General features: G+C 40.0%; 4 protein-coding genes and 1 pseudogene across 56 annotated transcripts; 2 read left to right on the forward strand and 3 right to left on the reverse strand.

The window, feature by feature from the left end:
• The first annotated feature begins 10,350 nt into the window (after positions 1–10,350).
• On the forward strand, positions 10,351–41,363 carry HACD3 (3-hydroxyacyl-CoA dehydratase 3). 2 transcript variants are annotated; one of them, XM_012180772.5, is made up of 11 exons: positions 10,351–10,599; positions 16,739–16,781; positions 18,850–18,923; positions 19,912–20,076; positions 22,118–22,169; positions 26,209–26,319; positions 32,940–33,067; positions 33,512–33,624; positions 36,053–36,159; positions 36,732–36,863; positions 39,692–41,363. In XM_012180772.5, the coding sequence occupies exons 1-11, from the start codon at positions 10,513–10,515 to the stop codon at positions 39,766–39,768; spliced, it is 1,089 nt and encodes a 362-aa protein (XP_012036162.1). In that variant the 5' UTR covers positions 10,351–10,512; the 3' UTR covers positions 39,769–41,363. The 2 variants fall into 2 exon arrangements, with proteins under 2 accessions (XP_012036162.1, XP_060274854.1); XM_060418871.1 differs by having other exon boundaries at positions 38,576–39,758.
• Positions 41,364–42,256: 893 nt separating this feature from the next.
• INTS14 (integrator complex subunit 14) lies at positions 42,257–75,249 on the reverse strand. Of its 3 annotated transcripts, none has more exons than XM_004010239.6 (12): positions 74,948–75,249; positions 70,743–71,022; positions 69,296–69,403; positions 65,574–65,729; positions 64,249–64,367; positions 63,667–63,809; positions 60,367–60,459; positions 58,459–58,603; positions 55,898–56,031; positions 47,190–47,308; positions 45,117–45,182; positions 42,257–43,103 (listed from the first exon to the last, which is right to left on the reverse strand). In XM_004010239.6, exons 2-12 carry the CDS (start codon positions 70,962–70,964, stop codon positions 42,852–42,854), a joined length of 1,557 nt encoding a protein of 518 aa, XP_004010288.1. In that variant the 5' UTR covers positions 70,965–71,022; positions 74,948–75,249; the 3' UTR covers positions 42,257–42,851. The 3 variants fall into 3 exon arrangements, with proteins under 3 accessions (XP_004010288.1, XP_004010289.1, XP_042107991.1); XM_004010240.6 differs by having other exon boundaries at positions 74,754–75,249; XM_042252057.2 differs by lacking the exons at positions 42,257–43,103; positions 45,117–45,182 and adding an exon at positions 45,780–47,071 and having other exon boundaries at positions 74,754–75,249.
• A 99-nt stretch (positions 75,250–75,348) lies between these two features.
• SLC24A1 (solute carrier family 24 member 1) lies at positions 75,349–128,265 on the forward strand. Of its 7 annotated transcripts, none has more exons than XM_060418866.1 (12): positions 75,349–76,563; positions 76,795–76,888; positions 95,259–95,451; positions 99,953–101,954; positions 112,591–112,644; positions 114,241–114,349; positions 118,119–118,205; positions 119,225–119,316; positions 122,572–123,315; positions 124,022–124,111; positions 125,097–125,263; positions 126,264–128,265. In XM_060418866.1, the coding sequence occupies exons 4-12, from the start codon at positions 100,083–100,085 to the stop codon at positions 126,511–126,513; spliced, it is 3,465 nt and encodes a 1,154-aa protein (XP_060274849.1). In that variant the 5' UTR covers positions 75,349–76,563; positions 76,795–76,888; positions 95,259–95,451; positions 99,953–100,082; the 3' UTR covers positions 126,514–128,265. The 7 variants fall into 7 exon arrangements, with proteins under 7 accessions (XP_060274849.1, XP_060274850.1, XP_060274852.1 ...); XM_060418867.1 differs by lacking the exon at positions 95,259–95,451 and having other exon boundaries at positions 75,349–75,713; positions 76,508–76,563; XM_060418869.1 differs by lacking the exon at positions 112,591–112,644 and having other exon boundaries at positions 75,349–75,581; positions 76,508–76,563.
• A 4,739-nt stretch (positions 128,266–133,004) lies between these two features.
• DENND4A (DENN domain containing 4A) lies at positions 133,005–242,212 on the reverse strand. Of its 44 annotated transcripts, none has more exons than XM_060418840.1 (35): positions 241,932–242,212; positions 220,998–221,134; positions 213,235–213,311; positions 203,505–203,836; positions 199,156–199,405; positions 194,006–194,075; positions 190,653–190,822; positions 189,514–189,755; positions 187,898–187,964; positions 186,450–186,508; positions 185,016–185,160; positions 184,583–184,758; positions 181,511–181,611; positions 179,634–179,852; positions 178,943–179,088; positions 166,464–166,597; positions 163,754–163,889; positions 163,202–163,408; positions 162,987–163,115; positions 162,596–162,737; positions 162,071–162,199; positions 159,925–160,041; positions 159,180–159,308; positions 152,862–153,961; positions 148,781–148,967; positions 144,958–145,052; positions 143,299–143,474; positions 143,057–143,203; positions 141,515–141,713; positions 141,036–141,290; positions 140,014–140,131; positions 139,873–139,899; positions 139,260–139,422; positions 139,034–139,098; positions 133,005–133,211 (listed from the first exon to the last, which is right to left on the reverse strand). In XM_060418840.1, exons 4-35 carry the CDS (start codon positions 203,813–203,815, stop codon positions 133,075–133,077), a joined length of 5,748 nt encoding a protein of 1,915 aa, XP_060274823.1. In that variant the 5' UTR covers positions 203,816–203,836; positions 213,235–213,311; positions 220,998–221,134; positions 241,932–242,212; the 3' UTR covers positions 133,005–133,074. The 44 variants fall into 44 exon arrangements, with proteins under 44 accessions (XP_060274823.1, XP_060274818.1, XP_060274820.1 ...); XM_060418835.1 differs by having other exon boundaries at positions 143,057–143,224; XM_060418837.1 differs by having other exon boundaries at positions 162,071–162,202.
• On the reverse strand, positions 150,054–150,837 carry LOC105615619 (U4/U6.U5 small nuclear ribonucleoprotein 27 kDa protein-like; annotated as a pseudogene).
• Positions 242,213–259,829: the final 17,617 nt, after the last annotated feature.

Raw genomic sequence — 259,829 nt, forward strand, 5'->3', positions numbered from 1 at the left:
AGATATCATGGCATCCAGTCCCATCACTTCATGGTTAATAGATGGGGGACAAATGGAAACAGTGACAGACTTTATTTTGGGGGGCTCCGAAATCACTTTGGACAGTGACTGCAACCATGAAATTAAAAGATGCTTGCTCCTTGGAAGAAAAGCTATGATGAACCTAGACAGCATATTGAAAAGCAGAGACATCAGAATGGTCCATATACTGCAAAAAGCTATAGTTTTTGCAGTAGTCATGGGATGTGAGAATTGGACCATAAAGAAGACTGAGCGCCAAAGAATTGATGCTTTTGAACTGCAGTCCTGGGGAAGACTCTAGAGAGTTCCTTGGACAGCAAAGTGATCAAACCAGTCAATCCTAAAGGAAATCAACCCTGAATATTCACTGGAAGGACTGATGCTGAAGCTCCAGTCCTTTGGCCACCTGCTGCGAAGAGCCTACTCAATGGAAAAGACCCTGATGCTGGGGAAGACTGAGGTCAGGAGGAGAGAAGGGGGTGACAGAGGATAAGATGGTTGGATGGCATCATCAACGCAACGGACATGAGTCTGAGCAAACTCCAGAAGATCGTGAAGGACAGGGAAGCTGCCTGCAGTCCATGAGGTCACAAAGAGTCAGACATGACTGAGCGACTGAATAACAACAAAAATGTTTATTGAATCTCTGCTGTGTGCCTGCCACTGTTCCAAGCACTGGGGCTATAATAGTAAACAAAGCAGGCAAAATCCCTGACTTTGTGCAGTTTACATTCAAATAAGAGGAAAGAGACCGCCTCAAAAGCAAACAAAAACTACATAATTTTATTGATTAAAAAAATACAAGCTCCAATAGATAACCAACAAGGACCTACTGTGTAGCACAGGGAATTCTGCTTAATACTCTTTAATAACCTATATGGGAAAATGACTTGAAAAGGAATAGAAACATGTATGTGTATAACTGAATCACTTTGCTATAGACCTGAAAGTAACACAATGTTGTTAATCAACTATATTAATGTAAAGTAAAACAAAAAAAAAGAAAGAAATTAACAGTAAAGCTCAGGGGAAAAGAAAAATACCAACCCCCTCAAAACAAACAAACGCACTCCAGAGAGGTAAAAGATTTTCTGAAGTCATGTGGCTAATGACGGACTGAACTAGATTTGAATTCAGATTTCTTGTTTTCAGTCTTATTTTCTCTTTCTATGGCAGGGTTAAGGCTCCCCTGATGGCTCAGTGGGTAAAGACTCTGCCTGCAATTCAGGGGACATAGGAGACAGGGTTCAGTTCCTGGGTCAGGAAGACCCTTGGAGCAAGAAATAGCAACCCATTCCAGTATTCTTGCCTGGAAAATTCCATGGACAGAGAAGCCTAGTGGGATACAGTCCAAACGGCTGCAGAGAGTTGGATACGACTGAGCGACTAAGCACATGTACACGTGGCAGGCTTAAAAAGCCTCTAACCCTGAGAAAGTGGTGGGCGAACATCTCCTCCATGAACCCTGGCCACCTTGTATGTAACCACAAAGGCCTCCCTCCCAGGTAAAAGGGTCAAACGGATACTTACCTGAGTTGTAGCAGAATGCTTTGTGACTTTTCTGAAACTGGAGAGGACCAGAAGCCTCCGAATATCTTGTCCCCCTGCAGGTCTGATGAGCTGGAGACTTTCTGCCCCATCCCCCGCTACCCCTCCATAATAGAGCTGAGAATATAAAAGCCTCTTAGCTGCAGCCTAGAACTGGCTCCTCAGCAGGTAGTTATCCCAGAACTTACATTGTAGTCACCTGGCCCCTTTTGCTTCAGGAGTGTCTTTTTTCATATGTGGGATAAGGATCACTGGCAGCTGGCACCTTGATACATTCTTCCCTTTGTGTTATATGTAAATAATGAACTGTCTGAGGCTAAACTGGCTCCTTGCTTTTATTTTGACCATGCCATGTGGCATGTGGGATCTTAGTTTCCTGGCCAGGAATTGAACCCACACCCCTCTGAGTTGGAAGGGTCGACTCTTAACCATTGGAGTGCCAGGGAAGTCCCTAAACTGGCTCCTTGTATATTTACTGGCTGAATCAGTCAGGTCTGGGCCTTGCCAAACTTGTATCTGTGTGCTTGACAAAACCTACTTAACTGTATCATATTAAGCTACACTCTAGGAACTCCTCAGGAAAAGGCAAGTTATCTAGCACACGTGGTCTGAATAAATAGCATGGTGGTGATGATACAAATCCACCCTTGCTGATCAAAACAAATCAAAAAGCATCATAAAACAATCATATTCTGACATAATGGACAGCAGGCAGGTAAATGTGAGTGAAAGCTAGAGTGGTAAGGCCAAGTGAGAACCCTTTCCAGGGAACCTTGGCTGCGACTTAAAAAAAAAATTTTTTTTTAATTGAAATTTGGCTACATCAGCTATCAGTTGGTTAGGTATTAGCTGCAGCCTGGAGGATCTTTTTTTTTTTTTTTTTCCCCTTGTGGCCTATAGCCTTCTTTCTAGTTGTGGTTCAGGAGCACAGGGGTTCAGTAGCCCCTCTTGCCTCTTTCATAGGATCTTAGTCCCAGAACAGGGATAGAACCTGTGTCCCCTGCATTGGAAAGTGGATTCTTAACCACGGGACCACTAGGGAAGTCTCTGGACTGCATAGTGAAATCCATGCCTGTCTGAGGTAATCAGGTCCTCATACAATTCTGGGCTTCCCAGGGGGCTCAGTGGTGAAGAATCTGCTGGCGATACAGGAGACAAGGGTTCGATTCCTGGAAGAACCTTGGAGTAGATAACAAACTATTTCCCCTGAAGTAGGTTCTTCCCTGGGTCAGGAAGAACCCCTGAAATAGCAGCCCACTCCAGTATTCTTGCCTGGAGAATCCCATGGACAGAGAAACCTGGCAGGCTGCAGTCCAGGAGGTCACAAAGAGTCAGACACGACTGAGCACGCCAGCGGTTCTGACCTCATTTTTAGCAAACCTGACACCTTTTCACACTGGGCCTCATCAGAGACCAGCCTGCCTCGCCGTCCTTCTGCATCTACCAGTCCATGGTCTTCAGGCAGTGGTACTTTTGCTCAGGGACTCATGGGTCAGAGCCCGGATTTCTGGAGTCAGGTAGTCCTGGGTTCCCATCCTGGGTCCTCTCCTTACTAACAGATTATTATCAGGCATCTTTTTATTTCTGTCATCTGTAAACATTCTCCTCCCTCTTATACTTGGAAATTTTCAAATAAAGTTTTAAAGTATAAAAGAAATAGAAAAAGCTTCTGACATAGACATCAGAAGGGTGCAGAAAGAGTGCCTGGAAAATTTTTATTTAGTCTGAATATTACTCCAAATATTTTCTGTCTTGAATGTTCAACTGAGGTTAAAAGAGAAGACTCTGATGTCTTTGTTTTCTAACCCCAAAGTTATAACTCCCAGAAAACAATGGTTGCCTCATGCTAGCTCCCTCTGCTGGGAAGGATCAAGGGTTAAAAAGGAAGAAAACAAAAACACAAGTTACTCCCTAGTATCTTACAGCTATATAAAGCAGTAATCAAAATCTTTGTATCTTGTATCATATTTTCAGTACTGCTAGTTTCTTATTATTTTGCACAGCTGTATAGTTTTTCTACTGAATTGTCATACCACAATTCATTTGGTCATTCTTAAGTCCCAATGTTTTTCTGTGTAACACTGTAAACATCTTCATATATACATCTTTCTTCCTTGAAATTATTGTGTTAGAATAAAATCTCCAAAGGGGAATTACAAAGCCAACCAGCATAAACATCTCCATTTTTCTTGTTACCTCTTGCAAAATTGCTTTTCAAAATGCCGCGAATTCACACTGCCCTTAGCTATACTCAGCATGAGTGTGCCAATTTCACTAAAACTTTTCTAGCGCTGGGCATTATCATCAACATGTACATTTTAAGCATTTACTTTCTAAAGCATTGTGCTAGATGCTATAGGATACCAAAAGGAGACTATCTGTGTTGCAGGGAGGTTTACGACTTAGTTCAGGGGTTCCCCAACCTCTGGACCATGGACTGGTACCTCCTGTCAGATCAGCAGCATTAGATTAGAAATAAAGTGTGCAATAAATGTAATGTGATTGAATCATCCCCAAACCATCTGCCCTGTCTATGGAAAAGCTGTCTTCCATGAAATCCATCCCTGGTACCAAAAAGGCTGGGGACCTCTGATCTAGTTGAGGAAACAGATCACAAGCATGTAATAGCAGTTGACCACATCATATCAGATGGGTTAGAGTTTGTTTTTCCACTTCCTCTATATTTTGCACCTTTTTGGAGACAGTACAAACCAAGCTGCCATAACAAAAAGGAGCCTTTTCAGTTAATTTTCTTTTCATAATAGTTTTTTGAATCAAAGTGTATATAGTAAACATATTCTCCTCTGCTGATCTTTCAGTCACTGTTTCCCTCCGCACATACACTTTCTATGTAATATTTTAGTGTGTGGGTATTAGTCACTACGTCAGGCACGACTTTTTTTTTTGCGACCCCATGGACTGTAGCCCACCAGGCTCCCCTATCCATGAGATTTCCCAGGCAAGGATACCGGGGCGGGTTGCCATTTTCTTCTCCAGGGGATCTTCCTGACCCGGGGAGTGATCTCGTGTCTCTTGCATTGCAGGCAGATTCTTTACCACTGGGTCACCTGGGAAGCCCATTTTATGATATTGACTTGGCCAAAAATTCTTTAGTAACAGCTTACAGAAAAGCCAGAACAAACTTTTTGGCCAACACAATATATGAATTTCTTGTTGTTCAGTCGCAAGTTATGTCCGACTCTTTGCAACCCCATGGACTGCAGCACGCCAGGCCTCCCTGTCCCTCACCATCTCTTGGAGTTTGCCCATGTTTGCCCATAAACAAATGCCTATATGTAAATGTAGTATTCTTCTCTCCACTCCACTATTTTTCCATAAATGGTAGCACACCAACTGTCTTCCTGGAAACCATATGGGCAGCCCAGAAAGCCAAGACTTATCAGGTAGGTCAAATTGAACAAGGTAGAAAGGCCACTCCCCACACTCAAGGAAAGGGGCATCTCTGCACAGTCGCCCGAACTGGGGATTGACAGGTTGAGGGGAAGGTTTTTACAGCAACGATTGGCTGCAATGCTCACAACCCTCTTGGCATAGTTAAGAGGTTACAGGGATATGAACTGGGTGGGCACAGATTCCCCAGGTTCAGATGCCTGGGCTGATCTCTCAGTATCTCTCCACTCTCAACTTTGTGCCATCTAGATAGAGTAACTTGATTTCGGTTAAGGATATCTGGTTGGGTGATCCTGGGTGAGACACAGCACAGCCAAATTCAGTAGTTCATTTTTCAAAGTTTCTTATAGATATAAAAAGCTTCTGTAAAATGCTGGACAAGGAGAATGTGTATGATGACTTGTCAAAGGCAGGAGTACAGATTTATGTACTGAGCATGTGCTTCAGCCCCAGGAGAAGGAAAAGGCAGCCCACTCCAGTATTCTGCCTTGGGAATCCCATGGACAGAGGAGCCTGGCAGGCTACAGTCCATGGAGTCACAAGAGTCGGACACGACTTAGCAACTACACCACCACCACGTGCTTCAGCCACAGAAAGCACTCAGCAAATGCTTCCGGTGACCAGAGGAGGGAGGGGTGACCCTGGGCCAAAGAGGGCTGGGGAGGCTCACCTGGAAGGTAGAATACAAAGACTGTGCTTCATTTACATTCTCATTTGACTGGTATCATCAAACCCTCAGCCCTTCCTGATTCAGCTCGGCAGGGCTACTTCTGCTCTGCCTTTTTACCCCCTCTGCTATCTTTTATAATTTACCTGGATGCTACTCTTTCCCTTCCCCATTTATATATATATATTTTTTTTTTAACTGCATTTCCCATGGAGAGAGAGGCCCACAATAGCGGTCCTCACAGGAAACTTTAGGAATAGCTGAGAAGAATATTGGAGGGCACTCTCTCATTTGATAGATATGGAAGTTCAGGCCCAGAGAAGTCATCCAATGGGTTAGTGGTGGTGGAACCAGTCTGGATAAGTTCCCTTCCTCTGGACTTTTCTTATGGAGCATCTGAGGCAAAATGTCAACATTCAGCCTCCTTGCTTACCAAGAGCCTTGAATTCAATTCACCTTGGATAGAGGTCAGTTGATAAACCTCAGGGTTCAGATATGCTGGACTAAAATTATTTTTATTATACAGCCTCCAGGATGACCAGGGCTTTCCTGGTAGCACAGCTGGTAAAGAACCCGCCTGCAAAGCAGGAGACTTCGATTCAATTCCTGGGTCAGGAAGATCCACTGAAGAAGGGAATGGTTACTCACTCCCGTACTCTGACCTGGAGAATTTCATGGACTGTACAGTCTATGGGTTTGAAGAGTCAGACACGACTGAATGACTTTCACTATCACAATCAAGATGACTAAAATTTAAAAGACTGAAAGTACCAAGGAAATAGAGCAACTAGAAAAAGCAAGAGCGTTCCAGAAAAACATCTACTTCTGCTTTATTGACTATGCCAAAGCCTTTGACTCTGTGGATCACAACAAACTGTGGAAAATTCTTCAAGAGATGGGAATACTAGACCACGTTACCTGCCTCCTGAGAAATCTGTATGCAGGTCAGGAAGCAACAGTTAGAACTGGGCAATGGAACAAAAGACTGGTTCTAAATTGGGAAAGGAGTACGTCAAGGTTGTATATTGTCACCCTGCCTATTTAACTTATATGCATGGTACATCATGCGAAATGCTGGGCTGGAGGAAGCACAAGCTGGAATCAAGACTGCCGGGAGAAATATCAATAACCTCAGATATGCAGATGACACCATCTTTATGGCAGAAAGTGAAGAAGAACTAAAGAGCCTCTTGATGAAAGTAAAAGAGGAGAGTGAAAAAGCTGGCTTAAAACTCAACATTCAAAAAATTAAGATCATGGCATCCAGTCCCATCACTTCATGGCAAATAGATGGGGAAACAGTGGAAACAGTGAGAGACTTTATTTTCTTGGGCTGCACAATCACTGCAGATGGTGACTGCAGCCAGGAAATTAAAAGACACTTGCTCCTTGGAAGAAAAGCTATGACGAACATAGACAGCATATTAAAAAGCAGAGACATTACTTTGCCGACAAAGGCCCATCTAGTCAAAGCTATGGGTTTTCCAGTGGTCATATATAGATGTGACAGTTGGACTGTAAAGAAAGCTGAGCGCCAAAAAATTGATGCTTTTGAACTGTGGAGTTGGAGAAGACTCTGAGAGCCCCTTGGGCTGCAACAGATCAAACCAGTGAATCCTAAAAGAAATCAGTCCTGATATTCATTGGAAGGACTGATGCTGATGCTGAAGCTCCAATACTTTGGCCACCTGGTGTGAAGAACTAACTCATTGGAAAAGACCCTGATGCAGGGAAAGATTGAAGGCAGGAGGAGAAGGGGACAACAGAGGATGAGATGGTTGGATGGCATCACCGACTCAGTGGACATGAGTTTGAGCAAGCTCTGGGAGTTGGTGATGGACAGGGAAGCCTGGTGTGATGAGGTCCATGGCGTCACAAAGAGTTGGACATGACTGAGCGAATGAACTGACTGAATGACTGAGAGCAACTAGAACTAACTTTGCTTGTGTGAGTGTAAATTGATCAAAACTCTTTGTAAAACTGCCTAATAGTATCTACACAAGCTCAACATACATAGTCTGCTGCTGGTGCTGCTGCTAAGTCGCTTCAGTTGTGTCCGACTCTGTGTGACCCCATAGATGGCAGCCCACAAGGCTCCCCCGTCCCTGGGATTCTCCAGGCAAGGACAGTGGAATGGGTTGCCATTTCCTTCACCAATGCATGAAAGTGAAAAGTGAAAGTGAAGTTGCTCAGTTGTGTTTGACTCTTAGCAACCCCATGGACTGCGGCCCACCAGGCTCCTCCGTCCATGGGATTTTCCAGGCAAGAGTGCTGGAGTGGGGTGCCATAGTCTATGACTTAGCAATTCCATTTCCAGGTATTTACCCAAGACAATTGAGTAGTATATCCACAAAAAGCAAGTACATAAATATTCATGGCTAAAAATGGAAAACAATGCAATGTCCATCATCAGGAGAATGGATAATTTGTGAAAACTTTATACAGTGAAACGCTATACAAAGACCAAAAAAGTATGAACTGTTGATTCATACAACACAGATAAATCTCAAATACATTATGTTGATTGAAAGACACCAGACACAAAGTGTACATATGTCGATCCTATTTACATGAGATTCAAGAATAGACAAAAACTATTCTACAGTGATCGAAGTCATGATAGTAATTACTGGGGTGTAGGGAAGGGTAGGCAAATGTATATTGACATGAAAGAACACATAGAATGATAGAAATGTTCCAGATCTTGATCTGGATAGCAATTAATTATGCAGGTATAATAAACATGCAAAAATTCAGCTGAAGTCAAATATTTAAAATTTGCCTGGTTCTTATACCTCAGTTTTTAAAATGTGCTCTATATTGTGTCTACACTGTAGTAAAAGCAATGCAATAAAAGTACTTTCATAATTTAAAAAAATATTTTATTTTTAAAATTCAAGGCTATCAAAGGTTGCTGTTTTCATTATGTCATAACAGGAAGATTATATCACCTCCAACTGGTTTGCCTACTACTAATTCCTCCTGTTTTTTTTTTTTTTTTTTTTGCCCAGTGCATATCTGATTTTGCTAATCTCCTGTTAACAAACTTCCTTGACTCCTCTGTGTCTGTGGGATAAAGTACAAACAGCTGTTAAGACAGACTTCCCTCATCCAATCCCTGGGTCTTTCCAGACACAGAGCAGCTTCTCTTCTCCATGCCCTTAACCCCCAGTATGTGTGCGTGTGCTCAGCCCCTCAGTCATGTTTGACTCTGCAGTCCCACGGACTGCAGCCCACCAGGCTCTGTCCACAGGATTTTCCAGGCAAGAATGCTGGGATCTGTTTCCATTTCTTTCTCCAGGGGATCTTTTCCACCCAGGGATGCAACCCATGTCTCCTGCATCTCCTGCACTGGCAGGCGAACTCTTTACCACTGAGCCACCTGGGAAGCCCCCACCTCCCAATATGCAGAACCTTCCATCTCTCTTCAACTTTGGACTCATGCCCTGTGGGTCTACTGCCCCACCTCTGCTTCTTCCTCTATCAAATTCCTCCTCACGTTTCACAGCCCAGCTCTCAAGGATTTGCTCTCAAATGTCTGCTACTGGTTTCTACAACCCTCAGCTCCTACCTTCCTGCCTCTTTGTGAGCTCAGCATATTTCTCATATTAAAACCCTCTGTATTTTATATGACCTACTCCCTGAGCTAAATGTTTTCTGAGAACTGGCATCATTTCATCTCTGGATCCCTGTGCTCAGGACTTTGCTAAATAAATGGGTACTAACAGATTGAATTATAAAGTTCGATTTTGTCCCAGATTTCTGGTTTTCGTTGTCATGTTGCTTCCTATCAAATTCTTCGCTCCAAGGCGACTTGGGGCTGAAAGTGGATATAGACGTGATATTTTAAATTAGAAATAAATTGGTATCCTCTCTAGTTTGGGTTTCCTATTTAAAGAGATACAAGTCTCCTCTGCGCTGTCCCATAGAGTAGCCATTAATTTGCAACTGTTTAAGTTAATTATAAGTAAAGGAAATAAAAAATTCAGTTTATCAGTCTCTTTAGCCACATTTCGAGTAGTCAAAAAGCCCCATGTGGGCAGTGGCTACCGTTATGGACAGCGCAGAATGGAACATTTCCATAATCGTATAAAGTTCTATGGGACAGCGTTGGAAATTTCTGGCCTTGACGCCTACTCTCCTCTCTTAGAACACTCTTCCGTCATCTTCCTCGCTTTCCCACCATTTCTCTTATAACCATCATCATACTTATGTCTATAATTCCTTGCGGCTTTTAATAGACTGAGGGTTTCAAGACGTCAGGTACTGTGACTTACTCCTGAAGCTTCGGTGTTTTATCTCTGCAGCTCAGGCACAGAGCAGACGCTCAACAAACGCTGAATTAATGAGTGACAAATGGGAGGAACCTTCCAGCTACACCAATCCCAAGTCCTTTCTCTATGCTGATCAGTTCTTCATGAGCCTCCAGCGTTTGTCAGTTTTTACGCTTATTTTTTAACCGTCTTCCAGCAGTTAAGAGGGAACGACAACGCACCAGCCCACTCCCGAGGCGTCCGCGGCGAGCGGCGGAGCAACACCCTCCTGCGGCCTGCCCCATCCCGCCTCCGCCCCGCCCCATCCCGCCTCCGCCCCGCCCCATCCCGCCTCCGCCCCGCCCCATCCCGCCTCCGCCCCGCCTCCGCCCCGCCCCCACCCGGCTCACCGCCAGGCCGGGAGCCGGCGCCGCGGGCCCCTGGCTCACCACTGCGCAGGCGCGGCCCGCGAGCGTGGGTCGTCTGGAGGCTGCGAGCTGCTGGCACTTCCGAGCTCAGGGGTTTGCGGCCTTCGTCTGACCAGTTCCAGCCGCGCACTACCTGAGACAGCGAGGCGCAGCGAGGCGGCGAGCCGCTCTGGGCAGTGTGGTCATGGAGAATCAAGTGCTGACGCCTCACGTCTATTGGGCTCAGCGGCACCGCGAGCTGTATCTGCGCGTGGAGCTGAGTGATGTGCAGGTAAAGGCCGGGCGGCGGGACGTGCGCCGGGTCTCGGCTCTGGGGACCCGCTGGGACCCCCGTCCCCTTTGTCCCGAGAGGCAGCAGCGTGTCAGCGGGATCCAGGACGCGGTGCGCTCTGGGCTGCCAGGCCAGAGCACGGGCTGGCCCTCATCAAGGCAGACCCCGGGCGCGACCCCCTGAAGGCTCAGGTACCTTGGGTGCTGCGTGAGCCCCGCGCAGCAGAGGCTGCCCCGGCAGCCTCTTTGTTCGCAGTTTGCGGCCTGGTGGAGCTGGAGCCTGGCCCTGGAGGCCTGGCTGTCTGGATTCGGGTTTGCCGAGGCCCCTCGAGGCGTGGGATGAGCTCGTTGGGTCGGAGATGCTGTGTGACAGTGGCTTGCCGGGCCGCGGCTGGACGTCCAGCGCTGGTCTTAGAGGTCCAGAGGTCCCCTCGGACCTTCAAGAGGCCCGCCGCTGCCTCGGGCGGGGGGGAGGGGGGCACACCCACCTCCCAGCCATTCAGTGATGGAAATCATTCATTTTAAAGTCCAGAAGACCCGGAAGGAGTGATTTCCCCCTCTCTTCTGAAGACTGTGGGCTCATGTTTGCTGAGTTGCATACAGAACTTCAAAATTATCTTAACTCACATTGAGCATTTATGCTTGATCTCATTGACTTCCACGTGAACAAGCCGAGGCTTCTTAAATGGTGGCCATCTCAGGACCTGTGTACCCCTCTGTCTCTGTCAAAACCATCCAGGATTCCATTCCCATCGTTGAGGAGCTGAAGTTTGTAGTCTGGAATGTTCTTTCTACAGTCGTTCTTATTCCCTACTCTCCTTGACATCTATGGCACTTTATAGCCTCCTTCACTCTGGCTTAACTCTCTCTGCCTCTGAGTCAGGCGTTTATATTCAGTTCTGTCAGCCCATCTGGCATATTGTCTTGCAAGGGATAGGTGATCTTTGGTTGTAGACTTGAGTTTATTGAATTCAGTCTTTGCTTCTGGAATATAAACCTGTTTTCCTATTGAAAGATAGTACTGGCCAGAATGCTGTCGGCTGTGACACTGCGTGCTGTGTCGTTTAACATGTTAAACCAGGCTGAACTGTACTTTTACCTCAGAGGATGAATAAATGTTCTATGCAGTGTTCCTCTACTCTGCTTCAGGGTGTTTCAATAAAAAAGGAGAAAAAGCAAAATCTTTGTAGGTGGGGATCAAAGTCTCTTTCTAGAGAGAATTCTAACAGTAATCAATAAGAAAAGCATGGACCTTGTGTCCTGGCCATGTCTCTTAGATATTCAGTTAAACATTTTGTAGACCAGTTAAACTCAGAGACCCTCTCTAGTTGTAATAAGGATGTGATATCCTGGCATACTTCTGATACACAAACAGAAAAGCTGTTTTTAGGGGAGGTAGGGTGGTGTTGGAGGGGGGAAAAAAATGTAAATTTGTTGGGCAAATGAAAGCATCGCACTTAAATTTTTCCTGAAAGTTCTAAACCTTTTAGTTAAGAAACATGAACATACGTGTTAATTGTGTTTGTTATATTTTCAACTATGAACGTATGTGTTTGGAATATCTTATAGTTAAAGAAATGTAAAGGTGGAGGGAAAAAATGGGATTTTTTTTGGAAAGAGAAATCCTTTTTTATTTTTAGGGAAAGAAATAAATATTTTGTCCCCAGTTGAGTTTTTTTTCCCCCCCTTAGATTGCCCGTCTGTAATTCTGAGGCATCCATTGGCGCTACTGTTAGTTTTAAAGTAACGTGTCAGTATCATTCATAAAAGAAATCCCCTACCATGTGTGAAACACTACAGATTTACAAAGATGAGTCAGACAGACTCAGCTTTCCAAGGGTATTCTATCTAGGAGGAAGGATATTATATATAAACAAAAAATTCTGTGCATGAGTATGTTTATTTGTAGATTTGGGGTTGAGTATTAAACCAGGTCCCTGGTGTTAAAGGAATTTGTTACCTCTCTTTTATTAATTCCCTGGTGGCTTTTATTAATTCTTTTATCACTTCATTGGTGGCTCAGATGGTAAGCGTCTGTCTCCAATGCAGGAAATCCAGGTTTGATCCCTGAGTTGGGAAGATCCCCTGGAGAAGGAAATGGCAGCCCACTCCGGTATTCTTGCCTGGAAAATCCCATGGGCGAAGGAGCCTGGTAGGCTGCCGTCCATGGGGCTGCAAAGAGTGGGACCTGACTGAGCGACTTCACTTTCACTTTCAGTTTACAGAAATAAGGTGAAGTATTCTTGTCAGACTGAAACTGGGAGAACTTTCTGGAAAGAGGACGGCATAGACTTTCAGATCATCTGATTTGCTGTAGGAGTCAATGCCTTATAACCAGGCACTGCCAGGAACACACCTCTAGTTAAACAAGTTTGTGTTTATTGCTCATCAGCAAGGGAGAGCATACCCTGTGGGCTAGATCACTAGAATGTTAGAACTGATCATAGGATTTGGACTTTGGAGACTGAGGGATAGACTAAGGGAGCAAGGATTCACTTTAGATTAGATGCTGTCAGAAAACAGGAGCAGTGCTGTGGTTGGGTATCTGAATAAATCATATATAGGGAAGACGAATTGGTAGAGAAGTGGCAGTCACTTATTTTGGCCAAGGGGCAGGGTAACTGATGTCTTGTGAATGGCAGTGTGGCCGCGTTTTTGTCTGTGCTTGTTCAGAATTATGAAATGGCTTTATGTCATTTTATCAAGGTATCTTGTTAATGTATAATAGCAGAGTAACATGTCCTAGCTGTGAATGCCAGGCCAGCTTTTGAATGTCAGGGGCTGCTCCTTTTTAAAAACTTCCCAATTAATTACTCCATGCATGGCCTGTGGAACCAGTGATTCTGGCTTGGGATGAAGCCTTTAGTTTATTTGCTTAATGAAGACCATTTGTGGAGTACCTGCTTTTGTCTCACATTAAGCTGGGTTCTGAGTTGTTGGACAGTTCTCTACCGCCCCCTGCTTTCTGTAGCTTGTGTGTAAGTGAGTTTCAGTGTTGAATTCCAGTTTGGGGGCATCAGACATGCTCCCTTCCCGGGACACAGAGAACTGTCAGATTTTCGCATCTCTTCTCTGTCTTTGGAGTTGTAGAGCTAGTGTCTGATGAGAAACCACGACTGAGGTGAGAAGAAAAAGACTTCATCAGCAGCTGTTTCTGTGTTTGAGGTGAGCAGTAGCAAAGACACCAGTGAGAGTCCATCGGGGCTAAAGCACAGTTACTTTCAGAATAAAGTTGCTTTACAGGATAAGCATGAAGGACAGATTTGTGCCAACAACCATAGTTGTTAAAGCATTTGTTCATTTTTCGAGGTTTTTGTTCATTTCAGTTGTATGAGGGCTGTGTGTTTAGCTTTGTTTGGAAGCTGTTTGAAAGATGCTGTTCTTGACCTTACCTAATAGAGAGTCTGGTGGAAAGAGTTGGTTCCTTACTCTTCCACTTAATATCTGGTGTCCATGGATTATTCATTTAACCTTTATGAGCCTCAGTCTCTTCATACAAATAAATGTGAATAATAACACCTAATTCACGGGATTGTTTTGAGGCTTGAACTGGATAATAGATTTGAAAGTGCTTTGTGAATTCTAGTGTGCTACTCAAGTGTAAAACATTATTGTTGTGATACTAAACCTTAGATGAGAAACACAGAGAGCAATAGAACAGAACAGACTTACCCATGTGTGAAAACTTATTGAACAGCAGTGGTGGCTTTACAAATTAATGGAGGAAAGGGTGAACCATTCAGGAGATGGTGTTGGGACAATTGGTAATCCAAGTGGCAAAAAGATAAAATAAGATCTTGTCTTATGCCATACACAAAAGTCAATCTCTCCGTTTTCTGAGTCCTTCAGAAAAGACTCAGTTCGGTGTTGTGGCTTGGGATCTCTCATGTGGTTGTTCAGATGTCATTTGTGATTGACAACGTGTGATGACTTGAAGTAGACTCTTCAAGGATGTGTCACTCACCTTATTGGCAAGTGGGTATCCATGAGTTAATCCTCCAGAGAGGATACATGGGACTGCTGAAGTGTTCTCACGCCCTGGTGTCTGAGTTTTCCCAGAGCGAGCTCAGAAGGAAGCTGCAGTGCCTTTTACGACCTAGCATGAGAAGTCACATCGTTCATTTCCACTATGTTCTATTGGTTACACAGATTCCTGATGTCATTTGGAAGGCTGACGAGTATAAATACCAGGGGGAGAAGATCATGGGGGGCATCTTGCAGTTGGCAACCACAGAAGACTTATACTTGCATTTCCAGAAAAGAGAAAGAGAGAACATTCTCCAGTTCATTTGATGATGCAATTAGAAGAAAGGGAAATTATAGGCCAATCTCATTTATAGACATAGATGTTATTTTTTTTTTATCACTTCCGTGTCTCTTCCTTTCCAGTTTTGAGCTTGTTTCTGGCAAATTTTTTATTTTTTAATCAAAATATCTTCCTTAATTACCAACACCTTCGGAGAAGCTGACATGCCCGTGTACTGCTGGGTAGGAGTTGATGGTGGTTTAGTTGCTAAGTCGTGTCTGACTCTTGCGACCCCATGGACTGTAGCCCACCAGGTTCCTCTGTCGATGGGGTTCTCCAAGCAAGAATACTTGGTTGCCATTTCTTTCTCCAGGGGATCTTCCTGACCCAAGGATTGAACCCTGGTCTCCTGCTCTGCAGGCAGTTTCTTTACTGACTGAGCTACCAGGGAAGGAGTTAGCATCTAAAATCTGACTCAGTGCTTAATGAACTGCAGGCCTTGTGCTGTGGCTAGAGCTTAAACCTTGGCTGCTCACATCTTATGTCCGAGGAGAATAAACTGAGCTCCCCACAAACTCCTTTTTTCCCTTCCAAGTGAATTAGGATATGGGGAACACAGAGTAGGCAAAGAAGTGACCTAAATAGGAAATGTACCACTAAGACATCCCAGAACTCAAGCTTTCATGATAATACGCACACTAAAACCCTGCCACCCTTAGAGAGGAACCATGCCCCTGAAAGTATAACTTTTTTTGGTGAAGTTCCTTAATTCCCTGTCCCTGGCACAGAGAAGATCATCTGGCTTATTAGCCCCTGTGGGTGAGCTTCTCAGCCTTAAGTCTGTACTCTCACCGGGGAGGTTCTTGGCTTAAAAGCTCCCTCACCCAGCCTTCATGGCTGTGAGTGAAGCATTTAGGCTCCCACTGTTAGAATAAACATACCCTTCACCTTCTCTCTGTCTTGTTTGTTTTTCTTTGATGCAAGATGGAACACAGAGGGCAGAGCCTATAGAAGAAGAGTAAATGGACTAGTTATGGCACTGGAAACATGCTGCTTCATGCCTGTTCATTTTGATCTGGGAATTAGGATGCAAACTGTTTCTCATCCCCCGGGAAAAAAAAATTAAGTTGCTAAAAGGCACATAACAACTTCTGGGAATAAATGAACAATTTAGAGAATTTCCATCTCTTCTAGTCTTGGTTTGGCTAGAGGTTAAGAGAGCGTGGAACCTAAGACTAAGGGACTGCACGTTTCCATTTCCATCCAACTGCCTGTAATCTGCAGCCCTTCACGTAACGTAGAGGAATTAATTTGTTTTTCATGATGCGGTATGGGTGTCCCTCCTGGTAAGGCTGTCCCCAGCCGTTCTGTTCCTATTATACTCACTCTCTTCTTAAACTCCCCTAACACTTAACTGTTGTAAAGGCCCGTAACACTTAACTGTTTTTCACTGCTCTTTTGGTCTTGAGCATATGTTACTTGATACTATATTGTTTCTTCTCACAGGGTATGACTCATCAGTTCTGCTGGCCTCCCTGCCTCCGCAGCTCGGGCACTGAGTCTGAGATGTGTGTATTCCCCCGCGGCACCTCACACGGCACCATCTACCACTGCCCATGAGCAGAATGGACTGACTCAGTATATGATTGCTCTGCACAGCAGAGCAGTTTAGGGTCCTTCTTGGGGGAGCCTGCAGTCTCCCATGTATACAGATAGAGAAATCCTCCACAGAGATGGGAGTAAATGACCGAATATATTCTCTGGAGGAAGCACAGGGCAGGAAGTTTGAGTCCCCAAGGTGGAAGGCTGTAGGGAGGGAAGTAAGCCACTGGTTTTAATTTGATTTTTCTCTTCATTGAAATGCCCTTCTTGCTTTCTTGGTCTCTTTCCACAGAATCCCGCCATCAGCATCACTGAAAATGTGCTACATTTCAAAGGTCAGTATCTAGGCAAAGGTTCCCAGGCCCCTGCAGTTAGAGAGACATTGTGAGGGTTGCTTTTTATTTTTATCTGTTTATTTTACTCACTCTCTATTGATGTTCACCTTTCTGATACTCTTGGGGTAAATTATATTGTTTTGAGGTATATGATCAGAGAGCTCAGAAATTTAACATCCCACTTTCCCCTGGGAAAGGCAGCAGATGATAGCAAAATGGTATCCTAGGTTAGAAATCAGGAGATTTATCTTGTAGCTTAAAATTCTGCTACTAGTTTGGACAACTTATTGATTTCTGTGGGCCTATGAAATTAGGATATTGGGTTATAATCTGTGTTTCTTAAACTTGAAGATCCAAGGACACCTGAACATATATCTACAGGATCCTCTAGGGCCATAGACCCTAGATTGAGAAACATGTTAAGAGTTAAATATGGTCACTGTAGGTGATATTTGACTCCATTACACTTGTGAACGCAGTGGCAAACAGCCGCTGAACTCATATAAGTAAGTATTACTTGATTATAAGGTAACCATCTAGGTGACTCCAAATATGCTTCTTTTTAAAAATATTAGAACAAAACCCCAAAATAGAAATTTTCTTAACAAGACTTTGTGGCTCCCTGATGTTATACTTACAGACCAGTTTAATATACATTGTACTTTAGACGATATCTGAAGCCTTTCCAGCTCTGAGAGTCTTTAATTCTGTGAATTCACCTCCATCTCCTTCTTAGTTCATCAGCAGGTTTTCTGCTGAGCCTGAGAGGGTAGGTCGGGATTCACTGATACCCAGTGGAGTGGGATTCTCCCTGCTGTCTTTCTATTCTGGTTTCTTGGAATGTCATTAGTAAGTGACTGGGTTATGGGAGATTGAAGAGTTTCTGCCTTATATGAGACTCCATCTACCTTAATATACTTATGTAAAAGCACAGCCTGGCTTTTGAATCGACTTTTCCAAGTGAGAGCCCTGGTGGTAATGGCTCAGATGTTGGAGGGAGCTCAGCATTTGAAAGGAAATTAAAATGATAAACGTGTATGTTGCCATGTGGAGCTTTCTAGACTGTCCTACCTTAAGGAATTTGTGGTCTTAGAGAATAGCTACCTGTAGCACATAATAGGCAAGTCCTTCCACACACAGTCAGATGAGGAAAGATAATCCCGAAAGTTAGAGGGCAGGGACATCCCGTAGTCACTGGCCTTTAGGCGTGGCACCTGCTGCCTTTGGGGGAAGATGCCATGTCAGGGCCCAGGAAGGGCATGATGGTCAACCTGAGGTCTTTCCCCCTAGTTCCACTTGTCCTCTCGGTAATGAGCTGAGAAAATGGTACCTCTCTTTTTTATTCCATTTGGAATGTGCTAAAGGAGCAGTCAGCTGCTTCATTGTCTACCCCTGGTTGTGTGTGCAAGTTGCTTCAGTCGTGTCCGACTCTTTGTGACCTCATGGACTTGGCCTGCCAGGCTCCTCTGTCCATGGGATTTCCCAGGCAAGAATACTGGAGTGGGTTGCCGTGCCCTCCTCCAGGGGATCTTCCTGACCCAGAGATGGAACCCATGTCTTATGTTTCCTGCACTGGCCGGCAGGTTCTTATCACTGGTGTCACCTGCAAAGTCTCCTGTCTCTGGTTGGATGGTGTTAAATTTAGAATTTTCTTTGAGACGGTATATTAGAGGGTCCGTGTACCCTGCAGCTTTCCTTAACTGCAGTCAAGAGAATACACCTACTTGACTTTTCTCTGCTGTAGATTCAGAGCCAAGATAAATGTGAACATTAAATTTATATAGAGTGTTACCTTTGGCTTTGCTTTCTGTATTCTTTTTGCTTGTCTGTTATTTATACTGGCCATCATTGAGGCCTCATTAGAATATTAAATATTCTAGAGCTGATCACGAGAAAGTCATAAGGAGATAAACTTTTGTCAAAGATTTAGCTTTCATCTAGCTGTTGAGTAGCTCTGCTTGCAAGCCCCCACTCACTTGATTTGCATACTTCTGAAAGAACAGCACCAAGCTAACATTTGAACGGCATTGCTCTGCTCAAGTTCACAGCAACCCACATTTCTTTATAGCTCAGGGGCATGGTGCCAAAGGAGACAATGTTTATGAATTTCACCTGGAGTTCTTAGACCTTGTGAAGCCAGAGGTATGTTCTTTCCTTCCTTACTTCCCTTTCTATTTTAAGAAATAAATACTTATAGTTTTGTTAAATGGGGGGGCAAGCCTTATGGGGAAGAAGAAGATAAACCTAAGCAGAATATACTTTTGTTTGGAACAGAGCCCAGGTGTTAGCCACAGAGTAGGAGGAAAATTGGAGAACCTGAGTTGAATCTGGGCTCTGTCGTTATTAGTGGAGTGAAGACGTCTCCTCACTTCTTCGCATTTCAGTTTTCTCATATGTTACATGAAAGATTGGGTTAAGTGGATCTCTAAGGTTCTTTCCAGCTGTGAGTTTCTTAATAGTCAGCGGTGGTTTCAGGGTTTCTTACTAGTCAGCAGTCTGGGACTTGCTTTGGAGGCAAAGAGAGAGGCTGTATAGAGAAATAATGAGCTGGAGCAGCCCCTAAGAATTTGAGTTTAGTTGAGAAGGCTCTGTAGTGAAAGACTGATTTTAAAAAAAGGTGTAACTGAGACAGTACAGTTCTGGCCTTGATGCAGGCCTTTCTAAATGCTGGAAACCACTGACCATTTGAATTGAATCATCTTCATGGGAAGAAGGTTTGGAAGGCAGTGGTGCACCTGAGAAGGTGGTTGGATGTAGAGCCTGGCATGATGTAGGTCCGGTAGGGTGTTCATGCTAATTTCTGCCGAGATAACCAAGACTATCTGCCTTTCTTGTCTGGCTTTCCTCCTGTGTCCCCAGCGGGGCAGGGTGGTGGGGAGGGAACCAGAGCAAGACACTGCTGCTCTTGGCGTTCTTCCGAACCAGAGCAAGACACTGCTGCTCTTGGCGTTCTTCCTCGTACCAGCCCTTGGTCTAGATGTTCTCTTTGCCCCAGGACTTTTAGGAACCGAGAAGGAATGGCAGTAAGTACCATGCAGCTTCTCTGTTCAGCCACAGTGGTTTGTGCAGTTTCAAGGGAAGGAGTGGGGGATGGGAAAGGGCATTCTCACGTTCTTGCTTTCTCTCCTAGCCGGTTTACAAACTGACCCAGAGGCAGGTAAACATCACTGTACAGAAGAAGGTGAGTCAATGGTGGGAGAGACTCACCAAGCAGGAGAAGCGCCCGCTGTTTTTGGCCCCTGACTTTGATCGTTGGCTGGACGAGTCTGATGCTGAAATGGAGCTCAGAGCCAAGGTCAGTAAGGATCTGGAATCTAGACAGAAATCATGAGGAACCCAAGTTATTTGGGGCACCTCAGATATCTATCAGGATCTGATAAAATAAGGACAAAAATATAGATTCACTGATTGACCTGGAGACGTGGTTTTATAGAAGTATTGGTCACGTATTTTGTAGACTGTTCCTCAATTGGGTTTTGTTTGATGTTTTTCTCATGATTAGCTTAGATGAGTTTTGCGTAGGAAGGCCTCAGAGGTAAAGTATCCTTCTTATCATGTCATATCAAGGTTGTATACTCTCAACATGACCTACAGCTATTGATGTTAATCTTGCTTCACCTAGATGTGGTTAATTTTTGGTAGGTTTCTCCACTGTATGGTTTCTCTAGGTTAAGTTAAGTTGCTCAGTCGTGTCCGACTCTTTGCAACCCCATGGACTGTAGCCCACCAGGCTCCTCCATCCATGGGATTCTGCAGGCAAGAATCCTGGAGTGGGTTGCCATTTCCTTCTCCAGGGATCTTCCCGACCCAGGATTGAACCCAGGTCTTCCGCATTAGAGGCAGATGCTTTAACCTCAGAGCCACCAGGGAAGCTCTACTCTGATGTTACTCCTCTCTTTTCTTTACTGTTTTCTTTGGAAGGAGGTCACTGTGCACAGTCCACACTTAACGAGCCAGGAGCTATGCTTCCCATTCTTAGGGTGGAGTATCTGTATACTTTCTTTGGAATTCTGCATGGGAGATTTTTCTTTTCTCCTTTATTTATTATCGTTTATTTATATCAGTATACGTCAGTAGCAATGAGCACTCTGAGCACCCAGATCACCCAGATTCTGGTTTCCACTATCATCCTGCAATAAAAACAACAGGCCTGGGAATATACAAGATAAACCTGGAGCAGCTTACCGTGCCAGAAATTAAGGATGCACTTAAAAAAAAAAAAAAAAAAAAAGGCCCATGATAATGAAGCTGTGTCAAAGGGACACTGTTCTGATATAAATAAATGACAATATCCATACTGATTTATATTGTTTTATAGTTTGTGCTGTAATCCAATGCTGTGTTATATATCTTGTTGCTCAAATTGTTCTGTCTTTGGCCACTGGAAGCTCTTGCAGTAGGCTCTTGTGTCCCTTTGACACAGCTGCATCATCATGGGCCTTTTTTTTAAAGTGCATCCTTAATTTCTGGCATGGTAAGCTGCTCCAGGTTTATCTTGTATATTCCCAGGCTTGTTGTTTTTATTGCAGGATGATAGTGGAAACCAGAATCCGGGTGATCTGGGTGCTAAAAGTGCTCATTGCTACTGACGTATTACTTTTAGGTTCTCTCAGCTGACAGCACAAGGAAATATATGTGTGTATACCAGCCCATGTATATACATGTATCTATAAGTATTTCCATATATATCCATCTATATCTATATTATCCTAATATAAGTTCACACTAGTGTTGGAGATTTGATTTTAGCTTCTAGAAAATCATCAAAGTCTTAAAAAATGAAATAGCAATCTGTTTCCTGTCTGAAATTTCCGTTTTGTTTCTACAACCATGACAAATTTTCTAGATGTCTTTTCCAGCTCGAAGATCTTAAGGCTGCCCACTTTATAGTTTGGAAGCCAGCTGATTGGTTTAATTCTGTGAGCACTGGATAGTCATTCTATAGTGCCAGTGCTACCCAGTAAGGAGTCAGGCTTCTTAGTACCGTGACTTCAGACATTCTTCCCAAGGAAGTGAGAACACAATTGGAGGAGGAGGTGGCTTTGAAGGAGTCATATCGTTTTATCTCTCATGTGGGCTTCTGCAAGCATCTGGGAATTTTAACTTGTGGGTTTTTTTTTTTTTTCAGTTTATTTTTTTACTGAAGTATAATTAAAATGCAATGTTAAATACATTATTGCTGTACAGCAGAGTCACTCATTTATACATATATATACACATCCTTTTTCATATTCTTTTCCCTTACGGTTTATCACAGGATATTGAATAAAGTTCCCTATACTGTACCATACAGTAGTCTAACTTGTGTTCTTGGAAAACTTCTGTCCAAATTCTAGGAAGAAGAACGCTTAAATAAACTCAGACTCGAAAGCCAAGGCTCCCCTGAAAGTAAGTTGCCCCTACTGCTATGGTAGTTACCAGTTAACTTGTGACAGAGATGGGAGTATGGGTGAGTGTGAAACGGCAGGAGGGCTCGTATTGGGTGGATGAGTTTATGAGAAATCCTTAATGCCCAACGCTTAAGCTGTGCAAACCCACATCAAAAGTATTATTTACTTTTAATGTTTCCCTGCTGTTGGGGGGCCTGACATCATCTGAGTACACCAAGGTTGGTGTAGCAGAATGGAAGAACCTCAGCCTCCTGGACTGGCCTAGTAGGGTGCTAGGTGGCAGCAAGTCCTGCAGAGACCTGGAAATTACTGCATAGGTCCATGACTACAGTTCTTCCAGTCTGGTGGTGTTTTCCTAACTGAGATCACAAGGGCTGTGGTTGTCAGCCTTAATGATAGAAAGTATTCTGTATAGTCCTGCTGTTCATTAACCTTTTAAAAATTCAGCTCTACTTTTATGTCTGTCCAAGTGTGTCTGTCTCTAAGTGTCTTATCTTCTGGGTATCATAGATTAAATTCAGCAGCTGTCTTAAATTCATGCTTTATGGAAAGCGTTGTCCTAGGCCTTTGAGCTTTGGAGCCAGTGAATCCATCAGAGCACCTGTGCTCGAAGAGCTTATCCATTCTGGTTGGAGGACCATGCAGGTCTATACAAGATTAATGCTGAAAAGCAGAATGAATAAGTGTTCCTCATGTGTCCAAAATAAAAAAACTTTTCAAGTTTTAGTGGCACTTATTTGGCATGCCATAACTAGGGAAAGAGCTTCCCTGACAGCTCAGCTGGTAAAGAATCTGCCTGCGATGCAGGAGCCTGGTTTGATTCCTGGGATGGGAAGATCCTCTGGAGAAGGAATAGGCTACCCATTCCAGTATCTTGGGCTTCCCTTGTGGCTCAGCTGGTAAAGAATCCGCCTGCAATGTGGGAGACCTGGGTTTGACCCTTGGGTTGGGAAGATCCCCTGGGGAAGGGAAAGGCTACCCACTCCAGTGGCCACAGGACTGGAAAAGGTCAGTTTTCATTCCAATTCCAAAGAAAGGCAATGCCAAAGAATGTTCAAACTATCGCACAATTGCACTCATCTCACATACTAGTAAAGTAATGCTCAAAATTCTCCAAGCCAGGCTTCAGCAATACGTGAACCGTGAACTTCCAGATGTTGAACCTGGTTTTAGAAAAGGCAGAGGAACCAGAGATCAAATTGCCAACATCTGCTGGATCATCAAAAAAGCAAGAGAGTTCCAGAAAAACATCTACTTCTGCTTTATTGACTATGCCAAGCCTTTGACTGTGTGGATCACAGTAAACTGTGGAAAATTCTGAAAGAGATGGGAATAGCAGACCACCTGACCTGCCTCTTGAGAAACCTATATGCTGGTCAGGAAGCAACAGTTAGAACTGGACATGGAACAACAGACTGGTTCCAAACAGGAAAAGGAGTCCGTCAAGGCTGTATATTGTCACCCTGCTTATTTAACTTATATGCAGAGTGTATCATGAGAAACGCTGGGCTGGAAGAAGGACAAGCTGGAATCAAGATTACCAGGAGAAATATCAATAACCTCAGATAAGCAGATGATACCACCTTTATGGCAGAAAGTGAAGAGGAACTAAAAGCCTCTTGATGAAAGTGAAAAGGAGAGCGAAAAAGTTGGCTTAAAGCTCAACATTCAGAAAACGAAGATCATGGCATCCGGTCCCATCACTTCATGGGAAATAGATGGGGAAACAGTGGAAACAGTGTCAGACTTTATTTTTGGGGGCTCCAGAATCACTGCAGATGGTGACTGCAGCCATGAAATTAAAAGACGCTTACTCCTTGGAAGGAAAGTTATGACCAACCTAGATAGCATATTGAAAAGCAGAGACATCACTTTGCCAACAAAGGTCCGTCTAGTCAAGGCTATGGTTTTTCCAGTGGTCATATATGGATGGGAGAGTTGGACTGTGAAGAAAGCTGAGCGCCGAATTGATGCTTTTGAGCTGTGGTGTTGGAGAGGACCCTTGAGAGTCCCTTGGACTTCAAAGAGATCCAACCAGTCCATTCTGAAGGAGATCAGCCCTGAGTGTTCTTTGGAAGGAATGATGCTAAAGCTGAAACTCCAGTACTTTGGCCACCTCATACGTAGAGTTGGCTCATTGGAAAAGACTCTGATGCTGGGAGGGATTGGGGGCAGGAGGAAAAGGGGACGACAGAGATTGAGATGGCTGAATGGCATCACTGACTCGATGGACGTGAGTTTGAGCGAACTCCGGGAGCTGGTGATGGACAGGGAGGCCTGGTGTGCTGCGATTCATGGGGTCGCAAAGAGTCGGACACGACTGAGCTACTGAACTGAACCCACTCCAGTATTCTGGCCTAGAGAATTCCATGGACTGTGTAGTCCATGGGGTTGCAAAGAGTCAGACACGACTGAAGGGAAAATTTTAGAGCAGTTGTTTTCCAGCTATGTGCCATGGTACCCCAGGGATTCCCAGAGATGCTTTGGAGAGGTAGGCCAAGCAGGCAGGTACACTTCAATTAGAGCAGCTTGGCTTTTGTGTTTTATGTATTAGCGTCCTGAATAACACTTCTTATGGAAGTGTTCATAGAAGTCCATAAGATTTCTTATGGAAAAGATAATTTGTTGCTTTAAAAAAATTTTGAATAACCACTAATTTAGAGGAATTTTCTGCTTTAGAAAAGCAGAGGAGGGGAGAGGATTAGTGGAGATGAAGAAGAATGACATAAAAAGGCCACCTTTGGTGTTTAGAGGGATAAACTTCTGAAATATGTAAAAATTCTTACGTATGGATTATTTTATGATCTTAGAAAAAGCTTTTGCAGTTTTATCTAAATTCATAAAGTCTCCTAATAAAGTTCTTTAAATGGGGAAATGTAATACATTTTTGTAGTTTTGAAGAAAAAAAATTTAATTTGTTAAATGTTGCTATAAGTATGACTTTTTTGACCCTTTGAGATAAGGCTGTTTTTGATTGGACATACCAAGTGTGATTATTTGAGCATCAACCAAGTGTCTGTGCTGGATATCTCTATAGAAACACTGATATGTGGCTATAAAAATATGTAGGTAGGAATAAATGTGTAGCAGCAAAACCTGGACTCCAAAGCTCTTCTTAAGAATTATCCTTTCCTTTGCCCTACTCCTTTGACTCAACCATGGCTCTGTCTAAGCTCCTTACTCCTCCCTTAATTCCATTATTTGCTATGTCTTCGAAAACCCTTAGGCTGCAAAGTTAATGACCTTTATTCTCCTTCCTTCTTCCTGGTTTGCAGTTTTCCAGCCTTTGGTTATATCCTCATTCTTCCATCTTCCAAAGCCCTGATTAGATAACCATCTCATCCATGCAGACTGGGCCTGATACATGCTTCTCCAGCCTAAAGTCATTTTCTCACCTTGAAATTCTCACAGGATATTACCTGTCGCTCTCAATCTTGAAATATGGATTTTAGATTGGAAACTCTCTGAGGGGAGCATCATGTCTTAACCATCTTTGAGGCTCAGTGATGCCACTCACAGTATCTTGCATGTTTTAGGTGTTCACTTAATGTTTGGTTGGATGGATACATGGTCAAATAATAGATTTTTAAAATTCAGTTTTTGTTTCTTTGAGGTATTTGACCTATATGTCCTAAAAAAATTCTAAAAAAGAAACTGTAGATTATATTAAGATGACAGGAGCAAGGACTGAATATTTTTCCTGATAATGCCTCCTTAGCTAGTCAGTTATTTTTTGCCAGATGTAATTTTTCCTTTTCCTTCTTTGATTTGTTAAGTCTGTATACTTACCCCTCAAGACTGTGAGGGAAAAGACCTCTGAAGTTATGCCTTGGACTACAACGTTTCTTATAATTTTGCTTATCTGTTTTCTATGGGACTAAGAGCCTGGTTTGTGCAGACCTGGGCCAGGTATTTGTTGAGGAGCTTAGGGCACTCATGTACGAAAGAGGGATGCAGTCATCCAGGTAAACCCCACATACCTGTCTCCTGCTGTGACTACTACTTTTAACATCTTTCTCCCTTTCTTTGCTTTTCAGCTCTTATAAGCTTGAAGAAAGGATACCTGTTCATGTATAATCTAGTGCAGTTCTTGGGATTCTCCTGGATATTTGTCAACATGACTGTGAGATTCTTTATCTTGGGAAAAGGCAAGTACACAGTTTCAAAGCTTGCTTTCTTTTTTGAGTAGTTTGGCCCGCTATTCACCAGAAGTAACACTTTCTGCCTTTCAGCCTTCCACACCAACCCCTTCCACCCCCACCATATTTATGTAGCACTTCAGACCTTTCATTGTGTGTTCACATCTCTCACTTCCCATGACCTTGTGAAACAGGCTGCCTGGATGTTCTGTTCATTTAATAGGTGAGGAAACAGATTGGGAGATGGTCAAAGAAATGGTCCACATCCACCCAGCTAGCCAAGGGTGCATCTTGGACTAACATCCCTTTCTTATTCACTGCTTGATAGTTCATTTATAACTAACTAAATTGATGAGATACTCCTAGTGTCAAAGTTATACAGTCCTAAAGGGATCTCACTCCTTTGGAGCCTAAATAGACTAAATGGACTATTGTGAAACTGAATGAAAAGACTATCATAAAGGTATTAGTTCTTGCTAAATTAATTTTTATGTTTAGCAGAATTCTGGCCAAAGTAAATGACAATAGAACATTTTTGAGAATGTGATCTAAAGTATTCTGAAATTTTATTGTGAACCATAAATAGTAAAATTCGAGGGAAGAAACAGTAATGGGAGAGGATTTTCTCTATCTGCTATGAAAAAATAGTATTAATAGTATAGTATTAGTATAAGGATAGACTAATTAATAGAGCGATTAAGTAGCTCAAAAATAGCTCTTATATATTATTATTACAATACATTATGTAATATATAATATATATCCAGATTATGTATATGATAAAAAGGAATTTTGAATCAATGGAAAGGAAAATATTATCCAGTCATTTTTTTCTATTAGATGGGAAATCTATCTAATAATGTTCCCAAGGAAAATTGGCTTGATTTGCGAGGCAGATAATCTGTTTAACTCTTCTCATACTGTATATAAAGGGAAAAAAAAAATCCCCCCCAAAGACTTAGGAGTCATATATCAAAAAGTTAAGTCATAATAGAAGATATAAATAAACATTTATGAAAATCACATGTGGAGGGTTAGGATTTTCTAACTTTGAAAATAATAGAAGAAATCATAAGAAAAAGGTCAATGTATTTGATTACATAAAATGCCTAAATTTCTATATATCTGAAAATATCCATCCAAAACAACATTAAAGATTGAAAGCATATTGAGTTGAGCAAAATGAGGATGGAGGGTTGGTGAAAAATTGTAACAAATATTGGCAACTTTTTTTTTTTTTACATATAAACAACTTGTAAAATTGATTTTAAAATGTGAAAACTCTACCCAATAGATAAAGATCATGTACAGGCAGTTCATAAGAGGAAATAAAACTAATTTAACATACAGCAAAATGTTTAACTCAGTAATGGTGAAGGAAATGTATTTTTTATGTATCAGTTTTGCAAAGTTCTAAAAGAGGCCTAATTGAAAACAACATGTGCTAAAATAAACATAACAGTGGCTACTGGGGAGGGTGCATAAGTACAGCTCTTTGGGAAAATCATTTTGCAAGGTACTCAAGAACCTCAGTGACCCAGATAACCACGATGGTGTGATCACTCGTCTAGATCCAGACATCCTGGAGTGCACAGTCAAATGGGCCTTAAGAAGCATCACTACAAACAAAGCTAGTGGAGGTGATGGAATTCCAGCTGAGCTATTTCAAATCCATAAAAGATGATACTGTTAAAATGCTGCACTCAATATGCCACCAAATTTGGAAAACTCAACAGTGGTCACAGGACTGGAAAAGATCAGTTTTTCCTTCCAATCCCAAAAAAAGGCAATGTCAAAGAATGCTCAAACTACCTCACAATTGTACTCATCTCACACGCTAGCAAAGTAGTGCTCAAAATTCTCCAAGCTAGGCTTCACCGTAAACCGAGAACTTCCAGATGTTCAAGCTGGATTTAGAAAAAGCAGAGGAACCAGAGATCAAATTGCCAACATCTGTTGGCTCATATAAAAAGCAAGAGAGTTCTGGAAAAGCATCTACTTCTGTTTCATTGACTTTTCCAAAACCTTTGACTGCGTGGATCACAACACACTGTAGAAAATTCTTCAAGAGATGGGAATACCAGACCACCTTACCTGCTTCCTGAGAAATCTGTATGCAGGTCAAGAAGCAACAGTTAGAACCAGACATGGAACAACAGACTGGTTTCAGATAGGGAAAGAAGTATGTCAAGGCTGTATATTGTTACCCTGCTTGTTCAACTTATATGCAGAGTACATCAAGTGAAATGCTGAGCTGGATGAAGCACAAGCTGAAATCAAGATTACTGGGAGAAATATCAATAACCTCAGGTACACAGATGACACCACCCTTATGCCAGAAAACAAAGAGGAACTAAGAGCCTCTTAATGAAAGGGAAAGAGAAGAGTGAAAAGGCTGGCTTAAAACTCAGCATTCAAAAAATTAAGATCAAGGCATCCAGTCCCATTACTTTCTGTCTAATAGATGGGGAAACAACGGAAACAGTGACAGACTTTTCTTTCTCGGGCTCCGAAATCACTGCAGATGGTGACTGCAGCCATGAAATTTAAAGACGCTTGCTCCTTGGAAGAAAAGCTATGACCAACACAGACAGCATATTAAAAAGCAGAGGCATTACTTTGCTGGCAAAGGTCCGTATAATCAAAGCTATGGTTTTTTCCAGTGTGAGAATTGGATCATAAAGAAGTCTAAACACCAAAGAATTGATGCTTTTGAACTGTGGTGTTGGAGAGGACTCTTGAGAGTCCCTTGGACTGCAAAGAGGTCAAATCAGTCAATCCTAAGGAAATCAATCCTGAATATTCACTGGAAGGACTGATGCTGAAGCTGACACTCCAGTACTTTGGCCACCTGATAGGAAGAGCTGACTTACTAGAAAAGACCCTGATACTGGGAAAGATTAAAGGCAGGAAGAGAAGGGGATGACAGAGGATGAGATGGTTGGATGGCATCACCGACTCAGTGGACATGAGTTTGAGCAAGCTCTGGGAGACGGTGAAGGACAGGGAAGCCTGGCTTGCTGTATAGTCCACACGGTCAGAAAGAGTCGGACATGACTGAACGACTGAATAGCAACAACAGTAGCAACATCAAGAACCTTAATTATTCATATCCAAGAAGAAGAAGCAACTTAGCAGCAGCAGCAGCAGCAGCAAAAAGTAGTTGTAAAAAATAAACATTATGGTATTATTTATATTAGTGACAAATTAGACACTATGTAAATGTCCATGAATGAAAGATTGCTTTAGATTGTTCCCTCAGTGGAATGTTGTGAAGCAAACGTAAAGTATTTAAAGAGGTTGTAAAATATGGAAAAATACTTATGATAGACTAAAAAAGTAACAAACTTGTTCTTCCAGTTTGTTCACACCAATATCAAAAGGAGAAAGGAAACAACCAATAAATGTGGAATGATTGGAAGAAAAGGCACCATTTTCTAATGGCTTGAATGGAACATTTAAAATTTTTCTTTATTTTGTAAAGTAAATATGAGGAAAAATATGAGCATGATGGAAAATAAGAAACTGTTTAAAAAGAGAAAAAGTCCTGTAGACTATTTTATTCTTCAGTCCTAAATTTTCCCATCTGAGGTTTGTAAAGGTGAATTGTTTTTTGTTTTTTTTTTTTTGTGAAGGTGAATTGTAGTTAGCTCCAGAATCTTTAGAATGAAGTGCACGTTGTTTTTCCAGTCTTTCCTTGGATTTCTGCAAAGCACAGTAGTAAGCTAGTGAAAAACTTCCCAAATGCCTAGCACCTTATAGTCATGTGTAACCAGAAGTCCACTGATGGTTATTTAAAGAAGCAAAGGAAGTCTCGGACAGTTGTTCTCAGATCTATAGCTCTTACTAGTATGGATTTAACACAAGTTTCATGAGTAGGGACTTTCCAATTCATAAATAATTTATTTAACCTATCATAGTTGTATTGGTTCTGAATGTTCCTGTGTGAGCCTGCTAGCCATTAGGTGACCCACTCCAAAAGCTGCTAAATTATCTGGGTCATGTGTTTAAAGTTAGCTGCCTGGAGCTGTAATTTCTGTTTGGGCTCTGAGCCCCTTCCTAACCACCTATTGGAATGGAGCTGCTGTTGTAATTCTTCCCTCATCGGTCCTCAGAAGTATAGTAAGGACCTGGGCCTGGTACCAGGGTCATAGTCTGTCCTTTGTAGTTACCTCTTTTTGAATAAAAGGTGGTGGTGAATGGCAAATTCTACACATGTACTTGGTTTATTTACATAAACATGTATAAGCTGAACTCATGTTAAGGAAATAGCAAACTTGTGGAAACTCATGTCTATCTCTCTATTAATAAACTTTTTTTAAAACTAAATAAGGATTTTTCCTAATTATAAAAATGTGTTAATTACTTACTTTAACTCTGCCGTAATTCCGTCTATCAGAATGATAGATTCTTGGCACTTTATTGGATATCTTTCTAATAAACCCATGTACCTTTCTTAGGAAAAGTTGTTGAAGAATTATGAGACTAAAGGGTAGATTGTTTTTAAGGATTCTACTGTATACTGCCCAGAAAGAGTGTACTGTTTTATACTACCACTGTTTAAATCCTTGTCCATTAACATGAGTACCTTGTTAGTACTTTCAAGAAATTTTTTTCAGATCATAAAAGTAAATGGGCTGGAGCTTCCCTGGTGGTCCAGTGGTTAAGAATCTGCCTGCTAATGCAGGGGACGTGGGTTCAATCCCTCGTCTGGGAAGATCCCACATGCCTCAGGGCAGCTAAGCCCATGCGCCGCAGCTGCTGAGCCTGTGCACCTAGAGCCCGGGCTCCTCAGCAAGAGAAGCCGCTGCGAGGAGAAGCCTGCGCACGACAAGGAGAATAGCCCTGCTCACTGCAGCTAGAGAAGGCTCACGCGTAGCAACGAAGACCCAGCACAACCATAAATAAATAAATAAAAATGTAAAAAAGGAAATGGAGCAATTTAATAATGTTTGGAAAATGGGAGAAAACTGGGGAGGAGGTGTGGGGGGCCTAGAAGGGGAGGTGAATAAGCCATTGTCCCTCACTTAATATTTCCATACATTTCCTTTTAGTCTTTATTTTTTCTCCTGCAGGTAAAAGTTATCATCATGCTGTGTATACAGTTTTGCATCTTGTTTTTAAAACAGTATTATAAGCATGTTAGTGTTATTAATATTCTTTATAACAATCATTTTAGAAATCAGATTTTTATTCCTGAATGGAAACAAGGATGAATTTCCCATAAAATCAGATACAGAGCAACAAGATCTACTTTTATTTACCATATTCCAAATCTTAAGTCACAATTTTCTAGTGCAAAATAATGGAGAACCTGATTTGTCAAAGATAATTTGTCCAAAAAATTAAGAAGTGAATCTCTTGAAGAAAGATACCAGAATTTCACTGTAAATGGTGAAGAAAAATTGTGATTTTTGTCTTCACAAGGGACATTTAAAATTATGAATAAATTTTTTAATAGCAAAATTTAAATTGTAATTTTGCATTACTTCTTCAAAGAAAATAACTAATCAAATTTTGAACTTCCTCATTTTGTGGATTCACATTTGACTTTGTAGCAGGATTGTATAGTGGATCATTTTTGTGATTAGAGAGTGTTTTCAGTCTTGCCAGGGCCTGTTTTTTTCATTTGATATTTAAACTGTCTTCTTTTTGAGGAGCCTGCAGTGTCATCTTTACCGGTAACTTGCCTAACTCTGCCATTTCTTAAAAACTCTAATAGGCAGGGAGGCAAGAATCCTAAACCTTCACAATATGCAGGACTAAGAACTGTCTTGCTCAAAATGTCAGTGGTGCCCTGCTTGAGAAACACTAAGAGGAATGTAAGAATTCAGGATGTCAAGTGAGGATCAGCATGGAAAGTGAAGGATATTAAATTATGGACCACTCCAGATTGATACCACAATTATTGACCTCAAATAAGCAACAACTCATTTTGTTATGTAATATTCCATGAAATAGATATACTATAGTTTTCTCAAACTTTCCATACTTATAGGTTTAGATCATTTCTGTTTTAGTGCTCTTAAAAATATGTAATATTTCAGAGAACAGTCTCCTTGCTGAAGCTTTTATTCTTTTTCATTTTAGATTTTTTAGTTAGGATATATTCTCAGAATGAGAATTAATAGGATTAAGTATATAAATACAATTAAGGTTTTTGAAAGTTAATTTTATTCAGTACTTTTGTACCTCTGCATGTATTTATGATTGTATAGTTTTGATATTTTAAAAAGCTAGGTTTTTCATTCAATATATGTAATACAGTTTTAGCTTTAAATTAAATGAGATAATGGACTGGAAGGGAATTACCATTGTGCCTGATACATAGATTTTTCAGCATATAATAAGTGAGTGAAATCTAGGTATGCTTTTTTTCTTGCCTTTTAAAATTGAGAGGGGCATACAAGGTTTATGTGTTAACTTACTGGTAACCAATAAAATTTACTAATTAGGCCCATGGAGGCCTGCTCCCCTCCAGCTTAGTTGAGTAGTGAACTTGAATCTGACTGGATGTTTGTTATACTTTTCCTAAAGTTCATTTCATGTAAAGGCTTATCTAGATTGCAAAATACTTGTGTGTTGGCATTTGCCAATTGATTTACCTTTAATATGTGTTTGTCCCATAGAGTCCTTCTATGACACGTTCCACACTGTGGCTGACATGATGTATTTTTGCCAGATGCTGGCAGCCGTGGAATCTATCAATGCAGCAATTGGAGTCACTAAGACACCAGTGATACCTTCTCTTTCCCAGGTATTGAGCAGTTGATCTCAAGGGTGGGGAATGCAGGGTTTTGATGTTTATTTAGTAGGTATTCACACTTTGTTGAGAAGTTTCAATGAGTAAAAATACCTGTTTGCAGAGAAATAGCATTGTTTTCTCTGAATACACACACACACAAAAAAATCTGTCCAGAAATACTGGTACTGGCTTGGGTACTTTCACATTTCTACCTGTTGCAGAGAAATAGCAGTGTTTTATCTGAACACACACACACACACACACACACACACACACACACACACACAAACAATCTGTAACACTGGTACTGACTTGGTACTTAAACTTGTTCTAAGCTGTTCTGTCTTTTTCTATGTACCTTGAATTTAATGGGTTTATGTTTCAGATAACACATTTATGTGCTGTCTTTTACGAATGTATTTTAAACTTTTTTTTTCTTCTGGGTCTTTTTAACAGCTTCTTGGAAGAAACTTCATTTTGTTTATCGTCTTTGGTACCGTGGAAGAAATGCAAAGCAAAGCTGTGGTTTTCTTTGTGTTTTATATATGGAGCACAGTTGAAATTTTCAGGTGGGTACAAATGCCAGGATGGTGTTTGAGTGCTCCTTCGACTATGGATAAGACTGTCTTATCCAGAGTCTCATTTTATTTGAGATTAAAGTTTCATGTGTGGAGTTCTACCTGCATCTATGTGCTCTGCAAAGTTGAGATAGTGTTTTTTTTTTTTTAATTAAAACATTAAAGATACTTTTTTAGTTAAAAATTTTATTTTTTAATTAATTTATTATAATTGGAGGATAATTACTTTACAATATTGTGATGGTTTTTGCCATACTTCAGCATGAATTGGCCACAGGTATACATGTATCCCCCCGATCCTGAACCCCATGCCTTCTTCCCTCCCTACCCTATCCCTCTGGGTTGTCCCAGAACACTGACTTTGGATATCCTCCTTCATACATTGAATTTGCACTGGTCATCTGTTTTACATATGGTAATATACATGTCTCAGTGCTATTCTCTCAAATCACCCCACCCTCACCTTCTCCCCCTGAGACTAAAAGTCTGTTCTTTACATCCGTGTGTCCTTTGCTACCCTGCATGTAGGATCGTCAGTACTGTCGTTCTAAATTCCTTATATATACGTTAATATACAATATTTTTCTCTTTTTGACTTACTTCACTCTGTATAATAGGCTCCAGGTTTATCCATCTCATTAGAACTGACTCAAATGTGTTCCTTTTTTATAGCTGAGTAATAGTCCCTGTGCATATGCACCACAACTTCCTTATCCATTCATCTGCCGATGGACATCTAGGCTGCTTCCATAAAAGACTAGTCAAGTGCAGTAGTGAGGAGGGGGAAAGAGTAGGATGAGGAGTTCGATCTGTAACTGTGAACAATCAATCGAGATAATGCACTACCTTCGGACAAGCCTATTATTTTTTTTTAATTTTGTTTTGGCCTTATGCCATGTGGGATCTTGGTTCCCTGACCAGGGATCGGACCCATGTCCCCTGCAATGGAAGCACGGAGTCGGACTGCCAGCAAGTCTGAGGCAGTTTTTTTTTTAAAGCGCTTCAGTGGATCATAATACCAGCCTGGACACTGGGGAGCAGAGGGAGAGATCCAGAGAAACCAAAGGCCTATCTTACCCTTTAGGATCTTGCTGTCTTGTTGGAAAGAGAGGACTCATTCACATGGAAAAATTCTTGAAAGGGCTGAAGAAACATGTAACTGAAGAAACATCCCAGGCTGGATGAAGTACTGAAGACCAGCCTTCGAGAAGGGATGATAGAATAAATCTTTGGCTATAAGATTACTGACGTTTGAATTGACCTCTTATCTGATTCTTCTATTTTTGATTGTCAGTAGAAGAAGTTATCTTTTAAAAAAATAATTTTGTTTTTGGCTGTGCTGGGTCTTCATTGCTTTGTGCGAGCTCTCTCTATTTGTGGCGAGTGGGGGCTACTCTCTGGTTGTGTTGCCTCTAAACCACAGGCTCAGTCGATGTGGCGCATAGGATTTAGTTGCCCTGAGGCATGTAGACTCTTCCCAGACCAGGGATTGGACCTGTGTCCCCCCCATTGGCAGGTGAATTCTTTATCACTGGACCACCAGGGAAATCCAGAAGTTATCCTTTTCTTAAAAAAAAGATCTGATTAAAGTAGATGTGTTCTGTACCAGACCATACATATTCCATACTTCTTCCCTTTCCAGCCAAGTGACCATTGGTTTTGCAAACTGACTCCTCAGTTCTGGGTTTGGTGATGTTTTGGTAAAGTTGACAGTTAAGAGGGAGAAAAGACATTAGCAGCCCTAGATTATGTCTTAACTGTAGTCTGCATCCCATGGCATCCTGTATACCCTCTAGTCTACTTAACACAAAAGTGAAAGAGATTATAGGTTCTTAATAGTAACTTTTACTGTTTGGGAGAAGCAAATTTATGTTAGCTCTTTTTAAGTAGAGTATGCCTGATTATAGATTAGAGGTCTTTTTGTATACTTTAATTCTGGGAAATGTTCATTTAGGCAGAGATAAAGTGTCAAAGTATCTGTCCTTACCTACTTGGAACATAGATCAGAACCAGGAATAAAGCCAAAATGCTTCTGAGCATCTGTTCCATGTACGGACCTTTTTCGTAGAGGGTTCTTTTGAGACCTAAACTTACTTTGCCATTATCGAGAATTCATATCATTTTGGAGAAGGAAATGGCAGCCCATTCCAGTATTCTTGCCTGGAAAATCCCATGGACGGTGGAGCCTGGTCGGCTACCGTCCATGGGGTCACAAAGAGTCGGACATGACTGAGCGACTTCACTTTCACTTTCGCATCCTTTGAAGATTGGAGGAAGAGCACAATGGGAGTTCATTAATGGGAGTTCGTTAATTCTGCTAAAAAGCCATGTGTGAGTGATTGTGAAATTACTCTTCTTGAATGATGTTCTAGAGTTGCATTCAGTGGTTTTTAACATGTGAATGCCTTATTTCCAATAGGTACCCCTTCTACATGCTCTCCTGCATTGACATGGATTGGAAGGTGCTCACATGGCTTCGTTACACTGTGTGGATTCCCCTGTATCCTATGGGATGTTTGGCAGAAGGTACTTTAAAGAACTCTAGGTGTTATATCTTACCTCCACTGAGTAGCCAGACCTCTTTTCCTCCCTCTGCCAGCTTTAGTCTGATACACGGGTGTTGAACTTTTCAAGAATTTCTTTCTAGTGGTTTCCTTCCACAATACTCCTGCTGTCGAGACTGTTCCAAGGAAGTAGTTCATTTTGTTAAGGTTTGGGAGCTGGGTGGTCATGCATTGCCTGCTTCCTATCTATATGGTAGTTTTAATCTTCCAAAGCAAGTTCTTATTTATGACTTCATTTTATTATGACAAACACCTAATGAGTGAGTCAGATAGGTACTTTTCTCTCCATTTTATAGAATAGGAAGCTCAGTGCTATCAAATGACTGTTCCTCATTTACCTTTGCTGTCAGCCTGAAGGCTTATTTCCTAGGAAAGCTAGTGGGGAAAAAAGAAGAGGCGTGAGCCTGTTGTACAAAGGGAGGAGGAAGCATTTTCAACAAACCTAGAACCGAAACTTTGAGGAGTTAGAAGGTTCTATCGGTAAATGTAATTGTATTTCATTTGCTTCTAAAAAGTTCTTGTTTCTGCTTTCAGCTGTCTCAGTGATTCAGTCCATTCCAATATTTAATGAAACAGGAAGATTCAGCTTCACACTGCCATATCCAGTGAAAATCAAAGTTCGATTTTCCTTTTTTCTTCAGATTTACCTTATATTACTATTTTTAGGTAAGTATTGGCTCCATAATAGACTCTCTTTCTGTTGCTTCTTAGAAGGTAGTTAGATGATTCAAAGTTTTAGAAATCCCTGTTAGTATTCTTGCTTTCAAAAGAGTGGAAATAAGTTTAAGAACGAATTACATTGCAGAACAGACCCACTGGAGAATATGCCATGCGGAAATATTTCTTCCCACATCTTGATTGGCTGAGTTCTTTTCTTGAAATGCTCTTGGTCATTCAGACTTTCCCATATTTCATGTTTAAAATAATGTAAGAAACGCTTTTAAAACTGAATAAAAAGCTCATTTAACTTTTGCTGATTTCAGTAGCAGATTCCTTATCCAGAGGAATTGTTACAGAGGTGGTAACACAGCTGGCAGCAAGGAAGAAGGCAAGAAAGGCCTCCATTCAAGCAGCTGCAAGACATCAGAAAGCCTTCTGCCTGACGATAGGAAAGCCCCCTATTCCTCATGTAAAACCTTGCTTATCAACTTTTATATAAAATCATAAATTCTTAACTCATAAAAACTAGGGACCTCCTGAGAACTAAAAGAAGAGATAGAGGAGTAAACCTAAATTACTGCAAAGTTGAGAGATTTAAAAGCCTTCCTAACTAGGAGGACTGTTTACTCTGGATAATGTTCTGACACATTTTAACATGATTTCTATGTATTTCTCCCTGTTGTATTTCACAAAAGTCATGAGGTGGCCTCAAGTATGGCTGTTTGGTCTCCTGGCAACAGAAGGATGTGACAGATAGTGTACTAGCTATCTTCTTCTGTGCAACAAATTACCCCAAAATGTCGCAGCTTAAGACAGCACACAGTTGTTATCGCGCATGTATTCTGGGTCAGGAAGCAGGCAAGCTGGATCGGCTTGGCTCGGGGACCCTCATGAGGTTTCAGTCAAGCTGTCAGCTCAGTTGGGGCTATAGTTTCTGCAGACTTGACCGGGGCTGGAGGATGTACTGCAAGCTCGCTTGTGTAGCTCTGGGCAGGAAGGCTTCAGTGTCCTGCCATAGTACTTCTCCATGTGGACGCTCATAACATGGCTTCTCTCCAAAGCAAGTGATCTGGAAGAAAGCCAGAGTCAAACTCCCTTTTTTTTCCTTTAAAAAATTTACGTATTGTTGAAATATATTTGACATAAAACATTGTGTAACTTTAAGGTGTATCAGTTGTAATAAGATTGCCATTGTAGTGATAATTAGCACTTCTATCACATCCGCCCTTTTTATAACCTAAACTCAGACTTACTGTTACTTTTGCTGTGTTCTCTTTGTTACACAGATCAACCTTGTACAGTGTGGGAGGGGAATACACAAGGGTATGGGATACCAGGAAGTAGGGATTACTGGGGACCAGCTTGGAGACTGGCTTCCCCAGACCGAGAGAGAGACCACGAAAAGTGAACCCAAGAAGTTGGAAAGCCCAGTGATCTTGGTTACTTATTTATTTGGTTGTGCCATGCATTTTGTGGGATCTTAGTTCCCCAACCAGAGACTGAACCTGGGCCCTCGGCAACAAAAGCTCAGAGTCCTAACCACTGGACCACGAGGGGATTCCTGGTCTTGGCCATTTAGAAATGGGGGAGAAGAGAACTACATCCTTTTGGAGCCCCTCGGAATCAGCGCATGGCAGAAGCGCAGTTAAATAAGACATATTATGAGTGCCCTCATAACAAAGGTTACCTTTTGTTCCATGTCTTCTTTTCCATTTCAGAAAGGATATTACCCATTTCAGAAAGATTTCAAACCAAAAATGTTACAGTCTTTGGTGCTTGAAGAGAGTAAGCATCACTTTGGAAAATGCCCTCATTAAAAGAGCTCTTTACTTCTATTCCCGCATAAGACTAGTACTGCTGTAATTAAGCTGCATGCAATGGACCTACTGAGAGTAGGAATAAATACTGGAAAGACCCTTAAAATATTTTACTAAAAAAGATGAATGTTAATGTTCACTAACCCTAGTGGCTTTTCCTTGTGTTGCATATTCTAACTTACAAGTTTCTATACTCATATTTAGCTTGCCTACAATGAGTGTGTAGTTGTTCTTATTCTTGAGAATGATACCCTAAATCTGCATAATTTAGGAGCAGTATAACAAGCAATTATATTTGTGTATAGATCAAAGATTCATTCTCTCACAGTAAGTCTATAAAATAAGTGTTTTTAACTCTATTGTACAATGAAAAAAATGGAGGTGAGGCTTCGCTACAGAACGCCTCAGTGATCACGTGGGATTGAAATTTTTTTCTGGCTCTGAAATCCTTTGTTTTCTAGTTCACTAAATTTTGCTTCCTAGAAAAGTGTCTCACACCTTTTAGGCTATTGCTTAATACATAGTATTGCCTAGCCTTGAATTAAAAATTAGGTTCTCTGTTTCAGATTTGTATATTTCAGTTTATGTAAATCCTACCTTAAAAGAAAGGAAAAAAAGAATATTGAATTCTAATTAATGAATTTTTTAGGGGTGAAGAGTATTGATGTCTTACATTGAAATACATAAAAAATGAGATGGGAATGGGTATGTGATTAAGTAAGTGTAATAAACAAAGTTTAAATTTAGGTGGTGTTCACTGTACAATGATTTAATCTGTATATCTGAAAATTTCCATAGTAAAGCATGGGAGAAAATGACATTGTAAAACCCACTGGGGGAAAACTGAACTGTCTCTAGTGCATTGTTATTGTGTGTTCTAGGCTGTGCTTCTTGAGGAAATGCAGGAAGCACGGGGCTGTGGGATATGAAAAACAGACAGCTAGGGACTGTTCTACCCCAAGAACTTCCGCTTATAAACAGAGACAAAGATTCTAATTGGCCTTTTTTCTTTTCCAGGGTTATATGTAAATTTCCGTCATCTTTATAAACAGCGCAGGCGGCGCTTTGGACAAAAAAAGAAAAAGATCCACTAAACGGAAGAGATTTAGATGACTTCTTGCCAGTTTGAGCCTAATCTATAGTTCTTACAGTTTCACCTTCTTGTACTGATGTAAAAGTTTTTTTAAAGTTAAATGATTAAATTCTCAGTGGCGCTATCTTTTTTTCCCCAGTAACATTCCTGATTACTGTATTACCTTAGTGTAGTCCTTGCATGACATGGATTCCTGACACCCGATGACAGGTTCATTCTTGCCTATTCTGTTAGTGACAGCAAAAGACTCAGCCATGCCCCCACCCACCCCATCTCCAGTCAGTCTGTTTCACAGGCCCCAGATACTTCTTCAGTGCCCCGAGGCTACCAGCTACTGGCCATGTGCATAGCTGAGGTGTGTTCTTTGCAGCTATTGCTTGTGGGGAAAAAAACCCCAAAGACTACGTAGCTGTATAGGAGGCTCCAGAAGTGACTCAGAAAAAGACCTCATATATTCTGTACCCAAGGCGCTGCTTGTTAAGTGGGTTGGCATTGATTTTTTTTGGGGGGGGGGATTAAGTTTGACTCAGTTACTGATAAAAACATTTCTGAGTCCAGGTAGGGCTGGAGGACACATATTACCTGAGAAACTTTTGGTCTCTAGCAACATCTTAACCTGCATGGGCGCTGGAGAGCCACAGGGTGATTTGAGAGAAACCAGTCAGAACCTTGGAACACCATGATCACTTACATCATTTGTAGCTAAATCATAGCTGTTTTCAACATGAAAGAAAGACGAAAACCTTAGTTAGGAAACAGTGAGACTGTTAGAGTTCCAAACCCAGATGGCACTACAGGGATCAAAAAGGTCAGTCTGGCGATGCAGCCTGTGGCACGCTGGAAACTTCAGAGTAGACCACACTAAAAGTACCTAAGAACTGTCTTAGGCTGTGCACAGACAGACACTCAGCCTTCCTTCCCCTGTACTGAGTTCATGTACTTGTGTACCTGTCAGAGTCAGCTGGTGAGACTGTCTGTTTTTGAACATGCCTCAAAAACACCAGGTTTTTATTTTGCTGTTGTTTCACCTGTTTGCAGTAGGCCAGTGAAAACAGTGAGCACTCTGGCTGAAGAACCACCATCTGAGCCTTAATGAAGATTCCTTACAGGAAGTCCACCAACAGAGGAGGAAAATCTTATATGACCATCATCAAAACCATCAGTTTTCCCTAGTACATTCCAAGTAAACCAAGTAAAATAAGTAATGTTTGCCTGTAAGAATTTAAGGCATGATAGCTCTTTCTGTTCTGCCATTCCCACTGTTCCGGGGGAAGGGGGACTTGGATTATGCTGTTTCTCTGAGCCCAAGATGGAAACTTGGTTTGACCTAAAGACATCTGGTTCGTATAGGCCTAGACGAACCAGATGTCAAGTTCACTGCACTGAAGGATATTTTGCATGTGTGCAACTTCTGTCAACATTTGTCTGTATTAATTTCTGGTGTCTTCTCAACTGACTTTCGTAATTGGGCAGATGGGCTTTACAGTAGATTATGCTGTAAAGAATCTTGTATTATTCATTGTTACAAACCTTACTGCTGTCTGAAAAAGCTAAAGATTGTGTATTTCTATTAAAACATTTACAGTCAAAATCCTAGTAATTTGTGTTTAAAGATCATTTAGTCTAATGGTTTCTAAATTATTAGTGATAAATTCTTTTGTTTATACAAAATATTATATAGGCATACCTTGATTCATTACACGTCACAGATACTTGCATTTTTCAGAAAATGAAGATCCCTGTGTTGTCAGAGGATGGTTGGCTTTTCTTTTTTTTAACCAATAAACTAGTTTTTACTCAAGGTGTGTACATTTTATCTTAGACATAATGCTACTGCACACTTAACAGACTGTAGTATAAACTAACATTTTCATATCCTGGGAAACCAAGAAATCTGTGATTCGCCTTATTTCAATACCTGCTTTATTGTGGTGGCCTGGAGGTGAACCTCCGAAATCTCCGAGGTATGCCTCTATAGCAGTACAGCGTGTTATTAATAAATAAAACATGGTTGCTTGGCCTGGATGGCAGGGGAGCTTGGTAGAGAATGAATACATGAATATGTATGGCTGAGTCCTTGTGGTGTTCACCTAACACTATCACAACATTTTTAGTTGGCTATACCTCAATACAAAATGAAAAGTTTTAAAACAACAAACAACATGGTTGCTTGGGCTGAAGCCTATGGGAGTAATTCCTTAGGACGTTTACAGAGCAATCTGAAAAGCACTGATGATGTAAATAAATCCCAGGGAAGCTTGATGACTTGCCCAAGGCCGTGAATCTAGCTGATGAACTAGAGCTATAACTGACTACGGTGATGTCAGAACCTGGCTTTAGGCAGTGAGGCCTAACCAGTGTCAGAAATAAGGAAGTCAATATGGAACCCAAGGAACCTTCAAGAATCTATGCCACTTAGGAAGCTGAAATTATATTTAGGTTATAGGAGAAACCCAAGGCAAAAACCTACTGGTTTTCCAATGAAACCATTTTATAGAAAACCAAATATTTTATTTTCATTAAAAAATTCTGAATAAATGAGGATCATACATTTATGGTTGCTTGTTTGTATAAGTTTGGTTGTTTAAGTTTGTATCTCAAGTTACACCCAAAGCACCCTAAGGGTTGCCACTGACTTTTTTGCCCAAGTTTTAAGGAACTTCTGAAACTTAGGAATGTTGGGTTTGTGTTTAGCAAGTCTCCTCTCCCAACCACAGGTACTTGAAAATGTCCCTATGGTTGGGAGAGGAAAGGAGTGGAGAGGTGTTTCAGGAACAGAACCCAAGCTGTTGGGTTTCCTGAGGATGGTGGAGAGGGCTCTACACTTAGTCCTTCAAGCGTTTCAGGAGATGTTCCCATTGTGGGAGCAACAGTTGTCTTTGGGATTTAAAAGACTCCGAGCTCCAGAAAGCAGCTGCCCACCTGCAGAACATTCTTGGAGTAACAGAGTCAAACCTGTGAGGGGTGCGTCTCAGGCAGTCTCGGGAAGGTCTTCGGGTAGCTGCTGCAGAGGTGAACAGACTGAAAAAGTTTTTACCCGAAATCATTCTCACTTGAAAAAATAGAACGCTTCCAAAGTCAGCGTCATATTCTCTCTGCACTGCTCCCAGAGAAGTCTGTCTGCAGAGGTGTGATGTTGTGGTCATACCCAGCGTACTCAGAGGTGCCAGTACTGGCCAGCTTGAGCTGCTGGGCAGCGTGGGTCAGCTGGAACGCAGCGTCGGGGTGAGCCGTGTCGGGCAGCAGTGTGCACTCCCTTTCTAGCATGTCCGCCACCCCTTTGAGCAGGTCCAGGAAACCAAAGGCCAAGGCAGCCTTTCGTAAACGGTTCAGCTCCTGAAACAAAACACCAATGTTCCTAAAATGTATTCTCATCACATACTTTCTAAGTGCTCACTGTGACATATATTCCCCTTGACCCCCAAACTTAAATGAGTGTTTTTATATCAGAACAAATACTTGTACAGAGATGCCAATAATAAGAGGGTGTGATGACATGCCTGGGAAGTAGTTTCTCTACAGGTGGTCAGAAGGCAAAGGACGACAGGTTTCTGAAACTGAGGTTATCCTCACCACAGTTCATGACCACTTAGGCCAAACATGGTGAGGTGCTTTGCATACATCATTTCATGGACAGTACTCGTAACTCGGCTTCCCTGGGGGCACAGTGGTAAACAATCTGCCTACCAATGCAGGAGATGTGGGTTAGATCCCTGGGTCAGGAAGATCCCCTGGAGAAGGAAATGGCCACCTGCTCAGTATTCTTGCCTGGAGAATAATCCCATGGACAGAGGAGCCTGTCGGGCTATAGTCCATGGGGTCACAAAGAGTTGGACACGACTTGGCGACTAAACAACAACTCATAACTCGGAGGATACTTCATCTCTGTTACTCAGGTATGGAAAAGGCTTGCCCAAACCTCAGAGGGTTCTGAACCCTTCGGTGCCTCTCTGGCTGGAGCCTTAGACTGAATGACAATGAGTATGTCTGGAGGAGTCAGGAAGTCAGACCCCAAAGACTGTCTCAGAAAGAGAAGTCACAGTGGATGGAAGCAGAGAAACATGAAATGCCCCATCCATCACTTAGCAGTGTGACCCGGGCAAGTTGTGGGGCCTCTCTGGGTGTCAGTGGCCTCATTTACAAAACGAGGCTCACCTCTGCTGTGCCCACGGGAGGGGCTGACACAGCCATCTGGTAGAGGCCTTTTCCCGCTCTGTTATGTAGGTTATAAAAAACCAGAAGAAAGAAACAGACTTTCTGATCACCTTTCTCCTATCATCTGTTTACAAATGAAAAGTTCAGAAGAAGGCCAAAGTATAGACCTTGAATAGACAGCTCTGCAGGCAGGCAGGGGCTGCAGCCACAGAGTGGTCATCTAGGGCCAATATGGATTAAGGACTTCGGTTAGGGGGAGGAATGGTGGGCTGAACCACTCTCTGGTTGAACTCTTGCCTGACTTCACCAGCTCGCTACATAATTAGGTTTGAAGACATAAAGGTAATGAGATAACACCCAAAGCGCCTATGTTCTCTGGAAGAGATGCTAGCCTGGGGATGACTGTGGGTACGATATTTTAAGATTAGCAAGTTAGGACACAGTTGACAATACTGCATACCTCATACTGCCACTTAATTTAATTTCAGCCAAATATCAGCAGGACAGGAGAAGTGAGAGTGAACTGAAATGCCGCCCCCGACCCCCCAACTCCACCCCATCTCTTGTGGCTTGACTCCACCACTGGTTCTGCATTAGTGAGGTATGATCCTGGAGGGCCATTCTTTTGCAATTTATAAATGTATATATTTTTTAAAAGGCTCACTTTCTCTTTAAAAGGCAGGTGAAATCCTATGTCTCTGACCACAGATTGAGCCTGTGCCCGCGGCACGGCAAGCATGGAGTCTGAACCACTGGCCCGCCAGGGAAGTCTCCTAAGTGGGCCATTTTAGAAGTCATTACCAGCAGCAGCTCCTCTGGCAAAGTACGAATGTTCTGAGCAGACACCATCCCTGGAAAACACGTCCACTGGTTGCCTTGAGTTAGACTGGATACCCACTTGGGAACAGTGGGGAGCGTTAAGGGCTATGGCTCACAGGTCCTTTCAGCTCCTTCCCTCAGCCGTTCACAGCAGCACCAACACAGAGAGGACCTGCCAGGAGACCCAGCGCAGGGTCCTGGATTTAGGGCAGGCACAGACCTATCGCTTCTACTGATTTTACTGAGGAAAAACTGGAGGCACAAACAAATGTTTCTAATTCCTGTCCATGTTCAGTGTTCACACTACTGAAACAGTTTGTTTCCGGCAGGCAGCACAGAGCCCACCTTCGACTACTATAATTCCTACAGTCTCACCTTATAGAATGTCTGTGTTTTTTCAGGTAGTTTCCTTGCATTTCTTAAAATCTTCTGTACATCTGTCTGTACAGGGTAAAAAGAATTCAACGTTAGAATTCTGTGGTAGAAAGGGAAAGAATACAAAAGGATACCTTTAAATGGAAAAAAATTGAAAATGAGGAGTTATAGTGTAAAGACGAGCCTCCCTTCTGAGTTAATGTTACTGTTCAGCATTAGTAAATCATCTCTCTCCTTCAAAAGGCTTGATGATGCTAAAGCTGATGGTGACAAAAATGAGCCTGTCTCACAAAAACACCCCCAGTAAACCCATACATCTATGGGCAGCTGCTTTTCGACAGGGATGCCAAGACCATTCAGTCGGGGGGAGAAGTCTGTTTAACAAATGGTGCCTGGATAACTGGATAGCCACCTGCAAAAGAATGAAGTTGGACCCTCGCTTCATACCATACCCACAAAATTGACTCAAAATGGATCAGAGGCTTAAATGTTAAGAGCTAAACCTATAAAATTCTTACCATAAAACTTACTTATAAAACTCTTAAAACAACCCAGCAACAAAAGAAAAAAACTTGGCAAATGATCACAGCAGCATTATTCTCAACAGCCAAAAGGCAGAAATAATCCAAAAGTTCATCAACTGAATGAATGGAGAGGCAAATATGGACTTTATACACTGGACCATCATTTATTCAATGGGCTATTACTCAGCCATCAACAGGAATGAAGGACTGACACATGCTACAACATGAATGACTGTGGAAAACATTACGCCGAGAGAAGTCAAGCACAAAAAGGCACACGTGTGACGCAGTTTACATGAAACATCCAGAACAGACAAAGCCTTACAGATGAGAGAAAGCAGATAAGTGGCTGCCTAGAGCTGGGGCAAGAGTGACTTGTTTAGCGGGTAAAGGATTTCCTTTCGGGGTGATGAACATGTTTTTGAACTAGACAGTGGTGATGGTCATGTAACACTGTGATTATATTAACGTCACTGAATTGAATACCTTAAAACGTCTGAAATGGTAACTTTTGTTATGTGCACCTCACCATAATAAAACAACACATCCAGACCAAAACAGAATTTAAAAAGCAGTTTTAGAAAAATTCAGCTCTCCTTCAGACAGGGAAGTGCTGGGGTCAGCGATGGCAAGAGAGAGGGAGAACTTTAATTTCCAACAAAGGGAAGAGGCCTCTTAGCCAGGGCAGGATGCGTCTGCCTCGTCTCCCTGAAAAGGGGGCGGGCAGAGACTATGCGTCGACAGAGGTTACTGCTGTGGTCAGGGCCTGACTGCCTCTTCTCATTTGGCTTGGACTGGACTCATGGGAGGAACAAAGGAAAAAAGAAAAGGCACTCATGTGAGAAAAAAAGTTCAAAAACCGATTTTTAAAAATACGTATGAATGACTTTGGGAGGAGAATGACAATGGGAGGAGAAAGTCACTGAGTCCCTTGCCTAAAGGCAGCACACCTTGATAACAGGATAATTTCATAGGAGCGTTCCACAAAGCGTTTCTGTGGTATTACATGGTAATGCTTTGACTTACATTGTGCCAGTGGGAGAAATAATCACATGAAGGTTTTTATGTCTTCCTCAAAACTGGTACTAAAGATAACACCTATAATATTATTCAATGACTCACCATGTCAAACCTTTTACGTTAAAATTTAATGCTGGAAAAAAATGTGTCTCTCTAGAAGAACTGACATGCTTCCTTTTATCAGACAAGGAGAACCATATAACCAACATGTTTTTTTTCTGACCTTGGTAGCAGGAAGCTCAAGAGCCAAATTGCTCAAACACAATTATCATTCTGCCTTGGCTTCCTGGAACACTGTCTCTCTTCTTCCTCTAGGTTTTATACTGCTCCAAATTTTGTAAAAAATGATTCTGCTACGTACGTGTTTTACTGTAGGCCACCTCAAATCCTTTTTGGAAATAATGACAAATGCTAGAAGTAAATGAATTACAAAGTATCAGAGGAAAAGAAAATCAAATCAAATGTCCGCCTGCCTGCAGGAATCCCTCCCCCTGTCCCCAGTGGAGAGCAACGTGGATGGTAATGTTACCTGCAGGCCACTGGGTTTGATCCACACCGTCACATTCTGGGCATAACTGCGCTTGTTTTTGGGCTGCAGGGGGAACGGGCTCTTATTATCATCCTCACCATAAGGGTTTTCTTTAGCATCTTAAAAGAAAAAAACAAGCTTGAAATGACATCTGGCAAAACACAATCAAGCACATTTCCAATTAGGTTAGAAGCTCTTTGAATCATTCGATCTCCTATATCCTATTACCTCCCTAATTAAGAAAAATCCATCAGGTTGGGGAACCTGCTCTCAGCACTAATGTTGGACAATGAACAATCAACTGAGGCCCAGGCAAGTGAAAAACAGCTTACTGTCTTTAAATATACAAGTTTTACCTATCTGCTTTATAAATTAAGGTCATAAAAGGATAAAAATACATAATACTAAAGTGTATATAAAAATATATGTATTCCTACATACTGCAATTCTACATAGTCTAGCCCAGCACTCTCCAACACAACTTTCTGTGATAAGGAAAGGTAGCTACACCCCATGGGACCACTGAACCCTTGACACCTGGCTAGTGTAGCAGAGGAACTGCATTTTATTTAATTAAATTTGAATAGCCTCCTGTGGTGAGTGGCTACTGGTTCAGACAGCATAGGTAGAGACATTGAGAACATTTAAAAGTGAAATTACATATATCCAATTTAAGGAAAAGAGCAAGGGAAGAAACACTTTCTTGGTGAAACATACCCCATTTTACGGCTTACTAGTTTGCTGCTTCCAAAGACATAAAGCCATGTTGGGTTTATAGCCACGTGGATAAACAAAGATTTCTATTTTTCCACCTGCTTCCTGAGTCAATGATACTTTGTCACAAACTTACAAAGCATGCTTATTACCTCTTGGCTCATTTTATCAGTATCATCTTTCAGGGTAGATAGAGCAGGAATCATTTCCCCAACAAGACTGGGGAGCTTAAATCCCTTGCCCACATGTTCTTGTTGAAAACTGGAATTAGCTCGGCTTCTCTAACTGACCCAGAAGTGCTCTAACCCCAATCTGGTCATTAATTTGGATGCCTTATATGGCCCCATTCTACCTCTGTCACTGCCCTCTCCTCCTACCCCCTCCAAAAATTTATTTGATCAGCTTTTCCAGATGTTCCCATGAAGACTTGTCAATCCGTAAGCCTTTCTAAGTCAGGCCAAGATCCCAACAGTCGTTTCCCAGGCAACATGCTTATTTCCAACTTCTTGGCCACTGTTTCCGTTCTTCCCCTGTCTGCAATGCTCTCCTGTCCTCACTTATTTATTCCCTCCCTCATTACTCATTATTCCTCTATAGTAAGATCTCACTATGTAGGAAGCACCATGCTAAGGAAGTATGGCTAGAGAAGATTTTTTTTTCTGGCCTCAATGAAGAATATGAGTGTTTATGAAGGATATTTATTAAATTACAACTATGTGCAAAATACTTAACATATACAACTTATCTCCTTTTAGCAACTCAAGAGAGTAGATATTATTAGTCTCATTAAACATGAGGAAATTGAGGCTCAGTTTCACAGGGACAGCTGGGCCTGGTTTCTTCCCCCATTCAACACTGCCATTCCTCACCTACTCAAATGTACTTAAATTCCAGGTCCGGATCCCATCCTGCCTTCTCCATGGAGCTGTCCCAGTTATTTCTGGTAGACGACGATTTTTCTAGCCCCGCTTATCCTACAGCACTCAGTGTCAGTACCAAACATTTTGGCATCTTATCACAGCCTACCTGTATTGACTCTAATTGCTTGGAGCCTCTATGTGGAAACTGGCTTAGTAGACATTAATGAGAAAAGAACAGGAGATCTTACAAATAATAATTATCATAATAGAAAATTTCAAAAAATATTGGTTACAAGATAAGATTGAAGATATCTTACAGAAGGTAGAACAAAAAATTTCAATAAATGAAAAATATGGGTAGGATAAGAAAATCACACACATGCACACAAATACTATAAGCACATCTAGGAAAGGAGAACAAAAAATACGTGGAAGAAATCAAAGACATATTCGTGCTTCCAGGACTAGAACTGTGAGATGGAAGCACTGAGTCCAGCACAATGAATGAAGAGACCAAAACCGAGGTATGTGATTCTGAACATCTAGAAAGCTAGGGACACTAGAAGAGCCTCGAGGTGCACAGAAGAAACAGAGACCAGGGTCAAAGCTCGGACGGCCAGCATGGCACGGGACTCTCAGGAGCAACCCTGGAAGTCAGAAGAGACAGCAGAGTGAGCTTCAATACTCCAAGGGAAAACGATTCCTGACCTAGAACTCACTATTCAACCCCACCATCAGCAGAGTATAAGGGATGAAATACGGACATTTCCACGTATGTGAGATTTCCTCCTGCCCTTTTCTCAGGAGGATTCCTCAAACAGGAGAGTCGCGGGAGAGATGTGAAGGGAAGACTTGGGATGACAGCTATGCAATGGGCCTAGAGAGTAACCAGTCCATTCATGAAACAAAAGGAAGATGACTCTCAGGAAAAAAAGAAAGTGACAACAAAATGCGTAAAGGATATATTTTGCTTAGGCAGGAATTAGTGACAGGTACATGGAAAAGAGCAAAGAAAAACAAGGGGAAGAAAAAGGCAGAGGAAGGCCACGAGAGCCCAGAGCGGCGGCTGCACTCGTCTGCAGCTGGCCTCCCCCAGCCTGGCTGCCAGGCTCTTTCCCAGATTCTGCGAGGAACGTTGGTGTCTTCCCTATAGAGCTCTCCTGTTAATTACAGTTACTCAGAATACATTTATCCTACCTGCTAGAAAAAAGAAACAGCTAATTAAAAACAACGGTAGTATCTGGGGTAGGACACAAAGAGTTGCAAAACAAAGGAAATGTCACACTGTACTTAGCAGTGACTAACACTGACAGCAAGGACAGAGAACTGACTGAGCCGCCGAGAGCGCTAGGACCACACTGCAAGGAGCGAGCAAGGGGAAAGTGAAAACTATGACCACACGGCAAGGAGCGAGCAAGGGGAAATGTGCTTCTTGGGTGAGCAGCTGGGCAGGGATGGTAGTAGTAAGAGAAGAGCTAAGCAGTTTTCCCTGAAAAGTAAAAAAAATGGCATTAAAAATACAGTCAAGAAATAGCTATATACTTAAATTATTTAGAAATGTAAGTAAAATATCAGAAGAAAAAATTAAAATTGGAGAATGGTTATCTGTAAGAACAGAATTAGGAGTAGAAGGAGTGGGTAAACAGTACTATTTTGCAAGCTTCCCTTTAATTAAAAAAACATAATTAAAACAGCAAGCGCTGTCATTCAAATGTGCCAACTGTGTGTCAGGTACTCATTTCCTAAGAAACTTCTCTCACCAACTAGCTAAGATAGGTTTTGTTGTTACTTACTACTTGTTACCATGACAATCCCAATCTCCTAGGACTGTTGTGAGAGTTAAATGAGATGACCCGTTTCATTTTGTCTAGCACAGTGCCTGGCTAAATCACAGAGTTAAATTCAACAGATGTTAGTTCTTACTACCCTCATTGAAAAGAACAGAGGGAAAGAAAAAAAAAAACAACCACCATGAATACAGGGCTGAGAAGAAAGCAGTTCCATCTGATTTAAGAATATGCACAATGAGCCAAGCATTGCTAGGTTGGCAGCCGGATCAGAAAGGAATGTGAATGCTACTACCTTAGATTACAGACAGGCAGCTGTGGTAAAAACTATCGCAACAGTTTAGGTTAAGTATCAGATGTAAATATTTTAGGCTTTGTGGATTATATGGTCTCTGTTGTAACTGCTCAGTTTTGCCACTGAAGCAGGAGAGCAGCCATAGATACGTAAACGAATGGGAGAGATTCTGTAATAAAACTTAACAATAAAACTATAATTACAGAACAAGCAGTGGGTTAATTTGGCCTGCAGGCCATCGTTAACTGACCTCTGATCTAAGTGACTTGCTTTCTGAGAAATCTGTATGCAGGTCAAGAAGCAACAGTAAGAACCAGATGTAGAACAACAAGCTGGTTCCAAATTGGGGAAAGAGTGTGTCAAGGCTGCATGCCACCCTGCTTATTTAACTTACATGCAGAGTACATCATGTGAAATGCCAGGCTGGATGAAGCACAGGCTGGAATCAAGATTACTGGGAGAAATATCAATAAGCTCAGACATGCACATGATACCACCGTTATGCCAGAAAGCGAAGAGGAACTAAAGAAAGAGCCTCTTGATGAATGTGAAAGAGGAGAGTGAAAAAGCTGGCTTAAAACTCAACATTCAAAAAACAAAGATCATGGTATTCAGTCCCATCACTTCATGGCAAACAGATGGGGAAACAATGGAAACACTGACAGGCTTTATTTTCTTGGGCTCCAAAATCACAGCAGATGGTGACTTGGCAGCCATGAAATGAAAAGACGCTTGCTCCTTGGAAGAAAAGCTGTGACCAATACAAGGACAGCATATTAAAAAGCAGAAACGTTACTTTGCCAACAAAAGTCCATCTAGTCAAAGCTATAGTTGTTTCAGTAGTCATGTACGGATGTGAGGGTTGGACTATAAAGAAAGCTGAGTGCAGAAGAATTGATGCTTTTGAACTGTGGTGTTGGAGAAGACTCTTGCGAGTCCCTTGGACTGCAAGGAGATCAAACTAGTCAATCCTAAAGGAAATCCATCCTGAATATTCATTGGAAGGACTGATGCTGAAGCTAAAGCTCCAATATTTTGGCCACCTGATGCAAAGAACTGACTTATTGGAAAAGACCTTGATGCTGGGAAAGATTGTAGGCAGGAAGAGAAGGGGACGACAGAGGATGAGATGGTTGGATGGCATCATCAACTCAATGGACATGGGTTTGGGTGAACTCCGGGAGTTGGTGATGGACAGGGAGGCCTGGTGTGCTGCCAGGCTTGGGGTTGCAAACAGTTGGAACACGACTGAGCAACTGAACTGAACTGAATTGATCTAAGTAAAAGGTAAAGAAACCCAGTACAAGGCAAGAGCCCTGAGGATCAAAGGTCAGAATGAATATATGAATGCTGCAGAGTGAATAAAGGGGGTGAGGAATCCCTTTTTACACATACACACACCCCCCACCCCCCAGGTTCTCTTCCAATTACTGTCCTATTTCTGTCCTCTTGTGGTCAAACTCATCATTTTCATTTCCTCTTCTCTAATTCATTCCTCAGCCTGTCTCCTGGCTAATCATTTGCCAAAACTGATTCTTACAAAGCCACCAAGAATCTCTAACCTGTCAAGATCAAATGACTCTTGATTCATAGTGTCCTCTTCTTTCTTCTTGGTTTCTATTCTTCCCTAAAACTATTTAATCATTTAAAATACTCACTCTTTAATCATTTAAAATACTCATTCTACAGTATCTTTCAGATTAAGTCCTCAAGGTGCTAATCCTCCTATTGCTCTTCCTTCAAATCAAAGACCTTCACATGATTTTACAACTTTTTTTCCTTCAAATCATAAACACATCTCCAGGGAGGACTGTTTTTTCTGCAGTAGGGCCTCTCCTGTGGCTCAGCTGGTAAAGAATCCGCCTGCAATGCAGACCTGGGTTCGATCCCTGGAGTGGGAAGATCCCCTGGAGAAGAGAAAGGCTACCCACTCCAGTATTCTGGCCTGGAGAATTCCATGGACTGTACAGTCCATGAGGTCGCAAAGAGTTGGACACGACTGAGCGACTTTCACTTTCACTTTCCCCCTGGGTTGTAGAGGAGTTTCTATAGAGCCATTACATTAGCTTCTGGAGGATGCACCACAGGTTTCACTGTCTCGGCTCCAGTGTTTACACTGTTTGGTTAGGGAATGGGCAGGGTTGAGCCGCATGGTGCAGGCCTTGGGCTTCCACGTCTCACAGGAGACTTTCAGACTTCTTTATGTGTAAGAAGTAGGCAGAAACAATGAATAGAATTTTTTTGTCGTCCTCTCACTTAGAGGGTAGACCTTCCACATTCCCTGCTTTACTCAAGAGATTTCAGTTCAGTCTTGTCTCCTGTTCCTGTGTGACCTTTAAAATCCCAGCCCCTGGAATCTAGCTCAAGAGCTGACAAACTATGGTTGGCTGTGTGTTTCTGAGTTAAGAATGTTTTTTTAATATTTAAAATGGTTTATGTATTGTGCTATGATGGCAGAGTTTAGTAGTTATGCCAAAAACCATAATTACCTATAAAATGTAAAATATTCATTATATACGGCCCTTTGCTGGAAAAGTTTGCTGACCCTTGGCCTAGCTTCTAGGGCCTATATTCCATCAAAATCTCTAGGCTTTGATGGCAAAAGGTATCCTTCAAACCTGAACTGACATGCACGCACATGTGTGTAAGACACTGCAGGCCACGACTTACATGTGCTCATGAGACACGGTACTTCCTTCGTGAATCTCTTTATTCTCTTGGCTTCTGTGACATCCTTTTTCGTGTACGTTTTCTCTTATCTGCTTCTTCCTTCTCATTTTCCTTTACTGGTGCCATTTAGTGACCTCTAGTAGTTGGTCCTTTCTAGGGGTCTGGTCCTTTTCCCCTAAGGTATATACTTTCCTGAGGCTGCTGCTGCTAAGTCGCTTCAGTCGTGTCAAACTCTGTGCGACCCCACAGACAGCAGCCCACCAGGCTCTGCCGTCCCTGGGATTCTCCAGGCAAGAACACTGGAGTGGGTTGCCATTTCCTTCTCCAATGCATGAAAGTGAAAAGTGAAAGTGAAGTCACTGAGTTGTGTCCAACTCTCAGCCACCCCATGGACTGCAGCCTACCAGGCTCCTCCGTCCATGGGACTTTCCAGGCAAGAGTACTGGAGTGGGGTGCCATTGCCTTCTCCGTTTTCTGAGGCCAGGACTTCTTCAAGTGTGGTTACTGACCTAGATTGTAATCAATTAGGTAATATTAAAACTGCAAGTTCTTGATCTTAAATCCAGACCTACTGAATTAGAAACTCTGTAAGTGGGGACCAGGAAACAGAATTTTAAAACAAGTTCTCCAGGTTTACTTTTGTATACCAAAACTCAAATTTGTAAACTATTGCCCTAGCAATCTCCCTTATTCTCACCATTATAAAGATCACTGATATGTTTATAACTAAAAATTGTATTTTCAACTCTGTCCTCTCTCCTGAACTCCAGATTTTTACAGGAATTGTCTATAGGTACCTTCACCTAAATCTCACAGGTATAAACATGCACAAGAGAAGTCCTTTCAAATCTACTATTCTGTTTCAATTATTAGTACCACCTTTCACCCTGCAGCCCGTCAGACACCTGGAATCATTCTCAACTCTGTTTCCTTTATCCTTGTATCTAAATACTGCTGCTTCCACCTTCGAAATATCTTTGCATGGATCACATCCTCTCTTTTCCCAGCCACTGGCCTTGTACTGTGTCTCATCTTGAGATCCCCAGGACTGTTACAGGAGACTTCTAACAGCCAAGATGCCCATACCTTTTCAAATCCATATTCCACAGAGTTTTCTTTCTAAATGCAAAATTCATTATCTCTCACTTGGATTTCAGCCACACTGCACAACTCCAGAAGTTACCAGTACTTAGAATACATGGTCACCTAACTGGTATCTCCACTGTTCTCATCATAGCCAGAAGGATCTGATCATATTACTCTCCTTCAGCAGCTTCCCCATATCTGTAGAACAAAGTCTCAGATGAGGCCTGCCCTGCCTGCTGTCCCACTGCCAAACTCTAACCTACCATCTGGCCTTCCCACCCCTACCCTCCCACTTTGTGGTCTAGCTTCTTTCTTTTCTAGAGATGCTCTGTTTGGAGCAAATTTCTCTTTATCTTCAAACTCAGTAATGGTCTCTCTCCTCTGTGGAGATATGCCCAAGTCCTCAAGGAAGAGCTGACCATCCCCTACTTCAGGCCAACTGTGATCTCATGCCAGTTTAGGTTTACTATTCCACTTTCCACTAGTCTTTTGAGTAACTTCTGCTGACTCTTTAAGCCTGCAGACATGGCACAGAATAGGCTGCTTGGTAGATGTTCCTAAAATTGAAATGGGCCCAAATGAGTTCAGGGAGACACTACACTACAGTTGGAGCCTGAGTACCTAGGGGTACAAAGGCCTCAATCAGAAGGAGCAGAAAAATCAGAAGAAGAAATGGTTTATGGGAGAGAGGAGAGATGGTGGTTTCTGCCACAAACATGCTGATCTGAGGACCGTGACAGAATATCCAGGTGGAGAGGTCCAAGCAGGAACCTGGAAATACCGGTGCAAGATTCAGGGAGAGATCAAGCAGGATGAGAGTTAAGAGATATGTTGAGAGTCTGAAGCCAAAACAGCTGATGAAATAAACAAGAGAGAATAATAACCCAAGAGTAGAAGGCAAAGACCACCACCCTGGGAAATAGTGAGGCAAGGGGAAGAAAAGACAGGATGACAAGTGGAAAAAGTTGCCAAGGAAAGAGATAAGCACCAGGTGAATGCAATGTGAGGAAAACTAAGGGAAACAGTTTCAAGAAGGAATGGGATTAAATTATCTAAGAATGTCTAGGGGTACCTGGGTTAAAAATAGTACACTAAGGAAAGTTTGTTTCCCCTGAGCTGTAATGTTTAAAGTCCAAATGTTACACTCTCTTGGGGCTGTCCACATACACATCCAGCATCAGGAACCACAGGGCACTCATAAGGGAAATCATGAGCTCTCTGACTCACAGAGAGCGCCATTCAGAACAGTAGAGAGAAAACAAAGTCAGGATAAATAAAATCTGATCTGGGGTATACCTGAAATTGGACCCAACTGCACCATTTTCCCTAGCCATGGGAGAGGTTCTGGGCCAGGCTCAAAGAGAGACATCATGAGGTTTGATTTCTTCTTGCTGTCAGCTTGAGAGTAGAGCATCCCATGCCATTCAGGACTAGATGGAGAGAAGACAGATGGTGAGAACAGCTTTACGCCTGGGACTGTCAAGCTAAATAACTCTACCCTGTGTTTTTCTCTCAAGAGACATGGCTTTCAGCTTTGAAATTAGGTGCACTATCCTTATTAAAGCCGAATCCTAAACCTACAAATGCATACTGCTGCTGCTGCTGCTGCTAAGTCACTTCAGTTGTGTCCGACTCTGTGCGACCCCATAGACGGCAGCCCACCAGGCTACCCCGTCCCTGGGATTCTCCAGGCAAGAACACTGGAGTGGGTTGCCATTTCCTTCTCCAATGCGTGAAAGTGAAACGTGAAAGTGAAGTCGCTCAGTCGTTTCTGACCCTCAGCGACCCCATGGACTGCAGCCTTCCAGGCTCCTTCATCCATGGGATTTTCCAGCAAGAGTACTGGAGTGGGGTGCCATTGCCTTCTCCAAATGCATACTATTGCCCCCGAATATTAGCATTCTTTGGAGATATGTATTACTATTTAGTTATGCAGATACGGAAATAAAAAACAGTCTTATAAGAGAAAAAGAGAATCACAAGGGCAGCAGATAGCTGCAGGAGTGGTGAGGAGTAAGAGCTGTGACCTATAGGTCTCTTCAGCCACCTCCAAATCATTCACAGAAGTATCGCACAGAGAAGCCCTTCTAACACAGTGTGCAAAGCCATCACCCAGCTCTGTTCACACTTCTCAAAGGGCTTCAGGTGATTCTTGTATTCAGAATTAGTGCAAGTAACTTGAGCACCAAGAATCCAGCACACCGATATCTGAAAAGAATTGCATTTGTCTTTTTGGATTAGCTAATTTTAACTCAAGCAGAACTGGAGCCATGCTTCCTCCAGGTATTCTTAACAACTCTTGATCTTCTCTACCACTCAATCCCAGCTGATGGCCAGAGGATGACCAGTCACCTCTTCTTCTCTAACAAACAGGTATTCTCGAAAAGGAAGCAGGCGGTTCTGCAGATTTTGAGACTATATCCAAAGTCAAAGCTAGAAGGGCATTCCTTATAGAGAAGGAATATAGCACAGTGGTTATGAGCATGGGCTATAGAGTCACACGCATGGATAAAAATCCTGACTCTTTCATTCAATATCTGTGTGACCTTGAGCAAGTACCATGACTTTGCTCTCTAAGTCTGTTTCCTCATCTAAGGCAACAGGGGGTAATACTGATACCTCTTGGATAGTGTTATGAGGGATTAAATGAGTTAACATATGTAAAGTGCCTAGAGGAGTATCTGGCACATGGTAAAATGTTCAGTATTATCAGCATCTTTTTTCATTTTATAGCTGAGAAGTCTGTGCATACTGTCTAAAATCCTAAAACAAGTTGGCAGCATTGCTTTAACTGACTCCAAGTTTCCTAGATAGGACAGAAAAGAGGAAAACTGAGAAGAGATATAATATAAAGGCAATATAAAGATCTACTGTACAGCACAGGGAACTCTGCTCAATGTTACATGGCAGCCTGGATGGGAGCAGAGTTTGGGGGAGAGTGCTGCTGCTGCTGCTGCTGCTGCTGCTGCTGCTGCTGCTGCTGCTGCGTCACTGCAGTCGTGTCCAACTCTGTGCAACCCCATAGACAGCAGCCCACCAGGCTTCCCCGTCCCTGGGATTCTCTAGGCAAGAACACTGGAGTGGGTTGCCGTTTCCTTCTCTAGTGCATGAAAGTGAAAGGTGAAAGTCAAGTCGCTAAGTCGTGTCCGACTCTTAGCGACCCCATGGACTGCAGCCCACCAGGCTTCCCCGTCCCTGGGATTCTCCAGGCAAGAACACTGGAGTGGGTTGCTGTTTCCTTCTCCAGTGCATGAAAGTGAAAGGTGAAACTCAAGTCGCTAAGTCATGTCCGACTCTTAGCGACCCCATGGACTGCAGCCTACAAGGCTCCTCTGTCCATAGGATTTTCCAGGCAAGAGTACTGGAGTGGGGTGCCACTGCCTTCTCCTGGGGGAGAGTAGATACATGTATATGTACGGTTGAGTTCCTCTGTTGTTCACCTGAATCTATCACAACATTGTTAATCAGCTTACTCCAATACAAAATAAAAAGTAAAAAAAAAAAAGAAATCAATGTAAAAAATACTTTATTAGGGAGGTGACATATGTATACACCTATGAGTGATTCATGTGGATGAATTATCGTCCAATTAAAAATAAATAAATTTAAAACAGGAAATAAAAAGTGCTCATCATCTAAAAAATATAAAGGCAATATAATTAGAAGACGCACTCTGTACTTATTCTAGTGGATGCTTTAAAGAGAAGTATAGACGGTGACAGTAGGTGGGAAGGATAAGGCAGGAAGAGAAGAAGAGTGATGAGATCCTTTCTATTCTTTCAGAAAAATCTGGGAAATACTTCCCTTTGTAAATTGATTCTCCCTTTCACTCAACAAACGGTAAAAAAGTTTCTTACCCTAACTGAACTATCGCCACCATTCCTTCCACTTTTAGGCTGCCATGAAGCAGGACACAAAAGTTGGGTATCTTGCCTGCAATCTGATTGGCTGAATTTTCATCTTCATTGTCATCAGTGATACCAGTACCCACCTCATCACCTTCTGTGAAAAGAGAGAAAACCAGTCAGACTGATATTAGCTAGAAAAGCCCCAAGCTCCAATTGCACTCTGGGCTGCTTCTAACCTTGGAAGGAGAGTACACAGAATTATAAAGGAATATTATAACAAGGAAGAAAAACTCATATTCTGGTTTTCCTATGTCCATATAAAATTCAGATTTCACATATTATATGAATTCTATTTATAGGAAACATCCAGAATAAGCAAATCTATACAGATAGAAAGGATATCAGTGGTTACCTGAAGCTAAGAGAGATGGAAGGTTAGGGATTGACAGCTAAAAGGTTTCTTTTTGAGGTAGTGAAAATTCTAAAATTCTGATTCAAAAACTGTGGTTATGGTTGCATAACTCTGTAAATACACTAGATACTCCTGAATTGTACACTTTAAATGAGTGAAGTATTTGGTATATGAATTATATTTCAGCAAAACTGTTACACAAAAAAATCAGTTTTCCGTAGTTTCTACTAGAATACTAAGCTAGATGCTCTCTGGGAATTTTAGGCACCACTGAAACAGAAACAGAGGTTCAGAGATGTCAAGAGTGTTCTCAACTGACAGCCTTCAGGCAGCAAGTGGATGGGACACCCCAAAGAGCAGGGACTACTCCACAGGCTTCTTGACTCGCTTCTCCAACTCCAGCTTCTCTCATACACTCTGCCGACAGATGCATGCATCTTCCTTCAGGTAACTTCCTTCTGGAACCATCCGCTTACTCAAGCTGATTCAAAGACTTTCTAATTCAATAGGAAGACTCTGCCTGGCTTGATATTCAACAGCCCTTACAACATGGCTCCATTTTACCTTCCCATACTTTTCTTTCCACTGTTCTCCCCCATGAACTCTTTATTTTGCCCACTTTCTTTCCTGGCAATTTATATGGGTGTGCAGAATCCCCCCAGGACCTTAGAAATAGGGGAAACCTGGTTTTTATCAATACCAAGAACAATAAGCTAAAGTATAAACACAGTGATCACAACCAGTCATCTATGAGAACATATCAAAGATTTGGTCTATGTGATGGACGATTGTGGAACGCCCAAAACTCCAACTGAAATGACCGTGAGTAAATGGAATGTGATCGTAACTCAGCAGGGGGAAACCTGATTGACTGTATACATTTCTTGGAGAAAGCTGGTGAACATAAAGGAGATGGTCAGCCTAAAACAGAGAAAGGAGAAGTTTAAAGTGCTAGAGACTAACATTCTCCAGAGAGATGCTGAATTCAGGAGCTGTAGCTATAGTTGCTGGAGAAGTATACTCTGAAATAATGTGGCCTCACAAGGGCCTGGATTCATTCATTCATTCAACAGTGTTTACTGAGTATGTGCTGAGTGCTGAGCGCCAGTAGAGAGCAGGTGCAGTCTCTCCTGTTATAAAGCTACATTCCACATTCATCAGGCAACCTTCTAAGAGAGACTTTGGTTTCTCCAGCATGATCCCACAGGGAAAGACAGAGCCCAAGATGAGGAACTAAGCAAGCATTCTCATCTCTAGGGAGGACTTCCACTGTAACTTAACAAAGCAGCACACAGTAAATATGTGTCAAGTGCTTTCCAGTTATAAAGCAGAAGAATTCGTTTTTAATATATTAGGCAACATTCCATTTTTTAAAAAATCCAACCCAGTAAATACTCCTTTCCTCCAAAGTCTTCAAAATGGGCTATTCTACTATCTAACATTTAAGAATAACTTTAGATAATAAGATACTTCATACCTATCACTGGAAGAAGAAGAGAACTCACCTTTGTTAAGTGCTATAGGTAGGACCAGATGTCTGGACAGAACTGGGGGACTTGAAATATCTGCTATATCAATAAATCCCACTATTTCCAAATCTGAAAAGAAAGAATCAACATAGAATTAATTTGTTACAAACAATAAATGTTGGAGATGATGTGGAAAGAAGGAAACCCTCCTACATTGTTGGTGGGAATGTAAATTGGTACAGCCAATACTGTTCTCTATGGAGAACAGTATGGAAGTTCCTTAAAAACTAAAATTAGAGCTACCACATGACCCAGAAACCCTAATCCTGGGCATATATTTGGAGAAAACCACAATTTGAAAGGTTGCATGCACCCTGATGTTCACTGCAGCACTACTTAGCCAGGACATGGAAATGTCCATTGACAGAGGAAGGGATAAAGAAGATGTGGTACCAAAATGCAATGGACTATCACTCAGCCGTAAGAAGGAATGGAATAATGCCATCTGTAGCAGTATGGATGGACCTAGAGACTGTTACACAGAGTGAAGTAAGTCAGAGAGAGAAAGACAAGTATCATATAATGTTGCTCATATGCGGAATCTAGAAAAATGTCATCGATGAACTTACTTGCAAGCAGAAATAGAATCACAGATGTACAAAACAAACGTATGGTTGCCAAAGGGGGAATTGGTGGTGGGACGAACTGGGAGACCGGGATTGATATATACCTACATTGAAACTGTACACAAAATAGATAACTAATGAGAAGCTACTGTAGAGGACAGGGAACTCTACTCAGTGCTCTGTGGTGACCTAAATGGAAAGGAAATCTAAAACAGAGGAGTGTTTATATATATTTTATATATACATACATATATATACATGTATATATCTGATTCACTTTGCTGTACAACAGAAACCCAGACAACATTGTAAAGCAATTATACGCCAATAAAAATTAGTTCATCTTATGGGAAAGTACATTATTTTCTATGTACTGGATTTCATAAACACTGTGTTTAGTTGGGGAATTCAAATATGTGATGACTAGGAAGGTTATTAGAAGTCTTTCTGAATGACTATAGCACTTTGCATTTCAAGTAACTAAGAAAATAAACTAATAAAATTGAGAGAAAGAAATACATTTTCTACAAAACCAGGATTGCAGTCTATATATGACAATGATTTCTTTGCTTTATAGAAACTGTATTAAAGACCAAAAGTATTTTTTGAAAATTTAAAATTAGTAAAAAAAAAAAAAAAAAGTTGAAACCCAAAGTACACTCTAAAAGTTTCTCTCTGATTATATAGATATCAGTATGCTGCTGCTGCTGCTAAGTCGCTTCAGTCATGTCCGACTCTGTGCGACCCCATAGACGGCAGCCCACCAGGCTCCTCTGTCCCTGGGATTCTCCAGGCAAGAACACTGGAATGGGTTGCCATTTCCTTCTCCAGTGCATGAAAGCGAAAAGTGAAAGTGAAGTCGCTCAGTCGTGTCCGACTCTTAGTGACCCCATGGACTGCAGCCTACCAGGCTCCTCCGTCCGTGGGATTTCCCAGGCAAGAGTACTGGAGTGGGATGACATTGCCTTCTCCGATAGATATTAGTATAAAAACTTAGAAAACACTAAAAACTGTAAGAAGAAAAACAAAGTCATTCATTATTATATCATTGGAAGAAGCCTTCATATTTTACTCATTCTCAAAAAATTTTTTTAAAAAGTCAGGATCATGGTGAGGACATACTTCTTATATTGAATAATCAGAAAATCTGATTCTCTGGACTTTTGGTGTCATTACCTTCTTTAGCTGATTAACAAATGAATTAGCCTAAGCAGTTATATATATTTTTTCATTTGAGTAGAAAAAGGCCTATGTTTTAAAGTGGTTTAAATATAAGCTTTAACAAAAATCCTGGACTAAAGTTTATATAACGTAGTCCATTAAATAAAAAACAATTATCCTTATTTTCTTAGTGACTTAAAATGCAAAGTATTAGAGCCATTCAGAGAAATTTCCAATAACCTTCTTAGTCATTGTATTTGATTTCCCTACCTAAATACTGCTTATGAAATCTGATACATAGAAAGTAAAGTGCTTCTTGAAAGAAAAGATCTATTCAAAGTTACTCATCAAAAAAAAGATGGGAGTCTAACTGGTTTGAAGGCAACAAAACATTTGGCACCTTGCTATCTAGTTGCAAAGAAAGAGATGGATGCCCTACTTTTAGACAGCCGGGTACAGAAAATAAAGGCCCAGAAAATAGAAGAGTTTGTGCACAGCCTTTCCCTCAAAAACTCCTTAAAATCTATACATTTAAGAATGAAATGAATCTCCAGTTGTATTTAATTTTAATCATTTGGTGACTGAACAGCTACCTGGTGAATATCTACTGAGCATGAGACAGTATGCCAGGCGCAGAGGGAGATATGGTGACTAAAACAGTTGATGGTTCAACATGTACCCACCACTCAAGGAGTCCACCTGCCAATATCAGACAATTCTCTTCTCTACCACCCTAGTTACTTCAGATTCTTGGCTTTGCCAATCTAACCTAAGCATAGCACCGGCAAAATGAGCCAGGTAGAAGTCATATACTTTGCTTTCTTTTAGTCATAATACAAGCAGCAGGATTAGAGGGGTACAGTATATCAGAGCTGAGACCTGAGAGATTCCACTTACCCAGCCAATAAGAACTAGAGGAAGTGACTTGTCCAGGGTCACAGAGGAAGACTCACACAGATAAGCCTAAAAGCTAGCTCTTCATACATGACCTTAATAATGATGCTAGTCAGCCTCTGGTGGCTCAGAGGTTAAAGCGTCTGCCTCCAATGTGGGAGACTCAGGTTTGATCCCTGGGTCGGGAAGATCCCCTAGAGAAGGAAATGGCAACCCACTCCAGTATTCTTGCCTGGAGAATCCCATGGACGGAGGAGCCTGGTAGGCTATAGTCCATGGGGTTGCAAAGAGTCAGACATGACTGAGCGACTTCACTTTCAAGCTTCTACAAAGCTTTCCATGCTTCTCTCTATGCCTTTCAAGTCAGTCTTACTATCTCTATTAAAGAACCACCTCAAGGATTTCAATCCTAGTGAATTTGGCTCTGGTTTCCAATCTCCAGTGGTTATAATCATCTAGGACTGGAGATTAATTCATGATGTCCCCATGGAAGACCACTCATCTGCCAACCCTTAGGCAATGCACCCTCCCATCCAAAGTATACTGAGTATATATTTCTCTACAGCCCTCCTGGAGAGAGAAGAAAATCAGAAGTTAAAAGAAAGTAAGGGTAACAGAAGAACTAGGGAGGAAGTTTAAAAAAAAAAAAAGTTACCTGTATTAATGACTTTAGGGATAGGATCAATTTCCTCATCTATTACAAAAGGTTCTGGCCTGGGGAAGACTTGCACGTCAGCGGTTAGGTGGCCGCACTTGAGAACAGCGTGGAAAGGTGTATATGCCAGGTCTATCAGCTTTCTAGAATATGATGATGATTTGTTATAGGAAGACTAGTGTGACACACATACTTTTTTCCAAGTAAATTTTTTTAAGATGTTAACTTTGTTTTCCCTTCAAGTTTATTCCAAAGCTATGATCTGACCATTCATGAAACAGAACAAAATCTGATATTTTTGGTGAAATTTCAATTCTGAAAAGCCCAAAAGCAAGTTCATCTTTGAAACTGCTGTCAATGTAAGGAAGTCGGTACCTATAGGCATTATAGATGTAGATATGCTTAATTTAAAAGGGAGTAAACTTTTAAAAGTCACTACTATCAGTCATAATATCTGAAAAAATGTGCAACTTGGGAAAATGAAATGACACAATTAGAAATAGTAAACTAGATATTATTGTTTGCTATCAAATTATAATAATAGATTGTAAGAAGGCAAAAAAGCTCAATGTGTATACTCACCCAAACATAGACTGTACATTTTTCAAGCACAGAGGACCATCAATAGTAAAAATCTGCCCTTCACCATTGTTTAAATCTATAAGACGTTCAAGGCAATCCAAGGAATCAGTGCTCTGAAGCTAGAAAGCAAAACAACCCTTTTAAAGTGGCATAAAATGAGACATTATTATCAACACACCAAGGTCACATAAGGGAGATGATTTTTTTTTTAAATCAATGTGAGAAGGAAAACAAGTTTGACTCAAAATTACCAAAAAGGAATGTTATAGAAAATTATACCAGTAGAGCTATTTCATTTCAAGTAGCTTTGCAATGATTCAGAGGTGACTGCAGCTAGTATTCACAGACCATCTTCCATTCCAAATATTTCTAACATCTTTTAGTAAAAGCCATCATTATCTACATTTTACAGATAGAAAAACTGAGATGAAGAAAAATTAAATAACTTTCCAAACTAAATGGGAAAATCAGGAAGTGGAGTTTAATAAAACACTCATCAGAATAATGTTACTTTACAAAAAAAAAAGCATACTTCTGTCCACATTCCTAGCTTAATGGATGTTAAGACTTCCTAACTGAGGGAAACAATGAACACCAAAAAGAACATTTTGACTCTTCAGCATGTGAAGGATCTTTGTGGGAAGTAGGATGGATAACAACTCCTGCTATGTCTCTTGAGATGGGGCAACACTGTGCTTTCAGAGAGCATTTGAGACAGAAAGTCTTTTCAAATATAATTAGTAATCAGTCTCAGCTGAAACAATGCAGGTGGATGTGATAGTACAGGCATACCTCATTTATTGAGCTTCGAAGATACTGCCTTTTTTTTTTTAAATTGAAGGTTTGTGGCAAACCAGTGTCAAGCAATTTTATTGGCCCCATCCTTCCAACAGCATTTACTCACTTTGTTTCTATGTCACATTCTGGTAATTCTCCCAATATTTCAAACCCTCCACAAGCAAAAAGATTACAACTCGCTGAAGGCTCAGATGATAGTTAGCATTCTTGGGCAATAAAATATTTTTAAAATAAGGTATGTAGATTTTTTTTTTTAGACTTAATGCTATTGTACACTTAACAGATTACAGTAAAGTATAAACAGAACTTTTATATGCACTGGGAAAGCAAGAAATTAATGCAAATTGCTTTATTGTGATTCCTGCTTCAATGCAATTCCCGCTTCGTGGTGGTGGTCTGGAATATCCTACAGTATCTCTGAGGCATGCCTGTATACATAATGCAATATTAGTGGAATGCATTAAAAATTAAACTGAGTCCCAAAACATATCTAATCAAACTAAAAAGAACTTAGTACAAAGCATTACCTCCTCCAGATTTGCCATGCACATGATGTACAACTTAGATGGAAAAGGAAAAGGTAGCGGAAACCTGTTGCTCTCGCTGCGTTGGTTGTGAGTAGCCAAGGAGTGCCGCAAAGACCCTCTACCGATGCCAAGACAGCCATCTGTCACCAGAACAACCTGTTTGCAAAGAGTGAGAGGAGCTTTGTCCATGAAATAACATATTTATTTAAGGCAGTCTCATTCGGCAATGTTTGCATTTCTCCTGAATTACATTTGCACTGAAAAATGTACCTCTGCAGGGATACAAGCAAAGATGTGAATAAATCTCAATAACATTTTGTCAAGTGAAAGATGACAGACACATTGTATGATTCTATACATATATATATATGTGAAGTTCTAGAACAGGTAAAACAAAACTAAGATAAATCAAATAGGGAATGTAGGGAGATACTGGGTAGGAAGGGGCATGAGGAAACTATAGGCTAATGGAAATGTTCTATAGCTTAACTGGAACAGCAGTTACATAGGTGTATACACTTGTATAAAACTCAATAAACTGTACACTTAAGATCTATGCATTTTACTATATTTTACCTAGTTAAACTTTTAAAGAAAAGCACCTATCTGTGAACACTTAAAAAAAGGACAAAACCATTCATAACCAATTCTTACTTAACTGTATTAAAACTAGAATCCTACTTCTCAGACGAGGAGTTGGCACCTAAGGCGCTGCTGTCAAAAATGGCATAAGGATTTACGTGTGTCCCTAGGAGGTATCAGCACAGAGGTCTGAAGACTGATTCAGGATACTTTATTTTCAAAGATGACAAACTTTATCTACCCCTGGTCAACTAAAATGACAACTCCTTTAAACATGTATTTATTTACCATATATAGACATGACTTTTAAAATGCACTATTTAAAAACTATTTATTTATTGGCTGCGCTGGGTCTTTGTTGCTGTGCGGGCTTTCTCTAGTTGCGGTGAGCAGGGGCTTCTCTTGTTGCAGAGCACAGGTTCTAGGTGTGAGTGCTTCAGTAGTTGCGGCACATGGGCCTGGTTGCTCAATGGCATGTGGGATGTTCCCAGACCAGGGATCGAACCTGCGTCCCCTGCACTGGCAGGTGAATTCTTATCCACTGTACTACCAGTGTGTATGAGCGCTCAGTCGTGTTAGACTCTTGTGACCCCATGGACTGTAACGTGCCAGGTTCCTCTGTCCATGCAATTTTCCAGGCAAGAACACTGGAGTAGGTTACCATTCCCTCTTCCAGGGGATCTTTCAAACCTAGGGATTGAACCCACATCTCTTATGTCTCCTACATTGGCAGGTGGATTCTTCACCAACAGCACCACCTGGGAAGTCCTGAAATGCATTCTTAATCAACCTATGATGTTTAAAAGACTTCAAAACATACCAACAATAGAGGTTAGTTACAGATCATTTTCATTTTTCTCATTGCTTCCAAGTGATCCTGTGCAGGGTGGACTTCACAAGCAATCCAGAGGAGGATTATTTTTGTTCCCTAACCTAGTCTAGTAACTTGACAATAACAGGCCAGTAAGGCAGTATTAGGTGGTTGTACCATGTGAAGTGCCATGATTCACATGTGCACACACGTGTATTCACTTATGTCTGACTCTTTATGACACCAAAGACTGTGGCCTGCCAAGCTCCCCTGTCCATGGGATTCTCCAGGCAAGAATACTGAAGTGAGTTGCCATTTTCTCCTCCAGGGGATCTTCCCCACTCAGGGATCGAACCCAGGTCTTCTGCATTGGCAGGAGGATTCTTTACCACCTGGGATGCCCGTCAAGACTGGCACTTACTTCTAAAGCCCAAGAAGGCTTATTAGAGGTCCCCTGGAGAGATGTCATCTCTTGGGAAGGCAGGCAAGGCATATCCCTCTTCCAGGTACCAACAGCTGCTATCTAATGATTTACTTCTGCCACTAGCCTTTTCAGATGCTATATGATAATGAAATATTTTTTGTAATGTCCAAATGGAACAGATTTACTCAGCTAATGACGACATAGTCCAGCTTTCTAAAAAATTGGCTAAAAATATTCCATATTAAAACAAATCCATTTGATATTAACTGATTATAAAAACAATCACTAATAACTTCCACTGTGTTTTGGACCTGGTTCACCCCAAAACTCACCAAGCAAGTCTAAGTGGATCCAGGCCCAGCTCCTTGCCCTCAGGGTAGAGTATATCTCAAATTCAGATTCTTCCTTTTTGCAAAGGAAGAAGAAAACATTAAAAGGCACAAGTCTGCATGGTGCACAAGGTCTGGCTCTTACGTACTTTCTGAGTTTCTTCAAACACTGAAGAAGTAGCAAATGAAACTAACTGTGTTATCTGCTAGCTTTCAGTTTGGAGGGTATTAACAACAAAACTTTACTTTTCATTATAGTTAGGAAGTTAGACAGTCTGTAATGTACCAAATAATGTTTATGAAGTAAGGTGCCAAAGATTTTAGTTTCTGAAAAGAAATAAAACGTATTTATTGGCTTTTTTCAGCAAGTGTCCACTAAAGTGATCTGATTTTTAACCTTATTGTAGTAGCTCAGGGTCTTCACCAACTCATGACTTCATACTCTATCAACAGTATAGTTTTACGGTAAGAAAAGAGAAAAAAGCTTAAGAAGAAGCTGGGTTTACTGAGATACAATTTACATGCAATAAAACTCACCCTTATCTGTATATAGTTCTATGAGTTCCAACAAGTGCGTTCAGCGATGTAACCACTTTTACAATCAAGATACAGACCAGTTCCATCGCTTCTCATATTCCTTCATGCTTTACTTAGGTCAACCCCTAATCTTTCCAACTGTAGATTCGGGTAGATTGTAGATTGCAGGCAGCTACAATCTTATATTTATTTAAAAACCAAATATCACTGATGCTACTGACACTACTGAGGAATTCTGTATTTGACCCTATAGTAAAAAATCATATACTATGGTCCACTGACTATTTCTATAAGCAAAGTTTACTGGAACAGAGCCACACTCATTTATTTACTTAATATCTATGGCTTAATATCTATGGCTGTTTCTATGCTACAACAGAGCTGAGGAGCTGCCACAGACCTGCAAAGGCTAAAATACAGAAAGTTTCCTGACTCCTGTTGTAGACTATTATGATTTTCCCTGTAGCAACTTTACGGTTTTCTTCTTTAAAATAAACCACTTCTCAAAGTACCTCTTTATGGCAAATGCTCAATTGCTACAACTCTGCTCTGATTTGATGCTAACGTAGACCTATTGTGGACTCGAAGGAAAGGGAAACTGATTTTATGACATTGATACACCTCACTTTTTAGATGAGTCAATAGTTGAGAAGGTTAAAAGTGTGCTGAATAAATGCTACACTGGAATAATGCAGACAGACTATATTGTACAGATGTTTACAATTCTATCGCTCAGAATTATAATCATCCCTTTCAGAGAGTGTTCTAAAATTCCACTGCGAGCCCTCTGTACTTTATACAAATAATACCAGCCTTCAATAAGTCAATTTACTTGGAAGATGCTTTCCTTAACACATAATTGCACTGCTTTCTGAGTATACTGGTGTTGATTTGGTGTCTTCTTTTAAAAGATACCAATGGCATATGAGATAGTTTGTGGGAATTACAATGCATGCTGTGTTAGAGCCTGAAGAAAACTGAAGCACCTCAGTGGTTAATGCTTTTAACTTAGGGCAAAGAAAAAGAATTAATCTTTTACCTGACAAGGAATTGCGCCACCCCATTCTTGCTGAACGATATTGCAAACACCAACTAACGCAGACTCCAAGCAGGTTTTATCATAATCATCCATATTACTTAGTGCTTCCTGATTGGATGAAAGATAAAATTCTTCATTATTCTTTATTGTTTTCATTTGTTACTAGAAAAAAACATAAACTGTTCAAAGAATGAATGTCACACAGGGGACCCTGCATTTCCGAGAGCCCAAAGTACACTTTCTTAAAGAAAATTGGTAAAACAGACTTCTTCAGCTGTAAAGGATGATAAAAAAGAGCTTCCCTTTATTTTGTTCTCTCATCAGGTGAGACTGAATAGCCCATCAAGTTTGTATTTTTGTAATTGATCTTGACAGAATAGTTAAAATGAAAAATGTTTAAGCACATCAACAAAAATAATGGAAAATTTACTGAATACTACCACCATCTTAGGCATTTTACATGCATTTAATCATGATAACATCCTGTAAGTTGTAGATGATTAACCTATTTTTAAAGTAAGGAAACTAAGGTACAAAATGATTAGGTAATTTTCCCAGGTCTTATGCCCAAGTGGCAGAATCTAGATTTGAACCCGGTCAGTCAGACTCTAAGGCTCCTGGTCTTAATCATCACTCTGCACTATCTATACAGCAATTCTTTACATTTCAAACTACTAAACATCCAAGGTCCTTAGTTTGCTTACTTATAAGAAATCTGGTGCAATTAAAAAAAAAAAAACTTTGAGTCACTTTTTTAAAAAGTGAGATAAGTGATTTAACAAAATGTTATTACTTATATTTAAAAAGCAAACTACACTGATCCTGAATTTCTAAACTGCCTAGCAATTATTAAATTGTTCATGTTAATTTCACAAACACTGACTGCTGCTCCCTATCTGCAAGGAACTGCGCAAGGCATTGTTGGAAATATTAATAATTTAGAGATACTGCCAGAAAGTAAATTCTTTGGCATATCATAGACAAACCTTTGGAAGATAACACTAATCAATCAGTTTTAAAATGAGGATTTCTTGGCATCTGTAAATCAAAGGCTATTTGTTGGGGAGGAAATATACTCCTGAATTACTCTAGAATGAAGGCTTTTGTAAGGAAGGGCTATTTTTCATCTCAAGTTTATAGAAAAGTAGAAAATAGTAGTGTTGAACCTAAAGATCCCGAAACTTAGGGAACAATTCTCCCACAGAGAATTTCAGAAAATCAAGAGAGGTGGCTACGGCAACAACTCATAGCTCTGACTCAGAGCTCTACCAAAGGCTGAGGGCCTACTGGTTTATAATCCTTGTTTTATAGTTATATTCAGAATAGTATACTCAGAGACTTATCATTAAGCAATTCCAGTTATAAATATTCAGTGCAGTATGATAACACTGCTTTCCTTCCTATAAATTTGGGCCCCGTACATATAATAACTCATTCCTTTTAGTACCTGTAGGGTGTTATAATCTCTTGTGAAGGGAACCATCAACTCCCAGAGGGATGAAAAAACCACCAGAGCTGTAAACTCAAGCTTGTAATTTGTGGCCATGTGCTCAAACAGCATTGTCAAACCATGGGCTGCCAGGTGCTTGCGCTGATATTCCTCGGACCCCTCGATAGACACAGGTCGGGTCATGGAAAGAGATACGTCCATTACCACCACTGTAGGCATGATGAAAGCGATCCCGGTATTCCCAATCCGAATGCAGACAGAAAGCTATAGAGAAATGCTGCAGAAAACAAACATGATTAGGTCTTTCATGTCATGGAAAAAAATGCGTTTTTTTCATCGCGCATGTGTGTGTGTTATTCGCTCAGTCATGTCTGACTATTTGCAACTTTGTGGACCTGTCAGGCTCCTCTGTCCATGGAATTCTCCAAGCAATAATCTGGAGTGGGTTGCCATTCCCTTCTCCAGGGCATCTTCCCAATACAGGGATTGAACCTGGGTCCCCGATGTTGCAGGCAGATCCTTTACTTTTCATCATAATTTTAACCAAACTTGCTAGAAACAAGTGAAGGCAAACCCTATCAAGTTGAGGTAAGGGCAAATCTGCAGGGACATCAGAGGGAAGCAAGCAGCTTTGCTGATCTAGGTCCTCTGTATGAGGACCACTCCCAGAATCACCCACTAAATGGCTATAAATCAAGGATCATCTTAAGTTACCTCTAGTAAAAATAAAATAAAACAAAATATTAAATTCAAGTAGCCCCTGAGTTGAAGATTTTCAAATGTCATATAACTTAAAATAACAAACATTCCTACATGGCCTCTCTAACACTTAATTTACTAAAGAACATTTCTAGAACATTTCTAGTCGTCTTGTGGTGTTTTTTGACAATCAACCATTTTGGGGGGCTATCCTACTCAATACAGCAGTATTTGGGCAAGTGTTTGCTGAATTATCTCGTTGCTTGATGTCCTCATTAAAAAAACTGAATGCAAAATATACAGTGAAAGGGCTAGTAAAGTTATAGTTCAAACTAGACAAAGCAGGAAATCATTAAGTATGGCAGAAGCAACCAGTTGCCTCAGCAGTACTCATTATAGACACATCAGCAACGGTGTTTTAAATACGAAGGAAAAGAACAAACTTAAGAATATGTATGACAGGGGGCTTCCCAGGTGGTTCTAGTGTTAAAGAACCCTCCTGCCAATGCAGGGGGACATGGGTTTGATCCCTGGTCTGGGAAGATTCCACATGCCCAGGGGTGACTAAGCCCATGCACTGCAACTATTGAGCTGCAACTACTGAGCCCATCGCAACTAGAGAAAGCCTGTGTACTGCAACAAAGACCCAGGACAGCCACAAATAAATAAAATAAATACTAATACAAAAGGATATGTATGACAGCTGGCATTATCTCATGAAACTGTGTGAAAGTCAAAATGGAAAAAGGGAAAACAAAAAGCTCTTTAAAATTATGAATTGAGAATCAGTATGAAGAAAACATTTCTGTACTCAGAAATAAAAAAGTTTACAGATATATAGACCTGCTCTTGCTGCTGCTACTCTATTATTAAGAAAACTATAGTCTAGTCACACAGTGAAATATCATATAGTTATAAATAAATGACACATCAATATCAGAAATATTTATATAAAGTATCAGCAACTGAGAAAAGCAGGTCATAGGACTATATGTATATACTGATTACAACTTCATAAAAATCATACTGCATATATTTAATTAGAGAAGTCTCAAGATGGACATAAATAAGTTAGAAATTAAATGTTCACTTAAGTTCTTTTTGGTACTTCAAAACACTGCATGTTTTAGTAGTGTCCAACTGCAAATATGTGATATTCTCAAATTCTATTTGTAAAAAGGCTGTTGGGAATTCAGGACATTAGGGATCACAGAAACAATGTTATAAAGGGGGATCAGGGGCTCAGGTTAAGTAGGAAAAGCCTTTTTACCACATAATGGCCTAGATACATTTCAAATACAGTAATGCCTCATGCATTCAACACAACTATAAACATTAATACTGCCCAGCACATTGCTGCCCTGATGTTTTAATTTACACTACCATTCTTCCAAGTGTGTGCTGCAAAACACTCTCCTGGACGGATGTTCCAAGACAAATGAGTTCAGGTCTTACTAAAGACACCGAGGGCTTCCCTGGTGGCTCAGTGGTAAAGAATGCACCTGCCAAAGTGGGAGACATGGGTGCAAGCTCTGGTCTGGGCAGATCCCACACATCACGGAGCAACTAAGCCCGTGTGCTACAACTATTGAGCCTGTGCCCTAAAGCCAGGAACCACAACTACTGAAGCCCGTGCACCCCAGAGTCTTGCTCTGCAATAAGAGAAGCCACCGCAATGAGAAGCCCTGGCACTGCAACAAAGAGGGGCTCCCACTTGCTGCAACTAGAAAAAAGCCCACACAGTAACAAAGACCTAGCACAGCCAAAAATAAACACAAAAGACACAGAAACTCTACAGCAAAGAATTCAGTTTAAGTTGCTAACTTAAACTTTCCCATTTAATCCTTCTCTGATCATCAGTTAAGGTCCCATGGAACAAGTATTACGTAGAACAAACCCAGAAACATTGCCTTTTACTCAAGGGATCCAGGCTGTTGTGTTTTGATGCCTCCTCTTCATAACCAATTTTTGGACCATCAGTTTGCATTCTACTTGTCTCTGTAATCATCCTCCTTTTCAATTTTGGGCTTTTGGAAACTATGAGCTAGAAAGCCAAGTAATCCAGCTTGTTAAAACTGTGTCCAAAGTTAACAGGCTCAGAGAGTTTCTTCGAGAGTCAAATGCATGCACTGAGGCTTATCAACTTAGTACTATTTCATCTACTCATCTTTCCAGACCCTTTTTGGATCTCAGCTGTGTTGTTCAAGAAGTGAGGTTCTGTGCAATCCTGGTTCAACTACACTACATTAGACCACAAGCTCAACAGGAGCAGGGGCAGTGTGAGTTCTTGCCCATCAGTGTCTCTGAAGAACCCATCACATCAGAACCTCCCTGGTGGTCCAGTGGTTAAGATTCCCGGCTTCCACTGCAGGGGACGTGGGTTCTATCTCTGGTCCGGGAATTAAGATTCCACAGGCAGTGTGGCAAAAAAAAAAAAAAAAAAAAAAAAGGAACAAAAGACTTTCCCACAATTGCCATATTGTATGTACTTGACAAAACTTGATAATTCTCAGTACCAGCTATAACATTAATTTTTGGCAAAACACATTACAATTTTTAACTCTGCACGCCAGAAACACACTTCCTCCTTCACGCAGAGGTATCAGGAACTCCTATGCCTCTGCCTACACAGAGTTTATCCACCTCCTATGGTATTCCCACTCAAGCATACAGGCCTTTATGAAAGTTACTGAAAGTTGGGGATGAGCAGTACTGACCTCATCTCTTAGGAGAATGAGAATCAGGGGACACAGATTTAGACCATATATAAGAAAGCATTTCCATCCAGCTCATGAAATCTGCTGTAAGTCTGCTGTAATGGGTGACCACAGTCTGCAGTCTTGCCTTCTAGGAAGGCACCTCTGGAGCTGGCTCTTCCCACTGATGCGCGTGTGTCCACCCCCAAACATACCTCCTTAACAATAGCAGAGTCATAGGAAATCAATTCAGAACTCAGGTTGTAAACACAGAAGTAAAAGATTGAAGTGAATATTCTTGAAGAATGGTTCACTCAAGCAGCCTAGGCCTGATTAAAAGGAAAAAAATCCCTCCCCACACAGTCCAGTAATTCTGTGAAAACACGGTTTTGTCTCTCTTGGGTTGATTCTTACCTTTCACCCCACCCCCACACTTGTCGTAAGTACTGTTTGCAAACGATGCTTAAGACAACTGGTAGCCTTCTTTTCTCCAGAACAGTCTACTCTTGAGAAAAGCTCTTAGCCCCTTGATGTAGCCATCTCCATCAGCTACATATTTTTAATTCTTACCAGAAGGAGACAATTAGTTTATTCATAAAGAACTGATTCTTACCGCTCTTAAGGCGTGATTCCACTCGAATTTCTAGGGATCCACTAACCCACTCTTAAGTTTCTCTGTTGGCCTGGCATCCCTTGCCCGGTTGAGTCCCTCCACCTTTTTCAGTTAGAACTTCACCTCTCAAGTGCCAACCTGGAAATACAGAACTCCTGGATTTGGATCGCGTCTGCTTGGGGTTGTGTTTTTACCTTAAAAATCACTCAAAAAATTTTGAGATCTAGAAGTCTTTCTTATGAGAAGAGGAGGCGAAGGGGGCCTGGGGCAGGGGACCGAAATGGTGTGCTTGTGCGGAGCTCCAGCGCCGCACAATGAAGAGAGGCGCAGAACTGGCACCCAGGCAGCAGAAAAGCCGGGCGTTGGCCCCGCGCTGTTCCCCGCCGCGGACCCCTTCTCCTGCAGCTCTAAAAAACAATCAAAAGCAGCCTAGGCACTCCGGCCTCCTCCACTGACCCCGTGCCCATCACCGACCCAGTCCGTCCGCAAAAACTTTCCGCCCGCTCGCAGCAGCCGGAACTATAGGGCCGCGCGACGAAACGGAACTCAGCGCCCGGGATGCGCGAGTCGCTTGGGGCGGGGCTTTAAGGACTTTGTGGGCGGGGCGCTGATTCCGCGAGAAGCTACCGGGCTTGTCTTGCTCAGCGTCTCTCATCACAAAGATTTTGACACGACCGCCACCGACCTCTCTCCCCACAGGACCTCGACTTCGCCGGGCCCTGGGCTATGACCGCCTCTTCTCTCTTTCCCCGTTCCCGGGCTCTTCCTTTTTGTTTCTGGCCTTCTGCCCACCTGCCTCCCGTTGACTCATGGGCCTCAATTATCTGGGTAACCCCATGACCTGTTCATAGTCTGTCTCCTCACTCACCTGGGCCCGTTGGTGCACCAGCTTGACCCTCACTGGTATTTGCCCCTCTTCCCCGTCCCTCTTCAGACCCCGACTCATATCCTCTGAACCAGGTGACAGACCCCTCTTCCTACTCTTTTTTAAGTAATCCCTGCTTGAGTAGTGCCCATAAGCATACTGTGTATTTTTCGTAGCTGACGTGAGCCAGTTTCCATATCAAGACTTTCCCTCTTGGTCTCCTCGGCCCAGATGCTCACTTTGTCCCTCGCACAGAGTCGGACACGACTGAAGCGACTTAGCAGCAGCTTTTGAGGGAAGCAGGGAGAGGGTTCAGTCAGTTCCCTTGCCCTGGCCAAGGTCACTGCTGAGGATTTGCACTTAGGCTTTTCTGTGAGGCATCATGGGTCCTTGTCTGCCTCACCTCTGGCCACCCAGTGTCCCCATAGCAGCCTATGCCTCAGCGAGGTCTTTGAGGGGACAAGAAGAGACTTTCTTTCTAACCTCTTGGGAGCCAGGAAATGTCAGCTAGAGATAAGCCTGAATGAATGCCAGCAGGCCCCTGGCTAGTTATGGTTCAAAGAACAATTCTGTACCACAGAGGTTACAAGTGGGAACAGAAAGGCATCTAGAAGGCTTTGGGCCTTTGCCTCCTTTTCTTCTGATCTTCCCTGATGGGGTGTGGTAGGGGGTGGGTCAAGGAGGGAGGATGTTTTGAACTGAACAACTGAGTCTGACTAGTCACAGTTTGTTCTGTGGGAGAGTGTGGGCTCCAGTCGCTGTAGTTCTTTCCTGTCTCCTCCTTCTATCAGAGGAGGCAGAGGACAGCACATCAGTCCATGGGCATGTCCCTGGCAGAATCAGGGGCCAAGGACAGACTGCCTTATTTACTTCAGAACTCCTCTTCCAGCTTGGCTGGTCCCACCATCTCAAGACTGCTGTGCTTGAGCAGGCACTGGACTCTAGGTAAGTAAGGCTGCATCCTGATTACTTTGTTATAGTTTAAAATTCTTTCCCTAGTTGGAGGGATGTGGCCAAGAACGTGTGGGTAAGGGAGTTGTTGAGTTACCCCTAATGTGTGACAACAGCCCTGTGCTCAGTTCCAGCTCAGTTCCACGGCCTGATTCGTTACCTTACCCAGTACTAAAGATTGAATATATTAGTTTGCTGATGGGTAATCACATCTTCTGAATACAGGCTTTCAGGAAACCTGGGAAGCAAAAGGACAGTTGATTAAAATTGATGATGAAAGGTAAAACTATCAAGAGGACCATATCACTTGAGGCAACTGGTAAGTGTTTCTGTTTTTTAATTCTTAGTAGAATTCCATTAAACAACAAAAGGTTGTTCAGTGAATATAAAATCAGAGAACATTAGCACAAAGAGTTAGAAGGTCTGAAAGGATGTGTCTTTCAAGTCAGAGCAGGCTAATGAATTTCTTTTTCCCACTCAGGAGACCTTTTGCATTTGCATGTTTCCACACATACATTAAAGGAAATCAATAAACAACTTCTTTTTGCATAATTTGTCATCCTCTTTATTTTTTCCTGCTTTGAAACAGTGGACCACTGTCACAGAGGCTTTGAAAGGCAGAGTGATTTGGTCTCCAGTTTGGCAGAGTAAAGGTTAGTGACAGAAATAACATGCTGCTCACAGAAGCCAGGTATTGGGGCTCAAGGGAGGTTCAGATACCCATCCAATCTCCTACAGCATGTGTTGAAATGTAGATTCTAAGGCCATGCTGACTGAATTGAAATTTCATGGATTGGTTCACTGTTAAGTTCCCCATATGATTTTTCACCTACAGAGAGGAAAGATAAGGAATGAGTGAGGAAAAGGGGAAGAGAGAAAGTGAGGGGAAGGCAGTGAGTCCACATTCCTTTTCTGTTCTTCCCTCCCTTTCCATCTCCTATACTGTCCTTTGCCCTATGTCTTCCTCCCTGCCTTCTCTAGTCTAGACCTTGTCCAGTGACAAATCATACTTCTAAGCTCCAGGCTATCTGCTTTCCCTCATCATTCCACCTTATTCCTCTATTTTCACCAAAGTAGAAGGCCAAAGAAATTGTAGATATGTCCCATTTGTCTTAATACTGAAGATGTTCAAACATAGACAAAGATGGGGAGCAGCATAATAAACCCCCACATACCCTTCACCTCGTTTCTACTGTCAGCTCAATTCTCAGTCCTCTTTCATTTATACCCTACCCACTTCTCTCCAACATTTTGTTTTGATGCATATCACAGATTGCATAACATCTTATCCGTAAATATTTTATTATGTATCCCTAAAAGAGAAGGATTTTTTGATGAATAGGATTTATTTTTAGAGCACTTTTAGGTTCACAGTGAAATGGAGTGAAAGAACAGAGAGTTCTCATATCCTCTGTCTAGCACACACAGCCTCCACCACTGTCAACGTCCCAGCACCAGAGTGATACATTTGTTATACTCTATGAACCTACACTGACACAGCATTATCACCCAAAGTCCATAGTTTATTATAGGGTTCGCTCTTGGTGCTGTACATTCTGTGGGTTTTGACAAATGCATGGTGACATATATCTAGCATTGTAGCATTATACAGAATAGTTTCACCGCTCTAAAAATCCTCTTTGCTCTTTTTATCCCTCCCTCTTCAATGACTTCCAGGAACCACTGATGCTTTTACTTTCTTCATGATTTTGCTTTTCCAGAATGTCATATAGTTGGAATCATACAGTAGGTAGTCCTTTCAGTTTGGCTTCTTTTGCTTGGTAATATGCATTACCAAGTTCTTTCATTTCTTTAATATGCATTAAAGTTCTTTCATGTCTGTTTATGTGGAGAAGGCAATGGCAACCCACTCAAGTACTCTTGGCTGGAGAATCCCACAGACAGAGGAGCCTGGTGAGCTGCAGTCCATGGGGTCACTAAGAGACATGACTGAGTGACTTCACTTTCACTTTTCACTTTCATGCATTGGAGAAGGAAATGGCAACCCACTCCAGTGTTCTTGCCTGGAGAATTCCAGGGAAGGGGGAGCCTGGTGGGCTGCCATCTCTGGGGTCGCACAGAGTTGGACACGACTGAAGCGATTTAGCAGCAGCAGCAGCATTGGTGGTTGTACTGTTACGTATTCCTGATGCTCTACCTTCTCACCAGCATTTGATGTTGTCAGTGTTCTGGATTTTGACTATAGTAATAGGTAAATAGGTATATAGGTAATAGGTAAATAGTGGTATATCATTGTTTTAATTTGCAGTTCCCTAGTGATATATGAGGAGAAGGCAATGGCACCCCACTCCAGTACTCTTGCCTGGAAAATCCCATGGATGGAGGAGCGGGGTAGGCTGCAGTCCATGGGGTCTCGAAGAGTCAGATACGACTGAGCGATTTCACTTTCACTTTTCACAAGGAAATGGCAACCCACTCCAGGGTCCTTGCCTGGAGAATCCCAGCCTGGTGGGCTGCTGTCCATGGGGTTGCACAGAGTCGGACACAACTGAAGCGACTTAGCAGCAGCAGCAGCAGCAGTGACATATGATTTTGAACATCTTGTCATGTGCTTACTTGCCATCTGTATATCTAATTTGGTAAAGTGTCTGTTCCGGTGTTTTGCCCATTTTTTAATCAGATCATTTGCTTTCTTCTTGTTAAGTTTTAAGTGTGGTTTGTATATTTTGGATGTGTGTGTGCTTAGTTGCTCAGTTGTGTCCTACTCTTTGTGACCCCATGGACTGTAGGATTCTCCAGAAGAATACTGGAGTGGGTTGCTGTGCCCTCCCCCAGGGGATCTTTCCAACCCAGGGATTGAACCCAAGTCTCCCGCATTGCAGGCAGATTCTTTACTATCTGAGCCACCAGGGAAGCCCTTATTTTGGATAATGGTCCCTTATCAGATATGTATTTTGCAAATATTTTCTCCCAATCTGACTTGTCTTCTCATCCTCTTGAAAGGGAGAGACTTAAGTCCATAACAATTACAGTACTATTATCACATTTAAAATAAATAGCAGTAAACCCCTATTTTCATCAAATACCTAGTCAACTTTCAAATATCCAGTTGACTCATAAATATCTTAAGTTTTACTTTTTTACACTTTGGTTGTTTGAATTAGGATCCAAGTAACATCCAGACATTGCAATCTCTTGATATATGTCTAAAGTTTCTTAATCTGTAGGTTTATTCCTACATATCTTTCTTTCTTTGCAGTATATTTCATAAAGAAATTCTGATCTCCCTCTCAGTCCTCCTTCAGTTTTTCCCACAGCATTTGAGAAAACGGCAAAGCTTTCTCAGTCTAAAATAATGGACTCATTGAAAAAAACAATTTTATACAATTGCAGTTTCAATTAACTTCATCTCTGCTCTGTGAATAGGGGTGAATCTTATCCACAGTTGGATCCCCAGAGTCTGGAATGTGACACTGAATATATATTTGTGGAAAGAAGATAGGAGGCAGGAAGAGAGGTTGTTAGGAAAAAGGTCAAAGAGAGAAAACAGAAAATTTGGTGGATGCTACATTTGTCTGAGAAAGTAGAACTGAACGTTTTAATTTAGAACATCCTCTCCTTTGAAAAATGATATAAAGTCTAAATTTTTAAAGGCTTCTCATAATATAGGCCTACATCTCTCTTTCCAGGCTCTCCCCTCACCCTCTTAAAACTTTGGTAATATCTTTCACTGAAAAAGCAGATAAAGCAAAACAAAACTATTTTTTTCAGTCAGTTCAGTTCAGTCACTCAGTCATGTCTGACTCTTTGCGACTCCATGAACTGCAACATGCCAGGCTTCCCTGTTCATCACCAACTCCTGGAGCTTGCTCAAACTCATGTCCATCGAGTCGGTGATGCCATCCAACCATCTCATCCTCTGTTGTCCCCTTCTCCTCCTGTCTTCAATCTTTCCCAGCATCAGGGTCTTTTCCAATGAGTCCATTCTTCGCATCAGGCGGCCAAAGTATTGCAGTTCAGCTTCAGCATCAGTCGTTCCAATGAATATTCAGAACTGATTTCCTTTAGGATGGACTGGTTTGATCTCCTTGCAGTCCAAGGGACTCTCCGGCGTCTTCTCCAACACCACAGTTCAAAAGTATCAATTCTTCTGCGCTCAGCCTTCTTTATGGTCCAGTTCTCACATCCATATATGACTGTTGGAAAAACCATAGCTTTGACTAGATGGACCTTTGTCGGCAAAGTGATGTCTATGCTTTTTAATACACTGTCTAGGTTGGTTATAGCTTTTCTTCCAAGGAGCATGTGTTTTTAAATTTCATGGCTACAGTCACCATCTGCAGTGATTGTGCAGCCCAAGAAAAGAAAGTCTCTCACTGTTTCCACTGTTTCCCCATCTATTTGCCATGAAGTGATGGGACTGGATGCCATGATCTTTGTTTTTTGAATGTTGAGTTTTAAGCCAGCCTTTTCACTCTCCTCTTTCACTTTCATCAAGAGGCTCTTCAGTTCTTCTTCGCTTTCTGCCATGAGGGTGGTGTCATCTGTGTATCTGAGGTTATTGATATTTCTCCCAGCAGTCTGGATTCCAGCTTGTGCTTCATCTACATTTCGCGTGAGGTACTCTGCATATAGGTTAAATAAGCAGGGTGACGGTATACAGCCTTGACATACTCCTTTCCCAATTTGAAACCAGTCTGTTCCATGTCTGGTTCTAACTGTTGCTTCTTGACCTGCATACAGATTTCTCAGGAGACAGGTAAGGTGGTCTCATATTCCCATCTCTTTTAAGAATTTTCCACAGTTTGTCGTGATCCACACAGTCAAAGGCTGTGGAGTAGTCAATAAAGCAGAAGTAGATGTTTTTCTGGAACTCTCTTGCATTTTTTATGACACAGCAGATGTTGGCAATTTGATCTCTAGTTCCTCTGCCTTTTCTAAATCCAGCTTGAACAGCTGGAAGTTCTCTGTTCAGTTCATGTACTGTTGAAGCCTGGCTTGGAGAATTTTGAGCATTTGCTAGCATGTGAGATGAGTGCAATTGTGCGGTAGTTTGAATTTTCTTTGGCATTGCCTTTCTTTGGGATTGGAATGAAAACTGACCTTTTCCAGTCCTGTGGCCACTGCTGAGTTTTCCAAATTTGTTGGCATGTTGAGTGCAGCACTTTAACAGCGTCATCTTTTAGGATTTGAAATAGTTCAACTGTAATTCCATCACTTTGACTAGCTTTGTTTGTAGTGATGGTTTCTAAGGCCCAGTTGACTTCACATTCCAGGATGTCTGGCTCAAGGTGAGTGATCATACTACTGTGGTTGTCTGGGTCATTAAGATCTTTTTTGTATAGTTGTTATGTGTATTCTTGCCACCTCTACTTAATATTTTCTGCTTCTGTTAGGTCCATACCATTTCTGTGCTTTATTGTGCCCGCTTTTAGAAAGTTATAAAAAAGACTTACCTGAGGGGTGGTCCAGTGGTTGAGAATCTGCCTTGCAATGAAGGGGATACAGGGTTGATCCCTGGCCAGGGAACTAAGATGCCATATGCCACAGAGCCGCTAAGCCTGTGCATCACAACTAGAGTCCACATGCCATGCAAAAGGTCCCATATGATGCAACTGAGACCCAAGGTAGCCAGTAAATAAATAATGATAATAATTAAAAGTTACAGAATTAATTCATTTATATGGGAAAAATTCAAATTGTTTCAAAATACATGAAGTGAAAATTTAGTGAAAATTTATCTCCCTGCCTTAAGTATGATTCCAGTCACTGGGTTTGAGAGATATAGTACAAGGTTTGTTTGTTTGGTTGGTTTTATTCATTCTATATTTGCTGGTGACAAAAGTACATCCATTCTTATATAGTCTCTGCAGAAGTGTTTCTCCAGAAATATATTATGATTGGACTTACTATGGGCAGGGCATTTACTGTGCTAAGAATATTTAGTCAACAAACAGTTCTTGAGTTCCTACTTTGTGCAGGCACTAGGCAGACAGCCATGAACTGGTCAGGCAGAGTCCCATACCTCATGAAGCTGGCATTCTGGGTGTCATTCCTTTTAGTTTTATGTCTATTTATTAACTGTGTGAATCACAACAAACTGTGGAAAATTCTTAACGAGATGGGAATACCAGACCACCTTACCTGCCTCCTAAGAAATCTGTATGCAGGTCAGGAACCAACAGTTAGAATGCAACATGGAACAACAGACTGGTTTCAAATTGGGAAAGGAGTATGTCAAGGCTGTGTATTGTCACCCTGCTTATTTAATTTATATGCAGAGTACATTGTGTGAAATGTTGGGGTGGATGAAGCACAAGCTGGAACTAAGATTGCCGGGAGAAATATCAATAACCTCAGATACACAGATGATACCATCCTTACGGCAGAAAGTGAAAAGGAACTAAAGAGCCTCTTGATGAAAGTGAAAGAGGAGAGTGAAAAGGCTGGCTTAAAACTCAACATTCAAAAAACAAAGATCATGGCATCCAGTCCCATCACTTCATGGCAAATAGATGGGGAAACAGTGGAAACAGTGAGAGACTTTCTTTTCTTGGGCTGCACAATCACTGCAGATGGTGACTGCAGCCATGAAATTAAAAAACACATGCTCCTTGGAAGAAAAGCTATAACCAACCTAGACAGTGTATTAAAAAGCATAGGCATCACTTTGCCGACAAAGGTCCATCTAGTCAAAGCTATGGTTTTTCCAACAGTCATGTATGGATGTGAGAACTGGACCATAAAGAAGGCTGAGCGCAGAAGAATTGATACTTTTGAACTGTGGTGTTGGAGAAGACGCCGGAGAGTCCCTTGGACTGCAAGGAGATCAAACCAGTCCATCCTAAAGGAAATCAGTTCTGAATATTCATTGGAAGGACTGATGCTGAAGCTGAACTGCAATACTTTGGCCACCTGTTGCAAAGAACGGACTCATTGGAAAAGACCCTGATGCTGGGAAAGACTGGAGACAGGAGGAGAAGGGGACAACAGAGGATGAGATGGTTGGATGGTATCACCAACTCGATGGACATGAGTTTGAGCAAGCTCCAGGAGTTGGTGATGAACAGGGAAGCCTGGCATGCTGCAGTTCATGGAGTCACAAAGAGTCGGACATGGCTGAGCGACTGAACTGAACTGATTTCTTTTAGCTACTATATGATTGACTACTGGAAAGATGAGAAATCCTTTATGTAACCAGTAGTTCATCACTGATTAGGTAGATTTCAGTTTTTGCTCTTCAAGCAATGCTGGCAGACTATCATTGGAGCTTTTCCTCTGAGTGAGATGGGAAGCCACTGGAATGTTTGGAGCGTGGAGAGACTTGATCTGACTTATCGTTTAGCAGGGTCACTTTGCTGCTATATCAGATTTACCCGCTATCACCAGTGTCTTCACCAGCATTGGATAATACATTTTTTAGTCTTTTTCAATTGATAAGCGGAAAATAAACAAACCCTCTCTATTGCTTCAGTTGACATCCCTTTTTAAAAATCAGATTTGACAGGGTGAGTTTTACTCGGTGGGCTGTTTCACACTTATTTAGAGAGCAGTTGTTAATTGTACTGATACTGTGTGGATTCCTGAGTGGTTGCACTGAAGCCCTCTGATAAGGCCTATTTGACCTGTCCTCTAGACCCCAGGCCCTTCTGGATAGGTACCTGACTGTGACGCTAAAATCCTGTCTCTGAAGTGATACCACCCTGAAGTGTCACCCCCTGTTGCAGGTATGGCTCCAGTCACTGGCTTGGAGAGAGGAAGTGTCATGGAATGTTTGGGGGCTTATTTTGCTCATTTCCACCAGTGACAATTGCATAGTCAGTTTAAAAAAATTCTATAAATGATATAAAGAATTAAAACACATTATTAGAGAAATGCAAATCAAAACCACAATGAGGTACCACTTCACACCAGTCAGAATGGCTGCGATCCAAAAATCTGCAAGCAATAAATGCTGGAGAGGGTGTGGAGAAAAGGGAACCCTCCTACACTGTTGGTGGGAATGCAAACTAGTACAGCCACTATGGAGAACAGTGTGGAGAGTCCTTAAAAAATTGCAAATAGAACTACCTTATGACCCAGCAATCCCACTGCTGGGCATACACACCGAGGAAACCAGAATTGAAAGAGACACATGTACCCCAATGTTCATTGCAGCACTGTTTATAATAGCCAGGACATGGAAACAACCTAGATGTCCATCAGCAGGTGAATGGATAAGAAAGCTGTGGTACATATACACAATGGAGTATTACTTAGCCGTTAAAAAGAATACATTTGAATCAGTTCTGATGAGATGGATGAAACTGGAGCCGATTATACAGAGTGAAGTAAGCCAGAAAGAAAAACACCAATACAGTATACTAACACATATATATGGAATTTAGGAAGATGGCAATGACGACCCTGTATGCAAGACAGCAAAAAAGACACAGATGTGTATAATGGACTTTTGGACTCTGAGGGAGAGGGACAGGGTGGGATGATTTGGGAGAATGGCATTGTAACATGTATACTGTATGTATAGACTGCCAGTCTATGTCCGACGCAGGATACAGCATGCTTGGGGCTGGTACATGGTGATGACCCAGAGAGATGTTATGGGGAGGGAGGTGGGAGGGGGGTTCATGTTTGGGAACGCATATACACCCGTGCTGGATTCATGTCAATGTATGGCAAAACCTACACAGTATTGTAAAGTAAAATAAAGTAAAAATAAAAATAAAAAAATAAAAAGGTAAAAAAAAAGAATTAAAACAAAACAATATAAGCAAAAGGTCTTGGACAGTAACACAGTTCAATATCTGACGAATCCAAGTGCTTCCCCACAAGTTCTCATTGTACCTCTTACAGCACCCCATGAGGAAGTTTGTCTTTCTTGGTTTTATAAATGAGGAACCTGAGTATAAGAGACCTTCAGAGACTTCCTCCTGAAGCTTGTTACTTTATTAGAGGTTGCAAAGTAGTAGTAGGTCAAATCAGCCCTTTGCCTCATTTTGTTTGTCTTTAATATTTTAAAATTATTTTAGATGGAATGCTTATTAATGAGTCATTCATTCTCTGTCCAGACATAGCCCTTGTTACTCTCCACTGATTTTGAATAGAGCTGATTTAGCTTAATTTTGGACAAGGCAATGGCACCCCACTCCAGTACTCTTGCCTGGAAAATCCTATGGATGGAGAAGTCTGGTAGGCTGCAGTCCATGGGGTCGCTGAGGGTCGGACATGACTGAATGACTTCACTTTCACTTTTCACTTTCATGCATTGGAGAAGGAAATGGCAACCCACTCCAGTGTTCTTGCCTGGAGAATCCCAGGGATGGGGGAGCCTGGTAGGCTGCCGTCTCTGGGGTCACACAGAGTCAGACACGACTGAAGTGACTTAGCAGCAGCAGCTTAATTTTATCTGCCCAGGCCCTGAAGGTATTTGATTTTTGCAACCCTTGCCAAATCTTGTCTGCTTTTCACTGTGTAACTGTGGGGTCGATATCAACTTCTAAGGTAGGCCCAGAAATAAACAAGCCTCAGCCACAAGCCTCCTATGTCAGGTACAAAGCCTAATTCCTTCTCCCTCCTGTTCTAATGGAACCATGCATGAGAGAGGCCCTGAGCTGTAGAGGAGGGAGAGGAAAGCCCTGCCTGCCACCCGCGCAGCCCCTGATGTTCTAGTGACGGTCAGAGCTAGATTTACCTCACCTGTCCTGCCAGCTTGTTCCAGGCAGAGGATAAAATAAAGTGTGCATGGATGTTCAGTTGCTAAGTCGTGTCTGACTCTTTGTGATTCTGTGGACTGTAGCCTGCCAGATTCCTTTGTCCATAGGATTTCCCAGGCAAGAGTACTGGAGTGGGTTGCCATATCCTTCTCCAGGGGATCTTTCCAACCCAGGGATTGAACCCTTACCTCTGGCACCTCCTGCGCTACAGGCAGATTCTTTAACACTGAGCCAGCTGGGAAGCCACAAACTAAGGCAAGTCTGTAGAAAAAGTACATTAGCTTCCCCTCTTTAGTGGTGCTGGTCTTTCTCTAGCAGTTTGATCTCTGAAAGGCCATGAGCTTCTATGAGTGGGATCTCCCCACCCAACACATGTGTAGTTCAGGTGCCCCATCTCTGAGCATCTCCTCACTGGGATGTACATCTCCAGTCCATCAACAAATGTATTTATTAAGTGACAGACACTGTTCTAGACTCTGAGATTCAGCTGTGATTAAGACAGATAAGGTCCCCATCCTTTTGGAGCTCACCTGCTAGTAAGAGATTAATGCAAGCATTAATCACTTTATTACACTAATAAACACACAGTAAAGCATCACAAAGAACTGACTCACTGAAAAAGACCCTGATCCTGGGAAAGATTGAAGGCAGGAGGAGAAGGGGACAACAGAGGGTGAGATGGTTGGATGGCATCACCGACTTGATGGACATGACTTTGAGCAAGCTCCGGGAGCTGGTGATGGACAGGGAAGCCTGGCTTGCTGCAGTCCTTGGGGTCACAAAGAGTCAGACACGACTAAGTGACTGAACTGAAAGTTTTGTCACAATGAAATACACGGAGATCTGCTGTACGCTAACAGTCTATGATCTCCAAAAGCAGAATAAGAACAACAGTATCAGGCACTTTTAATGTGTTTTACATAGTAATATTTGTGTGTATGTGCTAAGTTGCTTCAGTTGTGTCTGATTCTTTGTCACACTATGGCCTGTAGCCTGCCAGGCTCCTCTGTCCATGGGATTCTCCAGGCAAGTATACTGGAGTGGGTTGCTGTGCCCTCATCCTGGGGATCTTCTCAATACAGGGATCAAACCCACGTCTCTTCCTTCCCCTGCCATGGCGGTGGGTTCTTTACCACTAGTGCCACCTGGGAAGCCTAACATTTATGTTAATATTACTTAATTCTTACAAATTTACCAAGCAAGTAATATCATTATCACTCCCCTTTTACAGGATAAGTTTACAGTCATTGAGAAGTTAAATTCTTGCCTAAATCACACTAGTACAGACAATGCTTCCACTCTTGGTTGAGCAGCACACTTTTCTACAGCCTGTGGTTGTTCAAAGTGTGCCACAATCCTATAGGAACAAGACAGAGGAACCAGGTTTACCCCCAATAGTTAGGCTGTAGATACTAGATTGAACTCCTTGGTAACAGTTAAGAGTGTGTAAGAGAAAGGAATTATTTTCTGAGTATTTGTTTCTCTCCTTAATTTTCTTTCTTTCATTGCCATGCCTTGCGGTGGCTGCCTGGATCTTAGTTGTCCGACCAGGGATCAAACCCGTGCCCCCTGCAGTGGAAGCACGGTCTTAACCACTGGACTGCCAGTGAAGTCCTGTCCTGAATTTTCTATACTGCACAAATAACACTGTAAAAACAGAGGCATTATTCTAGAAAAAAAAAAATCACTCATAATTCCACCTCATGAATTGGGTTCCTTTTTCCCATCTTTTGGAATCAAACTGTGACTGTATTCGTTGGTATGAGAAGGAAAGTAACTAGATCTGGTTTTGCTTGTAGCATCTAAGAGGCAACAGTGTGGTAACTAGCAGAGGTCAGCCTCTCTACTCAAGCTTCCAAACATCCAGAATGACCCCTGGACACCCAGAGATGAAGACAGCTCTTCCTCAGGAAGTGAGCTGTGTGTTGCAGCAGAGGGAGCTGGGTACCTTCACTCAGGGTAAAGTATGAGGCTGTGAGGGATTACCTGCTATTTCAGATGGAAGTAATCAAAGCATCATGTCCTCCTTGTACTGGGGGGGAAAGGAATGGGAGGGAGGAATAGTCAGTAAGTATCAGGCAGAGTTACTGGAATGATTGAAATGGTTTCCAGGTGAGTGGTTAGGATCATAAAACACCACCTCCCTCCCATTCCTTTGCTCCACTCCTGCTTCAGCCAGCTCCAGCCGTGAGCTGGATGCACAACTTAAGTATTTTTGGGATCGTGGACAAAGAATGTTGCCCCTAGACAGTTAAGGTGCATATCAAGGAATACTTGCATTAAGCTCTAATGCTTGCATCTTCCCATACCTAGAAAAGCACTGAACTCATTAGCTTGAGATGTCTGGTTTTCCTTTAACTGGCAGTAATTGTTTGATGTTCAACTATCTGGGGTTTTTACAAACACTTCTATATATCCTGACTCCTCCCTCACCTCTTCAGAACAGTCCCTCAGAACTATCTGAGACATTGTATCCTGGGCTTCAGTGCTTAGTAATTCCCCAAATAAAACATAATTCTTAACTTTCAGGTTATGCTTTTTTTTTCTTCAGTCAACACTTTGGATGACTATAAACGGACCCAGACTTCCCTCCTTTGCCTGAACTTTATGAGGAACCAGAGCCTTGGTACCAACAGAGGCCTCTAGGGCCCATTCGCCTCCTTGGAGGGTCCATATGAATTTGGGAGAGTCTCTTTCGGTTCTTGGATCTCCCGGTTGTTGGTTGATACTCCTGAGCTTTAATTGGCAGTGTGCAACAGGTACAACCTAGCTACCCATTTGAAAAAATACAAGGGGAGCCTCGTTGAAAGATTCTAGGAGTTGCTTAGTTGAGAGACACTGAGATGTCTAGATGGGCTTTCCAGGAGGCTCTAGTGGTAAAGAACCCACCTGTCAACACAGGAGACATAAGAGACATGGGTTTGATCCCTGGGTCAGGAAGATCCCCTGGAGGAGGGCATGGCAACTCACTTCAGTGTTCTTGCTAGGTGGCCTAACATGTTTCCTAAATGGGGGGAGTCAGAAAGCCAGCTTGCAATAATACTCAAGCCAGGTTTATGTATATTTAAACTTGTGAATATACAAACAAGTACTCACATAATTGGGAATTAAAGGAAGTCTCTCTGAAAACGGCCAATATGGAGCTCTTTATTGTATTCGCAATCAAGTCAGAGAAATCCAGCTTGCTAGAATTTTTTCTTTTCTTTTCAGAATTCTGACCTTAAAGAAACAAAAAGCCCTTCTAGGGAGAATTTGTAGTTCTCTCTTTGTGCTTTGAAATGTGAATGTGCTGCCTGATATTCTTAGTTGGGCGTGTGTGTGTTGAGAGCTTGGTCTCTGTCATCTGGAAGGTACACATATGGTGTTCATTTGACAGCTGGTTGAATAGACTGGAATTCTGAGCAGTTTGTTTGTTTGTTTTTTGGTCTTTCTGGTCTGACTGTGCCAACTCTTAGGGAAATTTGTCATAAGGGGCCCAGCCCAGAAGGGGCCTTTGTCATCTCCACCTTCATTGCATCCGCCTGTACAGTGGCTGTACAGGTCCTTTACTTTCTTAGACTGTTTTTGGGAATAAACTTTCTAGATTTTGTGGAGTCTACATCTTTTGCACTCTGTCATGGGGATGCCTCTTGGCGTCTTACTGGTTTGAGTCACTGTTAAGACCCTACTCATCAGTAGCCAGACAGTGGATCTTCTCAATTGAAAAAGCTTCTCAATTGACAAAATTTTTAGAGAACTCTCATTATAACCAGCTGTTTTATTGGTACCTATGAAAAAAAACAGATTATAAGGTAGAAGAAATACATACATATAATGGTTAATCTAATACTGCCTTATTTAAAACAAATAAACCAGTGTGGGAAGCCTTATTTGTGGTTTCTGCTTCCCCTCAATGGGTCTTACAGGTCCTAATAATAAACATTAGGATAATTAATGCTAATTAGGTTGATTAATAGGGAAATAAGGAAAAACTGAAGGGAAAGTCTAGCGACTTCTTTCCAACAAGGTGGAAATTTTAAATGGACTCATCCCAAAAGGATAAAGAAATCTTGAGATGGTTATTAAGAAATGGGGTAAATAAAATGGACATTAATAGGATTAAAACAGAAGATTTTGATACAATACTACTTAGCGTTGGATGGGCCAGAGTAACCTCATATTGGTCCCCAATGTTAGAAAGCCCCATCCAAGTTTAAATACTGGGAGATATATGTACTGAATATGTCTATACTATAAATATATATTTACTGACTCTTGATTTTCAGTATATATTTATTTACAAGTCTGGAAGAAGATTATACTGAGCTACCTGGCCAACAGTTACTTGGGGCCATAGGCCAATTAATAAAGTTAAAAGACTGATGAAAGGGCCTGGTCCCTCAGTCCCTCCATGGGGACCCCAGAGCCTTTTATACAAAAATAGATAAAATGATTAGGGGATAAAAAGAAAGGCAAGTTCCTAGGACTCCTTGTAAGACCAAGGCTTATTGATGAGGTCCTAATGGGAACTAAAGTTGATAGATTTGAAATAAAGCTTATAAAAATTGGTATATTTAAATAAGCTTTATCTAAGATGCTTTTATCTCTTTTGCCTAATTATATTGTGGGGTAGACATTATATCTTACTGGGGAATGCTTCCCCTGCCTGGTATTATAAGATAGGGCATATAAATCTGCTTGTCAGACAATATTAACTAAATATGCTAAAGGAAACCACTAGGGTTACCTGAGTTTGCACTATATAAAGTAGAAGCTGGGAGTTGATATTTAGGGGCTAGTAAAAATAATAATAGAGGTTTGTTTTTTTGCTCTGGGTTTAACCTGTACACTCAGATAGAGGACCTTTGTTAAATGCCTTGTACAAACTTTTGAAGGCATGATAAATTGAGCTAAGTTCTAGAACAGCACTTTTGATTTGCAGTTTAGTTGGAAATCTTTTCCTTGATATACAGTATATACATATATGTAGAAAGCAAATTAAAGAGAATATAGTTGGGCAAATTAATATTTTAATATCACTTAGGTGGCAGACCACTTCTTTGGGGGAATTAGAAGTAACTGTCTTTCCCTTGCAGATCTCTACAAAGCACAAATGTAAATACAGCCTCAGAGACTGAGGCTGAGCCTAATTAGCTCAGTCAGGTAGGATCTAAAACCAAAAGGAAAAAAAAGACTTTTTAAAACTCAAACACTGGAAAGGCTCCATTACCCCAAATCTAATTTATAGCCTCTTTAAGAGTTTGTTGTGCACAAATGCAAATCTTAAAAATCTGTTCCACAAATAGCAAAGCCTTAGTCATTTAAGCGAGCAAATTTAACTCATTCCAACTGTTATTTATAAACTAGAAAGTTTATATTGTAGTGCCTGATTTGTATTTGTTAAACTGAAGCTATGAGGGGAATTTCCTGGAGGTCAAATGGTTAGGACTCTGAGCATCCTCTGCAGGGGGCCTGGGTTCAATCCCAGGTCTGGGAACTAAGATCCTGCAAGTTGTGTGACACAGCCAAAAAAAAGAAAAAAAGAAAAAGTGAAGCTATGAGATTTCTAGTTTTGTCTGTTTATATGTCTGTGTGTAGAGAGAGAGATGTCTCTACCTCTGGAGAATATTATCAAAATAAAAGTATGACAGTTCTATTTAATTGACTTTAAAGTAAGCACTTACAAATTAAATATTTCTAAATAAAAAGGAATCTGGCCAGAATAAATTTCAGGTTCACATAATTTAGGAAATAGTCAATATTAAATTCAGTCCAGTCGCTCAGTGGTGTCCGACTCTTTGTGATCCGGGGACTGCAGCATGTCTGGCTTCCCTGTCCATCCCCAACTCCCAGAGCTTGCTGAAACTCATGTCCATTGAGTCAGTGATGCCATACAACCATATCATCTTCTGTCATCCCCTTCTCCTGCTTTCAGTCTTTCCCAGCTTCAGGATCTTTTCCAGTGATCATCTTCTGTCATCCCCTTCTCCTCCTGCTTTCAGTCTTTCCCAGCTTCAGGATCTTTTCCAGTGAGTCAGTTCTTCGCATCAGGTGGCCAAAGTATTAGAGCTTCAGCTTCAGCATCAGTTCTTCCAGTGAACATTCAGGACTGATTTCCTTTAGGATCGACTCGTTTGATCTTGCAGTCCAAGGGACTCTCAAGAGTCTTCTCCCAACACCATAGTTCAAAAGCATCAATTCTTCGGTGCTCAACTTTCTTTATGGTCCAACTCTCACATCCATACATGACTACTGTAAAAACCATAGGTTTGACTAGACGGACCTTTGTCAGCAAAGTAATGTCTCTGCTTTTGAATATGCTGTCTAGGTTGGTCATAGCTTTTCTTCCAAGAAGCAAGTGTCTTTTAATTTCATGGCTACAGTCACCATCTGCAGTTTTTGGAGCCCCCCAAAATAATCTCTCACTGTTTCCATTGTTTCCCCATCTATTTGCCATGAAGTGATGGGCCTGGATGCCATGATCTTCATTTTTTGAATGTTGAGTTTTAAGCCAGCCTTTTTACTCTCCTCTTTCACTTTCATCAAGAGGCTCTTCAGTTGCTCTTTGCTTTCTAAAATAAGGGTGGTGTCATCTGCTTATCTGAGGTTATTGATATTTCTCCTGGCAATCTTGGTTCCAGCTTGTGCTTCATCCTCCCCGGCATAATAAGCAGGGTGACGGTATACAGCCTTGACATATTCCTTTCCCAATTTGGAACCAGTCTGTTGTTCTATGTCCAGTTCTAACTGTTGCTTCTTGACCTGCATACAGATTTCTTAGGAGGCGGGTAAGGTGGTCTCGTATTCTCATATCTTCAAGAATTTTCCACAGTTAAATTAGTGTTTGGTATTATAGCTATCTTAAGCTTGTTGGTTTAATCAATACAGACGTCTTATTTTTACTATACCTATGCTTCCCTGATGGCTCAGATGGTAAAGAATCTGCCTGCATTGCGGGAGACCCGGGTTCGATCCCTGGATTGAGAAGATCCCTTGGTGAAGGGAATGGCAACCCACTTCAGTATTTTTGCCTGGAGAATTCCATAGGCAGAGGAGCCTGGCAGGCTACAGTCTGTGGGGTCACAGAGTCAGACATGACTGAGAGAGTAACACACACACACAGATGTACTTATGGTCAACGTGTATGTGTTAGTTGCTCAGTCATGTCCAACTCTATGCAACCCCATGGACTGTAGCCCGCCAGGCTCCTCTGTCCATGGGATTCTCCAGGCAAGAATGCTGGAGTGGATTGCCATGCCCTCTTCCAGGGGATCTTCCTGACCTAGGGATTGAACCTGGGTCTCCTACATTACAGGCAGACTCTGGCATCTGAGCCACAAGGAAAGCCTCCAAAGGTCCATAAATTCATGTTATTTTTGTTGCAGAGTTGTCAGCAAGAAAAGAAAAGAAAACTTGGTATGATATTTTCACAAGTTATTAAAGTACAATACATGAGATAAGAGTTTTAAGATGAATTCTTTATGAATAATTATGTTTTGGGTATATCTATCTAAAATAGTTGCTTCATATTTTTAGTAACTTACAATTTTAGAGTTTTGCCAAATTATGTTAAATAATGGGAATTCATTGAATATTTAAATAAGATAAAACACTAGAATATTAATTACTAAACTGGTCTAAATTTATCTACTTTTGTCTTCCTATGAGAGGAAAACTAAAGATGTTTGGGGTTTATTAGACACATGTCTTGGAGAAGGCAATGGCACCCCACTCCAGTACTCTTGCCTGGAAAATCCCATGGATGGAGGAGCCTGGTAGGCTGCAGTACATGGGGTCGCTAAGAGTCTCTTTTCGCTTTCATGCATTGGAGAAGGAAATGGCAACCCACTCTAGTGTTCTTGCCTGGAGAATCCCAGAGACAGGGGAGCCTGGTGGGCTGCCGTCTCTGGGGTCGCACAGAGCTGGACACGACTGAAGCGACTTAGCAGCAGCAGCAGCAGCAGACACATGTCTTGCACTAAATTGAGAAAAAGAATTTTGCCATGAAGAGATCTATATTTAGATAGAATATTCCTAAACTTGCCAACCAGGAAATACTGGTATGACAAAAAGTAAACAATTACTTGCTGTTGGTTTTCTCTAAAGATCAAGGTTCTTAAGGGTTAAAATTATAATATGTAATTAAAGTTACTAGAAATAATAAAGGAAATGTTTCAGTATTTCCTTCATCAAGGAAAATAGGGTGTGTGTTTTTAGCAAAAGATACGGAGAATGGAAGTGCATTTTGTTAAGGGGAAAGTGGTTTTGTGCTAAAGCTGATTATTCCTAAATGGAAAAGAAAATAAAAGATAAACTAATAGAAAAGTTGTGAAAGGTTTTTGAAAAGGAAGCCCTGAGGAAAAATTTTGTACATGCTAGGCTGGGATTGGATTAAATTAATTAGATAAGGGAATTTTGCTATTGAGAGTGGGCTAGTGCAGGATTAGTGTTTGGTTTTCTCTCTATTAAGAGAGCAAAGGTTTCCTGGAATGTTGAGCTACTTTTGACAACAGATTGTGAGGTTTTTTGCTTTCATAATAATCTGTATTTGTTTTAAAAATCTTTTCTTGTCACTTTGGGTGGAAAGTAAGTATTGTTTCACAGTGACCTATGATCCTATTTGATCAAGTGCTTTAAGACCTTTTGATATTTTTGACAAACTTCCTTTGGTCAAATTCTAAATAAAGTTCCTTTGACTTCCAGCTAACTTTGGGATGCTTCAAAGGGCCTCTGAAACATCACAAAGAGAGGAATATTAAACTAATTGGGCTTATTTGGTGTGTTAAATTATTTGAGAAGTATTGTTAAGTGACTTGAGATAAATGTTCTTGGATTATATTGTGTGAGTAAATGTCATTAATATAGATATTTCAGTTTATATGGAATTCCTAAAAGTTTGACATATCCTGGTAGTATCAGTCATATTCTAGTTATTATCTTAACATATTGTATGCTGCAGAAATGTCCACGTTTCTTGTTAATTGTGTTGTAATCCAGTCTTTAAACATGCCGTTTTAAGTCTTTTGTCATTCATAGACCATTGATGCAGCTGTAAAATGAAGGTTTCCAAGAAAATTCATAAAAAAGTCTTTTTGACAAATATAAATTTCTGATGACTTTTGGATTATATTACTGAACTGGGTAAGAAATTACAAAACTCCAGTGGAAAACCTGGGAACTTCATCCAGATGAACAAGAATTACTTGCATGGGATTGAATCAACTGATAAGTATGATTTATAATTTTATAACTTTTTTATGATGTATACTGGCTTTTAAATCTTTGTTTTCCAGAGAACCTTTCCTCTTACACTGTGACCTATAACAAGTTGATAAAGTATCCCTTTGTAAACAAAGATGAAACATTATCTTTTTTGTTTTACCTTATCCCTCCAGAATTTGGCTTCTCTAGCTGGCTCTCCGTGGACTTAATTGCTTATTACAACTAGTTCTGCCACTCATTATTTTAATTTTTTATCTCCTGTTGTTTTCAAATTATTTATTCCTTGTATTTCTCTCTGCTGTATTATGATTTTATTAACATTCTAGCTGTATTTTTATATCCTATCTATTTTTTGAGATTGTTGTCTCTTACATAAACCAATGTGTAGCTAGGCCTCCAATAAAATTACTGGTGACTAAAGGACTTCCCTGTAGCTTAGACTACAAATCTGCCTGCAATGCGGGAGATCTGGGTTTGATCCCTGGGTTGGGAAGATCCTCTAGAGAAGGAAATGGTAACCCACTCCAGTATTCTTGCCTGGGAAATCCCATGGACAGAGGAGTCTGATGGGCTACAGTCCATGGGGTTGCAAAAAGTTGGACATGACTGAGCGATTATCACTATGACTACTATGAAATGTCATGAGGCAGCTGATCATATATATAACTCTGCATAGAATAATTGTAATAGTGCAACTTGAGGTATGAGAAGCAGCAGCAAGGGAAAATATTTCCTGGATCATAATAGACTAGTAAGATAGAAGATCCAGAGAATGTTTAAAAACAATTATTTATTTATTTATTTACTTTGGCCATGCCATGTGGCTTGAGGGATCTTAGTTCCCTGATCAGGGATTGAACCCAGGCCCTGGGCAGTGAAAGCACCAAGTCCTAACCATTTGGCTGCAAGGGTATTCCAGAGAATTTTAGATTATCAATAGGGCTTGATCCAAAATTAACACATTAACCTATCAACGGAATCTTTGCCTGATCCGAAGAATTGATGTTTTTGAACTGTAATGTTGGAGAAGATGCTGGAAAGTCTCTTGGACTGCAAGGAAATCAAACCAGTCAATCCTAAAGGAAATCAGTCCTGAATATTCACTGGAAGGACTGATGCTGAAGCTGAAGCTCCAATACTTTGGCCACCTGATGCGAAGAACTGACTCATTGGAAAAGACCCTGATGCTGGGAAAGATTGAAAGCAGGAGAAGGGGATGACAGAGGATGAGATTGTTGGATGGCATCACCAACTTGATGAACATGAGTTTGAGCAAGCTCTGGGAGTTGGTGATGGACAGGGAAGCCTGGCTTGGTACAGTCCATGGTGTTGCAAAGAGTTGGACATGACTGAGCGACTGAACTGACCTGACAGGCCTAGTGCCATGGGACAAACTTGGTCATAAAATGCCTCCTAAATGTTGGTCAGATTTATGACCTAGAGGAGGTGCTATGGGCAAAGAATAACACTTGCCATATCAGTAAACAAAGTATGTTATGGCCATCGAGCCATCGGCTTCTGCCTCTGCCGCTGCCCCCACCACCATAGGTAAGGTGCATATCAAAGGAATAATTTCATTAAGCCCAGATTCTTACACTATTCCATACATAGAAACTGGTAAACTCAATTTGAGATGTCTGTTTTTCTTTAACTGGCAGTAATCTTTTGATGTTGACTATGTGGGTTGTTTTTTGTGGTTTTTTTTTTTGCAAAAACTCCTATATTATTCTGGCACCCCCCATAGCTCTTTGGAACAGTCCCTCAGAGCTATCTCAGAGGCTTATTCTGGGCTTAAGTCCTCAGCCCAAATAAAACCTAATTCTCCACTTAAAATTTGTTTATTTATTTATTGATGGCTGTATGGGGTATTTGTTGCTGTGTGCAGGCTTTCTCTTGTTGCAGCAAGCGAGGTCTAATCTCTGGTTGTGGTCCACAGGCTTCTCACTGCGCTGGCTTCTCTTGTTGAGAAGCGCAAGCTCTAGGCACCTGGGCTCAGTGGTTTGTGGTACTTAGGCTTAGTTGCCCCTTGGCACGTGGGATCTTCCAGGACTAGGGATTGAACCTGTGTTCCATGCATTGGCAGGCAGATTCTTAACCACCGGACCTCCAGGGAAGTACCAATTTTCCACTTTAAGGTTGTGCATTTTTTTTTTCAGTTGACAATGTGTGCCAGCCTGCACTGGGGTGATCTGTCAGTGCCCTCTCCTCCAAGAATTTCCCTTAGAACTGATAAGATAGTTTTATGTGTGAAATGCTTTAAAGTTTATAAAGTATTTCCTCCACATTCCCTGACTTTTAAAAATAGATTTTATTTCTTAAAGCAGTTTTAGATTCACAGCAAAATTGACTGGGTATTCCCTTATTTTTAACTTTGATTTTCACATCCACCCTACAGATAGGTATGACAGGTGTTATTATCTCTGTATTTACATTTAAATTACATTTAGAATCATACAGTAGCAAACAGAGCCTGGTGCTAACTGAGGTCGTCTGATCTTTTAAGCCTCAGATATTTTCACTTGGTTCCCAGAGTGCCTTCTAAATCTCTTCAAATCTATCTTCCCCCTGAGCATGGGAACCGTGGATACCTGCTCATTCTCAGAGCTTAGAAATAAGTTTGAGAAGTTCCCACCATTTCCCACTTGAATGCAGGGGCCCACAGAGAACCCACCTAAGTCTCTGGTGGAAGGTCTACTCTCTCAGGCTCTGGTAGAGGCAGTGGGACTGAGAACTTGTACAATGCCCTGATAAGCTTCTTAGAAGCGGGTATTAGCTGGGATTGGATATCCTTCCCCTGAGACGCCCTTCACACCTGACCCTGCCTTGAATTAGGATTCCATAGGGTCAGGAGACAGGAGAATGGGGTGTTTTCTGCTGTACAGCTTCAGACCCACTCTTTGAGACCCTGATTCTGACAAGTTTCCAGAACTGAGAAGACACCCAGATGTCCAGGTTTGAAGGTAAATGATGTGATTATGTAGGAGGGACCAGTTGGGGTGTCAGCTCATCTCTGTTACGTAACATCAGAAAGAGATACTCTCGAAAGTTTCTTTAGCAGATTCAGAGTGTTGAATATATGGCAAAGGATAGGGTGGACAGGGAGATGGTGGAAAGACAATTATAGGAATCAAGGACAAAGAAGGAAGTTCATTTATTCCATAAGTCTTCTTTTGCTTTTTAAGACAGCTGTATTTGCATTGCTAATTAGAGTGGTATGTCCAGAAAGACTGGTTCCTTAGGAAGCTCATCTGCACTGCTGCTCACTAGCTATGTGATATTGAGCAAGTCACGTCTCTCTGGACCTCAGTGTCTTCATGTCTCAAATGGAGAGTTGTATTAAACAGTGTAATTCATTCCACCTTTAATGACCTAAGATTCTATGTGTTATTCATTTCATTTCTAATATATTACTTCATATACAAAACTGATCATTTCTAGTTATTGTTTTGTAATTGTGGACATTGATTAGAGATTTAATATTTACTTGGACTGGGCCTTAAATATTCTTCCCTTCTGAGTCCTTATATAAATTTAATCCATATGGGGCATCGATTCTGTACAATGCTTTTCATAAACCTTATGTGTTTTTGCTGTCCCAACATTCCTGTGACATAGGTATTGTTATCGCTATTTACCTATATAGGTATTGTTATTACTATTATTATTTCTGTGAAATTAAATTTAAAAAGTTATAACACACATGATAAAAAGGTTAAACAGACTAAACAATAGACTTTACTGAAAAGTAAGTCTCCCTCTCATCCTGGATCCTTAGTTTCTCTTTTCCAGATGTCTTTTCAGAGATAATCTTTGCATAATCAAAGTATATGTTAGCATGCCCATTTTACAGATGAGGTGCTGAGGTTCAGCCTGTCCAGGGTGACACAGCTAGTAAGCAGCAGGTCTGGGAACCCAACCTTTGACTCTATTCCCCGTATTCCTCCCATGATACCATGCTGTCTGGGAAGCTTTATGACATTGACTTTTAGGCTTTTGTCCCCTCTGAATGATGGTGGAATCATTTTAAGTCAGTCCAGTAAAAACACATAGAGCCTCGATGTCTCTGGAACTGCTTTCCATTACTGCCTCTTTCTGTCTAAAGCTTGAAATCATGTCTCCTTACTTCCTTTTTGCCTTTGATAAGTTAAGATCTGTGGCCTGGGGCACCAGCTACAGATGAGTGAGCTCTCAGCAACTCTGGCTGGACCTGAGGAGTGTGGGCAGACCTTTTGCAAGGATCCCAAGGAGGGCTGGGTAGACCCAGCTTAGGAACCTGGGCTGCTGGCATGCCTACACAGCAATGAGGACCTCGAGATGCTCTTTTTCCCATGAGGAAGCATTGTCTCCTGGAACAAAGGATAGTTTTGTTTTTTTTTTTCCCCCTGCAGAAACAGTTACCTTCTCAACAAAGGCTCCTGTGTGAATAGTCGCTCTTCCAGATGAGGGTTTAGTGGATCCCAGCTGTCCTTTTAGGAACAAATAACCTTGTCTTTTCTTTTTCTTTCTAGGTTTGTGGCTACCCCCTGGCTGGACTTTATGGAGGAATCTTCTCTGCTTTCTAATCTGAATCCCAGAGCATCCCCCATTTTTCTGTGGACAAAATGAGAGGCCTTCTATAGCCAGGCATAACTAGCCATCATGGGGAAATTGATCAGGATGGGGGCACAGGAAAGGCGGTCACTCTGGCCAAAGCGGCTTCATTGGAGCCGCCCCCTCTTCCTATTGGGAATGTTGATCATAGGTTCCACCTACCAGTACCTGACGAGCCCACAGGGCCTCCCCACACTGTGGGCAGCAGTCTCTTCCCAGCACCCTGTAAAAGTAGCCAGCCGGGACCTTTCCAACAAGGAGATGATGATGGTGAGCAGTGAGACTTCAAAATCTAGCTCTGAAATGGAGGTTGAGGCATGGGCACCTGAAGCCACAGCAGGCAGAGATGGAACAACACCTGGCATAGCAATGAAGAACACCCCCAGTACACCTAGAAGAACAGCCAGCATCACTCCAACGATACCCAAGAATAACTACAGCCCAACACCAAAAGGCACAGGAAAAGTTAAGGAAGACACCTCAGCCACACCCAGCGGAGAACTGAATCACTACACTCGAAGCAGACCAATGGTAAATAGTTATACCCCCGTGACACCCAGGGGAGAAGTAAAGAGCTCCCGCCCAACTCAATCCAGGGGAAAGGTGGAGAAATACTCCCCATCCCCACTTGGTAGAATGGGAAACAGTTATGCCCCATCTACACTCGTGACAATGCCAAGGAGCCATGGGATCACCCCCAGAACAACAGTGAAAGACAGTGACATTATGGCAACCAAGAAAACGCTGGTGACCAACCCCTCCAAGAGACTAGTGGAGAAAACCACCCCAGCTCCTCTCAAGGAAATAAGTAACACCCCAACCTTCCTGTTAAGTGACTTAGAAACAGACACCTTGACTTCTCCAAGAAATTTGGTAGAAAAGAAGACCCTAACTACCCCCAGAAGAGTGGACAGTAATATCTCAACCAACCACCAGGAGTTGGTGGGGAAAAACAATCGGACAACACCCCAAGGAATGGTCCTGGAGCACACTGCAGCCGTCTCTGAGGGGCAAGTAACAATAAGCACCATGACACGCAGCAGCCCAGCAGAAACCAAAGCTTCTACTGATGCTTGGAAAGTCAGGAATCCCTTGTCCAGAACCAGTGCACCGACCATCAGAATATCCTCAACCACCTTCAGGGGGCTTTTGAAGAACCCTTCCAAAGCACCCAGCACCCCAGCAACTCCCAGAGTCAGGGCAAATCCGACCGTTCAGGTCCGCCACTGCCTGGTGGTGGAGCCAGCCCCTGTTGCACCCACTGCCCCCTCCCCTAGTTGGACAACAGCTGTGATCCCAGAGATTCCTAGTCCCTCAGGACAGCCAGACCTGCACCCCAAGGCAGAGTACCCCCGAGACCTGTTCAGTGTGGAGGAGCGGAGGCAGGGCTGGGTGGTCCTGCACATCTTTGGCATGATGTATGTGTTTGTAGCCTTGGCCATCGTTTGTGACGAGTACTTTGTCCCTGCCCTGGGCGTCATCACAGACAAGCTGCAGATCTCTGAGGATGTGGCAGGCGCTACATTCATGGCTGCTGGAGGCTCTGCCCCCGAGCTCTTCACCTCCCTCATCGGCGTCTTCATCTCCCATAGCAACGTGGGCATTGGCACCATAGTGGGCTCTGCGGTGTTCAACATCCTCTTTGTCATTGGCACTTGTGCCCTCTTCTCCCGGGAGATCCTCAACCTCACCTGGTGGCCCTTGTTCCGTGACATCACCTTCTACATCTTTGACCTAATGATGCTCATCCTCTTCTTCCTGGATAGCCTTATTGCGTGGTGGGAGAGCGTGCTACTGCTGCTGGCTTATGCCTTCTATGTGTTCACCATGAAGTGGAACAAACAGCTCGAGCTCTGGGTGAAGGAGCAGCTCAACAAGAGGCCAGTGGCCAAGGTCATGGCCCTAGGGGACCTCAGCAAGGTAAGAGCAGGTTGGCTCAGGCTTGTTTAGCCCCTTTTGGGCAAAAGAACGGAGGGGAGAAGGCAGGGACTGAAGAATGAAAAATGCTGGGTCAGACCTCAAGAGATGAGTGAGTGTTCTGGTTCCCTCGCAATTCATTCAATATTTATAGAGTCCTATTCTCTGCCAGTTGCCATGCTGGGCCTTTGCAAGAATGACCTTGGGTCAACACCTAGTCATCCCATAAAATGGTCATTATTATGATCCCCCATTGGCAGGGGAAGAAACTGAGGCCTAATGAAGTTAAAGCACTTGTTCAGTGTCATAGGGAAAATAGGTGGTGGAGCTAGGATGGACCCAGGTTGGTTGGATTGGGTCTTCAGAAATGACATTTGAGCTGGGCTTTGGGGAATGTCCAAGGAGATATCAGGCAGGGAAAAATGATAATCTTTTCCATGTGCATGGTGTTTAGGGTTTATCTAGCAGCCTTACTTTCAATTAATCCTGTTTGTTCACATTCCAGACCTGGGGGAGCAGGGCTGGTAGCTTGGTTAGGGTCTGAGAAGGAGGAGGTTATTTGAGTTTGGTTTGGTTTTTAAAATATTGGAGGTGGGAGCTCCTCTCATCCACTGACAGGCCAGCCTTGGGTGTAGAGCTCTGTTTCGGTGCGGACTGGAGATCAGATATTAAGAGCTCCAATTCTGGGGCTTTCTTCTGACTCCACAGTTCCGTTCCAAGAATTTCTCTGCCTCTGTGAGGGACCTTCTTGCTAAATTCATTGCTGGAGTCAATAATCTGAACAGTGCAATTTAACTGGAGAAGTGATCTCTAAACATCCATCCCAAAGTTTTTTGTTCCTTGAGACTCAAAAGTGAGAGGACCCTAGGGAACACAGACCTCACTTCTCTCATGCTCCTAAAGGTGAGTTTGGGCAAAGGTTGGCTCATAGCCTGCCTATTTCAGATCTCAGAGAAGCCACTAGTGTGAGCAGAATTTTGCGTGCAAAGAGTAGAAGGATTTAGCTGCTTAATCCAGCACAATTTTGATGAGCGGGCAGGATGGAGACCAAATGCAGCAGTACATCTCAGAGCTATGTGGCACAAAGGAAATGAAATGCAGTTCCTTTAGGACTTCTGAGATAACATGTGGTGTTCAGAGCATGGAACTGAGTTGCGAAATGTGGGTTCTTATCCAAGGCCCCCTCTAACTATTTGACCTTGGACAGACCCTCTTCCCATCTCTGGGGGAAATGACAGAGTCCAACTAATCATGAAAAGGTTCTGTTTCGCTCTAACATTCATTGTTAATGTCCTGTGTCTAAGTGAGTTCACTTCTGGCAGGCCCAACACAGCAGTTATCTATCTGATCAACTGACCTTCAATTAGTATATTTGTGTGGTGGCCCCAAAAGGAGAAATATCCTGCCCAAGTTTGGATAGCTGGAAGGCTTCCAAACTGGAATGGGAACCTGGTATCCTAACTTCCCATTCAGTGCTAACTTCCCAGATGACTGCTCTAAGAAGCCAGAGGCTTCAAAAAGAAAGGGAGACTCAGAGCATTACCTCGTTTAAACAAACAGGCCTCTCTCCTAACGAAGTTGTCAGGGCAGGCTTTGCTGAAGGTGGCTGTGAAACCTGGTACTCTTTTCTGGGAAAGCATCTGTGGTTTGGTGTATGTTAGACAAACAGTTTGCAAAATGCCTCTGACTTTCCTCCCAGTCCTTCGCAGTAATTCTGTTTTCATTTAAACTCTACAAATTCTCAATTTTCCATTTTATCAGAACTAGAGAAAGCTTGCCAAGAAAGTAAAGTATAATTGTGATTTCAAAAGAGAATTTGTAACTTACTTAAAAGACTCTTCAAGGTATTTAGTAGCAGCTCTTTGCCAAGCAGTGAGAGCAGTGCTAATTACAACTGTTCTTATCTATTTATTAAAGCGGATCCAGTATGAATTTTAATTAACAGCATTATTAAAAAAAAAAGTTGAAATACTGGCTGTCCTTGACAGTAAATTTGTATTTATTTAAAATTGAAAGCCTATAGTGAGGACTTTCTGGCATGAACAGCTGCCTTCTAAAAATCAGTGCAAATAACTAAAAAGCTATAACTATTTAGAAACGGATTTTGAAAACATGTGAATTTGCAGTTTCACCCCAGGTTTCTTATAGCCAGAGAGAGGGGCAACTGCTTTTGCTTGTATCGTTAATGTCTGTGTTTGGCTGCCCAAGACCTGTGATCATGTTCAGTCCAGTTCAGTTCAGCCGCTCAGTCGTGTCCGACTCTTTGCGACCCCATGAATCAGGGAGATAAATTAACCTGCCCTTCACTAACAGACTGAGGCAAGCTATTCTGTTTGAATTCTTCAAGGATTCTCTGAAAATCCAATCTTTGATCTGTGTTTTTCTTTTCTTTTTTGGCCATGCTGAGCAACATCAGGATCTCAGTTCCCCACCCAAGGTCTGAACCTGGGCCATGGCAGTGAAGGCCCAGAATCCTAACCACTAGGTGACCAGAGAACTCCCGTCTTGCAGGGTTTTACTGAAAAGTTGTTGAGATGATGTACGTATGTCACAGGGCCTGCACCAGTGTGGATTCCTTCCCTACTCCCTTTTCTGTGTTGGTACTCATTTTTGTGATTTATGCAAGGGTGTGTACTCACCCCTGCAAATTACCTTACTTTAACTATGAAACTTTAACTCAGAAAATGAGCTTGCCTTGTATGTCACTCACACTGACCTATCAGTTCACACCTCTTCCCTGACTAATGGGTCCCTTTGAGCATCACTTGGAGAAGGCAGGAAAACTAGGCTTAGTAAGTCAGCCACGCCCCAAAGGTAAGAGAGTAAGAAGTAGGGAAGGGGCAGACAGTGGTCAGGAGTCAAGGAGGAGGAGGGTTGGGGAGAAGTCAGAGCCACAACTGCTCAGGAAGTTTAAGCAGGGCAAAGAGAAGTAGAGGGCAGTGGGAGCCAGCTCCCAGGAACAGGAAAGACACTTGGGCCTCTCCCTTCCTCTTGTGGTAGCCGGGGGTGAGGTGTGGCCACAGGATTAGCCTCATCATTGCTATTAAATAGGGGAAATAATCTTTGTGTCTCCCAAAGGGCTAAGCTCAATGCCTCATCCCTAGCAGAAGCTCTGCAAGTATTTGGTTGTTTCCTTAGGGAAACAACCTGTTCCTCTAACAGGTCAGGGTCTCCGGTTTACAGAGAAAAGGGAGTAGGGAAAGGAATCCACACTGGTGGAGGGCCTGTGACATACGTGCATCACCTCAATGACTTGTCAGTAGAACCCTGCAAGACGGGAGTCCTCTGGTGGCCTAGTGGTTAGGATTCTGGGCTTTCACGACCAAGGCCCAGGTTCAGACTCTGGTTGGGGAACTGAGATCCTGCATGTTGCTTGGCATGGCCAAAAAAGAAAAAAAAAAGAAAAAAGAAAAAAACCTCTGCGAGAATAGATTGTGATTGCCATTTTGCAGCTCAGAGGCTTGGAGAAGATAAGTAACTCAGCCGAAGTTGATAACTAGCTGGTGGTCCTTGTCACCAGTTCATGAGCCTGTTTATCTGGGTTTTAACCCTATTTCCTCTGATAACTTTCCCTGTTACCCTGGGAAAGTCAGTGCAACTTGATAAACCTATATTACTGAGCACTTAGATGAAAAGCAGTAAGAGGGACAGGCACAGACAAAAGCTCCTGTAAAGGGGACACTGTGCAAAGTGCTACAAAGTCGTTTTGCTTTTCTTCCAGATCTCACGCTGTTCATCTGTAAAGTGAATAGGATGAACTAGGGCAGGGTTTGGCAGACTTTTCCTGTAAAGGGCCAGACAGTAAATATTTTAGGCTTCTGCAGGCCGTATAGTCTCTATCACAACTACTCAACTCTGTCACCATAGCCTGACAGCAGCCACAGACGATCAGTAAACAAATAGGAATGCCCTGTGGAGTTTTCCTGAGAGTTCTCCCATCTGAACAATTTGAAGATGTAAGATCAGCATAGAACAATTCATTTTTTAGTAAAATATTCATCCAGCTGTTATCTGTGGAGTTTCTCAGCTAGAGGAGCTTTCACTTTTTATTCTGCTCTGATAACCTAGAATCAGAATAAAGTGTTTTGTTTTTTTTTTGTGAATGATTCTATTCAGAGTTCACACTTGAAAATATTTCCAGAAAAAAAAATGATATAGTACCAAACACAAACACATAGTAACTAGAGTCTTTCTTTTAACACTGGCTGCAAAAAAAAAAAATCAAAGCTAAGAATATTTCAGACAACATTGTCAAACTGATATGTATTGGTTTGAGAGTGCCTTTTATGAACCCAGTAAAGAAATGATAAATGTTTGTATCGTTATCAACACAGTCTAACTTAGCTTGCTCTGAAACTTTTGCACCTGGGTTTGAAGCTCTCAGTGTTATTTGTTGTGGTCCCAAATGATAAATATCTGACCTTCCTTGACCATGCATAGTTGCAGAAAGCTGGAGTTGAGGCTCTAACCTGGCTAAAACGCCTTATTGTGCTTGAAGGATGCTGGGCCCTTCTTTGTAGAGAGAGCTGCAGTCTTAGGTAGAAAGAACCAGCTGTCTGCATGAGATGCTGGCTGGCGAGACAGCCCTTCGCCACAGAGCACGAGAGGTGAAAAGGTATGCAAGCTGGGGAATGAGACTGGCCCGGGCTCCTTTGGAAGCCGTATCCTCATTCTGCCCCCGAGCATACTTCAGAGTGTGAAACCCCAGGAAGAAGTCTGTCACTCTCTTCTTCAGTGTGCTGCAGGCTAGTTTCTTCCTGGCAGTTTAAAAAAAAAAAAACAGAACAGGAACCCCAAGCAGACAGACCTGGTGTCTCTTTAGGAACCAGTCTTCCCTTTCTTGTCAGGGTTCACATTTATTCCAGTGCCTGCGCTGCCAGCCAGCCAGCTGTTTGCTGTGAACAAGCAGCAGCCACCAGCGCCCTTCCTGCCTCTGTGGGTCTGCCTTTGCCAGCTTGCCTGTGCTCCCGAAGCACTCACCCTAGTTAGTCTGAGGGGTTCCCTCCTCTGTTTCTCTCTCTCTCTCTCTTTTATTTTTTGGCTGCAGCATGCAGCTTGTGGGATCTTAGTTCCCCAACCAGGGATCAAACCCAGGCCCTTGGCAGTGAGAGCGTGGAGTCCTAACCACTGGATCACCAAGAGTTCCTTAAATTCTTAAATAATAGTCAGCTTCCCCCTAGTTATCAGGAAAATATGGCAAGAATCAAATCCTGAGTGTTAAGGCTTCTTTTCTTCATAAAATTCTCTTAAGCTTTCAGCATTCATCTGCTGCTGGGTGCTAGCAGAGGACAAAATGAATCATAAGAAACAAGCAGATATTAACAGAAAAACTCAAACATCTGATCACACATTTAGAATGACTTATTTTTTCCTATAGATGTATGTAAAATCTCTTCTAGAGATTTTATATCTACTCATACAACAGGATAATCTTTTTTCCCCTAGTGTATGTGATGGGATTAGATATGAATTTAGGTAATCATGTGAATGTGGATGTGAAGTCGCTCAGTCGTGTCCGACTCTTTGTGACCCCATGGACTGTAGCCTACCAGGCTCCTCCATCCATGGGATTTTCCAGGCAATAGTACTGGAGTGGATTGCCATTTCCTTCTCCAAGGGATCTTCCCAACCCAGGGATCGAACCCGGGTCTCCCGCATTGTAGACAGACGCTTTACCGTCTGAGCCACCAGGGAAGAAAACAGCATGACTTTTGGATGCTCTGCCACCTGAATACACTGGAAATATAAAACTGACAGAAAATGTTTTAATGTGGGGGAGTGGGCATGTGGATGATAGACAAGTAAAATAAGTTAACATATTTCCGAGTATGAAAAGTGCTGTGAAGACCATAAGCAGTGCACATGATGGAGAGTGAAGGTAGCGGGCCCTCGTCAGCCAGGGAGAGCAAGGGAGGTCTCCTGGAGGAGAAGTCCAAGTAGACGTGCAGAATGAGGATTCTTCTGGATTTCTTCCCCATGCTCCATAGGGGACGACGAGGAAACATTTGCAAAGACTCAAAGCAGGGACAGACCTTGATGCATTAGAGGAAAGAATTAGAGGTCAGGATTCTTGCCTGGGGAATCCCATGGAGCTGGGAGCCTACAGGCTACAGTCCATTGAGTTGCAAAGAGTGGGGATACAACTTAGCAACTAAATAGCAACAGCAGATATTTAGTGAGTAAGGGGAGAGTTGCTTCTGCAGGGCCCTGTGGTTCACATGCGGAGTTTGGGTCTTATGTGAAGTTCAGTGGGAAATGATGTAATGAGGAATCATATTTAAAAGGTCACTACCTAAGTGCTGTGTATAAAGTGAGTGGTGGGTGTGCGAGGGTGGAAGCAGGGAGTCAAGTCAAGAGATTGTTGTAGGTGTCCAGCATGTATTTGTGTGTGTATCTTCGAGAGGTATTTTGAAGACAGAGTCACCTGGACTTGGTGGTACTATGGATGTGGAGGGCCAGTGAGAGCGAGGCAAGGAGTTGGCTTGAGCAGCGGGGGTGGATGGTGGCGCCATCTAGTGAGAAAAGGACGAGTATGGGAAGAACAGGTTCTGGGGAGACAAGTTCCCACCCTGGAATGAGTTTGAGAGTTTATGTCACCTCCAAGTGGATGCCTCTGAGAGGCAGTTGCACAAATGGACTTAAAGCTTATGAACAAGGTCAGGGCTGGAAGTAGAAATTTGGGAATTACCAACAAATGTATGGTTATTACAATCAAGGACCAGCTGATGCTACTCTGAGAGGGAGAAGGGGAGAGAGAGAGTTTAGGATTAAGCCCTAAAGAATTCCAGTGTTTGTTTATTTGGCAAACATTTATGGACTCTCTTTGTCAGAGACCTGTGTAGGAATTGGGGATACAGTCAGATAAGGCACAGTCCCAGCCCACAAGCGGCTCAGCCTGTCAGAAGAACAGGAGTTGATCCAGGTTTTGTGGGGTCTGACACTGTTTAAGAAAAGGAATATAAAACCATTGCTACAGAATTAAACATGAGGCCTTGGAAGGGTTTGTGTAGGGGAGAGATGGACCCTGAGGTTTAAGCTTTATCAGTTCTGTGGTAAATTCCTCTCAGTGGGGAAGACAGAAAAGTAAGGCTAACCTTTACCATATCACGTGTGATGATATAGTTAAGTGCTGAGGGATTTAGCACTGCTGAGAGTGGACATCTCAACAGAAAGTCAAGGAAGGCTTTGTAGGGGAGGTGATGCTTAGCCAAATCTTGAAGGACAAGCAGGGGTTGGCTGACGGAAGAGGGGATAGGAGTCTCCTAGGCGTGTGTAAAGGCCAGTGCAGCTTCACCATCTCTCCTTCCCCTGGCCTTTATGCATGTCAAGGCACGTTTTTAAATAGTAAAAAAAAAAAAAAAAAAAAAGGCATGTGAAACTAATTTTAATATTGCACTTCTAGCTACTGAGTTCTTGAAGTGAGGCTAGTCTGAATTGCAATGTGCTGTAAGTATGAAAGGGTTTCAGAGGGTTAGGTTGAAAAAAAGGGGCTTCCCAGGTGTTTCAGTGGTAAAGAATCTGCCTGCCAGTGCAGGAGATGTGGGTTCAGTTTCTGGGTTGGGATGATCCCCCAGAGGAGGAAATGGCAACCCACTCCAGTAATTCTTGCCTGGGAGATCCCATGGACAGAGGAGCCTGGCAGGCTGTAATCCATGGGGTCTCAAAGAGTTGGGCATGATTGAGCAACTGAGCACGCATGTATGAGAAAAAAGGTAAAATTTTTTGTTAACATTTTAAAATTAATTACAAGTTGAACTATAATTTTGATATATTGAGTTAAAGTACATTATTAAAATTAATTTCACCTGTTTCTTTTATTGTTTAAAAATGTGACCACTAAAAAAATTAAAATTACATATGTGGCTTGCATTCTGTTGCTATCAGGTAAGCACTGGACTGAAGGTAAGCAGGAGGCTAGAATATGCTTAGCTAAGGAGACTCCCCCCTGAGGACTTTGAGCCCCCAAGGTGCAGGGAAGGGACATGATGTCCTTCTCTCAGAAAATCACTCTGGCTGAGGGGTGAACAACGAATCAGAAGAACAGACCAGGAGTCAGGAGGGAGTTATGGGATGGTAGGCAGGAGAATAGAGAAATGAGGCCACATTTGAGGACTTTCAGGAGCTAGGTCTGACAGGTATACATGAGCTATGGGGGGAGGAATTTGGGCAGACTTTCAGGTTTCCAGCCTAGACAAATGAGTGGGTCAGGGTGCTAGACTGTGTTCAGTGAAGTTATGGCTCAGACCAGGGATCTAGAAAATCTTTATTGAGTGAATGCCTAAAAGAATATCACAGACTCGCATGTGCAGTTTAGGAACTGTGTCTCAGATGATCTAGAAAGGGAGAGGTGGATCACCTGCTGCGTCGGTGGGAGGTGGGAACTGGAGGTCAGGAGGACAGGCCCTTGAGGGGTTGCCCTGTGTGCCACCATTCCTGTGAGCAAGGGACCCTGCCGCTCATCCTCATCAAGATGCCTCACAGGTGTTGGGGGCTTGGCTGGTATGAAAGTCGTCTTTAGTTTCCTCAGCCTCTTGGTTAGTTTTCATGAGGAGACGGTGGGCTGGTGGGGCTGAAGAAAGAGGGGGATGATTGGTGTGGTGTGAGAGGTTCATAGGGGAATGTGTGTGTAATAAGGGCATACTCTGAAAGCACCTCATTGCCGGTGCCAGTACCCATATATGGACCCATCTGTCACACTGAAATGTAGGCAGACGTTTACATCCATTTACCTGAAATGTCAGTAGTTTGAAACAGAGCCACTAGGAAATATAAATTTGACTTCATGTGATTTAGTAAAAGTAACACCAAAACAAACCTCTGAAAAGAGATTAGGAGATGGGGAATTCTGGCACTATTGTTGTGAATGTGGGCAAGTCATAGACCCCTTCTGCATCTGTCTTGTTATCTGCCAAGATTGCAATAATACTAGTCTTGTCTGTTTCATAGAGTTAGTATCAAGTGAGAAAATGCATGTGAAGGGCTTCAGAAAGTTAGAAGTGCCTACTGAGGGTAGAAGACGTTGATATATACAATGAAGACTGAACCCACAGGGGAGTACTTTGATTTAAATAAGTCTGACTGGAAGAGAAATCACTAGGCATGTGCTTCTTGGGGCAAAAGTCAGTCTCTCCTTTCCTTTTGTGGACAGAACCACTCATCCCAAAGGGTAGCTTGGCCGCTCATATTTCTCAGAACTCACTGGTGAGAATCGGACATCATAAATAGTGAGGTGGCTGGGTTGTGGGGTTTGGTGCTGTAACCTCCTGTATCCCAGTGAAAGAGCGAATTTGTCCAAAAAATCCACAGTGCCCCCTTCATAATCATACTGGTTGTTTCTATTTTGTTTCGTTCGTTGTATGTTCGTTCATCCATTCAACAGTGTGTGTCCAGGCATTCCAACCTCTACCATCCTTCAAAGATTACCTAGATTTCACCTACTTTTCGGAGGCTTCCGTGTCCGTCCTAGCACGTCTCTATCTATGTCTCTCATTTCTTCAGGCACATTCTGCTTTGTCATGTGTTGATGTTGTCGTCGGTCTTGATTCTTTTCTGTAGCTAGAATCCATGCCCTGGACACCTTTGTGTCCCCACAACACTAGCACAGTTCCAGGTAGACAGCAGGTGCTCAGAAAATAAGAACTGGATGATGAGCAAATTGGGTGGATAAATGTTGGGTAGCCCCGAATCAGGCAGCATTTTCTGCATTTTCTAATCAGGCTGAGATGGGAGTGTAGGAAGTCCAGTTCTGCCGCTTGCCATGGAAGGTGATGGCATGGTGGCGGCAGTGCTAAGGTGAAGACGATTACTGGAGGAGGCCATTGGTGACTGTTCACTCATTCAGCCAGTATTTACTGAACCCTTGCTAAATGCCAGGCAGCGTTCTTATGCTTGGCATATAAGCAGGTATCATAAATGAAATAGATAGTCTATCTTTAAGGGTCTAGTGGGACAGTCAATTTATTTGTGTTTGCTAGCATACAAATGAAAGTGACGTGTTAGTTGCTCAGTCGTGCCCGAGTCTGGGACCCCATGGACTGCAGCCCACCAGGCTCCTCTGTCCATGGAATTCTCTAGGCAAGAATACTGGAGTGGGTTGCCATTTCCTTCTCCAGGGGATCTTCCCGATCCGGGGATTGGACCCTGGTCTCCTGCATTGCAGACAGATTCTTTACTTCTGAGCCACCAGGATATCCCATACAAATAGCATACAAATTGGGGAAAGTGCTATGAAAGAAAAGAAGAGGCGTCCATAAAAGAGGATTAGATACACACCTTAGCTTCCCGGAGGAAGATGGCATATAAATGCAGACCTGAGCCATGGCAGGTGGGGAAGAGGGCTCCAAACAGAGGAGGAGGGGCCGTGTGATGCGGGTGAAGAGGGTGGCGCTGAGGGGCTGAAAGACGGTGTAGCTGAGTTGCTGCGCCTCAGCGAGTGGACACATTTGACTGGGAATGCATGCAGACTGAAGCCAGACTGTGGAAGTCCAGGCTGGGACATGTTAGAAACATTTTCTGAGGCCAGGTTATGTCTGGGTGTGTTTCTGTGTTTCCGCACGAGGGCTCCCTGGAGAGAGAGGGAAGTAGGGAGGAAGGGGGAGGGTCTCTCTAAACATCTTGTGATTCCTGTCCCTGTTTGCAGCTGGGCGATGGGACAGTTGTGGTGGATGAGCAGCAGGATAACAAGAAGCTGAAGGTGGGTGCCATGTGGAGTCTGCCCAGGGGGCCACTGCAGGGTTTCAGAGGACGACCACAGACCCAGGACGCTATGGCCCAGAAGCCGGGGATCCTGGGCTGGGCTCAAGCCTGGGAAGCTCCTGGGAACTCTGTCAGGGTGAGCAGGGAGGGAGCCAGAGGGACTGTCACCTCCAGGTGGCCTTGGAGGGGGCACTAGCTTGGGAGCTAAGCCCAGAATGTCACTGCTCACTGCCTGTGTGAGCATGGGCCTCAGATTCTGCATCAGGAAAATGTCTGGACTAGACAAACTCAAGTCCCACTTTGTAGCTCCAACACTCTGGTCTAAAAGCCGAATTACTTGTGGCTTTGGAATGCCCTAGAACTAAGAGAAACATACAAAGGGCGGGGCAAAGGAATCTGAGGTTTCTGAAAAACTATGTCTTAGCTGCCTTTGGCCTGTGGGGCATTTGGGAAGAAGTTTGAGGACCTTAGAAGAGGCTGGGTGCTGAATGAAACTTCCCCCATCCTACGAAAATTCCTAGGACTGTTGTGAAGTATTATGTGACCATAGCCACTAGATGGCAGAAGAGGTCAGGTCCAGAGGGCTGGAGGAGGACCGAGCAAGCAGTTCGTCTGACTTTGGATGTTTCCTTGTAAATCAGATGGTGTTTCTATGTGTGTCACTAGTGTGAAAAAATGAACAAAAAATCCAACTGAGTCAATTTAAAGATCAGATTGGCTTTATTCAATAATTCCTGAATTGGGCAGCATCCCATTTAGCAAATAGAAAGGAGTTCCAGTTTGCTTCAGGCAAGGTCACCTTCCTTTGGGGGATAGCAAGGGTCTGTCAGTAGATCACCTCACTAGTGTGCTAACCAGGTCTTTCCAGACTAACTGATTAAGAGTACGTTCCTTGGAGGGGCTGGAACTGCAGTTAGGTTAGGTGTCTTATGTTTCAGTTTGGTGATGTGAGCAGAGCACAAGCGACTCCATTTGGTCTGCCTTTTTAATGCTATGGGTGAGTAGGTGTCACACCTGTGTGTCTGCAGATGCAGACGTGTGTATGTGTGTACCTGTGAAGGTCTCTTGAGCACATGGGTAGAAAAGAAAGGGCTGGATTCCGAAGGCCTGGGCCCCCGTCTTAACTCTTTCACTGATGCCCCAAAGACGGATAAGCACTCGGCCTTGGTGACTTTCGGTTTTCTCTGTAGGTGGGTGTCACAGCCTTGCTTGTCTCCGGGGGTGGGCCAGTGACACAGCGCCAGGGTGTTCTCTGGGGACTGTCAGGGGCTGTCTGTGAGGTGTGTGGGTGAGACTGTTTCTTAGAGGGTGGACTTGCAGGGATGGACCATCCCTCAGGAATGTGGTGTCCTTAATATACATCGTCTGCTCCCTGTCAGGAGCTTGGGGAATGACTTGGTAGGTAGAATTAACCAGTCATGGAAGAGTTGAGGGGAGGCTGAGAAGGGAAGCACTGTAACTCTCCTGTTGAGGTGAAGGGAGAGGGGACGCCAAGATAAGGCTCTGATCTTTACTTTTCACGAGGCCCCCCTGTGGCGCCTCCCCTGGCTCTGACGGGGGCCCAATGAGGCCTGTGCGGCTCTTTCCTGTTCAGCTTTCGTCCATGCTGACCCGAGGGAGCAGCTCGGCCTCTCTGCACAACAGCACCATCCGCAGCACCATCTACCAGCTCATGCTCCACAGCCTGGACCCTCTGGGGGAAGGTAAGCAAGGCCTGCCAGACCTGCGTGGTCTCCCTTCTGAGCTGGACAGAACTGGGGCTTGTGAAGTGCAGAGGCAGTGGAGTGAGGGCGGGAGAGGGTGGGTGGCAAGGGCAGGCCGTCGGGGAAGCCTCACCCAGAGGACCCTGAGGAGCTGAGGCCCTTCGTTACGCACATCCCCCTACCTCCCTGTCTCTTTGTCCCTCCTGTGAAACGAGAGGGTTCATCTGCAGTGAGTGAGGCCGTGAGGGTCGCGTGCCCTGCAGTGGTCTCCATGGGGGCTGCTCTCAGTGACTTCCTGCAAAGCCCACTCCCATGAGTTAGCCTCAGTGTCCCACAGAGTCTCCAGCCAGGTAGTGTGGCCAAGGTTGCTTCTGGGGGCACCTCCTGTGGGCCCCCATGGCTGGAAGTTCTGGCTGGTACCTTCCTTTGCTCTGTATTCAGCTTTGGAGTCCTAGGAAGCTGGCTGACCCCTCCCTCAGCCAGGAATCCCAAAGGACACCCTGAGAGCCAGCAGGACCTCTTCTGGGAGTCATGAGGGTCCAAAGTGCAGTGGAGGCTAAAGTCTAACTTGGCAAATGATAGAAACAGCTGAGAGTCTCACCATCCACCTATCGCATCTCGCCAATTGCCCCGCTTCCTCAGAGAGCCGTCTTGGACACGCTTTGCGGGCCCCAAAGGGCACTCTCAGGTACACTCCTATTCTCTTGGGGTGCCTCTGTCTCTGGGACGCTGGTACAGAACTGGAGCCGGGCAGGAGGCCCATCAGAGAAAGTTGACTTTTGGGTAGAAGCCAAGGAGTGCAGTTGGGCAGGAGGCTGAGGCCTGAGCTGAATGTGACACCAGATACTGACCCGTGAGGCCCAGGGACAGATTTTAGGGGCTTCAGATTTCTCAGACCCTGAAGCATCTTCTTCACATAGGATATTGGTTGTTTAAGACAAGCATATTGTACTGTGTAAAGTAGAGTCAAAAATAAGGTGATCAAACCTTCCCTACAAAATCTTGAAGGAGAGCCTCCACAGACATTGGGAGAGGCCACCCCCATGTCAGCTCCAAAAAAACAGCACCCCTGGGGTTTCGGGGTGCAGTCTACAGCATCAGCCACCTACGGGTGGTCAGTGCTGGGGGTGTATCTGGCCAGGGCACCGTGAAGGAAACTGTATCCCTGGGTTAGGCCTGGCTCTCCTTGTGGAACTGTCGGCTCTAGTAAAGTCCTAAAGATAAAGACTTCATCCTGAATGGGCCTTCAGGGGCCCCTGCCTGAGCCTCTTCCATGACCAGTAGCTGCCCGCTGGCCTACTTGTCCTAACAGGATTATGTGAAGTCCAGGCCGTGTCCAGGCCAGGCCGAGGTCAGAGGAGATTGATACTAAGGAGATGATCCGGCCACACTGAGAGCTGAGAAGCCACGTGAGGAAACAGGCGCTGGGGGAGCCAGTGACAGTCATCCCCGGGAAGACAAGCATGTCTTGTGTGGGTGTGTGGCGGGTGTGCAGCTGCCCTCCCGGAGAAGGTTTGCTGATGTTGCTGGCGTGCGGCCCTGCTCAGAGAAGCCGGCCCTGATCCTGCACCCCAAGAGTCCATCCAGGAGGGGCTGGGATGAAGGCCTTCGTTCCCAGCACTTTCCAGACACGTTTGTGTTTCTGTATGCTATTTTCAGATGGCTGTCCAGATGTTTCTACCCTTTCCAAGTGTTCCAGCTCTTTCCATAGAGCTGATCTGTGGTCTGAACTCTTACCCTGGGCAGGAGCTTTACCTCTCTAGTACCTCATGCTTCTGGTGACTTCACATGGATGTGTGCGTGTGTATATGAAAGAGACGAAGGAACAGAGAAAGGCCCTGAAGCTGACCTGCGTTCCTTAGTGGCGTGGGAAGTGAGAGGTTAGGGCGTGTAATGAAGAAGAAGAAGAAAGAGGGAAACTTGGTTTTCTTGCCAGCCCCTCCAGGCAACAGTCCACAGGTATTCTTGGCACCAGGACAGGGGTCAGGGGAGCCCTTGGAAAAGTTATGTGTTGTTCAGCAGAAGACTGCAGTGCTTGATCAGTGTCCACGGGGGCGCTGGAGCTGTCTGCGTGAGGGAGGCAGTGGGAGTACCCACTTGCTGACATTTCAGTTCTGATGGGACCTGCTGAGCAGGCCCACCGAGACAGGATGCTTCACGGGATCACACGTGCCGGAGTGATGGCTCTGTGGGGGTGGAGCCAGTTGCCAGAGGCAGCTGCAGCTGAACCACCCTGATTGCTCAGGAGACAGGTTGAGAGAAGGAAACTCCAGACCTGCTTCTGCTTCTGGACCCAGGCAGAGTGGATTCCCAAATCTTGAGTGTGCCGGTGTTGTGGACCAGAGGATCTTCGGGGTCCCTTCTAACTCAGAATTAACACACACATTCCAGTGTGCCTCTGGAATGCTGGGCCTCAGCGGCGCAGAATTGCTTCCTGGGTGGAACAGCTGCTCTCAGCGAGTGTTGTCAGCTCATCATTGTTGTCATAGCTAACACTTAGGTAGTATCTTGTAGCTGCCAGGCGCTGATTTAAGCATGTTCGAATATAAATTCATGTATTCCTCCAACAACTCTGTTAAGATTTTATAGGTGAGGAATCTGAGGTACAGAGGATCACCCTGCTGGATCCATAGCTAGCAAGTAGCAGAACTAGGATTCAAACCCAGGCATCCTACTCCAAAATTTAAACTAACATGGCAATATTTAATGCAGCAGTTAAAGTATTTCTGTTTATTTTGTCCCTTGGACCCCCACATCAGTGTTCTGAGTATATCATATTGTTGCTTCTTTAGGGAGGGGACACTGAGGTGTAGCGGGGGTGCACAGGCTTCCCCAGGCCACCCGGCATCCACGGGGCACCAGCCTGGACCCCAGATAGACCCACGGCCTTGCTCTGTCGCCGTGCCCTTGTCCTTGCCCTGCGGCCGGCCCAGCTGTGAGGAGGGCCCTCCTGAGCCCCTGCAGCTCAGGCTCGTGCCTCTCAGCTGAAACCGCAGCGCTTTGCATGTTGCCTGGAACATAGTCATTGAAAGAGAGTTGACTTCCCCATGTTTCTTTTCTGGAAATCAGGACAGCACTGTTCTGTGCATGATGCTCTGTGGACCACCAGCAAAGCATAAGGCGTGCACAGGGGTCTGGAAGGAGGCTCTGCTGGGGTTCCAGGTGTCTGAGGTCGAAAGGAGTGTGACAGGAGCTTGATGGTCCGTCATTTCCCTTTCCCACTGGAGAGGGGGCGCTTATGAGCATAGCCACCAGGAGTGCCCTGGAGCCAGAGCAAAGTAAATTCATAGACGGTAACCTGCAGACCTTACAGGGGTTGCGGGAACACCTCCCTGTCATTATTTCCCCATTCCCTGCCCATCGCGGACATCACCAATGAATCATGGTGCTCTGCAGCCACGCTTGGAGCAGAATTCTCAATTCAGCACTCAGGCAGCCATCGCTTGAGTTCATAAAGGACATAAATACTATTTGTTGCCCCCAAGTCTAACCATGTCATTTTATCAGAAAAGAAACGGGCCTAGAGCGGGGAAGTGACTAGCTGAAGGTCATAGCTAGTTAGTGACAGTGTAGTGAATTTAAGGCAAAACTGTGGGAATTGGGCACTGTGGATAGGCCTACGGGGACCAGAGTCTGCATGTTGCAACTTCCAGGCCAGACTCCTTCCACCCACGTCAGCTGCTCTGGCCGTCAGCTGACCAGGCTAGCTGAAGGGTGTAGCAGGGACACTGCAGTCCTGGATAAGACGTGTTTCCTTTCTCATTCACAGCCCGGCCCTCCAGGGACAAGGAGGAGGAGACCTTGATTCAGGAGGCAAAAGCCACGCCTCAGGCCAAAGCCGAGAGCAGACCAGAAGGTGAGAGGATGGTGAGACCAGTTGGCTTTCTCCTGCCGCCTCCCTCACCCCTGTCACCAGGGTCTGGGCTTGCCTTCTGCCCTCTCTGGGCCAGTCAGCTGGCGTGATGAGCTAGCGCTGCCCCGTGCCCGCTGTCATCTGGCCTCCTCCTTCCACTGTGCTCCCTTCCTGATGTGGCTGCAGGCCCGAGGGCAGCTCTGTGCAGCTCCTTCTGTACCCTCCTCACATAGGGTAGGCAAGGCCTGTTAAGGGTGTTGGACTTCTTTGCTAAATCTTGTCCCAAATGAGAGTCTGTTGGACTCTGTTTCTTCTTCCTGTTGCTTCTACACAAGGACTCTGCTGCTAGGAAATTGGTATGAGACCAGCAGCCCCAGTAATGGAGGGCCGTCAGGGGTCTGGTGACACACAAGTCCAGCATCCGTGTGGCAGCCGGGACGAGGGACTGAGACAGCTCTGCACAGCACCCCAGGCCTGCCTTATCCACCCAGCAGGCAGGTACAGCAGCATTGTTACCACTCTGTAGACAAGGAAACTGAAGCTCAGAGCAAGGTAGCCAAGAAGTGAGAGAGCGTGTTCCTAAACCCAGATCTCCAGACCTTGCGATTCTCTTTCCCGCAGTCCTATTCCAAGGCTCCCTAGCTGCTGCCTTGGAAAGCAATGGGCTCCTCTCCATGTAGCTGGTTAGGGGGAAGGGCCAGGCGCTGAGGGCTGGGGCTTTGCCCTCTCTTCCAAGCTGTTCACAGTATCCTTGGCCACAGTGCCAGGATGTGAATGCCTGGAAATCCAGGAAGAGTGAGGAGAGGGGCTGTCCTCATGTGCAGACATCTCTGTGGACAGGACGGGAACGATTCATGTCACATCATTTTCCTTCTCCGGTTGATGGGGAGTGCCCCAAACAGACCTTCTGAGACCCTGAAGTGGACAAATCCAATAGCCCTGTAGCCACTCCCACCATCTCTGCCAACTGCCCTCAGCACCCAGCACACTCTTCTGACCTATCCCATGTTTATCCTTTAAAGAGGAGGAGCCGGCCAAGCTCCCTGCGGTCACGGTCACACCAGCCCCTGCTCCATACGTCAAGGGAGATCAGGAGGAGGATCCTGGCAGTCAGGTAGGCACAAGCCTCTTCCCAGGTGGCGGAATTTGAGAGGCCCAGGGAAGCACTTGCCATCCAAAAGTCAGTCCTTCCTTGAAGGTTGGAAATGGTTGTTGGAGGTTCATTCCTCTGGGGTAAGCATTGCCCTTTCTTTGAAGATCGAATACCTCATGGGGCCAGTTAATTCACTGTAATACCTTAGTATGAGTGAGATAATATGTATGAGAATATGTTGCCAGCTGTCGCATGCTTTAAAAACGTGAGAGTAACTGTTGGGGGCGGGGGGCGGTGGTTCTGTCAGGCGCTAGGGTACAGTGGAACCAGGCAGTGTGAGGCGCAGTGGGAGGATTGCTGGGCCAAGGCCTTGGGACCTTCCAGGGTGCCTCAGCCTGGCTCACAGCCCTCCTGAGTTCTGACTCTGCTGCCTTTACAGTCTCACAGCCTCTCTTCCACCTTGCTGCAACCACACTGAACTTCTTGTCTCCATGCATTTTACCTCCAGGCCTTGCTTCACATGGCCTTCTCCCTCCAGAATGCCCCTTTCCCCTACATCTTCATATATCCTAATCTCACCCATTCCTCCAAGCTAGTGTAAATGCCTCTTTTGCCACAAAGCTTCCTTGACCCCACAGTGTGAATGCCCGTGGTGCTCTCTTCCTCTCTTAGGGCCCTTACTGTCTTCCCTGTACTCTATTTGTGAGTCTCTCCGAGTGCCCCTGTGAGGTGGTGAGATTCCGGAAGGCAGGATCCGAGTCTGAGTGGTCTCTGTCCCCCGCTGCTCCCCTCCCCTCCCGCCCCAGAAATACAGTGCTCTGCAGGCACTCAGTGAGGGGTCAGTGACTGACATTTAGTTCACAGATTCCAGCCCTGACATTCTCCTCTACTGGACACCCAGGAGCACTCAATTATATTTCATCCTTAAGTCAGCAACTTTGGGTTCAGTGTCTAAGACATCTTCAGTGGTAGCATGAGTGTCCTGAGTAGGCCAGTTACAGCTGGCTTAAGTAAAAGGGATTGAGAGGATACAGAGGCGTCTCCCGGGACCCCAGGTCAGGAAGTGAAACTTGGTCCCACAGTGAGTTGGACCTAGGCCTGGGAGGGCACCTGTGGCCCTGCTGGCCTCCCTGCACATCCCACCCTCCCTCATGTCCTCCTCCGTGTGCAGCTTTATCACTCCTGGCAGCTGACTCCATTGCTTCCTTATTAGCACACGGAGACCTAAACTACTACCCCAGTCCTCCAGTCCACAATGGGATCAATCAGTGACTGGCTCCCTGTCTCAGAAGACAGCGAATCCATTCAAACCGGGGCACAGGTCAGGGGTCAAGCCTATGTCCAGTCAACTGTGGCAGGGAGAGTGGGGTGCTTTGACTGCAATGTGGGCAAAGGAGCCACCTGTCAGGGACTATTGGGGTTGACAGTTGTCAGAGAAGAGGATGTTATTGATTTAAATGACTTGTCATTTTCTCCAGATTAACTTGGGGAAGGGAGGGCAGGAATTATTCATTCCCATCTGAAAGCACAAGCCTCATGGATATTAATATTTGACTTCTTTGGATGGTCTGAACCCTGGTTGCATATGAAAATAATTTGGGGAAACTTTTTAAAAAACCACCCAGGGCCCACTCTCAACCAGTGAAGTCAGGATATCTAGGGTGGGTCCTTGGGCATGAATGTCTTTAAATCCTCTGCTGCTGCTGCTGCTGCTAAGGCGCTTCAGTCGTGTCTGACACTGTGCGACCCCAGAGACGGCAGCCCACCAGGCTCCCCCGTCCCTGGGATTCTCCAGGCAATTAAATCCTCTAGGTGATTTTAATATGCAGCAGAGTTTAGAATCACTGAGCACCCACTGGGGATTGGCAGTGTCATGAAATTTGTTATGGACGATGTACTTCATGAGCACACAGCCCGGGTCATTTACTCAAGGGATTGGATCAGCACATTGTGAAGTTGCTCAGTCGTGTCTGACTCTTTGCGACCCCTTGGACTGTAGCCTACCAGGCTTCTCTGTCCATGGAATTCTCCAGGCAAGAATACTGGAATGGGTTACCATTTCCTTCTCCAGGGGATCTTCCCGACCCGGGGATCGAACCTGGGTCTCCCACGAGGCAGACGCTTTAACCTCTGAGCCACCAGGGAAGCCCTGTTATAAGTTATTAGGAGCCTCATCTGAGGACCCTAAGAATCAATGGCTTATAGAGCATGTGGAGTCAGTCCATGGTACCCAAACATGTCTACAGGTGCACTTATTAGAAGTACTTGGCAGCATATGAAAACAGATTCCTGGCTTTCAGTCCTACTTCAGTTGGTTCAGTGGGGCAAGGAAGTCTGTATTTCTAATAAGCTACCGGGTTTGGGAACCAAATATCTCATTCAGTCCTGGCATTTGGGAAGCAGGGTAGCTTGGTGGTGAACAGGCCAAGCGCTGGACGATTCACATTCAAATCCCAGCTTCATTACTGACAAACTGTGTGGACCACGAGCAGGTCATTTAACTACTCTGTACCCTTGCTTCATCTGTCAGATGGGTTTAGTTCTATCTGTATGATAAATTATTTGACTCAGGAAACCTCCTAAGTGCTAGTTGTTGTTGTTATTACTATACTACTTAGCATGATGCCCGGCGCATAAAAACCTTCAATGAATTGGTATCTTCATCATCATTTTACACATATAATATTGCTGTTGAGTTTTAGATGGACTCAGAAATGTGATGTAACCACCAAACATGCCATTTTAAGCAACATTAATGGAAGCATCGTATCTAAAATAAGGGGCATGATAATCCTGTTGGATTCTGTGAGGTGTTATTTTAGAAACCTCCTCATGGGATATAAGCTAACTAGAATGAGTTCATCAAGAAGGGGAGGAGGCTGTAGGACATAGCATGGGGAACCGTAGAAGGACCTGGAAATCTTCAACCCAGGGAAGAGAGGCTGTCTCTGTGTGGAGAGTGTTCCTTGTGGCTCCAAAAAGCAAACCTATACACAGGGGGTGGAACTTTGGTATAAATTTTGGACTTCAAACCAATCAGAGTTCAGGAACTGCTTTATGTGGTGAGTTCTCCATCCCTAGAAATCATCAAATAAAGACAGAACTGGGTAGGAGTGTTGTAAAGGGAATTTTGCTGAATGATTGCACTTGTTTCTTCCTCATACTCAAGCTTTTAGATACATTCTGAGAACAACAACAACAAAATGGTGGGGAGAAACAGGAAAGGGAACAAGCAGAGCAGTCATTTCCCATTAATCTGTTGGTTTTGGATTGCAGGGAGTAGGGGCCGAAGCTGAGAGCACAGGTCAAAGGACAGGTGGCAAGGTGGAAGCTCCTGCTGAAGGTGAAAGTGGAGAGCAAAGCGGAGGCGACGCTGCATTAGAAGGTGAAAGTGCAGGAAGAGGAGAGAATGAAAGTGAAGGTGACATCCTGGCGGAAAGGAGAGGAGGGGATGGAGATGAAGGTGGAATCCAGGCGGGAGAAGGTGGTGAAGAGAAAGGTGACGGTGGTGAAGTGGAAGGGGATGATGGTGAAGAAGCGGAAGGTGATGATGGTGAAGGTGAAATCCAGGCGGGAGAAGGTGGTGAAGTGGAAGGGGATGATGGTGAAGAAGCGGAAGGTGATGATGGTGAAGGTGAAATCCAGGCGGGAGAAGGTGGTGAAGTGGAAGGTGATGGAGATGAAGGTGGAACCCAGGCGGGAGAAGGTGGTGAAGGTGAAACTGGAGAGCAGGAATTGAATGGTGAAATTCAAGGTGGAGCCAAAGATGATGAGGAAGGTGTAGATGGTGAAGGGGGAGGCGATGGAGGTGACAATGAAGATGAAGAGGAAGATGAAGAGGAAGATGAAGAGGAAGACGAAGAGGAAGAGGAGGAGGAGGAAGAGGAGGAGGAAGAGGAGGAAAATGAGCAGCCTTTGTCCCTGGAATGGCCTGAGACCAGGCGGAAGCAAGCCATTTACCTCTTTCTCCTGCCCATCGTGTTCCCGCTGTGGCTGACAGTTCCCGACGTCCGGAGGCTGGTGGGTTTGCCCAGCTGTCCCCAAGTCGCCTATCCTTAGGGAAGCTCTGGGGCCTCTCTGCCTGTCCACTCAGAGGAGGGAGACGATAGGGCAAACCAGCTTTTCGGGGCTCAACCACAGAGGGTCTGGGATGGAACCTGCAGCTCTAGAGGGGACCGTGCACCTAAGGGACATAATGATGGACTTGGGAGGCCCTGGAATGAGTTTGTTTCCACTGCCGTAAGCAACGTGAAATAATCTCTCCTTAAATTCTCAGTTTCTTGATTTGAATATGGGAATGATGCCACTGCACCCCCTCTATATTTCATAGTGACACTGTGAAGACCTAGGGTTCTAAGTGCTATTTCTACTCTGTATTCCTGTTTATAGGGAAAGGTCTGACTACTGTACTCCACCCAAAGGGGAACCATATTCTGTCTCTGGATCCAGAGAGGGGCAGAGTGGGGAAAAGTTGCTGAAGTCAAACCAAACACCCAGACTGGCTGGTCCTAGTGCCAGTGTATAGCTCCCTTCATTTTGTCAGTGCTGAACCCCCGTCTAGTCTCATCTAGAGTAGGCCACTAAGCCCATCCTTTTCGAGGTCCTCACCGGAGGCAGAGGTCAAACATCTCTGTCACTCATGCAGATCTCCTGGGGCTCTCTCAGAAGGGCCAGAGCCCGTTAGCCTCTGCAACTTATTTCTCTTCCTTTTCAAACTTTCAAACAGGAGGCTAAGAAGTTTTTTGTTATCACCTTCCTGGGATCCATCCTGTGGATAGCCATGTTCTCATACCTCATGGTTTGGTGGGCTCACCAGGTGAGTGTGGGGCAGGAACTAAATCCTGCATCCATGGGCCAAAAGGACTTTTTTCTTCTGGGTGAATTTCTGGCACCCAGGGAATGGCGAGCACCAAGTGAATTTGTAGTTCATACATTGTTTGTAAAGGCTTAAAAGTAGACTTTATACTTTATATATATGCAGTACTTTTCAAGCAGGGCTCTTCTGTCCCCTGTCCACACGGCCATCTGACGGAAGGCCCTTCTCAGCCTGATGCAGCTGACCACTCCTTATTAGCCTTATTCCCTGCTTTCTGTCCTGCCTCGGCCACTTCTCTCCACCCGGTGAGGCCGTACATGCTAGAGAGAGCAAGCTCAGTTTTGCCTCCTTCCTGGCATTAATTAGTCTTCTTGAGTGCGCATGGCTTTTCTCCTCTGCCTGGGACACTGCACTCAGCACAGAGCTTTATTACTGTTTACATGCTTTTCTCTTTTCTCCCCAGCTGTGAGTTTTGCGTGACCCTACCTCACTCAGGCCAAGGGAACATTAACTCTGAGGAAGGTGATGGTTTTGCACAAAGTAGTATATGGTTAGCGCTTCAAAGAGTAGGGTCAGTGTTGCACTGTTCACACTTCTGCCTCCAGCCTCTCAAAACTGCCTGGCACATGGCAGGTGTCTGTGGCTCTGGGAAGGGAAACATACCTGAACAGGCCTTTGGAGGAGCAGTTCTTCTGGGAAGGTAGAGGTGTTGTGGTTAGAATGACAGTAAGTGGTAATCACAGATGGACTTGAGTCAGGTTAGAAAAGAGCAGCAGCATCCTCTGAAGCCTTGAGCAGAGGCCCTGTTCTTTCTCTCCATGGCCCATCTCCCCAGCTGTGAGTTTTGCGTGACCCTACCTCACTCAGGCCAAGGGAACATTAACTCTGAGGAAGGTGATGGTTTTGCACAAAGTAGTATATGGTTGGCGCTTCAAAGAGCCTCAGATTTTTCACCTGCTGTTGCCATGGTTTCTCCATTTACCAGGTTGGCGAAACAATAGGGATTTCTGAAGAGATCATGGGTTTGACAATCCTAGCAGCAGGCACATCAATTCCTGACCTCATCACCAGTGTGATTGTCGCTCGGAAAGGCCTGGGAGACATGGCTGTGTCAAGCTCCGTGGGCAGTAACATATTTGATATCACCGTGGGGTGAGTGGCAAACTGGCTTTTCTAAGGCATATCATGGCTGGAAAACACTGTGTTAGCTCTGTCCACTCACTATACATGGAATAAAACGGTGTTTATGTTATTGGTTTCCACACGGTAACAAAGTATCCTCCTTTCATTCATCAGAGCCAGGATAATAGAACGAAAATGCTGCCTGAAATCTGACTGGAATTTATGGATAAACTGAAAACCGAAGTCCATTAAATTCCATTACCAAATACAGTCAAATGCTTGGCTCATTGACCCCCAAGGTGGTGGAGGTGGGGTTGGAAGGAGCAATGACTTTCTGTCTTACTTCCTGGTATTCCTGCTCCTTTGCATTTGGACTCCTGCCTGCTCAGAGGGTCTAAAAAGCATTTTGTATAAACAAGTAAATGCTGCGTCTTCTGTAGGGATTTGCCTGCTGGCTCCTCCCAGCTCCGTCACAGCACCGCGCCTGTTTTCACTTCCCCAGTCACCTCCAGGATTTGGGTGTGGCTATGATTTTTTTTTTTCATTTGAATTTGTTTATGTGTGTGTTTGCAGGGTGGAGCAGGTTAAAGGGCTGAGGCGAGCCCGAACTACCAACAAGTGTCAGGAAATGTCCTGAGCTAGGCCTTATCGTAAGGATTTAAGAGATTTAGGTTAGTCATACAGAACCCACAAAGTATGAAAAAAACAATTCAGACCCAGAAAACCTGTTTTAATCTAGGGTTTCCAGTTACTATCTGTGAGTGACCTGAGTTTTTTATGGCAGCCCACTCCAGTACCCCTGCCTGGAAAACCCCACAGATGGAGGAGCCTGATAGGCTACAGTACATGGGGTCACAGAGTCAGACGACTGAGCGACTTCACTTTCATTTTCTAACCTTTGACATGAACATTTTCTGTTCTATTTCATATGTTTGTGTAAAAATAAGTGCTTTGTAAATTGTGCAGTACTGTTGTGTATGTGGGACTATCATTGACATAAAGAACAGTCACACCGTTTCTTGTCTTGCAGCCTGCCCCTTCCTTGGATGCTTTTCTCTCTCATCAACGGATTGCAGCCTGTTGCTGTCAGTAGCAACGGCTTGTTCTGTGCAATTGTTTTGCTTTTTCTCATGCTCCTGTTTGTGATCTCTTCAATTGCATTATGCAAGTGGAGAATGAACAAGGTCCTGGGCTTCACCATGTTCCTCCTGTACTTCGTATTCCTGATCATCAGTGTGATGCTGGAAGATCGAATCATATCCTGCCCTGTATCTGTCTGAGTCAGAGTCACTGTTGCTCAAAATGGACATGGATCAGAAAACCACGCCAGAAGTTACTGCACCTCTCGTACATAAAAGAATGAACGAACCTGACTGGGAGAGGGAAGTGAGTGGCCAAGAACCTCTGATGTGGGTGTGATGGGGGCTGAAGTTTATCCTTGGAAGCACCTGCAGCTCATTGCGGATTAGGACTCTGGAGGGGTGGTGTTCCTACCACCCCTCCACGGAGGCCAAGAGGGGCCTGAGTGAGAGGCTTTTCTAAAATGAGGTAACTGGGAGGGAGGGTTGGGGCAGTCATCACAGCGCTAAGACGAGCACCCCTGTGACAGTTCCCTGATTATTCCTGAAGGGCTGCTGATCCCCAACAGGCAGGCGTGGTCTCACCCTCCTGGCCCTTGCCTCAGCACATGCTGCCATTTGCTGTCTCTTCTGCTGTTCAAAGTACGTGCTTCTAGCAGGTTTGTACTCCTTACAGTTCAGTTATTGGTGAGTTTAAGGGGATGAAATCTATAGATTAAAAAAAAGTGTAACAAGAATCAGTTATCATTACACATCATGGTGAAGTTGCTCAGTCGTGTCCGACTCTTTGTGACCCCGTGGACTGTAACCTACTAGGCTTCTCTGTCCATGGGATTCTCCAGGCAAGAATACTGGAGTGGGTTGCCATTTCCTTCTCCAGGGAAATCTTCCCGACCCAGGGATCGAACCTGGGTCTCCCGCATTGGAGGCAGACGCTTTAACCTCTGAGCCACCAGGTCCAGTAAAATGTGTATCAATGTTTTACAGCTTTTTCAAAGGAGGACATTTGGTCTCGTTGCATTTCTGAAAAGTCAAAGTAAGCAGCCCAAGAAATTATAATTTGCCGTTCAGTTGGAAGGTGTGGATATTAGGGGAGGAAAACTATTCTGAGGGTCATTTAAAAATACGTACTTACCCAAGTTTGTGTGGTCTCCATCAGGTGGGCACCTTGAGCAATTAGACATTGTAACAAAGCTGTCCTGGCTGTGCCCCACCCCTCTCATATTCTCACCTAACAGTGGGAGCTGCTGCCAGTGAGGGAGAAGCAAAGTAATTTTTAAAAAGAGTCTAAAGTCAGTAGATCCAAATCTGGTTTACAAAGCAAGAGATCCAGTGGGGCAATGCTATTTTTGTATGTCATCTGAGACAGGATTGTAAGCAGGAAGATTGATTTCTTGTGTGGATTACAAGTAGATATTAAGGCGATTACAAAGGAGAAATGCTTAACACAGTGCCAAGATGGAGAGGAAAAAAAGTGTTACTACCTTCAAGGTAGCTGGTGTAAAGGACACCTGTGTTTTTAAAAAATTGTGTGGTTAAACATTTCATGTGGAAGCTGAAATGCTTGTATATTAAATACTGCTGCTTGCTGCCTTTTACTGGCATCAAGTTAAGGGGCACATTAAAAATGAAACAGTGCTATGTCACTGGTTATGAAGCAGAGGGAGCTCAGGTGAATGTCGTTTATGACAGTGAATATGGCTTTAATTACAAACATGAGAAGATTCACTGAAGACTAGAAGATAGCTGGACAGATGTAAAATGGGAAAAAAACTGAACATTTTGGTGTTGAAGGGCTGTTTTCAAAGTACTTCAGTCCCTAATCCATCTCCTAAAATGGGCTGGTTAATTTAATTCATGGCCTCACTACTCCCAAGATTCACCTTGTTTGGAAATGACTGTTACTAAATTTCAATAAATTGTGAGTCCCAATGATCTTTTATTTTACAAAAATGGATGTGTTCATGGCTCCAGAGAAGACTGATGAATATAGGATCGTATTCAGATTCCACATTCTTAAATTGGTCATCTCATTCCTGATGCTGCCGCACTGCCTGGTCTCCATACGCTGTGGCCTAGGAGCGAGAGCGGGCAGTGGCCATAGAAGGGAGCTCCCCCTGCCAGCACCCTGGGCCGCAGCCTGGTCTCTGCCCCCAGTCTCAGCTGGCCTCAGGGATGGCTCCTCCTCACCAACAGCCTGGGAGCCGATAATCTTCCCCAGTACAACTGAGGAGTGATGGACAGTGAAACGTTCTGTAAAGAGAAAGTGCTGGACCACCATTTAATGATTAAAATCAACTAATGATCGAATATCCTTTTCCTGATCAGTTTGCTAAGTTTCTGGCATTTATCTTTGCTGAGAAAGGAAGTTCTGACTTCACACTCTGAAGAAAAGGGTTAAGACAAAGTGAAAGTTGGGTCTTGATGGACGAGCACCTGATAGGGAGAAGGAGGAGATTGCAAGGAGATGGAAAGCTTGTATAACTTCCAAAAGATCAATTTGTTACGCTTGGAATTAAGATTATTGTCATACATTACAAATCTATAATTTATTAAAACTGTACTCATTTAGAGGTTAAGTACCATCTTAAAATATCAAGATAATGGCTAGATGGTCCTTTCATTTGATGGGTAAAATGACCTGTGTAGCTAGTTACATTCAGCCTGGAAAGTCAGACCTGTCCTACGCGAGCATCTAAATTGGGACCAAGTGGCTGAACAGATGATTTCTCCTTCATCCTTGTTGAGGCTGCATTTCCTTGATGGCCCTGGTAACAGGTTTGGGCCATATTTATAAAAATGTAAAACTCTTTCTAATTTAATGGGTAAGATTCTGTATAGTAACAAAGGATATATTCCAAATGTTTTAAAATCAGTATATTTTTAAACAGTTACTATACATTTTGAACATTATATTCTCATATAGATCTGAAAATGTTTCTATCAAATCAGAGGCATGGCCTTTTATGATACTATAAAGTATCATAAAAACTCTATATCCCAATTACCGTTTAAAGATTGAGTACCAAAAGAGGTAAGAATTGGAATTTAATATTTAAGACATAGCTTGGTAGATGCATTTGAAAAGCAGGTTGGCCTTATGGCTCACGGAATATCCTTAGTTCTGGCCCCCTTTTTGTGGGAAAGTCCCGCTGCAGACGCAGCTTGCAGTGTATTTTTGGCCTGGTTACCGTGAAAAGTACGAGATGAGGATGAGATGATTGGATGGCATCACCGACTCTATGGACATGACTTTGAGCAAGCTCCGGGAGTTGGTGATGGACAGGGAAGCCTGGCGTGTACAGGCTTATGGGGTCACAAAGAGTCAGACACAACTAAGCGACCGAACTGAACTGACCATGAAAAGTACAAAGAGAGGGCCCATGATCAGGGTTGCCCATCCCTGTAGAGTCACTAGAGCCAAGCAGGACACCCTGGCCTAAGGCTGTCCTCAGGGCCTTCTGGGATGAGCCGGTCAATATGGAGAATTTCATTTACAGAAAATTCCATCAGTTACTCCAGTGGTTTTATCACAGTACTGTGTTTGAAAAGAAAATCTTTAAATGCAAAAGGAAAGAGCCATCCAAATGAATAGCAACTGTGGAAAGGCTACAGTAACTTTATCTGAAGAGTCTGTTACCATCTCACACGGGCACATGGACTTTTTGAGTCAGACAGAAATTGCCATTAATTTGTGCAATACTAACTTTGTAAATAATAATTAAGCTGGCAAATGTACTTACTCTTCAGAGAAAGAAGGTGGTATGAAGGGGTAAGAAGATACCAAGCACTGAGGATATTAAGGTAAACTGACCTGCAGGCACCAGAGAATTCAATTCTGAAATAAAACTTAGACATATCTTAACAGGAAGGGCAGAGCATGCCAAGACTGGCACAAAGGCAGACCAAGGACCCTCTCAACGCGGCAGCCTTGCCCTTCCTGCTCAGTGACAAAGTGCCTAACAGCAGCTGTCAAGTCCCAGTGAGAGAAATAAAGCTGGGCTACTGCACATTCTCACACAACTGGTCATCTTCTTACCATGTACTTACAAAACACGTAGAAGGAAAATATAACTTACATATGTAGCACTGGCTAGTTGCACTAAAGTAGCATTAGTCACCAGCATAAAATAAAAAAGCTTATCACTTAAAATTCTGAACCAGCACTTTCAGGGGCCGTTTCTCCACGTACAAAAATGGAAAGATTTTATTAGAAAACCTTATAATAAATAAACTAGTGGCTTTAGGATTGTAAAGCAAAAAAAATCTTCCCCCCATCAGAAAAAGAAAGATAAAAATCAGAATACTGCATAACTCCCTTTCAAGAGGAAAAAACTGAATATTCAAACATGATACACAAGTGTGTGACATTCAAAACACAATGGAAGGAAGTAGTAAGTAGTAAACAAGTTATACCAGGACACGGCATGATTTATTTTCAGCTAGTAAACATATAAACAAAACCAAGAGAAAATAAAAGATAATGTACTAAAAGGGAATTTCTTTCCAACGTGATTGACCATAATTCTCTACAATGTATGGTCAACAGAGAGAAAACTGAAGATATGTTTGTATGGAGTTATTTTAAAGGATAATTACATACTTTCTTTTGATCAGGATTTACCACTTTCTATTCATGTTTTAGGTTTTTAGAGAGTAAATTTGTACAAATAATATTCCCTGGGGATTAAAAATAGGGGAAATAGAACCCAACCAAAAGTAGAAACAAAACTTGGTGTCGGGGGTTGGGGGAGGAGAAAAAAAATTACATTCACTTTTCCAGATGAGTCTGAATCATCAAGAATGAGCTCTACCTTTTTTTGGTTAGATATTTGAAATCAATAAACTGCTATTCATATATATGTTGCTTGTGTTAAAGACAAGGTAATCAATAGTGAAAGCTGTTCTTATACAAAACAAACAGACTAGAACCGTAGAATTCTGTTTGGACGGATGCTTGTCACCAATGCCAAAAGCCTCATCTATCAAATGTTTCTCTCACTGGATAATTTTCAAATGATTATGATTCTGAGACTGTAAGACTGAATTAGATTGTGAAGTGTGGACCTAAATAGTAAAGAAGGTAAGACAAGAGTGATATTTACAAAGAAGCAGATACATGTGCGTAGCACCAGATTTTTCAAGTAAGCAAGTTCAGCCCCAAACTAACTGAAGTAAATTTTACATTTTTCAGTTTTCCCCATTATTTCCCAGAGTAGAAAGCTGTGAAATGTTTCAACTTGGTGTTATTCACCAATGGGGTTTATGCAAAAGTGTTTTTTCTATAGCTGAATGGTTCTGAGTCTCAGGATTTTAAGATATCTCCAAGTCCAAATGTCCTGAACCCTACCGGCTTTGACATATCTAATTTAGGACCATTCATTTTTTCCTTCTTTGACACTGGCTAGAGAATTCCTTCATTATGACAATGTACAAACACACACTACATGAACATATTAAAATCTGTAATTCTAACAGCTAAAGGATACCTTTTTTAAAATCAGAAATTATTGAAAGAAAGTGATCTTAGAAATGATGGGACTACAAGAATTTTTTAATATTCTATTTAATACCCATGGTACTTAAACATTCAGTTTACTGTCTTATTTCTGGATATTTTGGATTAGATTTCATAAACCAGATTCAGAAGGCTTATTAAAAAAGCCAAGTTCCTCAATATGGGAAATTCTATCTGGCTGTCCTTTTAGTGAGTTACTATTTTTCTACTTTTGAAAAAATATTTTGAATATTTATATATAATATATATAAACAATACTCCAGTAGGTCATATTCCAGATAAATATAATTTGTACCATACCCAATATTTTAGATATTAAAATAAAGGTAAAATTTGGGATAAACTGACATATTTCCCAACATAAATGTTCATGTAGAATATTAAAATTTAAATTGATATTTGGCTGTGTAAGCTATTTCCCCTGTGTATCTAGTAGCAGTAGAGAAAATTCTGGAATCATGGCATACTGAACCTGATTTTGCAGAAGCAGACTTGGAACCTCTCTGGCTTTCCTCCCACAAGGCTCAGTGAGTCAGTCTGGGCGATGTGCACCCCGCCATGACTCACCCACTGCAGTCAGGCTCAGGAGTTCTAACACGCGATCCTGGGACAACACTGACGCTAGCACTGACGTTTTGGAATCATTCTTCCAAGTAATAAAAAATATATAGATATACATATAGAGACCTGCAGCTGCACTAATCACTTCACAGAGCAGCAGACAAGGAAAATAAGCACTTAACTGCCTTGCTTCGTAAGTTTAAGTTCATTTTGTTGCTATATTAAGTTTAAAAATTAAAAAAATATCAACTTACTATAAACAATTTAAAATACGTATAATACAACTTCATGGTGAAAACATTTGAGCAGTCTATGAAAACAGGAGATACTCTGATCTTACACTTATGTCCCATACATGATTTTTCAATCTGCCTCTTCCAAGAGAATCCATAAAACAGCTGTCTTATTTTATGGGGACTAATTTTGTTTAGGGATTTTTTTTTTTTTAATCACAAAAATACTTAATTGTTACCGGAGAAGAAGAAGAAAAGAAATGAGACACGAAGTGGCTCTCTCCCGCTTATCACTATTTTCTTCTTAACACTCTGTACATAAACTATCTGAACCTCCTGAAACATCTTACAAATGTGTTTTCAAAAATCGAAGAAAAAAGTTGAGAGTCTAAAAGTGTTGTTTTATACACTGACTATACAATACATATTGAAGGTATACACACATATATCTTAAAGATAAGGTTCTCCAAAGGTTTTTCGGCATTCCATCACCCCTGTACTTGGTGGCCTGTCACAGTTGTGGGTGCTCTTGACTTGACTAGGTGTGAGACGATCATATGCCATCTTATATTCTTTATCAAATGCATCTGTAAAAAGTCATCAGGAAAGGCATGAAGAAATTTATCTTTGATATTATCAGCAATCGAGTTTTGGTAATCCTACAGAACCACAAAATTAGGAGCCCAGAGGGAATATCTAGGTCATGTCTGCCAACTAAGGGACCACACAACTTCAGAGCTGGAACGGGGAACTTAGTCCCCAGCGACTTTTTTTAAGTCAACAGGTTTGGAGTTAGGCTGCACAGACCAGTGAAATGTAAAATACTAAGACATCAACTGTTTACAATTCTTTTTTCCCCATCTTAAAAAGATTTGGTGAAATACATATAAAGTTTGCCTCTTAACCATTTTTAGGTGCCCAGTTCTGCGGTATTACATACATTCATAACGTTGTGCAATCTTCACCATCCATCTCCATACCTCTCTTCATCTTGTGAAACTGAAATCTATGCCCTTTAAACCAGCAGTCCCCAACCTTTTCGGCTCCAGGGACCGGTTTCGTGGAAGACAATTTTTCCACGAACTGGAGTGAGGAATGGTTTTGGGATGACTCAAGTGTATTACATGTATTGTGTACTTCATTATTATTACATCAGCTTCACCTCAGATCACCATTCGATCTTGGAGGTTGGGGACCCCTGCATTAAACAATAATACCCTTTTCCTCTCCCTCTAGCTACTGTCAACTACCATTCTACTGCCTCTATGATTGTGACTTAAGTACTTAAGTACTTAAGTGGAATCATACAGTATTTATATTTTTATGACTGGCATAGTCCACTTAATGTCTTCAAGTTTCACTTATGTTGTAGCATGTCAGAATTTCCTTCCTTAAGGCTGAATAATAATTCACTATGTCTATAACCCATTCTGCTTATCCACTCATCCTTCAATGGATACTTGGGTTGTTGCTTCCACATTTCAGCTATTTTGAATAATACTGCTATAAACATGTGAGTACTAATATACCTTTGAGACCCTGCCTTCAATTCTTCAGGGTATATACCCAGAAATGAAACTGCTGGATAACGTGGAAATTCTGTATTTAATTTTTTAAGGAAAATGCCATACTGTTTTTGACAGCAGCTGTACCATTTTATATCACAACCAACAATGCACAAGTGTTTCAATTTTTCCATATTCTTACAAACACTTGTTTTTCTGGGGTTTTTGATAGTAGCTATTCTATTTAATGGTATGAGATGGTATCTCATTGTAGTTTTGATTTGCATTTCCGTATTAGTGATGCTAAGCATCTTTTCATGTACTTAATTTGCCATCCATATATCTTCTTTGGATAAATGCCTATTCAAGCTCTTTGCCCATTTTGCAATGGCTTGTTTTTTTGTGTGGCTGAGTTTCAGGAATTCTTTACATATTCTTGATATTAATCTCTTCTCAGATATATGATTTGTAAGTATTTCCCCCCTATTCTATGGGATGTCTTTTTACACCGTTGATACCACTTTTGATGCACAGAAATCTTTAGTTTTCACAATGCCCTATTTGTCTGTCTGACCTTTTGTTACCTGTGTGTTGGGTGTCATATCCAAGAAATCTAACAAATCTATGTCATGAAGCTTTTGTCGTATGCTTTCTTCTGATTGTTTTTGGACTCACATTTAGGTATTCAATCCTTTTTGAGTTAATTTTTGTATAAGGGTCCAAACTGATTCTTTTGCAAGTGGATATTCTATTTTTCCAGAACAATTTATTGAAAAGAGTCATTTTCCCACAGAAGAGTCTTGGCATTCTTATCAAAAATCATTTTTACCACAAATGTGAGGGTTTATTTCTGAGCTTTCTATCCTATCCCATTTGCCTATGTATCCATCTTTATCCTGGTACCACTGTTTTGATTACTGTAGCTTTGCTGTAAGTTTTGGAATCAGTTAGTGTGAATCCCCCAGATTTGTTCATTTTCAAGACTGTTTTGGCTATTTGGGATGCCTTGCGATTCCATAAATTTTAGGATGGGTTTTTCTATTTCTGTAAAAAATACTACCGGTGACTGTATTAAATCTGTAGACTGATTTAGTAGTACTGATATATTAAGAATATTAGTCTTCTAATTTATGAACATGGGGTGGGTTTCCATTCATATATGTGATTTTTAATTTAGGAAATGTTTGTAATTTTCACTGTATGAGTCTTTCCCAACTTCCTAAGCATTTTATTCTTTTTGATGCTACTGTAAATGGACTGCTTTCTTAATTTTATTTTTGTATTATTCATTGCTATAGAAATTAAGCTAATTTTTGTATCTTGATCTTATATCCTATAAACTTGCTGAATTTATTATTAACTCTAATATTTTGGGGTTTTTGTTTTGTTCTGTTTCAATTTGGTTTGGAATCTCTAGGGTTTTCTATATACAAGATCATGTCACCCATAAACATAGTTTAACTTCTTTGTTTCCAACCTGGATGCCTTTTATTTCTTTTTCTTGCCTGGCTGTTCAGCTAGAGTGTTGAAGTGTGGAAGCAGGCATCCTTTTCTTGTTCCAGATCTTAAAGGGAAGACTGTTTTTTTATCATTGAATATGGTGTTAACTCTGGGTTTTTCATAAATACCCTTTATCAGGTTGAAGATATTCCCTTCTGTTTCTAGCTTTTCTAGTTTGTTGAATTCTGTCAAATGTTTTTTCTGTGTCTACTGAGATACCATGTGGTTTTGTCTTTATTCTATTAACATGGTATTACATTAATGTAGTTGTTTTTATTCTGAACCAACACTGCATCCTTGGGCTATATCCCTCTTTGTCATGGCATACGATCCTTTCTTTACATTGCTGGATTTGCTTTACCAGTATTATGTTGAGAATTTCTGTATCTATATTAATAAGGGATATTGCTCTTCAGTTTTTTTTTTCTTGTGACATCTCTGTCTGGGCTTGGTTCAGTTCAGTTCAGTCGCTCAGTTGTGTCTGACTCTTTGCGACCCCATGGACTGCAGCATGCCAGGCTTCCCTGTCCATCACCAACTCCCAGAGCTTGCTCAAACTCGTGTACATCAAGTCGGTGATGCTATTCAACTATCTCATCCTCTATCATCCCCTTCTCCTGCCTGCAATCTTTCTCAGCATCTGGGTCTTTTCCAATGAGTCAGTTCTTCGCATCAGGTGGGCAAAGTATTGGAGCATCAGCATCAGTCCTTCCAATGAATATTCAGGACTGATTTCCTTTAGGATTGACTGGTTGGATTTCCTTGCAGTCCAAGGGACTCTCAAGAGTCTTCTCCAATACCACAGTTCAAAAGCATCATTCTTTGGCGCTGAGCTTTCTTTATGGTCCAACTCTTACATCCATACATGACTAGTGGAAAACCCATAGCTTTGACTAGAAGGACCTGCGTTGGCTAAGTAACGTCTCTGCTTTTTAATATGCCATCTTATGTTGGTCATAGCTTTTCTTCCAAGGAGCAAGTGTCTTTTAATTTCATGGCTGCTGTCACTGTCTGCTGTGATTCTGGCCTAATGCATAGAATGAGTAGGAAGCACTTCATTTTCTTCTACTTTTTTAGTCAGAGTTTATGAAGGATTAGTGTCTTAGTTTGGGCTGCTATAACAGAATACCATAGACTGGGTGGCTTAAATGATGAACAATTATTCAAGGTGCCAGCAGATGCGGTGTCTGGTGAAAGCACTCTTCCTGGTTTGCACATAGCTGTCTTCTCCTAATATCCTCATGTTGCTGAGAGAGAGAGGGATAGTTCTCTTCTCTCTCTCTCTCTTTTTTTTTTTTGGTGGGCTTGCAGGATCTTAGTTCCCTGACCAAGGGTTGAATCCAGGCTGCAGCAGTGAAAGTGCTGAGTCCTAACCACTGGACTGCCAGGAAATTCCCTCTTATTTTTCTTATAAGGATACTATCCCATCCTGGAGGCTCCAACCTCCCGATGTAATTACTTTCCAAAAACCATCACATTAGGGCTTCAATATATGTGAATTTTGGGGAGGGGGACATAAACATGCAGTCTATAACAAACAGTGTTAATTCTTCTTTAAACATTTGGTAGAATTCACCGTCTGGTCCTGAGGGAGATTTTTGTATACTAACCCAATCTATTTACTTGTAACAGGTCTATTAAGATTTTCTAATCTTCAGTCAGTTTTATAGTTTATGTCTTTCTAGGAATTTGCTTGTCTCTTTTAGGTTATCTAATTTGTTGGTATATAATTATTTATTATAATTCTTTTTATTTCTGTAAGCTCAGTAGGAATTATCCCCCCTTTTATTCCTGATTTCAGTAATTTGAGTCTTCTTTTTCTTAGTCTAGCTTAAGGATTTTTCAATTTCGTTGATCTTTTATTTTTAAAATAAAAATAATTTTTTTTGGCTGCATTGGGAGGTAGAGCATGTAGGATCTTAGTTCCCCAACCTGTGCCCACTGGCTTGGTAGCGTGGGGTCTTAACCACTGGATTGTCTGGGAAGTCCCTATTGGTCTTTTTAAAGAACAAACTTTTGATTTCATTTTTTCTATTTAAAAACATTTTCCCCCTTTTTTCTCTAATTTATTTATTTCCACAAATATTTATTTCCTTCTCTCTGCTTGCTTTGGGTTTAGTTTGCTCTTCTTTTTCTAGTTTCTTAACATAGAAACTGCTTTTAATGAATCTCAAAGTTTTGGTATATTGTATTTTATTTTCATTTATCTTGAAAGTATTGTCTCATGACTTTTTGGACCAATCTGTTATTTAGGAGTATGTTGTTTAATTTCCATATACTTGTGAATTTCCTATCTTCCCTCTGTTATTGATTTCTCTTTTCCTTGTAGTGTGGTTAGAGAATACACCTTGTATGATTTCCAAGTTTTTAAAGACGTATTGGGAGACTTACTTTCTGGCTTAGCGTCTGGCTTCTCTTGGACAACATTCCACGTGCAGTGGAGAGGCGTGTGTGTTTTGCTGTTGGATGGCGCGATCTGTAGCTGCGTCCTAGGCCCAGCCGGCTTACAGAGCGGTCTCAGCCTTCCGTTTCCTTCTGACCTACTGCCTAGTTGTTCTGCCCATCACTGGAATACCCAACTATTGATATTTTGGCTGAATGTCTATTTCTCCCTCCAGTTCTGCTGGTTTTTACTTCAGGTATTTGACGGCTCTGTTGTTAGCAGCATATATGTTATAATTCTTATAAATAACTAATAATTCTTGGTGGATTGTTTCATCATTATAAAATGTCCTTCTTTGACTCTAAATTCTACTTTGTCTGATATTAATACAGTCACTCTAGCTCCCTTGTTAGTGTTACTTGCATGGAGTATCTTTTTCGATCCTTTTAAAAACTTTCTATTTCTGTCTCTGACTAAAGAAGCCAAGCACAATAACTGAGAGATGATCAACCAAAAATGTTTGAGGCCTCCTAAAATACACACTCAGCTGCCTTATGTCTTTCTGAAACAAGCTTAATGCCGTTAGTGATATGACACAATAGTCAAAAGCATAGGATTGGAAATTAAGGCTGCTTGTTCAAGTATGGCTCTGTTATTGTTGGGAAACCCAAGTTCAAGCTACTTAGCCTCCTGGATCCTCAGCTGCCTCAATAGTAATATGGAAGTGATGACAGTACCTACCCCGTAAGACTTTTGAGAATTACATGAGATATAGCATGGAAGGTACTTGCTACAATGTAAAGCACATCGTAAGCCCTCAAAAAATGTTAGCTTTCATCATTTATCATTGTTACTACCAACATGACCAAAATATCAAAGTATCTTTTACATTATATTAGAAGAGAAACCATTCTAATATATTAAATATAATCATATTAAACTAATACTACCAGTCTAAAAACATTTTGAAAACTATACCATGGTATATAAGTATTCCATGTTTTAGATTATGCTGAATTACCTATATCGATGTTTTCTCTTCCCAGTGCCACCAGTGAGAGAAATAGTATTTCTCTATATAAACTCCTAGGGGAGAAAACGAATGGAGAAGACAGATTACTATTCATACATCTGTATATATCTATAAAATTTTTTATGTTAATATAAGCATGAGATATTCTAACAAGTCACCAAAGAATATGAATCTGCTTAGAGGAACAATATATTCACTTAAGAGAATGACTTACCTCTGTCTTTTAAAATGAGGACATTTATTCAGTGTGTCTAAAATCTGACTCATTGGTCCATAGACATCATTCATTTTAATGCTTTTTACCATATTTTTCAACAGTTCCTGGTTAAATGAATTATCACCTTTTTGCAATAAATGGACCATTGGATACTTTTGGGCTGTAAAAGAACAAAAGAGCAGATGAACAAAAATGTTCTGTGTATAAAGCAGAATGTAATTAAGCAGCAACTGATAGCTATTTAAAAAGCTACGAAGCAGTAAAAATAAATTAAGTGCAATAGATAAAAGAACTGAAATCTACGAATGAAGAAAGAAAAGAAAAAAAGGAAGAAATAAGACAAACAATGATAAAAATAAGCTTTTTGTGGTCTCAAATACACAGTAACTAAAAATACTATTTTCCGTAATACAGCCCCTGGAAGGAATTTTAAATCAGCAGCCTGGGATGGAAACAAAAAAATAGGTAAAAAGAATAGGGACAAGCAATGTGCTAAAGATGGAACTGTACAAAATGTAACCCCTCCACCACACACAAAGCATCACTCAGAAACAAAAACCCCTGGACTTCCATAGCAGATAACACCAAAAACATCAAACTTAACACTCACTCTCAAACAAAAGAGTACGATTTTGACCTGTAAGACAAAAAGTAGTACAATAAAATAAAAGTCAGTTGCACATTAGGCTATTTAAAGCAAGTAGAGAGTACTCTTATATGAAGGAAATGGGCATTCTATGACAGCACTTACTATGCGCATTCCAGAGGATGTACAAGGGCTGTCCTGGATCCTGATGTAATTTCATATTGTCCCACAACATCTGTATTAAAACATATTTACTATCTTCAGACATACAGTGGCGAGGAATCTGTGTTGAAGAATAAAAAAATACTCATTAATGATCCTTACATGATAATGTTTTGTAAATATTTTATAAAGATCCTTAAACATATTTTTTAGGATGTATGGGTGCAAAAGAGAAAAGAACAGAAAAACCATTGGTTTGTATACATTTTATAACCTATTGCAGGGAGATGAGTTGAGAAGTCAGTGGTCCCTAAAGTCACAGATTTAACAAAGTACTAAGATCATGAAGAGGTAGTCTTGACCAGCTTTCGACTGAGGCTCCACAGAAAGATAAATCCAGGAGCCCCATTCTCCAACATTTCAAGGCCGCAGCACAGATACTCAGTCAACCTCTCAGTCACTCCTTCACTGACAATCCAAACACACGCACAGTCATAGACGTGAAGCACAAGAGAGAACACAAAGCTCCTAAACTGAGACCTTGCCATTTAGTGGCAGTAACAGCATAATGAAAAAGGAAAGAACATATCAAAAATGCAAGTGGGCATACAACAAACTACCTAAATGTTAAATGACAATTCAGAGGGATGAAGAGAACAGCAGCTAGCACACGACTGCAACGTGAATTACAGACGTCCTCCTAAAGCGCTAGGCTTCTTCTTGAAGGAGCTATGAGGCATGAGTGGAGCCAACTCACAAAGTCATCTTATAAGAGTCATTTACAGTTTATTCTTGAGGCTGTAACAGAAAGCCAAGCCCATTTTGTGTAAATGTTTATAAGAAGTCCAAAAAACATGACTGTCTTACTGCTGAACTGCAAGAAGAAAAATTATTTACAAGAATTTTATTGATTCGGATGGTTACTAAAAATATTTAGCATAAAATTACTTTTTTGTCATTAGGAATATGCAAACATTACAGTGGTGATAGTAGCACTGAATTTTAGATAATTCTTACTCTCGTACCTTTGAATACTTGTTACAATGCTCAGAAGAAAGAATCAATCCAGGTAAATTACTGGGTAAGTCAAGACGTCTAAAATACCACACCAGGTTCCAAAACACAATTGGATGATGATCCACAAAGTCTGCCACTGTTATTGCACGATCACCTTCATTTTCCAATAAGCTCTCAAGTTCCTTCCATACCACCAGTGGACTAAGATATGGAACAGTGATAGGATCTGGACTTGGGAGGTGCCATTCTAATCCTAAAGAATCCTGTTGAGTAAATAAAAACTGTAAAGAGCAAATACAAGATGATGATACTAAATCATTCTTTTATATGCCTGTCAATGACTTCTACATAATTAGAAATGTAATTGTATAATATAACAAGATACCCTTCTTAATAAAATTGAAGCTTATGAGGCTGCTTAGTACAAGGGGAACAAAATCAAATGCAAATAATCAATATCCAAACTGAAAAACACTGAAATACGTACTGCAGCGCCTTGTAAAGTAGTTGGCAGGCTGCCTGTAGGAACGAGCTTCTGCCCTCCAATGTCTTCCTTATCCAAGGTGCCATAAGTACTAACACTCCTGGCCATTGGAAATATCGGACATTTTGACATAGCTGCTTTTGATCTATCAGCAGGGATCTGAATACTTCGGGCACATGTATTTTCCAGTGGCTTAGATTTGCTTGGGCATTAAAAAAGGAAAAAAAAACATATCATTCTCTAGATTTATTTTCATCTGACCATGTTCTCTTTAGAATCAGACCTGCAGGTAGCAAAGTGAAACAAAGGAAAGATGTAATCTGGCTTTGGCTTGGGAAAAAGGATACAGTTTAAAGTAGCCTAGTCATGTTAAATTTCCTTTTTATCCTGTAAACTTTAAATATAAGTCATTCATTTGTTCAAAACATTTAGTGGACAACTTATACTGAGAACCCACAGTAGGCCCAGGGATACAAACCAGAAACAACAGGCACCTATTCCTCCAGGAGTCAGAACTAGTGGGAAACAGTCAAAGAAAGGGCCACAGCAGACCTGTGATGAGAGAATGCACACACCCAGACTCGCAGTTCTGTAGTCTGAGCAGTCAGGATCTAAGCAGGCTGGCAGGCCACGCTAGCCCGCCAGGGCCACGCATGCCCTTTCTTCCGCACATGCAGTTACCAGTGTGACTTCTTCTGCCCAGCCCTATTCGCTGCAGTTGGCACTTCTCCAAATGGAGACGATACTAGCCTTTGTTCTAAGCACAGACTTACTTGTATTAGGCTTACTGTATAATCCTTAGTTTGATTTTGACAGTTCATCTAACATCTCCAAATGTTTTCTTAGGTTATTAAATATTCCTAAGTAGAAAATTAAATACTACAAAGTAGAAATATGTTCAGTTCAGTTCAGTACTGACTTAATTCCTCAAGAGAGAGGACAGAGATAAGAGAAAGATGTTCATTTTAAACCTCAAGTGTTCTACAGAATTTTTACCTTTAAAATAGTAAACATTATCAATCGTGAATTATACAGCTTAAGCTCTGGGGATTGAGGTATAAACTGGTTTTAAAATCGTTCATTTACTTATGGCTACACAGGGTCTTGGCCGCTGTGCGTGGGCTCTCTCTAGCTGTGCTGAGTGGGGGCTACTCTCTGTTCGGGTGCACAGGCTCCTCACTGCAGTGCCTTCTCGTTGTGGAGCATGGGCTCTAGACTGTGGGGCTCAGCAGCTGTAGTCAAGGGCTTAGTTGCCCTGAGGCATGTGGGATCTTTCCAGATCAGGGATCAAACCCGTGTCCCTTGCATTGGTAGGCAGATTCTTAACCACTGGACCACCAGGGAAGGCCATAAACCATAAACTATTAACTGTTGAAACATTTAGATTATTAGAGAATTTCAGTATTATTTTAATTAGGACTAAGAATTTAAGATAATAAATCTATTATATATAGGGATTTAAATCTTAAAATGGTCAGCTAATTTTTCTGTCATAAATGGAAATGTATATATTGTTAACATATAGTTCCACATAATCATAATTACCTATTCAGATCAAAACTCCCTTGAACAGAGAGAAGAGATGTGTCAAGACCAGAGGCTGATGTTGAGATGCAAGACTGCCTTGTCTGACTTGAAAAGGAGGATGGAAAATGTATATTTTCTGTAGATGGGCTTGACTTCAAAAAGTATCTGTAATGTGAAAGAAAGGAGCTTTTTGAGAAAGAGACAGTCTAGGAAGCATGATCCTTAAACATGAAAGAAAAAAAAAACACGTAAATCATTACCTTCCAGGTCGTCTTAAATCTCTTATCTCTATATTCAGAAAGGGCAAGAAAAGATTGCCACAAAACGGGCAGGTAGTATTGAGATTTGAGTCATCTGCTGTCCAGCCAGCCATGATTTCCTCATCGTGGACTAGACAGTCACAGGTTTTACACCGAGAGCAGCTTGAGATAAGGACCTACGGGAGAAAACAGCACTTTACAAAGTAAGCTAGTGAGTGCATAAAATTATTTCAATTAACAAGTCTATTGGAAAACTAAAATTCAGAATGATTTAGAAGTTACAAACAAAAAAATGGATTTATCAGTACATTATATAATACACTCATCTTTAACTACTTCAGCTAAGTCTATTCCAAAATTTTTGCTGGAAGGGAAACTTGCATTTAAGTGAGCATCTTTACCATTATAATTATGTACTATAAAATGTGCCATGATTTTATTTGGCTTCCCAGGTGGTACTAGTGGTAAAGAACCCACCTACCAATGCAGGAGACTTAAGAGATGTCAATCCCCGGGTTGGGAAGATCCCCTGGAGGAGGGCATGGCAACCCACTCCAGTATTCTTGCCTGGAGAACCCCATGGACAGAGGAGTCTGGAGGGCTACAGTCTACAGGGTTGCAAACAGTTGGACACAACTGGAGACTTAGCATAGCACACACACAAACAAACACACAATTTTATTAATGGAAAACTAAACCCAAGCATTCATTTATTAATACACAAAACAGGTACTGGTAATTCCATGTTATAGATCTGTGCTACTCAAAGTGTGGTCACCAGAGAAGAGGTGGTCTACAAACTCTTACTGGTTTGTGAGGAGCTAAGTAAAGAAATTGAGAAGAGGATCTGGGGACGTATAAAGTCACTGGTCATTCCTGCAACAGCTAAGTTGGTGATCAACAGATTTTACAAGTGTATCAGCCATGACAGATTGGAAATTAAAAACAGCAACAACCGAAAAACCCCTGGTCCTTCATTATAGACAGTTTAAGAAGCACTGCTAGAGAGAAATGTAAATACTGTTGTCATTACATTAATAAAATATAGAATTCCTGAAGCCATCAGAAACTCTGTAATTGCAACATTAGTGTTCATCATTTATTTCCAACTACATGGAAATTTATTTTCCAAATTTATGCAAATTAGTGTGAAATAGCAACACTCACAAATGTATTTGAAGCAATTTTTGCACAAAAATTAGGGGAAAATTTCAAGTATAAAAGTAAAACCTTTTCACTGTAAGAAAATGGGATATAGCAGCATATCCAGCAGATTTATATATTACACTGATACAAAGAATGAAAAACATGATGGAAAAAGTGGACACAAATGCCAAAACCACTCCCAGTATCCTCATCCAAAAAGTGTGCCTACACAGTGAAACTAGTTAAAAGTGTTTAAGAAGCGAAATAACTATTGAAAGAGGACATACATAAAACAAGGGTCAAATATAAATGCTGAAAATAAAAGTGCAATCAAAGTATGGAACTTTTCTAAACAGAAAAAGTCATAGACATTTTAAGTTTACTCAGGTGTAATATACATTCTGAAATTTTCAGATGCCATATATTTAATTTTATCACTCTACCAGAGATTATCAATATTTAAGAAATTTTATTAAGTAGCACATGAAGATATTCTTTTGATTAAAACTGTACCTCCATTGCATAGTTCTGGAAGATATTTGTATTACTCGTGTTGCAGGAAGATGCCACCTCTGATTTCCCAGGTAAGGCAAACTTGGATAAGGATCCTGTTCATTATTAAAAAACAAACAGCAAAACCATTAAAATTAATAAGAAAGGATGTGAGAATCTCTCACTCTCATAAATCCTCTGGTAAAATATCAAACTGTCCTATTCAAAATTTAAGAAAAAACACATAAATAATGAAAAATGCTTTCCAAGTGTGCATTTGTCTTTTGCGTATACACCTAAGGAAGTGTGTTTTAATTCATTACTCACTTATTTTCATTACTCACTCATTAAGCACGTTGCATGTACAGGCTAGAAAGCATACTGGTTGTTTGTAATTACTATTTTGCTGTTTCTGTTCTTACATGTTTAAGATATAACAAAGTGTTTAGTTCTAAGGCTTAAAAAGTATAAACAGCTGATCTTATTTCAGATCATGAAAAGAATTATTGGCAACTTTCTGCCTTGTAAGACTCTTTAAAATCTGTAAGAGTAATCTTGCTCTTAAGCACTAGGGAAGAGTCTCCACGTATATTCTCAACAGCAAAAAGATATGAGTAGGTATTAAAATGACAGCAACAAAGAGTGAGAATAGTTCTGTGGTGGATTGCTGACAGTGGCTCTATCTAGTTAGGAAAACTGGAGGTAATCTATACTTCTATACTTTTTCCTCTGTAGTTAACTACATTTTATGAATGAACACTGGTATTTTTTATAAATATAAAGGTATTAAAACAAAGTAACGGTATAAACTAGTGGTTCCAAGAAACAGAGAGGAAAGGAGAACATGAAATACCACCATGGGGGTGCAATCAGCATAATCGAGACTAATGATCCAACTGCTTCAGCAAATAAATCACAAGAGGAAAAAAGCTCTAGACCATCCGTTAGCCGAAGCCCCTGCCTCAGAGACATGCAGAGAGCGCGGAAGCCTCGTTATCATCCTGGATGCTTAGAAATGGTCATCTGTTCTTTCCTGATGGTCACCCAAGAACCTTCTGTAATTCCGCCTCCCTCTGCTAAAGCTAGTTCAAAATTGCTATTAGCCTTGACTAATTCAATCATTTATGCTGGCAGTCTACCTTTTGTATCTGATCAATTTACAGTACAGAATATTCTTTTTAGCAAAGTGAATCAGGATGTGAGGTTATCTTACTTAGTTCAATAAACTCTTCTTGTATGTTAGAAAAAAATAAGGGGGGAGCTAATCACCTGAGTATATGACAAGGGAGGGAAAATACAGGGAATGAAGATGAGAGGGAGTTAACAGACATCAAACAATGCAACAAATAGATCCTGTCTGGGTCTCAACTTGAACTAACCATCTATAAAGAGTTTTATGAGATAGCTGTGAAAGTTTAAACTATGTATATATTTTATACATTGTGTAATAAACCTTGACACATTAAGAAATATGATGATATTAAAATTTTGTTTTAAAAAATGAATGCTTCGCAAAAGATACATACTGTGAAAAGTGAAAGTTGCTCAGTCATGTCCGACTCTGTGACCTCATAGACTATACAGTCCATAGAATTCTCCAGGCCAGGATACTGGAGTGGGTAGCCTTTCCTTCTCCAGGGGATCTTTCCAACCCAGGATTGAACCCTGGTCTCCTACACTGCAGGCAGATTCTTTACTAACTGAGCTATCCTCTAAGGTCTAAAGGGCTTCCCTTGTGGCTCAGCTGGTAAAGAGTCCGCCTGCAATGCAGGAGACCTGGGTTCAATCCCTGGGCTGGGAAGATCCCTTGGAGAAGGGTAAGGCTACCCACTGCAGTATTCTGGCCTGGAGAATTCCATGGACTGCATATAGTCCATGGGGTTGCAAAGAGTCGGACAGGACTAAGTGACTTTCACTTTCACTTACATACTGTATGAATTCATAAAAATGTTGACAAATGGCTGGCTATAGTGTCAAGATAATGCTCACCTGTGTAGGGAGTGGTGAGTAGATGTGGGCATGAGAGGGGGATCTGGACGCTGCTACTGAACTGTTATCTTAACCTGGTACTGGTTATTCAGTTGTTCTCAATTTGTGACATGGACAATATTTACATACATAAAAATGCACACAGTACATGTATAACAGAGTAAATAACAACTTTCTTATAAAAATTAAGTAACTTTAATAAAAAGTTAAAAAAGATATAACATTAAAGTCCTTATGTTTTAGAAATACACACTAAAGTATTTATGAATAAAATTATATATTGTTTGGGATTAACTTTAAAATAATTCAGTGGGGCAGGAAAAAATGTTGGCAGCAGAAGACAGAGGGGATAAGATAAAGCAAGACTGGCCATTTGCTGATAAGTGTTAAAGCTGCATGAAGGACACACGGGAGCTTATTGTGCTAGCCCTTCTACTTTTTGTGATTGTTTGAATACTTCCGCAAGAAGAGCTTTTTAAACCAGTAGAGATGCAAATTTAAGAAATGTTATAATGCGTTCATTCCTCACATCATATACCAGGAGAAATTTCAAATGGATTAAATGTCTAAATCAGGAGTCAAATCTACTTTTGTATAATCACAAGAATGATTTTTACATTTTAAAAGCACTGTTAAATATATATGTATATATATATATATATATATATATATATAAATATATATATAATCTCCCACAAAACTTAAAACTATTTACGATATGGCCCTTTATAGAAAAAGTCTGCTGATCCCAGAAAATGTTAAAGAGGGAATGAGAGAAGTATTGAAGAAAGTAGTGGTGAACCTCGGGGAAGGGAAAATCTTTTCCAATGACTCAAAATCCAGGAGTAATAGGGCAAAAACTGATACTTTTAATGATACAAAATTGAAAACTTTTATGTGGGGGAAGAAAACCCCCAAATTCGACACCGTTGGAAAAAGCATCTGCCACTGATATAAAAGACAAAGGATTAATTCCCTAATTTAAAAAAGAGCGATTAAAACTTAAAAAAAAAAAAGGTGGTGGGGGGACCAACAAGCGAAAGTCAAATATAGGCAAAAGACAGTTCACAGAAATAGTTCCTGAATGTACAACTAGATATGCAATTTAATTTATAAAGTAAATATAAACAAATATTAATTGAAATACACTCTTCACCTATCAGATGGCAAAAATCCAAGTGTGCTAAACATATTTTCTTCACAAGGCTGCTGGGAAATAGGTATTCGTCTACACTACCTGTGGGAATACAAAATTGTATACCCCTGAGGAAGGAACTTGGCAATATCACTTCAAGGAAGAACTTGGAAGCATCTTCTAAAGCTACCCTGGCAAAAATATAACATGGCATATGTGCATCATAGCATTATTCATAACAGTTAAAGACTGAGAATTTAAAGCCCATCAACAGGGAAGTGGCTAAAATAAACTGATACAGTCACACATGATGAACTGTGCAACCTTAAATGCTACGTGAAGATATGAAACGTTCTTCCGAATACAGTGTTAAGTGAAAAAAGCAAGTCACAGTTAATTGTTTAACAGTTATGTTACCTTTTGAGTAAGAAGACAGGTGTGAAGAACACACAAACACAATACACATGCTTTTAAAGAAGTATATATTTTTCAAAAAAGCAACAATGAAAGGATAAATCAAAAATGAACAAAAATGGCTGCCTCGAGGGACAAGGAGAAAACAAGCTGAGGGGATGAGGATGGAGGCCAGTGTTCTCTGCAAGTGCGTTGGTTCTCTGTTGCTTTGAGCCATGCAAATCTTTTACAAAATTAAAAATGTAAAGGAGAAAAAGTAAAGGTACCACATATCAAATGCAGGATGACAGAAGGGTTTGGACAAACCTTCTAAGGAGGCAGAACTTTCCAGGCTTGTTCTGCTGAAATCAGCTCCCTTAGTCCCTGAAGCGGTGCTGCTCTCCTGAGAAGTGGCTCCTTCCAACTCATGGCAGACATCTTCATCTGTTAAAGAGGTAGATTCAGAATCCTGGGCTCCCACTGAAGAAAGACTGGTACGGTCAGAACTTTGATCCTAAGGACATAATTATAAGCTTAATTTCCTTCATATTTAAAGTTATTTAAAAGGTCACTTCTAAGGCAGAGGAAATGCCTAATTACTCAGATGATCAATTAATCAACATTATAACTTCTAGGGGAAAAATAAAACCAACCAACTTTACAAGGTCATCCGAATTTGGACAAACGAGCTGGAGATCAATTTTTACGGCAGCATTTCTTAGTTAGATCAAAGCAGATACCTGTTAGATAACTGTTAGCTTTAAGCCTTTGTTTATTGTTAATTTTCTTTCCTGCAAATCCTGGTCCAGGATGATATCACCAGAAAACTACATTCTATTCTCTTTTATTTGTTCACATTTTATTCTTTTCCACAGCAATCCAGGTTATTATTTCTGGATCCCATGAAAGTTACTGTGTAGTCTGGGTACTGTTATATTCTCTTGGAGAATGTTGTACTATTGTTTTAGCAGACAGTCAACTGAGTTATGTTCAGCTTGTAATTTGTGTTTTGATTTTTGTAGGTGGTGATTTAATACTCAGTTTAATTCGCTAAGCCTTGTCCTCATGCTGGTCTGCAAGTATGCCATGTACGTGTAAGCTCAAGGGTGAGGCAGATGCTTGTGTGGGCCATACACAGAATCAGGAATCCTTTCACAGCTTCCCCTCGTACTCTCCTGCCCAGAGACCGCCTTCCCTGGTTCCTCTCTCTGGGAAATATGGGGACTCTCCTGACGTTTCAGCTGCCAGGATGCCAGGCCACACTGTGACTGGGACCTGCTCTTGGGGCAAAGATGCATGAGAAAGAAAACAGGAAATTTTCTTCACAATCTGTCACTTTTATTTTTCAGAATCCTTAGATAGTTGCTGTTTTGTATTCTGTCTGGAGTTTTTAGTTGTAAGCTGAGGGATGAGTTTTAGTGGCCTTATGTTACCACAGTGGAACTAAAATTTTCACCCAAATTTTTAAAGAATATTTTTGCTGGGTACAGAAAAACACGTTGGCAGCATTTTCTTTCAGTACTCTGATCAAGATGTTTTTCCGGCATCTTTTGACATCACTTTCTTTTCAGAAGACCACTATCAGTTTTCTTATTGTTGCTTTTTTTTTTTTAAAGAAATTAAAGCTTTATTTGAGAAACTTACTTCCAAATTACTTTTATGTGTTTTTAAGTCATAAGGAGTACCCAAGAAAAAAACATATACAGTTTCCACAGGAATAAGGACAAATAAATGGGGTTGATGACTGCCCCAAATGATAGTTCCTAAAGGAAAAAAATGTAATATTTTTCTTTTGAGGCAGGGTAAGTGAACTACATACACCATAAATAAAATTTTCTTATTTTATGAGGAGGAAGGACTATGATCCTGTTTTTGATGCATATTAAATACAAAATCCACTGTTCTGATCAAGATGAGGGAAAAAAGATCATTCTTCAACACTTCAGTTCTCACGCAATGAAATCCAAAGGTCTGTTGAATCCACCTTTTCGACTTATGTACTGCATATCTTTTCTCTTCTGAGATCCATTTATGGCATAGGCCTTTACAGAGCCATCCACCTTTTTCCCTTTCGTGGAGGCAAATCCCATTAACGTCACCATTTCTACTCCTCTCTCTGCTGTGCCCTCTGTATTCCTCAGTTATCTGACGTTCTTTGCTCTGTTTCTTCTCCTCAGCTCTTCTTTCTTTTAGTTGAGAAGGGCAAGGAGATGTGGATCTCTGGCGTCTTGGGGACCTGGAACGCCTTCTGTGCGGCCTGAGAGCGGCTCCCAGGACCGGGACCTTTCTCGGCGCCTGCGTTCTCTTTCCCAGGATGTGGCCCAGGACCATCTAAGTTCCCTCTGTGGGGAGCGGCTGCGCTGCGACCCATTTGGAATCCTCCTTCAGTACTAGTTGCCCTGGAAACGTATTGTTGCTCTTTTGAAGGTAATATATCTTTTTTCTTTGGCTCCTTTTAAGATTTTCTTTGCATTTCATTTTCGTCTAACATTAGATGCCTATTTTTTTTTTTGGCACTTATTCTGCCCGACATTCATTTATCTTCTAAATATGTGAATTGACATCTTTAATCACTTTTGGAAAATTCACGGCAATTAGCTTTTAAATTTTTCTTTCTATCCTGTTCTTTCTTCTTCTGGAACTCAATTACATCAGTGTTAGGCAGTTCCACTAAACTGCACATTCTTTTCAATATTTCCCTCCCCCTTTTTTTTCTATCTATACTTCCGTGTGGATATTTTCTACTAACTCCCATCAAGTTCACTAATCTTTCTTCTCCTGTGTTTTGTTTGCTGTTAAATCCAACAACTGTATTCTTAATTTCATATCTTTTTCGCGTCTAGAATTTACACTGGTTCAATAGATGATTATCTGGGGAAATTTTCCATCTTTCTAGCTTTTTTTTTTAACCCTTTCCTCTATTTTCTTGGACATACTGCAATTACTTCCAAGTTCCTTGCTAATTCAAATACTTAGATCACCTGCAGGTCTATTTCCTCCACCATCTGGTTTTCCTTTGTTTTTAGCTATGGGCCTTGTCTCTCAGTATAGCTGTTTTTTCTTTTGGCTGCACCGGGTCTTCATTACGGTGTGTGGGCTTCTCTTGCTGTGCAGCGCAGGATCTCGAGAATGTAGACTCTACTTGCCGCACACGGGCTAAGTTGCTCTGTGGCACGGGGGATCTTAGTTTCTCAACCAGGAATTGAACCCACGTCCTCTACATTGGAAGGCAGAACCACTGGATCACCAGGAAGTCTGTCAGTATAGCTATTTTTAATTGAGTAACAGAATATAAAAAACTACATAGAAAAAACTGTAACTCCAGTTAATGTTCTGTTCCTCTGGAAAGGACATACTTTTTCCTGTTAAAGCAAGGCTGATTGGTTTGATCTAATCACAGACTGAGCTGAGTCCAGCAGAGGTTACAGTTTTGGTCTAAGGCATAGCTCTGCAAGAATTTGAACTAAGGGCCTGGTCTGTGTACCAAAGATTCCCTGCCTCCACTCCTCTCAGCTCTCAGCAGTTAAATTATTGTATTCCCAGCACCATAAAATTGCTGAGAACTTTGTTTTATCAGAGTCTTCTTGCTTACCTTTTCATACTCCTGTTTCATGCATTATTTGGAAAGCATCTTGAAAGAAAAAAACTTGTGCATCTGAGGACTCTCAAATTTGTCAAAGGGACAAATATTTTTGTCTCTCTAGTTCCACAAGATCCCCAAAGTCCTGCTGGCCCCCTCACCTCTCCACAGTCCTCTGATAAGACAAAGCCTGAATTTGCAACCTTTTACTCTGTGCTCAGATAAGCAAATACCCTCATGGAAAAAGTAGCTATAGGACTTCAGCTCATCTCTGCAATTCTCCTCTCTAGAATCTTGCCCATCTATTTTTCTAGTGGTTTTAGCCGTTCTCTGATGACTTTAAGCAAGTACTTAAGGGTACCTACTCCAGTATTCTGGCCTGGAGAATTCCATAAACTGCACAGTCCATCGGGTCGCAAAGAGTCGGATGTGACTTTCACTTCACTTCTCTATTTCATCTAGCTTTTTGCTTTGGGAGGTATGTGGGTGTATCACAAGGTACTCCACTCTAACCAGGAAGAAAAATCCTATGCCTAGCTGGTAATTTTTGAAGGCAATAAATAATGAAGCTCAGTAAGCATTTTAATTCCAGCTACAAATCACTTTCTTTCAAAACTGAACTACAAATAAAACCTTAGTTGGTGAATTCTTTCCTTTTGAAGTGATTATTCAAGTTCAAATTCTGATACTTACAAACCTTATGCATCCCAAGAGTCCTTTCTGTAAAGCTGCATTTTAGGAGAATGGTAAAAACACATCTTTGCAAGTAAGGGACTTCTGGTAGTAAAGGAGGGTAAAAGGAAACGTAGAAAATACGAATAAACCTACCTTAGATGATGCGGTGTACATGGTGAATCTTGAATACCATTTGCTCGCTTTCTCTGCAACTCCTTTTCCAGCAGTGAACATACTGTTTCTTAGAACATCTAGTTTAGGTACTAGTAGTGTATCTAAATTAAATGAAGGTGATGAGTGGGTTAATGCATCTTGAGATTCTTCCCTAAATGGACAAGTAGGTGAGAAGGCTGGAGAAGACCAGAGTCTATCCCTTGGCCTGTCCTCATTTTTTGAGTAACTTTTAGATTTGGTAAGTCTCACTGGTCTGGGAGAATGAGGAGGCAGGCTAGATCTTCTGCATGCCTTGACCAATGTTGGACTTTTCTTAGTGGCGACTTTATCATCACAGGCCCGTTGTAAATCAATGCTTGGTGTTCGACTTGTCAAAGGACTGCTCATGTTATTCATATACATCTCAATTTCTTCAGCTAAATCCCGCCTAGCAGATGGTGTTGAAACACTTTTGCTATCATCTTCCTCCTCTTCCTCCTCCTCTTTTTGCTGCTGTTCAGTCTCAGCAACCAAAAGTGAGAGGGGATCAAATCCTGTGGCAACATCAGTTTTTTCAAAAGGTTTCATTGAAAAGCTGCTGTTCAAGCGTTGTCTCCTCTTGGGATTTTGTGGAACAATGTACCTCGCTTTTGAAATATCTGTTTCATTGTCTAAGTCTTCTAAGTCAAAAATAACAGGAGAATCCACTTTATCTGCCAAACAATTAGAACCATCAAAAGGTATATCATCATCACTCGATTCCTTTTCCATACTGTCTCTCTTTGATCTTAAAGATGGTTTTCCAATATTAAGACTATTTGGTCTTGTGCTTTTTGAGATTACATTTGAAAGAATTTTTGCATCAGCTCCTAATTTTTCAACCATATTTCCAGGGTTTGCTTCCTGGTTAATTCTATTGAGCATAAGTCCCATAAGTACTCCTCCACTAAGATTGCGGTTTCTATTTGCCCAGGACATTTGCTGCTGCAAATTAGGCTCATTGTCACTTTTATGTCTTTTCCTGAAGCATCTACTTTGAATGTTTCCTGTTTCATTTGTCTCCTCAAAAGACGATATTAAGAGCGGCTCAGATGTGCTTTCTAAAAAACAAGAAAAGTGCTTTAGCTATGAAAAATGTAATATGCAAATATAAGTTGTCTTAAATATTTAAGATACCAGTAATAAAAATGACAACAGCAACAATTTATCAAGTACCTGCTATTTCACAGATGCTATACTAGGCACTTTATTTACATTATCCACCATAATCATTCCAACATCCTTATGGGTGGAGGAAAAGCTTATTCTCAGAGAGATTAATTACCTAGCCCAAAGTTAACTAGCCCTTAAGTGACAGAAGTAAGTTAGTAAGTTAGTGTTAGTCACTCAGTCGTGCCTGATTTTTTGCAACCCCATGGACTGCAGCCCATCAGGCTCCTCTGTCCATGAGATTTTTCAGGCAAGGATATTGGAGCGGGTTGCCATTTCCTTCTCCAGGGGATCTTCCCAACCTAGGAATCGAACCCGGGTCTCCTGCACTGCAGGCAGATTCTTTACCCGCTGAGCTACAAGGGAAGGCCTAACTGGGATTCAAATCAAATATGAAGGGTACGCTCTGAGATTTAAGGATGCACTACTTTTTAAAATTTATAAGACTAATATTTACCCTTGGTACATTTATAATAACAACAATAATAATGCATTTGTGTCCATTTCACCAAACTGATTAAATAACAATGGTTATACAATTGTGGTTGTGCTAGATAACCTTAAGATTCTGAGTCTTCTGCCTATAAACAGAAAAATAAAACCAAAAACACTAAGCCAAACCAAAGACAGCTATGTGAGCTTTATAAATAAAACTTAGTTTTAAAACTCTAAATCCTCATGACCATAGATGTGGCTAAATAATTTTATTTTTTCTTTAAATATTGATTCAAGTTTATAATACTTGAATGTGAACAGCCAGTTTCTATTCAGAAACACTGTTCGCTGCTTCTGGCCAGAAGCAGAAATCAAGACTTTTGATCACTTTAATTGTCCTTATTATGTGGGAGTCTCCTAAAGCATTAGTCAGGCATAGTATTGTCAACGACTCTTTTTACATGTTTTATACAACAGAATTAGCTCTCTATACCCAGGCAATCACTAAAAATGGGCCTTTTTTCCTGTCATAGGATGCATTCAGGTAACAGGATAGGAGATAAAAAGGGACTACTAGAGACCTTAAAAGCCTACAAACTAGTACTGTTTAATAAACATATATTAATAGCATTAACAAGGAAAACAGAATAGTAGAGAGGTAAAGTATATTCTTTTTTTCCTATATCAGCTTATGATTAAGACTATAAGAAACCAAGAATACACTTTCTTCTAATATTCTGGGAAACTTTCTACTGGACAGGTTATATATTATCAAAGACCTGGAGGAATCTTATAAGCCGAAGATAAAACTCAAGGACTGCATTCAAATAGAAGAGCAAGGGTTCCTTCACAAAGTAAGAACTATGCAAATGGCCTAAAGACAAATAAAGCTGGTTATCCAATTATACCAGGGGTCGGCAAACTGCACCACTGAGCCAACCGGTCTGTGGACTGTTTTTATACAGTCTCAAATGGTATTAACACTTTAAGAGCTGTACACATGGCACACATAAAGAACAGGCACCTGGATTTCCCAGTGGTGCAGTGGTCAAGAACCCACCTGCCAATGCATGGGACACAGGTTTGATTCCTGGTCTGCAAAGATCCCATATGCCACAGAGCAAGTAAGCTTGTGCGAGTAAGCCACAGCTACCGAGCCTGCGCTCCAGAGCCCGGGGGCTGCAGCTACTGAAGCTCATGTGCCCTGGAGCCCATGCTCTGCAACCAGAGAAGCCACCACCACAAGCAGCCTACGCACTGCAGTGAGAGCGCAACCCCCACCTGTCACAGTCAGAGGAAGCCTGTGCACAGCAAGGGAGACTCAGTGCACTTCAACAAAGACCCAGCATAGCCAAAAATAATAAGAAATTTAAAAAATAGAACAGGCAACAGAGGCTGTATGTGGCCTCCAAACCAAAACTATTTACTGTTTGGCCATTTGCAGAATAGTTTACCTGATTCTAAGTTGATATGCATGCTAAATTCTACCAGACTAGGCTAGATGCTGCTCTGGCCCAGGGGTTGCCCTTCTTTAGATCTGTGAACAAGCTGTAATCCCCTCCTGCTATACAGTCTTGACACACTGCTTCCCATTGCCTGGAATGCTCCATTTCAATTTCTCCTTCAGAACTCCTGTGTGCTCAGCTGCTCAGTAGTGTCCAACTCTTTGTGACTCTGGTGGACTCTAGCCCACCAGACTCCTCTGTTTATGGGATCATCCAGGCAAGAATACTAGAGTGGGTTGCCATTTCCTCCTCCAGAGCATCTTCCCAACCCAGGAAGTGAACTTGTGTCTACTATGTCTCCTGTACCAGTAGGCAGATTCTTTACCAGTAAGTCACCTGGGAAGCCCACATCCTCATTTATTTTCTATTCATTCTTCAGATGTAAGCTCAAAAACTGTATTACCAAGGAAGCTTTCTTGACCAGTGTCCCCTAAATCCAGGATAGCTTCTCTATTACATGCTCTCACCCTTCTTGACAGTATTTAATATCAGGGTGTTTTCACATTTACTTGATGTAAATTAGATTAATGTTAATTAATGTTATTAGATTAATGTTATTAGATTAATGTTTTCTCAACCCTCCCATGTGTTTCTCTATGAAGTCAGGGACCATGTTTATTTTTTATTCTTTACTATACCCTAGGTAGTACCTGGCATATGGTAGCAGGTAATATGTGTGCAAAAAAAAAAAAATACTGCTGAATGAATACTGTCTTCTGGGAAACAACTGCAGCCAACAGACCAACCCAGACTATAACACAGCATAATATATTACAATATGACATGTTATAGCTAAATGTAGTAGCTAAAGATAAACAGCTAAAACACACTTAAGGCAGAATTAGGCCTAAGAACATATTTCAAAGTATGTTTTCAAGTTTAGAGTATGTTTCACTTCAGAGTAAATTTTTTTGTGCTTGAACGCTCAGTAATTCAATATGCATTTATCAAAATGTTAAAATTCCTGGGCTTCCCTGGTGGCTCAGTGGTAAAGAAACTGCCTACCAATGGAGGAGACCTGGGTTTGATCCCTGCCCTGAAAGGTTTCACACACTGCAGAGCAACTAAGCCTAGGCGCTGCAGCTGCTAAGCCCATGTTCTAGAGCCCAGGAGCCCAGTCACCTTTGGTAACTGCTGCAGTCCGCGTGCACCAGAGCCTGTGCTCCGCAACAGGAGAAGCTGCTGCAGTGAGAAGCCTGCACACCGCAACTAGAGAACAACCCACCCAGCAACGAAGACCTAGCATAGCCAAAAATAACTTTTTTAAATGTTAAAATTCCCAAGATAATCATGAAGTAACTAACTACAGGGTGATGCTTTTAACTATTAAACATTAAAACATGTCTTTGGTTATTCCATTCCCACGTCTTTTGGAAGCTTTTATTTATGTAATGATGTAAATAAAATATACACATATTGTACTGCAAAACATAAAGAAACTTGAAAGGTGTTTTGAATCCTAGGAGTACTGGTACACAAGAAAAAAGATACAGAAAAGTTAATTATTCCTATAAATCCCACATACAGTCTTTGGTAGGAGTGGTAAACCCAAAGTACTTAACAGATAGAAAAGTTTTCAAGTCAAAAATCTTAAGGATAAACTAACAACTCCAGGAAACACCTAGGAAACCTATCACAGGCTTTGAAAAAGTGACTTGTTCAGCACAGAGGGCAAAATCAAAAGCCATATGCTGAGTCAGATGCTGATGACTGACAAAATGTCAGAAATACAGGTTCGTTGACAATCATGTGAAAATAGATTCATAAAAATAGATCTAAGAAAACCGCGAGCACGAACAGAAAGGAATAAAAGAACAAGAAAGCAAAGATTACCAAAGGCCAGTTATTAAGAGTCAAAATTAGACAGTGATTAGGAAGAACTAAATGGCTGTGAAGCAATGATACCAATGAAACAATTTTTAATCTTTAAGTTATAACAACTGTCTAACAAAGAAATGTGAAGAAAGACAGCTGTAGATCATTTAACACTTTTTTTTTACAGCTGCAGCAGGCGTCTGCACACTTTTTCTGTCAAGGGCCAGACGGTAAATATTTTACCCTCTGCAGGCCATACAGTCTCTGCGGCGACTCCTCAGCTCTGCTGACACAGTACCAAAGCAGCCACACACAAGACGGAAGCAAATGAGCTGGCTGTGCGCCAGTCAGCCTTTGTTGATGAACACTGAGCTGTGATTCATTTAATTTTCATGTGTCACAAAATCAGTGGTAATCTTCTTGATTTTTTTACCATTTAAAAGTGTGAAAAACCATTCTTTGCTTGTGGACCTGTACACAAACCAGGCTGCAGGCCCACTTTGGCCCATGGGCCACAGTTGGCTTACGCCTGAATGAGAGGCATATCTACTTATGCTGCAGAAAAACAGACATCATAGCAGCAGGGCCATTTACAGCGATATCTCAGCCTTCACAGCACAGGTCCTTCAATAATCGTCTAAGTTAAAACGATGCAGAACTGAGCTAATACAAGAATAAAATAATTATGAAATCAGACTGAAATACTAGAAACACTGAATCTTAGGTCTGTTTTGTTCCCTCACAAAGTTTGTGAGACCAAATATTACCCAGGATCCTAAAATGATTTTCCCATTAACTAACTGACAACTTATGTGACATGCCAATAGTCTGACTATGCCTGAGTTTCCTCATCTTTGAAAGGGTGCTAATATTTCCTCTCTCACTAATATAAGCACTGCTATAATAATAAATATGAAATACTATATATGAAGTGCTTTGGAAAGAAAAAATATTACATATTCTTATCTAAACTATCTGAAGAACTATCCTTTTGCCTCTGAAAACCAGGAATAATAGTAAGACTAAGGAACTCATTGAAAAACTGGTGAGAAGTATAGTACCCTCAGAACTGATCATCTTACTTGCTTCCCATTTCCCCTCCCCCAAACTTCCCACATTCCAAACTCAAAAGATGGTTCGTGGCTTGTATGTCCCCTTAGTTTGTTATAATAAAGCCTGAACAAACTGTATTATAAAATACAGAATTTAAACTACTAAACTGTACCATTGAGAGGCGGCACAAATATAAAACAAAACAAAAACACCCTGGAGAATTAAGACTTTAAAAAACTAGTCACTAGAAATACAGACGCAAGGTACTCTGCACGTAACAGGAGGGTACTATTCCACTTACCTGTGCTTTCTCCTGATATTTCATCAGCACTGTTATTTGTACCACCGAGGCGAACTATACTGGAAGAACTTTGATAACTGAGCTTAGGAAGGCAGTCGGCACTTCCCTTTGCACTCTCGCACTCTGACACTGTAAAGATTAAAATGCAATTTGTTTAGATGTAATCTATACACATCAATGGAGCCATAAGGAGAAGTGGCTTTTAGTTCTAAATAGTTCCACCTAAAAAAAAAGTGATAAGAAAATATTGAACACCTCTGTATCTATTTGTCAATCAGAAATAAGTGATGTCAATTGAGTCATCAAGGTGTGTATCAAACAGCTAAATACTGGTCATGCATGAGGTCCACGCATACAATGCATGCCTTTTATATTTATTCTTTAGTTACGAAACACTGCTTTTGATGGGGAGAGGTAAGTGAGAAAAATATAAATCACAGACCACTAATAAAAGCATTAAGAAAAATATTATTAAGCCCCAGGAAAAAGCCACTGTTTGAAGAAATATGGATTTCTACTATAAGAACAGTATTTGATTGGAGAGTGTTTTGCCACTGAGACCACACACTTCACACATAAGGTATTTGCATGCTGGAATATTAGGTGGTGGAGAGGGCTTATAAGGTGAGGAAAGAGGAGTTTCCATGGGAAAGTAAAAAGCAAAATTAGTACTTTGACACAAAGTAACTTGCATTTTCTATTAATGCAATCTCACAATTTGATACCATGTCAACTTAGAACCTACAGGAACTAGAATCACTCCCTTTCTTATCTTTTTCTTCTTGAATGTCCTCAGTGGATGTATCCCCTCTTCTAACTTCATCCTTAGATAGCGAATTATATCCAAGGTCAGACTGGCCACCTGGAAAAGGAAAAAAACCCTATGTTGTTTACCATAAAATTCTTTAATAAGAGAAACTGGATTAGAAGATATTTAGGCTTACTGGTATTTAGGCTTACTGGTATTTAGGCTTACTCATAGAAAATGTTCTGGGTAACTTCCAGTTGAAAGCATTACTTTGTTAGCTCTTCCCCACCTCTACTAAGGTAAGAAAGGAATGATCACAAAATGATCACATTTATTTTTGTCTCCACTTTACAGTCAAAAGTAACCATGTGTGTTTACACTACTATCTGGGCTCCAAAAGACACAGACAAACCAAACATTCTTTATTCAAGTCCATGACCTTTCTAGGTGAAGGTCTGAGATCCAACTAAGCAGTGGAGAAGAAAAATCTGCAGGGAACTCTTAACAGAACACCCACACACAGTTCACTGAAGCCAAATATCTAAAGATCTTACCAAAAAATGGGCCTGTTTAAATTTGTTGATACATAATTAGTTTCTCTGAAAATTCAGTTGAATAATTACTGAACTGCACATGAGTGCAAATACATGGGAATGAAAAGAAATCTAGTGTTAAATTTATTAAGCAAATGTTGCATCAATATAAGAAAACTTCTAATACACTGTTCTATTAAAGAGGCACTCTATAATTTTCAGCAAATTGTTCTCACTAGACTGGCATCAAAACATAAGGTTTTGAATCCTAGTTCTCGATCTTAGGAGACATGATTTTAAGTAATCCACTTAACCTTTCTCTTTGACTCTCAAGTTCCCAGAGGTATAATATAAAAGGCTGTTTGTTATATGAGAGGCCACACATAAAATGATTTTATAAACTTGCAAAGAACTACTTAAAGAAACTATTATCATTAGGTGTTTACCTTAATATCTTTCTTATAATTTTGAGTTTGTATTTTTTTCTAATCAAAGTTTCAGCTCTATTTCCAAAGAAACAACAAATTAAAAAATGTAAATATAATCTTGATAAAATTCAAGGTTTTATTAGGTTCTTCACTGCAGATATCCTTTTCAAAGGCCATCAGTTAAAAGACAGAGCTCTTCATTTTTAAGAGATAATGCCTGAGGATGACTACTACCACTCTGATTAAATTCACAATTGCATGAACAAGAAACAAAACCAGCCAAGGAAGAACTATGAAAATGATACTTCAATGTACACAGCTTATATTTATTACTCTCAAAAGTACACGTAAAAAGAGATAGACCAAAATAATGTTAAAACTTATGGAGCCATAAGTCTTCATATTTTATTATTAATACTTGGATTTTTAAGTTTAAAGTTTCTGCTCATTAATATGAAGCTCTTACACTATATTCAAAAATCATGCCTAATTTTTATAATGTACAAATGAAAAGGGCAGAATTATTCAAATAACATATTTTTTATGTGTATCAGTTTTCATAATACTTACAGAAAGCTTACATACAAATCTTTTAATGAAAGTAATGCTATCTTCAGTGCTAGAATGCTGTAAGTTTTAAATATGTTTAAATTTTTACTGTGATTTTTAATATAGATGAAAACTCACAAGAAGTTGCAAAAATAATACAGTAGGAAGAGTTCCTTTGTACCCTTTACCCAGCTTCCCCCAATGATAGTATCTTGCATGAAACATGGAACACTGTTAAATCTTGGAAACTGATGCTGATATGGTACTATTAACTCAGATTAGGGATCTAAGTTTCTTTCTTTCAAACCCTAATAACATAAAAAAAAACTCTCATAACATGCTCCTAATACAAAGAACTTATCCTAAGAAAAGGATATGATAAAGAGACCTCTGTGCTATTCAGAGTTAACTGGATTATCATGGGCTAAAAACTCAAACTCTCTTAACCTTTCATTTTGACTCAGGTAGAGAATGCATAAAATTACATAGATATTAAATATACTATCAAACGCCTACCATATAAAATTTAAAAAGACAAATATACCATTGAAAATTAAAATCTAAAAAAGACAGGTTAGCAAACTTAGTTCTTAAAATGTATTGCAATAAATGTATACATAAGCACACACAAACCTGTACTAGATCTATCATCGGAAGCATACACTTTGATTAAACCCGTATTAAAAGGTGCCTGCTCCACACTGTGTGTCCCATGACCACTATCCATGCTGCCATGACTAACAGCATCCAGGTCACTGCCATCTGCTTAAGAACACAATTTGACAGCATTTTACTACTCAGGGAGATAACCAAAAATACATATTAGTTTGTTGTTCAAGCTAATAATCTACTAATACTGATCATGAAGACTGTCTCAGAATTAGCAAAATACAACTATAACAAAGACGCCTACCATGAATTATTAATGAACACTAAAGCAAGACCACCAAAGGTTGGTAACAGTTACAAGAAAAAAAATTAACATTTGGTACTCTTTAAGTGGTAAGAATAATATTAGAATTTGCTTAATGACAATAAAAACTAGAAAACATTCAATATTTTGAAACATTAAAATTTCCAAATAGTGTACATTATAACTAGTCAATTAATTTTAAAGAAAAAGTACAACATATACATCCCTTAAAAACCTGTAATTACCTGAGAGAGCTGTTTGTGATAAATTTGAATGCTTCTTTAAAGCTCTTTTGAACTGTGCTACTCCTAAAACTACATTTCTCACTTTTGTCCAAAGAAAATATCCACTACGACTCCTTGAAGGCCAAGTGCTTTCCAAAACAGCCTATTCAGTCAACAAAATAAAACAATTAGTGAAATAATTTTTATAAATGAACATTCATTAGCTCTAGAGTTAATCTAAAGAATAAACACACTGTACATCCCAAAATGGAACAAAAAATCTTATTTTCAATTTACAAACTATATTTTAGATACTCTAAAGTAAATACCACAAAAGCCCTGCATCATTTATTTCTGCCATTAAACTAAGGTTGTGAAATGACAAAAGTTATACCTAAGTCAAAGTAATTACCTTATTGTAATAGCCATAAGTAATGGCATTTGGGTCAATACCAGCTTTCTGCATTTCAAAAAGCACTCGAACTGCAAGCACAGGCTGATCATATTGTCCACAGAGCTGCATAAGAATGCGGTAGCACACCTGGAACACAGAAGTTTTGAGAGTGTACACCCGCAAAATATCTTATCTGCATAAGTCTTGAATAAAATAATAAGGATAATTGTTACCTCATCAGGTGGATCCATCTTCTTTGACTGCATTTTTTTAAGTACATCATACGCTGTTTTCAGAGCCCTGACTTTTGAATGACATACTTTCACATAAGCTGGGAGACAAATAAACCAGAGTCCATAACAGTGACGCAATAGACACCTAGACCACATCTGAGGAATGGAAGAATATCTCTTGGCAATTTTATGGGCTGATTTAATTTCCTGGAAAAAAATGCAAGGATCTTATTAATAAATTTCCATACTGAAAATGTCCTTATTTAACTGAAGGCTGAACAAGTGTAACTCACATGCTTTTATAATGTTTCCCTAACATCTGTCTATAATTAATAAATATTCAAGCCTCTGTTTAATCTGTATTATACAATATGTAAAATAAAGTTCGAGGACAAGAGAACTGGTTAATTTTTTGAAGTCAGATTATTCTACATTTTCTTCACAATGCTTCAGGGAGCTTAATGTGTGGTAGTAAAATATGGGAGGAAGAGTGTCATATTTATTTTTGTTCTAATGCGTGATTACATGAAAAATACAAAATCATCGAAGCACCTGTTTTGTTCTTCTGAACATGGGAGAAGGGCTACTAGGACTACTTGATTTTGAAGGCAATTTGCTCTTTCGTGTTTGTAGAAATCCTTCAGGTCTCTCAAATAAATTGTTCCTAAGAACTGGAAATCCATTATAGCTGTTTTCGAAAAGAAAAGAAAAACTCAAGCACATATAGATGAGCATCCTGGTTACAAGCTAAACAAATTATGACCAATGACTTCTTAACTTATTTTAACAGTCTTCCTCCATAAGGGTTTGATATATAATCAACAAATATTCATATTAATGATGCTTTTCTTACTATAATAGTTTAAAATGTAATAGCCAAATACATATTCAAGGATATATTTTGGAGAGAAAAAAGTGAAACACATTTAAATTTTGCTAAACTTGGCATTAAACTCCAAAGTAACTCAAACAAATTTTGCAAGTGAGTATTCATGCAGATAAATAGCAAACATACGAGATAATATGAGAATGGGTAAAAGGCCCACCAAATCAATACTCTTTCAGACAGTTGAGTTATTAATATCATTGCTTGGATTAACATATTACTATAGAACTTTCCTCTTGAAAAATGCAAATAATATCAGTCAACCAGGACAAGCTCTCACATTATTATGAAAGGATTTATCAGGTTAGCTAAGTAGATCCAGGGCCTCATTTATGAGAAAGAAAATTGAAGAAGTTGGAGAATAGGAAGAAAAGATTAGACTGGGTGACTATGAGGAGGTGGGCCTAACCTGGGGGCTAGCGTAGTGTGTTGGGGCATTTAAAAGGTAGCAGCAGGGACTTCCCTGCTGGTCCAGTGACTGGGACTCCATGTTCTCAACGCAGTGGGCCCAGGTTTGATCCTTGATTGGGGAACAAGATCCCACAAACTGCAACTAAAGATACTACGTGCTACAGCTGGGGCCCAGCACAAACAAATAAATATTAAAAAATGGAAAAAAAGGTAGCAGCAGCTGGGTAAAGGAAATGCTAAAAACAGAAGCCTCTGAGGAGCAAACCTATCCTACTTTAGATTATTCTTAAAGGCATATAAATAGTTTTAATTACCTAAGAAGAAAACTAACTACAATAAAAGATAAACTGTATCTATTATATGTTGTTACAGGCAAACCCAATAGAACAAGAAGCTATTAGTAATGACTGAATATTAAGTAGGAATAAAATAGCAAAGAAGTTCAGGAAAATCATGTCCCTTAAAAAAGTTCATTGTATGTATATGGTGTGATAATAAGAAACAGTGCGTCTTATGGAAACTTAAAGTGTCTTATCATTTTATACAGACTATGTAAGTATATATATGAATTGCTACCTCTTACTAACAGGATCCACTGTGCCCATTAAAGACATTTAAGTTTATTTCCGATGATGGGTATGATTACACCAAAATCATATTAGTAGTCTCAAGAAAAAAAAATGACACTCTTTTAAAAAATGAGAACTTTTAAAGATAAGTAGTATTCTTTTTAAAGGACTAAATCTAAAGGTAAATTTTAAATTAAATAATTAAAACCAACCCACAAAAATAAAAAGAAAACAAAACTGTATTAATGAAATACACCAAAAGATGTCTCTTAGAAGTATAATGTACAAAACAGAGAAAAGAAATGAGATCTCATTTAGAAAGAAAAAGAAAGAGAAACTATCAGAAGTATTTTAAATGTCTTTGAGAAAAGGCAGACTTTTAAAAAATTATATGAGCAACATCAGCAATAGATAAAAATGAAGGGTAGGAAGCAGGTAGCTTATGAATTCATCAATATTCAAAACATCAGTTACACCACTTGTAAAAGGAAGAATTTAATCCAAATGATAAATAAGGATGTCCCGAAAAATTTCTTTTCAATGAAAACGGCACACATGATTTAATTATAGGTATAAAATGGTTTTAGAATCTTTAAAATAAGAAATTATTATGGAAAATTTTAAAAATCATTTACAATCTGAATGGAATTGCCATTTTAATGGTATATTAGAAGCTATCTCTAGTTATAACAAATGTTATATATATATCTGTGTGTGTGTGTATTTAGATAGATAGATAGACTATGATAAATCCACTTCTATCATAACCCTATCACTGTGCTCAGAGCTTTTCTCTTTTCCACTAGACTTGAAGGCAAGAACAATATATCATTCAAGTCTATATACCAAGCACTTAGCAGTGTCTGAACGAACTTCCTAAATTAACAACGACTAATTCCAACAGTTTTGAATTTCCTTGACTTTAAAACTCATGGAAAAATTAAAAGCCTAAAAAATTAAATCATACAAATCAAAGCCACAAATATCAAGTTTACAATTGAAATATAGCTGATAATCCTTTTGTAAACCAAGTTACACTAATCAGTATGTGTTGGGGGAGGGGATGAAAGTGAGTAAACCAATCTTAGTGAGAAACAAAAATCAAAATTCTGTAATAAGTGTGCTGCATTTTGGTGGGTCCTAACTTAAAATTTATGAGAACATATACTTATGGAGATATAAAGAGCTTCCTAAGTCTGTATCATGCAAAATTATATATTTTTTCTTTTTATACCTCAAAACTTAGTAATGGATGTGGGATAAGCTCGCTTACCCCCTAAAAATTAGGGATCTGTAAAGTTTGGATTTTTGAAAATACCACAGTCCTTAGAAAGCTACGTCACAGATGATGGATTGCTTCTCTCTTTCAATCTCAAACATTCTGCCTCTTGAATACCTGTACTGTAAAGGGGGTTCTTCACCATTGGGTAGATGGGGGATCTCAGGAGGTGTTACAAAAACAGTATGTTCACTTTTGAAAGATTCATCCAATTCTATAAGTCGCACTTCACCACTCTTGTCCATATCCACCTGAAGGAGTTAAAAATATATATATTAAAAAGATACATTGACTAGACAAGTGTTCACCTATAAGGGAATGGTTAAATAAACCATTTACACAACTAGATACTAAGAAGCTATTTTAAAAAAGAATGAGCAAGTTCTCTATGTATTACTATAGAAAGTTCTCTGAGATAGTTAAGTGAAAATAACATATTTAGTTTTCGCTTGTACTCACATAAAGAAATACTCAAAAATACCTTTTTAAGAAAGTAATTATCTATATGGCTAAGAGGCAATGAAGGGAATGTACTAGAATGGAATAGGACCCAGATTTCCCAACATATTACCTTTTAATGTTGTTTTGCATTTTGAATAGTGAAAATTTACTCAAGAAATACAACCTTAAAATGTTATTATATCAACAAATACTACCATTTAAATGTGCGTGCATGCGTGTGCGTGTATGTTGAGAATACTGGGTCTGTCTTTGATTTCGACTGAGTAAAATAAACTTCCCTAAGTTCTTCCAGTATATGCAGAAGCACATTTGTGTTAAGTTCTAGTCACATCAATATTTAAAGCATTTTAGTTGTCTGTTACCTCTAGATACTCTATGGTATGGTAATATTCATAAAAATAAAACCTTCATAGAGTCTAAACTTCCCAAAAGGACCTCATAAATGAAACAGCACAACATTCGCATTAATCTGAAGCAGATGTCATACATATGACAAAATAGAATGCACAGAATTTTATCAGGTTAGACAGAGTTAGTGTCACATAACAGGAATAGATGGAGAGTAAGCCTGATTAACAAGTTAAATCTTAAGGTGGGGATTCACAGAAGAGCAGACCAAAGCAGGGCGGAAACAGCTTTTCCCACTTTCCTAACCTTTGAAAAGAGGCGGCGCATCCAGAGTCTTATGTAAATTGTTGACTATAATTTCACAGCACTACCTGCTGTGATCTCTAAAGAATGTTTTTAATGGTACATCCATATAGTGAACTAGGCAATAATCAAGGCATGTTTCAGAAATGGCAACCCACTCCAGTATTTTCACCTGGAGAATCCCATGGATGGAGGAGCCTGGAGGGCTACAGTCTACGGGGTCGCAAAGAGTTGGACACGACTGAGCAACTTCACTTTCACTTTCAGAATTATAATTGATGACAGGAGAAAGTGTTCACAATAAAAAACTACTAAATAATATATATGTGTATCTATATACACATACCACACACACATGGAGTATGATTCTAACTTTTTTAAGACTGTGCCTTGTCTGTTATATAGATATATTTCTGTGTGTGCACACTCTCCCACACACACACACACACACACAGATGCACACACACAGTTATCAAAATGCTACCTCTGGGTGGTTTTATTACTGGCAATACTTTTTTTCTTTATATTGTTATTTGTTTTCCAGTTAAAATAATGAATATGTATTATTTTTACTTGCTTTATAAAAATTACAAAAGCAACAAATGTTCAGAATAAAAATGTAAACAAAAAAGACTATATTAATTTTAGGATAAGCACTTATTTCAATTCTGTCAAAGGGTTTAAAAATTAATCAGTATATTATAAAAGAAGGTATCTTTCTTTTTAGCCTTTCAAGACTTTTATACAGTGAAACAAGCAATGATATAATAAATATAGTAAACTGCATAATCACAAACCCAGCTGGTACTCAAAATTGATACAATCTTTTTTTAGAAAGCAAGGTATGTTTAAACACATCCACCATATCCTTTTTTTCCCCCTTAGGCTGCACTGCATTGTGCCATGGATCAAACCTGTACCCTCTGCAGTAGGAGTATAGACTTAACCACTGGACTGCCAGGGAATTCCCCTTCTCCTTATTCTAAGGAAAAAACCTAACAGAAAAAATTATCAGTATGAAAGTTTTTTTTTTTTTTGCAGGACTGCAATAAGCTTCCCTGGTAGCTCAGATGGTAAGTAATCCACCTGCAATGCAGGAGACCTGGGTTTCATTCCCTTGGTCAGGAAGATCCCCTGGAAAGGGAATGGCAACCCACTCCAGTATTCTTGCCTAGAGAATTCCATGGACAGACCATGAGGTTGCAAAGAGTGGGACAAGACTGAGCAACTAACACTTTCAGTTTTGGGGCTTCCCAGGGGATGCTAGTGGTAAAGAACCTGCCTGCCAACGTAGGAGATGTAAGAGACGTGGGTCTGATCCCTGGGTTGGGAAGATCCCTGGGAGGAGGAAACGACAACCCGCTCCAGTATTCTTGCCCGGAGAATCCCATGGACAGAGGAGCCTGGAGGGCTATATATAGTCCATGGGATTGCAAAGAGTCGGACATGGCCTAGCACACATACACACACATACAGTAACAATAAACTGGAAGTCACCTACATGGCAAAAAATGAGTAAATAACATAGATGACATATATAGTCATTAAAAATGAAAGAGTATGGAGAAGGAAATGGCAACCCACTCCAATAGTTTTGCCTGGGAAATCCCATGGACAGAGGAGCCTGGCGGGCTACAGTCCATGGGGTCACTAAGAGTCAGACACGACCGAGGGAAGGAGACAGTCCCAGGAAAGCTGCGGTGCTTGCCAGAGGCCCCAGAGCTTCTGATGGCAGAGCCACAACTGTGGCCGAGAACTCCCAGTTCCCAGGCCTCTTGATCCTGGCCTCTCTCACCAGATACGCGTGTGGAACACTAGAATCGAAAATATGCCCGAGGGCTTCCCTGGTGGCTCAGCAGTAAAGAGTTCCCTCCCTGGTCTGGGAAGATCCCACATGCCTAGGAGCAGCTAAGCCCATGTGCCTCAACTGCTGAGCCTGTGCTCTAGAGCCCAGGAGCCGCAACCCCTGAACCCACCTGCTGCAGCTACTGAAGCCCGCACACCTTAGAGTCTGTGCTCCACGACACGGGAAGCCACCACAGCGAGAAGCCCACGCATCGCAACAGAGAGTAGACTCTGCTCGCTGCAACTAGAGAAAAGGCCATGTAGCAACGAAGACCCTGCACAGCCTTAAATTAAAAAAAAATCATTAAAAGAAAAAAAATGAAAAGAGTAAAGGTTACGCAGGCTTCTAGTTGGACAAGACAAATTAAACACAACTATTTATCTGCAATCCTTCCTGAAATCTCACCAAAACAAGAGTAAGAAGATTAAAAAACAATGAAGGCAAAATGAACTGGAGAGAAGTCAACAGCAGAGCTGAGTTCAAAGCATTTTAGAAGCCGCATAGTAGCTTGATGTGACCTATGAAAGCTGAAAACCACACGTCTGGCACTGGGGAGGGGATAAAGAAGAAAAACCATAAAGTCAGCCGTTTGGCTCTACAGAGCACCAGAAAGGTCAGGAATGAAGAGCATGATGCCCCTGAAGACAGGACGGCAAGTGGGGTTCAATCAGGAGAATTAGTTAAATGCCTGCATTTGAGAACTCCTAGACTCTTGCCCAACCCAGTACAGTTAGGCCATGATCTCTCCCCAGCAGCAGAAAACTGGGTTGGGTCTTTCTGAGTGAATCAGAGAAAGCTTACATTTGAGGATGCCAGGCAGAGCTGGGGAAGATGAAGGAGATTAACACCATAAAACAGGAGAAATGAGTAAAAGCTTACATGTTACAACAAGTGGAAAATCTTAGCTACCTTCCCCACTCAGCTCTGAGAATATCTGTGGTCAGGCTTACGCATCCCAGGCTAAAGACTGGAGATATCTCTTGGGGAAACTACACAGAATAACAGACACTGATCAGATAGGGACTCTAATGAAATAGCTGAGTTCCTTTATGATCATCAATCTCATACCTAAGGAAGCTCCAAGCTTCACCTTCTAGAAAGAGCTCCACTGAGTTCTCTGTGCCAAATACCAACTAGAGATCACACACACAAAACCAAAAACCTGAAAAAGAATAAAATAAATATTAAAAGGTTCTCAGAAGGAGAGACAAGGAAAGGGGAAAAAACCCTTCAAAATAACTAAAATGAATAAGCCTACATCCATGAAACAAGAGATGCTATAGCACAGACACACATAAGAAAGGAGCATTCAGAGAATGAGAAGGCGCTTATGGCAATTATAAATATGATAGCAGAGGTTAAAAGTATACTATAAAGGCTGAAAGATACGATTGAAGACATCTGGAAAGTGGAGATATGACAAACAGACAGAAAATAAAATGAAAACAACAAGCAAAAGAGAAAGAAACAAGAAAATTAAGAAGATCAGGCCAGGAGGGCCAATACACAAACAATACATATTTTGGAAAAAGAGAACAGAGAAATTGGAGGAAAGTATATCTAAAAAAGGAAACAAAAAACAAAAAACAAAACACAGCAATTTCCTGGTGGTTCAGTGGTTAAGAATCTGCTGTGCAATGCAGAGGACATGGGTTCGATCCCTGCTGGGGAACTAAGATCCTACATGTCTCTGAGCAACTAGGCCTGTACACCACAACTACAGAGTCCATGTGCCACGACAAAAGATGTGGCGTGAGGCAACGAAGATCCCGCGTGCAGCAACCAAGACCTGATGCAACCAAGAATATAAATACATCTTTAAAAGTTATAAAAAAGAAAAGTATAAAGCTTCGCACAACAAAGGAAACTATCAGCAAGGTGAAAAGACAGCCTTCTGAATGGGAGAAAATAATAGCAAATGAAGCAACTGACAAACAGTTAATCTCAAAAATATACAAGCAACTCCTGCAGCTCAATTCCAAAAAAATAAAAAACCCAATCAAAAAATGGGCCAAAGAACTAAACAGACATTTCTCCAAAGAAGACATACGGATGGCTAACAAACACATCAAAAGATGCTCAACATCACTCATTATCAGAGAAATGCAAATCAAAACCACAATGAGGTACCATTTCACACCAGTCAGAATGGCTGCGATCCAAAAGTCTACAAGCAATAAATGCTGGAGAGGGTGTGGAGGAAAGGGAACCCTCCTACACTGTTGGTGGGAATGCAAACTAGTACAGCTACTATGAAGAACAGTGTGGAGATTCCTTAAAAAACTGGAAATAGAACTGCCTTATGACCCAGCAATCCCACTGCTGGGCATACACAATGAGGAAACCAGAATTGAAAGAGACACGTGTACCCCAATGTTCATTGCAGCACTGTTTATAATAGCCAGGACATGGAAGCAACCTAGATGTCCATCAGCAGATGAATGGATAAGAAAGCTGTGGTACATATACACAATGGAGTATTACTCAGCCATTAAAAAGAATACATTTGAATCAGTTCTAATGAGGTGGATGAAACTGGAGCCGATTATACAGAGTCAAGTAAGCCAGAAAGAAAAACACCAATACAGTATACTAACGCATATATATGGAATTTAGAAAGATGGTAACGATAACCCTGTATGCGAGACAGCAAAAGAGACACAGATGCATAGAACAGTCTTTTGGACTCTGGGAGAGGGCGAGGGTGGGATGATTTGGGAGAATGGCATTGAAACATGTATAATATCATATATGAAATGAATTGCCAGTCCAGGTTCGATGCAGGATACAGGATGCTTGGGGCTGGTGCACTGGGACGACCCAGAGAGATGGTACGGGGAGGGAGGAGGGATGGGGGCTCAGGATGGGGAAAACGTGTATACCTGTGGCGGATTCAAGTCGATGTATGGCAAAATCATTACAATGTTGTAATTAACCTCCAATTTAAATAAATAAATTTATATTAAAAAAAGAAAAATAGGAAAGAAAATACCCCAGAATCTGAAGGCCATGAGTTATAGATTAAAAGAGCCTATATATGTCCAACTCAAAGATGAAAATGAAGGCTGATATCAGGCATATCCTCGTGATTTCAGAACATTGGGGATCTTAAATGCTTCCAGAAAAAAAAAGAGATCTGGCACAAAAGATCAGAAATAAAGACAGTACTAGACTGGATGTTATTCTCAACAGTAACATCTGAGGCCAGAAGACAATGTAGTAATGACTTCAGATTTTATATCCGACCAGACTAGCAATCAAGTATTAAGGGAGAATAATGAAATCTGCAGACAGGCAGGGCATCAAAACATGTAACTCCCATGAAGTCTTTCTCACTAAACCACCGAAACCTGTGATTCACCATAACAAGGAAATAAATCAAGAGGGAAGTTACTGAAGCCAGAAAGCTGGGGATCCAACTCTGAAGGTGTACAGAGGTCAGTACCGTTCCCAAGATGATGGTGAGGGAATATCCTAGGACGACAGTCTAGAAAGCAGTTCAGACTGAAACACAAAGATGGAAAGCTCCAGCAAGAATTTAAAAAAAACAAACAAACTGATAGACTACCTGACACGTTAGAAAAATTGAGATTTTAGATTTTTTACCTTCATAGAAGAGCTTAGAGATGAATTAATAGTATGCACAAAATTAGAAATATAGCAATTATTAACTTTGGGAAAACAAAGTCCATACGTAAAAGAAAATTTAATTACAATATATACATATGACCTATCTGTGACTGCATACGAAGTGAAATTGGCAGACAGGCACATTGATAAAATATCAATTAAAATATCAACATTGAAAACCAACTGACCAACCATGGGAGAATTTTGGTGATGGTAGTAGATACAACCTTAATGGATAATATATAAAACAATAGGCAGCAATAACAAGACATTATTTGGAAACCATAAAGTAAATGACTGATGAAATAGCTGAAAGAGAAAGTGGTTCCTCAGAGAATAGAAACTAGGGGTGGGAAAAAATGGGACCTAAGCCTTGTAAAAATCATTTGACTTTTTACACTATGCTATGTTTTAATGTGGTAAACAATTAAAAATTACTTTTTTGAGATTTGGCAGCAATATAAAAATGTTTATAAGATCTGGTTATGTAAAAAATTAGGAAGTATATCACAATTATGTTAAAAACATTGAAAGTAAATGTAAAATGGATATTAGGGCACTAAGCTTATAGAGTTTTTCCACCCTTTTATTTTCCACACTTCCTGTTACTTCCTAAAACATTAGGAACATGTCAATAATAACTGAAAATCACTGGTGTCCCTAGAAGAATATAATGTTTATCAGTTTAGATTAGTTCAGTCGCTCAGTCGTGTCTGACTCTTTACAACCCCATGGACTGCAGCATGCCAGGCCTCCCTGTCCATCACCAACTCCTGACGCGTGTTGAAACTCATGTCCATCGAGTCGGTGATGCCATCCAACAATCTCATCCTCTGTTGTCCCCTTCTCCTCCTGTCTTCAATCTTTCCCAGCATCAGGGTCTTTTCCAATGAGTCAGTTCCTCGCATTGGATGGCCAAAATATTGGAGTTTCAGCTTCAGCATCAGTACTTCCAATGAATAGTCAGGATTGATTTTCTTTAGGATGGACTGGTTGGATCTCCTAGGAGTCCAAGGGACTCTCAAGAGTCTTCTCCAACACCACAGTTCAAAAGCATCAATTCTTTGGCACTCAGCTTTCTTTACAGTCCAACTCTCATATCCATACATGACCACTGGAAAAAACCATAGCTTTGAATAGATGGACTGTTGGCAGAGTAATGCCTCTGCTTTTCAACATGCTGTCTATGTTGGTCCTAGTTTTTCTTCCAAGGAGCAAGCATCTTTTGATTCCATGGCTGCAGTCACCATCTGCAGCAATTTTGGAGCCCCCCAAAATAAAGTCTCTCACTGTTTCCATTGTTTCTCCATCTATTTGCCATGAAGTGATGGGACGGGATGACATGGTCTTAGTTTTCTGAATGTTGAGTTTTAAGCCAACTTTTTCACTCTCCTTTTCACTTTCATCAAAAGGCTCTTGAGTTTTTCTTCGCTTTCTGCCATAAGGGCGGTGTCATCTGTGTATCTGAGGTTATTGATATTTCTGCCAGCAATCTTGATTCTAGCTTGTGCTTCATCCAGCCCAGCATTTCACATGATGTACTTTGCATATAAGTTAAATAAGCAGGCTGACAATATACAGCCTTGACGTACTCCTCTCCAGATTTGGAACCAGTCTATTGTTCCATGTCCAGTTCTAACTGTTGCTTCTTGACCTGCATACAGATTTCTCAGGAGGCAGGTTAGCTGGTCTGGTATTCCCATCTCTTGAATTTTCCACAGTCTGTTGTGATCCACACAGTCAAAGGTTTTGGCGTAGTCAATAAAGTAGAAGTAGATGTTTTTCTGGAACTCTCTTGCTTTTTTGATGATCCAACAGATGTTGGCAATTTGATCTCTGGTTCCTCTGCCTTTTCTAAAACCAGCTTGAACATCTGGAAGTTTGTGGTTTGCATACTGTTGAAGCCTGGCTTGGAGAATTTTGAGCATAACTCTGCTAGCGTGTGAGATGAGTGCAACTATGTGGTAGTTTGAGCATTCTTTGGCATTGCCTTTCTTCGGGATTGGAATGAAAACTGACCTTTTCTAGTCCTGGTCCATGGGCAGCCCCAAAATGAAATGAGAAGCTCTATATGATATGCAAACATTTTTATGTAGATGAAAAGAGGTTAATGTCATTATAACAGCAGCAGTGATAATGAAGTAGAAGAGATGAACCAGAATAAAAAGGTTACAACCAATACCAAACGACACTGGAAAGGAAGCTGGAAACCAACCACTCTGGTCTTCATAATGGAATATTATAAGAGAACTGTCTGTCTGTGAGCATTAGGTGTTTTTAAATTTTTATTTATTTATCGGCTGCTCCCTGTCAGACCTGTCCGTTTGTTTGCATAGGAAAAAACCTATAGACATGGACAACTGCTCTAAGTATTGTAAAGTCTACTAAAATATTAAAATGGTGCTCTGTAAATTCAGTACCTTGGGATAACTTCCCTTAGCTTGTCTACTAATAAAATCTCATTTCAACATTACCAAAACTACCATGTAATAAATGCTTCATTTATCAGTTGGGCATTTCTGTCTTTTGGAAAAGACAGTGACATCTGTCTCTATTGGGAGAAAAAAGAAATCCAACACCCACGGCAGGATAAAATTAAAGTAATTTTCATATTCTCTTCGTATTTTTTCACAAGACATTAATATGCTCAGAAAACACTGCAGAGGGATGCTTGGGAGACCAAGAAAAACCTTACCAGACTATTTGTTACACAAAACTGCTTTTGGTTAAGCTCCATCCTATAGGAACAGATTGTAAGGATTTAAAATACAATCATATGAAGAAAAAGAACACAAGGCTTTCAAATTAGTCATAAATGAAACACAAATAAGTTTCATATATTGTTCTTCTTAGTCCTAGTCAGCTTTACCCACTCCAGGTTTTTTAAAGTTGATCAAATGTTTTCTGTTTGGATAGGCTAAGATCAAAAGAGGAATATGTCTAATTTTTGTTCAATCTTAGTCATGGATTGGCTGAAGCACTTAATGAATATCTAATATTATTTTGTTTTCATAGTCAGACTGCCAGAGGGAATCTGTTCACTTAAAAAATTAAGCTCACAGTCACTTAGCTAAGGAATAATCCCATATGAATGTCTATTTTAAAAGTATTATTGATATTCAAAAACCATTTACACATTAAAAGCAAGCACTGACTTTCTGTGCTTAATGCACTGAAACCATGCTAGTAAAATATGAAAAATAGTAACAGTACTGTACAATTATTTACTATTTCAGAGAGTTCTGCTAATACTAGGAATACAATTAACCTCTATTAAGATATATTTTATGATATCACAAATAAAATCACTTTTAACTAAGAAAAAGATCCACTTTGGATTTTTGACATTTTATTATTTTCTCTAAGAGTTCCTTGAATTATAAGAAAGCAAATACAAGTAACTATGTTTTAGTGAGTAAATGTTCCAGTTTTGACTTTCTTAGTAATCATCAAAATTCTTAAGTATAATATGAATCCACTATATATAAGTGATATTTGTTGGATCCAGACTTTGAATAGGTAAACAGCATTTTAGGGAAACAATCTGCCTAGACACAATAATTATACACTTAATTGGGTTGTTTCTTTTTTGAGACTTCTCAGAATTTATATTCTTTAAGTCAATCATGCCTCACACTAACTTTTATCAACTAAACAGTAAGTAACCTATTTTCAGAAAATCCTAGACAATACAGAAATTTTCAGTAATAAAATATCCTTCTTCGAACACGATACCCTAAATATCTAGCAAAATTATAAATCCCGTATGTCTTACAATATTGTAAGAATTTTTTTAAACCATGTGATACCGTTATGAGTTTTTAGCTGAAACACAAACTTGTGAAAGCAAGATACACAAAATGAGCAAGAAGTAAAAGGGAACAATACAAGATTTTTCTTTTCTGCACTGTTAATTGGATTCTTCCAACTAATTCAGTGTTCCTATGTAGATTCATAAATTTATTGGCCAAAGCAGGCTATTAGCAAACCCTGTCACTAATTTGGTCCCTTATGATTCAGTTGACTTGGCACAAGGAACAATTGTTACCCAATTATTAATATATGCCATTGTTCACAAGGGAAGCTCAGCACCATAGAGGAAGCCAAGCACTACAGAGGAAAAACATTCAAAGCGCATGTTAGTCAGAAACATTTTTATTTAAAAAACCAACAGAATTATTCCTATAAAAAAGGATTTAGAGAAATTATTCTTTAAAGCATACTCTTTTACTCATTGTACACCTTTTCTATTTATTTATTCTTTTTACTAATATTTAACTTTAAAAGCACCAAAAAAGAGCAAACTTAAAAATTTAATTAAAATATTGAAAAGCGCATTCTTAGTATAATGCTACAATAAAGACAAAACTACCAAGGACATATAATGTTACGTCTCAAAATAAACAGGATTTCAAGGCAGAACTCAACTTACAAAAAAGCAGGGTTCTAAAAGTCTGTCTTATTTATATAGGTCATTTAAACTACAAAAAATGAATTTCCCAAAAAAGCAATATCCTTTTTGGGGTGACAGAAATGTTCTATGTTTTGGGGTCATGGTTACATGGAAATCTTTATTTGCCAAAACTTACCAAACTGTACACTTCAAAGGTGCATTTATTGTTTATATATTTATTTCAATAAATTTGGACTCTATAAAAATTTGTCCTGAAAGGTGGTCAGAATACCAATCCACCAAAAAGAAATTTAATACATATTTCTGGCACGACACTAGCCATGCACCATCTGAACTACAGACAGTCACCACGTATATCAGTGTTTCTATGAGAAAATGAATTCTGAGTTCTAAGAAATATTGGCATATATCCACCTTTTCCCTATTCTAAAGGATTTCAGGGTTTTGCTGATGGCTCTGCAATGAAGGGAGATGCGAGTTTGATCCCTGGTTTGGGAGGATCCCTGGAGGAGGAAATGGCATCCTGCTCCAGTACTCTTGCCTGGAGAATCCCATGGACAAAGGAGCCTGGTGGGCTACAGTCCATGGTGTCTCACGAGTCACACATGACTGAACAACTAAGCAATCAAAGCAAAGCATTTCAAGGACTAAGGTGGTTATTTCTGGGCATCTTAAGCTTGTCAACTCTCTATCAGCACCAGAAACAGTATTTTTCCACATCAATTATGCCTCACATGTTCTAATTTCCAGATCAAACTCTGATACCTCATTTGCTCACCACCCAATGGGAACACTCAGACTCTGCCTTGCTTAGACGCTGACACTCTCTGCTGTCTTCATGTCTACATGGACGTATCCTGTTTAGGTTCTGACCCCTTGGAACAGTCTGTCCTCCAGCATGGACACTCTCTTCATCCTGCTCGTCCTCTGACAGCACCCCCCATGCTACCCTTGTGTGGATGAATGCTCTCCTCACCGTTTTGGGCTTCAACACCCCATGCTCAGCTGCTCCTTCTTCACCCATTCAGATTCTGGCACCCCTCTCTGCGCCACTGTTCCCCAAGCTCCTCTCTATCCAGCATGAATACTCACTTTGCTCTACCTCACTAATGACAGTGGACTACAGGGGAAGGGAAGGTTTCACAGATGAATATAATAGAATTAATTCACTTAATTTATGCTACAAATGCACTCCCAAATTGCAGAAATGTTCAGGTGAAATGTTATGTTCTACTCCTACTCTCAGTGTGTGACAATTCACTTCAGACCAAAAGGAGAGGCGAAAATTAAGGATGCTCAGGTTAGAGGCCCACAGACTTGGATAAAATCCCCTCAGTCTATAAATAGACAGGAAGGCTTACAGACGTGGTTGCTAAAATAAAACTCATAATAGTAAAATCCTGCAAAGTTATAAATTCCATAACATCTAGGAGGCCACCAAAACATTCATAATAAAGGGTCAATGATTAAATGGAATTAATTAAAGTTTTGTTAAAAGCTGGTTAAGTTATAAATAGAAACTGTAACTCAAAACATTTATAATAGTCACACAAAATAAGTTAGGGCACTGTGTAGACATACTGTATGACTTACTTTATCTACACAATCATCAAAAAACGCCAGGCTTGCATCTTTATCACTGACAAAAGAACATTCCTCAATGAAGCGAATAAACATCTGTGTTTTGGTCATCATGTTATAGAATTTCTGATGTGAACGGTCCCGACTTCTTAAGAAAGCTGTTCAACATAAATTTGCAATGTTAGTATATATAATACATTCATAGGTTCAGAGAATTTTTGAACTAGCAGGAACTAGATCAAACATGTCATCTATACCCTCCACACTCTACCGTTTTGCAGAAAAAGAAACAGACTCCCGAAGGAGACATGACCTGACAAAGATACAAATAGGAAAGGAACCTGAACCCATTCCTTTGAAAGGAATCTTTTAAATCCCCCAACCCAGGGGCTCCTATGCTTGCCCAACACTGCTTGGCTGCCCTGAAAGCTGAAAGCATCAATATCTTAACACACCTGTGACAAAACAGAGTACAGTGGTACTTTTCAAACAGTCTCTTCTGTGTATTTTGCTACTGGGGTTGTATTTAATGTGCCTGAGAAATAACTAATTCTATGGAAATGGATTACCAACTGAGTTGACAGACACATACTGTTGAAACAGACAAGTGCATTTTGATAAATATGAGCTACTAACCCGGAAAGCAGTCATCGCAAAGTCAAGCTGAATAACATGAAAGCTGTAGTACTGTACAGTCACTTACCTTGCAGAGCAAAAAGAGAAGTTGCATCTGTGGCTGTCTCAGATGGGGCTTGAGTTATCGGTCTTAAGTATGATCTATAACCTTTTAAAATAGAGGCCATGAAACACAAAAATGCCTCTTGGATTTCCAAATCTATCATGTGCAACCTCTTTCCAGAATTAAAGTCATAATCATTCATTGCTAAGTCCATAAGTCCATCATCTCTCGGTCTCTGCTGTACTGTGAAGAAATACAGCGTTAATGTTTTCTCCAGAACTGTCAAAACTAAGGTTCATAATGGTATCAATATGTGATTCAAGTCATTATGCTGAACACCTTATACAGTCCTGTATTTCAATTATATCTCAATAAACTTGAAAGAAAAATAATAAATGCGTTGAGTTTTCAAAAGAGCTCAAGCTACTTCAACCATTGTTTACATAACTCCTTAACATACAGTAAAACTTGAAATTGGTCTAAGGACGGTAGCAATGCTCAATGTTAATTTCCTGATTTTCATGGTTATTGCATATAGTAGTGACGTAGGAGAATGTACTAGTTGGTAGGAAATATACATTCCATTTGGAGATGATGGGGACATCTATTCTCGAAAAGTCAAAGGAACAATGTTTGTGATTGTTTCAAAATGTAAAAACTTTTTAAAATATGAGGAACAATAAGTCATCTTAGGAAGTTTTTGTGACATTCTTATTGTCTAAGAAAGCAAAAAAGAAAATGGGCACTGGAATGGAAGACCTAGGTTTTAATCTTAGCTTCATCCTTATTAACTGTATGATATCTGACAAGCTACCTCCCTCAAATTTATTATCTCCATATTTGTAAAAACAAAAGAATGTATGTGAAAGTGCTCTGAAGCTGTAAATTGATATATAATCCTAAATAATATCAGTATTTTTTAAGCCTGTAATTTTAAGCTTTAGATTCTACCCTTCAGTAGAGCTGGATGGGCTATTTCACTTATTTTCATAATATTTGAATATTGCCATAAAAGCTGCTGGACTTCTCAGCTATTCAAAAGAAGCACATGAATTAGAAAGCAGTTAAGTAAGTAGCTTAAATAAAATTCCATATGTAATTAATTTGTTCCATAGGATAAATTTTTTTCTACTTTGTCATTTTTTTTCATATCCCAATACTTTGAGCCACTTTTGAATTATCTACTTGTTGTAAGGTTCACTTTGTGAACACTGTCTTTTCCTGTGTCTACTTCCAACAATATTACAGGTACCCTTGAACTCTCGAGGATGTAGGCCTCCTCCCATGTTTATATACCACTTATACATAAATGAGAACCGCAAATATCACTACTTCATTACTGACTACTTTTCATACCACAGCATCAAATTATGAACCCTGAATGGACTGTTCTTATAGTAATTCTGGATCACTATCAAGATACTCTTATGTAAGCTTTGAACTGTAATATGCCAATCAATTTTCACTTTAATTTCTGCATGCTTTTGGCAAACTTCTGTTTTCAAATTATTTGGGGTAGGTCACAGCATTAAGATCTACCAAAGGTGAAAGCATATGACCATGCTCCCACCCCATGGAAGTCATCAGCATTTTCTAATGTATTTTAAACCATCTGTCTCAGACTTTCAAAACGAACTTTCTATTTTATGTACAAAGAAAACACATAAGTAGAAAACAGTATTTTTCCACAGTATTTGAAAATAATCACCTTAACTTCTTTTTCAATTTTATTATGATATAAACTTCATAAAATCTCCCATTCAGTTTCTAAAAACTTGCTTTAATGCTCATTTCTAAAAAATTTTCTTTTAGATAAAAACTATCCTTTAACAAGTAAGGCAAAGTAATTGGAGACTTTTCTTCAGATTAAATTACTTCCTTTAATTAAATTATACACTTACATTTTGCCAGTTGCTGATGCAAATTATTCAGTGTGTTCATCAGATTTTTACATGGTTTCTTTGGAAGTATCTTCCAGGCTACATTTTTCTTGTCACCAGTTCTGAGATTAAATGATAACAATAATATATTTGTCAGATTAACATGGGGAGAGGTGGGGCAGGTATATACCTGTTATTCATAAAAAGGGGAAAAGAGAAAACACATTGAATAAAAATAAAGCATACAGAATATTCTTGTTAACAGGAGAAAAATACTTCAGGTGTAAAATGGACTGCTTAATGTTGTAAAATTAATTTATTTTGAGGGTAGAGCTTTGTATTAAATATAGCTCAAAAACGTATACTTATGTTGATACTGAGTCAATTCCACCTGCACTGGAAGCATGCAAATCACTCCAAAATTTAATGTGGTGGTCATCAGATCCCCCAAAGGAGGAAATAGCAACCTTCCCCAGTATTCTTGCCCGAAAATTCCATGGACAGAGGAGACTGGTGGGCTACAGTCCATAGGGCCACAAAGAGTCGGACATGACTGAACATACACATGTGCACACATTATCCTTAAGCTCATTTAGAGTCTTTAGACACTTGAATATTGGGGAAATCCTACCATTGGGACTTTTGTTTTTCTCTTATAGACTCTGAGACAAAGCACTCTAGAATACATTCAGTGAACTTATGATCCCTAAACCTTATCAAAACACTTTGATATATTCAATATTTAGTTTCTTAGTTCCCTAAAAAATAAGTAAAATTTAGTTTCTTTCAGAAAAGAAATAATCTATAATGTTAGATTATTTGAAAGAAGTGTAACATCCCCCAATACTTTTCTAGCTATAAAAGAAGCTATCTGACAGTGATTTCTTTGTTTCTGTGATGAACTCCAGTAATCTCCTTTATCACAACTACTACCACAGAGTTGCTCTCTAAGCTATAGATGGAATAGAGAAAGAAAAGAGCATGGTGACAAAACGTGGTAAAGCTTTTGGACTTAACTATAACTTTGTTGATTCCATTCTCTATTTATTAAAACTTTTTACTATTTCAAAAGCAATAAACACTCATTTTAGGAAACTTGAAACAATGTAGAGAAAAAGGGGAACAAAAGTAAATCACTTATGTTCTAACCACCAAACTCAACAACATGGCGCAGGTGTTAAAGGGAACAGGCTGAACTTTTTTTTTTTTAAATGTTCCCTAAATTTCCCACAGAACAAAAAGGGCAAATAAAACTCCACAAACTAAACAAAGAAAAAACGAGTGGATGGGAAAGCTTAAGCTGACAATGAACTGTCTTGGAATCTACCCTATCTTTCCACAATGAGAAAAAAAGTATAGACAGGGCAGGGTCAAACTGCAGATGTCCTGCTGTGAGATTTTATTTCATTTATAATGTGACCAGGACTACGGGAACCCTGTATTACAGTGAGAACACAATGTAAAAATACTTGGCATTATTTTCTTGCTGAAAGTTTCAAACACAGCACTCCCACTGTGCCTTAGCATTCACTGTGTGTCCCTTGCTAGATTATTAGCAATTTAAGAGAAAGGAGTGTATTTGGTTTGTTTTTTTATTCCCGATGCCTAGCAAAAAAAAAAAAAAAAAGGGCGGCGGGGGTGGGAAGGACACTTGAAATGTCTGTAGCATGAATGAATGAACAATATTTTGGTATCGTTTCATTACATTGAATTACTACTATTTACTCACATAATTTTCCTCCTCTCGCCCTTGATAGCATCACTCTAAAACTTAGTCGAGGAGAAGCGCTTTATCTAGTACGTAAGTTTGAATCTATGACAACCTTTCACATTTTCATTCATGGTGAGTTCCATTTATTAGATTACTATTACAGAATTAGTTAGCCAATAATTAGTGAAGGAAGTACTGGTTGTGGAGTCAGACCATGATGTTTTCAAAATCAGTCCTGCCAGTATAAGTTATGTGCCTTTTGATAAATTAGTTAAAAATCTAAGTTTTGGTTTTCTTATCTGTCTGGCAGAGTACTTAGTAAAAACTACCTCACAAAATACAGAGAATAATAAGAGATACCTTAGGCTATGCATACAGTTTTATGCCTAGAACATCATCACATATTAATTTCCCTTCAGAAACTTGACATTCATAACATGTTCTTTATGTATTTATGAGTCAGAGAAGGGGAAAGGAAACAACAAATTTCATATTCAGGAGTTTTCTTTCAAATTTCAGGTTGAGGTTCCAGAAATTCAGGATGACGGAAAGTAGAAAGTGATTGGTTCACTCGTTCAGTCCTCCCATAGGTTTGAAAGGGCGATAGGACCAAGAAGGAAGACCACTGATGAGTGCAAACAACTCATGTTTTTTTGATTTTTTTAACTCATTAGTGATCAAAACAGAAAGATAAATAAGAAAAAAATTATTTTAACAAATCAAGTATAAAAAGAAGGAAAATGTAATTTATTACCATAATAAATACAGTATACACTTATTTACAACACTGCATTTCAATTTTTAAAAACATTACGTCACGTAACATTTAACAACTGGCCAAAAAAAAGAGATGTACTTTAATATTTGAAGAATTAAACTGTAAAAGGTACTAATTAGCTTTGGGGCTTTACTAACAGGGTAACTCGCAGTTATTTTAAGTATGTCCTGTGGATGCAATGTGGTATTGCATCAATTTCCTCTTTCCTGAAGAGCTTAAGTATGATTAAACTGAAAATAAAGGACACAAGAGAAAATACTGAATTAAAGAAAAGCTATATAGTTACAGTAAGTACAACTTAAATATTATTTCAATAAAGAGAGAGAAAATTATAAAATCCTTATATTCCTTATATAAATTTCTAAGGCATAAGATTATAATATTTCTTAAATATTTAAATATCTGAGGATTAAAACCTTCTCTAGTACACTAAATCCATCTCATCAAAGTATAGTAAGAACTGATTCAAAGATGGTAAAAACCCCAAATATAAAAAATATATAGCTCAAAAGAATTCTAGTTATTATCACAAGATATACCACAAAAAAAAAAAAACCTACAAAGTTGCAAACTACAGAATGTAGAATCACTGAAACAAACTTACTGAGAAATAGTGTTGGTATCTAGGTCAACACAACTGACATCTGGTGGAGGGTCATAGAGATCAAAGTATCTTGAATCAATTCCTACTATGAATGGACATGGTGCACTCAAGACATCTGCTAAAGCCAGTGGGCAGAGAGGAACATAGGGGCATGGCCAGTGGAAAGGGAAAATCATCTTGGATAAAAGAAAAAAGAATATTTAGCTGTTTTAACATTGAAGCATAATTCATTGGCAACACAGAAAATTGTCTTTTAAATATTTATATCTAAAGTAGTTTAATACTTGTTAAATAATTACCATTACTGATAATGGTCAGAAAATTAAAATTCATTACACTCTGGATTTTAGTTAAGCATTGAAATAGCTTTAAATTATATGAATAATTAGGTTTACAATGAAACTGATCGCCAAGAAAAAACTGTGATACTCACAGATACTAATGCTTCTGTCACACTGGTAAGCACGGAAGGCCGTAAGGAATGAATGAGAATTTTATGTTCTGTTACTGCAAACACCAGGAGTGTCACAGCATTTTCAGGGCCTAAATTCTGGAGCAGTGTTGAAAACTTGCCACCACTGTAAATCCAAACAAAGATATATAATTTAAAAAATAGAGATCCAAAATCTCATTATACAAGATAATGTTTAAAAGTTTATGATTAGGGTAGGGTTACAGTTCACATTATATATTCAACTTTAAAGATGACTGTTGCTCTTTTGTAGGGAAAACGCTGCATCAGAAACACACTATGAAAACAATGAAGTTTTATGAGGTTTTGAAGTCATTCGCGTCTTCTGCCTTGTATTAAATATGGAAAATGAAAACTTATCTGCTTTTTTCTATAAAATGATCTGCCATGTAGATAATGTTCAAATAAAGAATTCAATGTATATACAAAAATGTTGTTATATGATTACATTTATACAAAGTGTCCGGGACAGGCACATCTGTAGAGAAAGAAGTAGAGAAGCAGTTGCCTAGGGCTGGGGAGGGTGTCTGTTTGTATCTGAAGGGATGGTAGAGGTAAGGGAGGGTAACTGCTAAAAGATATAGGTGTTTTCTGGAGCTACAAAAATGTTCTGAAATTGATTATAGTCATAGTTGCAGATATATTCATTGAATTTTACAATTGAACTGTATAGTATGTGAATTATATATCAATAAAGTCATTACCAAAAAAAAAAAAAAGTCTCTTGGTAGTCTCAGTATTTCTAGTTTATTCTCAGTTCAAACAAAGGTTAAGAAAACACTGGTCACTCAGGGCCAAGACCTGGTGATGAAATAATCTGCAATTCTTACAAAATTAACGTCAAAGATGGCAGCCACTCTCCCTTAGGTATGTGCCACCAAATAACTTAATTATATTGTAACTACTTCCCTGCTAGAAAAAGTACATGGCTAATTAAATATCAATAAATGATACTTTAGAAAAAACATACTTCATAATCTCTGAACTTTTAAGGTGATGAAATACATTATTCTATTCCATGGCCTAGTATTTATAAGTAACTTTTTATTTGGGGGTTAATTTTAAAATGAATATTTTTTCAGAGGATATTTAAAGCTAAAAAAGAATCGTTTTCATAAACTATATACATATGTACTCATTTATGCATTAGTAGTTGTACACACTTGGTCACAGTTAAGTGGATATGCAAAATACCAAACACTACTGTAAAAGTTTTTCTGTGTTTTTCAAGAACTTTAACCTAAATTTTAAGTAAAAGAAATTTAGATAAGAAACAATTAGATGAGAAGTATTTCCATCAATGTTTGCAATTTTCCCTAGGAAAAAGAGAAAATACTGGAATGCTATTTTAGTTTACACTAAACATTTAGAGAAACACAATGAAGTTTTACTTGCCTCAATGGAAGAGGTGAAGAAACAGGCTGACTGAGGATCAGATTATCATGTGGTGATAACTGAAAATAGATAAGAAATACAGTATTTCAAATACAAAGATTAAAACACCACCTTCCAGGAAAAAAATTTCACATACATACATATAGATGATGCCCATAAAGTTTCAATATTCCCATGCACCAGTTATAGGAATAGTCTAAATCACTTACTAAGATCCTAAAAGATATGTCCTGATGACTGACCTAACTACTAATTCTCCTTACTCTAAACCATATTCTTTTCTTCTGTTCCTCAACATTTCCCTGATGCCATGTTAACAAACCTGTATTGAAAGAATAAACTGCTCAATTAATATCATAAAACCAGGGTTAACTAATCTATGGCCTCAGGGCAAATCCACAGACCACCTGCTTTTATAAATAAAGTCTTATCAAAATAGAGCCATGCTCTTTTGTTTACATGTTACCTAGAGCTGCTTTTGTGCAATGAAAGCAAAGCTGAGCAGTTTTCAGAGAGACAATACAGCCTGTAAAGTTTGAAATATTTACTGTTTGGTCCTCAATAGAAAAAACTTGCCAACTTCAGCTATAAGATAAATCTTTTATGTGTATCCAACCTGAGTGTGCTGTATATTCTGGCACTAAATATCAAGAAGTAACTTGGGATGATATGTGGATATGCAGACTATTTACAATGCTTATCAAAATGATATATTTTTTAGACACTTTATCTGTATCAATATATTAATACAATTAATCTACATTTAAAATTTTATGCATATTTATACAAATCTTAAATATCTATTTACAAATAATTTCTAATTTTGAATGATACTCCACTAAGGTTTATGATAAATACAATAAGGCACATACAGAGATAATACATGAAATATTTTCTCAAGATCACTTCAAAAATTATGCTTAGATAGATTAAAAAACAACTTACATATCGAGAGTATAAACAAAAAAGAAATACAGACAAAAAAAGAAAGATAAAGTCAACTGGGAAAAGAGATGGGGAAAATAATTTATGTTCACTTTAAACTTCCCGTCACAAGGATGTGAGCAATTGTTCCCGCAATTAGGAAAACACACAACTTTTTATTTCATCTACTCTAATACACTTAACTTAGGGAATAAGTGCCAACGGCAAAACTTTTAAATACCAAGAATAAACGTAGGGAAAGCAGTCCCTTTTTATGTGTTCAAAGTGTCTACTGCTGCCTACTTCTTCAAGTCTACAACCCTTTATCTAAGAGGAAATATTAGATGTTGGCTGGGAGGCAGTTAATAAAATCATAAAGGTCCAAACTCCAGCATGAAGCAGCATCTGGTTCTCTTTTGATTCCATTTGATGTTTTTCTCCTCTTATAAAACTGTTTTACTTAGGTTACATTTTGACAGAGTCCATAACCATTCAACAGAGCACTTACATCAAGAAAATCTTACCTGAACTAGAATCCGTGGTCTCTGAGGAGATGGAAAAGGAACTTTATGCATAAAATGAGAAATATGCCTTAAAAACAAACAAACAAAAACCTAATTCATTCCAAAGAGAATACCATATGCTATAAAGGTCAACATGTCACCACAAGTTCATGCTGAGTCAAAAGCTCTGTGTACTGATAATTTCGAAATCCCTACTGCCACAAAAACAAGTGAACAACCAACCAAAATCATTTGTACCATTTAAGCTGCTTCTGAATAAACCCACCCCCCAAATTTTCATATTAGTACTCTCTCATATCCAGTAATAATTGTGTTATTAATATCTCAAAAGCCACTCTAAGTTCTACCTTATGTGGGCATTACCAAAGAAGCTAATTCTTACACTGCAATACACTTATTTTTAGTCAATTGCTCATATTTTTAAAATGAAGCAATCATTGAGTATTTCAGAAAAATGAAGGAGTTTTAACTATTTCTAAAATAAGAACAATATTCTTCTGATTAACAATAGGTTAAAAATTCTATTGCTGATTTTTTGGGCTTTTTCCCCAGAAGAAGACAGATAAAAAGATAGATTGATGGGTTTTGTTTTGAACACCATGGAAAAGGAAAAAGGAAACAATAGTAAACAATCCATTTTAAAGAGTTATTTTATTTCTATATTACTTTTAAACCATTTCGAAATCATCTTGGCTGCAGAACAGATAATTTCATCTGGATAGAAAACATCAGAAGAGCATGATACGGTATCGAAAATATCTGAAGTGAAAGTGAAAGTGTTAGTTGCTCAGTCGTGCTCAACTCTTTGCGACCGCATGGACTGTAGCCCTCCAGGCTCCCCTGTCCATGGGATTTCCAAGGCAAGAATACTGGAATGGGTTTTCATTTCCTTCTCCAAGGGATCTTCCCAACTCAGGGATTGAACTCAGGTTTCCCAAGCCACCAGGGAAGCCCTAAGATTCTAAGTTCAATTCAGTTGCTCAGTAGTGTTCCACTCTATGAGACCCCAGGGACTGCAGCACACCAGGCCTCTGCATATCTAAAATGATATCTAAATGATATCTAAGATATCTAAAAATAGTAAGAAATATAATAAGCCCAGATTATATGTAAAATAAGAATCACAAAACCTGTAAAAAAAAAAAAATTCCAATTAGGATCTCCAAACTTCACAAGATCTAAAAAATGAAACATTTATGTCATTTTGTTAGAAATAAAATTATCTAAAATAACAAAACTGTAGATATAATTGGGGATTTCCAGATGGCTCAGTGGTAAAGAATCCACCTGTCAATCCAAGTGATGTGGGTCGGGAAGATCCCCTGGAGGAAGAAATGGCAACCCCACTCCAGTATTCTCGCCTGGAGAATCCCATGGACAGAGGGGCCTGGCAGGTCACATCTCATGGGGTCGCAAAGAGTCAGACATACTGAGCAGCTGAATACACACACACACAGTTATAGTAAGAGAAACATTACCTAACTGAATCAACCAAATCTTTTTTTTCTCTTGAAAAATTTAGTTTCCAAATAAAATCCATTTAATTACCAGTACAAATATACCACACATAGTGGAAAGAGCTGCCAAAGTTTGAACCGAGAAGGCTGCTAACTTACTTCTCAATTGGAAGGACGTGAGGTCCTGAGATGGAATAACGATATAGAAAAGTCAAAAACTTCCTGAATGCGTCAAAAAAAGGCCAGTGAGAGAGAAGACAGATGCATTTATTAGTGTGAATTGTCTTGGAACTATCAGACTTCTCATTTGCTGATGATGCTAAACCCAAAAGAAATCTCTGTTTTTCTGTGAGATTCTCCTCGGAGTATGGTTCATAAAACTGAATAGCAGCACCATAGACCTGGAAAACAGAAAGTACATTTGATAAATATGCCTTATATCATTTACTCAAATCACATCATTGGTTAAATATTTAATGGATGAGCTATTATGAGCCATTATATGCCTATGAGCCAGGCAAGGTGCCAGGCACCAGAAACAGTGGTGAAGAGACATTGCTCTTGCTTTCTCGAAGTACATTAAAACTTCACTGATGATGTCAACAACAAAACTACACAGTGCAAATGTCAGGTCCCCTTATTTATCACTGGAAAACAATAGGTTTAATTAAATTTGTTTTATGAAGAGTGAAAGCAACTGTGTTGATAGTCTCTATAAGAAAATGACTGAAAACAATGAGTTGGCCAGAAAGTTCATTTGGGTTTTTCTGTAAGATGCTACTGAAAAATCCAAACAAACTTTTTGGCCCGCCTAACAATTATTTAGTAGAGAGTAGGACAGAATTTTAGACAAGGAAATACTAATTTCAACTTCAGACAATTCACTGAATTTCTCTAGACTTCAATTTCTCAATATATAAAATGAAGATATTACACTAGAGATCAAAGTCCATTTCAATGATAATAGGCTATGGTTCTAAACAGCACTGCATATTTAATCAAGTCTTTAGTATTACTTTAAAACTTCTGTAACACAGAAAATGAAGCAATGCAGGATCATCATTTGATAATGAAAAAAATCTTTCGCCGTATTCACAATAAAGGCATTTGGGTATGTGAGACAGACTGAAAATTTTCTTTTCCTATGTCTCCAGATATAGTTATTTTAACAACGTGAAAGAGGTACATATAATAGATCCAATTTAACCAGTTATTGTTTCTATCGTTACTGCATATAAAACTTAAGACTTGAAAATGTACAAGAAAACTGCAGATATCATTTGTTAAACACAGAGTACCTTCTCAGCTGAGGCTCCAGTTAACACGAACGTAGAAAATACAGGAAGGGGGTATTTGCTATTTGACGGCCAACATTCAATAGTTGCGCCCATTGGTAAACAAAACAGGGGAACAGATTCTGGGAGTGAGAATGACTCGTAATCTTCTTGAGGGTATCTACAAATTAGACCTATAAAAACAATAATAAATATTAGCTCATCAGCTCTTGAATTTAGCAGCTCATAATTTGAATGATGCTAAAATGCTTTATTATTTAACACATCTGGAAGACTAAAACACTATATATGTTCGCCAAGTAACTCTGAATGCTTTAATAGGATTCAAGTGGATTTTAATCGCTGAACTAGTCATATTAACTACTTAATATTTATCAAGCTTCATCCACAAAGGCTAGTAAGGTAAACAGGAAAAGACTATTCCCTGGTAGCTCAGACAGTAAAGAACCTGCCTGCAATGCAGGAGACCTGGGTGGGGAAGATTCCCTGGAGAAGGGAATGGCAACCGACTCTAGTATCCTTGCCTTGGAAAATCTCATGAGCAGAGGAGCCTGGTGGGCTACAGTCCATGGGGTCGCCAAGAGTCAGACATGACTGAGCAACTAAGCACACACAAAGAAACATACACAAATACGCACATACTCCTAAAAAAAGAAACATTCAGACTTCCCTGGCAGCTCAGATGGTAAAGCATCCGACTACAATGCAGGAGACCCAGGTTCGATCCCTGGGTTGGGTAGATTCTCTGGAGAAGGAAATGGCAACCCACTCCAGTACTCTTGCCTGGAAAATCCCACGGACGGAGGAGCATGGTAGGCTGTGGTCCATGGGGTCGCAAAGAGTCAGACACGACTGAGCGACTTCACTTTCTTTCACTCTCCTAAAAATTCATTTTGTGTTCATACTACCTTACAGCATATAAACATACTATTTTGGGAGGAAATTTTCAATATGCATATATTCACTTTACTAGGTTTTAACAGCTTTACCTTAGGGGTTTTTTTTTTTTGACACATTAAAACAGATATTCCATAGGACTATATATATATGACTTCTAGCACAAATACAAGAAAAATTATACATAAAAATAGGAATCACATATTTACAATGTCTTTAAAACAGTATCAACTTAAGCCCAGCTTCTAAATAATCTCAGATTATATGAAAATAGAGTTTCAAGTGGTATATGATTTCATGTTAAATAGACTAGCTGACAAAACAGTCCAGGTGTCTTCTACTTAACAAACCCTCAAGAACAGACTCTTTTACTGGATTTTGTGGGACCAGAAACAGTAATAGGTTTCCTAAGCTTGGATCCTTAAAGTCAAGTGGAAACCATCACGACACAATGTTAAAAATAAAATGACAAACTGGGACTATGACTGGTTCATTCATTCATTCAGTCACTCAGTCGTGTCCAACTCTTTGCGACCCCATGAATCGCAGCACGCCCGCCTGGCCTCCCTGTCCATCACCAACTCCCGGAGTTAACTCAGACTCACATCCATCGAGTCAGTGATGCCATCCAGCCATCTCATCCTCTGTTGTTCCCTTTTCCTCCTGCCCCCAATCCCTCCCAGCATCAAAGTCTTTTCCAATGAGTCAACTCTTCGCATGAGGTGGCCAAAGTACTGGAGTTTCAGCTTTAGCATCATTCCTTCCAAAGAAATCCCAGGGCTGATCTCCTTGCAGTCCAAGGGACTCTCAAGAGTCTTCTCCAATACCACAGTTCAAAAGCATCAATTCTTCAGCGCTCAGCCTTCTTCACAGACCAACTCTCACATCCATACATGACTACTGGAAAAACCATAGCCTTGACTAGACGGACCTTTGTTGGCAAAGTAATGTCTCTGCTTTTCAACAAGCTATCTAGGTTGGTCATAACTTTCCTTCCAAGGAGTAAGCGTCTTTTAATTTCATGGCTGCAATCACCATCTGCAGTGATTTTGGAGCCCCCCCAAAAAAAGTCTGACACTGTTTCCACTGTTTCCCCATCTATTTCCCATGAAGTGATGGGACCGGATGCCATGATCTTCATTTTCTGAATGTTGAGCTTTAAGCCAACTTTTTCACTCTCCTCTTTCACTTTCATCTAGAGGCTTTTTAGTTCCTCTTCGCTTTCTGCCATAAGGGTGGTGTCATCTGCATATCTGAGGTTATTGATATCTCTCCCGGCAATCTTGATTCCAGCTTGTGTTTATGAGTGGTTGTCTGTCCCTAAAAGCTGTTCGACTTCAGACAAGTCATGTACCTATAGGTCTCCAGTTTTCTCATCTATAAAGTGAGATGAACTAGATATACTGAGGTCCAAGGCAATTCTAAAATTCTCTAATTATATGCTGGTGCTGCTGCTGCTAAATCACTCAAACATGTCTGACTCTTTGCAACCCCATGGACCATAGTCTGCCAGGCTCCTCTGTCCATGGGATTCTCCAAGCAAGAATACTGGAATGGGTTGCCATGGCCTTCTCCAAATTATATGCTAGCCAACCAATTGATCTCATGAGGATTTACACTTAACTGTCCATTACTTTCTCAAGTCATGAAATAATGGTATAGCCTTTAAGAAACTACAGAAACAGCAATGAACTGTGGATCCTAGAAAATCACAGGCAGAAGAAGGTAGGAGTCTAAGATACTAACTTTAAAATTTTATTTGTTGAAAAACTGAATCTGCTTTCTTGTAAATAACTTGATATTTTGAGGCTCTTGGCAACTGAAAATTTCAACTATGCGTTATAAAATTATAAATTATTTATAATATTTGATTATTTTGAAATATAATTACATAAAACTACAGACTTGACTAAATTTAATATAAATATTAGGCTTCCCAGGTGGCGCCAGGGGTAAAGAATCTGCCTACCAATGTAGGAGACATGAGAGATTCAGGTTAGATCCCTGGGTCAGGAAGATCTCCTAGAGAGGGAAACGGCAACCCACTCCAGTGTTCTCTCCTGAAAAATCCCATGAACAGAGAAGCCTGATGGGTTACAGTCCATGGAGTCGCAAGAGAGTCAGACGTGACTGAACGTGAACACAGTACAGTAGCAATATAAATATTAAGGAAACTAATTCAAAAGGAACATTAATATTTTCCTCACATTTTCTGATTTAAGACTTTAAGAGAATGATATCTACTTATTTACTTAAACCTATTATTTTAAAAAACCTTACCTTCTTTTAAAATTAATATTCCACTAAGCATCCAAAAACGTATGGATAAAGACAAACAATTAAAAGATGTGTGTTATAGTCTCAGTCCTGACATTAACACATTTTAAGACAGTTTTTTAAAATCTTATTGGTCCCATAATACATTATATATTAAGCATTCCATGAAAAATTATACTTACCAGCTTTGTAAGATATAGTGTTAGTCTTTGCCACTGATTTTTTATAACATAAGTACACTGCTGATCCCCACTGAATTTGAAAAAAAATAAAAGAAATATCATTAAACTTTAAAAAGGCAGTAATTTAATAAAACAGAATCTCTTTGATTTCTGCACTATGTAATGATGGATTTCTTTTTATTTTCAGTTGGTTATTTTGCTGGCATTTTATTGGAGTTATTGCCCAATTTTCTTTCAGAAATAAAATTTAATGTATTTTCTCCTTGCAACAGAAATAACACGAGGAAAACAACTATTTAAAACAAAACCAAGCCACAACAATTTAGATTTCATTCTAAGTTCAAACTTTGGACAGAAATGATAAACAAGAAATATCCACTCATGTGGATACAGACCTTCCTTCTGATTCCACAACACCTTTCAGATATTGCCAGGTTTTTCACAGTTCTTTATACCAAACTCTAGAGCTGTACTCTGCCATATCCATTTCCCTATTTCCTATTCTGCCATCAATCTATTCCAAACCAGGTTTTAATCCCACCATTTCTTAAAAGAACACCTTAAAAACTTTAATGATACCAATTCTAATAGTCAATTCTTAGTCTTCATCTTTTTCAGTCTCTCAGCAGATCTTGATATCACTAATGACCCCCTTCCTGAAACATTTTTCTTTCTTGGCTTCTGAAGCGTCACACTCTCCTGGTCCCTCGCCACCACATCTCTGGCCAGTCCTCAGTCTCCCTTGTAGAATCCTCTCTTTCCCTGATCATTAAATGTGGTCTCTTCTTTACTTCCTCTAAAGGATCTCATCTGTTTGGTACCACGCTTTTAAATAATAGCTATTTTCAAAAGAGTCTCAAATTCCTAGTCCCAAAAGGAGATGGAGAAGACTGTGGGTAAAGCAAATCTGAGAGTAAAGGAGTTTTAGACACAGTAAGTTTGGAAACATCTATTAGACATCCAAGTGTAGAGTCAAATGGAGGTAAGGTGAGAAGCCTGAAATGGATGTGTAACTTAGAAGATGCACCCACTTGACAAGAGGTGATAACAGATTCATTCACAAAGCGTTCCTTCCTTTAGGTTTCAACTCAAACGTCACTTTATTAGACAGCCCTCCCTTCATCACTTCATATGCAATACCAAGTCTCCCTCTCCCTTCCTTGGTCCTCCTTATTGCCCCTCGCTTGTTGTTGCTGTTGTTTTCCACCATACATAGCACTTACCACCATTTGGCATATAGCATATTTTGTTATTTATTATCTGCCTCCCGCCACTAGAACATCATAAGCTCCATGACAGTAGAAGCTTTGCTTTGCTCACTGCTGTATCTGTGGGTGCTGTAGCACCCGCAACAGTGCCTATTACATAAAAATACTTAATAAACACTTGTTAAAGGAATGAATGTGAGGTGATGTGTTTGTGCATACATGGAGAGTGCTTGCACGGACCAGTACCTGAGGACAGATACTTAGCACTGAGAACAAATACATATAAAGAAGATACACTTACTTTAAGAAATACATTTTAAAATTATTAAGAGACTACCATAAAACACCCATTTACTCACCACCCAGCTTTAACAAATGTTAACAATGACCATTTTTGCTTCCAATATTTTAATGTATAAACGAAAAAATTACAGATTTAACTAAAGCCTCATCTTCCATTCCTTTCTGTCCTCTGAGCTAACTATTGGCCTGAAGCTAGTGCATTTCATTCACATGCATTTTAAAAATTTCTACTACGTAAATATATATATCTTTAAGTATATATCATTATTTTATATGCTTTATAACTTTACATAAATGGTGAAGTGTTGAATATATGCCTTTATGGCTTGCTTTCTCGCTCATCAAAATGTTTTTGAGAATTAGTAAAACTGATACAGATCTACTTTCTTCATTTCAACTGGTAGATAGTACTCCATTAATGGAACACTTTACTTTATCCATTGCCTTCCGGAGGGACATTTAGGTTGCCTCCTCTCAGGGGGTGCTGTTATGAACAAGCTGCAGTAAGTTAGCTCCTCATCCAGAAATTTCCCACTTTTTAAAACTTTTTTAATGTGTCCCCAAGCAGATTAGCATGTTAAATCATACTTATTTGGACATTAAGTTATGTTTGTTACTCTGTTAGATTTTGATTCTAATAAACATTTTAATATTTTCACTTCAAAAGAAGGGATGTAAAAATTCAAGTGGATATTGTGAGTGTCAGCAGATTGGGCCTTTAGTTTATTTGGTGGTAAAAATTTTACAAAAGGTCCTGTATAGCAAAGTCCCAACTCCAGTTCCTAATAAGCCAAATTTGTAAAGATAATAAAAAGCCTTCAGTAACCTTTGTGATGATAAAAAGAGAACTATATGTGACCATGTAGATGTGGTGGAAATCAAAAAGAAAATCCTAAAATAAAACATAAGGACTTAGAGATAAAGTAAAAGTTATAAGGCCCTGGAAGAAAAGAGCCATGGATATCAAAACCAAATATAAGAACGTTTTCTAAATTTTTTCTTATAAAAAGGTTCAGCAAAAAAGAAAGTAGGAAGGGCTGTTGTTCTTAAAATACTTTAAATGTTTAACCCATAAAATATCCATCCAAATATCTTTTGATACAAACCACAACCCATTGCCCAAACCAAGAATAATCTATAATATAACTATACTCCTGAGCATTATCAACACATCAATAATTTATTCCTAACCATTTCCTGATTATATATACAATCAACAGATATGAAAAGAAGTTTCCTGCATTGCATGTCTATTTTAGTATTTCTGAAAGAGTTAGAAGTCATTGTATGTCTACTCTGAAGATCTAAATTTACTTTTACTACCTTATAGACAGTAGAAACAGAAATTGTTAATAGATATAAACCACAACCCATTGCTTAAAAAAGACACCAACCACCAAGATCAGGACAGTTTCTCTACATTTAGGACTGATAACTAGATTTAAGAGTAAGGAAATAAACATTTAAGAGGTTTTTATTCCTATAATGTTTCTTAAGGGAACTAACAGGAGCTTCAACATTGGGCAAAAATAAAAGTTCTTCCTTACTGTATGTTAATTATATCTCAAAACTCAACAACCAACAAAAAAAGAAAAGCTCTTTCTCAGTCATTAAATACACATAGAAGGGACTGAAAAGGCAGAGTTAATTAAGGAGTAATTAATAACAGCTAACTTTTGTTAGCTCAGATCATGAACTCCTCATTGCCAAATTCAGACTAAAACTGAAGAAAGTAGAGAAAACCACTAGACCATTCAGGTATGACCTAAATCAAATCCCTTCTGATTATACAGTGGAAGTGAGAAATAGATTTAAGGGGCTAGATCTGATAGACAATCTTGGTCATCCAAGTAGGGATCACATAGCTGCAAATAACTCTTAGGACACAACTGAGCTATTACCGATCATACATAATGATCTGTATAATAATGGCCTCAGGCTACTGAAAGAACTTTGGCTTTTACTACTAAGAAGAGTGAGATGGGAAACCATAATGGTTGTAAGCCCAGGAGAGACATGATCTAAATTATGTTTTAAAAGGATCCTTCTTGCTGTGATGTGAAGAACAGGTTGTAGGAAGCAGAGGAAGCAGTGATCAGTTAAACCGGGGGTCTGGCAAACTATGGGCTGCATTCCACCCAAGGCCTGTTTTTGTACAACTGAGCTAAGACTGATCTTTATGTTTTTTAAAGATTGTTTTTAAAACAAAAGGTGAATCTGCAACAAAGACTGTATATGACCTGCAAAAGTTAACTTATTATTTAGCCCTTTCTGCCAAAGTTTGTCTAACTCCTGAATTGTAATAATCCTGTTAAAGATGATCATGGCTTGGACCAGGGTTGTAGCAATGGAGAAGTTGAAAAGTATTCAAATTGAAAATATGTTTTGAAATTGAAGTTGACAGAATTTACAGAAGAATTGAATGAGACTTAGAAGATGAAGGTTAAGGATTACTCAGAGGATTCTTAGTCTGAGTAACTAAAACAGTGGAATTTCCTTTTACTAGAGGAATAAGACTATGGGGATAAGTAGATTTGGAGAGGGACACTAGGAGTTTAGTTTTGGACATGTTATATTTGAGATGACCTATTGGTAAGATATCCAAGAAAAGAAAATGAATTAGAAAAACCCAGTGGGGACACAGAACTTTAGGATTAAATGATTAGATCATCAAAGAAGTGAGTTTAGATTATAAACATAAATGGTCTGAGGACTGAACCCAGTGACACTGTTGCACAGAAATTAGGGAATTGGGAAGGAATCAGCAAAGGCTTTCCTGGTGCCTCAGACAGTAAAGAATCCGCCTGCAAGGCAGGAGACCCAAGTTAGATCCCTTGGTCGGGAAGTTCCCCTGGAGAAAGGAATGGCAACCCACTCCAGTATTCTTGCCTGGAGAATTCCATGGACGGAGGAGCCTGCTGGGCTACAGTTCACAGGGTCACAAAGAGTCAGACACGATTGCATCTTCTCTTCTTGCTACTGTTTCAAGAAGGAAGAAGTGATCATCTTTGTCTAAATGTACTGAAACATTAAGATGAAGCGTTGAATCACTGGATTCAACAAGAGAAATCTTTGGTGGAACGATGGAGACAAAAGCCTTACTGGAAGGAGTCACAGTGAGGAAGGAGATGCAATATAGTCAACTCTTCTAAGACCTTTTATTATAAAGACAATCAAATGGGGGAATACATGGAGTGGGATATAAAGATCAAGAAGCTTTGTAAAGATGGAAGGTATTGTAACATGATTTTGCAGGCTGAAGGAAATAATCCATGAGAGTGAAAAACTGATGAGTCACAAAATGTAGGGAGGATTGTTGAAGCCATGGCCTCGTTTCAAATAGGTGAGTTTATGGGATCTAGTGCACAAGTGGAGGGGTTACCCTCAGCTATCGCGTTACTTTTGCAGTAAGGGGAAAAAATTATTCTTTTTAATTAAAAAAAAAAAGAAAGAAAGCTTTTTGCACAGTTCTTTTTGAAAGTACAGCTAAATTACTTTCCTAAAAATAAAATATATGACATCTTTAAGAAATCTATTTTCTTAATTCAGTAATTGTGCTATGCTATTTTCCAAAGATTTATTTTAAATTATGCTCTTTTCATGGGTGGCTAATTTTATCCGTGCAGAAGAGTCACTTACCATACTGTTATTGAGATTCTTGTCAACTTTGCAGAACGTGTGTGGTGGACTTTCTCCTTTACTGGGTATAATAATACATATGTCTGTAACAGCCAACGTATTCTGAGTCATGTTTTCAGAGGCTCTTCGGTAAGTGATATAAATTCTTTGTGATGAGGTACTGCCGCTAATATTTGCAGGGCGTCCATAGGGAGTACTCTGGATAATTTCACACCCTTGTTTCAATCTTTCTTTCCAGTCATATAAAACCCTAAAAAATAAATTAGTACACAATTACAAAACACCCTCAAATATGAAAGGTAATATTGTCAGGAATCAAACTGATCCTTAAATGTAGCAAATATTCCAACTGTACTACAAGTTTGAATTGTACAGCCCCATATAAAATTAAAGAACAACTGTTCTCCCTACTAAAAATTAATAATGTAAGGAAAACACAGATTAACCTCTGTGTTTATTGATATAAACCACAGAATGGCATTTTGCAGAATGTGCCAAGGTGTTTTAATAGATAGATGGACAGATAACATAGATAGGTGTATGTATGTATGTCTCTAAAACCAAGCATCTTTAGAAAAAGCAACCTTGTATTTTGACCAAAGTTAAAGTTTTTTAAGGCTTTCAAAAGAGAAAATGACCTCAAATCTATCTGTCATCAAAGTATAAGTGAAAGTTTCCCCATTCTCCTTTATGGTAAAGTCGTAAGTTTTTAATAATAGGCCAGGCATCCAATTCCTTAAATTTTCTAAATATTATTACATAAAGTACTTGGGAACACAAAGAAAACATCACACTTGAATAATATTAGTTTATTCCCTCACAGAATTCACTAACTTGGACTTTAACACTGTCTGTGACCTTAGCCAAAAAACTAAAGAATTTAAATTAAATGAAAAGTGAAGTGAAAGCAAAAGTCACTCAGTTGTGTCCAACTCTTTGTGACCCCATGGACAGTTCATGGAATTCTCCAGGCCAGAATACTGGACTGGGTGGCCTTTCCCTTCTCCAGGGGATGTTCCCAACCCAGGGATCAAACCCAGGTCTCCCGCATTGCAGGTGGATTCTTTACTAGCTGAGCCACAAGGGAAGCCCAAGAATATTGGAGTGGGTAGCCTATCCCTTCTGCAGTGGATCTTCCCGACCCAGGAATTGAACCAGGGTCTCCTGCATTGCAGGCAGATTCTTTACCAACTGAGCTATCAGGGTAAAAATGTTTCTGCATTTGCTGTAAAAAATTATTATAGAAGGCAATGTCTCCAACATTAATCAGTATTACCTTTTATAAAATCCCATTATACAAATAAAGTAAAGTGAAAGTCGCTCAGTTGTGTCCGACTCTTTGCAACCCCATGGACTGTACAGTCCATGGAATTCTCCAGGCCAGAATACCAGAGTGGGTAGCCTTTCCCTTCTCCAGGGGATCTTTCTGACCCAGGAATCGAACCAGGGTCTACTGCATTGCAGGCAGCTTCTTTACCAACTGAGCTATGAGGGAAAAAAAATTTGGCCAATTTTTGAAATGTAGTGCCAAAAATTGGTCAAATTCTAATATAATTTTTAATTTCCTTTTTGTCTCAGCTGTCAGCAAACTTAATATTTTTCTTTCTTTTGACATTCTATTTTGAAAATTTACAACAAAATTTGATGCTTAATTATAGCAGCTATGTATATCCCAACGTTAGCCTAACTGCTAACTCCTCGATTTGATCTTGCTTTTTTCTTTTTTTAAAAGAAAGTTTTATTGGAGGATAATTGCTTTACAATACTGCGTTGTTTTTTTTCTTAATCCTAAAAAATGGCATTGTCAACCTATTACATATGGAATGGATAAAAAAACAAAGAACTACTGTATAGTTCTATATACAATATTCTGATATTCTAATACAAGGAACTATATACAATATTCTGAGACCATAATGGAAAAGAATATAAATGTGTTATATATATGAATAACTAATACTTTGTTGTACAGCAGAAATTAACATTATAAATCAACTATACTCACAATTTAAAAAAAAATAAACAATTTTTAAAAGGTATTTGTAACAGAGAAGTTAGACATATCTGGATTTGAATTCCTACATCCTGGTACCAGCTGTATATCTCAGGTTGTTACTTAACTTCTCTGAGCCTTATAATAATCAGCTGTAAAATTTAAAAATTTAACTCATAGGATCTTGGCAGAATTAGATGAGAGTACAAGTAGGGTCTCCAAAATAATGCCTGGCACACAAATGCTCAACTGAAATCAAGAGAAGAAAAATACAACACAGAGAGCAATTTTTAAAAAACCACCATTTATCACCTCAAACTCTTAAAAGATACAGGAACATAAGCACATTTGATATATAAGCTACCTGTTTCCTTTAATCAGGTACTGTGCTGTTGTATATACTGCTTGTTTTGCTGTTTTATATTGTTGGGTAACTTTTCCTATTTAAACTGTAAGCTTTTTAAAGGCAACAGTGATGTCATATCCTCCACAATGACAAACATATGAGGATAGCCATAATAGTGGTTAATTTATTCATTCCAGTTCATGTCCTTCCCTGTTGGAAAATCTTTTCTATGCCTGGAAAATTTCTCATCTTTAAGCAACTCCAACACCCGAACAAGAATCTGCAACATTCCCTTCATTTCATCTGCAAGCCAGAATTCAGACAGTGATTAGTGATCATAGGAGCTACTTAACCTAATCTTTTGAAAATACAATCTAACAGTTGGCTTATTTTCCCAAGCCATTTACTAATTATGTAAGCTTCATATGAAGCAATATGGTAGCTGTTCTGAAACCTACTTAAAATTACAGCAATTGAGTCAAGAATTAGCACAATAAAGAATGAGTTTAAACATTAGATAATAGAATTTTAAAAACAGAAGTAAGTTTCAGGAGCTCTTCCAGTTCATCAATCTCCATTCAGGCATGAGTCAACTTGACTATTCACTTTCTGACTTAATATATTAGGAGATGGAACTTTTATAGCTCTTTGCTGATATTAGTAGGGACATTGCTATCTTCCTTATTTTTAACCAAAATATTGTAAGTTAAGCCCATCCTCTTTGGCAACAGAGCCATGGAAACAAGAAGGCTTAAAACTGTCAGTTATTCAAAAGGTTAAACATAGAATTATTGTATGACCCAGCAATTCCACTTCTCTAAGTATACACACAAGAGATATGGAAACATACATCCATATAGAAATTTGTACATTAATACTCCCCAAAGTATCGTTCATAACAGTCAAAAAGTGGAAACCATTCACATATCCATTGTCTGATGAATGCATAAACAAACTGTGGTAGACCCATAAGATGGAATATTATTCAGCTATATAAAGGAGTAAAGCACAGACACATATTACAACAGGGATAAACCTTGAAAATTTTATGCTAAGAGAAAGAATCAGCCACAAGATAATCATATACAGTAGGATTCTACTGACATAAAATGTCCACAATAGGCAAATCCACAGACACAGAAAGTTAACTAGTGGATTGTCTATAGGGAGAATTAGACAAACTATAATGAATATAGGTGGTATTTATTTGTGGGGACATGATAAAAATGTTCTAAAATGTATTGTGGTGATTCAACTCCATAAATAAACTAAAATTTACTGAATTGTACCATTTAAAAGAGTGAATTGGATGGTGTAAACTGTAAATCAGTAAAGCTATTATTTAAAAATGAAACTACAAGGTCAATACAACAGCCTAAATAAAGCACTAATATACCCAAGACCTTTGTTTCATGCACACTGACTTAAACTCCCAACTATAAGGATCATTACAACGGATCCTTGAAAGCCATCTTTTTCTTATATTTTAAAAATAATAAAGTATATGATCAGAATAATACATTGATTTCTGATATTTTTCTGTAAATGATTTTCAAATTATCTCCCCTATTTTTAATAGAAAGAACTCAGACAAAAGTGGTAGAACACAGAGACACTGAACAATGGAGAAGGAAATGGCATACCACGGGCAGAGGAGCCTGGCAGGCTGCAGTCCATGGAGTCACAAACAGTCAGACACGACTTACCAACTAACATTAACACTTTAATGCCCAGGAGCGATTTTCTAGCTCCAAGTCACCCTTTGAGGAACTGTCTCTCTTTGTACTACTTTGTGTAAATATAAAGCCAATATTTTTTAAGACAACAACAACAAAAACAGAGACACTGAAAAGATAAAAGGAGCACAGGAAAAGAAAACATGATTCTGGATATAAATGTGTCTATTTTTTTTAAGTATTTACTAATAAACAAGTTGAACAGTTAACTTCCAAATCTACAAGGCATATTATTTGAGTCAATAACAATAATTCTTTAAAAAAAAATACTTACCCCAGATCCGTAAGTGGAGGCTTATCTCTTCCTCTTCTATAGCAAAGGAAAATCTGTGGCCCCACAAGACTTCCATTATTGAGATCAGCTGACAGTCCCGTTGGGGTAATATCAATACATGTGTAATCCCGTGGCACTTCCTCCCCAAGAGATTTAATAATAACTGAAACATCTGTGATAGGCTCTTTTGGTCTGGCTACTTTATGACAGGCATCATTGAAGTGAATTTCTTCTTCAAGAGGTTTTGAAACATCAGTTAATCCTGCTACAACAAAGTAGTCAGCAACACGAGGCCCCTTATCTTCAATCATCTTCCATTACAGAAGGTACATCTAAAAGGAAAGTAAAAGACCAGTATTTTCCTATAATAAGTCAAATCAATATAAGTGGTTTGTGTACAAACAAGGATAAAAACTAAAAAAAAGTGTACTATACCTCTGATAAAACACGCTAGTATACATTTCACTGTCATATGCTAAAAGTATTTTTAAAGAAACGGGACTATATATAGCATTGGGAAAAGACCCTGATGCTGGGAAAGACGGAAGGCAAAGAAGAAGGCAGCAGAGGATGAGATGGTTAGACAGCATCACTGGCTCAATGGACATGAATGTGAGCAAACTCGGAGATAGTGGAGAAGCCTGGCATGCTGCAGTCCCTGGAGTCACAAAGAATTGGACACGACTTAGCAAATGAACAACAACAATTTTATTATAAAAGGAATGCATGAATTTCCATTTTTGGCAATATGAAAGTTTAGATTACCTAAGTAGCCAACAACAAAAAAACACACACCCCTCTAAATGCATAGTGCTAGTCACTCAGTTGTGTCCGACTCTGCAACCCCATGAACTGCGGCCTGCCAGGCTCCTCTGTCCATGAAATTCTTCAGGCAATGATACTGAACTGGGTTGCCATTGTCTTCTCCAGGGGATCTTCCCAACCCAGGGATCAAACCAGGTCTCCTGCATTGCAGGCAGATTCTTTACCGCCGGAGTCGCCAGGGAAGCCCTAAATGCACAGACCAGCTTGTAAAAATGTAAGGAAGGCCTTCCCTGGTGATGCAGTGGGTAAGAACCTGCCAGTGCAGGAGACACGGGTTCAACCCTGGTCTGGGAAGATTCCACGTGTCACAGGAAAACGAAGCCTGTGCACCACAAATACCGAGCCTGTGTGCCACAACTACTGAAGCCCTCCTAAAGCCCACGCACCCTACAGCCTGTGCTTGGCAACAAGAGAAGCCACCACAGTGAGAAGCTGATGCGCCTCAACGAAGAGCAGCCCCCATTCACTGCAATTAGAGAAAGCCTGTGGGCAGCAACAAAGACTCAGTGCAACCAAAAATAAATACACAATTTAAAAAATAAAATAAAAAAAATTTTTTAATGTAAGGGGAAAACAAACAAACAAAAAAAGGGGAAAAAAAAAATGTCATGGCAATTCCCAGGGTCCCAAAACAGTAAGGAAACTGAAGGCCAGAATGCAATGTATAAGCTGATATTGGGTGGGAGAATTCTGCTGATCTCATCAGTAATCGGTAATCAAGGGGCCTGTGTTTTTAAAAGGTGTTGCAGGGACAGGAGACAATGCATTGGGACCACATAAAATAGGGAATTGGAACTGAGACATCTGTATAAAGCCAAGAGCCTCAAAGGACTATATCCTCTGTTTAAGAGCGGATTTTAAAAATCCATTCACTGCTACAGGGAGATAATCAAGTTTGCTTCAATCTGGGCCCTACTTTGATGGGAGTAAAATATCTCTTCTGAGAATGTATAACAAAAGGCCTACTCACACTTGGATTTGAGGTTTGACCTTAAGCCATCTGCATGGCCCCAGGAAGGTCCAAACTAAGTTATTAATAATAACTGTGTTCCCAGGCTAGTGATAACCCTGGGGGAGCAAATATAACTCCACACAGGCTTTCCACAGAGAAAGCCCCACTGAAGATGACCTCCTATTTTAAAATTACAAAACAAAAAAGAAAAATCCACCCTAAATGAGTTTTAGCAGATACAATAAATAAAAGAACTTCAAATAATAAAAGTAGGGCAGTAATTATAACACTAATACATGCTTGTAACAAATTCAAAGAAAAAATTACACAAAGTGAAATTCATCGTGTATCAATATTCACAAACATTTAACAGCAAAATCTCCTTCAGTTGTTTAGTATCCCTTAAATCTTACTTGTTTCTTGAACGAGAAGACGCCCCCTCTGTCAGTACTGTCATTACTAATATAACAATTATAGGAAAACAGTTTAACCTAAAACAGAAATTTCCCAACATGTGTCTCACGTTAGACTCAGTTTCAATAAATGCAAAGAAAGGATTTTATGGGCAAATAAATTAGATATACATACTATATGCCTCTTCTGTGTATTTATAATATATATGTAAAAATATTAAAGATGTCAATACCAAAAGCAGGTTGATTATATTCTTTGCAGCCAAAGATGGAGAAGCTCTATACAGTCGGCAAAAACAAGACTGGGAGCTGACTATGGCTCAGATCATGAACTCCCTATTGCAAAATTCAGACTTAAATTGAAGAAAGTAGGGAAAACCACTAGACCATTCAGGTATGACCTAAATCAAATCCCTTACAATTATACATTGGAAGGAACAAAGAGATTCGACGGATTAGATCTGATAGAGTGGCTGAAGAACTATGGACGGAGGTTCGTGACACCCTACAGGAGGCAGTGATCAAGACCATCCCCAAGAAAAAGAAAGGCAAAATGGTTGTCTGAGGAGGCCTTACAAATAGCTGAGAAAAGAAGAGAAGCTAAAGGCAAAGAAGAGAAGCTAAAGGCAAAGGAGAAAAGCAAGGATATCCCATTTGAACGCAGAGTTCCAAAGAATAGCAAGGAGAGATAAGAAAGCCTTCCTCAGTGACCAATGCAAAGAAATAGAGGAAAACAACAAAATGGGAACAACTAGAGATCTCTTCAAGAAAATTAGAGATACCAAGGGAACATTTCATGCAAAGATGGGCTCAATAAAGCATAGAAATGGTATGGACCTAACAGAAGCAGAAGATATTAAGAAAAGGTGGCAAGAATACACGGAAGAACTGTACAAAAAAGATCTTCACAACCCAGATAGTCATGATGGTGTGCTCACTCACCTAGAGCCAGACACCCTGGAATGCAAAGTGGGCCTTAGGAAGCATCACTACAAACAAAGCTAGTGGAGATGATGTAGTTCCAGTTGAGCTATTTCAAATCCTAAAAGATGATGCTATTAAAGTACTGCACTCAATATGGCAGCAAATTTGGAAAACTCAGCAGTGGCCACAGGACTAGAAAAGGTGAGTTTTCATTCCAATCCCAAAGAAAGGCAATGCCAAAGAATGCTCAAACTACCAAACAATTGCATTCATCTCACACACTAGCAAAGTAATGCTCAAAATTCTCCAAGCCTTTAACAGCACATGAACCGTGAACGTCTAGATGTTCAAGATGGATTTAGAAAAGGTAGAGGAACCCGAGATCAAACTGCCAACATCCACTGGATCACTGAAAGAGCAAGAGAGTTCCAGAAAAACACCTACTTCTGCTTTACTGACTATGCCAAAGCCTCTGACTGTGTGGATCACAACAGACTATGGAAAATTCTTAAGGAGATGGGAATACCAGACCACCTAACCTGCCTCCTAAGAACTCTGTATGCAGGTCAAGAAGCAACAGTTAGAACTGGACATGGAACAACAGACTGGTTCCAAATCGGGACAGGAGTACGTCAAGGCTGCTTTGTCACCCTGCTTATTTAACTTATATGCAGAGTACATCACGCGAAATGCCAGGCTGGATGAAGCACAATCTGGAATCAAGATTGCCGGGAGAATTATCAATAACCTCAGATAAGCAGATGACACCACCCTTATGGCAGAAAGTGAAGAACTAAAGAGACTCTTGATGAAAGTTAAAGAGGAGAGTGAAAAAGTTGGCTTAAAACTCAACATTCAGAAAACAAAGATCATGGCATCCGGTCCCATCATTTCATGACAAATATATGGGGAAACAATGGAAACAGTGACAGACTTTAATTTTGGGGGCTCCACAATCACTGCAGATGGTGACTGCAGCCAAGAAATTAAAAGACGCTTGCTCCTTGGAAGAAAAGCTATGACCAACCTAGACAGCATATTAAAAAAGCAGAGACATTACTTTGCCGCCAAAGGTCCATCCAGTCAAAGCTCTAGTTTTTCCAGGAGCCATGTATGGATGTGAGAGCTGGACTATAAAGAATGCTGAGCACAGAAGAATTGATGCTTTTGGATTGTGGTGTTGGAGAAGACTCTTGACAGTCCCTTGGATTCCTAGGAGATCCAACCAGTCCATTGTAAAGGAAATCAGTCCTGAATATTCACTGAAAGGACTAATGCTGACACTGAAACTTCAATACTTTGGCCACCTGCTGCAAAGAACTGACTCATTTGAAAAGACCCTCATGCTGGGAAAGACTGAAGGCAGGAGGAGAAGGGGACAACAGAGGATGAGATGGTTGGATGGCATCACCGACCCAATGGACATGAGTCTAAGCACGCACCAGGAATTGGTGACAGAAAAGGAGGCTTGGCACGCTACAGTCCATGGGGTCGCAAAGAGTCAGACACGACTGAGTGACTGAACTCAGCTGAAAAATATTAAATCCTCAGAAATTCTCTGATAAACGTGCCTGATTGATTTTGCTTTTATCCATGATTTCCCAAGTTTATTTGAACAATGAACCCTATTTTCCAACTTAAAAACTAGAAGAAACCCTCAGAACATGCTTTAGAAAATGCTATTTAAAGTAAATAACCATTTTCACCATTTTCATCATAATCCCAAAAGTCATTTAATTTTTTATATGGCTAATTTCATGGTTTTCAGAATTCATGTCACATATTTTGGAATTTATATCCATCGCTCAAATGGTCTCTGTAAATATTCTCAGTATTTGCTTAGAAAACATGCCTAAAGAAGGACCAAATATCCCTACTTGTTTTATTTGGTATATATGGCTCCTGTGTAGCAATTTCCTAACATATAAGATTTCTGCACAAAAGAAAGAGCTTAAACTTTCAGAAATCTCTCCCAGACTGACTGTAAAGAGAAAGTAATAACCTGTTCTCCTGTTCTCTCTGTTAAACACTATTACAGGTATTCAACTGCCTATTACAGGTGTTCTACAAAAAAAAAAAAAAAAAAGCCAACAACACACACAGCTGACTAGCTCTCCATTTTTTTAACGTAGGAAAACAAAAACAGTTCTTTAAAGCACTTTTGTATTTAACTTTTTTCATTAAATAGTCTTTGAAAATAACTCTTTAATGGCTATATTTTAATGAGCATAACATTACTGACCTGTTTCCTTACTGTAGATCATTTACTGTCTCTACTTATTTTGCTAATATTTTAAAATGCTAAGATAAATAACTTTGAACATAAACCTCTGGCTACAACTCTTATCATTTCTTCAGGACAGATTTATTAAAGTAGAATTTTGGGGTCAAACAGACATATACACTTACAGCTTCTATAAGTGTTCATTTGCTTTTATGTGGGCATGAATTTTAAATTAAAAGCTCTTGATAGGCACGAGTCTTAAAGAGTACCTTAGTAGAGCACTTTCCTTTCATCATAATGAAGAGATTAAATATTCTTTTTCCTAAACTCTAACTTCACATTATTTAAACTAAAGTATACAGTTACTATTACATCAATAAAGTTCTATGTCTTGTTACGCAGAAAGAAGGGAAAGAGAATGGAAATAGTACTGTGATGAAAACATATATATATTTAATAGGTTCTTCTGCAAGCTACGACCTTAGCCATTGGAAATAAACAGCTATTATACTATTAAGCAGATATTGGGGGGAAATTGCATGAAAATCTTGTTTTTGTTATATCTTCCTGGCTCACAAATTTTAATAATTTGATTTGATTCACAATTGAATATGGTAAATAACTACTAAAAGGGAACAAGTCAAAAGTTCTTCATCAATACATATAACAGTAATCAGGAAGTTCCCTGGTGGTCCAGAGGCTAAGACTTGGAGCTCCCCATGCAGAGGGCCTCGGTTTAATCCCTGGTTGGGGAACGGAATCCCACATGCTGCAGCTAAAGGATATGCATGCCACAACGAAGATCAAAGATCTAGCGTGCCACAAGTAGGACCTGGTGCAGCTAAATAATTTTTTTTTTAAATAGAGCAATCAATTTTAAAGTGGTGATAAAGTTATTTTATTAACAGAAAAGTAAATTATATATCACTTCAGTTATCTTGCCTTTTATTCCATTTATTCATTTAGGTGTGGAGAGTGGTAAGGAAAGCAGGCAAAATATTTGAAGGCATTCTCTAATGACAAAGTATATAAAGTTAAGAGCATTGCTGGCAACATCCCATATGACTTCTAGATCTCAATGTTCTTTAATTCACTCAAGAAGAGTTCATAATACTGAAAATGCACCTCTACTTTTTATTTTAAATCAATTGTTTATAAAATAAATTTGAGGTTTAGAAACTAGGGGTTAGATACTGTTACAAATTACAAGGCAAAGAAAATAATGAAAATCTTTAACATAGGGTAGTTATTTCCTAACAATTTCAATAAATCATGAGACTTCCATTGGAATGTGAAATTTACAATCCTCATAGAAAATAATAAACATATATTAAGACAAAACGCCTTATGTTGGTAAGAGCCAACAAAGGTTACTTGGAAAAAACATTTAAGGAAAGTATTCGTAGTCATGTACAAAACTTGGACTCTCAGTGTAGGACATCACCGCAAAACCCCTAAACAAGGGGTATAAAATTTAGGAGGTAAATTTTTCTTTTTTCTTTTTTTTTTGGAGGTAAACTTTTTAAAATTCATTTTGGAAACTGGGGGCCACACAAAATAAGCATTTGATCCAATAGTTCTCTACGTAATCATAGTAATGTAAACCCATGAAACTACTAAAGCTCGAGTAACAATACCACATCATTAAACAGTTACTGTTTTTTTAATTCTTCTTTGTTCAACATGATACAGACAACTTAAAAGAATTAGTTCATAATATGTTTACAGACATCTTTTTTAAATTTCACATCCCTACTTGGTGTATTTAATTTCAGATTACATCTATTTTCTTTGAGATTAGAACACAAGAAGGATGTGCTCTCTATTCCTAAAAGGTTCATGAGAATGAAACTGAGAAATCATTACAAGAAAGCTCTTGCCCATTCAGCAACTAATGGAGACTGACTTGCTTTTCTCCCTTTCAATCTCTGCCCAATCAATTCAGATTCTTTTTTATTTATTCTATCAATCCATTAAGTCAAGTAGTAAAGCATCTGCTATCTAGGCTAACTCTAAGGACGAGAAAAGGCAAGAGTGGAAATCAGAGGCAACATTTTAAAGATATATGAAAAACAAAAATATCAGAACATAAGTTTTACAAAATTGTAGACTTACTGAATTGGTCAAAGGAGCAAAGTCTTTCAGATAGGGCCTAAGATAGACATAAACTCAAGATTATACATGAAAATGGCTGATAACACAATGGACCAGCTTAACGGCCCCTCACTCCAGTTCACTTAAATAAGCTGGAAGAAATTTTATTAAAAAGAAAAATAAAATTTGTTTAAAAATTAAAAAAAAATTTTTTAATTAAAAAAAAAAAAAACCCACTGTAATTTCACAGTTAAAGCCTAACCAAGCTCATCTTTTCTTACATTATCAAAACTGGAGACTATCATTCCCATCTTTTTCTAAACTTCATCTCTCATTGTTCTTCCAGGCAAGGCAATCTATCTACTGTCCTGCAAGCACACCTCTGCTCTTCCCCTTTGACGATACACTATTACCTTTTTCTAGTTAATATATGTTCATCTTATTTTTCAAAACAACTTAAACATACGTGGAGTTTCATTTAAACTTTATGAATTGTATAAAACAGAAGAAAAAGAAATTCAATAATTCCATTCACAATAATAAATCTGGTTTATATTTAACTAAGTTTCCTAGTTTTCTTTGAGCATAGAAACATCTTTCTAATCTTCATCTCCCTCTCAGTCACTAAGTTGTATCCGACTCTCTGAAACCCTATGGACTATATAGCCCGGCAGGCTTCTCTCTCCACAGAATTTCCCAGGCAAGAATACTGGAGTGGGCTGCCATTTCCTTCTTCATGGGATCTTCCCCAACTAGAGACTGAACCTGTGTCTCCTGCATTGCAGGTAGATTCTTTACCTGCTGAGCCATCCGGAAGCCCTCATGCACAGTTATAATACAGAAGTATTTTTATTTTATTTATTTAATAAGTATTAGTCAGCTATAATCTTCATAATTATATTACATGACCACATAATACTCCATTAAGTAGACACTATAATCAGTACCCAATACTTCCTCTCCCTGCTAGTGCCCAAAGTACATAGGTAGGTGCTTAAAAAAATGTAAGTGAATAAACAGTTCACTTTACAAACTTCCCCAGGTATATAAACTTCCTAAATGTAAATGTCTTTTTTCTATAATTCAGAATCAATTTTCTGAACCTAGATTACCTTAAAGACTATAGCTATTGAATGGAGGATAAACACAGATAAACTAGATTTGAGTCTAACTTACCAGGGACGTGGGCAAAAGTACAAATTTATTGAATAAATAATTGATTCATTCATCCAATGAATTTTTTCCAAATAGTTTTTAAAATCTAACACTATTCTAAAGGTCGATGACAGTATCGATGAAAGCTAGCCTGTGCCTTCTTGCTTAGCTTTACCTTTCCGTATCTCTCCATTCTTTTATTCCACCTCTAGTCATCTTTTCTCCTACCACATTTCCAGATTTCAGTGGCTTGCCTTCACCCTGCCCAAAGTTTTTCTACCAGTTTCTCCCTAAGGCCCCAAGGAGAGAAGTGACTCCTACTTTGTTTTCCCTTTCCCCCAGCTCCATGAAAATTGGCACAAGCTGCTTAGAAAATGGCATTCTAGGGAGATTTTGAAAGGAAAAAAAAAATCTTATTTGTATACCATAATTAATAGGTTTACTTAAAAAAAAAAAAAAAAAAAAGGTTTAACCCATCCAAGCCAACTGACTTTTTAAAGGTAAATTTTAGTAACAAAAACTGATGGAGTATGTGGGGCAAAGTTCTTAAGCAAGGGGGGGTTTATTTGTCTTCTAGACTACTTTGAAACCACTTCCCCTCTCAATACCTATTCGCAAGAAAACACCAATAGTAAAAAAAACAAAAACAAAAACAAAACCACAATATGTAATTTGGCAGCTCCCTTTTGAAAGATTACCAATACCTAATTTTTATTAAAAACAAAAGTTAGGATAAGAATAATAGACATTTAAAGGGGAAGAGATCTTTCATTAGTGATAGTCTGAACTCTTACTTTAGAGCCAAAGAAACTGAAGCACAAAAGATAGCTTACTTAAGGATATCTAGTTAGTGGTAGAGCCTAGGCAAGCATTCAAGTCCCTTAATCTAGAATTCTCTACACTTGGAGATGCTATTTCTAAGATGTTTCTAATAAACAGTGTTAAATTAATACTAACCCAGGGCACACCTGAAACATCTTTTTTTACCAAGTTATTTCATGTCACTTGTTACTTAAAATCATTACCTGGTGAATATAGGCCAAATTCTTGTAAGAGATCTGATAAATTAACATTTCACTGTGTTTATATAGCAAACAGTTAATAAAAATAAATATAAATGTAATAAAATACAAAACTACTTACACATTACTGAAAGTCTCTCTGAAAATGATGCCAGATCTCAATTTGTGAATTCTGCAAGCCTCAGAGTTTGAGAAATACTGTATTAAAAAGAGTAAGAATTGAGCTCAAATTAATTCCAATCAAGTATTTTCCCCTAAGATGCCTGTGTATACTTAAAAGTTCTGTTAATAATGATAATTTTCAAACAAAAAGATTGCATGTATTGTTTTCATATGGTTAAGAGTCCATAAGTAATTTTCATATACCAGCTCTTCCAGAAAACACATTTCAGTCAAGAATAAATAACACTTGAAAAATAGATAAAGGGGACAAAGAGAGAGAGAAAAAAAAATAAGGGCACAAAAGAGTAAATGTGTACAGAAACAAAAAGAAAGAAAAACACGTCAGTTTCTGAGACATTAAGTATAGTATCTCATTCCTAGAAGAAAAATACAGGCACAAGCACAAGAGGAAGAAACCATAGTTTTAACTAATACCGAACATCTAATAATAACAGGGAAATAGCAGCAGCAGCAGACACCAGATTGACCTAACTTGGTGGATCTTTGGTGCGCGTCTGGGAAATGGGAGAGATGTGGGGAAAGGGCTAAAATCAATTAAAGCGATTAAAGTGTCTTAGGATGGAAAAGTGGATAAAAAGACTGAATGCAAGATAACGTTAAGTACAATCTTGCTACATTCTGGACTGCTGAAAATGATCGAGATAGACGTGTGTTTGAAAAAGTAGGACACCACTCCACCTCAGAGTCACTGAACATCTTCAGTCAGTAAATATGGAGTGGTGGCTCAGATGGTAAAGAATCCGCCTGCAATGCGGGAGACCTGGGTTTGATCCCTGGATTGGGAAGATCCCCTGGAGGAGGGCATGGGTATTCTTGCCTGGAGAATCCCCATGGACAGAGGAGCCTGGCGGGCTACATCCATGGGGTTGCAAAGAATCAGACACGACTGAGCGGCTAAGTACATCTATTTTTCAAATAATTCTAAAATCTAAACCAATACAATTTTGTAATGTAATTAGCCTCCAATTAAAATAAATTAAAAAAAAAGAAAAATCCAGTAATGATAAAAAATAAAAAATAAAATCTTATCGCAGACAGGCAGCAAAGAAACAATGTAAATACAGACCTGCTGAAACAATTTTTAAATTCAGCATCGGATTATCACAAAAACATTCTAGTTGAAATATGCGATGTATATGAAAAATGTTGGAAAAATTTGAAAACTGTACCTCCTATTTTATTGGTAGAATATCAGGTTTGTTTGATGCAATTATAAATTATGAATGTGGTATATAATCAATTCCAAACAAATTTTCTGCACACCGAGTTTCCTTATATAGTAAGAACATTTTATGACAATGACTTCCATGTACCTATGCTCCACTAAATATTTGTTACTAAACAAACAAAGCATTTAATGTTGAAATTTTCAGATTAATTTACAGCGGCATTCACAATATGAAATGTTTCCTCCTTGACAGAAGAAATTTCTAAAACCTTTACTTTGATTCCATGAACTGTATGAAAAAACTGAGCCATTATTAGAATTACCTAGTTTCCCATTACACAGAAGGTGAGACTGATTTGAAACTGGCATCACTTAGTGTTTACAAAGTTCTTCTGTTAATGGAGACAACACATCCCCACTACTGCTTCACTTTCCGTACATGCATAAGAAAAATTGCAACAAAAAATGCATAAAATCTATTTAGGAGAGCATCCTTTGAAGTAAATGGAAACTCATGCTCCTCAAAGTGCTTCCTGCAGCTACATATGTTCAATTATCTTTCAGCACATACTTCTTTAAATTGCTGTTATTTTTAATTGAACTTTTCACTTTGAAATAATTGTAGATTTACATTCAGTTGAAAAAAAAAAAAACAATAGAGATCTGGTATAATTTTTACCCAGTTTCTCCCAATGATAACATCTTGAAAAATCATAGTATAATCATAGTGGGGACTCTGAATGATGCAATTCTATCTTATTCTGATATTCCCAATTTTACTTGTATTTGAGTGTGTATATGTGTGTATTTAGTTCTATATAATTTTATTAAACATGCAGCTTCATGTACTTATCACCCAACTCAAGATACAGAACAGTTCCATCCCAAGGATCCTTAGTGTTGCCCTTCTATCAGTATGCCCACTTCCCTCCTGGCCTCCCCACGCTGTCCATTTATCTGTGGAGTGGTATATTTTTACCAGAGAGCACACAGGGCCAATGAAAGGAAAAGAAAGTCTCTATAGCAATAACCCCTTACAAAATAGGTGGAGAAACAAACCAGAGAAAAAAGCATATACATGTGCAAAGACTTACTGGTCACATTTACTCAGCCATCTGGAACATCACATTTGAATATAATTATGCAAACATAAATGCACAGGCATACACATACACGCAAAGACAGACACAGAGTGATCATCTACTAAGTCACAGTGACAATCGATCTCCTTGATTCTGAGATAAATTTTCCTATCATGAATAAATAGATAAATAAATAAACTAGAATCAAGTGGACAAATAAAATAATGCTACAGAACGGCTGGGGCCTCCTGGGCGGCTCAGTGGTAAAGAATCTGCCTGCTAATGCAGGAGACATGGGTTCAATTCCTGAGTCAGGAAGATACTCTGGAGGAGGAAATGCCAACCCACTCCAGTACTCTAGCCTGGAAGATCCCATAGACAGAGGACCCTTGTGGGCTATAGTCCATAGGGTCACAAAGAGTCAGACACTATTGATCAACTGAGCACCTGAACATGAGAATGCACAGAATGACTGTAAAACTAATGCTTAAAAATAAACAAAGTAGTTGGTATTCCCTTGAGAGAATAAATCTGGTGTGGAAAGAAGAGGAACAGATTGGAAATAACTGAGGGTTAATATGCAGATACCTCTTGTCTCTCCAGACAGACTATAAGCAATTCAAAGGCAGAAGAAACCCTGTCTTTTCTTTTGATTCCTCACATAAATTATAGGAGTTATAAATACATGGCAGGTATATAAATATTTGTTAAATGAATGAGGTAAGCACAGTAGAGGAAAAATGTGAAGGATAAGACACCACAGAATCATAGGATTTTAGAGCGAGGAGGGTACTTTCAATCCTTTTTATAAATGAAGAAATGGAGGCATAAATGTTAAACAGCTTGCCTACAGACCACACACATCAGTTTATAACTCAACTCCCATGGCTTTAAATTTGGAGTTCTTCTATTCCATATTTCAATTAAAGAATGACAGAGAAGAAAGTAATTCCTGGGGGAGCCCTGTATATTAATTTATGAATGTGAGCTTTGATGAACCAAAAAAGTTAACAGGTAAGTGAGAGAAGTTAAACCAGCTGGGTGGGGTAAGAAATAGAATGGCAGGTAAGAAATAGAATGAATGACCAAGAATCAGGGAAAAGTGTGAAACAGAAAATGAAAGAAGATAAACAAAGAGATATGGCAAGAAAAGTAACAAAAAAGATGAGTAAAAAAAAAAGTACAGAAATGGGGAGGAGAAAAGTGAGAAATGGTTAGAGAGGTTTGAAGAGATGGTATCCGGGGAATTTTTAATGCTATTTATATGTTCAAGAATTTTAAAAAATATTCATTTATTTCTGGCTGCATCAGGTCTTCGCTGTCGGCACACAGGATCTTCATGTGGGCTTCTCCTTTGTGATGTGCAGGCTCTGTCTGTAGCTGCAGCCTGTGGGCTTAGTTGCCACACAGCATGTGGGATCTTAGTTCCCCCAAAAGGGACCCAACCTACGTCCCCTGCATTGACAGGTGGATTCTTAACCACTGGACCACTAGGGGAATCCCAAACATATTTCTTAAATAAGCGTGATGACCATCTCAGGAAACTAAATTAGGATATTAGGAAAATAATAAGGAATAATGAAGAACCAACTACAAATACTGGGTATTAAAAATAATAAATTTTAAACCAAGTTTAATAATGAAATGAATATAAATACAGTTGAATATATTTGATACAATAGAAAAAATCAATATACTTGAAAATGAAATCAGTGAATAGATGATCAGAATAAGATATTAAGAAGGCATAAAGCAATTAAAAATATATATTATAAAAGTTTAAAAATATGGAGGCTTTAAAGAATAAGAGGACAACCCACAAAGGAAACATTTGCAAAAGATCTATCTGACATAGGACTCTTTCCCAAAATATATAAAGAACATTTGAAACTAAACAATAAGAAAATGAATCAACCAATTAAAAAATGGGCAAAAAACCTGAACAGACACTTCACTAAAGACGACATACATGTGGCAAGTAAGCATCTGAAAAGATAGTCAACATCGTGTATCATTAGGAAAACGCAAAGTAAAAGAACAATAAAAAATCACCACACTCCTATTAAAATGGCCAAAATCTAGGACACTGACACCACCAAATGATGGCAAGAATGTGGGGCAGCAGAAACTCACGCACCGCAGGTGAAAATGGAAGATAAATCATATAGTCACTCTGGGAGACAGTTTGGCAATTTCTTACCAAACTAAGCATACTCTTACCATACGATCCAGCAATCACACTTAGTATTTACCCAAATGACTTGAAAATGTGTAAACTCAAAAACCTGTATGTGATGTTTACAGCAGCTTTATTCATAACTGCCACAGTTGAAAGGAACTAAAATGTCTTTCAGCAGGTGAATGGATTAAGTAACTAGTACATCCAGACAAGGGAGTATTTTTCAGTTCTAAAATGAAACCATGAAAAGACATGGAAGAACCTTACTTACTTCATATTACTAAGTGAAAAAAGCCAGTCTAAAAAGGCTATGTGCTGTATAATTTCAACTATACGACATTCTGGAAAAGACAAAACTATGACAGTAAAACTTTTTTACAAAACAGTAACAAGCTCACCAGTTGCCAGCAAGTTAGGAAGAAAGGATAAACAGCCTGAGCACAGAGGATTTTAAGGCAGTGAAGCTATTCTGTATGATACTATAACGGCACATACATGTTACTATACCTTTGTTAAAACCCACGGAATGTACAACACAAAGAGTGAACCCTACTGTAAACTATGAACTTTGGTGACAATGAGGTGTCAGTGTAGGTTCATGGGTTATAACAATCGCATTGCTCTGGTGTGCTATGTTGATAGTGGGAAGAGCCGTATTTGTTGGTGGAAGGTGTACACAGACACTCTCTACAATTTCTGCTCAATTTTGCTGTGTATCTAAGACTATTCTAAAAAATAAAGTTTAATTAAAGGGAAGAAATAAAAGAATTAGTTGTGAAGAGTCAGTTGTGAGCATATATGGAGGCTAGGAGAAACAGAGTCAATATCTAAATAGGACTTTCAGAAGGTAAGAAAGAAACAGAAATGAGGAATAATGAGAAATAATGACCAATAATTTCCAAAAATTAAAGATATGTCAGTTTGATACATAATAAAAAATACCTAGACACTTTATAAAGAAATCTTAGAACATCTCAAAGAGAAAATTCTAAAAATTCCACCCCCCCCAAAAGTAGCTCACCTACAGGAAAAAAAAAAATTCTAGGTTTCTAATTATTGCTAGTAATAATGTATGTAAATGGAGTTAATATTTTTTATATGTTGTAAAAATGAAATTGAATATATAACTAAGTGAAAGTGTGTCTGTCCGTCTTGTCTGACTTTCTGACCCCATATAATTAAACTATTATTTAAACACAAGGATGAAATAAAGACATTCTTAGGAATGTAAGTACTCAGATGGTTTACCATGAAAACTGATAAACAAAAAAATCAAAATACCAGTTCAAATGCTATAAATCTAGGCAGCTCAATAAGATATGGCAAGAAAGAGGGAGTAAATAACTTAAAGGGGACTTCTCTGGCAATCTAGTGGTCAAGACTCAGTGCTCCCAATGCAGAGGTGCTAGTTTGGTCCCTGGTCTGGGAAGATTCCACGTGCCTCATGGTATGAAAAAAAACAAAGCCCAAAACTTAAAAGGTTCACTCTTGTTAAACAATGGAAGTGGGGAGAGAGAATGAAGGTAGAAAAAGAAGAAGGAGAAACAAAAGTATACCATAATAATCTTGAATATTAAAAGACTTGAGAATGTTAACACGATGGGGACAGAGAGGAGGGCCTACTAAAATACATGCCTTGTTTAGCAGTGAAGATACATATAATCAATAAGTTTAAAAATTTGACAAATATAAATATCGAACAGGACTTAGTGACTGAACAACCACCACCACTATAAATAAGAATCTAAGTAAAGGGCACCCACTAGAAGAATAAAAATAGAAAACATAATTTTAAAACTGGTACCAAAAAATTATTTATCCTCAGAAACTGGAAAACAGAATGAAAAAAAACTAGGGTAAATAGAAAACAAAGAGTAAAATGGTAGGAGTGATTCCTGATGTAATAGTACGAGTTTAGCATACTAAAAATCTGAGAAAGCACACTTAGAAATAACATGCCAATCTTCTTACTGATCCTTGAATAAATCAGGTGTGTTCCAGCCTCGGACCTTTTCATCCCTCCTGCTCTCTCTGCCTGGCATAGTCTTCCCAGATGCTGGCTGGTCGAATCTGTGTCTCCTGCTCTGGGAGGTGGATTCTTTACCACTGAGCCAACAGAGAAGCCCAGGATAGCATGCTAAGTAAACATGTTAACTAGATATCTGTGGGGGAAAGGGAATGGGAGCGAAGGGGAGGATAAAGGAGGATAAAATGAAAACAGGACCCCAGACAGTCAAGGACGAAAGAGTATCAGGTAGTCAGAAATACGATTAAATCAATTCTCTATACCTGAGGCTTCCTCGCCACACTTCCTCCCAAAGAGATATTTAGCCACTGGTTTCAGCAAAACTTGGGCGGTACTGGTGACTCAGATGGTAAAGAACCTCCCTGCAATGCAGGAAACCTGGGTCCAACCCTGGGTTGGGAAGATCCCCTGGAGAAGGGAATGACAACCCACTTTAGTATTGGCGCCTGAAGAATTCGATGGACAGAGAAGCCTGATGGGCTATAGTCCATGGGGTCACAAAAAGTCAAACCCAACTGAGCGACTGACACTTTCCGTCTTTTTTTCCTAGCAAAACTCAAATCATTGTGACCTTGCGAAGACCCACTTCAGTAAAGTGATAGTAAGAAGAAAGCCCAACTAGAATGAGCTGAGTAGAGAATGGAGGAAGTATATATAAACCTTCGCAGGAGTTTTGATACAGAGGGAAGCAGGAAAGTGGTGTGGTAACTTCAGAAGACATGGAACCAACCACAGACTTTTCCAAAGAAATGAACAAAATTAAGGGGGTATGCCAAGATCAGTCATCCAGCAGAGATGGGAAATGGAGAAGAAGAAGAAAAAGATAACTGTAAAAGCCTTGAGAAAGTATGAGAAGATGGAGTCCAAAACAGAGGATCTAATCATAGAGACAAGGATTTCTCTACAAAAACAAACTTCCCATACAAATGTTTAACAATGATTCTTCTGAATATGTGGGCTCTGGCAATGCGGGTTCTTAACTTTTTTTGGATATACCTCCTTGAGAATCTGATTAGCGCTATGGATCTTCTCTCTCTTAAAATACACATACTTATTTAGATAGATATTCAGATAGAACTTTACATACAACTTTAAGGGGGTCACTGAACCATGCTCCCCAAACTAATCCATAGAGAAGTCTGTTTTGGGTGGGGTTTTTTTGCTTTTAATTTTTAATTAAAGCATAATGAACATATAAAAAACTAGAACTGCAGGAAAGTGAACACAACAGTACCATTATATATACCTTTGCTGCTGCTGCTAAGTCGCTTCAGTCGTGTCCGACTCTGTGTGACTCCATAGACGGCAGCCTACCAGGCTCCCCCGTCCCTGGGATTCTCCAGGCAAGAACACTGGAGTGGGTTGCCATTTCCTTCTCCAATGCTGGAAAGTGAAAAGTGAAAGGGAAGTTGCTCAGTCATGTCCGACTCCTAGCGACCCCATGGACTACAGCCTACCAGGCTCCTCCGTCCGTGGGATTTTCCAGGCAAGAGTACTGGAGTGGGGTGCCATTGCCTTCTCCGATATATACCTTTAAGAAACAGAATAGTACCAGTAACTGGAAGTCCTGAATCCCCCTTCAGTCCTCCCAAAAAGAACCACTATTTTGACTTCTAGCACTGAATTATTTTTGTCTGTTTCTGAACTTTATATAAATGGAAGGTGGAAGGATTCATACAGGATGTATTCTTTTGGTCCAGTTTTTTTCACTCTACACTGTTTTTGATATTCAGTCATATAGCAGTGGAGAAGGCAATGGCACCCCACTCCAGTACTCTTGCCTAGAAAATTCCATGGACGGAGGAGCCTGGTAGGCTCCAGTCCATGGGGTTGCAAGGAGTCAGACACGACTGAGCGACTTCACTTTCACGCATTGGAGAAGGAAATGGCAACCCACTCCAGTGTTCTTGCCTGGAGAATCCCAGGGATGGGGGAGATTAGTGGGCTGCCATCTCTGGGGTCGCACAGAGTTGGACACGACTGAAGCGACTTAGCAGCAGCAGCAGCGGCAGCAGCATATAGCAGTAGTTTGTCCACTTTCATTTCTGTATTGTTTTTCATTTAGAATATCATAATTTTATGTATCCATTCCACTGTTAATAGACATCTGGACTATTTCCAAAGTTAGGCTATTACAAATAATTACAAAGCCATGTACAAATTATTTTCCAAATATACCTACAAATAAAGGTGGTAGGATATAGGATAAATGTATACCCAACTTTGCTACATAATGACAGTGTTCCAAAGTGACTGTAGTAAGACCTTACATTTGATGAGTAAGATGCCTTAGAAATAAAAACTTACTCTTTTTGAAAGCAGAAGCATTTCTCTGACTGATCTCTCTAAAATACTCAATCAGTTCAGTCACTCAGTTGTGTCCTATTCTTTGCAACCCTATGGGCTGCAGCACGACAGGCTTCCTTATCCATCACCAACTCCAGGAGCTTGCTCAAACTCATGTCCATAAAGTGGGTGATGCCATCCAACCATCTGTCATCCCCTTCTCCTCCTGCCTTCAATCTTTCCCAGCACCAGGGTCTTTTCAAATGAGTCAGTTCTTCGCAGCAGGTGGCCAAAGTATTAGAACTTCAGCTTCAGCATCAGTCCTTCCAGTGAATATTCAGGACTGATTTCCTTTAGGATTGACTGGTTGGATCTCCATGCAGTCCAAGAGACTCTCAAGAATCTTCTCCAACACCACCGTTCAAAAGCATCAATTCTTCAGCGATCAGGCTTCTTTATAGTCCAGCTCTCACAACCATACATGACTACTGGAAAAATCATAGTTTTGACTAGATGGACTTTGTTGGCAAAGTAATGTCTCTGCTTTTTAATATGCTGTCTAGGTTGGTCATAGCTTTTCTTCCAAGGAACAAGCGTCTTTTAATTTCATGGCTGCAGTCACCATCTGCAGTCATTGTGGAGACCCCAAAATTAAAAAGTCTCTCACTGTTTCCATTGTTTTCTCATTTATTTGCCATGAAATGATGCATGAAGTTAGCATTACTTTGCCAGCGTGTGAGATGAGTACAACTGTGTGGTAAGTTTGAACGTTTGGTATTGCCTTTCTTTGGGACTGGAATGAAAACTCACCTTTTCTAGTCCCGTGGCCACTGCTGAGTTTTCCAAATCTGCTGGCATATTGAGTGCAGCACTTTAACAGCATCATCTTTTTGGATTTGAAACAGCTCAACTGGAACTCCATCATCTCCACTAGCTTTGTTTGTAGTGGCGCTTCCTAAAGCCCATTTGTCTTTGCATTCCAGGATGTCTGGCTCTAGGTGAGTGATCACACCATCATGGTTATCTGGGTCATTAAGATCTTTTTTGTATAGTTCTTCTGTGTACTCTTGCCACCTTTTCTTAATATCTTCTGCTTCTGTTAGGTCCATACCATTTCTGTCCTTTATCGAGCCCATCTTTGCATGAAATGTTCCCTTGGTATCTCTAATTTTCTTGAAGAGATCTCTAGTCTTTCCCATTCTGTTGTTTTCCTCTATTTCTTTGCACTGATCACTGAGGAAGGCTTTCTTATCTCTCCTTGCTATTCTTTGGAACTCTGCATTCAAATGGGTATATCCTTCCTTTTCTCCTTTGCCTTTAGCTTCTCTTCTTTCCTCAGCTATTTGTAAGGCCTCCTCAGACAACCATTTTGCCTTTCTTTTTCTTGGGGATGGTCTTGATCACTGCCTCCTGTAGAGTGTCACGAAACTCCATCCATAGTTCTTCAGCCACTCTATCAGATCTAATCCGTTGAATCTCTTTGTTCCTTCCAATGTATAACTCTAAGGGATTTGATTTAGGTCATACCTGAATGGTCGAGTGGTTTTCCCTACTTTCTTCAATTTTAGTCTGAATTTGGCAATACTGACTTGGTCAAAAAGTTCGCTTGGGGTTTTCCATAGCATGTTATAGAAAAAAACCCCAAAAGAATTTTTGGCTTATTCAACACAAGTTTATTGTAGCTTTGTTTCAGTTAAGTCACTGCTGAATACAGCGATACCAACACTATAAAAAGAGCAGCTAAGTGCTCTGGAATCAGCTTGGAGAAGTTCAAATCCTAGCTCTAATATTAGTTTATTATATAAGCAAATAAACATGTGCTTAGGGTATGGCAAAAAAAGTTTAATTTGAGTAATTTTACTTAAGTATGAGGTATCATTTTAAGAAATCAAAACTTTGCTGATATTGCTTATCTATGTTTTAGAATTGATTTTGTTCTGAATTACAGAAGTAGCATCATAGTCACTTTAAGGCTTTATGCTGTAAAGGTTTAGAGACAGGAAATTCTGATGGATACTCTTCATCATTTAACTAATAAATACTTACCAAATGGTTACTGAAAAGGACATGTGTCAGCTCTATTTTTGACCATCCGGCATAAGAACTCCTTTACTATATTAAAAAAATCTGCCACGGTGTCTTAGAAGCCCTAGAGTCAACCATGAAAGCCAAGAAGACCAGATAACTTGTTTCCCTATTTAGGGACCAGGTACATAGATGGGACAATTAGATGCTTTCACGTAGAATGAGAATATAGAGCTAAAACTGGAGAGTTTAAAAGTCATTCTCAGGGCAGTGACATACAGTATTCAGTGGTGGTGTTCCAACAATGGCCTCCAATATCCTGTGGAGAAGTCAATGGTGTCTTAAACAGGAAAAGGACATTTCCGTGGCATAACTTTGGCCATAGTCAAGCCAAGCCTTGAGGTTGGTTAGTCGGTTTCCTATTTGTTCTCAGAGTCTGGTTCTCCAGTCTTTCAGTCACTTCTGTAAGCTAACTAATATCCTTCCAATAGATTCTTTTCAACCAAAGTTGATTTCTGTAGTTGGCAAACAAGAACCCCGAAATGGTAATCTTACCATATGCCAGGCTCTGTACTAGGCACTGGGAACACAAAGACAAATAATTTATGGCCCTGCCTTACAGGAGTTTGAGAAGGCAGACAGACAGACAGACAACTACTGTAAGTGATAAGTCTATCACAGAAGTAATCACAGATCGTACACGGATACATGGTTTAGGCTTCAAGGGTCAGAAAAGAGTTATCATCTACATTTTGAAAGATGAGTAGGGTAATAGAGAGAAGAATATTCCAAACAAAAGGAGCAACAAGTAAAAGTCATATTGCCTTTTCTTTGCTCATCACTTCCTTCCAAGGATAAAAGTGACAAAAGGCGAACTGAAGAATTTGTGGAAGAGGATGAGAAACAGTTACAATTTGTGATCTGGGTGACAGGTCACAAACTTTTGAGCTTGCTACAGGAAAATAAACTTTATACTTAAAACACATACACCCACCATTACTGCTCTTGCCACAACTATTCTTTCTCTCTTTCTCACCTGTATCAGTCACTTCTCAGAACAGTCAACTACGGACCTCTGAATTTGATTGGTTTTTCTTTTTTTGTTTGTTTGGTTGGTTGTCTGTGATAGGGGTGGTATAGGAGTCATGAATGAGTGGATAAAGGAATTGAAAAGAGAAGTAAAGGTGTTAACCAACTGATCAGTGTAATGAAGCAAAAAGTGTCCTGCCAACTGCTCACACTACTTTTGCTCAAAGGTAGGTACAAACACCACAGGAGAAAAACAGCTGATGTAAAATACTTTATAAAAATATTGTGTGTATGCTTTTTCCTTCAAAATTACAAAATGTCAGTACTGACATGGGTCATTCTCAGAGCTTTTCTTTTAAAATTATACTAGGCTTGTGCTATGCATTGTTCTCACTCTTTACTTTTATAAAAACTGTGATCTTCATAAGTTTTAAAAGCCCTTGCATTTCAGTCATCCACTGTATAAAGTTCTATGCTTGAACAGGAAAAACAAACAAACACTATGTAAGTAAACTAATCAACCAACCACTCTTAAAAAATTTTGATAAAAGAGGCTGAAAGCAAATGATCAGTAAAAGCTCATTTCCACAAGCGACATTACAATACAAATTCAGAATTTGAGCATTCTAAAAGTCTACAATTCTCCTTTTAAAAAAGAAGTATTTACTAACAAGTGAAGGACAGATATGAAAAAATAAGTTTTCATTTCGGCTCCATTAAACTGAATGCTGTAAAATTCACTTCAGCTATACCAAGCTCCACACCACCTTTGTAAATTCAGTTCTTCCTGTCAGAATGCCCCTGTGACAGCCAGCTCCTGAGTAATATGTGAGACCTGCTCCTTGAAGCCTTTCCTAATCCTGCTCCCCAGGAGAGACTGTCCTTCTCTTACACTTCAAGACCATCCTGTACATATCTCTGTTATGATTATCACATTAATACTATCATTGTTTCTTTGAGCATCTACTCTTCTCAACTAGATTAGGAATTCTTTGAGAGAAAGCAGGCAACGTTACATCTCTATCTCTGTAAGTATCTGTTTTAGCACAGTCCCTGGGAAAGGACAGGCAGTCAGTAAACGCTTGTTGAATAGAAAATGACATGATGTGTTAACAATAACATTAATATAAGACTGATTGTGTTCAGGAAATAGCATGATTCAAACAAATTCTGTATGCAGAAACTAAAAACATCACTTCCACTGGTTCCTATTTTTAAAGGGGGAGATATTTTGATAGCTTTCACAATATGGATTGGGATGAAATAACTTTTAAGTTCTTTTCTACTACATAAAACTTAATGAGTTGTCTCTTTTTTATTAAAAAAAAAAAAAGCCCTTAATTTTATTTCACATTATTTACTGTTCCTTTTTAATCACCACATTTTAGGATATCCATGAACCTACACCCCTCTTCCCTGAGAGTTGTGTGCCCTGCATCTACTCCTCTACTATAAAAATGAGGACTGAAACATTCTCTGAAATCTTGGTTTCATCGGCCGCAGCTGATTGGACCAGACACAGACATCTGCCTCAAACTGGACTTTTTCCCAGGGTTTAGAATGGGATCACAGAACCATGATTGAATATATGAATTTAAGAGTTAGAGGACTCGCTCAGCCATGCGCAGTGGTAAAAGACAACACGCAGAGAGAGAAAAATGAAGCAGACAAGTTGGGGGAAGCAGAAGAGATCATGCTGCCCCAGGGCGGGGAGAAAATAGCTCTCTAAGTTACTGGTGAGTTTCCAGTTTCTGGGTCCCCTCCCCCTCACAAAAGCCTGGTTGTAATATTAATAATTCTACCTTCAAAGTACTGGGAAAGCCCTAGTATCCTTGCCATGAGCACTGATTTCCTTTTCAAAGTAAATTAGTTTGAATTTGGTTTCTAATATTTACAAAGAAAAGAAATTTTATTTTAAAACCTCGAAAAAGAAAAGATCAAGTAGGAATACCAAAATGACAGTTAACCACAGAAGGAAAAAAAAAAACTTTGTTAAAAATGGCTGTTACACTGGTACCTTCAGTCATTTTTCAGCATAAGAAAATGAAAAATATTCACCAACCACAACAGGCTCAAACAACAACCTATAAATCCAACTTCAGCACAGTTGTCAGTATGAAGAAAATTCTATTTCAAAGTTCAGGGGAAAAAAAGATTAAATAAGAGGGAGTATCTCAGAGCTTATTAGAACAAATTATTTTATAAACAGAAATAATACCACTTACTACAATTCTGACCAAAAACGGGATGGGAATATGTCTGGTGGTGATAACAGCCAGTCCTATCTAACAAGCCTAAGTATCAGTATACTGTTTTCCCCATCCATCTATAATGCTCAGTGGTAGAAGACAGTGATCTTAAAAAATAATAAAAAAGGAAGTAGAACAGTCAGTAGCACAGTTATTATATGGCATTAACATCTAGAAAAAAAAAACAACCAATATATTTTTCTTTGAAATTAATTAGTAAGAAGATTCCTTTAGCAACTCAGATTTTAAAAAAGAAAATGAGTTTGTTTAGAAACAATTTTCAAAGGGATAATGAAGGAGTGAGAAGACATATGTATACCTGTTACTGATTCATGTTGATGTATGGCAGAAGCCAACACAATATTGTAAAGCAATTATCCTCCAATTTAAAAAAGAGGAAACAAAAAAGAGTGAACACTGGCAACTTCTACTGTTCAAAACAACTATTTATAAGAAAAACTGACTAGTTTCACATAGTTAAGATTTAGCAAGATGGGGAAAATCTACAAACATAATAGAAAGTTCAGAGATAAAAAGAAACCGAAACAACCAGTACTTCTATCAAATTTGTCAAGATTACATAGACAGTTCTGGGTACTGAGAAAAAAAATGAGATGTTAGAGTAGAAGAAAAAGCTTATGAAAAATTAAACAGTGACTGCCATAAAAAAGATTTTAAGTAAACAAGTCCCAATTGTTTACAATAATGAAGGCAGGCAGAGGTATCGATCATTTTTAATGACTTATACTGCTTCCAGACTGTACTTACTGAAATTACATTTGATTATGATTGTCCAATATTCTGAGAATTTAAGTCTAGAAATGAAGGAATACTCTGCAGGTTTGACACTGAAGTGGGAATTTTTCCAATTTCCCCATTCTGCCCTGTTGTTTAATCTTTCTCTGCAACATACTTCAGTTTAACTCCCAAATTAATAAAAAGCACAATATCAGCAGAGCTACCACTCTCACACCTTAATCCATAATAGGAAAGCCTGGATAATGCTACAGAACAGACTATATGAAGATTTAGTGTAAAATAAGGGCATTCCTAGAGTTTAGTATTATTAATAAGTTTTAAAAAAAGTGTGCTGGAATTTAAATAACTAATGAAATAGAACAATGAAGAAATGCTAATTATTATTAATGCCAATTTAAAATCTGTGACAGAACCCCAAATGCCAGCGCTACTAGAAAGACTAATAGTCAGTTTGCCAAAACATTCTCGAAAGCTAGGAATTTATTTTTCATTTTAAAAACCAGGATTACTTGGTTTGTTCATTCATTTGATAATTCTAGGATAGTGGGGAGACTTGAATACATAAATTAAAACATTTGAAGAGCAGCAATGACTATAACAGATTACTTAGTGAACACTAAACAAGTGCTTTTTCATAAGAGGAGAGTGAAAAAGTTGGCTTAAAGCTCAACATTCAGAAAATGAAGATCATGGCATCTGGTCCCATCACTTTATGGGGAATAGATGAGGAAACAGTGGAAACAGTGTCAGACTTTATTGTTTTGGGCTCCAAAATCACTACAGATGGTGACTGCAGCCATGAAATTAAAAGACGCTTACTCCTTGGAAGAAAAGTCATGACCAACCTAGATAGCATATTCAAAAGCAGAGACATTACTTTGCCAACAAAGGTCCGTCTAGTCAAGGCTATGGTTTTTCTAGTGGTTATGTATGGATGTGAGAGTTGGACTGTGAAGAAAGCTGAGTGCTGAAGAATTGATGCTTTTGAACTGTGGTGTTGGAGAAGACTCTTGAGAGTCCCTTGGACTGCAAGGAGATCCAACCAGTCCATTCTGAAGGAGATCAGCCCCGGGATTTCTTTGGAAGGAATGATGCTAAAGCTGAAACTCCAGTACTTTGGCCCCCTCATGTGAAGAGTTGACTCATTGCAAAAGACTCTGATGCTGGGAGGGATTGGGGGCAGGAGGAGAAGGGGACGACAGAGGATGAGATGGCTGGATGGAGTCACTGACTCGATGAACATGAGTTTGAGTGAACTCCAGGAGTTGGTGATGGACAGGGAGGCCTGGTGTGCTGTGATTCATGGGGTCGCAAAGAGTCGGACATGACTGAGCGACTGAACCGAACTGAAACAAGTGCCAGGCACTGTTCTAAATGCTTTACCTGCAGTAGCAAATTTAAGTTTCACAACAATCTTATGAAGAATTACTCCCATTTTACAAAAGGAAAGAAAATGAGGTACAGACACATAATAGGTAGTCAAATAGCAAAGCCAGGTTTCAATCTGGAACAGTTTGGGTCTAGATCAACTACTTTATTCATTCATCAAATTCTTAACTGAGTGTCTTCTCTGTGCCAGAAGCTGTTATATTTGCTTGAGATATAACACAGTAACTAACAAATTATTTCAGAAGGAACTTGATAATCCAGACAAGAGGATGGGCCTGACAACCCACAGAATGGGAGAAAATATTTGCAAACAAAGCAGCTGACAAGGTATTCATCTCCAAAATACACAAGCAGCTCATCCAGCTCTGTGTTAAAAAAAAAAAAAAAAGGGCAGAAGATCTAGATAGACATTTCTCCAAAAACAACATTCAGATGGCCAAAAAGCACATGAAAAAAATGCTCTACATACCTAATTATCAGAGAAATGCAAATCAAAACTACAATGAAGTATCACCTCACATCAGTCAGAATGGTCACCGTCAAAAAGTTTACAAACAATAAATGCTGGAGAGGGTGTAGTGAAAAGGGAGCCCTCCTATACTGTTGGGACTATAAGTTTGTCCAGTCACTATTGAGAACGGTATGGAGATTCCTTAAGAAACTAAAAATAGAACTACCATATGATCCAGTAATCCCGCTCCTGAGCATACACCTGGAGGAAAGTTTAATTTGAAAAGATACATAGCTCAAAGTTCATAGCAACACTATTCACTATAGCCAAGACATGCAAGTAACCTAAATGTCCATCAGCAGATGAATGGATAAAGAAGATGTGATACTTACATAACAATAGAATATTACTCAGCCATAAAAAAGAATGAAATAATGCCACTGCAGCAACATGGATGGACCTTGAGATTAGTGTATTAAGTGAAGTCAGAGAAAGAAATATACAATATTGCTTATATGTGGACTTAAACTTATCTGCAAAACAAAGTCACAGATAGAGAAAACAGACTTGTGGTTACCAGGAAGGGGAAAGGGATAAATCGGGAGATTGGGAGTGACATACACATACTACTATAAACAAAATAGATAACTGACAAGGACCTACTGTATACATAGGGAACTTGACTCAATAATAGACCTATACAGGAAAAGAATCTTAAAAAGAGTGGCTATAAGTGATTTACTTTGCTCTACAGCAGAAACGAACACAAAATTGTAAATCAACTATATACCAATAAAATTTTTTTTTAAAAAAAGAGCATGGGTCTGAGAAGGCTTTCCAGAAGTAAAGCCTACACTGAGTTTTAAAAGATTCAGAGGAGTTAGAGAGGCAAAAAGAAAAGGGAAGAAAATGAAGTCATTCCAAGCAGGACTAACAAGCAATGGTAAACAATTCAGAAATAAGCATGTACATTCAAGGAATCTTTAAAAAGTAGTTTTATACAGCTGAGTGGAAAATGGAAAGCAGAAATTTAAAGAGCTAAGGTTAGAGCTGCTGCTGCTGCTAAGTCGCTTCAGTTGTGTCTGACTCTGGGCAACCCCATAGACAGCAGCCCACCAGGCTCCCCCGTCCCTGGGATTCTCCAGGCAAGAACACTGAAGTGGGTTGCCATTTCCTTCTCCAATGCTGGAAAGTGAAAAGTGAAAGTGAAGTCGATCAGTTGTGTCCAACTCTTAGCAACCCCATGGACTGCAGCCTATCAGGCTCCTCCATCCACGAGATTTTCCAGGCAAAAGTACTGAAGTGGGTTGCCATTGCCTTCTCCGGTAGGATTAGAGAAGCAGTCTCAAATCATGATGAGGCTTGATGACCTGCTAAAGAGTTCAACCTTTATTCAGTTGACAATAGGATGTTAAACAAGAATTTTCTAACTGTGTTTTAGATCTACTAGTCTGGCAATTCTGACGTGAATTTCATGGAGATAAAACCAAAGACAGGAAAACCAGTGAGAAGGTAAGGAAGCAGTTCCTAATAAGGCAGGGGTTAAGACAGGAATACTAGGGCAATGATTGACTGAAAAAATATTTAGGTGGTAAAATCAGCCAAATGCACAGTACATGAATGGATGCAAGGAGAGAAAGGAGGAAAGGTGAAAGACTCCCAAGTTTCTTGGATGATGAAGTCAATAGTCAAGATGTTTCTGAAAAACAACAGATCAAAGAAAAACTTTCGACAGGTAAATAAGTACAGTTTGGACAAATGGAGTTTGAAGATACATAAGCAGTTAGATAAGAATCTCTGATGCTTTGGAACAATATTAATACTGGAAAAATAGCTTGGTGGGTAACTGAAACTACAGGGATAACTGTGACTTGCTTACTGTAAAGGCTAAGAGCAGCTGACTAACCCTGGGACCACCACGTCTTTTAGGACAGGCAGAGGAAGGCAAACCCTCAAAGGGAATGATCAACACACTGAGAAGCTCCAGGATTAACAGAAGAGGGCAGCATTAACAGAAGTGGCAGTCAAGGGGCTGAGCTTCTGAGAAAGTGCCCAACAGCATTGCTCTCCTTGGCTACCTTAGCAAGAGCAAGTTTAGTGATCTAAGAATTAGAAACTAGACTGCAGTGGATAAAGAGTAGAGTACAGAAAAGATGTAATTTGAACCAATGCAGATTGTTATCAATTTTCTAATCTATACATTTGAGGCAGTGGGTTATTTTGAGCACTAAATGACTTACTACATGGAACCTCACCTATAAGTAATACCACAGGTCCTCAAGCTCACTACACATAGCCATACTGGGCGCCTTTCTTTCTTATTTCAAACTCCTCTATATGGCAAGGCTTTGCAGTTGATGTTCTCCCCTAAGAATCATGCTTTCCTCAGCTCTTCACATTAAGCTCTTTCTCATCTGTCCAATATCATCTACTAAGAGAGGGCCCCCCTAAGAAGTACCCTAAGGACCCTCTCAATCATTCTCTCACATCATCATGTTTTACTTCTTTTGTAACTCTAATGATACTCTCAACATTTCTTGTTTATTTAGAGGTAATACAGCAAAGTGATTAAGTGTAGGCTCCACAAGCAGACTGGCTGCATACAAACCGCAGCTCTGCCATTTACTAGCTATGTGACCCTGGAAAGAAAGTGAAAGAAGAAAGTGAAGTTGCTCAGTCATGTCCGACTCTTTGCAACCCCATGGACTGTAGCCTATCAGGCTCCCCTGTCCATGGGATTTTCCAGGCAATAGTCCTGGAGTGGGTTGCCATTTCCTTCTCCAGGGGATCTTCCAAACCCAGGGATCGAACCCAGCTCTCCCACATTGTAGACAGACGCTTTACCATCTGAGCCATCAGGGAAGTCATGTGACCCTGGACAAGTTGCTAAATCTCTCTGTCCTAATCTCTTCAGCTTTTAAAGGAGCAAAATAATAAAGTACTTACCTCACAGACTTCTTGAGGGAATTAAATGAGCTAATCCATGTAAAAATTATTATAAGACTATAAGTAAGTTCTGAGCACTCATATTATATTTATTTACTTGCAAGGATCTTAATGCTCCACTGAACTGCATTTTTCAACATGTACTATTAAAGATATTTGAAGTTGTAATAACCCTGAGCCCAAATCATAAATATATCAACCAATAACCAAATGAAGGAGTACTGTTCTGACTAAGCCTCAGGAAGTGTTACTTTCATAAAAGAGAATTTTTCTGGCCACAAAAGTCAGAGAGGGAAAAAAAAAAAAGAGTTAAGGCTCTTTAATAAGTACGGGAAATTTTTGATAAGTTATATATAGAATTACCATGTAATTTAAATCAGCCTATAAAAAGCAAAGCTAAAATATGAAGAACAGAGAAAAGAACGTCTTGAAAAGTTCTGACCTAAGTAACTTTGAAAACAGTGTTTTGACTAGGAACTTTCAAAGACAAAAGGATTTAAGGGAAAAAAAAAGATACAACTTCTCTAGTTGGTAAAGTCATTTCTCACTGGGATATGATTAGCAATTACGAAACTATACATGTATAATGAGACTGAACAAACAAGTAAGTGGACAGCGGATGGTGAGAACCAAGTTCTTCATTTCTGGAGAATAAGGTCACAAATAAGCAAGGGAGTTAACGCTAGGATGAACCATGTGTTACTGAAGTAGAGTCAAAAAGATATTAGTATGAACTTATGATTAGCTTCATATAGATACAGATGTACATATATTAAAAAGTTATATAATTGTATACATGGGTTAGTATACATACATATATCTCCTAGGTCTGTACACTGAGGTCTAAAAGCAATGATATCCCAACAGCAATGGGCATACCCAGTGCCCAAATCTTGGTTTCTAATACCCTTCTCTAATGAAAGTAACCAAGGATCCTTAAATAAATGATTGATTATAGGGCTGGGGCAGGGAATATAAAAGATTAACCTGGAGAATTTTGCAGTGCCAGAAAGTAGGAAAGGGCTCAAAACCCAACAACAATGGTTTCTGTCCTGCTGGTTACAGGAACCAACCAGAAAGAGGTGGAATAACTTGCGCAACAGAATACAGTATTGGAGTAAAACTCAAATTTAGAAATGAATATCCATGAGTCCACACTGATATACATGATAAAATTTAAAAATGGGGGAGAAAAGGAACATCTCCTTTAAAGAAGAATTCCAAATAATTTTGTAGATACTCACCCCTGGAGGAGCTGGAGCTTAACTTCCCACCTTAACTTTCCCATTGAGTATGGTCTGCTCTTAGTTACTGGTTCCTAAAAAGTAGCATATGGAAAAACTTTACAGTAGAGAAACCTGGCAAGCAGTACCTCAGCCAGGTGAACAAGGTTAAAAATATCAGTGATAAGTCATACTGATCTAGGTACCCTTGATATGACCCGAGAATGGCATTTTATCTCTGCAGTCATCCTCCCACAAACCCATAACTCTAGTCTGAGAAGAACATCAGACAAACCCAAATTGAGAGCCATTCTACAAAACACTTGACCCACACTCCTCACAACCAGCAAGGTCATCAAAAGCAAGGAAAATCTGAGCAGCTGTCATAGCCCAGAGGAGCCAAAGGAAACATAATGACTAAATGTAGTGCGGGATCTGGATGGGATTCTGGAACTGAAAAAGGAACTAATAAACTATGGACTTTAGCAATGTTCCAGTGTTGGTTCCTTAACTATGGCAAGTGTAACACAGAAATGTCGGATGTTAGCAACACGGGAAACTGGGTGTGGGGAATGTGGTAACTCCCTGAAACTTCTCTGTAAATGTAAAATTACCCAACTGATAAAGTTAAAGTTTATTGAAATTAACTGATAATAATAGCAGGGAAGTTATTGCCTTAACCAGACTGATTTTGGTCCTTTAAGTCATGTATAAGTGGGTTGGACAAAATTAGAAATACAGTTGGTACTATGTAAAGCAATCTCAACGTCGATGAACAGTATATAATATAGTATAGGAAAGTGCCTAAAGTCATTTCATATGTGCATGTTTTTATTCCTTAGTTGATAAAGCACTTTAGGAGCAGAAAACTCTCCTCTAAGTAAGAAGCCACTCAAACTTTAGAATAAAAATTGTGGTACTAATTATTACTAATAGAAATTCCACCTGGCTTTTGAAGTCCACAAAGTTTAAATAGTTCTACTCAAAATATATTCACTTGTACATTACTGAGACATTCCCTCATAGTCTCAGAAGGAGAGGAATATAACCATACGTATTTTAAGAAAGCACATTGGGAAGTTCACTAATAACAGTATATTATTACCAGTATACCATAACAATATGGTACCAGTATGTACCAGTATACCATTAACAGTATACCATACAGACAGTATGGTACTGACACAAAGACAGAAATATAGATCAATGGAACAAAATAGAAAGCCCAGAGATAAATCCACACACATATGGACACCTTATCTTTCACAAAGGAGGCAAGAATATACAATGGAGTAAAGACAATCTCTTTAACAAGTGGTGCTGGGAAAACTGGTCAACCACTTGTAAAAGAATGAAACTAGATCACTTTCTAACACCGCACACAAAAATAAACTCAAAATGGATTAAAGATCTAAATGTAAGACCAGAAACTATAAAACTCCTAGAGGAGAACATAGGCAAAACACTCTCCAACGTAAATCACAGCAGGATCCTCTATGATCCACCTCCCAGAATTCTGGAAATAAAAGCAAAAATAAACAAATGGGATCTAATTAAAATTAAAAGCTTCTGCACAACAAAGGAAAATATAAGCAAGGTGAAAAGGCAGCCTTCTGAATGGGAGAAAATAATAGCAAATGAAGCAACTGACAAACAACTAATCTCAAAAATATACAAGCAACTCCTGCAGCTCAATTCCAGAAAAATAAACGACCCAATCAAAAAATGGGCCAAAGAACTAAATAGACATTTCTCCAAAGAAGACATACGGATGGCTAACAAACACATGAAAAGATGCTCAACATCACTCATTATTAGAGAAATGCAAATCAAAACCACAATGAGGTACCATTTCACGCCAGTCAGAATGGCTGCGATCCAAAAATCTGCAAGCAATAAATGCTGGAGAGGGTGTGGAGAAAAGGAACCCTCCTACACTCTTGGTGGGAATGCAAACTAGTACAGCCACTATGGAGAACAGTGTGGAGATTCCTTAAAAAACTGGAAATAGAACTGCCTTATGACCCAGCAATCCCACTGCTGGGCATACACACCGAGGAAACCAGAATTGAAAGAGACACATGTACCCAATGTTCATTGCAGCACTGTTTACAATAGCCAGGACATGGAAACAACCTAGATGTCCATCAGCAGATGAATGGATAAGAAAGCTGTGGTACATATACACAATGGAGTATTACTCAGCCGTTAAAAAGAATACATTTGAATCAGTTCCGATGAGATGGATGAAACTGGAGCCGATTATACAGCGTGAAGTAAGCCAGAAAGAAAAACACCAATACAGTATACTAACGCATATATATGGAATTTAGAAAGATGGCAATGACGACCCTGTATGCAAGACAGCAAAAAAGACACAGATGTGTATAGCGGACTTTTTGGACTCAGAGGGAGAGGGAGAGGGTGGGATGATTTGGGAGAATGGCATTGAAACATGTATACTATCATGTAAGAATCGAATCGCCAGTCTATGTCCGACGCAGGATACAGCATGGTTGGGGCTGGTGCACGGGGATGACCCAGAGAGATGTTATGGGGAGGGAGGTGGGAGGAGGGTTCATGATTGGGAACACATGTACACCTGTGGTGGATTCATGTCAATGTATGGCAAAACCAATACAGTATTGTAAAGTAAAATAGAGTAAAAATAAAAATTAAAAAAATAAATAAAATTCAAAATTCACAACTTGGGTTCATAATGGGCACTGTTCGAGAGATTTGGAAACTCTAAAAATAAAAATGAAAAAAAACACTTTCACTAACGTTTGTAACTATCTTGAATATATTAAAAAGAACTCTTACGAAGCAGTAACAAAAAGTCCAGTAGAAAATGTGTGAAGGATAGATATAGGCAAATCACTGAAGAGATAACCAAAAATACCCAACTATAAGAAAAGATGAAATAAAAACAGAACACAAATGAAATGCCATGTCACACTAATCAGATTGGAAAAATCCAAGAGTCTGACAACACCAACTATTGGTAAGGATATGGACGAATAGAAATTGTCAGTATTCTATAAACACCGGGGAAAGAGGAAAAATGTATATTCTAAGACCAGGCAATTTGACAATCAGGTATATGACCTGGAGAAACTCTGGTATGTTGCTTGAAGAGATACAAGGATTTCATGAGGCACTATTAATAATAGATAAAAAATGAAAACACTCTAAATGTTTATCAATAGAAGAAATGACCAACTCCAATACATTTATTCAATGGAACACTACAAACCAGTCAAAAATAAATGAACTAGACCTATAGTGCCAACAGGAATTGAGGGGAAAAAACGTAAAGAAAGCAAGTTTCAAAGTGTATATACCATGACACAATCGTATTAATAGCTGGCTAAATTTACCAGAGCAGTTTTAAACAGCTTAAATATAAAATTAAAAAGCACCTCATTTAAATTTTACAACCTTATGAGGTAAATATTTCTATTATCTAGATTTGATAGATGGGGACACTGAGGCATGCAGAAATTTTTAAACTTGCCTTACTTTAGGCCACAAAACTATTAAGTCGCAGAGTCAAGATTCAAGCCTAGGAAGTTACGGCTCCAAAGTCCACACTCTTCAAAAGCATCAAAAGCAATGTCATGCACTACACACACACACACACACACACACACACACACACACACACACACACACATATAGTTTATTGAAAGGTAAACTGGAAGGATATGCATCAAATTCATCACAGCAACTGCCTCTGGGAGGGGAGATAAGGAGAGAAAGAGGATGAAATTGGGGAGAAAAGAAGAGACTTTTCATCAGCAATGTTCAGGTAAAGTATAAAGTTCTACACTGAAATTTTAGAATTTAGTGTGTTCTTTAGAAAAAGAACACACAGTTCTTTTAAATTAAATGTATATCTCAAGCAAAAATGAAAGAGATGTCAAATTTTCTATGGTGAGTATGTATGTTGTTCACTACTTTGGGGAATTTTCTGTATTTTTTAAACTTTTCAAAATCAAAATGTCTCCCCTATAAAACAGTATTTTAACAAAAATAAATGTAACAAATTTCCAATCTCCGTATTTCAGCTTTTATTTGGAAATGCCAACAGCTAAACCGGGAGTTTATGTATATGTATACACTTTAACATACATATAGAAAATGCATTTTTATATGGCTCAAAAGAGACAAACTAAACATACCAGAAACAGTATTTCTTACATTTTGATGACTCACTATTCTCAATGAAAATGAAGTACATATAGCACTAGCAGGAAAATTCCCTTAATATCTTTCTATCTCTTTTTTTCTGCTGCTTTCTACTTGTCTGTGGTTTTGAAAAGAAGGAAGCAAAAAGAAACTCCCAAGAAATTGTCACATACTTTAACAAATAACAGCAGCCATGATAAACATATGTGGAGTCCTTCTAAACTTAAGATTTCCCAACATACAATCAAGTAACATTCCAAAAACTTACTTGTAAATTGGCTGTCTGGAACTCAGAACATATTTTCCCACAGAGAAAGTTAAAAGAGGATGTAATTACCAGGAAAAAAGATACTGCCTGAGGTGCCAGGCAGTGAGACAGAAAAAGCAGAGCACGCTATATGCACCGATGAGCCAGAAAGAAAAGAAAGGGTTTTCTCTACCAGTGTTTGAGGTCAGAAACCATGTGCCATTCATTCACCTGGGTATTCTCAGTGACTACCAAAGTACCTGGTACCTCATAAACATTCAAAAACCCGCTGCCTACTGACTGATGAGGTAATGAAGACAAGACTTGAGTCAAACTGTTCATCAGTTGGTGGCACTGGCAACATAGAATAGTAAGGGTTACGACACAAACAGAAAAAATGTTGGAGAGTAACAATGTGCAGTAATAGGAGCATCCATATATGGAAAACTGTTATCGGGCTGGTGCTGGTAGCTAAGAGAATGCCTTCACCTGTATTACTAGCTGTTTCTATTATTGTGTGTATTGCATAAACACCATATTTTCAGTTAGTTTGCTAACAATGAGGCATAAAGTAGTCTCTATTGGGGCAGTGGTTATGTGGGATTTTCAGGATTTTCTATGACTCTTGAAAATATATTAGTTCCATTAGTCTCATTTTAGTGATTATTAGAGCAATACTATTCAGAAGAGAGAAGAAAATGCTAACACTAAAATAGAAATTACCTGAAATCCTATCATCCAGAGATAATGTCTTTTAATATTGTATGCATTTCCTGAAAATCATTTTGCCATATATATGATATATAAAAAGTAACATAGTAATTTCTTTTATTCCTATTTTTCTCTCAAGATTATATTGTGCTTTCTCATGTTAGTAAAGTTTTAAAAAAAAATACGACTTTTAATAATTGCATTTACCGCAACTGAACTGAACTGAACTGCCATTAATTTTACCAATCCTCTAGTATATGGCATTTTAACTTACAGATTTTTCACTATTATAGTAACATACTACATAAATTAATCCCTTCTTATATATAAAGCTCTACATTGCTATTTTAGAATTCAAAGTGGTAATTATGACACACAGTAATAAAGCATGGAGTACCTGACTTGCCCCCACAATTTCTACTGAGCAATAATCAATGGGACACTGAACAAACAAGAAAGAAAGAAATTTTTATTGACTTTTCTTCATTTTCTTCTTCCACATTTGATAGGAACAAGGAAAAATTCCCACAAAATAATTCTCTGATATCAGAGAGGACAAGAACAGTAAGTTAATTTCTCTGCTACAGCCACTTCTTTTTCCACTTGGAATAATGAACCATCAATTTAAATAGGAATAAATAAGATATAATATTTATATCAAACATCTCTGCATTGGTGCTTAAATCTAAGCACATAAATAGTAAGTATGATTCGAAAAGTTCTGCAAACAAAAGATAACATTAACTAGTTTTATCACTCAATTAAAAAATAGCTTTCTTTTACAATTCTTCCACATTTTTATTATTTTTTGAATGAATTAGAAAATGTCATGCACTCTATCTCTTCCTTCTCACAGCCTCCCAATTACTCCAAATTTTATTCAAGTTGCCATAAATAGGTCAACAGCTCCATGAGCTTAAGAATCAATAACTATTTAAGCCAGTGGTAACTCATGTGGAAAAGTTCAGAACAAATCAGCATCAGCTTCTTGGCTCTCTTGCACAAACATAAAATTTATACTGCTTAACCAATTTTCAAAAGTGTAACTTTGTGTACATAAATTTAAAACTGAGGGCAAATTTTACTTATTATTTATTCCCAGTACGGGGCTACTGTCAAGAGCAATTAACTTTCCTAATAAATACATTCTTATAAAATTCCACAATGAAGTTAAGTCTATGCTTAATCATTCAGAAAAAGAAAATTATGTAACATACAGTAGTGTAATGATGACGATGATAATATACGCTATTCTGGACACCTACTGAGAAGCTGCAGCTCAAAAAGAGAAAATGTGAAAATGAGGTAAAAGCTACCCAAAATGTTTAATTCTGGCCAAAACAAAACAAAGTTCCCATAAAAGAGGCCTAGTAATTCTTTGTTTCATTACAAGTTCAAAAGGGGTGCAAATATCTCAGAAATCTTGTATACTTAGATTTTCAAAAGCTGAAATCTTAGTATCTAAACATAAAACTGTATAACTTGCCCAAGAGTCCTTATTTACTACCCAATCTTAGGTCCCCCGGAGACTACTTTTTACAATAATCTCAAACGCAATACAACAGATTAATGTAACCTGGGCTACGCTGTTCACAGGTGTCTCTGCCTCCTTCCCCCACCAGGAGAGAAGAGGTAGACTAGGGCAAGCAGAAAATAGAAAGGGACTATATACACCAAACAACAGCCTGTAATCTTGTAAAATTAATTCTTTTAAACTTGGACTATTATTGTCATTGTCGGATATTTTAAAGAATAACATATTCACGGAGTAGTACAATTCCTGCCCTTACGGGTCTCTAGCTAGCTGACACGCGTTTTCTTCCCAGATAAATACATGCCTGTTGACTGATGCTTATCCTACTGTTGCAAACAAGAAATAACTGTCCTATGAGACAAAAACCCTTCTCTACGGCTCCAGGCGTAACCATACGTTTGAATTAAAAACACACTGGAACAATAACAAAAATCTTTCAGTACATCTATCATTTAAAAGCATGATACTGAAAAGTCGTTGCTGCGACCCAGTTTTAGGTCACAAGCTTTTTTTTCCCCTCCTCCCCCTAGAAAGCGGTAAACTTCAAAGGGAATGGTGGCGACCAGGAATTGTTTATCACCTCCCCGACCCCCCCCCCCAAAAAAAAGACTGGGGAAAAACCCCAAACTGGCCAACTTGGACCTTGAGCAGGCTCACGTTGGCCGAGGTAGGCTAGGCAGACCCCCGCGAGGAAAATCGGGCCTCTGGGGGCCCGCCAGGCTCCAGCTGCCGCTTGTTTAAAACGTGGAGCAGGTGGGATTCCGTGAGGCCACCTCCGTCTTACGTAACGAGCTTGTCAAAACCCCAGCTCCAGGACCTCCCCTCTCACCGCCCCCGCCCCCACCCCCCAACAAGAGCCCCAGGCCAGCCCGGAATAGAAAATCCCGAACGAAAACAGAGGAGACCCCCAGCTGCAGACGCAGCGGCGCGGGAGCTGCTCTCAGCACCACCGCGCCGCCCGGAGCCGACCCAGCCAGCGAAGGACAGCCAGGCTCCGAGGAGCCCCCGAGCGGAGGTCGCGGCCATCCACGCCACATCTCCGAGCCCAGCCGGCCCCGCTCCCGAGCCCACGCTGTCACCGCTCCGGGCAGTGACAGCTCCACATGCCACCGCTGTCCGCGCCGCCGCCCCCGCACTCACCTCACCGCTGGCTCCCGCTCGAGAAGCGGGTAGAGCTTGGAGAGCGGTGCGGCGTCCACTCAGCGGTGGCGGGACACGAGGGGCTGAATGCCGCGGCGCTCCGAACCCGCTTAGCTCATCCCCAGCGGCGCTCCGCCCTGCGCGGCACCCCCGCCCGCCCAGGCCTGCCGTCTCAGTCAGACGGGACTCCCCCTCCCCTCGCGGCCGCCGCTGCCTCCGCCTCCTGCTCTGGCTCCAGCCGCCGCGGCAGCCGCCGCTGCGACCGGCGCCATCTTGACAGTGACGGAGGGGACGGAGGCGGGCATCGCGGCCTGCTAGCACCAATAGCGGACCAGGCCCTGGCTCGAGGGGGCGGCACAGGGACGCGTTGAGGGTCGCGGGGTCCTAGCGCCGGATACGCGATAGGCGTAGAAGGTGGGCGGAGCTGAGCAGTGTTCTCTCGTGACGCGCAGTGGAGTTGGGGAAGTGCGCTGTGGTTCCCCTTCGGGTGGAACCGAGGCGAGCGTGGGCGACACACACCTTCCCTTCCCCTTTCACCACAGCGAGGGTCAGGCCCCGTCATGGGCCAACTGACCTATTTCCTCCTTCCTCCCCAACAGTCTCAGGAGTCCAGACGTTGGCTAGCCGGAGCTCGCGGCGTCTGCCTGAGCGGCCGCTCCTCTACAAAGGGCACTCAGATTCCCCAGGAAACCCCCTCAGGGGTTAGCAACCACCTCCGAGTTGCTTTCGGTACCAAGATACTGCAGGTCAGGTGAAATAGGGGATTCAGGAGGGTTCTCTGAAAAGTACATCGATGAAACACCAATTGTTGACTGAAGGGGTGTAGGTTACATTGGATTAATGGGTTATGGCCTGCATACACCTGGCTACGGTGCCACCATGAGTGGCTGTTGGCAAGTTGCTTCTGAAAAATGAGGATGATAAAGACTGATTACTGCTACTGGGTTGCTCAGAAGGTTAAATGGTATAATACATGTGAAGTGCTTAACGTAGTACCTGAAAGTACTCAATCAATGTTCAATATTATTACATGGAATAAAGGCTATGAACAGAATTCTGGGACAGCAAATACCAGGATAGTTAAAAAAAAAAAAAAGGAAAGATCCATCTGAGGCATGAGAAGGAGCCAGTAATCTGAGAAATGCCCTGGAGAATTAAGGCAGAGGAAATGGGTATGCAAAAGACCTGTGGTAGGAAGGAACTTGGCTATTGGAACTGAGTGGAGTCCATAGTGCCAGGGAATCTGTGGTGCAAAGAGGAGTCTGCCCTGATACTGAAGAGGTGAGTGTGTAAGCAAGTGAGGGCCCATTTCCCCAGGCCCTAGGAAGACAAAGAAACAAGATTGGATTTTATTGTAATTGCAGCTGAAAGCTATTGAAGAGGAAGCGATGCCTGTTAGAGCAGGGAATTGAGAACAGTGATGTTTGCAGTATGACATTGTATCTGTATTTCAAGCAGTATATGGGCCAAAGGGGGCTTCCCTAGTGGCTCAGCTGCAAAGAATAAGCCTACGGTATGGGAGCGTGAGGATATGTGGGTTGGATCCCTGGGTTGGGCAGATCCCTTGGAGGAAGGCCAGGCAACCTACTCCAGTATTCTTGCCTGGAGAATCCCATGAACAGAGAAGCCTGGCAAGCTACAGTCCGTAGAGTCACAAAGAGTCGGACACCACTGGAACAACTTGGCACTGCACAGCATGAGCCAAAGAACTGGATTTAAAGTAAAATAAAAAACCTGGGATTGAGCCTCTTTCAACACTAAATTGTTCAAATTATACATTCTGATCTTCAGTTCCCTTATTAAAAAAAAAGTGAACATCACATAAAACTGCATATGGAGAAATACCACTTTCATTGACAATTGTTAAATAATGTAATTTCTAAGTGTTTTGTATGTCATATATAGTTGCCTGAATGGAAGTTGCTGAGTCGTATCTGAGTCTTTGCAACCCCATGGACTGTAGTCTACCAGGCTCCTCCATCCATGGGATTTTCCTGGCAAGAGTACCGGAGTGGGTTGCCATTTCCTAATCCAAGGAATCTTTCTGACCCAGGAATAGAACCCGGGTCTCTTGCATTGCAGGCAGATGCTTTACTGTCTGAGCCACCAGGGAAGCCCTAATCAGTGCAATGCTATTTGGTAAGTACATTTAGTGGTCTACTTACTGCAAGTAGTAATCCAAATCAGTGATTCTTACTCATTTTTGCACAGAGTGCTACTAAGGAAAAGAATATGAACTGTTATGAATATGTAGTTTACTGATGCTGTAATTCCAAATGTGTTTTTCTTTTTTTTGGCTCTGTGTGCCATGTATGGATGTGAGAGTTGGACTGTGAAGAAGGCTGAGCGCCGAAGAATTGATGCTTTCAAACTGTGGTGTTGGAGAAGACTCTTGAGAGTCCCTTGGACTGCAAGGAGATCCAACCAGTCCATCGTGAAGGCAATCAACCCTGGGATTTCTTTGGAAGGAATGATGCTAAAGCTGAAGCTCCAGTACTTTGGCCACCTCATGCGAAGAGTTGACTCATTGGAAAAGACTCTGATGCTGGGAGGGATTGGGGGCAGGAGGAGAAGGGGACGACAGAGGATGAGATGGCTGGATGGCATCACGGACTTGATGGATGTGAATCTGAGTGAACTCCGGGAGATGGTGATGGGCAGGGAGGCCTGGCGTGCTTCGATTCATGGGGTCGCAAAGAGTCGGACACGACTGAGTGACTGAACTGAACTGTGCCGTTTCCAGACCTTTTTCATCATCCCAAACTGAAACTCTGTAGCGAGTGTATTATAAATCCTATTCTACATTATAAGACATGTACTTTTGAAAGGTATCTGGTAAGTTCCTCTCCCACGCCCCTCAAAAATGGCAGTAGCCTTGGTGATCAGTAGGATTGTTTACTGCCATTTGAGGGTTTAATGGATTACACCATGTGAGTTTATTATTATGATTTTTTGCGGGGGGCGCGGGGGGGGACTGTGCCTGGTGGCCTATGGGATCTTAATTCCCTAACCAGGAGTCAAATCCAGATCCACAGTAGTGAAAGCAATGAGTCTTAACCACCAGTGGTGGTGGTTTAGTTGCTAAGCTGTGTCCGACTCTTGCGACCCCGTGGACTGTAGCCTGCCATGCGCTTCTGTCCTTGGGATTCTCTAGGCAAGAATACTGGACTGGGTTTCCCGCCCTCCTCCAGGGGATCTTCTCAACCCAGGGATCGAACTTTCGTCTCTTACATCTCGTGCATTGGCAGGCAGGTTCTTTACCACTAGTGCCGCCTGGGAAGCCCCTAACCACCAGACAGCCAGGGAATTCCCCTATATAAGTTTAGAAATCACCAACTGAGAAGTAAGAGTAAGAAATAAGTGTCAGTTTTTAGCTCAAGATGGTTAACACATCATACTAATGAGGAGGACTAATGTAGGATCAGTTAATTTTCAGCGCTGAAAAGGTGTGTTCTGTTACCATAAAATGTGCCCTTTGGTGTTGTAAATGTGCGTTCCAAGATGGCCCGGACAACCTGTTGCTCTATTTATGTACAACTACTCTAACTATGTATCTTTTTAATGCTATTAATTTTCCTTACAAAATAAATGTTTCCAGCTCTGGGTAAATTTAATTTAAAAAAGGAATCTTCTGTGAAGAATGGATTAGAAAAGAGCAAGAGAGAAGGAAGCCTATTTTTGTCACATTTCAGATAACCCAGCATTCCATAAAGTTCAAAAGATCAAGATCTTGACCTGAAAATACTGAGTCGACCACTTTTTTTGTATTTTTGAGCACATCCCAGATGCAGCATTTTAACTCTACTAAACAAAATGTTAAATCTCTTTTCCAGGATAGATCCTTCCTCCCCACTGCCCATATCATTCACAGGATTCTTATTCCTAATGTGAGGGCATGGCTGTAGGTCAATCAGTGATCGAAAGGGGAGGATTATAACATAAAGGGGCAAGAGGGAACTCTTTTGGATGGATGGATGTCTAGATATCACTATCTAGATGGTAGTGATGGTTTCACAGATGTATACACAGATCAAACTTAGCAAGTTGCACACTTTGAATGTGTGTAGTCCACTGTGTGTCAATTACTTCTCAATAAAGCTGCGAAAAAAAAGAGTTCAATTGGGAACCTCTCACTCTTAACTGTCAAACAAATTCACATATTTTCATCTGCGTTAAAGAATGCCAATTAAAGTATTGACTATGCTCAGTCACCAAGTTGTGTCTGATTCTTTACAACCCCATGGACTGTAGCCCTCCAGACACCCCTGTTCATGGGATTTCCCAGGCAAGACCACTGAAGAGGGTTGCCATTTCCTTCTCCAGGGTTAAAATATTATAGACATATAATTGCAAGCGTAGTTTATAGAGTGGAATTCTAAAAAGCTTCAAAAGTTGAAAAGTTTTGGGACTTCCCTGGCAGTACAGTTGTTGGGTATCTGCCTGCCCATGCAGAAGACAGGGGTTTGATCCCTGGTTTTGAGGAGGATCCCATATGTCACAGAGCACCTGAGCCCCTGTGCCACAACATTGAGCCTGTGCTCTGAAGCCCAGGAACCTCGATTACTGAGTCCACGTGCCACAGCTGCTGAAGCCCACACACTCTAGAGCCCGTGCTCTGCAGGAAGAGAAGCCACTGCAATGAGAAGCCCACACAAAGCAATAAAGACCCAGCACAGCCAAAACAAAATTTAAAAGTTGAAAAGTTTTGAATGTTTCTTTTTTTTAATCAAAGGTAACACTTTCTGAAAGAACATACTAAAAGGCAGTAGAAAGACAATAAGGAGCATTTGACTGCATGCTCAGGAAATGCATTTAAGTACCTTAGAATCCTTAACAGTCATATCATGAGTCCTCTCAGAATTTGTCACAGTAGTCACAGTTAAACCCTAAATGTGATTTGGCTAAGGGAGTCTAACCTTGCTGTCACAGCCAGATTTTTTTAAATGTGCCTGAGAAACTTGGGCTCCATGCCTTTTCTGAGATTACATTATCTTTCACACCTGGAACTCTATCTGGTTGTTTCTTAGAAATTTTGTTTTTAATGCTGTGGCTTGAAAAATCCATGAAGGAAAACTATGAAACCAGTAACAGTTTAAAACACTGGAAACTCAATTATTGTACCTACTACCTAATGCTCACCACCTGTTAAATCTATTTAATTGCTAAACCAGAAGTTTTTTTTAATATCTTTTAAAAAAATTTATCCATGTCTTTGGAAGAGTATTCTAGAAAGCTGTTCTTGATATCTGTCCCTTGCAGCTTCCTTATGGATGAGAAAGCCTTCCACCAAGAATTGATGGTCTTTTAGAAAATCTTCAGATATCTCCCAAAGCAGAACACATGGTTCTATTCACCGTGAAAGTGTTAGAATGACATTCCAGTGTATTTAATCCACAAACTGAAATTTATTGGCAGTGTTGTCAGATTATCATCTTTCTTCCTAAAAACACAAACCTGGGACTTCCCTGGCAATTCCTGATTAAGACTCTGAGCTTCAAATGCAGGGAGCAAAGGTTCAGTCCCTGTTTGGGAAACTAGGATCCTACATGCCAAGAGGTGTGGCCAAAAAAAGAAACAAACAAACAAAAAAAACCCCATAAACCTGATGAAATACTTTTCAAAGACAAATTATCTGAACAACTTGTAAGAATAATAGTGAGAAGTGTCCTGTTGCAAATAACAAATTCTAAACCTGATACTTGAGTGTCTAAGGATAAGAGGGCTGCAGCAGTCTGAGATACTGCTCTCTTTACCCTCTCTGTGGCTGAGGAGTCATATCTTTGAGTCAGCACTTTCCCACAAATTTGAAAATTATCGCCTCTCAACATCTTCCTCAAGTTAATGCTTTTACTTCTCTCAACAATTCCTGCTATTAATAAATCCAACATTTAGTTTTTAAATGATCTGCAAAAGGAAGTTATTTTTATGTAGTATATCTTGACTATCATTGTCCATGGCTGAATATTTTCAGAACATTTTATGAATTCACTTCAGTTGGCATTTATACACAAAGCACTGTGCTGGGCACAAAAGGGAATGAAAGTAGATAAGTGCATATTAAAGGCACAAAGTATGCTCCCAGACAGACTGAGAAGTTCCACACTAGGTGTTTAAATTTGTTGCTGTGGGAGCTTAGGGAAGTTGATTAATTCAGAGTGTATGGATTCAAGGTGATGGATAGATGACATTTGAACCAATCAAAAGAGAACCTAGACTTTCTATAAAAGGTGTGTGTGTGTGTGTGTGTGTACGCTTGCATGCATGTACACACTAAGTCACTTCATTCATGTCTGAATCTTTGCGACCCTATGGACTGTAGCCCACCAGGTGCCTCTGTCCATGGGATTCTCCAGGCAAGAATACTGGAGTAGGTTGCCATGTTCTCCTCCAGGGGATTTTCCCTACCCAGGGATCAAATCCGTGTTTCTCATGTCTCCTGCATTGGCAGGTGTGTCCTTTACCACTAGCATCACCTGGGAGTTAGTTCAGTTGCTTGGTCATGTCCAACTCTGTGACCCCATGGACTGCAGCACAATGGGCCTCCCTGTCCATCACCAACTTCTGGAGTTTACTCAAACTCATGTCCATTGAGTCAGTGATGCCATCCAACCATCTCATCCTCTGTTGTCCCCTTCTCCTCCTGCCTTCAATCTTTCCCAGCATCAGGGTCTTTTCAAATGAGTCAGCCCTCTATAAATGGTGACAGCACCTTGTTTGGGATATGGGGGTTGGGGTTATACAAGATAAAAGCTTTTTTTTTTTTTTTCTCTGAAACTTTATTCCAGATGTACTAGAATTGTTCTCAACAAATGAAACAAATGCTCATAAATTGTTCCAACACTTTGACTCTATTTGGGAGTGGCCAAAGGTTCAAATAATTTGGAAGGATGGATATCTGTGCTGACTTGCAGGAAATATGAGTCATCTTTTCTCATGTACTCAGCACTGTTGTTACAGCTAGGATATTTGGGAAACATGAAGCTAAACAAATCAGACACTGAGTCTTTTCTTTTTTTTAATTGATTGGCCCAGACATGCGTCCTGCAAGGGTAGACAACTGGGACGCCCTTTTTATTGTCAAAGCTTAAAGAACACTGCCGGCAAGGGGAAACACCTGCAATGAAAAAAAAAAGCTTAAGAATATAATGCTTCTGTTTTCTTTATAATCCCTCAGTCTAGGAGACAAACACATCTTTAGTCTATACATCTCTTCTAAGCTTCAGGATTGTATATTCATTTGCCTCCAGACAAATAAGTCCCAAGTGCACCTGAAAGGAACATTTTCAAAGGTAAACTCATTATCTTGACCGGAAGCCTGTTTCTCCTATATTCTCTAATTTCTTGAATAGGACTCACTATACAGTAGTCAGAAAAGTTAGAACCTGTGAAGGGAGTTCCCTAGAGGCCCAGTGGTAAAGAATTCCCCTTCCAGAGTAGAAGACTCAGGCTCGATCCCTGGTTGGGGAACTAAGATCCCACATGCCATGGGGCTGTGCGTGCAGCTAAGCCCTGCACTGCAAGGAAGATCCAGCACAGCCGAACAACAGTAACAACAAAACCAGTTGATACCGTCTCCTTAACATCAAGCATATCCTTCTTCACCTATCTGCATTCCTACTGACCCAGTTCAAATCCCTGTTTTTTCGGCTTTTTTTTTTTTTTTTTTACTTGAAATTTTGTAGCAATCAAGTAATTGGATTCCCAATCTCCTGTCTTTTCTCCTTCATCCATCCCTCCCTTTGTTGCCAGGCTGATCTTTCTAAAGAAGAAATATGATCATTTTTTCCAGAGATAGCTTGAGGTTGCTAGCTTCCTATTTTCCTTTCTTTCTACTCTGGGTGGAAAAGTTCATCAGTGTTCAGTCTCGATGTTACCTAAGAGGAGCAAGGGCGTTAGGATCTGTTCCTGGTTCTTCACTTCTCTTCTCCAGCATGTTGATCCCTCTCATTCAGAATACTTTCAGGCTCATGAGAGGAGGCTCTTAATGGAACTTAAGAAAGCATTTAAGCCTCTACTGTCCATGAGTACATATATGCATACAAAGAGATGGATTGGTTAGTTATATTAAGGATAAAGTTAATCCAGAAGGGAAAAACTCTAGCAACTAGTTTATTCAGGATTTGGAGAATAATAGACTAATAATAAAGATTTAAATTAGAAATGCTGCTAAGTCGCGTCAGTCATGTCCGACTCTGTGCGACCCCATAGACGGCAGCCTATCAGGCTCCTCTGTCCCTGGGATTCTCCAGGCAAGAACACTGGAGTGGGTTGCCATTTCCTTCTCCAATGCATGAAAGTTTAAAGTGAAAGGGAAGTCGCTTAGTCGTGTCCGACTTTTAGTGACCCCACGGACTGCAGCCCACCAGGCTCTTCCATCCATGGGAGTTCCAGGCAAGAGTACTGGAGTGGGTTGCCAGTGCCTTCTCCGTAAATTAGAAATAAGCAAACATAAAGATCTCCAAAGCCTCTCCTAGGGCTAGTTTAGGCCCTTATGTCAGTCACTTTACTATCTCCTAGAAACAAATATCCTTCCTCTACATTCTCTACTTACAAGTCTGCAAGTTTTCATGTTTGATTGTAATTATCTTAACTGCATTTGAAATTTAATAAAATCAGCATATTGATTTAATAGAATTTAGATGTTATAATAATAATTTACAGAGTTTTAAATTATACTAAAAAGGAAACAGAAGTTGAGATGAGGCTATCTTTTATTTGAATGTATTAGAACTGAAGTGGAAGAACAGCTTTTAGAGAAGGCACAATAGAGCAGTACTGGCAAACCCCTGCCTGCCTGTGCAATGCTGTCTGGAGAGTACCGAATCCTACAGTGAAAAAAGCACAACCGGAGAGCCCTTGATGTCACGTTGTGGAGAGTATGTAACAATACCATTCATCTTTAACCAACTTTGTGATAAAAGGGAATGAGGAGTTAATGGAGTCATAAAAAAAAGAGAAACGTATTCTTCCATTTCAGATTCTCCTGGTAATCACACAGCACAGGGCTCTATTTGCCACAAGGTTAGAACCAAGTATTGAAATACTAGCAGTAATAAAAATGGTCATCAGTTGCAAATGAGAATCTTAAGGGTGGAGTTCAGGTAACATATAGGGCAATTGGACAAGGGTAGGGCTAAATGGATTGGATTACAGAGTGATTGAGGTGGGGCCAGCAATTAGAAGTGGATTTAAAATGTATCATGTGACCCATGTGGTGTTGGCTTTATAAGAATGATATTTTCATAAATTGACTTCATGTTTCTATAACCCAGAACATAGGATTTTTGAGAAAGAACCTTAGAGATCATCTAGTGAGCATTTTATTTTCCAAAAAGTGAACATTTACCTACTTGTGATTTGTCCAAGGTCATAAACATACAATAGTGAGAGGAGTTTGAAGACTAGAATCTAGATCCCTAAATTCTTTGCTTTCTCTATTACAAAGATATGAAATCAGTTCTGAGAACTCAGTATTCATGAAGTAAGCTGGATACATAGGAAATTACTGTTCAAGAGGTGAAAAAACTGAGGCTCAGAAAGGTGGAGTAAATTTACCAAATCCCATGGGTGGAATGGATCAAAGCCCAGGCCTCACAGTTCCTGGGCCAGTAATCTACTAAACCACATTGCTTCAGAGATTAAAAGAAAAAAAGTGAAAACGAAAAAAATGCCATGTGTCTAGGCATTCACTCTTTCAATCTGCAGGTGTTTTACTGTTGTTATATGCTGGGCACTCCTCTAGGTGCCATAAAAAAGATCACAAGGTTAAAAGATTTATTTTGCAAGAATAGATTTCTATTTTGCAAGACTAAAATTTGAACGTTACCTAATTATCAGGGAAATGCACATGCCTTTTGGTAGTTGATAAGCTAGCAGGAAGTATGTCTTGGTATAATACAGTATTGAAAACATTTTCACTTTCACCAAAGGATGGGTTTCAAAGTGTCTACTGTATTACCTGCTACTGTATTTTTGTGTGTATATATATAACATCTGACAATGCCAAAGTTTTTGAGACTGTAGGAAAACTGGAACTCGTTGCTCTGCTACGGGGAATGTCAAATGGCCCAACCCCTTTGGAAAGCCGTTTGACAATACTTACTAAAATTTAAAATGCATATACCCTACAATCCATCAGTTCCATTTCTGGGTATATACTCTAAAGCAGTTTTTTCAAACTGTAATTCATGATCCATTAGTGAATTGTGAAATCAATTTAAAGGTTATAATAAACATTTATTTTTTTTAAACAAATGAAATAGAACAGAAATATCAGGGTAAGGATTATTTTGTGAATTTTTGAGCACTACCTAGATTCTCCCTTTCCAGGACTAAATGATTAATTCTCTGAGCTGCTAGATATGTTGCAGCCTACAGCTTTTGGGTGAGTCCCTCTGTAGGACTGTCTCCTGGAAGAGAGCTACTTGCCCAAGGTCACACACACCCTCTTCCTGGGTGCAGCTATATTCAGTAACTGAGCAGTGCAGGTATATATAAAAAAAAGCCGGATCCCCTTGCCCTGATTCCAAATGACTCTGAATAATCACTGCAGTGAATATGGGATCAACTGAGGCCTTTGTTATCACTTTGTTAGAGCACAAAACTACCTCTGCCCGTATTCCTGCTTCTTTTACTTCCCAGCAGGTGCTGATTCCTGGACACTCCCTCATAAACAGCCTGTACACAAATTTCTGTCTCAGATCTACTTGCTAGGCAACTCAGCCTGTGGTGATATGTGCATGTATGCATGTACAGGAACTTAATATAAAATTATTTCTTAATGTGTATTGGCCATAAAAACTTAACTCCTGCAGTTAGGAAAAGTCATGCACATATGCACCAGGAGACACTATGAAGATGTTTGTTAGGGTATTGTTCACAGTGACGATGACAAAAACTAAATGTCCACAGTGATGCAATGGAATCTTATATAATACTTAAAATTAGTGAAATCTCAGATTTAGAAAACAAGCTTATGGAAACGGGGCATGGGGAAGGGATAAATTGGGAGATTGGAATTAATATATACACACTAATATATATGAAATAGATAACTGTTAAGGACCTACTATATAGGGAGCATAGGGAGCTCTATTCAATACTCTGTATGGGAGAATAATTTTAAAAAGAGTGGATATATGTATAACTGACTCACTTTGCTATATGGCAGAAATTAACACAACATTGTAAATCAACTATATTCCAATAAAACTAAAAAAAATTGTCTAAGAAAAATTAGTGAATCTACTGACATCTAGCAACATGAACAAATTTCTACGATAAAGGAACGCTTACAAACTTTAGGATAGTGGCTTCCTCTGAAGAAGGCGTGTGGGAAACGAAATGAAATCAGGGCTTCAATTGTGACATTGTATTGTTTCTTAAAGAAATATCTAAACAAACACAGTGAGATGATAGCATTTATTAAATTTGTAAGAGTACATATGTTTTTGTCACTTTTCTGAATGTTTAAAATATTTTAAAATTGAATTTTGTTCAATGAATTATTACTGCAGAAAGTCTACATTAAAAAAAAAGAAAAGCATTTTACCTTTATCTTACTATCAGGAAGTAACAAACGAACAGCTAACAGGGTCACTTCCTCTTACACAAGCCATTTGGTCAAAATGTAATGGCTCATGGAGTCCAGATATTCTAGTTATAACTGTTTGGCTGGTTTAATTACATTATTTATGCCCCCCCCCCCCATTTTCATTACTACTAAATTCCATGTAATAAGAACAATACTGAAATCTTTTAGGAGTTCATCAATATGTCTGTTGTACTCTGTGAAGCCAAAAGTGAAAGTTGCTCAGTCATGTCTGACTCTTTGTAACCCGTGGACTCTACAGTCCATGGAATTCTCCAGGCCAGAATACTGGAGTAGATAGCTGTTCCCTTCCAACCCAGGGATTGAACCCAGGTCTCCCACATTGCAGGCAGATTCTTTCCCAGCTGAGCCACCAGGGAAGCCTGTGAAGCCAAACGAGGGAATTGAAAAAAATACTAAGCAAGGTATTTGGTTGACCATATAAATAAGGTCACTCTGGTTTAATAGTAGCTTCACATTAGTGGTGATAGGCTTCAAGTAGAGAAGATGAGAAAGGACAGTAGAAATATTATTACCAGGGACTTCCCTGGTGGTCCAGTGGCTAAGACTCCACACTCCCAAAGCAGGGGGCCTGGTTCAATCCCTGGTCAGGGAACTAGATCCCAAAAGTGGCAGCTAAGAGTTTGAATGCCATAACTAAAAGATCTTGCATGCTGCAACAAAGATTGAAGATTCCCATGTGCCACGATTAAGACCTGCCACAGCAAAATAAACAAAATAAATATTTTTTTAAAAAGGAGAAATATTACCATTACATTCCTGAGTCTGCACAACATTGCCTTTGTATCATATAGTACACCTAGAATGCAAATGAAACTGGCCAGGTTGTATTAGAGGAGGAATTCAGTAGAGGTTCGTGTTATTATCCAAAAGCATGTGTAACAGATCTGAGGAATGCACTAAAAGAAGTAAGCAAAATAAAAGTGTGGCCAGTAATGAAACTATGAATTAGGATAAGAAGTGGTTGTGGCTTTGGGAGAGTCTCTGCTGGATTGCTTACTTGACCCTTCATTTTACTTACTTAGGTTTGGTTTTCTTTTTCTATAGAATATATGCAAAGTGCAACCCTTTGCCTATGTAGACTTAATATGATTTACAAACTTTAATACAGAAGCTTTTTTAATACTTCAACTCATGCATATATTTAGGGAAAGGAAAAGCTGTGGAATATTAGTAAGTCCTATGTATAAAAACAACCAAAATAAAGCAAATCTTCATAGCTTAATATGAGAACAGAATGAATCTATTTATAAGGAACTACATTAATGCAAAATAACTCTAAATGATGTTACGTAGGGGTTTCCAAAGCAACAAGGAAGTTGAAACAAGCACATCTGGAGGTTAAACTCTATTAGAAATAGTTGCAGATGGAAGTTTGGGGAAAATTGTTAATGCCTACCTCAGTCCTCAGAACTAAGAATTCCAAAAAATTTGAGTAACTGGACCATAAGCTGATTTGGATGAATAAGAATATCATTTAGACAGGACACATGTATGCTGCTAACTAAGGTGGGTCAGAGAATATCTTCCAAAATAATTTGTTCTTGTCACTATTACTGCTTGAGTAAGTGCACTGTCAATGAAATAAGATTTGTTACAATGAGACCCGTCCACTAGATGTAGAACTGGAATAGGAAAGACACTTGAGACGTGTGTTTTCTTTGTGAAAAAGCTGTGCCTTTGGAACATAGCTATTAGCTCATAGTTCCAGGGAAACTTCACATTCAGGGCCTAAGAAACCTTACTCAATGTTTTTCTATTTGACCTAGTTAAATTTCTTGGAATAGGAAGTTACGATGCTAATTTTTTCAAGAATTGTGCGGATGCCTCTGAGAAACTTTTGTCCTTTAAAACCTGTCACTGCAGTATAATCTATAAAAATTTTGAATTACTATGTTGACACCTGAAACTACTATAGTACTGTAAATCAACAATATCTCAATAAAATTTTTTTAAATTTAACATATCTGTAAATTTAGAGGGAACAGGGAAAGGAATTTTTGTGAAGGATGAAGACTAGAAGGCCTACACAGGAGGCAGCTTTAGGGCAGACTGTTTATTTGTTTGGTCTTATTCACAGCTGAGAATCTATTAAGACATTAGCAAATCCTAGTCCAGATTTTGGGACAGAGGGGTAAATACCTGACCTTTCATTTTCAATTAACCATTTCCCTTCCTACAACCCGAACTACATCTTTTTTTATTTTTTATTGGAGGATAATTGCTTTACAATATTGTGTTGGCCTTTGCCAACTACATCTTAATCATTTTGTCCTTTTGAGTATTTTGTGATCGTCTATAATTATCTGATGGACTTTTCATATCTTTCATCTTTCATTTTGTGAATATGTATTGTCCCAATTTTTAATTACATGACTTATACCAATTTATGTATTTGGGTAGAATAATGGTTAATTATCATCATTATTAAAAACATTCAGATCTCTACATATATCCACACAAGTTGGCATTTACGAAAGAAATTCCTCAGACATATTTATTTTCTTCCATCAACCAAAAATAGCCTCAACACAACACAATTATTTTATATAATAAATTTTTGGTCTTCTATTTTTATCACTAACACCCATCTCAAACCCTGAAACCTCAAAAGGAATCACACAGGACTACATACCTTATTGATATTTAGTAAACAGTCATCTGTTCTTATTGTGTTGGTCTTTGCAGTTCTCATGTAACGATGACAATCATTTATTTAGACCATTAGTTGTCCTTAATCCAGTTTTGTGCTAAACTTTAGAGTCTCTGGAAAGGCCACTTTAATCTTTGGTGAAAACCTTCAAGGTAGAAGCTCAGAAAACTTAAAAATTTTTTGTTTTAATAATCCGTTACCTACTTTAAGACCCTCACATGAAAAGTTACACGAAGTACCTTTTCCTGTGGTCTCTTCTTCTTTTTTCCCCCTGCTCTCTTTGGTTTACAACAGACACAGTTATGTTACAACCACATAGCAAAATTTTGCAACAGAATGGCCTTGAAATAGAATACTGCCCACTTGAAAACTTAAGCAATCGTATGGAATAAACGAAATGGTGACTGCTAGGCTTCACGTGTTTCTTCTTATAAGGAAGTTATCACCTTTTCGGAAGACTGTATTAGTTTTTTTAAAAAATATTTCACTTTAAAACATTATTTACTTATTTACTATTTTGGGCTGCACTGTGTCTTCATTGCTGTGCTCCGGCTTTCTCTGGTTGCTGCGAGTGGGGGCTATTCTCCAGTGGCGGTGCCCGGGCTTCTCGTTACAGTGGCTTCTCTTGTGGAGCTCTAAGGTGCATGGGCTTCAGCAGTTGCGGCACATGGGCTGAGTAGTCGCAGTTTGAAGACTCTAGAGTGTGGGCTCGGTCTGCTGTGGCCATGGGCTTAGTTGCTCTGTGGCAGGTAGGATCCTCCTGGATTGGGGATTGAACCTGTGTCTCCTGCATTGGCAGGTGGATTCTTAACAACTGGGCCACCAGGAAAGTCCAGGAATGTTATTCTTTCATTGACCCCATACCTTATCTATATCAGAGAGTTGTTGGTTTTGTAATGTACAGTCATAGTGCTACAGCCAAGAAATAATCCTATCATCTACAAGTGCTGCTTTAGTCAGTAAAATACAGCTTCTGAAAATAAGTAATTGCTACTACTTGGTCACTACTATAGTATTTCTCATTTCTCTTAAAAATGGTAAAATTACTGAGGGCACATAAACCCTTTAAAAATTTACTGTGTCTGCATACTTGATCCGCATCAGCAAATGAATTAAACAGCTGGAATAATACTCTGAAACCAAAGCTTGATTCTCAAAACTGTTAATCTCTGTTTTTTGGGCTTTCTGTTTTGTTTGTTTTGGGGGTTTTTTTGGCAAGAGACCTCATTACTCTGGTCACAGATGACTTGCTTGAGTTTCAAAGTTTTCCTTTTTCAATTTTGATTCTAATATGAAATTGAAATGATAAATAAGCAACATATGGGCCACTCTGATAGACTGAAAATTCTCCTTAGGCTGCACGTGCCTCCTGATAACGGTATAATATGCTGTCACTGGAACTGCTGATCTGACTCTCTCAAAACATTTTGTAAACATAGGATATCCACTCAAAGCCAGCCTAATGAGAGTAATTCTTCCACATTTTTCTCCATGTCTACCAAATATGATCATTTTTCACGTGGAAACTTGAAGAAAGTTGAAATCTTTTTTTTTAGTAGCAGTGGGTAAATTACAGGGTACCCATAAAACGTCACAAGCCAGGGGCAAACTGAACTGTAATACAGTTTTCCTAACCATGCAGAAGTGTGTTCAGCCAGTTAATGGTCTCATGAACATGATCTCTCTAACGACTTTAGTTGTGTGACCGGGAGCACTCTTATAGTAATTAGGTGACATTAAAATTTCAGAAAAAGCATGGTTCCAGGGCCATATAAGGGAGGGACGTTCACGAGGCAGGGGACTTGTAGATATCCATGACTGGTTTGTGTTGAAGTATGTCAGAAAACAACACAACACCATAAAGCAATTATCCTCCAATTAAAAATAAATAAAAAATTTCAAAGGTGCTAGTTTCCTTCAGTTCTTTATTTTTCTATAGAAGTTTCTTGGGTTATTGACTCACTGGAATGACTTACTTTAGATGACTGTGGGGTCGTTGATTTATTCTAGAAATTAGCATTTTTATTAATAGTCTAACAGAAAACTCATACACTATATAAGCTTTATCAGCACGCTTACATCCTTCTTCATGTAGCACTTGAAACTGTGAGATGTTGCATGAAATTGTCTTCTCTTAATCTGTTTTGTAGGTAATTAATGAAAAGTCATTGTTCACCTGTATAGCAGACCGAAAAGGATGGCTTAATTTTGACCTGAAAAATGAAGAATTTCTTTAATTTGTGGCAGTGTCTACATGGCACAACAAAAGGTGGAGATTTGGTGTGCCCTCAGTTCCAGTTATTTTGAGAAATAGGGAAAGCTATAACAATGTGCTCTAAATTACTAGGTTTAGGTTTGACTGTTTACATCACAATATACGTCATTGCTTTAAGAATGCGGCAGCATGTTCCGTGTTGCTGACGATTCCCATCAGAACAAGAAAACAAGGAAAGCAGCTTTAGCAAGAGTAAGCAAGGAGATTTCGCTTACTTGCTTTACAAAGCAAATGTAGTCATTTAATTCGCAGGAAAGAATAAACCACCACATGCTATGATTTCCGTATTGCTTCTCATAGATTGAGTAAAAACTTTATTTGTAATTTTATCTTCATTTCAAAGTATATTGATATAAAGGAGCTGGAATTCAATTCTTGTAGAAGTTAAATACGATTCTTTAACTAAAAGTTTCTTGACTTGGCCTCAGATTTATGGTTCAGATTACTCTTGGTTTGCTGGCTTGGTTTAGAAAACCGAACACCCTGTACAATTCTGAATTAGAAGTCTCAGGAAAAAAAAAAATTCTTTCTTAATTACAGAAAAAAAATTCTACTTTCTTAATTACACTGTATTTTATAAGAAGATTACTCATTCTAAAATTAGCCCTCTGATGATGGCAAAACAGCTGGATGCAAAGTGAAAAAATTCAAGGACTCCTACAGTTTTAGACAGACAGTTTCAACCACCTCTTTTGATTCTTAATCTTATGTTTTACAGTGGTATAAAATACTAAAAAACTATGGTACATTAAAGTATATTTAAGTCTGGTGTATATTGGTGTTTATTTCCTGCTATAGGTTAACAATCTAAAAATAGAAATACGATTCATTTTTTAATGAGGTTTTGCACATAATTTTATAAGTGTTTTCAGAATGAGAACTGAATTTGATTTTTCTTGACCAAAGTTTGCACTTGGCCAACAAAGGCTGTTGGAGACCCCGTTAAATTTTTGCTTAATCTGACAATCTTTGTCTTAAAAACAAAAACAAGAGTTATTTAACATACGATAAAAATAAGTTTTGGCAAAATGCCTAGTGTTCAAACTACCACTACGATCAAGATATGGAATACAAGCCCCAACCAAATTCCCTTGTGATACCCCTTTGTGAGCAGACCCTCACCCTACCCTTAACCAAGATAATCACAAATCTGTTTTCTATTCCTATAGTTTTGCCTTTTCAAAAATGTCATATAAATTGAATAATATGTACTTTTTGAGTCTGACACCTTTCACTAAGCAAAATGCTTTTGAGATTCATCCATGTTCTTGTGTGTGTCAAGAGTTTATTCCCCTGCAAAAAAAAAAGTTTATTCTTTTTTTATTGTTGAACAGTGTTCTTTTTATGGATGTAAAAGTT

The sequence above is a fragment of the Ovis aries genome, chromosome 7 (assembly GCF_016772045.2).
Source record: "Ovis aries strain OAR_USU_Benz2616 breed Rambouillet chromosome 7, ARS-UI_Ramb_v3.0, whole genome shotgun sequence".
NCBI classification, from domain to species: domain Eukaryota; kingdom Metazoa; phylum Chordata; class Mammalia; order Artiodactyla; family Bovidae; genus Ovis; species Ovis aries.

Coding starts and splice junctions, on each gene's coding strand:
- DENND4A (XM_027971502.3), bottom strand. CDS start 203,815: ATGATTGAAGATAAGGGGCCTCGTGTTGCTGACTACTTTGTTGTAGCA. Junction 185,161..186,449: donor TCTTCACCTCTTCCATTGAG/GCAAGTAAAACT, acceptor TTGGATTTACAG/TGGTGGCAAGTTTTCAACAC. Junction 179,853..181,510: donor GCATCAGCAACTGGCAAAAT/GTAAGTGTATAA, acceptor ATTTCTTCACAG/TACAGCAGAGACCGAGAGAT.
- HACD3 (XM_012180772.5), top strand. CDS start 10,513: ATGGAGAATCAAGTGCTGACGCCTCACGTCTATTGGGCTCAGCGGCAC. Junction 26,320..32,939: donor ATTCTTTATCTTGGGAAAAG/GCAAGTACACAG, acceptor TTTGTCCCATAG/AGTCCTTCTATGACACGTTC. Junction 33,068..33,511: donor TGATACCTTCTCTTTCCCAG/GTATTGAGCAGT, acceptor TCTTTTTAACAG/CTTCTTGGAAGAAACTTCAT.
- INTS14 (XM_004010239.6), bottom strand. CDS start 70,964: ATGCCTACAGTGGTGGTAATGGACGTATCTCTTTCCATGACCCGACCT. Junction 69,404..70,742: donor GAGATTATAACACCCTACAG/GTACTAAAAGGA, acceptor TCATCCAATCAG/GAAGCACTAAGTAATATGGA. Junction 58,604..60,366: donor ACCTATAGCACTTAACAAAG/GTGAGTTCTCTT, acceptor CTCTTTTCACAG/AAGGTGATGAGGTGGGTACT.
- SLC24A1 (XM_060418866.1), top strand. CDS start 100,083: ATGGGGAAATTGATCAGGATGGGGGCACAGGAAAGGCGGTCACTCTGG. Junction 119,317..122,571: donor AGGAGGATCCTGGCAGTCAG/GTAGGCACAAGC, acceptor TTTGGATTGCAG/GGAGTAGGGGCCGAAGCTGA. Junction 123,316..124,021: donor TTCCCGACGTCCGGAGGCTG/GTGGGTTTGCCC, acceptor ACTTTCAAACAG/GAGGCTAAGAAGTTTTTTGT.